Raw genomic sequence first — 228215 nt, 5'->3', positions numbered from 1 at the left:
AACCCTTGTAAAATAATACTGCTCTGGTAACCTTCCCTCTGCTTTCCAAACTCAACAGCAGCAGAAACCTTTCAGTATGTGCGTGCAACCTGTTAAAGGAGACGGCATGTTGGATTTAAATTCTTTAAAATTTGAAATAAAGTTTTTCCTTTTCAGAAATAAATTGTAAGTACTTAATTTGTTTTTTTCTAGAGGGGGGTTAAGATTTTTTTCCAAGTGCAAGTGGAATCAGGCATGTGCAGCTGTTTTCTTTTAACATATGAGAGAAAAGTGCAGGAACTTTTAAACCACAGCCAATCACCACCAGGGCACCATTTATCTGCTGTGGTAAACAAGCCCATTAAATCCCGCTGAGAGCTAAACACATTTTCAAACATTTTTACAAAACTCCCTGAAGTCAATTACCATTTCTTTCAAAGGGCTCCATGCATTTACTTCTTGTATTCTGAAGCTTTTCAGTATTCTGTAAAGTAAAAAGGAGCATGACAAAAACATAATTTAACAATCTGCAGGTGATCTGTCAGAGGTGGTCTGTCAATCACTGGTAAATGTCACATTTTTTCAGAAATTGAAGAAATTCTAAAGAGAATATTAGAATTTTAGGTGTTGTCTAACAAGATGGACTGTGCTTCTCTACAATACTTTGTCCTTTTATGGTCGGAGCAGATTGCAGAGTGGCTATCCTGTCACCACTGTTGATACAGGCATCCCTCAGCTAACAGTTGCCCTGGGAAACTGTCACATTCTCACGAAGGTTTACTGTTTTTCAGGGCTAGCTGCACAAGCCGGATGTTCTTTTCACTGACTTAATTAATAATTATTCAATTTCCGGACATCCGAGCCCTCAATCACGTGTTCCACCACTCTCTGGTCTCTTGCACTTGGGTTCTGACACATCAACACCCTCACAGCTATTACTGGCAGCGACATTACAGCATAACGGAGCCATTTATGAACCCAGCAAGGATCGGGGAAGGCCCGACTGACTGCTGCTTCTGGGTCTCCTCTCCTTTTTCACTTGGCTGTGGTCCCCGTTTTCTTACACTCCCCCCCTCCCTCCCTGGTTTTCGGTGAGCAGCACTGTTTCTTCTCTCGCATGTGGCAAGCTGGTTCTCTTCAGATCCATTTCCTTCTGTGAGCCCAATGACTTTGTAGATCACAAGAGGACACTCCTGGTCCCGGAGCCAGTGCAGGTTTTCATTCCAACTGAATTCTTACCAAGATCAATTAGTTCTCGAGTGGCTTAATAAGGACCACTTTAACAGCTTCCCCTAGCTCTTCTGGTACTGCTTCTCCAAAGAGACCTAGAAAGCCTGCAGACACACTGGCCCCCAGAACTAGAATTGCCCAGTCCTGTCCCCGATCAAGGAGTGGAGACAAAAATATGTCCCAGTCTCACCTGACTTTGACCAGTTCTTGGCAATAGTTTGACAATTTTATTTTATAGGGAGTTCCAGGAAAAAGACTCTTTGAAAACCTTCAGTTTTCCTGGGCATTCTAAGTTGTTAGCACTGTAAAATAATTATCCCCTGCGTTTCATGTGTGTAAAAGCTACAGTCCTTTCAATCTTGTTTGGTTTATTAATGATTGACTTTGATAGGAATCTAGTCTGTTGCTCATTAAAATATATGTAAAATGAGAAATTTTTACAATGTTTGCTAACAGGAAGGCAACGCTTTATAATGCTTATATAAGAACTGTGCTTCCTAGTCCTTTACCAATTAAGGCTACTTACTGTAAGATAACTCTGTAACTACAGAGATGTTGAATATTTGGCCAAGTGAGTCCCGGAAGGCAGAAGACAGCTCTCTCCCTTCCTCCCATCCTTCAGAATTAAACAGGACACGATTCTGCAAGTAAGGGAGGAGGGAACTGAGCCTTCTGAGTAAAAGCTGCAAGGAATATGGGTATGAGAAGACCAGAAAAAGTAAAAGAAAGAAAATACAACACCAACTAAATGCACTGAACTCTACCAAAGAGTTTGCGTAGTATTAATTAATCATACATTTTATGTTGGTGGCAGCTTAACGTGAAGAAAAATCTCAAGCTACTGAATGAGACATGAGTGATAAGGAAAGAGAGAATAAATGCAGCATTATGGAGAATGAGGGCCTGCAACAGTGCTAAACTAATTTGTCCTCTGTTTGGATCCTATTTTGTGTCGGACAGAAATATCACAGTACTGAAGCAGGAATATCTGGTCAGAGCTAAACAGGCAGTGCAGAATATGTAAAGGCTTGAAACAAGGGAACCATCCATTATCCATAACTGCTTCTATAGTGCAGGGGTCCCCAGTACTCACATGTCCCCTGGTTTTCATTACAGCTGGGCTCTTTGCTTACACAAATCCTTATCTGAACCAGCTGTTGTCTTCATTACAACCTTTGGGAGCTTTTGTTTTGTTTCCACTGAAAGATTGCAGATTTTTAGGTATTGAACAAATGCGATAGTTAGGATGCGTACCGAAATTAGGAACTGAAAGAGTTCAAATTAAACCCAGTATTAGGCCTATTAACGGTTCTATACTTTTACTGAGACCTCAGAATAAAACGCAGCAGGTGTGTGGGTTCCCAGGACCAGGGCTGGGAAACCTTGCTATAGACGTTTGTGGTGAACTGGTTCCTAACCTGGCAGGTGCAGGGTGCAAAGTGAGACTACATCCTAAAGAGGATGCCTGCCCTTTGGGGGGTACACATACACAAAGGGACAATTTGGTGACCCCTTTTTAACCTAACCAGCACTTTGAAACTTCCAAAGCCTTGAGAATATTAAAGCATGTGGACAAGGCCCATTGGGGAGAACACGCACACTCCACATAGATGAGTCTCCTGTCTGGAATAAAACGCAAGGATCAAGAGCTGCAAAGCAGCAGCTCTGTCACCCTACAAGCATGCCTTCCACATTTTTGTTTTTTGCAAAAGAAGACAGTTTCATGATCTACGGCAGACAGACCTGGCCAAATTTCCCATTGGCCCTTACCAATCATGGCCTCCTAATAATCCCCATCTATGAATTGACTTAATTACTCTGCTCTCCTCCCCACTGACAGCTGATGTGTGGTGGGCATTCTGGCGCACTATGGCTGCCGTTGCATCATCCAGGTGGATGCTGCACATTGGTGGTGGTGGAGGGGAGTCCCCATTACCTGTAAAGCGCTTTGAGTGGAGTGTCCAGAAAAGCGCTATATAAGTGTAAGCAATTATTATTATTATTAATTACAAAACTTGAAGATACTCTAATAGCTAATTATCTGGCAGTTATTTTTGCATGATGCTTTTGGAGTGCACTTCTTACAGAGTCTGGACAGTCGACAATAGTGCATGGTAAAGAAGTGAACTCAGCGCATTCTGATTCAGGAGACTAATTCATCAGAAATAAGTGCTCGTGACAGCTCACATTTCAACTGGTCACAGCTGTTTCTCAGAGTGCAGCAGGTTTCATTGCTTTTTAATCAAAAAGGGATCAGGGGACATTGGCAACTATTTGGGCTTTTCTGTGCCTGCTGTGTCTCCAGGATCTTTAAATGTTTTAATGGGAAACAGTTGTTTGAACACTGACTTGGGGAGGGATGGTTGTTCTTTCTTGGTCCAGTTCTTTTGTATGGCTTTCAAGTACTGTGCTGAATGATGTTAGACGTCTGAACTGGGGGGAGAAGTCCGAGACATTTGAGAATGTATGAGCATGTTTCTTTAGTTCTCTGCAATGCCAATAATCTGATCCCATCTCACAGTCTGATGAAAGCTGTGCATTGCTGTAGCTGCTCTATATCCCATACTCCATTTTAGGCTAGAATTTAAACTAAAAAATGTTATTTCACACTTCTGAGTACTCTAATGCCAGAACATGGTCACAAAGACCATGCAAATAAAGAGATCTGTGTTTGACAAAAACTCAGAGATAAAGAACAGTAGGCAGGTGAAGATTTCCCTGAGCAAGAACCATGATTCCAAACAGCAAGCAGAATTTCTTTGACACTTCCATACAGCTAAAATTTTGAAACAGATCCTCCTTGGTCCCAGCACTTGGAGAAAACCACTACACACCCAGAAGTGGCTACATTTAGGATAATCATTTACGAAATTCTTCACACTGTTGAGTTTTTTTTATATCAGCGATGAAGACAACTTTTGCTTCCCTTGCGTTTTTGTAAGTGTGCAGGTACTATTCAGATCTCTAACAATGTTTGCTGATATTAATCTCAACACGAAGAGATTGGCGCTAGTTTGAGGTGTAACATTTCTCACACCTCTTTGAATCACAGCCTCACAGATTAGTTTTTCTTCACATCTATTTTACAGAGTGTTAGAACTCCAGACCGACGACCGATCAAATATTTTGAAGACGTGTTTTTCACCATGGTAACATCAATTTGTCCTAACAAATGTGGCAAGAGTAGGCTTGAGGTGGTGTAGGGTTAGGTGGTGACTATGTATTCTTAGTGATTTGTTTTACAAAGGTTAGAGATAAACTAGTCTAGTGGTTCCCACCCCTGGTCAAGAAGGAACGCTTTTGGCTTTCATTCCAGTGCTTGAATTGATGCCTTAATTGATATGCTTACTTGTTTAGACATATTCAAGGCGATTCTTTAGTGAATGTATCCATAAATTTCAATGAAAACTCGTCAAAGTTTAAAGTAAATCACCACTTCTAACTTTTATTAAATATTTACTGTTTTATCAGTGCAGTCGTTCACATCTAGTCTGCAACCTTGTTGCATTTCACGTTTTTTTATTGTTTATAACTCATCACAAACATGTATCGTAAAACAAAAGCCAAACATTTCAGCTGCAACATATCTATTCGGTTTTACTTGCACGTGTAGCAATCATGAACAAATATAATTTACGATAACGTATTTGAACAAGTCCACTTGTTCATATAATACTCCGTATTAATACTGTACATAACATATACCGCTGTAGTTCTGGAACTACAGTTCCCAGAATTCATCTTACCGTACGTTTCTTCCGCGGTGCGTGGAGTAACGTATTTTGAAATTTTACTCGTTTGATGTTGTTTATGATTTTACCTTGAAGTAAAGGTCAACATTGTTCTCATCTGTTCGCATTTACCATTCTAATCTTCTCATAAGATGAAATATATTTGGCAAGTATGTACTGTGGCGTGTACACTGACCTTATAATACGCTTCGATTTTTACTTTTGCGTCGTCTCTTCCAAAACACGTGTTCTAAACCAGTAATTTAACTATGATTAGAAAATACTTTGAATATATTTATATGAATCTTTATGTAAAGAAATTCATATTTTTATAGATTTATTTAAATTATTACATTTACAACGGTTCAAGTACTTCTATTGAAATGTCTTTTTTATGGACCTTTTTACTTGGACTTGTTGACTTAAAATAGTTTTACTTTAATGTGTTTTTTTTTATCAAGTCCCTTGTTCTTATGTATAATGTAAAAAATTAAAGTTTTTTCTTCTACCAGGTCGACTTCTTAGCGTGTTTTGTGGTTGCAGCAGTAACAAGCCGTTTCATTCTTAGCGTTACAGCAGGTTTGTGAGCGAAATTGAAATTTCCTTCTTCCAGCAGTTACGTTCCAGCAGTTATTGTAACGCTGAATCACTAATGCACCTGGATAAACTTCACTCTCTGTAAAATTAAAGTTATGATGTTGTACAAATCCTCGTCTGTTAAAGGCGTGATGTTTGTCGAGTTATATTGTTATCAAATTGCGACATGTAAATTCACTAAATGGATGAAAGTGATGTCTGCAAGTTTAGCTTGCTTTCTTCTCAGATAACTAAATCTTAGCAAAGGTTATGGAAGAGTCTTTTCATGGGACAGAAAAGTAACATTTCTGAAGGATTCTTGTTGGATTTTTATCAATCTAAGGATTCTGAACTTGAAGCAAATTCAAAAGACGTTTGATGTACAATATTTTTTTTCTGGAATAATTTGTTTCTGAACACTTTGGTTACTTGAGGTGTTGTGTAGAACTGCATTTCCCCCAGTGTGTCCCTTTGTTTAATTTAGACATGGAAAAAACACACTTTGAGTGTACCACTGAGGAACACAGCGACAGAATACGCCTGTACCTGGGGTTGGAAAATCTGGTAGGTGATTGTATCCAAGCCCAAATGCCAGATAAATTATATTTTGAAAGCAAGTGTTTTGTAGACGGTAAGTTGTATATTTTTATTGTTTGTAAGAGTGACTATTATAGGCTGTGGAATCACCAGTTATTTCTTATTGTTCACCTGTCCCATTCACAGCTTGTAGTTGTTGAGGTACTGGCAAGTGACGCATCTCAATCTGGACTAAGGTCATTTGTGGGGTTCTCTATGGATCAATTTTAGGACCACTTGTCTACTGAATCAGTGATAATAATGTTTAGATAGTGCCTTTTGTGATCCATTATCTCAAGGTGCTTTACAATAAGATATAGAGATATGTGTGAATGAATAGGAGTAATGTTATGCAGTTACGGAAAAGACAACTTTGTTACGTTTAAATGTAAGGCTTCTAAGATTAATTGATTCCAGGACCATCAATAGTAAAACTATGTTTTTAAAGTTTTTTTACCTGGACTTGTTAACTTACGTGTTTTACTTAATCTTTTATATTGAATCCCTTGTTTGTATGTATAATAAGATATGTGCAGAGTTGATAAGGAGAGATAAACAGCATGATTTTGGTTTTTATCAAAGTTCATCTGTGAAAAGTTTTGTTTTATACATTATTTGTATCATATAAGTAGTGTAACAATGCAGATAGCGCTTGATTAACTTCATGTCTCATGAATATAATCAGTGTAGAAATGAAAGATGATGCCCTTCCTACTAAGAATCAAACCCAATAGTAACATACTGTAAAGATTCTACATAGAATAGGACCAAATACAGAGCCCTGCAGAACACCACACATGACCAGCTTTGCTGAAGAGGAACAACTTTGCATATTTTCCGATTGTGTATTTTTGTCTTCCAGAAAATCAGTTGTTATTTGTATGATGACTCCTATAATTTGGAGCAGCAGAAAAGGCTATTAATGCTGTATACCTCAGCAGGACTGGCCCCTAGTATGGAGGTGTACAACAGGACTGACTCAAAGGTCTTCACCTTTCAGATGAGTTTGGTGAGAACAGAACTTATTTCTAAACTTGTGCAGAAACCCAGTCACTCTGGGCAAAGTCTCCAGAGGTTCATTGCTGTTATTAAAACCACCTCTTTGCAGACCTGTGAAATGCCTCATCTTTTTTGTGAGCCTGCTTTCATTATCGCTTTACTGTGCAATTGTACAATCATGCAATCACTGTGAGAGACTTTGGCCTAAAGTCTCATCTCCTCCATCAACAGCAATATAACAGTGTGTTCCGTATCACCCAATAAAGTCCTATTATCTGGTATAAATAATTTGATCGTAGAGTATTAGTTTTGTGGGCAGAGAAAGATAGGAGACGGCTATTGCTGTAACAGAATTTATCTTTTAAAAATGGAAAAGAAGGCATAATGGGGTGGCATGGTGGCACAGTGTTTATTGCTGCCTTGCAAGGCTGGGATCCGGGGTTCAGTTCCTAGGGTGGTGTCCATGTGGAGTCTGCGTGTTCTCCCCGTGTTTGTGTGGGTTTCTTCCTGGTGCTTCTGTTTCCTTCCACAGTCCAAAGATGTGCTTGTAGATTGACTGGCTTCTGTAAAATTGGCCCTGAATGTGAGTGTGTGTCTGTCTGCCCTGTGTTGTGTCCCGTCCTGGGTGTATCCCGCCTTGCGCCCATTGCTTGCCGGGATTGTACTGGCTCCCTGACAACACTATATTGGCTAAAGACGTTTAGAAAATGGATGGATGGATTTTACATAATCCATTTCTTTTACATACAGTCAGTTCTTAATGTATAAGTCAGGGGGTGACTCCTCCATACATTACTGTGTAAAGCAGTTTTTCGTATCACATCTTATTCTGCTTTTTTTATATTTTAGCTGCCTAATCAGTCCATATGGAGCATTGATATCCCTCGCAGCAACATCACTATTAATACAGGTAGTGTGTGCTTTGTAATGCAGCTGTGTTGAAGGAAAGTGGTTTCTGGCCTTTCTTCCTAACCCTGGTTCCTTTCTAACACTGTGTAGCTGTGGCTCCGGTGGACGAGTGGTACGTACGTTTCAGCATGCATCATGGGCTGAACATGTTTAGCACTGAAGGGACGCTACTGGACACTGTGAGAGGTAGGAGAGAATTGAGGGAGTGAAAAAGACTTCTGAATGTGGGAATTTAGGCTGGTAAAGAGATAGACGTATGATAAGAAATGTTGCGATCTGTGAAAAAAGCATAAAAAAGTGTTGTAGTGTTGCCTACATGCATATAGTGTCAAAGGTGAATATTGATGAAGGATTGTGAACCATCAGGCTGGGTTGAAATCCTCAGGTCACAGCTGTTTTGTCTGTGAGTGGGATACTTCTATTAGCTGTCCAATAGAGTCCCACGATAACCAGGTTAGCTTGTGAAGGGATTGCTACTGTTACCTTCTTCTCACTTTATTCCTCCTAAACAGATTGGAGCGGGCTCGTGATGTACAGTAGCCTAACTGCCTGAAAATTATTAAAGGTGCTTTTCCCTTGGCAGAACCGCTCCTGCAGTGGACTATTGGAGAACAGATCCCCCCTCCCATCACTGCCACACTGATAAATCATGTGGTCGATCTCCGGGTCAGCAAGAATCCGTGTGCCAATGACGTGGCTTTGCTGGCGCCAGTATTTGCACCCAGCAAGTCGGCAGGTGAGGGATTTATTGGCAGGTGCAGCAGCCAGTCCTCTGCATTTGTTCTGCACAGAATGGTGACTTCCTCTGTACCAAACAATGAGGAGAATGGGGGACGTTGTTCTCCTTGTGTGTGATTTTGAATTTTTATGTAGTGAAGCCCGCTGAAGTGACTACAGTAAAGCCACTTGGCTGGAATAAAAGATCTTCATACTGCTGCCTGCCCTGCCTCTCAGAGAACCCAGCCCTTAATGACACTTAATTATACACCTTAGTGACATAAGCAGAACCAAATTAAACGTTGTAAAGTAAGCATTACAGTTTCGGTTTTGCAAACTGCATCAGCAGTTTTGAATTGGCTGTGAGATTTGTACATCATGAAAACTTGTTCTGACATTTTTATAGTCTTACCCTCATTATAGAGGTTTATAATGTTTTATGTTGGTCATGTTGAGAAAGAGTTTTATATCCTTGGCCAGCAGCCATATCACCCTGCAACTCACAACTGGCAACCCACTGAAGCTAAGCAGGTGTAAGCCTGGTCAGTACCTGGATGGTAGACCTCCTGGGAAAAACTACGGTTGCTGCTGGAAGAGGTGTTAGTGGGGCCAGCAGGGGGCGCTCACCCTGCAGTCCATGTGGGTCCTAATGCCCCAGTATAGTGATGGGGAAACTATACTGTAAACAGGTGCCGTCCCTTTGAATTATACGTAAAACCGAGGTCCTGACTCTCTGTGGTCATTAAAAATCCCAGGGCGTTTCTCGAAAAGAGTAGGGGTGTAACCCCGGCGTCCTGGCCAAATTTCCCATTGGCCTTCACCAATCATGGCCATCTATGAATTGGCTTCATTACTCTGCTCTCCTCCCCACTGATAGCTGATGTGTACTGATAGCTGATGTGTGGTGAGCGTTCTGGCGCACTATGGCTGCCGTCGCATCATCTAGGTGGATGTTGCACATTGGTGGTGGTGGAGGGGAGTCCCCATTACCTGTAAAGCGCTTTGAGTGGAGTGTCCAGAAAAGCGCTATATAAGTGTAAGAAATTATTATTATTATTATTATTATTATTATTATTGTTGGTGTTTTCCCCATTACTTGTTGTATTACTGTACTCATTATGTGAGGTTCTCTGTTCTTCAGCCCCTGAAAGGACTGTGCAGACTGCTTCAGTGTGCAGGGGAATACAGTCACACCATTTTTATTCTTTGGGGAAAGATTGCTGATTACCTGCCCTTGTTATTCCCTGCCTCTATGCTTTGATAAAACATTTTGAGAATTTGAGTATTTGGGAAATGCATTCATACATGTGTTGATAAAATATGGCCTACAATGTGATACAAAACAAGAAATTAGTTAGTCAGGTTTGCAAAGTGCAAGAATGTATTGATAAAGCAGAGCTGTCCTGTTCAGAATATTAGATTTCAGTTAAATCTTTTCTTGCCATTGCTTTCATAGTGTCAAAATGTCAACTGTATTTGCTGTACCAGGGTTCCTCTAAAATGGTCCTTGGAGTTCCTCAAGGCATCCTTTCAAAACTAATTTTGATAGTGCACATGTAACAATAAGATCTTCCTTTATTTTAACATACGTGCATTGCATTTTTATGCAATATGAAGAGCTTGGGATTTAAAAATTAACACCCAACTGCTGGTTGGGACGAAAAGGTACTAGGGTGTTCTCAAGGGACTGGACAACGCAAATCTCCTGGGAAGGGTGAACTATCCAGCCATCTACTTTGGTTTTGCACTGAGGAATCACAGTGGTGGCAGCACAGCAAGGAAGTTAAAAGGGAGGACCGATGCAGATGTCTGTAATAATGCCTAATAATAATAATGTAATAATAATGTAAGATGCCTGACATTCCAAAGGAGAAGCTAGTTAAGGAAACCTGGACTCTCCGACTGGGCTGTGCTTGACCAGATTTGTGTCACCACTATGGTGATCTAGGTGAACTTTGACTGGTGACATAGCAACTCTCCAAACTGAAGGGCTCAGCATGAGTTATGAATAAGCACTTTTGTTCCTTCAGGAGCAAAATGTTTCTTGGAAGGTTACAGGTCTGTTTGTGAAAACTTTCTCAAAATAAGACAATATCATGGAAATATCCAGCGCCTGGTTTTGAATTATAGAAGCTGTTGAAAACTGGATCACTGCTGTGAAAATGGGGGTTGCTTTCCTTTATTCAAGAAAGCAAGCAAACTTCACTAACCAGCCTATTACAATGTTTGCAGAGCTATAGATCGGTTGAACTTTCGTGAACCCTGAGTTTGGGCCAAATGCCTTCCTACAGTACAGCTGGCATTGTTTACCTGAACTGGAAAAAGTTTCCTCCAAGACGTCATAGCCTTTTCCAGCTGTGATTGAAGGGCCTGCACAGGGTTGTTTGTACTAATAGGTGTAATGAAAAGTGATCTTTGCCCTGGTTATTCTCAGTCAGAAGATATTCTAAACCAATATTGGAGTATTTGTCCATTTTCTGTTCTGGGTGGTTATATAAGCAGCTTATCTGGGTTAAGATAAGTTCAGGTCAATCATATACATCCTGTTGGAAAAGATACAGGTTGAATGACAGATTCACAACCATGTTGAGCATGTGAACAACATAAGTTCTGTGCATAAAGTACAGTACCCATTGAGCTTGTCTTTTACATCCTCGTTAACAAAGTAGCAAACTGAATACCCTTAGGACAGGAGCTTGCAAATGCTACCATCACCTTAAAAGTGGGAGGTTTAATCCTTGTTAAGGGCGTTTGCTAAGCAAATAAAAAATTCATAGCAAGGCTGAGTCTGACCTGTGTTACTTGAGGTCTTGCTGGTCTGTGCGTAAAAAAATTCCCTGAGCAGACACACCTCTGCCTGAGACTTGTGTGGGTTGGGTGTGCTTTCTTGCAACAGCGCCCCCTGCCACTCACTATGTGCCATGTGCTGGGGGAGGCCTGTCCAGGGCTTGGTATGCCAGGGCACTGAAGTCTCCACCATGAGAGACATCCGTCACTGCCGACATCGCACGTTACGGAGGCACACAGTCTGTTCCCTGGGCTAGTACGAGGGCTGTAGGATTGCAGGTTGATGCACATTTGTTGATTGTGTGTTCGGATAATTTCCGAGATCCAAAAATGTTCATTTTAAAAAGCCAAAGAGGGAAGAGTTTTTGATTCTAAGTGAAAAGTTTACGTACATTATGGTGCCTTGTGGTATTCCACCCCTCTGTCAATGATGTCCCATGTTGTTGAATTACAAATGATAAATATACATTTATTTCAAGTATCATATTTTTAATCAAAAAGTGAAAACTATTATGGACACAAACTTCAATGTCAGCTAAAACTCCAAATGAAAATCTAAAATATTAATGTTGATTGCATAAGTATTCACTCCACTTTGCAATCAATATTATTTGTTTTAGCTTAGTGATTATTAGAGTTGTGAGTCTTTTTGGATGACTCTTGATCAGTTCTGCACATTGGGGTCTCTAACCTTGCCTGTTGGTGAGATCTCGTTGATGGACAGTTGTTTAGGAGATAGTAAGTTTGGAGCCACAGATCACATGAGACGTCATTTCTAGATGGATGTATTCTATATAGGTACACTTCAGATGAAACTGATATTTTGTTTCCAATTTCTAATTCATGATGCTAGAGCTTGAGTAATTGATGTCAACACAGAGATGTAGAAAGAACTTTTAAAACGATTTTAATTTATAGAAGGGGCTTTTCCCAACCTGAATGGGTAACTTAAAGAAAAAAAAAAAGGAGCGTGGGACAGTTTTTAGCTGCCAGTCAGTTCTGGCGCAAACACCACAAAGTTTACTGCATTTTCTTCAGTGTCAAGTCGTCGCCTTGGAAACCTCACACTTTCCCCCATTCCCCCCCTGAAAATAACTGCCCCCCCCTCCCCCAATTCCCGACAGGTCTCCCTGCCACATCTCGGGTGAGGAAACGATGACCGCAACAAAAGCATGGAAATGTAGACTCATCTGTTTTTATTATATCATTCTAGGTGTTATTCTTACTGTAACCAGATCTGGATTCACATCCTCTAATAACCGCTGGTTTAACTGTACAAAGAAGCTGTGTCAACTGTTAAATGGAGGTATGTTTTTTTTTTATCTGGTGCTGTGCTAAAATCAAATAATGGTCAACGTGAAAGGGAATTTCTGAAGGCTTGCTTACTCTAGTGCTCACTGATTACATGTCGCACCAGTATCGCAAAGAAAGCTTGCGCCAATTGAAAAACTTTGGTGTCTCTCAACCAATTCTACCACAGTTTTACTGAGTCATTATTGACAGGCTCTATAACTGGCTGACTGCCTCTGTAACGGGTCTGGCAAGGCGTTTCTCTACTCCAAAGGCTGGCTGCAGTGTATTGCTCGCTCTGCATAGAGGATCAGTGCCCTCCATTGATGATTTGTACAATTCCAGAGCAAAGAAGCGAGCAGGAAAAATTGCTGATGACTGCCTCCCATGCAGGTTGCCACCCGTTTCATAAACTTTCCTCAAGACGTTTGCCAGCAGCTACTGTGTATCACCCTGCAATTCATACCTGGCAGCCCACTGAAGCTGAGCAGGTGTGAGCCTGGTTAGTACCTGGATGGGAGACCTCCTGGGAAAGCTATGGTTGCTGGTATAATTTCCCCCTGGCCTTTACCAATCGTGACCCGCTAATAATCTTCATCTTCATCAGCTTCATCACTCTGTTCTCCTTCCCAATGATAGCTGGTGTGTGATGAGCTTACTGGCACACTATGGCTGCTGTCACCATCATCCAGGTGGGGCTGCACATTGGTGGTGGTGGAGGGGAGTCCCCATTACCTGTAAAGCGCTTTGAGTGGAATGCCCAGAAAAGTGCTGATAACTGTTGATATTTATTATTAAGAAGACACTACTGGGCTATTAAAACCAGAACCACCTGATATGTGAACAGCTTCTTTCCTAGTCTTTTTGCCTCACCAGAATTCTTAGTTATACAGAATGTGCTATTATACCTAATGTGGTCTATCGTCTTGTTTGTGTATGGTATATGTAGAATGTTTTTGCAGCATCAGGTGCACCAAAGTAAAATTCCTTGTACATGAAATGTACTTGGAGAATGAAGGCGATACTGATTTTGAATTGTATCTTGAGTTATTTTTTAGTGTTTCTAGAGAATTGTAAATGCCCACACATTTGTTAGAAATAAGCAGTTGTTTTTCTGTCTGATATATAAAATAGGCTACCCTCAGTGTAGTGAGCTTTCTAAAGAGTGAGTGTATTAGATGCTTCCTGTGTGAATATCACAATTGTCCAGTGAGCAGACTTTTTAAATTAAGGGTGTATTTGCAACAACAGTCATCTCTGTGTACTGAAGCTGCAGTGACACCTAGTGTTCAACAGGTGGGATCAGCAGCACCTTGTGGTCTGATCTTGTCAGGTCTCAATGGCTAAGCAAAGCTGGTCAATCCTGGGAAGGAGCACCTCTAAGGATAACCAGTTTGCTCCTGTAAGGGGTACCCATGGACTGATAGGAGGCAGTTACCTCTGTGGACCAAATGCTCCAACCCAGTACCCCAGGGTAACCAGAAACACTGTGGTGTAGGAGGAAGGGTAAAATCAAGGTCCTGACTCCAGGGTTGCTAAAGATCCCATGGCAGCAATGCTAACCACTGCAGGACCGTGCTGCCCCCTATACAAACATCTAAAAGTAAAATGTACAGTATTTGCTTAGATTGTGTCCTCCCTGCTCTATTCATCTGCGGCTCATGAAGCAGTGTTGTCCTTCTGTTTCAGACTGCATCGGGCTTGCCACTGTCGATGTGAAGCTGACGAACTACTACTTGTTCCTCTTAACTACTAAAGGGCTATTCCTGAGTCTGGATATGACTTCCCAAGGGACAGGATCTCTGAATGTATGCAAATGGATTTAAAAAAGTGTTGGGTGTTTTCCTACTCCTTGGCGATGTACTGTACCTACTGTACAACCTACTATAATACAAACTTTCTCTGATGTACTAGTTGGATTTTTCTTTCAGAATGTAAATTTGCATGCTTGCTATTATCCTGGACAATGGTTTTGTTAGGAAATGCATTTTAGTTTCTAAAATAATTTGTGTTGAACATAGAAAAATGCTTATGATTTCTTTTCACTTACAGTTTACATTACTGGATATTTCCAGTTTAACACAGGTGAGTAAATAAAAGATCTTGAGTCATGATTGTAACAGTTATGGTTAAATTCTTTACTAGGAAGACATCATGTTTATGTTCACTGGCACATTTCTCCCGATTTTGGTTTTGTTGTTGCATTTTTCAAATAGTGTAAATTGTATTCTGGAATTTAAAAGAAACCAGACTCAGTATTGAGTGCTGTGAGTAATATATCCTTGCTTTAATATTCTTCAAACACAGAAGTGTGGAGTTGTGGTTAGGGCTCTGGACTGAATCTACAGGATGTGGATTCAGACCCTGGTGGGGCAGTGCTGTTGTGTTTTTGATTTCACTCACATTGCTTCCCTAAAATGCCCAGATGTATGAATGAATAATAAGTATAAAGCAACCAAAATTAATACCAATTACAGTTTTAAAACAATTTAAATGGTTATTTATTGAAACAATTGTTATTTTTTTTTGTTTGATTAGATGGATTATTCCAGCACTACACTGTGGTACTCACGTCACTGTTTACACGACAAGGCAAATTTTCAAGGTAGTTTTTTCAGTTTACAAAGGATTTTTAATTCTCAACTTCAGTTTTACATTGCTGATCATTGGAGGTGTGATGTGAGCCTGTAATTGTCTGTTTCAATATTCGATCTCTGCTTGTTCTAGTTCTTACTTACTCTTCAGGCTACTGCAATACATGTGAGTTGTTTTGGTGGCATTTTTGTGTACAAAGTGGTAACATAGGGTACATTGTTCTACACAGAGTGGTACGTGAGTATGTAAGGCATAGATGTAGGAAAGGAATAGGTCAGTCATCTTAGTACAAAGTGTAGTTGAAACAGTGTAATAATGGACTTAATTCTACTGGTGCATATTTGATAATGTATCTTCTGACCTTGTTCTGTCTTCAGATGATTATGTAAGTCTGATATCAAGTGGGACTGATGTGGAAAACAAGGTAAGTGGATTTTCAGTTTTTACCAAAATGTTTCATTTACTCTTGCAATTCGTGTTGTGTGTAGTGTACCTGCGATGCAATGTTACTGATGAGTTTAATACATCAACCTTCTGTGGGTCTTGATTAAGTAGATACAATGAAATTCTTTCACTGCTGTACTATTCAGGATTCAGTGGAAACTGCAAGCACAGTTTATATTCAATTTCATTGAATTGTTTCATTGAAACTCAAGGGATGGACCAGTGAGAGCATTTAACAAGCCAGAATTAACAAGGCAAAAGGAGTGTTGTATTTTTAAAACTTAGAATGAATTCCCATGATTTTCTTACATCTGAAAGCTATGTGGACATATTCTGTTTCTTTTTTCCTTCTGTAGGCATCTCAGTGTTTATACAGCAGAGACCCTTTTACAGAGTGGCACAGCTGCGATATTTCCAACATGACTTCACATAGACATGTGTCCTTCATTTATGACGGACAGCAGCATACTGGAATTGTTTTGTCCTATACCCAGGTATGGATTATCCATCTGACCTCTTTAAATCTGTTTGTCTGCTGCGGACTAAAGGTGTCTTGCCTGCTTTTTTTTCTCGCAGGAAAAGGGTGCAAAGGTTTCAGTTTTTGGAATGAGGGGTCCAGCGCTGAAGAAGAAGGCCAGATTTCCTCCGGTCCGTTTGAATTTCATTTCCCATGGGATGTTATTCCATCCAAATAGCCACGAGCTGTACCTATATGGATCAGAGGTAATTTTCAGAATCATGAATGAATCATGACCCACAAGGCACATGTGAAAACTATAGTGGAAGTGCATTTACAACTGAGACATGGAGGTTCTTTACATAAAGGGTTGTGGGTGTGTGGAACAAGCTACTTATGTTGTTAAAACTGATGCCCTGGTTTCTTTCAAGAAACAGTGGGTTGGGATCCTTGGATCAATACAGGCTAAATGGGCCAAATGGCCCACTTGTTGGCAACATTTCTCATGTAACTCATGTAGCTATTGATACACTGGTGCAGTGCAGGATCTGTGAGGTCTGAGTGAAAACTGTAGCTGGGCTGCCTATGTTGCTCTGCGATGGACTGGCATCCTGTCCAGGGTGTGGTCCTGCCTACCTGCCCTGCTCTGACTCACCAACACTCTCTAAGGGATTGAAGATGGATGGATGGCTTTCTGAGTATTATAATAATACTATATTATAATGACAAGTGATATCCTGTTCACATGCTTGTGTGTCTATTTGCATTAGCCTAAAATTTGTTTAGACTAGTAAAGAGAGTGCAAGGTTTTGGAATGGGACTAAGGGTAATGTTAGTATAGGTTCTTCTTAATTGTGGATTCTCGTTTACAATAGATAGCATATATTAATTTGCTCTAAGCGTGAAGGGAGCCAAGCTCGACCACCAGGTTCTACTTCATTAGAGGGGAACTGCAGTCCCAATTTCTCAGACCGGTTATTAATGTAAGGCCACAACGCATCACAAGAAGTTTTGTTGCCTCATTCTGAATCTCAGAATATGGTGCTCTGCATACCTGGAAATTTTGTCCGTTTTGTGATGTACACAGTTACTTACATTTATTTTATTGTGGTTTGAAATGCACTCATCGGTAGTGATTCTTTCTAACTTTGAAATATAAAAATAGTTTTGTGGTTCAGCATGTTTCAAGAATTGGCTCAGTTACAGAGTTGGCCCATTTCAAGATTTCAGTTGATCTCCTCATTTACAAAGGAAAGGACTTGTTTCTATAGGACAAGCACTCTGCAGCGATGCCGTAAGATCTGTAGTCCTTTCTTGAATGTTTTAACAAGATTTGGCTTTGTTACTTATCCCTGATTGTTTTTCTTTATACTTGCATGAACTGTAAAATGTTTGAGCTCTTTGTTCATTGACTGGCTGTCTTTTGTTGTTTAGTTGTATGCCTGTTTCTTAATTTTTCTGTTTTATTACAATTTTTGAAGCTTCTTAAATAAAATACTTATAATTTTACAGTTGAGTTCACATTTGAGATTAATTTATCTTTTTTACACATATTTATAAATGTGATTTTCATCCTTAAATTTGCATTTTATCCTTATGTTACTTTTTCTAGTAATTCAATCTGGAATGTATTTGTGGGCACTAAATACAAATGGAAGTACCTGTATAATTTTCACTCTATGTGTCTGTACTTGCTCTTCTTGAAAACTCAGTGTGCTGTATTTGGCTTACCTCTAGTGGCCAAATGGTGTTAGCAGAGAATAGAAGGTGCTGTTAATTCTTACACGGCCTGTTTCAGTAAAGTAAAATGAAAAGGCCATTGACAAAACATTTTGATACAGTACAGTGGTCCTTCAGTAAACTGGCATTATTCATTAATTACCATTATGCAGTATTATTAGGAAGGCAAGTCGCACCAAAAGGACTTTGCTCTTCTTATTCATTGTCAGTTTCATCACTGTTTTGCTTCATGTACAAGAAGGCATGTGTTTTGGCTTTTGATTGTTTACCCTGCCCTCCTCAAGTCATTTATGCTGATCGCTCGGAAGGACACGTTATGTCAAAGCAAGAATAAGGCAAACCTGAATCGGGCTACCTGAACAAATAGCACTTTCGATTGTTTTAAAAGTTTTAAATTACATTTAAAGCTTGACAAACCTGTTCTCTCTCACAGTATTTTACCCCAGAATTGTGGCAGCGCTAGCAAAGCTGCTGTTGTGAGTAGAGGCCCCAGAGAAAAGATGTGTATTTTCACATTTTACTCAGGTGTGGTCCTCAGCAGATGGAGGGTCTTCTTTCAGCAGGATCATCACTCTGGAAGGTGAATCGGTTGTTAATGCTGTCAGCTGCATTCATGACCAGACAGTGGTGTTTGTCACAAACCTTGGCAGCATCTACTTGAGCAAGGCAGGTAAGTAACTTAGGACTGAATGCTAAATAACTAGTAATATGACATTAGAAACCTCCCTACTCACCCTCTTTGCTTCTCTTTCCTTATAAAGGTGTCTTTTGCACAGGTGATCAGTTAAGATCTTAGCCTGGTTGAAAGACAGTGAGCTTTGTTTTTGCAGACATGGGGAGGTATGTCAAACTGAATCAGTCACAACACGGCATCTCCACTTTGTACTGCGATCACCTGGGCTCCTTAATCATCCTGTCTTTACATGCGCAGAGTCCCAATGGTTTGAATGTAGACAATATTCAGACCACTTCCTTGATACAGGTGAGACAGATTTCCTGTAGGAAGCATGCTGTGAGTTTGTACTGTGTAGTGACTAGTGACAAGTTGTGCTTTCCTCTAGGTGTGGTATTTGAAAAAAAAGTTTCAAATCACATCATGAATAGGTAAGACATTCAAGGACATAGCCACTCTGAAGGAAAATATGAACAAATCCACTCTAGAGAAAAAGAATAAGTATTGCCTGACTGTTACGGTATATACGAGAGCTGAACTTCTGTTGTCGTCCTTACTAAGTGATGCAGACCACAGCAGAAGTGATGCTTATGCTTAAATTAATTTTTCTTGGTAGTGACTTTAAATATAGATCATAGTCTGGAAACCAGGTGCATTATTGCATTTATATATTTTTTAACATTGACCTCCAGAATTAACATTTTTACTCTGTTTTGCTTTTTTCATTAGCATGATGACCAGAGCTCTGAAGGGGCTCTTGCTCTGCAGTACACGAGTGACAAGACAGTGCTATTTCATGAGCACCTCCCACTAAGCAGCCCCTCCCTGGTAACTGGATCCAGTCTGTTCTCCCCCTCTCACGTTGGCAAAGTCATCAGGTTAAGGTAATTGGTCTGTCATCTCTCCTGGCTGCAGTATGGCACACTGTATGGGAAAGAATGTATTTAAAGGAGAACTGCAGTCCCAGTTTCTCAGACCTGTTATTAAACTTCAGTTAGAAATTATTTGACGTAATAGAAAAATTTGGCAAATTTCAAATTAAGCACTAAATCGTGAACTTTATGAGAGTAGTATAAATCGCCATTTTGTCTCAAACTCACATTCGAGTTCCCACAAATTCTAACATGAAACGGCCCTTCCTGCTCAATAGTCACTGTAATGACTTATGTGATTAGGTGTACAAGCGAATATGTACAGGCTCTGCAGCAGACATTTCACCACAGAAATATTCAGTGTGATCTCTGTAGGCAGAGTTAACAAGTAGTATTTGTCGGCAAAACCGTCTTGAAATCGAGAGCAATATTTCTATTGGATTAAAAGAGATGTATTCACCACCCTGCTTCCTTACAGTGTAATAAGGCTGTATCCCACCACTGGATGTTTTGTTGCCTTGTTCTGAATTACAGAATATGGCGCTGCACATACCTGGAAATGTTATCTTTTTTGTGATGTAAATTGGAGGTTTTACAAGTTAATGTGTACATTTTACTTTTATTGTGTATTGAAATGCACTTATCAATGCTGATTCTTTCCTTCTCCAAAATATAACAATTGCGTTGCAGTTTTGCTTTAAGACCCACAGAGTTGTTCTGAAGTCCCCTGTATGCCACTTGAATACACATTAATTCTCCTTGCTTTTCTCCTGGGTGATGAACCCAAGTGTGTAAGGCTCAGGGTACAATGAGATCCCTACCCAGTGATCAAGGTCAGATCCCAGGGGAAAGACATGCTTAGTGTACTATATAGACCTATGTAATCAGACTAGGTTTTAATGGCTATGATCCCAGAGCGGATGGTTTCTAGTTGAGTCTTTGAAGGGGATGATCAAAAATCAGACTACTTTGTCTCTTTATAGTCGTCCTCCATTTGTGCCGTGCTGCACCTTTGACGGAGCTGTTTTTCAGACGCCACTTCCGGTATGCATAAGAGCAGGTCTTCTGTAAAAGGGGAAAATCTACAGTGGATAACTACGCTCTGGTCAAGCCCATGTACGGACAAAAAACATGGTGTCTTTATTCTCATCCCCTTGCTGGGTTTTAGCACTAATCACTGAAAGCCCTGTCATTTCAGCACTGGAGGATCAGGAGTGATAACACAAGTGTATCGGAGACGCACTGCAGAAGGGTTTGTGGCTGTAGCCGTGGCAGAGATATTGGAGGGTTTCAAAGGTGAAAGGCTAACTACAGAACCCATCCAGAGGTGCAGGCTAACTATTAGCAAAGGACCAAATGCCATTCTGCGGTTAGAGGATCCCTGTAAGTAAGGCAGGATAGCACTGATGGGTCTACTGAGCTCATGACTTGGGTCATCCAAGACCAGTTGAATGTCTTTGTTATCCCAAAATTGCGGAGAAGCAGCAGTTAGGGAATGAATGATAGTTACAATTCTGAGTATATGAACTAATAATGGGTGGAAAGTTTCTTAATATTTTTATCATGTTTATTTCCTGTGCTTTAGAATTGTTTTACTGCATTCTGTGCAGTGTTTTTTTCCCTTCCAGCAGTAACTACAGAAATATTCTAAATTGAGGAGTAAGCGTTTCATGTGCTTATGCTCCCTCATGTACCTTGACCACTTGTGACTATCTTAGAGGTTTGCCAATTCTCGTGACTTTACTTATGTTTTGACAGCATTCTCTCCAGGATTTCAGGACACACACATTGGAAAGACGGTGGTGATTCCTGGCTCCAGCAGCTATTTAATCACCGGGGTTTTTGACAGCAGGGCAGCTTTGGCACTGCCCACCTTGCCCACAATAGTGCCCTTTAACCAGACCTACAGCCCTGGAGAGTGGCTGCTGTTTAATGCGCTGAACAGAGGCGCATGGAAGCTGATGGAGGGAGAGTGTAGACATACGCTTCAGTCTCTCAACAATTTACGGACAAACTCACTTGTGTACATCAACCTCAAAGAGGAACTCACTTTCAGCTTCAAGGCATCTGTTTTTGGTTCTCGTGAGTCGCCATAAACCCATTTCATTCCTTTGACCCAAGCATACAAAACAGACAGGTCATGCAGGTTATTTAGTTTCTTTAATAAAATATCTTATTTTAAAGGAGCTGTGTCTTTGACACCTTCTGTGTGTATTTTGTATTTTTTTATTGATGTGGTTGAGAAAACTCTTTCAAGTTGGATTATTTCAGGTGTTGCACAGTTTTAAAATCTGTTTCTTCTTACATTAACAGAAACTTTGGTTTTTCATAAGAAGCTGATGAAATTTACTATAGGGAATCCTTCGCTTCTGAAAGTGACAACTGCTCATAGCTGGGACAGGGCAAACAACCACATCCTGAACATCACTGCCTTCAGTAATTTTTTTCAAAAGGTGAAGTAGCCCCTTTCGCTCTAATGAGATCCAAATGCTGCTTCATTTCAAGAACCTGATTATGAGGAGATCTGCGATATATTAAAATAATTACCTGCCCCCTCTGGTGCCATCTCCAGCCTTTTGGAGTTATCCATTTTTTTCCCTTGATTAAATATCACCCTTTCCTTCAGGCATGTTCCAAAGGCCCTGCATGACATGCAAGCCAAGGGTGCCAGGTACTGCTGTGTTTGGGTCTCCACCGATTTCTGCTTTGTGTTGTGCGTCATATGATCTGTGGCTCTGATTAATAAAGCAGAGTTCATTTCTTTCTCACTCCCTCAGCCTTCCTGGTAGGAGAGGGGATGCTGTAATCTTCGTTCTGTTCTGTGTTGTTCTCTTCGACAGGGGCAGACGACGGTAATAGTGAGCATCCCAGAGGCCTCTCTTCTGTGCACCTCCACCCCTTTTGTTTTCACTCTGCAGAACTCCTGTCCCACAGGCCTGCGCATCAGGTACATCCCGGACCAGGTCATTAGTGCACATGACTGGCTGCATGGTGACCCCAGGGACTCAAAGGGCGTTAAGAGATTGATTGATCTTCCGGTAAGTTCGGGGCCCCTTAGAAGGACACTGCAACACTATTTTTATATTTCGGGGTTAGAAAGAATCAGCATTGATGAACACATTTTAAACCACAATAAACATATAATAATGTACACGTTAACTTGTAAAACCATGTTCTGCGATTCAAAACAAGGGAACAAAACATCCGGTGACGTATTGCGGCTGAATTGCAAAGAAGCAGGGTGGTGAATTCATCTCTTTTGATCCAAAGTAAACATTGCTCTCTACTTTGAGATGGTTTTGGCGACATAAGTCTGCTGCACAACTTTTATTCGTTCGTACATCGCTTTACGTGAGTCATTATAGTAACTAGCGAACAGGAAGGGTTCACATCACAGTCCGTGGGAACTCGAATGCGAGTTTGCGACTTACTGTACTTTCACAAGGCTCACGATTTTGTGCTTAATTAAAAATTTGTAATTTTTTTGTATAATGGCAATGAATTAATTTTGTAACCAAGAGTCAATAACTGGTCTGAGAAATTGGGACTGCGTTTCCGCTTTAATTAGAGAGCTGTCAGTAAGGAACTGTTTAGTTTTACACACTTTTTTCCATTTGTTTTAGTAGGTCTCCACTAAACATATCTAAAGTATTTTCAGTAGTTTATTATTAGTTAGGACTGACATGGTCTTTCAGCCATTTATAGGTTGTATGCCAATATTTTGTATCTATGCATTACCATGGCACAATAAACTGTGCCCCCTTCAGTTGAAGCTGAGCTGTTTACAGTACAGTACAGTGTGTAAATGGTTATCTCACTTTGGAATGCTGTTGAAATGCACTAGGTCTTCATGTTAGTTTTCATTAGAACAGAAAAATGGTCTGGTATTTGGCCTCATCTTCGTGGCAGCGAATCTAAAATCTTGCTCAGCCATGTCTTAAAGGGGTTGGGCCTCATCCACCTGACTGGAAAGCCTGTTCCAGACATCCTCCACTCTTTGGGTAAAAAAAAAGTGTTTCATATTCTGTGTCTTAAATTAATTGCCCTTAATTTTCCAATTGTGATCTTGTGTCCTTGTTCCACTACAAAATGTGAAGCAATCTATAGTCTATAAGTAATAGATAATAGTATCTTTTCTGTGGTATGCTGAACCATATTGAACACAATATTCTAAATGGGGCAAACATACAGACTTTCTGTCTTACTTTTTTTTATGAATCCATACTCTTGGTTTCCGGCGCTCGGAGCCTATAGCCTAGCTTCATGGGGCCTGATGTAGATGCTCATTCTCATTGGCATATTCCTGTGTGCTAGGTTAACTACAGGCCTCCATCCCAGCTGGGGATTGCCATCCCTGTTTCTGACAATATCTATAACGCTGATCCCAGCCGTCCACGCCCAAGGGAATTCTACCAGATCTCCAAGGTGAAGAAAGAGGCGCCGATTTGTTTCCAGGATTAATTCATTTCTTTCCCCTTTACTTTTGCTCCAACTTTCACTGATCCTGATGCGTAGCTCCTTCCAGCCCAGGACTGTACAGAATGTATAGCAGGGGGTCTTAAACCAAGGTCCCAAAGAACTCCATTGCAGATAGTCTTACAGATCGCCCTAAATACCTGTGTTTTGAAAATAGAAACACTGAAAGGTATTTATCAGTAAAGCTGAAAATTGTTCAGTTAAGGAAACTCTGGTTCTTAAGACCTTAGGATTCTGATCGTGTCCCACATTGTCTCTAAACCTCAACAAATCATCTGTTTAGTTAAACACAGTTAAACTGTTCCAGGCATTAAAAATCAGTGATTTGATGACATGCTGGACTGTCTTTATTCACCTTGGAAATTGACTTGTATAAGCTGGATCTGCAGCAGATGATTTGCTGCTTTAGGTGTCATTTCTTAGCCCTGAAGTAAGATTCAGGTCTTCCTGCTCCTTATTAAGACATGTTACGTTATTTAGATTTCAAGATTGACTTGCCCAGTCTAAGATCTTCCACTCTTTTCCCTTGATAAGCTCTTGAGTTGTGTCAACCAGTGTTTTGGGACATTGTCTTGCTGAATCGCCGGCCAAAGAGCCAGGAGGTAATTCATATGTTTCTGTACACTTCTGACGTCATTCTGCTGCTCCAAGCGTTAGTTGCATCATCAGTAACGAGCCAGTTCTAGAGGCAGCCATGCATGCCCAGTCCATGACCGTACCTCCACCATGTTTCACAGATGAAGTGGTCTGCTTTGGATTGTCCGCAGTTTGTTCCTTTCTCTACTTCCCCTTGCCTTTGGTGGAGGTTTAGCTTTGTCTCTTTTGACCTTAACATTTTGTTCCAGAACTCTGCTGGCTCATCTCTTTTTAGCACATTGTAATCTGGCCTTTCTGTTTTTGGTGCTGATGAGAGGTTTGCATCTTGTGGTGTAACCTTTATAATTCTGCCGTTGTGGGTGATTTCAGTGACATTGTGTTGTGGGTGATTTCAGTGACAGTTGTTTTAGAGTTTTTCTTCACGTCTCGGGTCATTTTTTATCATCATCTGCAGTTGTTTTCCTCAGATGATCGGATCATTGACAGTTGATAAAAACACCAGTGGTTTCTTTCTTTTTCAGGATATTTCAGGATAAATTGTTGATTTTGCTACAGTATGTCCAGTTTCTCTGCCATGGTTCTGAATTAATTATTCTTTTCTTCCAGCCAGATTGCTTGTTTTTCTATCATAGACAGTTCTCTAGTCTTCATGTATGTTTAAGCCTATTGCCTCTAAAGGCAGACACCAAAGGGAAGAGAAAAGGCTAAATCCAAAACACATTCACAGCTCTTTTACAGTATGTGTGCTCAACATACTCAGTGCAACAGGAAACACCTGACCAATAATAAACACTTGGCAGCCAATTGTGCCAATGCTTATACTCACCTGCAATTAGAGGATTGAACATAAAAAGTGCTGTTATTCTAACAAGGTAGGACTTATAAACAGAAATACCCAGCAATAAAAGGTGACATTCTGTACTTTTGTCTTGTATTCATCTTTTAATATCAAATCAAAAATAGCAATTGTGACTTCACTGTCCCTATACGGATGGTACTGTATATGCAAGATCGATTAAAATGGGTAAGGCAAGAGGGTTGATAAATAGTAATTAGAGAGCACTAGAATATAATAAGCTGAAGGCTTGTGTTCTTTATATAGTAGAAATATTCAAAACCAGTCCTTCTGCAGTAGCTAGTGTTATTTGATTGAATCCCTAATAGCTAAACTCCACCACTAATGTTTCTTTTGTTAATACTTCTCCATATATGATTTGTGTTGTACAAAGGTGAGACAATTTTACAGCACAAGTACCACCCTCTGTATGAAACCAGAATTAAGAGGTGATGTTTTGTGTTGAATGTATTAAAATCAGTTACAGTTCTTTACTTCATGCCTCCCCAGGACACAGGCAGGTACAAGCAGTGCGCAGGAAAACCATCAGCCGCAGAGTGCGACTGTACGGACGAACTGAGGCTCTCGCCTTTGGTTGCCAATTCAGACTGTCGGAAAAGGGTGAGGAGCTTGGAGGTGTTTAATTATCCCGTTACTCTCTTATTTTGCACATGGTAAGAATACTTCTGTACTGCAGTTGGCATTTTCTTCTGGTTCGGAATCATCAGAAACTTAAAAATGAATGTGTTCATTTTCCTAGATTTGTGCCGAGTAGCAAAATGTTCACATTTTATGGAATTGTAAAGAAGAAATAGCAATAGATAAATGGATTATATAAGTGTACTCCTTTGCCATCTTTTTTAAAAATTGTCTGGAATGCAGTTGGTGTCAGGGAATCGTGGTGCAAATTGTGCACTGGCGTTAGACATTTTGGAACTTGTCCTGTCCATGTAGGTGTCTTTGTTATCTTGTTTCGGTTCTTACTGCATAACAAGCTCCTGAGGTGACATTTTATGTATCACATTACTTCCTGTTATTCAAGCCTATAGAAGGGATTGCTGATTTCTTTGTTATTGGTAACTTACCCCGAGCTTGTTAAATCAGAACAAGGAAAAACAACATATTGTGTCTGTTAAACTTTATTGGTTTTCTTATCACACACAAACACACAAGCTTCAGTACCATTATACTGTTATGTTAAAAGCTGACTATAAAGTTTTCATTTTTATCCACTCTTTAGTGTGTTCTGTATGATTTGTTTCTGAGTAACATAAACTGGAACAGTTTGACTCTCTAACTAAATTTAAAACATTGGCTGAGCGCTGTCCTTGTGTGTTTAGGTTTTAAGGTTCATGTATCCAGTCACTAATCTCAACATCACTTTGTATATAACAAGACCTGGACACAAAAACGTGCCTCTCACAGCCCCCGAGTTTGTCACTGTTACTGAGGTCAACAACAAAACTAACTGGAAGGTCACAGGTATGTCTTACAGCCTTAGTTTAGCCTTTCGGGTAGGAAGAAGGAATCGGCACTCCTGACTAGCAGTTTCCTTTAAACTGAGTGCCTTGTCTGGAAATATCTGACAGTCTGTGTTAAGTGATCTCCAGTCTTCTGAAGAGTGTTTTTACAGTACTATGAAAACAAGTGGAATAAGCTTGACAGAAATGACCAGCAACCCAGCTGGTGATTTAGGCAGATAATAACGTTTTGAGGGTTTTGGGAAAACTCAGTTCCGTCTCCTTTACACATAATTAAGAATCCACTGCATTACTGTATTTCACATATGTTAGATGCTAGATATGTTAAAAGTAGGTCTGTTTAATTATGTTGAATTTTCAAGACTTATTGTATGTTTGCTTATATGTCTTTAGGTACCAATGCAGTTCCAAGTATGCTTAAAATGAGGGACTACCTTGGAAGGCGTCTTAACAGTACTCTCTATAACCCTGAAGGGCTGCAGATCTCTTGCTTTGTAAGATTCTTTCAATGACTCAAAACATGTAATTCAGTGCAGGATGCTTTAGAACATATTATTTTTCTCAGTTGTCTGACCTTTTGCTCTCAGCATTTAAGAGGGTAAATCTAACAAGAAACTGACAGGTTTGGAATTGTCAGATTCAATTTATCAGGGTTATTTTAAAAGCCTTTTACACAAGGATAATTTGTATTCTGTTTCTGAATATTTGTGTGGTGCACATCTGGCAGGAAAGAGTGCAGACATCAAAGTAATGGTATTTTTTATTAGTGTCATAGGAAGGATGCCGGAATTTACATGGAGTGTGAAACAGTAAACAAATTTAGCAATTGGCATAATATCATCCTACACTTTTTTTCCACTTTTTCCTAAAGTCAGATGAGGTATGTCACAGCACCACATGTGGAGGCTTCACGACTTCTTATCGATATTAGATCTGTAAATAGTGGTCACTTTGGGATATCTATACTCTTTGTATACAATTGCCGGATATTCTTTGCATCAGCCACAAATCCAGATGAAAGAAAAACTTTACGTACTGAAGCTTTAAGGTAGCTAAGACATATTTTATGGGCCACTTAAAGGTGGAACTATGGAAGAAGCTACAGTACCTTTCCATGTTGTTGAGCCCGTTACCCTGGCTTCTTTCAAGAAATGGCTCGGTGAGACCCTTGGTGTAAGTGTAAGTGCTAGGTGCGTTAAAGTTTAGCCTCCAAAACGTTTGGATCCCTTTTCATAATGTTTGGGTTTCTTAAAACCCACGCAAGAAGGCTCTCGCATTATCTTCACAGTCAAATACAAAAGATTGTGGGTCCTGAGTGATGGAGATGTTCTGACCGGAGCTGTTTCGCACGCAGGGCTCTGAACTGTTTCACTTCCAGATTGCTGTGGTCCCAGGAGTGCTCCTTTGTGATATGGTGGAAGAAGTTCAGGTTGGTTACTCTCAGAGTGTCTGCTTGGGGCCATCTTGACAAGAATTGTACAGAGAATAAGTTAGATTGATTGTAGTATTCTTTTATTAAATGAACAAGGGACTTGATAAACCATGTTTAGACAGAGTAGTTGAACAACGGAGCAGGTAACCTCATTGTGGAGGGGGGATGCTGGGATTGTCCAAAGCTGAACGAGTTGCCGCAGTAGAATCGTGTTGTGTTGCAAGGAGAAGCCTGAATGGCGCTCTCTTCTGTTCTCTTGTTTGTCATGTGTTGCCCTTGGAGGAGCAACATCTAGGACTTTCTATACTGGTTGGTTTTGTGTTTGCAGATCTACGTGGACAATCCGCCTCTCGCGTTTCCAGCGCAGTACCTGATCAATACCATAACGGCAGTGGTTCTGGGAGGGATGCTGCTGGCCGGGTTCTTCCTCAGGCGGTCCAAAGTGCGGCTGCCGTCCAAGCAAAGCTTCGTGGCCCTGTTGAGGAAACGCAGCACTGCGGTGGCACCTGCAGCTGGGAGCGCACACAGTTTTTAGAGCTCCTGGACATTGTTTTGCAGGTTTAAGGTGCTTTTTAAACATGTTCTATGGAAATTCCATTCTACCAGCTTTCAAAGGGTTCTGTATTACCAGGATCTCTTCTCTCCTTGTGCTTCTCTTTGTCTTTAATCTTTGTTCTCGGACTTTATCAAAAAAAATTATCTGTCTATGAAACGTGTGATTTTTAGGAAAACTATTAGTAAAATAAACTGTTCTTCTCCCCCAGAATAACATTGACTAAAAAAGGTTTACCAATAAGACCAACACAACTTTTTTTTTATTTATTTTCTGCTCTTTTGGATTTCTGAAATAATTTTAAAAAATTGTTTCCAATTGGTTTTGGTTGAGATACATGAGTTGGCCCAAATTGAAGATTTACCCTCCTTCACCATTGAGGTGCCCCTGGAATACCTATTTTGACATATACATTTAGGTGAATAACTCTTTCTCATGACCCACCTGGACTGTTGCTGAGAACTGTATGTCAGCAAAAATAACCAGCACAACTCCTGTTAGACAGTACAGTTGAGAGAATACATATAAAGTGCAAATGACCTAGGGTATTTGGAGTGGTCTCTTCATGGCAAGTTCATTGATAACGAAATGGCTATTGATCATTGCAATATACCTGGTTGTCAAAACTTTAAGAAAACTGTGCAGTTACTTTCACAGAAATATGTCTCACCACTTTCAACCATTAGTTTCTAGATGATGGATGTTTTTTTGTGTATTGTTGAATGCATTTGCATATGTTTGCACTGGGAGAGAGCCAGTACCAAGCAAACACTATTGCACCTGCCAGCTTTAGGAGCCACCTTTGGAACTTTCTGCTGTGTCAGTGAAAGATTTCTAGAGCTCAGTGATTTGAGGAATTCTCTAAAGGGTACATAATACAGCCTCTTTTTCTAAATTACATTTTCAAATGTGTTTCTAAGCCTTTGTGAGGATCTTGTTCTGAAATTTTAGAACATGTTTTTTCGGGATTGCGTTTTTGCATTATATAAACTTAGCATCAGGTGAGCAATGCAAAAATAACTTCTTGGGAAGTTGTTTTTACCTAATACATGGCTGTAGTGGAATGATGACAGAAACTTTGGCCACATAAAAAAGCTGACTAATCAGGAAAAACTTATTACATACTTGCCAGTCTAGTGATGTTGAGCTCATCAGCTGTGGGAAACTGGGCAGAATAATGCTTATTATAGCTGAATTAACATATACAGACACTACGCTTTGGCAGAAAGGGTTTAAAGTGTAACAGCAGACATGCAATCATAATTACACCCCACTGCTGGAAAGATTCCCCAATTAGATTAATCTGAAAAAGAAGAAGTTAGGAAGGCCTTTCTTTAAATCTGGTGGGGAGAAGTTTTGTTGTTCTGTTACAGCATCCATAGAAAGCAAAAAACGTGTGCCATCTCAAGGCACAACCCTTTCGGCTAGAGTTCTCCACTCTAGAAACAGCCGCCTGAACAGATGCTATCCATGCTGTGACACAATATTAGTTACGAATGTACTTTCTCTTTGATGCTCAGATATACCTCATATTTATTTGAAAGTGCTCACAAGCTTCCATTGTGCCAAAGAGTAAAACCAAAACATCTGTTTGCAAGCTGTTTTGCATAAAGTAGTCTTAAACTGAATTGCTCATCACGTACAAGTCTGGATGCTTGCTAATCTTTTGTGCTTTGCTTGCATCTTGTACTGCTATAAATGGACTATATTTAACTTATGAGAAGAATGAAATACAGTGCTAGAGATAGCTACTAGCCCTTGGAGAGTGACCAGATGTCATACTACAGTACAGTGTGTAGAATCCAGGCAGTACCGCCAGACATGGAATATTAATGTTACTATTGTAAGACACATGTGACATAATTGGCTGTTTTAAGAATTTGGAAGTTCCGATGTTCTTCAATTTAGCTGTATATATGAAGGAAGCTGATGTTCCATAAATCACATTACTTTTGTAATTTTGTTTGTGAAAAAGTTAGAAATACTTGATTCATCATTCCTTGTCTATGCAGCTTAAAACAGCTAACAGGAGAATAAAGAGTTATTAGGTAATATTTAGTAATCGATACAATTTGTGCTACAACAATAAGGCAATGCTATTGCTGTTAAGCATAAAAGTTTGGGATGTTGACAAAGAATAAGAGGAAATAATTGGAATTCATAATCAGTACTGTCAGCTTACTAACTAAACGAGTCCACCTTTGTCATATGGTTGGTTTTATAACCTTATGAAACCAATAACTCATCATTTCACTCTCAGATATCTGCTAATTCTGGGTTAAAGTTGTGACAGCGCATCGCCCATTCCTTGAATACAAGAAGCAAGTTTGACCCCAAACCCGAGAGCATTTCAGACACCAGTGCGCACTGCTCTGTCACCATGTGCCTCATCAAACTGGGGCTTAGAGTTCAGATGAATCGGCGTGAGAAATGTGGCTTTACAGGGAAACAAAGAACAATATAATTGACGAAACAGTTTTTGACATTTGTGATTGCGTGGCAGCAAAAAAAAAAGAACAGTCTTTTAGTCAGACAGAGCAATGCACTCTAGTATCACAAGGAGTCTGAAGAAGGGGGGGAGGGTATGAATAAGTGCCTTTGCTGAGTAGGATTCCCAGTTGTGTTTTATTTCAGGGGTGACTAACTGAAGTACTACACTAGGGAGGTTCTCATTGTGAGGAGGCTGCACCCCTCTCTGGGAGCACTGGCACTTGGCCTCCATCCTTAAAAACTGAACTGAAGACACACCTCTCCTCTCCAGTCTGCACTATAGCTTTCAGATTTCTTGCGGCCAATGAAGTATGTTTTCACTGAAAGTGCCCCATGAATGTGAGTGTCCCCTAGATTGTAACAGTTTAGAAGAATTAATCATTATTTGTATAAATGCATAACCTTTTTATATACAGCGGGAATTGAAAGTAACACGCTGAAAAGAGAAGACGGGAAACAACGTTTCGGATGTGGAGCCTTCTTCAGGTGTGAGAAAGACAGGGGAGTCAGCAGAGATTATATACTGTAGCATAGGAGAACAAAAGCCGGTAGTGTAGAGGAGGCGGGACCAGGGGGGAGGCAGAGTGGGCACTCCAGTGGTGTGCAGAGAGGTGTGAAGTCGAAACCTGCAAATGAGAGGATTAGAAGAAAAGGAGTCTGTCATTGAGAGAAGCAGGAAGGTGTGAAGCTGGCTTCAGAATTGAATAGAAATTGAATTGGAATTGAAAGTACTTTAAATTGTGTATCATAATGCCTGATACATTGTTATTAACCCTACATATTGTACTAATTATTTTGCCAATTTATGTTGGTTGTCACTGCTCTGTATTATTGCACTGTTTGTAATTTTCCTTTGTAATTCTCGCGCTTTCAAAAGGTACTTCACTAAATAAGGATTGTGACTGCTCCTGTGCTAAAAACACTTTGTTTTCTTGTTAACTTCCATAGTAGAAACTGGAAGGCACAAAATAATAGTATTATTATTATTGATAATGATGATAATATCGTTGATCATGATGGTAGTTTTGTTTTCCATCGCATGGCCAGTCATGTGGGCGTTTCGGTGAACCCTGTGTCTCCATAGTGCAGACAACAAAGGCTCTTTTTTGACTTCATTAAAGATGCAAAAAGAGATTGGGCCCTCTAAATTTTCAGTTTAGATTGAATCTTTATGCAACAACACAAGTACTGCATGCCTGCTGACATTGTTTATGTTAGCTGTTTGTTTCACATAGAAACCGTTCCAGCTCTTTCTTTCAGCTGCAGTGGACTTTTGTTTGTTGTGACTGTGCTGTCCTCATTCACTATACAATTAATGGTTTACTTAGTTCCACACTGCAAAGTACATTCTGTTTACATATCACAGTTTGCTGCCATGGAGACCAAAAAAAATATCTCTGCTGGTTTCAAAAACAGAATACTGCTTGGGTGTTTTACTGTACTGGGCTGATGTAATAATTTCTTAGTTTAACTGTCTAGGTTGTTGCTTTGTGGGCTCCATTTATTTTAATTTAAAAACCTTAGTACTTTTTCTTCACCTTGAAATTGTCAGATACAAAATAGACTTTGTGATAAATACCACTGTTGTTTATGATCTTTCAACTAATGGAATTTTCCATTTTTTTGTGATGTTTTAATTGTCTTAATCAACATTAGCATGCTGGGAAATCATGACCATTTTTGTTAAGGCTTTCAGATGGCAGAACGCAATGCAGTTTTAAACTCAATTACAACCTACCGACTGGTATCAAAGCAGTGTAAGGGTCTGAACGTCTTCTCCCTCCCCCAAAAAATCCACCTTGGAATGATTAGAGCACTGCTTATTGGGCAGCTGTGTGGATGACTCAACGCAAACTTATTTAGCTTTTCACCCTTTAAAACAAAAGCATCCAGTCCATCTAACTGCTTTTTCCAAAACAGGCCCTTAGGACAGCTGGAGCCTGAACTGGCAAGCAGTGCGTGCTAGGCAAGAGCCACAATGAATGGGATGCCAGTCCATCACAGGCCACACATTCATGCCAGGGCCAGTCTTCTCAGAAGCCAGTTACCCAATCGGTATGTTCTTGGACTGTAGGGGGACGCCCACACAAACACAGGGGAAACATTCAAACTCCATGGAGGTAGCACCCCAAAAATTGAAGCCAGGGGCCCAGCGCTGTGAGACAGCTATACTGACCACTGTGCCACCATGATGCTCAAAACAAAAGCAGTTGAGTGTATGCTTTATGTAAAGCATTATCTGCTATTTAAAAAAACAACAACTATTTTTAGTGTATCAAAATAAAAGCTGAAGACACAAACTTGCCATAAAAACAACAGTAAGTCAGACAGCTTCACAACATGTTAATATTTCCTTACTCTTATATAGCGCTTTTCTGGACCCTCCACTCAAAGCACTTTACAGGTAATGGGGACTCCCCTCCACCACCACCAATGTGCAGCCCCACCTGGATGATGCAACAGCAGCCATAGTGCACCAGTACGCTCACCACACATCAGCTATCAAGTGGGGAGGAGAACAGAGTGATGAAGCCAGTTTATAGATGGGGATTATTAGGAGGGAATTATTACAAAAAAGGCCAAAGGGAAATTTGGCCAGGACGCCGGGACAACATCCCTACTCTTTTTTGAGAATCACCCAGGGATTTTTAATGGCCACAGAGAGACAGGACCTCGGTTTTACATCCCCATCACTATACTGGGGCATTAGGACCCACACAGACCACAGGGTGAGCGTCCCCCAACTGGCCCCAATCTTTTCCAGCAGCAACCTTAACTTTCCTAGGTCTCCTATCCAGGTACTGACCAGGGTCACCAGTGTGTTGGCAGTTGTGAGTTGCAGGGTAATATAACTGCTTGGGAAGCAGGTTCTTCTTTGTGATGGGATCCTATAAGGAACGTCTGAGGCCCAGTTGTTAAAAATAAACCTATTAAATGAGCACAGCAACAGTAAGATAACTTAAAAATCTTAAAAAGTGTGTCTGGTTGGAGAGGAGATACAAGTCTTGGGTCGATAAACAGGGCACACGGGCATTATACTGAATTATAGAAAATGAAAATCTAGTGAGATGAGACCAGTCCTTCCGCAGACTCTATTTTTCTGCACATAGAGGATTCAAAACCACACTCGTGTCTGATTTCTGGCTCGGGCCACTCTGCTACTGAAAATCTTCAGTCCCATTTCCCCCTGCTCCTTCCAACCCCAACCCCAGAGCCCGTTCCTTCTCTAACCTCTCCCCTTAGCCACAGAAACCACAAGCCCCTTCCACCTGCTCGAGACGCACCTGGGGCTCTCGGCTACATCCTCCAGCCACTCTTTTTCTGTAGGCCACTAATGTTTTATTCTGAAACTAGTCATGTAATTTACAAAATGCACTAGCTTCTAAACCTGGAACAGGTAGTCAAACAGGGGGACTTCATCTTTGTATCCGGACTACCGGTACATGTTTCATCTTGTTTCAGTTCCTACAGTTTTTGATTTTCACTTCCACCTTAATTGTCATTTTATTGATTTGATTTATATTTTACCACACCACAGTTACAGTTACTTCTTGGGAAAAAAAGTCTTATCTGGCTCCGATATTACAAGCCCTTACTGATTTTTAGATGTCAAAGTAGTTGGTAACCCGAACATGGAGAGTCTGAAAGGTGCGATTGAAAGCGCTGTTCCTTTAAATAGTGGCGGGCTGCCCCTGCTGCCGCTGGGCTGGAGACCCCGTGCTGGCACTCTGAGGGGACCCAAGATGGCGGAGTTCTGATTGAGGGAACTGTAATTATAAAATAAAACTGGGAATTAAAGAGAAACTGTAGTCGTGCGTGGGGGGTTCCGTATAAAGGGAGTTCAAGTAATATTCCGGTTGAATTTATGTAATTTTTAAATGTGTTCAGAATTGTGGGGAGAGGCTAGTCTCTCTCCGCGGCCCGAGGACAGAACATGGCGGAACGCTAGGGAAGGGGTATAAATAATAGAAAATAAATATAAAAACAGCCGGCTGCCTTTAAAATTAAAGATCCGGACACGTCCTTTCGCGGAAATAATGCAGTCGATCTCGCATGCGGTTCTGTATGAAGCGTTCATTGTTTCCAAGAATGAGAAATACGCGCAGATAAGGGCTGTCGACAACACCGATTCTCCAGTCGTGCTCTGAACATTTTCTTTCCCTCTCCTTCTGCCGAATTTCGTTGGTGGCCTCCTTGTGCAGCCGGGGTTATATCTCGCTTTCTCTTTCTCTTGTGCAGCGGGAAGGGCAGTGTTTTACAGGGTTGCGCAACTTGAGGTAAAATGGCGAAAGCGTCCTGAAGCCCTCGGTAGCAAGGCCGCCCTCCCGAGCTGGGCGAGTGTGCGCTGTAGTAGGCTAGCCGTCTGATCGCCCTGACGGGCCGGGCTAAGGATCGGAGACCGAGGGTCCGACGCCTCTGGGGTGGACGACGAAGCGTGTTTTCGGGTGTGAACAGCGGGGTGGGTTAGCAGAATGACGGACACTCGGCGACGAGTGAAGGTTTACACCCTTAACGAAGATCGGCAGTGGGACGACCGGGGCACTGGGCATGTGTCCTCCGGCTACGTGGAGAGATTGAAAGGCATGTCCTTGCTGGTGCGGGCCGAGAGTGACGGTAAGTGGCCAGTAGCTGCCCCCCCAAAGTAAGATTCTGTTAACAGGTTTTAGTGCTCGCTTGCAGACCTGGGTAAAGTTTCGATCTGGTTTCAAGCGCCGCTGGTGCCTGAAAGTTGCGCGGATACTTGTGTAAACACGTCGCCCGGCTTTTCCCTTAGTAAGCAGTGATTTGATTTGTGCTTTCGAGGTCTTAACCGAGACAGCTCTACAAATCAGGGGAATGTAACGCTGGGCGAAAGCCGCACAACATGTATGTCTTTGTATTGTTTTAGCAGGGTTAGGGTTCGATCACTAGATGCAGCCTTGCAGATAATGGGGGTGCATGCCGAGGAATCGGGTCATTGAGTTTCCAGTGTCCTGCTATTTAGTGCGATTGCCGTACTTAATGCCCTCTATAGTTGTCCACCCCTACGTACACAAGTACAAAATAACACCTTTAATCTCCTTATTAACGTGTGATTGCACACAAAGGCGTCATAGATTCTGATTTCCAGGTTTGAGTAAAGATACAAGGATTTGCACAAAACCAATAATTTATTTCAGACTTGTATTTGAATGCATCATCTATTGTGTCCAGGTATTGACAGAACGAGGTCCGAGAGCCTCATAAATACTGAATCATGTTTGTATTGTCCTGAAGAGTTGTGCCTGCAGCTCTTATAATGTAGACAGTCTCTTATTGAAAGTGCAGTGTTGGATCTTCGGTAACAGTATCGAAAACGCAACGTTAGATTAAAAAAAAATCCTCTAAACGTGCTGCTTGAAAGTGCTTGTTTTCAGTCCGCTGCTCGGCTGCTCGTCCTGCTGCGCTCCTGCAGCTTGTTCAGCCTGTAACCTGTTGGAAGTTGAAGGAGTTGCACCAACTCGTCCGAGCGCCATACCAGTTGGACCGGAATAATAACTTTTCATCAGTTTCTCGTTCTTTACTGATCATTTTGACATTCTAGACCTTGTTTTTTTGTTCTTAAGCTATTGAGTTACATCCAGAGGTACTGATTTCAGATTCTTCTAATCGTCCTATCAAAGCTTCTTATATTCGTGCAGGATGAATTTTAGTACTGCCTAAGGTTGTCTGTCATTGTGTCTACAATTAGAGCATGCGATTTTAGTTTTTATGTATTACAAATGGCAGCACAGCTAAAATGTGCTAGAACAATTTGTACATTTAATAGTACAGTTTGCAGTCTTTAATTGTTAACAAATTAAAAGATCGGTCTTTAGATTTTTTTAACTTGTACAGTATTTTTTTATTTGCTCTTCCAAGTCCTAAAGTTGAAAAAGAACAACCTTATGTGGCACTAATGCTCCAGTCTTTTCAAGGAATCTGGTTAATTGTGTAACGTAAAATGCCATGACACCTTGGGCCGTCTCTTGTGTTTTTTCTCATTTTTAATAGGTTATTCCTTAATTTTAAAACTGCATTTGGGGTTCCATTTCATCAACACAAGTGGAACATTGCAGGTGTTACTTAAATTCAATTTTGGTAGGCAAGGAGTGAATATACCTCACCCTTTGTTGAATGGAGTGGTGGCTTTTCTGAAATCAGAAGTAATTCATTTTGTAACATTAATTTTAAAAGTATTGAGATGATTTTGATGGCATGAAAATGTTTGCCACCAATGGGTAACGAGCTCATGGAGACTGTTGATTGAATTGTGTGCACTTTTCCCAGTATTTCGGAAAACTAAAATGTTTGCACGAGTGACAAAGGAAATATTTTTCCCTTTTCTGTATTCAGTTTATGCTTTGATACATTAGAAAACAAGTTTTGTTTATATCAAAGACATGATCTGCAATTCCTATCTATAGGCCATTCATTGTTAAAAGTGCTGAAGAGTAGCTGAGACAGGTGTGACATAGATTGCATTCTTATGCTGTGCCAGTTTCCTACCCCTGTTCTTGGACTGAGGACATGGCCAACTGCAGGGTCCTGTGTCAAGATGAAATTGGAAGCACTCTGTGATTTACGCATGGCAAAGGGATAAAGATATCGACATTGAGTTAATAAATTGCACTGAATTCTTTCATTTTACTCTTTATTAGGTACCAGTGAACACATTATGTAATGTTGCTTTTTTTTGCAGGTTCTCTTTTGTTGGAGTCAAAAATAAACCCTAACACTGCTTACCAGAAGCAGCAGGTAAGTTTCTTTGAAAGTGTAACTTTTTAAAGTCTCGGTTCTTTAGATTTTAAGTGTTGACGCTTTAAAGAAAATGCATATTAAATGTAGTGTAGTTTATTAATTTGGTTTTAAATTTAAATGAATATGCTTTTTATGATTTCAATGATATTTGTAATATTTTCAATTTTTTGTATTGTGTACTAGATTTAAGCAAAGTTTGTCCCTTAAACTCATACATGCAGTTGTATGTTGAGATCTAAATTAGAAATAGTGCTGTATAGATTACAGATTGATCACTTTATTATGGAAGTAAGGAGCCATTTTTTAATAATTTACCAAGCTATGTGTTCCAAAACTGATGGATATTGTTACATGATTCCAGTCCCTTTTTAATGCATTTTAATGTTTAAGGGCAACTATTTTGTCTCCACAGGACACATTGATAGTTTGGTCCGAAGCAGAAAACTATGACTTGGCACTTAGTTTTCAGGAAAAAGCAGGGTGTGATGAGATATGGGAAAAGATATGCCAGGTGAGTTGAATCAATGCACTCACTTCATCCTATACAGTTCAGCAAACTCGTCTGATTTAATGATGCACACTGTTTTGTGCTTCTGCAAGTGAAACCAAAATGGTTTAACTTGCCAAAGACTCGGAAACTGTAAAGGCTGCTAGTGACATGCAGTTGTGTGTTGAGGTTGAATCACGCGTATTCAGTGTATATAACTGATCGGAGACAGGACATGAAGGATACCACTAGCGGGGTGAACTGCACTGACGTCAATTGTAAACCATACTAGGCTGACACAACTGGACTCATTTTCTACAGCAGCAGTAAAAAGATAATCTTCTATTATATTGTGTGGGTCACTTTTTTAATTGATGCAACATAGTTGGCGCAAATTGTGGTTGTAAGAAATTGAGGCTTTTACAGTAGTGGATATTTTAATATAGTAATACAGTAGTGGAATATTGTATCATATAGTAGTGGAATGATTAAATTGTTCCAGAATATTTTTCTAAAGAACTTGATTTTTATTGGATTTTCCTAAATTAGCTAGGTCTATTTATTTTCTGCAGTTATATTTAAAGGTCATCTCGAGATTCAAATAGGGCCTTAACAATAGTATAACTTCTGCACTGCTTTGTTTCCATTTTCTGCTTACAGAAAGATGTAGTCTCCTGAAATTAAATGGATTAACACATACATATCTTACATTGTGTCAATTGGTCAATTGTAAATGTTTGCTAATGTTTGAAGTGATTATAGAACAAGCCTGGTCACACTGACTTTTCTTTCTAGTTCCTGCTGCACCTGAGTTCTCAGTTGCAGAAATTCTCAACATTTCTTAAAGCTATTTAAAATATTTTTCTTATCTACAATTAAGATAACTGAAGATAAGTCTTAATTAGCTGAATTAAGGTTTCAGTTAAGTAATTTGGACCTCTGCTGGACTATCAACCATAAGGCATTCAGGTGGCTGGACTTGAGTATGGAGTCCTATCTGGAAGTGTATTTACGGAGGGATAGTTGCATTCATTTTTCTTCTTTAAATGAAAGGATGGAGAGTATTAAGCCTCTTAGGATTCTGTGTTGTAAAACCGATCCATTGCTTGTGTTCTGTTAGGTTCAGGGCAAGGATCCATCGGTGGACATCACCCAGGAGCTGGTGGATGAGTCCGAAGAGGAGCGCTTCGATGACATGTCCTCCCCTGGCCTTGAGCTGCCTCCCTGTGAGCTGAACAGACTGGAAGAAGTGGCAGAACTGGTAGCCTCATCCTTACCTTCCCCACTGAGACGTGAGAAGCTAGCTCTGGCCTTAGAAAATGAGGGTTACATCAAGAAACTCTTGGAACTCTTTCACGTATGTGAGGACTTGGAAAACCTGGAAGGATTGCACCACTTGTACGAAATTGTAAAGGGAATTTTTCTCTTGAACCGAACTGCGCTTTTCGAGGTCATGTTCTCCGAGGAATGTATAATGGATGTAATAGGCTGTCTAGAGTACGACCCCTCGTTACCCCAGCCAAGGAAACACAGGGAGTTCCTGACAAAGACAGCGAAATTTAAAGAGGTGATTCCCATCTCAGACCCAGAACTCAAACAGAAAATTCATCAGACGTACAGAGTACAGTACATTCAGGATATGGTCCTTCCCACACCTTCTGTCTTTGAAGAAAACATGCTGTCAACTCTTCACTCCTTTATCTTTTTTAATAAAGTTGAAATTGTTGGAATGTTGCAGGTAAGTTTTCCCCATTAAGCAATATAAACACTGTCCAATTTTTGGATTTTCCTTCACTGATGTCAACATGGGAACATTACTCTTTTTAATTTGGGAAATTAGTTGTACTTGGTTCCTGGAGAAAGTTTACGTTTAGATTGTTTGTTGTGGCTAGTGATGTTTTTCTAACTGTGCACAGCTGAACTGTGCCTCATGGTCTCTGTTTTTTTTTTCTTTATCCGCCTGGACGTAATTCCAAAATCTTGATATTCAACAGCAAGGGGGAGGATAAAAGTAAATTATGCTTTATGTGAAAATGCTTTATTTTGGAAGAATCCAGTGATGCAGAACTACAGCAAATTATTTACCTGACGTTAGTAAGTATATTATAGATTAGAATTGAAAGAATGCAGAACGTTTACAGTTTGGTTTTGGTTGTACAGATCTGGTGCGAAACTCACAAACATGATTTTCCCCTTTCAAACAAGTTAAAAAGTGTATTGCTAAATATTTCCCTTTGCAATAGATCTACCTTAAATGTTGTACACCTACAGTACCACGTGGTATTTTAAACCGTCTTCAGTAGGTGTGAGATGAGTTACTATAAACAGCGAGGAGCTATCTTTGGCAGGTACGTTTGAGGAACCATCATCATGACTCACGGTAGAGTGGGTAGAGAGATGTAATAGGCTGCTACTTGGCATCATTGAAGTTACAGTTGAACTGGAAATGACGTTTTTTACTAAATTTAGCTTTTAAAAATGTAAAGTTTCGGATCTTTCACTTTAAATGGAAGAACACTTTCTTCCCTGTCTCCTTAATTTTTGGTTAAAAATCAGGGGATCTGACTTGCTAGCATTTCTGTGACACTGAACACAGTATTTTAATATTGAAACATCTGTGAATCTTGAGGTGACCAGGGAAGCAATTATATGAGCAAACCCTCTAAAACTTCCAAAGGTTAAAAGTCAAGAATGCTACAGCCACTTTTAGAATTATATTTTATTAGATTTTGCAACTGCAATTTTTTGCCCATTACTCTTGTTTTCAGTGGTTTACTTAAATACTTCCATTCTTTACACTGCAAAGGGGCAAAGTGTTTTCTCCAGGGGAAGGGGAATTTTTTTCCCCACAGTGTGTTTCTCAGTGCAGGCAGAAGGACTGTGCTATCAGTGTGAGGATTAAATAACTACCATATCTTGCAGCATTCAGCTGGTGTCAAGGATTAATGGCAAATCAATAGCCACACACAAATCGACGCCATCAAACCCTGACACACACTAACTCACTTACACATCACCATTGAGAGCTTCAGACACCGATAGCCTAGCATGAGCCACTACAGTCTCGGTGTAGATGGTAGATGTCATCCTATAGTATTGTTAGAGACTTTCTCTAAAACTGCCCCATGTGTAAATAAGATATGAATGTTGTTTATGATGAGGTGTCCAGTATGTTTGAATTTTTTGTATTTTTAACATTGTTAAACGCATACTTTTTACTATCGCTCTTTTATTGTATCTGATGGTTTTTACGTATGGTCTGGATTTTTTGCATTTGCATGCCTTGTAGAATGTGATTAGGTAATTGTTCATGCTCATGATGCCAGTGAGAACTTGTATATTACTCATGATGGATGTTATTAAAATAATAAGATTGTGTTGCAGTTTTGAGTGCAAGATAATTTAGTAAAGCGATTGAGAGTACTGTATCATCCTCAGCATTTCTTTACTGTTGGTTCTAGATTTTCTTTTTACACATGGTATAAAAAGTGTGCGGAACATATAATAAAATACACAGTAAACAGTTAGGCAGTTATAATGCCGCGCTTTTAAAATAATATAACATTTTGTAAACTTGTAATATCCGTAAGTGTAATTATGTGACCCCTCAAATAGATAAATCCACGTCTCCAGCAGCCGGTTGATGTCAGTTTTGTGAAGCACCTTCACCTAGAGTGCCAGAATAAAAACCAAGAAACAAGTGCCTCTTGTAGCAGATTAAATACAATCTAGTACTTGTGACAAGCTGCTGCAATCATAATATGTTCTGTCTGCTTCTCTTGGTATGGTCGTGTTGGGTTGTATTCATCACTTGTATTCTTTAAATGAAACCATCAGCTTCTATGAAATGTCGTCTAAAAGCAAATGTTCGTACAAGTTTGGAAATATAACAAGTTGATGGTGTTATGTTTTTATTAAGCTAATTTGTGCATTGCGTTGGCTGATGAGAACAAAGGTTAACTGTGTACCATGAGCCTAGATGATGTGTTGATGTTATATATCGGTCATGGTAAAGTACCCTTTTAATGTCTTTCCTGGATTCCAAAGACGCAACAGAAGCTCCCAGGCTGAAAAGAGACTGCAGCATAAACAGAAAAATAAATTCATTTTATTCATTTCCTTTTCCAGGACGACGAAAAGTTCCTAACAGACCTTTTTGCACAACTAACTGACGAAGCAACAGATGATGATAAAAGACATGAATTGGTAAGAGTGCTTAGATTAATGGTAGCAAAAAGTCTTATATAAAAAATATAATTTGTAAATGAAGGATCTGTAAGTTTTATAATACAGTTTAGAGTGATATCTTTAATGACTTGTATGTTTCTCTTTTTATGAAAGCTTATACTTATGACAACATGGCCCAATAGCATTGCTGTGCTTGTAAAATTTTTTAGATATGTTTAAGGTAATAGAAAACATTTACTTGGCTTCGTTTGATTGTAGACATCCGAGTATTCTAAATATTTCATACTTGCTGCACAGTTTTTGTGCGACGTAACCTTTAATTTATTTTAAATGATTTTTTCTTATAGGTAAACTTTCTTAAGGAATTTTGCGCATTTTCTCAAACATTACAACCTCAAAACAGAGACGCCTTCTTTAAAACATTGTCAAACATGGGAATTCTACCAGCTTTAGAAGTCATTCTGGTAAGCAAAAGGCAAAAAAATGCAAACATAAATGTTGTGACTAAATCTCTCTCGTCTGTTTGATATCATTGTAATGTGTATTTTTCCCCGAATGGCTTTGAAATGTTAATTAAGATGTTAACGTTATTTTCTCCTTCCAGGGAATGGATGATGCTCAAGTGCGTAGTGCTGCCACTGATATTTTCTCCTATTTGGTTGAATACAACCCCTCCATGGTACGAGAATTTGTAATGCAGGAATCGCAGCAAAATGATGATGTAAGTGGTTAGTGGTTGTGACCCACTGCAGTTTTATATTTCTCTTTAAGCAGTCGGATAACTAATATCTTTATTTAAACTGCTAATGCTTTATTTTCTGTGACCTTTGTAATGTCAGCTGAACATTGTATTGATGCCTATTTTTCTAAACACTGATACTGATTACATTATATATTTAAGCCTATTGCATGTTCTTTGTAAGTTTGTTGCTGCACAATGAGGTGAGCAATATAGCAGAATGTGATGTTTTACTGACTGGATTGGGTAGTTATAAGTTTTTAATTTTTATTCTCATGCATAACACCCATTTTATTTTTAAAAAAAATCATTTTTTGGTCTCCAGGACATTCTTCTAATTAATCTAATCATTGAGCACATGATCTGTGACACTGATCCAGAGCTCGGGGGTGCGGTCCAGCTCATGGGCTTGCTTCGAACTTTAGTAGATCCAGAAAACATGCTAGCCACCGCCAACGTAAGTGTGATTCTCTTATTTTGCCCCCTTCTGTAAACATGCATTCTTCATTGGCTTCTGTAGGAAAGCTGCCTTTTCTGAACAGAATTCTTTGACAGTCTCAGTATATGAAACTTAATTTCTGAAGTGCACCCTTGTATATTTGCATGTAGTTTAGCAAATATACAACTGATGTTCTTTTTTTAGTGTTTTTAACTGACTGTCATCTTAATATGAGGGCAACAGGGTGATGCAGTGGTTGGCGTTGCTGCCTTGCAGCACTGGGGCCCCTGGGTGAAATTCCTGACCTTGGGTGCTCTCTGCATGGAGTTTTAAATGTTCTCCCTGTGTTCGGGTGGGTTTCCTCCCAGATTCTAAAGACCTACTGGTAGGTTAATTGGCCTCTGCGGTATAGGACCTGGTGTGAATGTGAATGGACTGTCCAAATGTCCAAGGTGCACCCTGCCTTGTGCCTGTTGCGTGCCAAAATAGGCATGGGCTCCTCCGCGGCCCTAAACTAAATGAAGTGGTTAGAATATGGATGGATGAATCTTAATATGAACAATTTTAAATGTGTAATCTTTGTTTTTTGTAATCAGTTTTAAGATTGATTGAGTTTGTTTTTTCTGCAGAAAACTGAAAAGACAGAGTTTTTAAGCTTCTTCTACAAACACTGTATGCACGTTCTCACTGCCCCCTTGCTGGCAAACACAACAGAGGAGAAGCCCAGCAAAGGTGAGACAACCGCACATAATGGTCAGTACTTTCCTATAATCCTACCAGGTAGACGTCCTGTAGTAGTAGTTGCATCCTCCTTTCTTAATTTGTTGTTTTTCTTTTTTACAACTGTGGGACACTTGGAGTGAGTGCATGCAAGAAGGAGCAAGTGTCTGCATTGTTTTCATTTCTTCAATTTTTTGCATCCACAGAAAATGTAAAATATTGATTCTCGTGTCAGTAAGGTACAATTTCAGCTTACTTATGTAGTTAAGCATGCTTTACATTTTAAACAATTTTTTTCAACATTAACACAAGGTGATCCAACTATGGTCTGCAAGAGCTGGTTTGTCAGCAGTTTTTCTTGGTGTCTTTAAAGCATCAGAACCAGGAGGGCTGGTAGAAGTTAGTAAATTGGTTCAGTGAAACCAATAACGAACCGATATAGGTTATGAGCATAGAATACAATCGTGTCGACACACTGGCTCTCTAGGACAAAAGTAGGACCATCCTGCATTAAAAAAAACTGGAAATTAAAAGTATAAGTGTTCATTTTAGTGTGAAGAGCAGAGCAGTCATCTAGATTATAGTGCTTTTAACTATTTAATTAGTTCATATTGTTGTCCTGCATTTTTTATAATGTCTGTATTTTTATTTTTGTTTCTGTCAACCTTCCAGACGATTTTCAGACATCCCAGCTTTTGGCTTTAATACTGGAACTGCTCACTTTCTGTGTGGAGCATCACACCTACCATATCAAGAATTACATAATAAACAAGGATATTCTTAAAAGGGTGCTTGTGCTTATGGCTTCAAAACATGCCTTTCTTGCACTATGTAAGTCTTTTTTTTGTGAAAAACTGTTTTGGGGGAAATTATAGTATCAAACACTTGATCTTTAAGGAACATTATTCTAGATACTCTCTATTTCAGTGTTTTTAATGTTTAATTTAAATTTCAGTCATTTAAGTACTTGCTTTAACGTATTAAGTGATAATTGGCGTCTGCTTTAAACTTTTATCAGTTGTTCCCAAGTGGGAGCAAAGGTTTTGGCCTTTGGCAAGTTTCTGCTCTATGGCCAAATTGTTTTAACTGACTGACTCCCCCAAGCACTAGGGCACAGTTATGAAAGTGCCACTGTGGTAGTGTGAACACTAATCAAACATGGACCACTTGTGTTGCAGCAACTCCTGTAGTATGCCAGGTGCCTGCAGGCTTCTGCTGGTGCTCTGTGAAGCTTGCAGCCTAATAAGTGACAAATATTTCTATAAGCAGATATAGAAAGGTTCTATAAGGACCATTCTTGTGTGCATGATTCTATCGAGAGGGACAGGAGTTGTTGAATGACTGTTAAAAAGTGGTTTGCATTTCAAAATTGGATAGATATAATAAATTTGTTTTTTTTAAATATCAGATCAGAAATGACCAATTTTCCCCTTTCTTACAATTACAATATAGTTAACCAGTTATTAAACTGCAACTTGTGCTAATCTGGTATAGTACTTAAAATTGTAACAACTGAAAATCCCGTCAAATTACTTTAAAAACTATAGCTGTTTTATAACTAAATAAAGTACAATTTATTTGACTTATTTTTTCAGGTGCACTTCGATTTATGAGGAAAATAATCGGGTTAAAAGATGAATATTATAACCGCTACATAATGAGAAACTTCTTATTTGAACCAGTTGTGAAAGCTTTCCTCAATAATGGATCTCGTTACAACTTGATGAACTCTGCAATTATTGAAATGTTTGAGTATGTCAGAGTGGTAAGTACAATTCTCCCATTATTTCCTCTGTAATTTCCTGGCAGTTCAGTGTTGATAAGAAAATGGGATCTTAGATCACTTAAATCAGATAAATGTTTGTCTAAAATGGAATATCATTTTATGGTTTTCATTATCAGTTCATCCATCTAAAATTAATTTCACAAGTGTTTTTTAAAACAACTGTTCATGCTTTTGAGCAGAGATAACGGGTTTAAATTGTCTTTTTTTTAACTGGTTTAAATCACTGTCCAGCACGGGGATCCTTCGGCCTCATACTGCTGCTGATACAGCATTAGGAAGGAAGGGAAGGGCAGGAAAAGACTTGTGGACATGTTATGTTACAGATGTCTCGTAGATCTTTTAACTTGTTAAATGGTGCTTGGCAGTAAAGGACAAGAGCATGTTAAGCTATTAATGTATTAGAAAAACATACAGTGCAATTGAATTTATCTGTGAAGATTATACAATGTGTTACATTGAATAACCTCATCATTTAAAGGTACAGATACAATGTGATCTTGTATTTGTCTTGTTTGTGGTATGTGCTGTTGTGTAGCTTCTCTGTGATAACACAGTAACATCTTAGGCATGCTGAATACAGTGTTTTTATATGGACTTTGGGGGGGATTTTTACAGGAAGATGTGAAGACCCTCACTGCTCATGTGATTGAAAATTATTGGAAGGCTCTTGAAGATGTAGATTATGTCCAGACATTCAAAGGTTTGAAGCTGCGCTATGAGCAACAGAGGGAAAGGCAAGATAACCCCAAACTGGACAGGTAATAAATGTGAAAATTTCAACATTACTGAGAGCTATTTGTGCTGCATGGCAGTCAACATTTTCCTCTTGCCATGTTCTTGAACTCATACAAAGAAAATAGATCACTTTGATATTTCTGAATATAAGTCTTATCTCATTCCATTTTCCTTTCTTTATGCTTTTACATATATTTAATTGATGTTATAGGACAAATGTTTAAAAAAAATACATGGTAATTCTTGCAAAAATTGAGGGATGGGAAATGTAGATAAAAATCATCTTACCAAGCTATCACAATTGATATGCTGCCAAATGTAATCTAGTTGTACATTTTTCTATAAACAAAATCTGTGCCAGTTATTGGGACTACCTGCAATATAAGATCACTCATTCCCATAAAATATAACTTTTGGCTGCAGATAAATCAAAAGGTGATGTGCCTAAAGATTGACAGTTACTTGGGAATCAATGGATTAGAAGCAGTTGCACACTCAATAGCACAGTTGTATCCAAAAGCATGTTAGTAATGTGCCCAAAAACTCTCACAGGACACTATCGAAGCATATTGGTAGGTATTGGTTAAAGCCTGAGTGGATCTGTAAGAGAGGGTGGGAGCAATTTTCGTCTGGAGCTGGCAGCATGATGTTTACACATTCTGTGCGCACTTTGAAATGGATAAGTTGGTGTGCTATCTGTGTAAAGGAGAAATTTAGTTTGAGACTACATCCCAATTGAGAACTATCTATTATGTAAAAGGAATAGAAAACCAGACTAAGATACCTGGGAGAGAACTAATTTTAGATGAGATGGTTACATAGATAAGGGACTCCAATGTTATCCCCATGTTTAAAACCAATGGATTAAATGTACTACAGGAGACTTCTGTGGCAGTCAATACCTCTTCATGGTATCGTAGTTGGAGTAGATGGTGGCCCGCTGCATTATGAAATTATAAAGCATAAATTAACTTATATAGTTTAAAAGATAGTGAAATTTAAAAATACTGAAGCAAGTTGTGCAGTGGAGAAAAAAGCTTTTGAATTTAAAATATATACAAGTACAAAATTATTCGTTACTCTTGGCTAAATATTTCATTTCCCTACTGAATTCTACTTTTTTGTAGAATTTTAAGGGAATCTTTTAGTCTTTCTTGCTGAGTCAGGTCATCTCCCAGATTACTGTGGTAGAAAAAAAATCTTTTTTATACAAAATATCTTTCATCTATATCGTTTACCTGCCTTCCCAAAACAAAAATAGAAATGTAAGAGTAGACCAGTGTCTTCACAACGTATCAATGCCAGTTAAAGTCCAGTTATTCTTAAAGGTTAGTTAATGCTTCAGACCTCATTTAAAAAGTTGTTCAGTTGTAGAATCAATTGGATTTAGATGTTTAGTGTCTGATATAGCAGGTGTGGATCAAAATATCACTGCAGTCTGTACATCATTTGTCTTGAAGTTTGATCGCTCTTAAAGTTTGATCGTTCAATCATTTCAATTTTAAAAAAATAATTCTGATGTGCATCGTGAAAATGTGACAGACTTTTCACATTTGAAACTAACCTCTAAATTAATAAAATCGGGAAGAAGACGTAAAGACACAACAATAACAAAAAGGAGGGGAAGATCAATTTAAACATGTGATGGGCCTGTCGGAGGCTTACTTGAATGTTGCCAGAGACGCAAAAAAATATTGTAAGATAATTTTTGAGAGAATATAGAAAAAGAAAATAGTTGTTCTCCAAAGATGGAGCGTTATGGTGAGAGAAAAGGGGGATTCTAAATTTAGCAAAAGAAAAATGACTTAATGTTATAGAAACCTTCATACATTTTGACAAAACTATTACAGAATTCCCAGGGGACATTGCATAAAATACAGCATATTTATGTGATTTAAAACTTAATGGTATTTTCAGGAACATGATTCTAGCATGGTCTTGGTGAAAACTGCCCAGGTAAAATTTAGGTCTGAGTTTTTATAAATAGTCATGATAAATATAAATATTCTTAGACACTTATTGGAACTGACAACAGTAACTAAAAATGTTATCCCGTTGATTACTCTAGATACAGACTCTGCTTGCTAATTATAGCTTTAACCTGCTTTCCACTCAAAAATCCAATCTGACATGCCGAAATGTCTTTATATTTTCAACTGCTTGATAGAGCACTGTTTGGTGACTGTTATCACCAAAGTGCACTTTGAGTTGGAGCCGGAAGAAGAAGTCATTTGACTGTGCAGTACAGGGGTTGTAATGTTAAACTGAGCTCGTTAATCACTATGTGGAAAGTGGCGATTCCGTACTTTAGGAAAATATTCAATATAGAGATATACATCTAAATGGACCACGGGTAATCCAAGTTATTAATTGTCTAATGAAGGTGCTGCGTTTCTGAAATATTACTACGTGGAAATTAACGGTCTTCCACTCCATTGTTGGTGCTAAAGTGATCAGAATGATATGGTCTTGTGTATCATTGCAACGCCAAATATCATTAATACATTTATTCATTTGGTAGCATGCGATCAATCTTGAGGAACCACAGATATCGCAGGGATGCTCGCACACTGGAAGATGAGGAGGAGATGTGGTTCAACACTGATGAAGATGATTTAGAAGATGGAGAAGCAGTTGTCCCTCCTTCAGATAAAATGAAAACCGATGAAGACCTCATGGACCCTATTAGCAAATTTATGGAAAGAAAAAAATGTAAGAACATCATCTGTTTTTCTTAAGCATAGATATTATTGTGTAGTCTTTGAACAGCTAAATTGAATGTTTTTTTTTTAAAGTGTTTTGTTAGCTGCTTTGTATGGTATTTTGTTTAAGATATACTTAGGTTTTTTGTTTAATTCAAAATCCTTCCTAAAATAAAACTTTTTTTGATTACACCAGGCTTTATTGCCTGTATAATGGTAGAAACTTCAGGTTAAAGGCATGTCTTATGCATACTTCTTTGTTTCCAGTCAAAGAATCGGAGGAAAAGGAAGTTTTGCCTAAATCTAACCTAACGGGTCGGCAGAGTCCCAGCTTCAAGCTCTCCTTCTCTAGTGGAAACAAGACAACTCTCACCAGCCAGTCCTCAGCCAGTCACCACCCCGGCTCTCCTGGCTCTCCAGGCTCTCCGGGCTCCCCGGGCTCCCCGGGCTCTGTAGCCAAAAGCACACCACAGACGGCAGCTATCACTACCAAGGTACCGGCCTCTCTGTGTCATTTTCCATTTTTGAAATCCATCTCGTTTAAATGAGATTTAATGAAATATCTTCGGCAGTTCCCTGGTGAATTATTTAGATATGCCAACTGTCCCCCCCCCCTATTTGAATCTGTTTTAATTGTTTTGGGAGATTGTTTCCCAAAGACGGCCTTCACAATATCTATTAATTTTATCCTCTAGGTTTTAGCAGGTCTTTGCTGCAATTCTAGAATATATCGTGTTTTCAAAATCTGTGTTCTTACAACAGTATTTCTGGTATGCAGTTCCTGTCTTTTTTCTATATTATATATATATATTTCTGGAAGAATTTGCTTTGTAATATTATTCCTCAATTCTGCACTAAAATAACAGTATTGGAGTTTCCTTTTTAAGTAGGTATGATATGTGTCATTTGAAAAAGAAAAGGTCCAGTCGCATTGAGTTTTTATACAGCTTTTCTTGTTTCACACCAACAGCTATTTGGAATTACCCTTCTTGATATCAGTTCTAATTGATGATTTTCATGAATTTGCTGCCTGCAGTAAAGGGCATCTTGAGTTAAATACTATTGAAAAAGCAGGAATCTGCCTTTTTGTGAGATTTGTAGTGTAAGAATAGAAAGTGGCACGTGTGTCTGTGGAATGTCGAGGAAATTGTGTATTGCAAGTGCATTTTCATTCCATACAGTTTCAAATTAGTTTTACAGCTTTCATAATATGGTACATTTATAAGGTATGTCTCTAGGATGTGTTTTTCAAACATTTACTATGTTCTGATGGATTTTTCCTGATTGCAGCTGCAATTTTTACATGATTGATCAGTTCTGAAAAAGAAACCTTTTGTTGAATGACAAGTGGCTTCCACAAGACAGAGTGCATTTTCCCATGTAGCACAGTGCTTATAGCAGTAAGCTGCTGTTCTAAATAGGTTTGCTGAAGATTTTTTGGATATGTAATCACCAAACCTTATGCTGCATTATTCACATTGCCACTCTTTATGTATCCATATGTCAAAAACAAAACCTTGTTAGTTTAAATGATAAATTCAAACATAGACCTGAAAAATCCATTGGCCATCTTTTGACAGCAGTGTTGTTTTTGCAAGATAATTACAAGGAACATCACTAGGTGGTAATAAATCTTGGGGAAAAAGAGTTCTGAGTGTACAAAAAACTGTCACTTATTTTTAAACCTAATTCCCTTGACAAAATCTCAGCAGATCTGAAAAGGTTTTAGCAGTTGTGTGAAAGTAAATAACTTTTTATTCATTGCTTATTTTGGAAATATATGCACATCATTAAAACGCATGTCAGAGAAGCATTTGGAGAATGCTAAATTCTTGACTCTTTGTGCCACAATATTGTTTGGATGATGTCTCTAATACTGCTCTTTTTCTAACAGGGAGGTCTCGTGGGGCTTGTAGACTACCCCGATGATGATGAGGAGGAGGAAGATGATGTAGAGAACAAGGAGGAAAGTCCACCTCTGTCCAAGAAATCCAAGTTGGGGTCTTAGAAGTGACCCCCTACCCCCTATCCTGGGCCTTTATTCCAACTTTACAGTAAAGTTTCACTTCAAAGAATCAAAAAAAAAAAAGAAAATTACAGTCCACATATTGCTGTGGTGGTATCTGGTGAGACAGATCCAAAAAACTCCAAATGGAATTCTGCTGATCAAGTGCCAATTTGAGGAGAAATTTGAAACAAGTGAACTTTTATTAGACATAAACAACATGCTGGGGGGGAAAACAAGACTGATGCCCATGAGCTTACGGGTTCGGACCACACTTTGCCCCTTTCTCAGGGATGGACAACACAGCAAGCCCATAGGGCACAGACGTTCAGTACTGGGACTCATCCTAAACTGATATGTTCAGTAAGAAAAGACTTTTTTCTCGGACCAGATGCAGACACTTTGGAAGAAAAGGCTGTTGCTCAGCAGTATTTCTTCTCAGAAATGCCAGCAGTTTCTTTTTATAAAGAGACCTGCCTTTAAATTTTCAGGACGTTTTAAGTCGCACTAGAACAGGTTTTTAAAACCTCTGTAGGGGGAAGAGCTGAAAACATTTCCCCTGTTTTATCCTTTCCCTTTTTGCCCTTTAAACTGCAGATTTTGGAAATTTGTCATCCCTTCTTGATTAAAGATTGAGTGGAATTCTAGATGTGATCATTTTGTCATATCTTTTCATTTTCTTTTTATTTTCTTGAGTGTACACTTAGTTGTTGAGTATATTTGGGACCATTAAAAATGAGATCTTTGATGTAATATAATTTCACTGTTGTGCTGGTACCTGCATTGTGTTTTAATTTTTTTTTCCTGCACCAGAAAGTGATTTGGGTGTAATGGGTTATCTAAAAACTACATCTAGTAGCAATACTATTTTGTGACTGAATATTTTATATTGAAATTTACGAACTGTCAAATGCCGTCCATTACAATAAAACAGCACTGTAAAATTCTTATGTCACGCAATAATTTTAAAATGCGGTGGACTCCAAAGACATTCAGTTTTTTTTAAATGTACAACCAATTTACAGGCTAAGTTGGAATATTCTGCATGTGAACAGGCCCCTTGTCTTGAGTTGTTTTTTTTTATTGTGGAAAGTGCAAGCGTGTTGTCAGAAAACAAGTAATAAAATATTTTAGGGTTCTGTATATCCCCTGTACATAACACTGAAGACAGAATGGTTAAGGCAGTGGGTGTCAGTAATAAATACTGAATTAATGTGCAAGATTTGTAGTCCCACGTGTTGGGGAAATGAAGCTGGACTGTATATCTGCGGAGGCCCCTTCACTCATTTGTTTCTAGAAAAGGAGGTGCAAATTTCTTTATTTTCAGTATTTAAAATAAGGTTTGAATCATATGTTTGTCAGCTTCAGTTACAGGAAGGGTGGGTAGAAGTAATCGGAATGGGGGAGGATGTGTAACCTTAAAAACAAAGCATTTCTGTTAGGTCAGTATGGTGGTCCATCTTTTCTAGTCAGATCTTTGTTTTTTACCTCTCATTATTGAGATACTACAAGTTTATCGGTGATTTGCTTTGCCGAACAGTAGATGCCTCCCACTCTCTACTCGATATTACTGATCCATTTCTCCCTATACTCAATTTTGAACCCATTGACTGATCCAAGATGCTGAAAATTAAATGATGCTACAATGCATCCAATACCAGCTAGCTTGTGAGTTCTGTTAAAAGAGTAAAATGTCTCCAAGAATTTTCAACTGGCCACCTAAAGAGCATATAAAAAAAAGGGTTAACAGGTGAGAGGAAGCCATTCGCCTCCTTAGACACCTTACCTAACAACCTGTCGTCTAGCGAGAAGGCTGAGGGATAAAAAAGGCAATCTGCTTGGTTTTGATTTTGAAAGATCTTGAGCACTGTAGTAAAAACAAATTTGAACCAATGTAAAATGACAGCTTGTTTCCACTAATAATATGCTGAGACTTCACAATGATTTACTGTTGTAGTCAAATTTGTTGTAATATTTAAGATGGTCATTTATACTTTCTTTGCAAAGGTGAGCTACTGAAAAGAAGACCTAGGTTTTTCACTAGCTTTACTCACCTAATTGTATTGTATTAACTAGCAGCTAAATTTAGTATTTCTCGACAAAGCCATTCTTGGAGCTGATGCTTTGAGTGTGAGGTGTGACTAGCAATATTCAGTATGTGCCTGGTTGACCGCTGAGATTTATGTTTTATGTTATGCATCTTTTGAAGTTAGTGAGATGAAAAGTGAATTAAACTCTAGTAAGATCCCTTCATTATTGCAAATTCTGGAGTTTTGAAAGTGATGATGGACCAGTAGGTGGAGCATTTTCTTTTGGAGTTGCACTACAGTTTCGAAACCAGTGTCCCAGTATAGTGATTGGGGGACAGTGTTCTATAGGAGGCACTGTCCTTGGGACGAGATGCTTACTACTTGGTCATTGAAGTTCCCTTGGAGCTTTCCTAAAGATGAATTCACCAGGGTGCCTTAGAAGATATTCACTAATAGATAATATTAATAATAAATACCAAAATTACATTTAGATACAGTAGGAAAAGTGAAGATCTAAATGATGTGAAAAACAACAGTGAGGCAGGCATGTGTTTTGCTGTGCAGTGCTTGTGCAGAGCACTGTGAATACAATGCTCTTTGAACAGTATACAACATGTAGGCAAGGAAAGCCTCAGTAAAGAAGGGATGCCGCTTAGCAGAGTACAGTATCAGACTGGGGGAAGACGATGAGCTGAGAGGTAGGGGGAGATGAAGGACTGGATGTGCTTAAGACCTTACTAGGCAAGAATTTGTATTTTGAAACGGAAGTGTGAAGGTATGGGTGACCAGTGGAAAGGACTAGACTCCGAGTAATGGCCTGAGTTGAGAGAGAAGAGGCAGGACTGATTGAGTTGGAGAGCATGAATAGCACTTGCCAGGAAGGAGGTCATTTAACTGTGATCTCGAAGTATATGCAGATACTTGCAGTGGCCGAGTAGAAAACGGATTGTAAGTAGGGAAGAATTTGGAGTAGTGTATACTGTACTAGCATCACTCAAGTGGGGGCTGTCAGTAGTGAGTGAAGTGGCTCCTTATACATCCACTTTCATGTATTTTTAGATCCTTTCAGATGCAGAATACCATGCACTGAAGTAATTAGTAGCTTAATTTTGATATAGATGTGACTGATGCAATCGCTTAATGGTGAAAAAGTGTTGACACCACCATTAAGATGAAGCAAAAGAAATCCCAGTAGAATAAACCATGGCAATCTAATACTTATTATATGTATTGTTTTATCATAAAAGTATTAATTCCCATTCATTGATCTTCTTGATAAGATTGTGATGTTTGTCCACTGGGGGGCAGAGTCACCATTAAAATAGTAGTTTATTTGGCTGAACACTTAGGCTGCCAGAAGCATTTATTAGGCAATTAAAATTTTGCTATCTAGAGACCAAGTCAGAATAACAAAACCACTTTCATCTGTACTTTGCTCACAGGGGTCCATTTAATGATCCCATTTAAGGGCAATTATCACTGCCAAAACCCCTTCAGATCTTGCTTTTTAACTTGAAATTGTATTTTTATAATTTTGTCAGGTACTATCCAGAACCAGTAATATCGTCATTTAATTGTGACTTTTAACTGCATAGAAGTCGTGATTGGCTATACTGATGTTTCATGATCTGTGCTCAGTCTGTTTATTTGAAATCTAAACCTTTATAGTTATTTACAGTGATTCTGTGCTAGATTACACTGTCCTGCAGTCTTAGAGCTTTAGCAGAGACAGGCTTTGAAGTCTCATGTTATAATTATTGGTTTACAATATGGGAAACAAAAATCTCAAAACAATATTGAGTGCCCAGACTGTATAACAGTGATCTTATTGTTGTATTCTTGCATTGACTGGTCACACAAACAAAGGCGGGTTTCCTCTGTTCAGTGTTTTGACCTTGCAGGAAATAGCCAGTCTGTGACTTTGGCAGTTTCTATTATGTCAGGACCGAGCCCTGGTCACATGACTGGTTTGTGTCAGTTTCTAGGAAACCTGGGGAAACTGTGAGCAATGCTACTGTTAAAAGGCTCTGAATGACACTCCTTGCTACCACCATGTAACTAGGAATATGAATCTTGGAATTTATTAAGGTTACAACGAATGAAAGGATGTTCAAAGGGAATTTTAGTTTAAAAGTTTTAGTGCATACCTAGCTATTTGTTTCAAGTTTACATGAACTATTTTGTTTTTTTTCTGCTTGTTTTTTTAAAAAAATTAATAATGATACAAACGAAGAAATGAGTGGTCTTCGTTACCCCCCAAAGTTTGACTGCAAGAAAAATTGCACCACAAGACACAATTAAAATTCTTAAATTTACTGCCCCTTACAATGGGCTATGAAAACACGACAGATAAATAACTTAGAATTACTAGAAGGTGTGCCTTTTCTGTTCAACTCGGATGACCAGTTTTGATCAAGAATATAATTTTGTGCTACTTTAAAAATGATTAAAGCTTGTTCCTTTTATAAAACTTATAAAACTGACGTGACATCAATAAAAAAACATTCTTAAAAGTGTTTTCAAAGGCTCAAAGATGAATAAGAAAGTTGGAGGGTCTATTGTTCCTTTTATAAATATTTCTCTTTGAAACGATTTTTAGACAATCTAGCAGTATATTAATATTGACTAAAAAAAACAGTCGATTGCTGTGACTGCTACCAAAAGTATTTAAACTATATTAGTTTAAATGTTTTTATAAAAGTATATTAAACCTAAAATACTTTTGGGGCAGTAGATTTTCATTTTCCCTTAGTTAAGTAGGTTACTATTTCATTAGCACTTTTCAGATGGTGCCTAAGGCAATGGACTCTGATGGACGTTTCAGTTTGCTTACCCTATGGAAACAGGGCCACCCAACCAGGAAATCGTTAGACACTGTTTGCTTGACCTTTGAAGATCCTGAAATGCAAATGAGGCCGAACAGCTGAGAGGAACACACCCACAGTCTTGGGGACCAAATGGAATACAGTGGAGTCATCCAACTGGCCAATCAAAGATGCATTTACTCCCATGCCTGGCCGTAGTATTGTGCGGAAAAAGAGGGGTTCTACACCAACAGGATTGCAATGGTTTCTGAAATGTCAAAATACACTGTCCATCGGTGAGCACAGAACAATGCACAGGCCAAGGTAAAACAGTCAGACTCCCATCAAAAACCTGTAACTCCATTACAGCATCCTGGTTTCTTGTATTTGCTTTGGTAAGCTTTCTCACTTTTGCACTCTGTATGCAGTATACTGCTGTATATATTGATACACATAAGGGGTGCATACTCTGAAAAATATAAGCATCTGTCTTACATACAGACCTGTTCAAGTTGGGGTATTAACTTAAAAGCCTCCATTTGAGTGATGGCTCCCACGCAGCAGAAACTACAGCTGCTAACAACCAGGCTTCGCAGAAGAGCCACATAAAACCAATCACGGGTATAACAGGACTCGGTGATCCTACATTATCGGGAAGGGTGGGCTCCCTGCGTTTATTATAATTGTCCTTTCTTCAGCTTCCAGCCATGTACCTTAGCTGGCTCTGGTCTGTGGTAAAAAACAAACAGCAGTTCTCTCTTTTCCTTGCAGCTTCACCAAATCATAGATTCTCTTTAAATCACAATATAAAGCACAATATAAAAACAATTTTGAATGTGTAAAGGTACGCTTATGATTATTCATACCACTCTCCAAAGCGTTATAGTCAGTAATAGAAATGACAGAGTGGAACAAACACGAGTATTATCAAAAGTAACTGTAATTTGTGTGGTCCAACAGTGTGTCACACCAAAACGTAATGCAGCGAAGTGAAAATGCATTTTAAAATGGGTAGCCATAGCAAATGATTCAGATATAGATGTACTGTACAGAAACATGTTTATGCTAAAATGCTTAATATTATTAAAACGCTAAAGCATGCGAAGAAAATATTTAGATGAAGAATGCTTGACTTCTGCTGCTGTTTTTTTTGTATTATACGCTTTTTTTTCATTAACTATCTGCGCTCTTAGAGGAGCGACGCTGAACCCAGCACACGGATTCTTGGCGCCCTTCTCGCGTGAGAACAGACCAGGGCAGCTGTGTCAGCACGAACAGACAGAATCTGCGGCGGGCTCACCAGAAACTGTCGGGCTTCCGGGCGGCGTTATTTGCTGAATATTTCGTTCATCTAAGAGTTACCTCTGCTTACCAACATCTCGCAAAGATAATGATCAGAAATGCGAGGGGTTGTTGACTTTTTAAAGTTTCCGGCACCAAAGCCTTTATCATGAGATTAAGCTAAAGCAAATTTCCATTGAGGTCTGCTGTTGCGTGAATTAGTGCAGATTTCACACTATGCGGTGCTGCCTGAACATCTATAAAAATAAATTTTCTGTTTTTTTTTTCTGACAAAGCAATATAGTGTATGTCATTATCGACAAAAACCTTGGCACTACAATGCAATTTCTCCAGTTTTTCCCGTTTCTAGTTCTGCTTCCAGTAATATGCGGTATGTCCACATAATTTATGTTATTCTTTTCAGGTTCGTCTTAAATGAGATGTATCGGACTTGGCTCCAGCGACTATTCTGATATTAATTATGCTGAAAGGATAAAAAAAAAACTCCTCTGCCCCACCTCTTCAGCTAACAGACTCGGCAGAACAGACGTCACATTCCCAGTCCCTTTGTTTTTCATTTAAAAACGGCATTGCAAAGACTACTATGGGAACAGGCACCGTTCTCTAACATTTGAACTTGATTCAATGTTCTTTTTGTTGTGAAAGGTAGGAGACGGGAGTAAAGAAGCATCTTCTCAACTCCTAAAAAGAAAAGAAAGAGAAAAGTACACTCGTGTAATTATTTCCTTACTCCACAATAAAACGCATTTGGTGTGTTTGTGTTGTAACACTGGAATGGTAATGTTTTGGGGGATTAAGACATAGAAAATAAGTGGTTAACGTAGTCACAAATATGTATAATTGTGGTGCACGTTAATGCACCTTTAAACACACAGAAACAGAACAGTGCAATCAAGAATAAACGATTTCCTTGTCCGAACTCGTGTTTCTATTGGGTGGACATTCTACAGAAGAGAAATACTAACACCTTGTGGGCAGGCAACACGGCACGATCTAATGCCATTAAGAAATGCATGTTTTAATCCTCTCCTTTAACATTATTTGGCATAACAGACACTTTGACACTTTAAAATCAGATTTAAGTAAGTTTAAAATCATCCTTACGGGTATAGATACACATTTCTAAAAACAAAACTACAGTTAAGCTAAATTTTTCCCAGCCATTACAAAATTGATCTTCCACCTGCTATCATTATCTTTAATCCTGCAGTGGGCGCTCTTGTGCTAATCTCGTACACCCCCAGCTCATAAATCGCCAACCCCTTTTGTCTCTGAACTAGCAAGAGCTCCAACAATGCCTTAACTGTTGGTTACGTCATTCAGAAATAAACCCAGACTTCTAAGCGTTTTCATTGGCTGCGTCATCCTCCTTTTTGCCCACCTCCGGAAATCTGATTGGCTGGAGGAGATGTCAGTGAAGAGTAAAGGTTGTTCATGCGGTTACAGGTTGGATGCTGTAGAGAAGTAGCGCGATATAGTAGCAAGGTGGAGATAGTTGGTTGCTGTTTTTTTTTTGTTTCACTTGTAACATTTTCTCATTTTAACTACCTGGAACGGCTTTTCAGGATCAAAAATAACGTAAAGTTGTACAAACCGCAATCCAGCCACGTTTTAAAAACTTTTCTTGATTGCTTTTTCCTTAAAAAAAATGGAAACAATGGCAATAGAGGGGATTACATCAAGCGAATATCTTGCAATGGAAACCCCGGCTATCTCATGCAAAATCGGGCGCTAATCTCGGTGTTCTGTTTTTGCCCCGATGCACTACTTTAAAATCAGAGCAAAAGAGAGAAAAAAACAAATTTGAAATTTTGCGGAAAACAGACGTCACAATTTCTGTAGCACTGGAATTTACACTTAAAACACGAGAACTTCGGATATTAGACTTGAAATCGACACGGAGCTGCATTTGGTGGATGGGCTGAACTGTGTGCATGGGCTATTGTTTCCGATCTGCTGGGATGCCTAGTCTAAGCGTGGCCTCTCGCTTAAAATGGACCCATGATCTTTAATTCTGGGAGTAAAGTAACCATTTCAGGTGTTTGTTGTTTGCTGGAATATTGTACGCTTGAAAATGGATGTCACCGTCTCGGAATTAATGGCAAACTTTTTGGAGAGTCCACTGGTGATCTGGGTAAGTGTTGCATGATTGTTTTGATTAGATCTTTTGAAAATACATCTTTGCTGTCTTTGGGCAATCTACACATTACATTGGCGTTTACATGTTTTTTCTATACATACGAAATATTACAAATTTGGTAAATATGTCGCATTTTGTAAGAAAAAAATAATAATAACTATTCCATTGCGCAATGTATTACTTTTAAGATGTGTTTAATAATTTAGGGAGATCTGATCTAGGCTGATAATGAAAGCGAAATTGATTTTATTAGCGTCTTTTTCCCCCAGCTTTTCATTCCTTGCAATAAAAGCTACCGTTTCAAGAGGCATTATAAAAACAAAAAGGCGCGGTGAACTAAACTTTAAAAAATTTTGGCTGGGAAAAAAATTCTTATTGTTGAAGTCTGAATGATTACAAAATCTGATCCGTACTGAAGATATAATGCACGTGAAATGACTCTGACAGTAGACACGCATGATTTCTGCTCAAAATCAGCTACTTCAAACGCCAGCGTTTTCCTGAGGTTAACTTAACATTTCCTATCGAAACAGCCTTGACTTTGGTTTAGATATTCACTATCATGTGATTACGATTTCACATGTTTTTTTTATAGCAGGTGAACTGATCAAGAATCATATACCTAATAATACGACCGCTGCTTTGAAAGACATTTAAAAGCTGCAGTGTTACAAACACGCTAACTCCAGCACTGAGTTATCGTGTTCTTAACACCAGTGTTTCTGGTGACTCACATGGCAGTTGAATTGGTTACCCAGACAGTGGCCAGCCTAGATTGGACCAAGGTTTTGTTCCTGAATTCTCAAGGCCATAGAGCAGTGATATTAATTAATTTTCGTTGAATTAGTGTGACATGATCTACATAGTTCTGTTGCGGAAAATCACCATATCCTACACGCTTAGTACTCGTCCAAGATATTAAGACTTAAACTCATAATTAATGAATTGCTTACTTACAGAATTGATCAAAACCACGGGATTTTGCTGGTGGTCAAACAAGATGACTTTCTAAATGTAGATTTTATGCTGGATGGTAGGCTGCTGTATATGAAGTGTAATGTGAAAATGGTTGAATCCTGTAAGATGTTAAATACTTATCAAAATGTGCTTTTTATCACGTACTTCCTGATTTTCTCACCTAGTTGTGAGATAGTTGTGTCCGAGTTGAAATGTCTAAAGACATTGTGATGCAAAGCAAATAAGATCCCGAGTGAGCTGTGATTAACATTGTTTTGGCGCTGTTTTATAGACACTAAATCACATGTTCAACTCAATGTCCGTTTGCTGCTACTTGTCGGCCAATTCTTTGCATTTCAACATGCATTTGATTTTTATATATTTGCACTATATTTGATTTTTTTATAGAAGGCTTGTTGGGATCTTTAAGGGATTTAAACAATATTTAATAATAGGTGTTAGATATTTTTGGGAACAATGATAGTTGTAAAGAAGGAAAAACTGATAAAATTGTAAGGGGTGAATCCTGTTAAATCTAGATAATTATGGTGTTAATTTATAGTTTGTCTCAGCTCATTTATAGCGCAGTCCCTCGGGATTAAACCTACAGCAGCTCGATGACCAGAATAAATGCAAGAGCGCTGTCAAGATGTCACAGCCAGTATCAAACCTGTAACCCACATCCCTTATGTATGTAACGCTCTGATTTGCTCCTCCCAGTCAGTTTTTTAGTCCTCTGGAGACAGTAGCGGTGATGCTGGTAGTAATCGCGGCGCACGCACTTTTCAAATTACAGCAGGAAGTATCAATCTCATTGAGTACCGGCAGCTTCGTGCAAGGTTTTTTTTCTGGACTTCCCGGCGTTTTTTTCCTTTCGGTTCTGAACTTTCAAAAAGACACTGTATTTGCGCTTTTACAGAAGTCAAATTAGATATCTGACGAAACCGACTACTACAAATTTATGGGGTTGAACGTTGAGTATTTAAAATGAAATCCTCCTGTCCTATTTCATTTTTCATGTCAATATTTTACTGGCTGGGCTGCTGTCTTTCTAGGTTTCTATGGGGTTTAAAACACTAGAGATTACATGGCGCGTTAATTAACAGTACGTTAATTAACAATATTAATGATAATATAGTGAGAAGACTGACTTGCACAGTTACTAGAAGGAGAAGGATTGTTTTGTTTTAAGGGCTGTGATGCTTTTTAAACTTTATTTTACATAGCATCTCCAAGTGCAGTCACTTTAAAGTGCTTTACAGTACTTTAAAAAAGCACATTTCGCTCTAAATTACCCTTGTTATTGTGAAGTGAAAAAATCAGAGCCGACATAAAAGATCACAAAGCTTTTAGATTAAAAAGCACCAAATATGACTGCAGTCTTATTAGTTTGGAGTTTGGAGAGCTCTGAGGCACATCATCTGTTGAAAGAGTGCAGAGAGTAAGAGTAGTAAAAGAGAATCAGCTCAGCTGGTGTCAGTTGGAGAGGAGGAGGAAACCTACAGCATGACCAGTATATATTGGAGACCCCTGCCATGTAGGGCAATCAAGTTGAAACCTAGCAGGAAGCCAGTGCAGGGACTCTAAGGTGGGAGTGATGTCATTACTTTAGCCAGGATACTACCTTCTGAATCCTGCCCATATTGAACATAAGGTCATTTACAAAAGAGAGGAGGCTATTTGTTTCATCTTGCTCATTTGTTTTTTTTAATAGGTAATTGATCCAAAAAAACTAATTTGGTTGTTTCCTGAGGGAAGCCAATGTATCAGCTTGTTCCAGACTCCCACAACCCTTTATATAAAATGTGCCTTCTTAACAGGAGGGATGTAGCTAATTGCTCTTCTCTAAACTGATTCCAGAGCAGCCATATCTTTCATGTATTGTGTGTTATGCCGAGCCCACGAGTGGGCAAACTGGGCACAGTGAATCAAATGTTTCAGAGCTCAAGTTGCGGTCGAGAAAATGGGTTTAATGGAGGAATGAGTAGTATTGAAAACAATGGTGATCTAACAGTGGGAAACTGGGGTAAGGAATGTCCTGGGAAGCCTGGAAAATCCTGGGAAAAGATACTGGAAGAACCTGGAAGCGTCCTGGGAGAAGTCCCAAGAAGAACGTGGGCCAGAGCAGCCACACACTCCCAATAAGACTCAAAGACAGAGCCCTGAGGGATGGTTGCTAAGGATGCTAAGTGTAGGTTTAGAAAGTGCTGCAAGTAGGATAGAGAAATCCTTGGGGGGGAAAAAAGTGAATTTATTTATATATAGGACACTGCCTGTCAGCAGTTGTCAGATGGGAAAAACAGTCTTCAATACACGCTACGCATGAGGTTCAAAGGTCAACCTAACATTGCAAATCACATCCCGAAGTCTTCATTTTGGATCAGAACTCAAGAATGTGCTTGATGTTGATGTTGGTAATCTGATTGTTGTCTGCATACAAATGGTGATTCAAACCACATAATTGCAGTACTAGACCGAGGGTTAACCCATAGATAGTAAATAACAGAGGACCCTATATTGACCCCAGTGTAACACCAAATATAACCATTCCAATAAAATATTGAGAGCACTGTATGCATTTACAGTAACAAACTTTGATGAACTGGCGTTGAATTGGCTAAAAAGTAAATTACAGTTTTTATACTTCTTTCTTTTATAGTCTTATATATACAGTCTCTCAGTAGACCAGAGATGAAGAAAGATGATTGCTGTAGGTTTTTTTTCCCTTTTCAGAATTGCCAGTTATGTTTCTGTCCCTCAAATTTAGAAGTGTTGCCCTCAAGAGGTGTCTGCTTGCTTGCTTTCCTCAACATGTCCTGTCAAACCCATCATCTGCTTCTGCACACTACAGGTCCCACAACGCAACAGCCAGGTCTCAGGGATGAGTTGAGCCTAGAGCACCATTTGTGATAGATGTCAGCTCAGCACCCCCTCTTTGGGAATCGTGGCCAAAGGCAGATAGGCATTGATATCCCAACTACTGAGTTTACAGTGCTTTCTGAAAAGAATGATATTGGTGGCTCTACTGAGGAATTCCCTCAGTTGCTCTTTGTGTTAACAATACTGATTCTTCTCTGTGCCAACTGCTCTGAAAAGGGACTAACAGTGCCTTCCTATCTTCCTGGCCTGCAGGTGAAAACGTTTGGGCCCCTGGGAGGTGGAAATGAAGATAAGCTCTCCATGTATATGGAGCTTGTGGATGGCATCTTTTTACACAAGATCATGCTGCAAATGTAAGTACAGGTATACGCCACTGTCCTGGGTGATCCCAGGAACCTGTGGTCCTCTGGGCATCTGAGAGATGGCTGCACTCAAAAATAGCCAACGTATTCCTGATCCCTTTGTAACTGAATGCAGTGTCACTGCTGTGCAGTGCTCTACACACAAAAGATTTTGCTAAAGTTAAGTAATTAATATCATTATTTGGGGAAGATGTCATTGTAGTATTTAGGAATGGGAATCCTGAGATATTGGTATAATGTACTTTGGGTCAGTGGGACCTTGTCAAGTTCAGAAATGTTAATTTTATATTAATGAAATATGTTGTATATTGTGATGCCATGACCTCACACTCACAACTCTTTCAATCTTGTCTTATATTACCTGAAGTGAGCTAAAAGTTATTACAGAGAACTTGAAAGGTGACTGGCTTAGAAGCATTGCATATTGTATTCCTCATGGGAGTTTTGTGCAGGTGGCGATTGAGGGGTACATATATTTTCGGCAGTAGTCATGTTAAACTTGAACAAATGTGTAGAACATTTTTGCCTTGAACTACAGAACAACCCTGGGGATGTTTCTGCATAGGCTGTTCACTTCTAGGCTTCCTGATGCTACACTTTGTGCCATTTTTGTAATAAGTTTAGGTCACAAGATGTTCATTTCACATAAAACCTAATTTCAACAGCCATATGTGGCGTTTTACTTTGGTAACTCTAAGTTAGTGTCACAAGCTATAATCTTCCCAAACCTTATATTGTAGCATCCAAAACAGGTTCATTGGCTCTGTCAAAGGCAGTGAGCTTTGGTACTGTGGCAGAGGGCTCACAGCTCTAATGTATTAAAATGGGAACCCCCAGATGATCCACAGTATTTCTGTGCCTGGTGCAGATATCAAACAGATCTCGTTGCCTTCAAAAGGCTTTGCAGTTTGTCCACAGACAGTCTGTCAGATACTACTGCACTAATCTGCTTTAAGTTTGTGCTTGGTGATGTTTTTAACTCACATGCAGTATTACTGTGTTGAGACTGCCAGTTTTAACAGTGTGAAGCTCTGACTAATTTCCTATCCTGTCAGCTCAAGAAGGCTTGCTGTCACACTGACTTGAGCAGATTCTGTTACTTCATGAGTGACTGAAACGTGGTCTGACTTTCATGTCTAACAATCACATCTTCACTTCCTCTGTTGGGCAGCTGTCGTTGTAAAGATAATTTAACTGAGTTGCTTTCCCCGAGACGAAATTGAATTTGAAAGCAATTGCAAATAAAAAAAGAGGGAGAAAAAGACAGACGTTGGAGGTCCTGCTTTGAAACTGGAGAACAGAAAAGTCTATTAAGTTTCTCTTAAAGTCTCTGCACAGACTTGGTTTTTATAATGTGGAGGTATACATTGTGCACCAGCCTGCAATCGTGTTTAAGGCTGTGGCTGTGTTTGAAAAACAAGTTTTTAGAAGCTTAGACCTCTGACTTGAAACTGACATACCCTATTTAAGTGTTCTCTGAACTATTATTGACCATAAATGAGAAGTGTAAAATATAAGCTAGTTGTATTTAGTTTGTCTGCATTTGTATATGTGTTGCAGAAATTAGATTGTTTCATAACTCAATACAGGACACAAAAGTCGCTTTTTACTTTTGTGTAGTTTTGCACAAATAAGTAATATCCAACAGCTGGCAAGGTGGGTGACTTTATTGTTGTTGAATAAATGGGATTTTAAAATTAATTCTTATTATTGCACGGCTCAAGAACTTTACATAACTTTGTAGTGGATGATTGTAAAATCCAGTGTTCTTCAAATGCTGCTAGCAAAAATGGCTCTTGGAATTCTTTAAGATTTTTGTTCAGCACTGATACTGTTTGCCTAGGCTCCATCATTTATGATATAATTTTGTGCCTCAAACTGCTTGCTACTCCAGGAAGTCAACTTCAGCAGCTTCTGTAGCTGAATGAGTGTCATGGGCGACCGATAACCTTTATTCAGAGACATTCATACCTGTGTAAAGACCATATGCTAGTCTGTTAGCAGTAACTGTGCACAAAAATCTGGTGGCTGATCAGTGACATGAGAGGAAGTCTGGGTCTCTCCCAGTGCTTCTCTGGGTTTGAAGTCTGACTAATTCTGAGTTGCAGGTGTTTGGGTAACCGCACATTCGAGCTGCAATATGCTCTGTACTCACAAACTTTCATTTACTGACAGAGGGCCTGCAAGATGGCTGAAATATTGCAACATGCACAATAAAACCATTCGTATTTAAGCATTGGTTCAATTTTTTTCCCTTATCTACCAAAAAATAGGTCAGATGTGACAATTATAAGGAGGCTCAGTGCCCACGATGTTAATGCATGCTTTTCCCTTGTGTAAGGAGCTCAGGACAGAGGAGACTTACTGAGCGATGTTGTATTCTTTTTGTCAGGCCTCCTGAGTGCTCACTGACAGTGTGGTTGCTATCGGGAATTAACATGTTTTCATGATTTTAACCTGATAGCGTTTGCTGCTTGGGGTAATGCCCTCAGCTTTGAAAATACAAATCTGATTACCGAAGAGCTGAAAAAGTAATGTGACCCAGAGCTGTCATGGTACCAGTTTCTGTAATGTGTATATGCTGAGTCAAATATGCAAAGCCAGTGCCACTGAAATACTGTAGGTACTTGCAGGCAGATTCTAAGCTGTTATGAGAGTCCCTGTGCTATGGTGGGCTCTATGTTCAGTGTTTGTAATGCCTTTAATGTTTTGGTTTTGGCCAGCATGCTGTCGGAATTTAAATTTTTGGAGCATCCAAACTTGCCAAACAAACTGCTATGAAAGAGGACTGTTTCTTACTTACAGTTATTCAATTTATTTTTTCAACAGAAATGTTTGCTTTTCTTGATTTACATATTGCAAAGGTAGTGTAGTTTTTAAATGTTAGATTACTCCCACAGGATGCTTTGGCATTTTTGCTCTTAAAATGTTTCAGTGTTTCAATCTGTAATTAGACTGCACACATTCCTTCAGGTGTGTCGGGATTTGTTTTATGGTTTGTGAAGTTGCAGGGCTCCTCTGTTTCCAGTACAGCAGCACTAAAGGCCAGAACATTCCTTGTTCTCCCAGAAACATGTCCTTTAACCCACTTTCTGGCGGCAACCCGGACTTCTCTTTGAATGGTGGCAAGGGGTTTAAATACCTCCTCTTCTGGAACAAAGGAAATGTTATCTGAGAAGTGAAAGAAAATACCCCTGTGAGACTTTGAAACACAGAGAGGCATACTTTTAGTCACGACAGGATACAGAGCTTCATGTTCTGTGTAACTTGCTTCTCCATCAGACCTGTGGTCATCATATAGGACATGCTTGGACTCCTTGAGCCAGTGTGATGTTCTTTTTTATAATAATAATAATAACTGCTTACACTTATATAGCGCTTTTCTGGACACTCCACTCAAAGCGCTTTACAGGTAATGGGGACTCCCCTCCACCACCACCAATGTGCAGCATCCACCTGGATGATGCGACGGCAGCCATAGTGCGCCAGAACGCTCACCACACATCAGCTATCAGTGGGGAGGAGAGCAGAGTAATGTAGCCAATTCATAGAAAAGGATTATTAGGAGGCCATGATTGGTAAGGGCCAATTGGAAATTTGGCCAGGACACCGGGGTTACACCCCTACTCTTTTCGAGAAGCGCCCTGGGATTTTTAATGACCACAGAGAGTCAGGACCTCGGTTTTACGTCTCATCCGAAGGACGGCGCCTGTTTACAGTATAGTGTCCCCATCACTATACTGGGGCATTAGGACCCACATGGACCACAGGGTGAGCGCCCCCTGCTGGCCCCACTAACACCTCTTCCAGCAGCAACCTTAGTTTTTCCCAGGAGGTCTCCCATCCAGGTACTGACCAGGCTCACACCTGCTTAGCTTCAGTGGGTTGCCAGTTGTGAGTTGCAGGGTGATATGGCTGCTGGCAAATTTTTGGCTTTATAATTCTTGTTCCCCAGCTCTTTATCGATCCGGTTTAATTTCTCCACAGTGTATTTATAGTTTCAGATACTTGCCTCTGGTTCTTCAAAGCTTTATGTGTTCTGTGGACAATATATTAAGTTACCAGCTCATTCCTAATCTCCGTCTAGTCCCTCTACTGTAGGTCTGTTGTCATGAGACAACAGTGTGTGAGCTTCTCTGGAGATTAGGTGTCCAATATGTCTTCATCTCTTCTGCGTTTTTTAAGAATTAGAAAAGTTGTGTTGAGAATAGATTGCATCTATTGACCTGAAAATTATACCAAAGACTTGCTTGTGCAGAGAGGCCTTATATCTTTAGCTCTGATTAATATCGAGTGAGTGGAATGGCTGTGTTCACTAACTCATCTGGCAGCCGGAAAGAGTGCTGAGTCAAGTCATAAATTTGTGTGTGTGTGCGAGTCTGAGCTCCTCCTGACAAATACTATGTCTCAGTACTCAGTGATGCTCTGAAATCTGAACTGCATTAAAGTAATTGGGAGCACGAAGGGGAAATGGATTAAAGCTAAATATAAGAGGAAAAATGTATACTTTTATGTTATAATTTTTTAAAACTCTAGCTTTATGTCTTTGGCTCAGGTCTGTGTGTTTAATAACTGATGAAAACATACTTCTACTCCTGCCACTAGCTTTCAGCTCTCTCACCAGTTCCATGCTACAGAATAGACTTAAAACAGTAAATATGTAGTTTACTGCATTCACAAATGTGTATGAAATTGTACAATGGGTTCAGTTTAAGAATGTTTTGGCGCTGCAAGCTAGCCTTAAGTAAAGTCAGTGTGCCCATCAAAATAGACTGTCATAATCTGTCAGTGATAGAGAAGTCTTATTTGAACTGTGCGGTATAATTCTTAAATAGTAGCATGAGGCTGTATTTTGCATTTTTAGGCAAGCTGACCTTGAATTTATAAACTCGTGCATCTGATCACAGAAATGCCTGCAGTTTAAGAAGACAGAAGAGTATATACTTGTCCCCTGATTAATACAAAAGAACATGAGAATGGTCATGCGTTAGGGAAGGCCATGTGGTCCGTACACGTCTGTCAGAGGAGCTCATCCAACCATTTCTTGACAGAAGCCAGGGCATCAGCTTTAACAGTATGGCTTGGCAGCTTGTGCCATGCTTCCGTAACTCTTTGTATAAAGAGATGGCGCCTGTGCTCAGTTGTAAATGCACTGCCGTGTAGTTCCCTCTTGTGTGTTTGTATTTCACCATTGGTTCTGAAAGAGGATTTTGAACACTTGTCATAGTCTCCTCTGTGCAAGACTTTAAAGAATCAGTTCTTTTAGCCTGTGGGTGTAGGGCATTGTTTTTGAGCCCAGGAATATCTTTTACTGGAAAGTTACAGTTGCTTTGTTTCTTTCTGAAGTTACATGCTGGATTGCTCATTTTACAATTTGCAGTAAACCTCAAAAAAGTTCATTGGCCTGTTGTATGAATGTTCCCGGTTCCTTTGTAACAACAATCCAGTCTATGAAGGGAAACTGTTAATCCTGCAGCAGTTACTGGTTTTCTCTGTGCTTCTGGAGAAAAACAGGATTTTCAGATTTCAAATAGGTGGACATTAGTCATGATTTTTCTTCATCTGTTCCAAAGGTGTCTTTCAGGTGGCTCTGTCTAAGACATTTTTAATGGCTGTTATTCCAGAGCTTTGTTGAATATTGCAGACTTTCAGATTTCCTTCAGTAGGACAAGGGCGATGGTGGTCTCCTCTTAATCCCTTTTCTTCTGCTCCCTTCTTTCTAGTTCTTTGCGAATGTTCTGCAGGCAAAATTGTAAACGGGAGAACGGGGCTAGAAAGAGGAGCAGACAGTCTGGCACGGCTCCTCGTCCTTCTGAAAGAGCGGGGATTGTTGGAGAGCCTGGCAGAAACAACAGAAAGGGCCGCGTTTCCTTCTATGGCTTTTCGCTAACTAAGATTCTTTCACTTGTGCCCAGCACATACAGCCAAATTTGGACCATTTGCATGCAGTTGCTACAAAACAAATGTAAATGATGTGAACGGGGGCTATTTATCCCTGTCCTTGCTGTGTACCACTTGCGAATATCGACACCTTCGTCAATACAGATCTGATATCTTTAGCAGCAAAATGGTCTGTGGATGGGATGAAGGGTGTGTTAGGTGCCGTAGGGGAATATGTGACTGATGAGCTCTCTGCAGTCATAACCTCTGGTATCGCATTCTTGTTTGGTGAATCATCCTTCTCTACTGACTTGAGTCTTAAAGACAGACTTTCTCCCCCGTTACTTCTACTTGAACCATGGACATCCACAGAAAGCTCAGTGCTGAGGTGGTGTACTGTAGGTGCTTCCGTACATGTTTTTCGCATGTGAAAATTTAGCTTCCAGTGGTTCATGTGTTTAGTCCCAATTTATAATGATAACTCTTCATATTTATTTAATGAGAGTTTTTTCCAAATTGCAGTTCACAAGCCAAAATGACCAAGCTAAAGGTTACACAGGCCTATTTGATAGTCCATTCGGCTATTGCAGTGTGCCAGAATTGTTCTTGTTTTCCATTGTGTGGAAAGATAGACTGAAAGTACTTTAAAAAAGCAGGGAATTTCTTTTAAAAGTGTAGACTGCTGGCCACATAATATAGGTCTGGGGAGAGAATAACTTCAACAAAAGCCTTGTCAGTACTCTCAGCACCTAGCATTTATTCTGTTGTATAAAACAATGTGCATAAGCGCTTCTCGAATAAGCACCATATTGATAGATTGAAGCAGCTTTCTACCTTTTTCGACACATTAGCAGAACCGTACTCACTTTATTGTGACATCTGTTTAGGTCGTTAAGGATTAGCTGTGAGGCCCTAATTAACATAACATGACTGCTCTTTATCATGCAAATTCAAGACTTATCTGCCCCAGTCTCTTCTTTTATCTTGCGCTGGGATGTTATTGATGGTTTTTCCCGAGGTTGGAAAGCTGAACGTTGCAATGGCTATGGAAAACCGTGTGTTCAGCGATTAGACCTGACGTCACAGAAGCTAGTGCAAGAGATGCAGACTTTTAAAGTGGACTAGACAGTAGGATTGTGGTTTATATGCTCTTAGCTGACTGTCTTTCCATTATTAATGGGCTGCAGTATCCCAGCTACCAAAATTATTTTTACATAATCTTAATCATCCCCGTAAAACAAAAAGCTGAGTTGAGAATTTCGAGAACGTCATGTTGCTAAGCAGTGACAGCTTTTTTTTTTTTACTTTCAAGGATATTTTTCTATACTTAAATGAGCACATGACCTTTTTTTCTATGTAGTTTATTTTTAACTTTGTAAATGTACTTTTCCTTTCTTATAAAACAACTTCCAGTTTGTCTCTAGCGCCAGTTTAATTTTGTTACTTTTTGTAAATGAAGGTTTTGAAAGCATCTTACTGTATTTTTACAAATACGCACTTCTGTAATTCCCCTTGAATATAGAACAGATGAGCACAAATTGCAAACGTGTCATTAACCGTCTTCCACTTGACTGTGGCTGTTTGTCTGTTTGCAATGATTTATTGTTTTTTTATCTTCTAAGAAGTGAAAATGGTTGCAGGCGTTTTTTTTAATGTAAAGCAAAGGAATTTGGCCTCTGCTTCAGATGTTTTACTGAAACTTAGAATGTCTTTCTTAATTGTGCTTAACAGTAGTATATAGGAAGTGGTCATGTACCCGTTGCCCTTTTTATATTGCTTGGTTTTATTTCTGCTCAGCACATGGGGATGCTTTAATGTAAAACATGCTAGAAGTGTTTTTGTCATGAGAAAATTCAATAACTCTTTTGTTCTCCTTCTGCAGTGACCCAAGTCCTACAAATCAGCGAATGAATAAACACATCAACAATGACGTCAACCTGCGGATTCAGAATCTCAATATTCTGGTCCGGCACATTAAGCACTACTACCAGGTGAGCTGCTTTACCCTGCTTTCCTGACACTGCTAAGTGTTGCTGTAAATTTAAGTGCTTTTCCTTCTTAAAGGTTTATCAGACATTCTCTGACTGGAAATTAGAGGGTCAGAGTGCTGTGAGCTTGTATTTCTTATGTATATTGTCTCTATAGTCTTCCATGCCTAGTACATTATTGTTTTGGTTTTGATAATTAGATGAAGGGAAAACATGGAATGTGTTGGTTGGAGTGGAGCAAATGTGGTAAAGCACCTCTCTCAAGGTAAAATAGCAGGTCTGCAGCTGGGACTTGAACCTGCAACTCACCACACTCACAGCTTGTTACACTGTTACTGTTTCTTAGCTAGGATTCTGACTGGAAGTTTAAATGCTGCAATAGAGCAGTGCAAATTCATTTCCCACCCTTTATAATTCTTTCCATTGGAATGTTTTGCTCTGTTGTGTAGTTGTAGTGCTGTTACTATGCTCTTTAAAATGCCAGACCAACTGACTGCCAAAGTCGATGTCTGATAAGAGTACCGATAAAAAGCTGAAGCTTATGATGTCATAATAACAAACAGTTCCTTATGAATGATTACAGTTATCTTGTCCACCCCTCAGAAAAATGTTTAAAATACCATGTGTGATGAGTTATGACTTTTTTCCCTGCATTACACACAGTCAAAATTCAAAAATATCATTTTAGATCTTTAACATCTGATATATAGTTTTAATTGTATCATTCTCCCCTAGAAACTATTCTTTTTATTGTCCAGCGTATTTATAATGTTTTTGCATTTGGAGTTAATAGGCATTGAAAAATGTCTGTGTACTGAAAGGCCCCTTAAATGTGCCTCTCTGTTTTCCTGAATCCTAAACTTAAGAACACCAGAAAGCTCTATGGATGTTAACTCTGTTTATTTCTTCAGTTGACACCTAAAATATAGACCTAAGCCGTCTTTGTGCACCAAGAGTCTTGTGGATAAGCACAAGAATCTTCCTAGCTTCTAGCTGATGTCTGACAACGATTTTCTTGGCCAATGGTTGCTTAGCAATGTCCCCAAACCTCAGCTATCTACTGTAGTCAGAAGGCTCTATGGTTCAATTTTTTTAGTTTCTATAAGTGTTGTCTTCTTATTCTTATTGCTTTCAATCCCTGTATTAGCTTTCTCAGGACAACCTGTATCATAGTTTATAAAAAATCTGTGATAACTTGATCGGAAACATGTACACGTAATTAGAAACATTGTAATGAAATATTGCAGGAACCTCAAAGACTTGTGACTTGCACTTAGTCTGTAATTCTGCAACTATGGCCTTTAAAATAGCTTTAAAGGAGCCTTCAAATTGAATATCTGTAATTCTTAGAGAATATATAGATGGCACTCATAAACATTACTGTCATACAGTTTAAAGATTTTGCATCGATATTGATTTAAGCTTTGCAGAGGCTGTCACTGTGATGGTAGCATAGTAAGGTCCTGGTCTTTATGGACCACACACTACTCCAGTTAGTCGCAAAACTGGTGCAGTTTGAATTTATTTACACGTCCATCGAAAGGGATTATTTAGTGCCTTGTTCACGGGCAATAATTGTGCAGGTTCACTCATGGCTTTACCGGTGTGAAGCTCTTTTAATACCTGTAAGTCTTCAGTGCCGGCGGTGCAGGGGTTGATTAAGGGACATGCTGTCCTGCAGGTCTGTGCTGATTTCTCACAGCTGTGTTGTGCTAGCCTGTGTAGTTTAGTGCTCCCCTGAGACCCCTAGCTGTGCCAGGGGCTTCAATCTGATAAACGATCTTGCTGCAGACGTTCATGGAAGGGTGTTGGAAGGCCTTCCTTAAAGATGTTAAAGGAAACCTTTGCTGATAAATTAAATCATCACTCTCACTATGAAGGATCATAGTGAGAGCATTTGTATTTGGTTTATTTCACCTCATTTTTAGTCATCATTTGCTTATGCTGCAAATATCTTGAGGGAAAGAAAAGGGAAAATTAGTTTTGGGGTCTGGTCAGGAATATTGTACTTCCTGGTAGTCCCTTTGAGACCCTTTTCTCTATACAAACCACCAAACATTCCATTGAACTTCTGGGAAGTTAATTCCAATGAAAAGAGTTCACTTTTCACAGAAACTATGTTGCAAGAGACCCCGCTTTTTACAAGAACCGCCTTCTTTTCTAAATAGATTGTGCCTTTTTAGAACCACAGTGAAGACACTGTTCCCTTTAAAGAAGGCACTGCCATACATTCAAAAACACTCTGCCTGTGGACTGGTGGCGACTTCATGGTGTACCCCATCACTCGAGATGACATCACAGCCCACTGCCTGTGAACGGCTGGTGGTTTCATGTTGTATTCCACTAGTGATGATATCACAAGTTCCTTCAAAACCAGTGGGCTAGACCCCAGCACCACTACCCTTGTTATTGTAGAGCACAAGTGAATCCCAGGTGATCAAGACGTTGCATTTTCACTTTATGAAATGAACAGCATATTTGTAGCTGAGCACGAGCCCCTGAACTCAGAGCTTTTCTTTCCCAAAAGGGACTAGTGCGTTCCACCTGAGTGGCTAGGCCTGTGAGATGCACGTGGTGAGTGCAGGACACAGGAAATGTTGCCAGTGAGAGGTGGGTCATTCAGCCTGTCTCCCTTGTTTAGTTGTCAGTAGTTTAATGCTCCAAGAATCCTCCCGTCATGGAGGGGCATGACCTTTCTGGTGCTTGGACACTCTTAAAGCCCTTGGTGGCGGCAGTATTGATTAATAGCGAGGTTGAAAATTGATTGATGCCATTAAGAACTTGGTTGGAATGAAGACGACGTTGTGGTGTCTTTGGAACCTGGAGTGAGTGTTGCCGGTTCACGCGCCTGAAGGGTTAAAAATTGATGCCTTGAATCTTTTAGATCTACAGTGCCTGTGCTGGGATCTGCACCTTTTCTACACCTGAGATCTGGATGAGGGGCTCTTTCGCTGTGTGATTTATGAACAGTTGTTAATCAGAGACTCATTAATGCTTGCTTCTGTCCAGAAGGCACTGGCTGATAACTAAAGGCAGTTGTATATCGTGAGATCGTGATTGTTTAGAGAGCAGTATTTTTGTCGTGGGAGTGGAAACCGATAAAACAGGAGTATTGTAGACGGCAACACTAATGCTCCAGGAAAAATGAATGGGGCTTGTTTAGCGTTAAACAAAATGGAGGACTCATTAACATTTGTGTGGAGCCATACAGTACAGCAAAATGTATATAATTGTTTAGGCAACATGCAGCAGAATCTACCAGTAACAGCTTCTGCTGTTTACCCTACAATTTGAACTTTTAAGTGTTATTTGTGTGTGTAATACCACTCCCAGGAAATGTGTACAGGACTTGTTTCTCGGCACCTAACTGAAACATTGTTTCCTTCACTGCATTTGAGACAGACCAGTTTTGATTGATTTACAGTACGTCTGTAAAGGCCTACTTGCCCTGAACAAATACAGGAGAAAGAAAGTGCTCCCTACAAACAAAGCCCTGTGTCTTGGCAACGAGAACCAGTGTTGTGTTGCTTCACCGCCCCCTCCCCTACTTGTAAATGTCCGTTAAATAGGTGGTTGAAACAAGGTGTGGTTAACCACCGCAGCACTGAATTGGATTCTATCAGGCACTTTTAGGTCAGCTGTCTTTTTTACTGTAAGGGCACTTGATGGATAAAAACTACTCCCTGAAAGTTTTGTTCCAGCACTTGTAAAAATAAGCTGTGTTATGGATAAGCAAAATATTTTAAAGCTGGGAAACGTGCTCAGAACATGATTTCATCAGCGTGCAATTGGACTGCAGGTTCACATGTGAGGTATCTGCTGAGTTTGGCCGCACTCTGGTTTCTTGACTTGTCTGACTCCCTGTTTGTTTTGATGCCTGTCAGTGGAAGGGTGTCTTTTGGTGCCTGTTGTGAAAGGCAGGGCAGGAACAGCTGCTGCTTTCCCAGAATCCCCTGCCTGTCTGGGCCTTGACAACCTGGCTTTTAACAGCCCCTGGGGATCCTCATCTCCTTCGCTGTTTTTCCTCTCTCTAAGGAGCCTCTGCCCTTTTCATCTCCAAAGAGCTGTCTGCTTTCTACTGTTCCGTCTCCTTTTTGGTCTGTTGCTGTGGGACCAAGAGGAAGGCGGGGTTTTGTTTGTGCTGTATTGTTTAACCAGAGAAGCCAGTTGTGTCCCTAGGAAAGTACATTTCTATCAAATTTTTAATGGCATGAATGTGGCTTCCCTCTAATTAGTCTGCACAGAAAATATGCAGTGCGAGTTTCACCGTTGTCAAAGACTGCAAACTTAAAAACAATTTTGGATAAATCACATTTATGATATTCTTATTGAATTAACATAATGCTGAGGTACATTTTATGACTGGATTGTGTTCCTTGTTGCTTAGTGTCTCAAAGCGGGATTGCTAGTCTTGCTATTAATAACCTTTCTCGAAACTGTGCTCGGAAACTTTTCAGAGAAAGAAAGGAATCTAAAGGACTTTGTCTTATGGTACATGCTGGGCTTGTTCAATATATAAAATGCTTTAAAATGAAAACTTGCTTGGAGACCATAAATTTGGACTAGTATATTTCCAAATGTATCACCTATGTGAGGGAAATGGAAATATTGCAAAGACTGACTTTGACTGCGTGCTTAGGCTGGAATGAACAAACAGCCTACAGTGCTTGTACCCATAAACATGTTGTGATGGGCTTGAGAATGTATTAACAGTTGAGGAGCATATTAATACTGGCCAGACCTCTAATATACAACTAAATCATGTGGTGTTCTAATTGCGTCAGAAAGTGACCAGCAGGATGCAGGAATGGAGGTTGTGGGATCACATGTGCATGGTTACGCAGGGAGAAACGGAAATCATCATAATCCACTACCAAGCTGTGAGTGGAGTTCGGACTGAACAAGAAGTGTTTTTCTTTGCAACAACTTTTATTTTACATTGCACCTTTCATAGTATGGTATCGCAAGGTCCTAAAATGTAATGAAAATAATATGAAAGGGCTGCTCAACTGGAAACAGCTCCATGAGGTTTACATATTTGCACCTGCGTCCGTGAATGTTATTTGTTTGCTAATAGCCTTAATTATTTTTTGTTCTCACTGTGATTACACATCACACGATGAATCCTTCCCTGACATGCACTGAATAATATCTGGAATTGTGGGATTCTTCACCAAATTTAACTTGCACAAAACTATTTTGCATGTGTGTTTTGTGGACATATTTAGACCGTTACGCTCCTGATTTGTCAGAAGTTTAAAGAGTAACTTAAGTCTCAACTTATATCAGTTATTAAATCTTGGTAACAAAATAAATTCATTGACGGTATAGAAAAATGTATTATCTCACAAAATTGTGAATTTAGTGAAAGCACTGTGAGTCTTCTTGTTGTCGCACACACCCCTGGTCTCGCCATGGGCCGAGAGCGAGAGTTTGTGAGAATTGCGACGTTGAGTGGCCTTTCCTGCTCAGTAGTCCCTGCAGTGACTAATGTAATGTGATGTACCAGCGAATAAGTACAGGTTATGCAGCAGACATTTCACTGCGGAAATGATCAAACTTTGATCTCCATGCAGCGTTAAAAAGTAGTATCTGTCAGAGAAACAGTCTCAAAATCGAAAGCAATATTTCTATTGGATTAAAAGAGATGTATTCACAAGCCTGCTTGTTTACAATGTTATAGGGGCACGTCACCAGAAGTTTTGTTGCCTCATTCTGCATCTCAGAACATGGCACTGCGCATGCCTGGAAATTTAACCTATTGTGTCATGTAAATTGGAGGTTTTACAAGTTACTGTGTCCATTTTACTTTTATTGTGGTTTGAAATGCACTCGTTCCCCTTAAAATGAGTGCCCTCTCTGTGCTTTCTTGAGGAGAAATGATTTCCTGATGAGACTCCTTGGGATGCCATCAGGCTGGGGTCTGTAACCCTGTTTCTTTAAAGGGTCAGCTCTACAGACCCCATTGCACAGAACTCTCAGAACAAGAGCTCAAGGGAGTGACATCATATCTTTCCAGTTATTGTTCCACAAGTCACTTCAGTCAAGTTGTAAGCTGATGCTGCCTCCTGCTTCTTAATGAATTATTTGAACTTGTAATAGCCTTCTTTGATCAGGATGAAAGCTAATCTCCCCAACCTCCTAGGTTCTTATTAACCGGTGGTGGTTTAAAATATATTAATGTAATTACAAGAGACATGAGTAAGTGGAGGAAGGGCGCATTATCCAGTACACCTGGTAAATGGTACAGAGTTTGTTTATGGACAGTGTTACTCCAAAACTGCTTCTTTTGATCTGGTGTTGTTGGCTGTGCTTGGAAGAACAGGAAGCTATCATAACTCTTGGTGATGTGAACATCAAAAAAAGCTGGAGGGGGACATTAAATATCACTTGTCCTGCGTGGGAAGAAAATAGCAGTCAATTTTTTTTAAGTCAAGCTTTATTGTAAGAAAGCATTAATTATTTATCATTTTATAGGCTTAATACTGGTATCTGGCTTTGCAGCCTGTTGGTCTGTCTCTCCTATTGCAGCGAAAAAAAACATTTTGCAGTGGTGGTAATCCAGCTACACTGGCAAGGGATCACATTTTCGAGTGTTACGTAGTCCTACTGCTGCACAACGTCCTCGGAATGACAGCCTAGGACCTATTTTCAGACTGTGAAACTGCCACAGAAAAGCAGCACCTCCAAATGAAACAGCCTTTAATTTAGAGGTGAAATGCATTTGAAATAGCATCCTCTGTAATGGGGTAATCACACCCTTCTGTTTACGAAAGAGAGAAATCGGGGATTTGTTATACAGTCTGTGAATGCAGTTGCTGGTAGTATTGTCATAAAAGAGATGAATTCAAAACCCGTGCATTTGTGAAAGGCAAAGCTAGCCTCTCTCACTGGGAGGTAGATAAGGAATGTTTCCTCCCTACTCTGGGCACAGGCAACACCGAGGTAGGAGCAGTCTGGAGACAAGACCTCCTGCCGGGACTGAGGCAATAACTGCCCAGTCATATTCATGACCCCTTGCGTGATGAACTGGATTGTTCAGCCGGGTGGTCTTCTGAATCACTGTGTGCCAGCTTCTTCCGAAGATCTTCCCCAAAGCTCTGGGAGTGCCAGCCTTTACTACTGGGGTTCCCAAGTGCTTCTGTTTTACACATTATTCTCTACTATAATATAACTCAGTCTACATACAGAAATTTCAATTTGTTGCTTTATTTGTGCTATACATTTTTAAATGGCAGTCCTGTCAATCAGGCATGATGAGTTTCTGGTTTAGATTTTCAAATCGCTTTTTTTTTAAAACAGTCCTTGAATTTATTTGAGGCAGCAGGGTGGAGTGGTGGTCAGGGCTTTGGCCTTGTAATCGCAAAGCTGAAGACAATTCCAGGAGGGACTCTGTCTGAATGGGCATTGAGCAAATGTTCTTGAGTGACTTACTTGGTTAAATAAAGGTGCCAGATGGCAGGGGAGAATATGAGCAATGTAATCAGTGGCCTGTGCTGATGCTGACAGCTAACCGCTTCTCTGAGCCCAGTCGAGACCCCTGAGTTCACTCCAGCCCAGAATGGTTACAGCACTGGTTTGTGCCGAAGAAAAAGCGCAGTCCCTAATGCTGCAAAATCAAAACTAATCGTGGAACTTTTTTTTTTTTCATTTTGCAAGCTACAGTTTAATGGATGATGGCGCTATGAAATTGGATATAATGGTACAGTATGTGCTTTGGTGTCTGAAGGGAAGTGCTCCTGCCCCAGACAGGAATGAATTCTGAGCATGGCAGAGTGGACGCTGAAACGTAGAAATAAAGGTTTTGCCGTGGTATTTCTGACATTGGAGAACCTTTTCAGCTTGTGCTTAAGTGTCAATAAAGTTTTGCAAATTGGCTCTCGATTTTCAAATAAAATGTAGTGAAGTAGCTAAAATTGACTATAAATAGTTACAACTGCAATAGACTCTGGTTGCCTTCTTTGGTACCAGACAGAGAATCGGAAATCCACCCTCCTAGGTGTCATCCCCAAGTCACGTTACGGGTCATGATTGTCAAAGAGCCTTCCGCTGCATGGTTTCGAAGAGGATTGGTTCTGAATGCGCTTTGCTTCCTTTTTCTGTCAAGGGCCAAAGGGTGTTGTTCCCAGCAGTGTTGTGTTTCGGGTGAACCATTCACCCTGGGGGCTTGGAGACCTGGAGGTGTGTCTCAGGCAGAGACCGGGCCAGGTCAGGCACTTTGGGGCTTTTGTTGCGTGAGAACCGGACAGGCGAGAACGCAGTGGGCTGCCTGCCAACACAGGGGAAAGTGGGAGGTTGTGTTGCTCTTCAAATAAGAACATTTTACTCTGTTATTAAAATCCAGCCTCCACAGGATTGTCTGGGATCAAGCAGCAAGAAACGATTTCATCCTCTAAAGACTTCAGCAAAGCAATACTGAAGGCCTAATTTACTGAGCCATTTATTGTTTATTGCATTTTACCCAGATGATTGTAGTGACTTTTTGCCTGCTGCTCTTCCTGTCTTTGTAGGTCTGTTCAGATTTTTCTATCTGAACTCATTTTATACTGTTTGTAGATGGATATGACTTCATTGATCCTGAAGGGAAATTGATGTGTTACAGCAGTCCAGCCCAAGACAAGCAAAAATAAACATCAGAATAGACAAAAAATTAAAATACGTACAGTAATACAAAATAAATATAAAATAAATACATAGGTGTGTGCAAAATATACTCATAGTCACTGTAAAAACAATAAAATATGTGCAAAATGTGCATAGGTATATACAGATTGAGTGTCCAAAAAAAGTACAATGGTGCAACATGCTGTCCATAGCAGACAAGCAAATGAAGGGCTAACAGTCCTAGCATAGTGCAGTGTTATACACCCTGACAGAGGAAGGACCTGCGGAAACGTTCCCTTGAACACCGTAGCTGGAGCAGTCTGTTGCTAAAAGTGCTCAGCTGCCTAATAACAGTAACAGTATAGGAAACATACATGTGGTGGAACATATCCAAGCATCCCAGAAACTTGAGGCGCTTATAGAATATGATATGTAAAGGAGACATATTTCAGTGATGATGTAATACATAGTTCTCTGGCATGTAAACCTACTCTGGAGCTTAAAGGGTGTTGATTTGTCCTTGCTGACTGGTGCGATGCTAGCAGCACTCTCTGTGCCTTTGTCATGTAAAGGCAACTTTGGGGTAGGGGGTTGTACAAGCACAGCTGTTCTTTGTACTTGTGGATCTGTACACTCCTTGTTTCTAATCGGGCTTGTTGTCCTCTTTAGGGGGATCAGAAGAATGTCAGTTAAGGGGGTCATGGCAAGAAGAAAGCTTGTAACCCAGAGCTTAGAGTTTGGGGCAGAAAGGTCCTTTGAAACAGTCTGCCATGTTGGGAGTTTATTGGCATTTTGTATTCACTCTTTGTTCAGGGCAGAGGTGGAAAAGGGAAATGTGCAAAGGGCGGGGGTGGGTAGAGGGTTGTGTTCCTGGTTGTTGTTGGCTAAAGACTGGTCAATAAAAGTGCCTGCAGGAGAGCGGCCCTTTTGGAACAGCTGCTTTGCAGGAATTCCTTTCTTTTGGCCACCTGTCACTCTTCCAGACCTGGTTCATGCATACCACACAAATGTGGCACCCCAGGCTCCTGCCTCTTTCAACTGTGCAGGAAACCATTTCTGACCTGAGCTGGTGGATGGAGGTTTCCATGCTTTTCCAGTAACCAGAATGCTTAAGATATTGTTTTAACGCATGTTGTTTCGGCAGTGCAGTTCACTACATATTTTGGCTGAGGGTTCCTGTTAAAATCTGGTCCACTCTGTTTAATAATGGCTTTTCTGTCCTTGGTTAGTGATGGTTTTTGAGAATGGAGAACAGTTTGTATCCCCGTTGTGAACTCATCTGTCCTTACTCCAGATGACCATGTGTGCAGACTGCTACGAAGCGTGTGTTTCGTACCAGATGGGCTGTGGGCCTCCAGGTTTCCCGATTTAAACTGACAGATGCTTTTTGCGAGTAGCACATGCAGCAAGCCTGCCTGCTTGGACCTCAGCCAGTAGTTCCACGCCTTGAAAGATAAAATAAGGTCATCTGTAAACGAACATAAATAAGTGTTCAGCCTGGCACTGCTAATGTGCTTGATGAAGAATTAAATGTGTGCCACATCTGGGCCCAGCCTTGATCAGGTTTCCTGTGTGTGTGCACTGATGCATGTGACACACCAGCACTGTCCTTCTCCATTCTAGAGAAGCAAGGAGAGACAACTCCCTCTCTCTTCTTTTGGTAGTGTTTCTCTTAGTTGTACATTAACAGCCTGGAAAAACAACTTGGCATTTGCTCGGGAGAAGGAAGCACCCAAGAGATTCATGCACCATATTACTGCACTGACTGGTCAACCGCACCTCTCGCTCGCGACCAGGAGTGTGTACAATTCTACTGTGGTAGCCAAATAAGGCAAGGGAACGTGAAATGGGAAGACTACATTTTGCTGCATTATTTTTAGTAAAAGTTCTTTAATGTGATTTTGAATGGAACTCTCTTTTGCAATGTTCATTGATTGCATTTCTTGAATTCATCTCAAATTCACCGTGAAGTCATTATTGGACTATTAATTAGCTTCACCTCTAGTCCTACATTTCTGTGCCTGTTAGGAAGAGCAGCTGGAAGTGCATGACTTCAGTAGGCTGTTCTCCATCTCATTGGTCAGTTTCCTAACACAGCAGTCTATCTGGAAGAGGGAGATCAGGGGGAATGTTGGAGAGATACTGCTGTTAGATCGTGCTGTTGTGGGGACTACAAGACATTAGCCATTAGGATCTTGGGCAATGTGTTACATGCTAGCAAGGAACTCAGTGCTTATGCTAATACAATAAAAACAAATTTGTCATTATGCCCTGGATGTGTAAACAGGTCATAATGTGTAAAATCTGCTTAAAAGCCCTGCAGATACTGCTGATGACCGCTTATTCATAGAACAACAAGTGATTGCCTTTTTTCATTAGATATTCATGCGAACTGGCATCTCCAATCATTTTAAAATATTGCTCTCCAACTCCCCCCATACCTGCTCAGGAGAGAATGAGCCATGTTGGCCTGCTCCTCCAGCACATCTGCCTGCAGAGCTATTCTTCGAATGATGCACTGCAAGCACCACAGCACCTGACAGGAGAGCTAAAGGCAGCTGGGAGGAGCAGAGTAGTTCTTGCCCACACGGGCTGCAGTCCAGGGGGCCTACGAAACCAGAGACATCTTGAGAGATGAGAGCCAGGACAGCTGTGGGCTGACTAGCTCTTGTGGAACTCAGCTGGGTGTGCACCACCTCTTGGGGAATTCAGACTCTTTTGGCTCGAGACGCAGAGTTGGTAATTCCTGGCTCTACGGAAAGTGTTCTCTAAGTAACCACCTTTACTTTTTGAGCAACCTTTGGACCTGCAGGTTTTTGTAAATGGTTATTCTTTTGTTCTAATACCTGTTTAAAATATCTAAGAAGGTGGCAGATTCAGTTGGTTTTAAATCTGATTTAAAATTGATTTAACTATTTTGTTCAGGTGGTAGCTGCATCAGCATCCATAGGCTTCAAAGGAAAAAGTAATAGGTTTATTCCATGCTGAAAAAAAGGGAGAAAGAAAACACAAAATTTCGTCTGTGAAGCCTTCACTTGACACCTGAAGAAGGCTTCACAGCCAAAACATTGTTTTCTTTCTCCCTTTTTCAGCATGGAATAAACCTATTACTTGTTCCTTAACTATTTTGTGTCTGGTAGGAGTGTGTTGCTGGCAACCAGTACCAGCAGTGTACTAAATGCCATTTGGCGTTTTTATTAGGGAGAGGAAATACACAATTCTGTGACTGAGGCAGCTGCATAAGCCCCAACGGTTACAATGAGCAAATCAATCCCTTTAATCAAAGCGGATAAATCACTAGGCAAAAAAAGAGGTTTCAGGCAAATCGATAAACACTCTCTGAACTGCTGATCTGCTGATTTGGCCTTTCTTGTCCTGATTAGAACATTTCATTTCCTTTTTAATTTATCAGTTTGTTAAAAAAAGTTTATTCAGATTTCACTGAACAGACTTTTAAAATAGAAAAAACTGCAAGCTGAACTACCAGTTTTAGAGTTAACTGAATATTAAAAGAGGCCAAATGAAATTTGGTTCCCTAGTGTGAAACAGATTTATGCTCAAACCTATCCTGTACAGCTATAACATTCACATCAAATTTCATTTTTAAATGCCTTTAGGTTTATCTTAATGATCTTTTGGATGCATTCATAGACCAATATTGACTATATGCAATATAATTTCTGTAGCCTTATTTTTTGCTTTTATAGTTAAATGCCAAAACCACAGTACCACATCATTTAATCTCGGCTGTTAAAAGGTGTGAAGGTTGTATGTCCTTGCCTATTTAAATACTTTTCATCTCCTGGGATGTGAAAGCCCTTTACATATGGCAGGTGACTCTCTTTAACCACCACTGAAGAGCCCCCACCTGCGTGACACCTGGTAGCCATTCTAGACCAGGAGTTTCAGTGGGGGCAGCTCAGGTGTAGAAGTGAGTAACTGCTTCACCTGACTTTATGAAGGCCAGTTTATGTAAGCTCATTGAGCAGTTTAATCGGGAGAACCTTAGTGATTCTAGTTCACCGGGGGAAGATGACGATTTTAAAATTCCAAAGCAAATGCTGTTCTTATTTCTGTTGTTTTGAGCACATCTTGATCTTGTATGGTTTAGGAGAACTTCCTATGCTGTGCTATGCTAAAAAGTGTAATTTACGTTTATTAAGTATGTTGCGTGCACCTTGGCAACAGTGTATCAGAAAGGAGACTTGCTGCATCACGCGGAGACGGACAACTGCCGTTTGCCCGGTTTTCCTCTTTATTTGAATGTGGTTGCGTTTGTAAATGACTAAACACTGATGTCTGTGTTTGCTTTGGCCCATAAGCATGCATGGAGCTACATTTCATTCCAGAATGGCATCAGCAGTGAGCCGCTGATGCAACATGTCTGCCTTGATCAAAGATATAGACAATATCTCACCGAGACATATCTCACTTTGAACTCGGTGGACACCCCCAGTCCTGGCTCATTGCCATTGTCCATTTTCATTCCCAAAATTAATTACGTTGAGCTGACTTACTGGGTATTATTCTGTCTGACATTTTTATACAGTATGCCAAAAGAAACATGCAATGCATAAATGGTTATATGAAATTCAGAGATCTCCGAAATGGTGAAATCTTGAATGAATGTGAATCTTGTAAAATCTCGAATGTGGATGAATGGTTAATTCCCCCCCTCCAGTAATCTACCAGTAATGTGCCAGGATTTTGAAAAGCATATGTCCTCAAAGACCTCTCTACTGAAGAAATAATATAATGAAAAGGTGTTTCAGTGTTTGTGGTGAATGATTATTGAAGTTCAATGTGATATATCTCCACCTTTGGACCGTGTCTCCTTTGACTCCATTTGCGCACTCTGTAAAGAGCTTGACACCGTAAGATGGATTTTATTTGCAAGCTCATTTGTTTAATTCTGTTATGTAAAGTGTACAACTGACAGAGCAGATGTGCAGGTTGAGTGTACGAGACTGCATGTGAAAAACACCCATTACTCCCACAACACTGCAGTCTCCTAGTTACTGATTCATCCACTTCTGGCTGACTGATGTTCATTCATTGAAGTACCTCGTAAGCAGTTATGCAGAACAGCCTGCTAATTTAAAATCAGAGACTGATGTTTTGCCGTAAGCACAGTTTTACACAATAACAGATGTGCAGGTCTTTATATTTTTTTTGTTAGAATTTAGAGTTGGAGAAGTAAGAGCCAGAGATGTACTCCTTTGGCATGCCCAAGGCTTGAGCCAGGTGTCATTTGACCAACTGCATGTACCACCTCTCTTGACATTAGAGCAAGTTCCAACTGGACACGTGGTGCTTTTCTCAATGGTGGCCATGGATGTCTACTCAAGTCACAAGAGTATTTGTTTGCCAGGAAGTTGACGGAGCCTTGTCTGAATAATTTTGGACCTAGTCCAGCAGTACCCTGTCAGTGGTGTGCCTCTACTTGGCAAATCCTGGTCACGGTTAGTGACATGATTGCAGGAAAAAGCTAGCAAGGTCTGGGTCATAGAGCTTGAGCTTGAGAGCTGAGCCACTGAATTTCATTTCATGCTGAAACCTAGTTGTGGAAAAAGAATAGCAATGCAAATGCTGTTCATTTAATATAGGGATCCATTTGTTGTTATGTAAAGCAAAAAGAATTTAAAAAATATGGGTAGTGACCCTTTTTTAGCTTTAAGGGTCATTTTGTGGTTTGTGGTGACTGAAGGAAGGCTGTTTCGATTGTGCAAGTTATAATTCGTCTTCTTAAACTCTGTACTCTCTCCTTTCAGAGTGCTGATTCTCCAGAATCTATCAATAAAACTGACTAAACCCCTTAAGCAAGCAGCTGTAAGATATTTAAATAGGTCACCAGAGCAGTAGGAAATGAATCATGGGCATATTGGTGTATTGCTTGTTTGCGCTATGCACCAGTCGATGGATAACGCTGCCAATAACAGAGTTAAAAAAAATAGCCTGTGTTGGTATCGATTTTACACAGCAGTAGAGCGATGTGGCAGGCCTTCGGAAACGATTGATTCTTTTTAAAGAACAGCTCAGAAAAATGCGCCCATCAGCGATTTGGCGGATGCCTGGAATTTCAGACCAGGGTCTGGCAGGGCCTGCTATTGATTGGTCCACTTCTGCAACAGGTGGTGACTGTCTGTACTTTAGCCTGCCAGACTAATAAACGCAGGTAGCGATCAGAAAGCAGACAAAGGTGTACAGAGGAGTAAGTGGCGCAGCTTATTCTCAGAGCTCGATTCAGAATCCCTTTGGTGGTATTTTCCCAGTAGGCACATCTCACTTCTTTTCAGGGAACAGTTGCAAGAGAGAAAACACCTGAAAATTCTCACTGAAGATTTTGGAAACGTATGCTGCCAAATCTTGACTTGAATAATTTCTGCTGTGTGGGCCGTTTTGTGGTTGCGCAGCCTAACCCTATAACCCTGTCTGTTTTTAAGTACAGACAGAATAACGTAATACCCTCAATTATCGAATTTCCTTCGATTAATAATGCGCCTGAAGCAAGTGAAGTCCATGGCCGCCGTGTCAGAAGGAACACTCACAGCACTGCAGTGTTAGAAGTGATTAATGCTCTGTCACCACAGTAACTTTCTCTCCTGCGCTGCCGCCATCTTGCCCTCCCTGTAGTTTAGCCAGAGGGAGATCTAGGTTTTTCAGTTGTTTTGGTGCGCACCTTGACGACAAGCTCTTCTTACGCCAGAGCCCACAATAAAGTCAAGTCACCCTAAAGCCCTTTTCAGGGTTTCCCAAGGCTCTCTCGTGTCTCTTCTGAACACTGCAGGTGTTGGCTCTGTATTTCAGTTATGACTGCAAGAGAATTTTGGAGATATAAAGGTAATTTGATATCCTTCTTAACTGAGAATGAGTAATGCACAACTTCCTGCCCAAAATCAGTAAGCACAGCGGTGTTTTCCCACAAACCCCTCTGCGCCTGTGCTACAAATATTGAACAAGTGCCTGAGCCTCATTCAATAGACCAAGCAACCATGTCTTTTGTTGTTTGTGTTGCTTCTGCTTTGTGCTTGGGGTTCTCCCATGTCTGTGACCTCCAAGCGAAGGTTACATGTTTCAGCAAGGCAAAGCTTTGTGTGTCTTCACTTTTAGAATCCAGAATTCTTTTTATTTTTGGAATTGCAAGTTGTTGTTAAGGCTTCTGTACCCAGAGAAGAATGAGACATGTGGACATGCCAACTTAGAGATCCCTGTGTTATTTGACCCCCTCAGGGCTTGAGAGTGAGTGCCAGCTTGAGGAGTGGCCCTCCTCTTACAGATGGCACTCAACACGTTGGAGAAATGCTCTTGTGCCCGTCCCTGCTGGAGCTTAGCCAGTTGTGCATAATTCCTTGGGAATTCTTGCTCAAAGGGCAGTCAGCATCATTGCATGTACTTGAGCTGACAGTCTGATGTATCAGTTTTTAATATCTAATCGTACTCTGCTCTTTGCTTCCCAGCCAAGCTGGGAAAAGTCACGTGGAGGATGTTTTCCCAGCTGTGGTTCTTCATATATTCTGTGGAGCTTAATTGTCTGCTGAGGGAAAAAAAAAAGATTCAGCACACACTGAATATACTCAGGGTTACCACAGTCCCCTCTGTTCACCTAGTCCTCGGCCTCTGACGGCTCTTGGCTAGTGTTAGCAAAATTCAGTCTGTGCCTGAGCTGGTGCTCTTTTAAGCCCTTTGTTCCGAAAGGCTTTTACCAGATGAATCGCTGGGGAAGCCTTTTGCTCCTTTAGGACAAAAGCTCTTTCCTCTAGTCCAAATGCTCTGTGTTCCTCCTCTTTAGTACTTTTGTCAGCACTTCAAGTCCCCAAGTAAAAATGGATCCAGATCTGTCAGTAATGGAACAATGGCAGAGTGAAATTTGCCCTGATGACATCATGAAATGACAGACACTACAGAACAGCAAGGGCTAATTACTCTTGTGATTAATGTTTCTGTGTGCAGTCAGAAGTAATTTTGGAATACGAGTGTCTTTGCTTCAAAACACATTGGTGAAGGCACTGTTTCTCATCTGTTTGGCTTATTGCTATATAGCTTTTGTTTTATATATTGCCCGACTTCTGTCCCACAGTCTTGAATTCCTGTCCAGCTCCTTGGTTGTTTTTATTTTACCTGTGCAGTGGTTAGTTACAGGTAAATGGCTGTTCTGTGCTTGCTTGTCAGTGCTCATTTCAGCTTGAGAAATGCAACAAGACTATCAAATCACCAACACAGCTTGTCTCCGGGGCAAATGACAGCAGGTTACACCAATGAGAAGACAATGAATCATAAATAAAATATGTACACCGAAGTTTAATTTTATTAAGCCCATAGATACAGCTTTGTACTAATACCCTTTGTTCTCAGTTGTAGTTGAGGTGTAAACTTAATTCAAAGTTCAGTCTGATGATCAAGCATTTATTGTGTTTTGAAAGATTCCAAAGGAGTACTTTTTAATGAAGGGAAACCACATTAAACACACAGCCATTAAGTTTGTGGTTTGAAAAACCTTCATTGCCAGTTCTTTTCTTAGACTTGGTTCAAAAGCAAATTCCAGTCTTAAAATAATAGCAAATATACTGCACATAAACTGCCGTAATAAATACTTTGGAACTGTACTGAAATTTCCGACATTTGCGAGAATTGTAATTAAAAGTAGATATTGCAGCATAATGAGTCTTGAACCTGTTTTCTTGGGGGTTAAAAGGCACATGATTTCAATTATGTTTTTCTGGACTCGATTTAAACATTAGAAATACACTGAATAGTTTAGTTTTAGAGTGGGTCTAAAGAAGCTCTTTGCAAGTGTGTTCTCTGAAGGTGTAAAATGATGTCCAAAAATATCATTTATAATTAAAGCAAATATTGTGACTTCCTTGGTCCTAGCACTGGGATTATGAAAAAATAAAAGATTATAGAGTTATTAAAATGTGTTTTTCAACCACAGTTTTGTACATCCGTGTTTTCTTTAGCTCATGATGCGGAGGAGAAGGTGTAGTCATTTAAATGTTTGTGTAGTTCTTTTGTGGTAGATGGAATTGATGTGCATATTGTTTCTCTTCTTTTTACTTGCATCGGGTTGAATATGTTTTTGTCCCCTTTAACCCCAGAAATAGTGTATAGGCTGCATTATTTTATTTTTTTTAATACCAAGTGTACTTGTGTTTAATTTAGAAATACCTTGGTGAAGCAGAGTGTGATGTCTCTTTGGTTGGAATTCAGGGTAGAAGTGTTAGGGTACAGAAATGAAGTCCTTTTATAAAATGGCTCAGGCTTTTTGGTAAAGTTTATGCAGGTGAAATAAGTCTTTCCTTACGTATCCTATTTTGCAGGAATCTGTCCTGTTGTGTTATTGAGATTTTTGCCTGCCTGCCTCAGTGAGTTGCTGTCCAAACTTGCTGGTTCTGTTGGAAAACACTTTGTGGTCATTTGTTTGTCTGCCGACTGTTTGTCTGTTGTACTTAACTAATGTTAAGTACAACAGAATGTGTTGTACTTAACTAATGTTATATAACCAATATGTCTCTAATTTAGCTGTAAAAACAGTTTTCCTAAGTAATTTAACTGATTCCTCATGCGATGAGTGACACTGTGTCCACAGAATTCCCCAGGCAGTGAAGTTAATTGTTTCAACTCCCTGGCATATTCATGGTTTAAGGAACACAAATGGTGGCAGAATGTTTTGTGCAGTAGTGCTTAAAAACATTTTAATAACTGAGCCTGTAATAGCCTGTAATAACTGTGAATTAATAATTAATAATGGAGCTCCATCTTTTCTTCTGTGCTTTGACTATATAGAGAGTGACATGATTGGATGTCATACAGGGTTTTGTTTAAGCACAGTAATGAACATTTGCTTTGATGAAATGGACATGCTATACAGTATGTTACTTAAAGCAATTCTTTAAGCAGTTCTTTATTTTTTGCAATTTTTTCAATTCTTCTCCTGAAGATGAAGTTCTCATCTAGCAGTCTAATATATGTCAATGCAACACCTTTATTATAAACCACATTTGCTCAAGAAATTCGATAGCTGAACGTGGTTTGACTGATATTTGTGTGGATTGTCTTCTGTTACAATTAATTGTTATTTGGCAATAAAATCAGATTGACACCTTAAACCCCTTTTATTGTCTGATTCTAATTGTTTTGTGTATAATTTGGCTTTATTACGGTGATGCTGTCATTCAAATACTGGTTAAAGAAAGCAGATACCAATGTTTCCTAGGCACTCATTTTAACCAGAGCCTGCTATTCTATTTCAGTCATCACTGTCATCTCAGTCAGCAGATTCTAACATTTAGCAATGTTGGCCACCATCAAAATGCACCCTTAATAAGTAGATATGCCTGACCAAGCCCTTTTCTAGTGCAGCTTTGTATGAGAGCTCTGTATTGCAGGGTAGAGTTCTGTAACAAGAATGGGAGTAATGTTTTGCCCATATCTAGATTTCAGTGTGTTGGGCTCCATGGCATGGTTTCTGTATTAACAACTTGGTTAAAAATGATTTCTTGTGTTGGTGCAGAATCTGTTCCGTAAGATGAGCTTAATTTGAAAGGATTACTGTCCACTTTATTTTGGTTTCTTTTAAGTGTTAAAATGTTGATATGTTCTAAGAAAGAGACCAGACCTTTTTGTAGATAATGTCAAATCTGTCTGTAAGAAGGCTGGGGGGATAGATGGAAGATATTAACACCATTATCTTCAACCTTGTGGGTCCTTTGCTTGCAACATCAGCCTGTAAATCTTACACAAGGCTGTGGAATCGTGAAGAACAATACAGTGGAATGTGCCCCAGGGTAGGTATCCGGGTGATGGACAGTTGTTTTCTTTCCTCTTGAGTAATCCATGGTTTGTGGGTTTACAGAGTGGAACACTCAGACAGCGGGGACAAAGGCAACAAAAGGTCTTCATGGGGTCCTGCCTGACAACCACATTCCTCACACAGCCCCTCCGCCTTTGTGCAGAAAAAGGGAATTCTTCTCCCCTGCTTTGCATGGAGAGATCACCAAAATATTATCGGCTGCACGGCTAAAGATGCAATTGGCGGGTCAGCTTCATTTGCAGTTGTGAAAACCTCAAGGAGCGTAAGAAACGGAAGCTCTTACTTCAGTGGGGGGATAACCGCACTTGGCTAATTTTCCAGGATTCACCTGCATTCAGAAGTCAGAAATGGAGTTGAACGTCAGCTGCCTGTTTCTCCAGGTGTTGGAGGAAGACATTGTGCTGTGGATGACATGCAGGCTCATCACAAAATGACCTCTGCTCCCCATCATGTAAATGTTTGTCCCTTTAATACTTTAAAACCTGGAGTGTAGCAAAGTGATGTAAACACTTTTTTTTGTTCATACCACCAGGTGCCCAAGATATTTTAAAACCAGATTGAGAGCTCTGATGACACATTATTATTATTGGTTATGTTTAAGATTGTTTAGAACTACATTACTACTAGGTTTTATTAAATTTCTTTGAAATGGAACCTGTAATCTTCTAAATGTTTTTTGGTGTTTTCCATGCTTAACCAGACTTTTTCCATTTCTTAGCACCTGAATATCACGGACACATTTTAAAAGGGACTAATTTGTGAAGAACAAAACCTGGGTCTAAAGCCTCCAGAATTTGTTTTGCTTTTTTAAAAAAAAAATCGAAACACTCCCACACCCTTCCAAAAACCAAAAAATGAGTTGCACAGCTCAGAACCGTATCCAGTGACATGGCGCTAATTATAGAAAGTGTGCTGAATTGTTTGAGTGAAAGGGATGGGTTGCTGGGGCATGTTCAGTCTTGCAGGAGCTGTTGTTGTTCTGCACTGCATACCTGACCTTGGCATTGTAGCAGAGCACAGAGGGGAGCAGTGTGCAGACCCAGCATGCTGTGCAAACAAAACCCTTCCCTTCCTCTGTGGCAGTAAGTGGGGGTGGAGGGGGCGTGTCCAGATGTGCACAGCTGTGAACTTTGCCTTGTGGGCACAGGATGACACTTTCGGCGGGCCAGACCTGCGCAATGATTTCCTGTTTGCTCTGGCGGCCGAGCTTAGACTTTAGCCCTTCTATAGAGAAAGTGTCTGCAAACAGCCCGTCTTGACTCGTGTACAGAAATACTCCACAAGATTGATCGATCTTGGTGGTGTTTTTTTTTTTCCCCAGAGATAGAAATCAGACTTCCTTTTTACAGCGCTTTGAAAATGTTCTGGGTTGCTGGCTCTTGTCCAATGTGCTGATGATGCTGAAAATGACATTACACTTGAACTCCGCATATACTGGCTGCAAATAAGGTTAAAGGGACCTGCAACGCTATTTTTCATATTTTGGGGTTAGAAGGTATTGGCATTGATGAGTGTATTTCAAACCGCAGTGAAAGTAAAAGGTACACGGTAACGTGTAAAACCTACAATTAACATCACAAAATAGACAAAATTTCCAGGTCTGCGTGGCATCCAGTGAGCTGTTGTGGCCCTCTTACATTGTAAACATGCTGGCTTGTGAATACATCTCTGTCAATCCAATAGAAATATTGCTTTCAGTGAGTGCAAAGCAGGATACATCCTGGGCAGGATACCACTCCATCGCAGGGCACACACAAACACAGATGCACACAGTCGCACTGTAAGGCCAATCTTCCCAGGAGCTAGTTGACCTACCAGTATGTGTTTGGACTGTGGGAGGAAATTGGAGAACCCAGAGGAAAGCCACGCGAACAGGGGAGAACATACAAACTCCACGCAGAAAGCACCCCAGAAATTGAACACGGGGCCCCGGCACTGCGAGACAGCAAAAGTGACCACTGCACCCTTCTTTATTCATGTGTTGTGTAAGTTGTTTACCTCTCTACAGTGTGTTCATCCACTTTCTCTCAGGCTGTTCCAGGCACAATGCAAGAGCAGCGTGTTCTTGTTTGACAGCGGAGGGCACACGGGGGTTCCCAAACTGGCGTTTGCTTACAGTGTGCCCCTGTGTTTTGTTCCAGGAGACCCTTCAGCAGTTGATAGTCATGAATTTGCCCAATGTGCTGATGATTGGGAAGGACCCTTTGACAGGTAAGAATATTGCTTTTGTGGTTCATGCACAGGGCTTTTGTAGAATAACACTTTGCGTGTAAGAGAAGTGAGAGAGTAATGACTAACAAAGCTTCATGATTCAGTATCTAGTTTCTAGCTGGGTAATTGCATAATGGCACACTATAAATAAGTAAATTGTGGGGAGTTTGTAATAAGTATGCAAGTCCTGATGCTCTGTTTATATAGTTGGAAGCTTGGGAAATGCACAGTATGGGTGTTACAGATGGGTATTGAGCTTGATCTATGAAGCTCATATTTATGACATACTGTAAACCCAGGAGTTATGCAACCCTGGAGCTCAGGCTGTGGTTCTTTTTGTTCACACTTGGGAACCGCTTGCGAAGGCATTTACTTTTTTTTTCAGTGCAGATATTTCTATAATTGTAACGATTTTTGTATTTGTCATTGCATTTGTGGGCGAGTTAAAGTGTCTTACATAATCCTGACACCAGGGAAGAATTCATTTGGAATCCCAAAGCCGTTGTAGTCTGTGAAAGCTGAGATTCAAACACTTTTTAAAACTGATATTTTTTAGAATAATTTGTAATTATAATGTAAACGATGTAACTGTCCTCATCAGTGTTCTGAAGTCCAATTCTGTCCTCTATATGTAATAGTTTTAACCTTTTTAGGATTGTTAGCATGACCGCCTTCTAGTCTGAGGTAAGCCTGTTCGGTACTGGGATGGGAGACCTCTGTGGAAGATCAGGTTGCTTCTGTAAGTGGTATTTGTGGATTTTCAGTTGTAATGCCCTAGTATGGTGACTGGGGACACTGTGCTGTAGGAGGTGCCACCTTTAACCAATGTCCTGACTACTTGGGCATTTCAGATCCCATGGCAGCGATTGTAAGGGTTATCAGGTTCATTTCCACCCTGGGTTACCACAGTCTGACCTCCCTCTGTTCTCTAATTCTTCATACTGTACCTCTTCTGCTAAGTATTGGGGCTATTGCACTTCAGGGCTGGGGAAGAGACCCCTGTCCTGTGTGTAAAGTCAGCTGAGATCTTATTATACAAAACATGAAGAATTATTATTACTATTTGCATTCATTGAGAGTTTGGATTTGTGATGAAGATGAAGTGAGAAACAGTAGCTTTAGAACAGTTAAGACTCAAGCTGATATAACACTCAAGTGGGTCATTTGGCTGATGCCACCCTGTGAAAGATTCCCTCGGAGTCGGTTTAGTATTTCAGAGGGAGCCTGTATATTCTAGCCAGGCTCTCACACCTCCCTGACTCTGTTCTTTAGATCTGGCACGCACAGAGGGTGACACCCGAGAGGCCATTTGTTGTATCTCTCTCACCCAGCAGATATGGGCCCCTGCTGGGTCTGGCCTGCACCTTCCTGACTGAAGACTCCCAGGGGTGTGCGTCTCTCTAGCCCAGTGTTAGGAGTGGTGTCTAATTTACATACCTGTATTAGCTGCAGGGGGAAAATTCTGTGCTTGTACTCTGTCCAACTCTCCGGCTTCTAGTTTTAGACTTGAAAAAGCTCACGGTGCAGTAATCCTCCACTGTGAGGACATTTTGTGCTATCATACTGTTGTGTAGTGTAATGATGTTTCAATACAATTCAATTCAAGATACAGTATTTTATACAGCCCTAATCCCCGGCAAGGGGTGCAACATACAACATGTAACAATAAAGAACAACATTGCTAAGAAAAAAAGGTATGTACATAAATAAAACCAGCAAAGGCACCATAAATGTGATTGAAAGTAGCAGTGTGTAGTATTTAAGAAGGTATTAAAGTACATGCACATTTAGGGGGGCGGCTCTGTCCAAAGAATATCATATTGATAAGACTTCTTTGCAGTCATTATTTGCCAACCTGATGGCCTCTGGAACAAACCTAAATTTCCTTTTCTTTGTTTTGCTGTGGACAGCACAAATGTCTGCCTGAAGGCAAAAGTTCAAAAGGCTGATGAGGAATATGAGATGGGCCTTCAATGGTGCCACAAGTCTTCCTTTGGATCTGCTGGGCATACAGCTGTGCCAGGGGGCTTAGAAGCCCACCAATGAATTTCGATTCGTTTAGTGAGTAGACTCGGCCCAGCTGTAGGGGTGAGAGCTCAGTTGGCCGGCATTGCTTGTGACTGTGTGGCCCGACCCTGTGATGTAAGCGAGCGCCGGCTCTCTGGCCCTGAGTACAAAACGCTGACAAGGACACAGCCTTGAGAAATCTGGTGGGAAGGATACACGTGCTGCTTTTTAATGTGTTTAGGAAGTGGCAAAGCAGCAGAATACTTCCAGCCCTTCTGTTACAGACTTGCTGATTTGTGCCTAATTGAAATTGCATTCCTAAGTTCAAAAGTATGTTGAAGGGGTCTGATTATGGTTTGCAGATTTATGCCTTTGATGAAGGTTCATGATTTTTTTTTTGCATGTCTGTTGGTCTTAACATTTAGCCTCTCAACAGTGAATTAACACCTGTTTCTCCAGAGAAGTGCAAACATCTGTGTACCAGAGCTTTGCATTTCAATGACTCCTATGATCAATTAGCTTGCCCGTTTATTTTTTCATTCGTTTATTCAGGATGCTTCTGGAAAAATTGTGCACTGTTCCTGTCTCATGCAGGAAGTAGTGCTCGTGATTTTCCATGGATCTGGGGATGTTTTTGTTTGAGTAGCCTTCTATATTTAATCGCTTATCTCGATTCATAAACTTTCCGATTTGGTTGCACAAATTAGCACAGCTCCACATCGTGTGAATCTGCAGTTTTTCCAAAAGTCCATTAGTAATTAAAAACTCAGTAATCTGATCATCTTGTCCTAGAAATTCTCTGGATGTGTCTTGCCTTTTTGTATTTTTTTTTTCAAGGTCAGGGTTACTCTTACACTGGGTACATCTGGTGTAATACAATAAATCCTATCACAGTAGACATATTACACTATTATTTTTGAAGGAGCATAACCACTCATATTTACTCTGGAGCTGAATTAATGTTAAAAGAAAAAAAGCCTGAATGAAATGGAGGTCTTTAAACCCATAACAGCTTTTTTTCCCCCACAGTTGTCTTTTCAAATAGAATTGCTGATTATTTTTTTGTGATATACTCACCTGATGTGGAATTCCCAGTTGTGTGCTTGTCCACATGTCAGCTCACAGTTCTGAATCCTGTCACCACACATAGGGAGAGTGAGGAAATGCAGATTGTGAAATCTCAAAGTATTTGAAAATATCAATCCAATCACATTTTATTAGTTAGTGATTAAAAAGTAGCTGATTAGAATTAAGATAATCGGATTCGTTGTGATTGTGAAAACCACAATCATATTGGTATAGTGTTTGAATTCAGTGGCATGCCATTGTTTTGTATGCCAGCAGGTTACTTTTCATCTTTGTATGAGTCAGGGCTAAAAATATGCTAAGCTCAATGAATTAGCCTGTTGTGCGTCATCATGATATCTGTTTACGATCCGAGATGAGGAAAAACAAGTCTAATGAATACTTGCCTCCAACAAAATACAAGTAAAGGTGTAAACTGTAAACCATATTAAATTAACTTAGCCATTATGTCTGAAAACATTTGTGATCATACCACATAGTGAATTAACAACAGATGTTGGAACTGTTTTTGTTGAACATCATAAAAAGGCATTGTTCTAAATTTCTCTAAATAAGAGTTTCCAGGACTCAAGACCTCAAATGTTTTTTAAAATGTATCCTTTTGATAGGAGGCCTCATCATTGTTTTTTTATTGATTATTGTTTACAGTCCTTTCTTCCACAGGGGATGACGTCTAAACAAAAAAAAATGAATAGAAATTAAACACTTACTTTCCAGGTTTATCTGGTCACCCCAAGATCTGAACTACATTTAGAACATTGTACTTTCAGATTTGTCTGTGGAAAATGCCTTCCCCTGGTCATGTTAAATTCACTACTGTGGTGTTTCTTTGCAGTGACAATGTTCTTTTTTTCCTGAATGCCCAAATTTTGAGATCACAAACATGCTGCACATGGAAGAACATTCAGCCGTTTATATATTTATCTTCTTTTCACACAAGAGCGACTTGGCCTTTCTTAACTTACAGATACGCTATATCCTTGGTTTCATCTCTGTATTTAGCATGTCTTCTCATTCCTCCCACAGGTAAAAGCATGGAAGAGATGAAGAGGCTGCTTTTGCTTATGCTGGGCTGTGCTGTACAGGTAACAGGCCTCACTGAGATATGACATGTACAGGGAACCATGCAGATCTTGAGATGAGTGAACACTCATTTTGCTGAATGTATTGTCTTAACTTTGTTAACCCCAAAAGGTTATTGTAACAGGATAAGTTGTTCCACTTGGAAGGCTATTGCTGTGCAAGTTGTGAAGAAAGAAGAACAATGCATTTTATATTTGTTAACAGATTACTGGTGCTGACCATACCAATGAATGTGAATCACAGCAGGTACATATCAAATGTCTCTATTATACTTTCAGGAATAGCCATGCCGCCACACCCTGCAATAGAATTTATGCCTTAATTTGTAACTGCAGTGGCAGTTTTTTTTACAATGCAGTTGCTGAGAATAAAATGCAGCCCTGCCATTTCATTTTGCCAGGGTCCATTTGTAGATTATTGGAAGGCAGCTTTTCTGCTGCTGGCTTGCATAAAAGTGACCAGAAACCTGTACCAGAAACCTCCTTGAGTGTTTTGGGTCCTACACAAATACAATTGTTACAGTGCGGGGATGTGATAAAACTGCTGTGATTACTGCTTGGTACTGCGATGCAGTACTGTTTGTGAAGCAGATGGCATGTCACCTCTCTCAAATGTCTTTTCCTATTCTGTTTTATTTTTGTATAAATTTGTTTTTTCTTTCTCTTCCTGTTGTGCCTGGACGGTTGAGAGCACTTGTTTTTCCAGTTCTCGGGAACTGCCTGGAACCAAGTTCTAGAGAGGGAGGAACTCCCTTTACAGGGGATATTATGTGCTCGGTTGCACCAGGTTATGGTATTCAAGCGTTGGGCTGGCAGAGTGACTCTTCAGTCCCTGACCATGCAGAGTCCCAGTTCAGTTAATCTCCCGGTTACCTATTTTCAAAGACCGGCAACTTTTGTAAACTCGTGGTGAAGAGTACTTAGTTTTTAGTTTAAAACAAATCTCTTAATTGCTAGATTTAACAAATTAACAATTGATCACAATGGAACTGTTCCGTATCTATAGAAATTGTTGGTTTAATGGTGGCCTGCTTGGATTGGGTCCCTCCAGGGTTGCAGATCCCTGCTGTACCTTCTGTGCCACTACATAAAGAGCTATGAGAAATAGCTATGACAGGCGGTACAGGTAACAACCGGGGTACCCTCTCAGAATTCCTGACTTTGTACATGTAGTATAGTAAACTTATGTTTGAGAACCCTGTATTTAAAGAAAAGTACGTTTCTTATCCAGTGATTCTGATAAGATGTTAAATGGCAAAAGATCCCCCATTCCCTTTTGGGATGAACGCAACTTCCAGTACTTCTACCAATTGGACTGCCCGGGGTATGCCTCCGTCAAGACATGTCTGCTTTGAGTAAGTGTGAGTCTGTGCCAGTAGTCCTCTGTGAATAGAATTCCTGAAATGGAGGTCTACAAGTAGCCAGGTAGTACAGTAGTTGGATGGTCTTGTAGCCAATCAGGGTAACTTTGGTTTGCATCAAAGCAGCAATCCCTGTACCTTTTCAGGTACCTGTGGCCTTGCTGTGTTACCAGTGAGAGCTCCATCTGATGCAAACCATCCTGTGGTTCTTGTGGGGTTCACTGTGAGGAGCTGTTGGCATGAAAGCATGTGTTTTGGAGAAAATCTGAGTGTTGTCTTCATATCTCCTGTATTATATGAGAGTTTTAGCAAGCAAGCAGAGTTGAATAACAATTGGCTATTAAAACAATGGTCAAATCTTGATTGCACAGTCATTTAACATGTTAATGTGGATTCATTTTGTCGTTATATTCAGTGTGAGCGCAAGGAAGAGTTCATTGAGAAGATCAAACTGCTAGACATTGAGACTCAGGCAGCCATTGTCACCCACATTCAGGAGGTGAGTGGAAGCAGATTTCTTACTCTGTAGCCTTTACAATTCAAAGTGACATTTAAAATAAAGCAGCTGGGATGTGTCAGTGGGGTATTTTTATTTGAAAGATTCAATCATGAAGACTGAGAAGCTTTCAAAACAACATGGGGATAAAGATGTACAAACATACACTATGGATTAGAAGAAGGGCATACACCATTTCAAAGACTCATAATATCTCTTTGAGCGTGGGCAAAACCATAATTAAAAGCTGAACGACACCGTGATGAAACACCATAGGAAGGGTCTGAATACTCTTGCAAGAGACTGTACATGCGGGTAACTCTGAATGCTACTGTAGGTGGACTCTAGAACTAAGTAGAAATCTTATTGGTCTCATGTTATTGGAAACTAACAACCCTGCAAACACAGCTCAGAAAACAAGAGATAGCTGTTTAAGCAGATGGTTGCTTTCTTCAGTGTTAATGGTTTTAATAACAGTGGGATTCAATGGCTGTACACCGAAAGGCTGAAAATTACTAATGAGAGGTAGGTCATTTTGGTTCATCTACCTAGTACGGTTGTTAGTAGCACTTCAGCACCATGGCTGGTAGCTTGTTTCAGATGCCCACAATCCATGTAAAAAAGTAAATGCAATTACACCTCCACTTCATGTTTCACAATTTATTTTGAAGAAGAAGATATATGGTTGATTTTGATTTTGTCAAAATATTTCACAGCATGGATTTTTTAATTTCTCCAACCCTGATTACACATTTTCTCTGGGACTGGGCAGCTCTTCTTGCTGGTCTTGAGGCACCGGATGGGTGCACTTTGAACCTTGGTTCCATTTAAGTTCCTTGTGACTCTTAATTGTTTGACTGGTCGTTGTAGGTCTTAAGTCCTGCACTGATGTCTTGAGTCTGAGGTTCCTGGTGGCTCCCTGTGTTCCAGGTGACCCAGAACCAGGAGAATGTGTTTGACCTGCAGTGGCTGGAGCTTGCTGACCTGCCGCCCGAGGAGCTGGACCCACTGTCCAGGAACATGGCCTTCCACCTGCGAAAGCTCATCGACGAGCGGGACGACTGCACAGAGGTGTGTGACCAGCGCTGCCACAGAGATCCGCAGAGAGCTCTGGTCTGGCTCGAGGGAAAGATCACTTTATTGGCCATATACAATGTAGGATTCCTCTGCCGGCTGCGGGATTCGAACCGGCAACCTTCCAGCCACAGGCGCGGATCCTTAGCCACAGAGCCACCGCACTGCCCCCAAAGAGCCACTGCCCGAAAAGGGCCGGGATGTTCTCTATGTGAAGACCCCTTTTTTAAAAGCAAACGTTATTGTTTAGAAAATAATCACATGCTTTGGCCTTATAATGCATGTCCAGGTTCTTCACTGCACAATAAATTTCTGTTGACACCTTTCACATCTTATTTAGTTGTAACTAGTCTTGTCTCCTTGGGAGTACAGAAATACACTCATCAGGGTGTGTGCTTGTTCAGCACTAGGTAAACCCTACCACGTCGGCAACATATCGGCAACATTTTCTTGACAAAAGTGGAACACCAATGAGCTGTGGAATTCTTTAGTTAGCAAATAATAGGCTTCAGCTGACATTTAGGAAAACGTAAACAGTTTAAGCCTTCACTCAATAAATGGTCTTGTCCTGTGGTGTAACATTTCTCTGGATGATTATGACATGAACAGAAACAAGGAACTAAGACAGTGTAGTTATGTAGTCTGATAACTCAGTTAATGGATTGAAGAGATGTGGATATTTAGTCCTGCCATTGCACTTCTCCAATTCTGTGGAGCTTGTGCTTGAGTATAGTTAAAGTTATATATTGTATGTATGTTGTAAATATACAATTATATATTTATTGTGTGGTCCTATGAATATCTGTGTGTTGGTCAATACGGGAGATTGTTATTAGTGGTTGTTTGATTATACTGCTGTATAGGTCAATAAAGCACTGTGTGGGAAACTGTTGAGAAGGGAGTTACAGCAAATCATCATTGGGCTTTACTAATTCAGTCAAGTTAAGATATGTTTTTCTACCTTAATGATTAATGAAATGTCAGTAGTTTTCCCATGTGCTGTCAATAGTGGGCTCTTGAACAACTGTTCCCAGTGCTGAAATGATTCTTGACCTGTGTAGTGGGACTGTAGTTAACGGCCACGCGATAAGGATGATTAATAGAGCAAAGCAATTGCTGTACGTTTACAGAACAAAATGTAAATTATGCCCGATAATGATTCCTTTATTTAGCTGTAGTGTAGAAATATCCCATTACCCTTTGTAGAAACTCTTCTGTTTCACAGCAATGGGATTTTTTTGGGCTTTTAAAAAAAAAAAACCTGCTCAGGCAGATTCAACAGACAGTAACAGCGTTTCTGTTGGACTGAGTTGGAGCTTAATTGACATAAATGTTTACGTCCGAAGTGTCTGAATACTCCCCAGTGGAAGGAAGGGTGTTGGTGTCGCCCTAGCCTTGTGAAGGTTTACCGCAGTTAAAAGTTAGTCTCTTTCCCTCTCGGTCTAACCCAGGTCATTGTGGAGCTGACACAGGAGAGGGATTACCTGCAGTCCCAGCAGCCCATCAGCCCAGTTAAAGCATCCAGCCCTGAGCTCGCCACTGGCCCCGTCCCCCTCCTGTCCAAAGAGGACCGGCAGCACCTGGCTGTGGAGCTGGCAGACAGCAAAGCCAAGCTGCGTCGTGCCAGGCAGGAGCTGTGAGTGTCGCCGCCCTAGTCTGTATCCACTGCCGGGCTTATTAGAAAGGGCAGCCATGTGCGTCTTGTGACCCACTGATACATGAAACTGGTAGGAGTGCAGACTGCTGTGATTTTGTGTGTTAGGCACAGAGATACAGTGGGGAAGACGAGATAATCCCACTTTTTGTTACACATTTAATTTTTCTGTCGGCAAAGAAATTAAGAATTAATAAAACATCTGATTTCCAATACAGTTCTAATATCAATATATAGTAACAGTTATTAGACATAAGAGATATAGTAATAAGCGAAGGCTGCTGCATTTTACATCCAGTTTTTAAATTCAGCCCTGGAGTGTCCTAACTAAGTCCTAACTTTACACCTTTTGAGGACAGTGGATGATAATGCTATGCTATATTGTTTTGTACTCAGTGAGCCTTAGATATATATTTTTAACACTCAAATGGAATAAGAATGTTGAGCTCTTCTTTTAGAGTCTGATTTTCTGAAAAAATACATAGGCGTACATTTGAGGAGGTCAATTTTCTAACTTATTTTGTATTCGTGATTTGGTGCATATTATTAACCCGGTTACTGAGTGACAATTACTGATGATGACACATCAGCCATGCTGTTGCTTTTTTCTCCTTGTTGAAGGGAGGAGAAGACTGAACAACTGATTGACGCCAAAAATGAAATTGAGCGCCTGGACCTAGAGCTGCAGAAACTGAGACAGGAGGTGAGTACACAAGGGATCACACCTTCGTCACAGAGAACGTGAGCAGATTCTTAGCATGAGCATAGCTAAATAATAACACCTATCCAGGTGCTCCCAGGTGGGGTGTGCAGTTGGCAGACTCAGAAAAGGTGACATATCTTCCCTTTAATAGACTAAAAGGTACATCAGTAATGGTGTCAGGGTTGGATTTTGATGGCTTGCTCATCAATTTCCTTTGGTGCTGAGGAAGTAAAGCTTTAGAGAACCGTGGCTGTACAGGATCAAATCGCAGCTCATTGCCTGAGGGTCAGTGAAAGTAATGTTTCAGGCCTTTGAAAATATGAAACTGTCAGAGGGGCCAGATCTCAAAAAGAAATAGTGTCAATGCAAATTGAGTGCAACCAGAAAGGCTGGTAGGGGAAAAAGAGCTACACGGTTTACTTGTTTGCCAGTCATAAAAGATAAGGGAAAAATGGATTGTCCAGCAAAGAAGATGAGAAAATCTGGCTTTACTAAATAGGTTTTTCATTACTTGTAGTAGTGTGGTATAGATGTCAATTACTGACAGCTCTACATTTTATATTTCAATATAAATGCCACTACTCCTGTAAGAGTTACAGCATTTTGTTTTTTCTGACTCATGAAAGAACTTTCAGTTTTTAGTATCCAGGCCTGAAAAGAAATGGCAAATGTTAAACTATTGTTTAGTAATGGAAAGACTGAGAAACTACACGCTGCACTTGCATGGCATATAAGAACTCTCAGTTCTTGCAATTCTGTGAGTATTTCTCTAGAGCAAATGCACACAGCCTTTCTAATTTTACAAACATAAAGGTTAAAATGTGACAGGAGATGATGGAAGCAGGGCCATGAGAATACAAATAAGTTTACAGTTCCAAATAATTTCGCAGAATTGGTTTATTTGGAGTTGCAACACCATTGAAGCCATCCCGATCAGGAAAGTCATCCTGTAAGAACACTAAAATGAGTGATGAGGTGAAAAAAACTGTGTGGAAAGGTGAGGGGAGACAGATGTGGAGCACTGGATGGTGCAGACTGATGTTGAGGCCGATACGGAAGGAAGCCCTGTAATGTGCTCTCTTCTCTGGTCCCTAGAGCATACAGCTGCTGGCAGACGCTCGCTCGGTGCGGGCCTACAGAGACGAGCTCGACTCCCTGCGTGAGAGAGCCGGGCGTGTCGATAGGCTGGAGACCGAGCTCACGCGCTGCAAAGAGAAGCTTCATGATGTGCATTTCTACAAGACACGGATGGAGGTGAGCCAGGACAGTGGGCAGACGCGGAGGATGCTGGGAAGTTCTCAGAGACCAAATGCTCGTTTGGACCAGAGACCACAAATGCTGCAGTAGTATATAAAAATTGATATGTTTAAAGTAATATGTAGTGTATTGTAGTCATTTGAGACTTCATGGCCTTCGTCACTCACCGTGGAGTTTCCTGGCTACAAATCGAAGCAAGGAAAAAATTCCCAGGTTGGATGTGCCAAATCCTCCCACTTTGTTCTGGCTAAAAGTTTTCACCTGATTCTTAATTTCAGACTTATTTATTGATGGGATAAACTGTGTCCTTAAAGACCTTCGAAAAGATGAGTAAGTCAGCAGACATTCACTTGGGGAAAAAACAGGACCACAAGGGAAATTGGGTCCTTCAATGAACTCTATTAATTTAAAAATAAACTGCTTAAAACTATAAAGCAAATGAGCATTTCAGACGCTAAACTTCTAGACGCGTTCTTGCCATTCTTTTTTTTTTTCCCGTGCAAGGGTTCTTATGTGTTTCCAAAGAGCGAGAAGCTCTGATAAAAAAGGGGGTCCTTGAAGAATTTGGTCTTGCATGTTTGTTTTTTTCAAAGCAGCAGCAGGGTTTAAAAAAAAAAAAAAGAAGGAAAACGAAACGGGAAGCCACAGAGTCGGGCTTGAGAGCGCGTCAAGCGTCTTGAGCGCAGCAGGAGCTGCCGCGGCCGCCTGTTTGACTCTCCGCTGTCGCCTGCAGGAGCTGCGCGAGGACAACATCACCCTGATCGAGACCAAGGCCATGCTGGAGGAGCAGCTGGTGGTGGCGCGCGGCCGCGGCGACAAGCTGCACGAGCTGGAGAAGGAGAACCTGCAGCTGCGCTCCAAACTGCACGACCTGGAGATTGTGAGGCCCTCCGCCTGCCTGCTGCCATGGGAACAGAGGCTGCCCCCTCCCTTTCAGGCCCCGTTACCTAGGCCCTGCTCCAGAAGGAAAACCATGGAGCAGAAGTGTTTTCAGACTTTTTGTGTGTCATTTAGGGAGCTAAATGACATATTAAAATTTTAACCACCCTCCCACTTCCCACCGGCCCCCGACTAGCTCTGTTGGTAGAGCCTGAGACTCATAACCTCGGGGTAGTGGGTCCGTGTCCCACGTTGGGAGCCAGGTCCTCCATGTTGGAGGTTGGGCACAAGGCTAACAACCCTGTCTCGTAAAAAAACTAATGTTCCGATTACAGCAATAGGATGTTGCTGCCCCTACGTGCTGGAAGGCACAACGGGCAAACATCCATCGATCCATCCATCCACCCAGTTCACATGAAATTTTATTGTAATATAAGAAGTTTTTCACACCTGAATTGGGTCATAGTACTCTGTGTCACTCATCTTTTGTCAGACTGATGATCTTTGTACTGTGACACTTTCAGGAGGTTAGGCTTTAGTCTAAGTCTGTATTCATTGCTCCCCTTCCTGAGTTTCTTCATCACTGTACAGTTCATTCCCTGATTTGGTCCAGTTTAACCTACTTCTTGGTTTTGATGAAAATATGCTGGAAGGAGTATAAAAGAATACTGGTTGTAGATGTAGTTTTATTGTGCGGTTATGATGCTTCAATATACTGTAGTGCTACCAAACTCATGACATTTCCAACAATGTTATGTTAATACCCTTTTCCTTATAAAAAAACATTTACATTTCAAACTTTGAATTAAATCCTAGAGGCTAAAGAAAATCAAACCACTAGAAAAAAATAATAGAACTAACATGTAAGTATCATTGCAGGGATGATTTCACTCTTTTTGTAAAGAAAGGGTGCAGTTTAATGCCAAAAAAGGCTGTGGAGTCTAAATTAGATGACTTTTCTTATTCCATCTCTGCAGGATCGTGACACAGATAAGAAGAGAATTGAAGAGCTGCTGGAGGAGAACATGATGCTGGAGATTGCCCAGAAACAGAGCATGAATGAGTCTGCACATCTGGGCTGGGAACTGGAGCAGCTTTCTAAGAGTGCTGATGTCAATGATGGTCAGTGGGCTTCTCATTTTAACCCTTCTAGTGGACAGCTTTATGTCAGCTAGAGTATATTATGCCTTTCGAGTGCCTTGAAACTTTATAGAGCTGTAACAGCTGAGAAAACGGCAAATAACTTCATGCAGAAACCTTCAGATCTTTCCGGTGTTCCAGTAAGACAGTGTTGTTGCTTCCTTGGCAGAATGGTTAAGTCTGGGCAAGGTTTTGTAGAAACTAGAGATAATGGACCAGTTCAACATCAATCTCAGCAGTTTTCTTCGTGGTCAAGATGGGGAATTTGATGCAGCTACTGAAGTATTGTGTGCTTTAGAAGAGGAAAGTTTTGGGTTAGACATGGAAGTACCACAAACTGCCAGGATATGGCTTAAAGGACCACCTTATCACTGTTTATCTCTGTTTTTTCACAGTGTGCACAAAACATGAACTGAAGAGAAACATATAGAAGGTGTGAGCATGGAAAGGGGTCATTGTTCTGCACACTGAAATGATAGGATAGAGCATATGGATTGTACCTTATGTTTTTTTATTAGCTTGTCTGCTTTTCATAAATGCTAGTCCTTTGCCTTTTAAGAGGGCTAAAAACGTGAGAGAAATTGATTGCAATGTAAAAGAGGAAAATGGTCCTAAAAATTTCTCAAGAAGTTAAAAAATAAATAAAAATTTGCTTTCAACTTTACTGAAGCTGTATGTTTGAAAAGTAGAGATTTATTGTTCTCTTTCATTGTATGAAAGTCAGAACATGTTTCTGAAAACATGGTAGCAATGGCTTTGTATACACCTTAAGTTAGACTAGTTTATTTTTGCTGGCCGTGAAGTATAGTTTCACACAACCTTTGAAATACTTTGTTCATATACAGGCCATCTAGACAATTGGCACCTGCTCACCATTCAACACATAGCTCCACTGTGCACACCTGTAAGAATGGCCTTTTTCTCTTTATATTTTTCCCTTGAAAATATTGCAGAAATCTCTGGAATAGAAATGGCTAAGGAAATCAACACTCCCAGTCAGTGCCCCGTCTCTATGAAGAGATAAGTATCTGTTGAATAATTTAACGCAAAGGAGTTCTTGTTTCAACAGCTCGCAAGTCATTTGTGTTCGAGCTGAACGAGTCGGCCTCCAGCCGCATCCTGAAGCTGGAGAAGGAGAACCAGGGGCTGCAGAGCACGATCCAGGAGCTGAGAAACGCCTCGCTGAGCCTGGAGGAGGAGAACCTCCGAGTGCTGGAGCTGGAGAAGCAGAACCAGGGTCTCGACAAGAAGGTGAGCTGGGCTGTGGGCTGGCTGTGAGGCTGTGGTAGGCTTCTCTGTGTCCATGCCAATGTTGTGCCCATCTTACAGCCCCAGTGTTAAAAACCCACACTGGAGAAATGTCTCCTTTTTGACAAGTGTAGATCTGGTTGTGCATTTTAGTCAGGGGAATTTGTTTGAAGATAAGTTTATGAAGTTGGTTCAATAAAGTGCTTGGTGCTGGTTCAGTGAAGTGCTTTACTCAGATTTCCGAATGGTTGTGGAAATTGTGATATCTTTTTGTAAGTTATGATGCTGTTTAGTTATAGGGAAAACCCACAAGCATCTTTAATCAGATTGAATGTTGGCAATTACAGATGCTGAAAGAATGTACAAGATGAGCCAATTGTAATATATTTTAAGTTGAACAAATTTAAATAAATAAAAACAGAACATATTTTAGTATGGAAGAATCTTCACTACTGTACCAACTTATTCAAAAGAGGAGTTAAGTTTGGCTGAGCTGTTCAGCCCGAAGGAGCAGGATTCAGTGACACATGAATTGTGTGTGATGGTCTTTGCTTGTGTTTCAGCTGGAGAAGTTGCAGACCCTGCTGGACCAAGAGAAACAGACCACACTGGACATGGAGAGTCTAGGAGAGGAGCTCCTGAAGGACAAACAGAAACTACAGGCAACACTAGACGCTGTCCGAGCTGAGAAAGACAGACAGGCAAGTGTGAGGGGTACCCGGAGCAGCTGAGTGCTGGATCCTCCAGGTGTCCCCTGACTATATTTTCTGGGTTGGTCTTGCATACCGGTCAGGTTCTCTGTCTTCTCACCGTCTCAGAAACATTCAACAATAATCATTTGTAAGCTATAGTATTGTAAGAAATAGCCAGCAGCTACATCACCATGCAGCTCTCAATTGGCAACCCGCTGAAGCTAAGCATGTGTGAGCCTGGTCAGTACCCGGATGGGAGTCCTCTTGGGAAGCTATGGTTGCTGCTGGAAGTGGTTTTAGTGAGACTAGCAGGGGGGTGCCCAGCCTGCGGTCTGTGTGGGTCCTAATGCCCCAGTATAGTGGTGGGGACACTGTACTGTAGTGGGCGCCGTCTTTCGGATGAGATGTTAAACCGAGGTCATGACTCTAAGTGGTCATTAAAGATCCCTGGGCATTTATTGAGAAGAGTAGGGACTTATCTCGGTGTCTGGGCAAAATTTCTCCCCTCGGCCTTTACCGTGGCCTCCAAATTGTCCCCATGTATGATTGGCTTGCACTTGGCCTGCCGGGTAGGCTCTGACACTGTATGGTATAAAGCGGTTTGGTAAATGACATGACAGTATTGTGAGAAGTGCAGAGAAAGTCTGAATCACCCAAAGTTAAATTTTTTGTTGTCTCTCACAATAAATAAAGTTGTCTCTCAGAACAACCTTAAAGTGCCTGCAAGCTAGTGGATGAAGGCAAGTTCATTCACAGATGCTCCAAGGGAGATCTGAGGTGAAGATAAATCCCACAGAGAATTGTCTGGGTGGAATTATGGGTGTTATTCTTTCCATTATGCCTGATGTTGACATTAGCAAATCTGCGAGAAAACTCCTCAGCAAAATTAAGCCATGCAAAAAATTTGAGCTAGATGTTTTTTCTCCTTCTAAACTTCATGAATGTATTCAAACCTCACATTTGAGGTTAATACCATAGTAAGATGATCAGATCCATCTTCATGCTGCATGTCTAGGAAAGACATATGATGGTAAGATATTCTTATTTGGAAAGTAAATAGTGGTTGAGATTAAACATTAAAATAAAAATGTTAAACTCAACGTGGTTAAGAAATAGTGAGGTTTGAGTGGAAAGCTATATTGCTGTGGGAGCTACATGGGAACAAGTGAGCGTTAATTCCTCACAGAAAGAAGACTTTTCCACTTTTTAATGAGGGTTTAACCTCTACTTGTTTCTTGACTTGGATAATGACAAAGAAAGAAGGGTCATGTTGGAATGTTACCTCAGTGGCGCCGCTTTAGAACAGGCTTCTTTCTTCCTTCTGCAGGTTTCCGAACTGGAACACGAGAAGGAGCACCTGGGCCAGACCGTGGCCTCCCTGCGGCAGAGGGCTCAGATCAGCAGCGAGGCGCGCATGAAGGATGTGGAGAAGGAGAACCGCATTCTCCACGAGACAATCACAGACACGGGCAGCAAGCTCACACAGCTGGAGTTCGAGAAGAAGCAGGTCCAGAAGGAGCTGGCCCAGCTCCAGGAGAGGATGGAGAAATCAGAGGAACTGGAGACAGAGGTACAGAAACTGGAGCGGGCCAATGAGCAGTTGCAGAAACAAGTGGCTGCCCTGAAGATCACCTGTGACAGGATTGAGGCCCTGGAACAGGAGAATGCGGATATGGAGCAGGAAAACAGAAGGCTGAAGAAGCTGGCGGACACAGCCCAGAACATGGCGCTCAAACTGGAGGCTCTGGAGAAGGAGTGCCGTCAGCTGGATGAAGAAAATCTGGAGCTGAGGAGGACGGTGGAGTCTCTGAAGTACACCAGCGCCAAGCTTACACAAGTTGAGGTGGAGAACAAGGAGCTTGAGAAAGAGAGAGAGGAGCTGACCAGGAGAATGGAGGTGCTGAAAGCTCTGAATAAGAAATCGGAACGTCTGGAGCTCAGCTATCACAGCCTGGATTCTGAAAACCGGAGGCTTCAGCAGATGCTGGAGAACAGTAACACCAAGATCCAGCACCTGGAGAAAGAGCTGCAGGACACCGAGCAGGAGAACCAGGTGCTCCAGAAGAATCTGGAAGAGCTACGCATTTCTAGCAAGAGGCTAGAGAGCCTGGAGCAGGAGAAACGGGTTCTGGAGCAGGAGCTGGGCCAGGCTGAGAAGGACAGGAAGCAACTGGAGAAGGAGGCCAAGAGACTGTGGCAGCAGGTTGAAGTGAAGGAAGCTGCGTTAGATGAGAGTGGCATGAAGCTGGCCACCATAGAGAAGGAGAACAAGATCTTGGAGAAGGAACTTACGAAGTACAAGGAGGCCTCTTGTAAAGTGAAGGAGCTGGAGAAGGATAACAAAGAGCTGCAGAAACAGGCCACTATTGACAAGAGGACACTTGCTACCTTAAGAGAGGTAGGGTTGTTTATACAGATTCTTAAAATAACTTCACTTAGTATTTTAAGTATTATTTCCAAGATAACATTTTAAGTAAAAACCATTGACTTATTGTTTTTTTTAATTCTCCAGCCAGTTACTAGAAAACGCATGAATATAAATATCATTTCTACAAAAGCAATGTTTGCATTGATTTTCCTTGGTTGTCTCCATGCGATTTATTGAAAAAAGTTGAGAGGCACATATCTTATTTAGTGGGGATGAAGGAGAAGCAACAGTTAAGTGAGCAGATCTGACTAGATGCTGGCAGCTGAACAGTCTGTGGATGCGCTTAACCTGCAGGACCTGGTTCACGAGAAGCTGAAGAGCCAGCAGCAGTGGAATGAGCTGGAGAAGCTGAGCCATGAGCTGGAGAAAATTGGCCTCAACAAGGAGAAGCTGCTGCAGGAGGAGCATAGCACTGAGGACAAGTAAGGAAACGTTGAAACCCTGATCGAGCCAGGGTCACGGCACGAGCTCACTATGACTGGAATTCCCCAGGCAGGAATGGCAGGGCGAGATTAATCGGCCAGGGCTCCCCAGTTCTCTGTGTTACAGTGACCCCTATGGCCACGTGCAGGACTTTTGGTGCTGGTACGGGTGTGTGGTGCTTCTGACATGCTATCACATTGCATTGGGATAATAATAATAATAATTTCTTACACTTATATAGCGCTTTTCTGGACACTCCACTCAAAGCACTTTACAGGAGAGCAGAGTAATGAAGCCAATTTATAGAGGGGGATTGTTAAGAGGCCATGATTGATAAAGGCAGATGGGAAATTTGGCCAGGACGCCGGGGTAGACCCCTACTCTTTTCGAGAAACACCCTGGGATTTTTAATGACCACAGAGAGTCAGGACCTCAGTTTTACGTCTCATCCGAAGGACGGCGCCTGTTAACAGTATAGTGTCCCCGTCACTACACTGGGGCATTAGGACCCACACAGACAGCAGGGTGAGCACCCCCTGCTGGCCCCACTAACACCTCTTCCAGCATCAACCTTAGTTTTCCCAGGAGGTCTCCCATCCAGGTACTGACCAGGCTCACACCTGCTGAGCTTCAGTGGGTTGACAGTTGTGAGTTGCAGGGTGATATGACTGCTGGTTAGTTGATGATTCTTAATTAAAGCATTGTGCTTTTTAAAAGATGAGTAATTTATGTGCAGAGTTTTGTTTAGTTAAGCAATATCACATCAATCACTTCGAACATATAGAATAAAAAAAGGAACACAAGTTGCTTCCCGCGCTTGACTGAATGGCTCCTGGGCTGAAGGTAGTTAGCTAGGCCTCTCAACTTTTGCAGAAGTGGCTGTGGGGCAGGTCAGGATATACATCCATGAGGCTTGTAATGTGTCAAATGGCAAGGTGGGTCTTGAGAGAACATACTGGTCTTTGCTCATTCCATGAGGTACAAGGATTGTAGCTTTAATGCCGAGTTCTTAACAATATTTTTCATTATTTTTGGGGAAGTTCACCTAGTTTTTGGTAGGTCAAAGATTGTTGATCAGAAGGCACGGCTGGGTATTTTTTCCTTTTGGTCGAGGACCTAAAGCAATAAACACCTTGAAAAGATCAGACAAGATCCATGCCCAGCTGCTGGTTCCATCGATGAGGTTAAATTTGATTCATTCTAAAACAGGGAGATGCAGGTGAAGAAAATTCTCATAGACTGCATACTTTCGTCATGAGAAACACTGCACCAAGACAACATACAGGGTAGGGCCTTGAATTTCAGTGTAAGGTCTTTTAGTTTATCTTTGTGAAGCTATGAATGATCCAGATTGTGTACCAATTATACAGTTTTTCATCAATTCCATATTGTCGCATTCAGTTTCTGTAACTTCAGCTTTATGACAAATGACACTAAATTCCTGGGGCTAACTGAGGGAACTGTAGATCTTGGCTTCTAAAGAGGTTCCTTAGAAACTAGGAAGATTTTTATTACACTTTATGGGTGGCACGTTGGTTAGCATTGCTGCCTTGCCCTGGATTCAGTTCTGGGCCTGGGGCTCTATGTAAAGTTTGTATGCACCTCCCATATTCATGTGGGTTAGCTCTGGGTGCTGTAGTCCAAAGACATGCTGGGAGGTTAACTGGTTTCTTGGAAAATTGGCCCTGGTGTGTGCGTGTATGTTTCTGTGTCTGTGTGTGCCCTGTGATGGGCTGGCATCCCTACCAGGATGTATCCTCCCTTGTGCCCATTGCTTGCTCCAGTTCCCTTGTGCCCTGAAATTGGAAAAAACAGATAGTAAATGGATGGGTTATTGTACATTTTCTGGTGAAAACTGTTTCCACATGGTGAACATTCTCTGGTTCTTTTTGCACTTTTGTCTGGCAGTTTTGTGTCAGGCTACATTGAGTGGGCTGCTGCTAAAAAAATGTTTTTCTGCTTGCTTTAACACCGTTCCCAGACATGTCTTTGACAGGTGTCATGGGTAAGTTGTTTAACTTGTGTGCTTGCTTTGCTGTGATTTCTTCTTTTGGACAGCACATTATTTCAGAAATTATTTGTTTTGCTCCATTAATCTTGTACTTGATCTGTATTCTCTGATCAGAAGAACCCTTGATGCAAAATCATCATTTGGTATAAAGATATTGGGCTTGTTGCTTTTTTGTAGCCATGACTGGTTTAAATTCCATTTTACATTTATGTAATTGACAATAGTAGGAGCAGAATGCAGTGAATGTGAATTCCACTCTAATATAATCTTCTGTACGTCACGCTGGTGTAACGGGTATTTTTAAACCAGGGGTTTGAAGCACATGTGTACATTCTCTCAGCTGTAAGAACATAAATCAAGCACAGATTTGAATTAATGAGTAACTGGAGTTACAAAGTACAGGCTTGGTAGATGTGCTCTGAGTGCAAATCCATAAAATATTTAGCATGTTTGCAAAATTTATTATAGGCAGAGCATGCGTACCATGTACCATATGAAAATGGTCTCGAATTTACCATTTGTTGAGGCAGAGGTCTGAAGTTGGTAGGCCCCAGCTGATCAAGCAAGCTGGGTTTATTGAAGTTATTAATAGACGTTGCTCCTCTTTATCATTATTAGTGGCTTTAGGGTTCTGTGCCAACTGCAATGATTAATTTAATTGATTTCTGATCTACAGAATGCAGTACATGTCATTACCTTTAGGTGATAACAGACAAAATATGATATTTAGGCAAAACGGAGTTCCTTTATGTTAAAATAAAGAAATCCTGCTCAAAATGGGGAAATAATAGTACTTGAAAGTTGGGGGGAAAAAGGCAAAAACCTTTAAATGAAATGCCTTTTTTAACATAAAGGGTTGTTTCTTCTCCAGCATAAATGCAGTTACTATACTTCCAATCATATACTGAACTTTTAAAACTGTAGTCTTGTATTAAAATATTGCACTATTCCTTGACTTTGGATTGGAACTTTCAAAATGCATTTTAGTTAAGCACCCATGCACATTTCGGGTTGTGCTGAATTTCGCCTGGTTAAACATGGAAGTCAGTGCTCCAAGCATTGGAGCTTTTTATTTAATTTTTTTTTTCCAGTTGTGAATAAATAATTAAATACCTAAGATAATTGCCTTTATGCTCTACTGTTATTTGTAGCATTCATTGAACCACTCGCATAAGCAGCTGGGTGAAGCAGTGACTCCATGTGCTTATTGTGATAAAGTTAGCTTTTTAAATTTTCCATCGTGTGCATCTCGGTGCTGTTAACCACAGAGGAACTTCTTGACTCGTTTTCCACATTCTCTTTTCTTCCAGTTAGCTGATGTGGGTCTTTGCTGCAGACTTTACATCCAAAAGATCTTTAGGAGATATATGGTCAAGAGAAGATATTTTGATATTGTCTTCTGCCAATTTCAAGTTCACAAAACTCTGAAATTACAGTAATATGAGTAAATATTTTATTTATTTTGTTTTTTTGGACATTTTTTAGCCTGGAGGCTATAAAATGGAAAATCGCCAAATGCATTCCAATTTCACTTCTCTGAGACAGAAATTCTGGATAAGATAATTCAAAAGGTCCGTGTGCTTTGATAATCCGATTTTGTGCTAAATATGTGGAAATTAAATTCTCGAGCAGTTTTCCTCTGGGGACAAAGCTATATATTTGGTAGACCACTTTGCAGCCTCTGAATTGTACTGTGTGTAAACCGTTCACTTTCCAGTAAATACAAGATTTTGGAGACGAAGATCGAGTCGACACTAAAGAAGACGCTGGAGATCAAGGAGGAGAAGATTCAGTCTCTGGAGTCAAGGCTGGAGGAGTCGAGCAGCCTGAACCAGCAGCTCCGCAGTGACCTTACCTCTGTAAGACCCTGTCTCATCCAGCTGCCAATTACACCACTATATAGAAAAAAATAATTAAATGCAAAGCTTAGACTAGCCATACGAAATACTAATCAGATTTAAAATCTGCACACATAATCTCCTTCATTAATGAAGTGAACATATAAAGTCTATGAAAGAACGTTTCCAACCGTGAAGTACTATTCTAGGGTTAACATTATTGCTGATTATATGTATAAATGGAACGATGATTGAAGTGCAAAATGATGATTGTTGTATAATAAACATTGGCTGAATCAAGAGTTTGTTTTCCTGTGAGTGAAATAGTAAAGGCCCAGTTAAAGTTAGAAAAAACATTAGACTTTAAGTTCCAGAGCTGTTACCATTGTGTTTCAGATGGTTATATTAGGCAATTAGATTGGCTGTACTTCTAACTTTTAATATGGGCCTATTGGGGTTGTGGCTCTTGTTGGGTCTGATATTAACCTTCTTTGAAAAAGGACTCAGAAATTTATATCACATTAACGCTGTATTTATAATAGTAACATGAAGTTAAGCATTTATCAGGAGCTCGCAATCATTTCGAACACCCTTTCCAAATGTAGCCTCAACCCTGAATGTTTTTGGTTAAGGAATTTTAACTGAAATCCACCAGAAATACTTTGATAAGGACCTCGATAGCACTCAAAGAGCCTTGCAGCCTCTATTTGGTTGAATCTGGTTAAATGGTACAACTCATGTGTAAAATGCTCAGCTTTAAAAACAAAACAAAACGCTCCATCCCAAGTTTGTGTATTTGCTTTATCTAGATAGTTTCCCTTTCTGGACTTAATTTCCCTTTCCCTTTTAGATTTATTTAATTAAATCAAGTTTGAATTATGCCATTTTCCAGTGTCCAGCATTTTTTCAGTTATGATACTGACATACTTTACCTATCGTATGTGGAGAGTCACTGAAAATGCAGAAAATGTTATTGGTTCCTGTGCTAAATTATTAAAATTCCTCTCACTACATAAATGCAAATGTTTGTTATACAACATTGCATTGCAGATTGTACTTGATAGATGTTCTGTGGGGATTACTATTTGTTGTAATCTGATTTGTTGGTTAACAGAAGAGTTCCTTTAATGTCAGCATAAACATAAAACGACTGTGCTGCTTTTGTTAAAAAGTAGTTGTAGACATTAGACTCAAATTAGGGTAAACAGTCACCTCTGAACTCTGGGCCTCTTGATTTCACTCACAGAGCTTCTGGTTTAAGAGTTTTAGCAGTATGCGTCACTTGACAGGTCAAGGCGCAGATCTGTGCATGAATCCTTTGCGTTATTTTGCACGCAGGTGAAGAGAAGTCTGGAAGCTCTGAAACAGAGACAAGAAGAGGAAGAGGCTCACTCTCGGAGCTCAGCCAGCTGCTCCCCGGAGAGCCCCGGTCCCCCCAGGAAGGTCCAGGAGAAGTGGGAGACGGAGCACCGGGAGGCCACCATGGAGCTGCTCAAAGTGAAGGACCAGGTCATCGACGTCGAGAAGAACGTGAGTGTGCCACCAACTAACCTTTACGCATTGCCGACTGGAGGAAGCCATCCGGCCTGCCTTCGGTTATTAATGATGTTCAAGTCAGCCCTTTCCTCAAGTGTCTCCCCTGGGTTCCAGAATGCAGCCCTCCAGGCAGAGAGGCACCTCCTGAAAGAGCAGCTCCGGCAGCTGGAAACCCAGAACGGCCAGCAGAACTGTCAGCTCCAGACTCTCCAGAGGCAGGCCGTCTCCCTGCAGGAACACAACACAGCGCTGCAGACACAGACCGCCAAGCTGCAGGTACGTGTGATGGATAGCCTTTCCAGTTAGAGTTGTGCAGCATGAGCAGGAAGAATGCTTTGCTTCTCATTAGGTGGGGATATACTGTACCATAAAGGGCTCACACAGAGGGCCTAGATCTTTCAATTAATCCTAGTAAACTGAAAGGCATCTTTCAACTCTGTGGCCATCATGCACAGGATGAATAAAACCATCTGGAACAACACTCCACAACATGAAAAGTTGAACAGAGCTGCTTTATGTAAGCTACCCAAACACTGAAATATGAATGCAGGTTTCCCTGCATTGGTAGATTTATTGGAAAGAGGAGTTGAAATTAAGTCTACAGTGTGCATAAATCTCTTGAAAAATCAATAACAGTTGCATTTTGATTGACGCAAATTTATGCAGCTCAGTACATGGTAGTTAGTGCTGCTGCTTCACAGGTGTTGAGTCCTGTGTTTGATTTCGGACTGATAGCATGCGTGTTTCTCCTGTCTTTGTATTGGTTTTCTTTGGAATTCCTCCTACCACCCAAAAACATGCTGTTGAAGTTAACTGTGCACATGTTATCTGAGATACAGGCCCCAGCTTGTGTACTACAAGTGAGTTATGTTGCAAGGCTCATTCCGAACCCTGCGCTCTGCTCTCGGCAGGTGGAAAACTCTGCGCTGAACTCCCAGAGCGCCTCTCTCATGGCTCAGAACGCCACCCTGCAGAGCCAGCAGCAGCTGATGGAGAGCGAGGTGGAGAATCTTCAGAAGCAGAAAGAGGAGCTGAAGGGGGCCCACGAGTCCTTGCTGAAGGACCACGAGCACTTCATGGCCGTGCACGAGCGCCAGTCAGCAGAGTACGAAGCTCTCATTGGACAGCACGGGGCTTTGAAGTCTGCGCACAGGGTTCTGGAGCAAGAGTACAAAAACCTGGAAGTGAGGTATGAAAGCCAAACAGATACAGGGCGAATTATCCTATACAGCAACATTTGTTTCCCATTTTCAACAGGTAAATAGTTGAAGGGTGCAAAGAAGAGGAAGTAGATGCTTTTATTTACAAGTCAACTTTCTAAAGTTTAGCTGGAGTGTAGTTTTTTTGGTAAAGTGGAAACCAAACAAAGTCTTCGTCATACATGATCCCCCCCACAACCCAAATATTTTAATTACTCTGATTGATGGACTTACTAGTTTCAGTTAAGTCCTATGTGTGTTTAATTTTATGGCTGAAAGTTACAATGTTAACTATTGAAATTTGAACTATTGAATATTGAAGTGTCAAAGCATTTGATGAGCGTGGTATATGAGTAAAGAGGATTTTTTACAGCTGTTATGTATGACTGGATGAGTTAAGGGCACTTGAGTTCCCCTTACCTTATCAGAACTGTAACATGAGCATTGGTGCTGACCCTGAAATGAGTATTGAAAGCAGTATTCCTTTGTGAGGCGGGTTGATGACAAGGTCTGGAGAGGCCTGGTTACTTCAGTGATCAGCACAGATGTACTGTTACTGATCTCTGGCTCCCAAGGATTGTGGGTAGTCAAGGTGGCAGTTCTTTTCAATGATATTCTGGGCTGTTGTTGCCCATTTTGAAATCCCTTCATACTTTTCTCTTTATAATACAATGTTGAATTTACAGTTGCTAGTCAACCTAGTTCACTGTGACAGCCCTTTTTCTTGCACCAGGGATATTAAAGATGTTGTCCGGAATGTCTATTATGCTGCCTGCAGCACTGAACTCAAGGCACAAACAGCAGAGCTAATATATCAGGCAGAAGAAACACTTACAGGTCGCAGGTGCCTGGGCAGCCTCAGCAGTTACTTGAGGAAACTCCAAAACGAGACCCCAGAGCCCTCCTGACCATGGTTGTCCTCAGCCCAGTGTTTTCTGTATGCAAATCTGTGTGCGTGTACGTTCCTGTCGAAGATTAGTGAGGACTCGGTGTGAGTTTCCTTTTTAGGAAAGCCCTTTTTGCAGAGCTGTATGGCAGGGGCCTGGCAGCAGTCTGTGCACTGCATATGTGTGTAGGTGGAAGAAGAATGTATGCCACAACACACAGAGCCACATTTCCTCTCTATATGTTTCAGGTGTTGGGGTTTTAGCTGTGACAGATCTTTTAAGAGAATTTATTTTGAGAGGTCAAAACAGACCCTACAGACCCTACAGTTTCTACCCCCTGGATAGCAGCCATTCTATATGTGGCCTACTTTTAAATTTTCACTTGTTAAAACGTAGGTTGAGTTTTGAAAATTGCAACCCTGTTCCGATATCTGAGTTTTAAAACTCACCAAGTGAGTACCAAGTGTGCTGTAATTAATGGACAGATAACAGCGTACAGATGAGCTTCAAATGGGGTGATGTAATGGGGTGGTCCACAGGTCTTCTAAATGTGATTATATATTTAGATTTGACTAAACTAGTCAAGTAGTCAAGTTTGTAGATGATGCCAAAACAGGAAGATTAGTGAACGCTGCTGAAGCTGCAAGAGAAATTCAAAAATAAACACCTAATGTAGACAATTGCTGCGAACCACATGCAGGTAGATGAAACATCGTCTTTGGACTGATCACAAAATCCAGAACAAGTAAAGACCCACAAGTCTAAACAAGCAAGCTAATTTAGAGCAGCTGGCAGCAGAACCACCAGAGACAGTAGTCCCCAAAAGAGAGAGTGTGGACATCATTACTGCAGGGGGCTGTGGAGAGTCTAGCCTCTCATTGTACTTTCAAAGCATTAATGGGCCAGCTGTTTTATGGTCAAGTGTGACATTGGGGATCTCCGTCATGTCTCTGACTTTAACGACAAAATAACCCTATCCCTTTTTTATTTTTTGGTAAGCCGTACATTGGAAATTCCCTTTGTTAATCCATTTTCTGGAACATTAAAAGAGCAGTGGAGGGCTGTAGGCAGTCCTGAAGTCAGCCGAGACTCTTGTGATTATCCCCATAACTGTAGACTAAGTCAGTTAAAAAGCTTTTCATACACAAATAATTAGCCTAGCTTTGTTTACAGTGTGACAGCTGCACTGCAGCGCAGGGTGGTGGAGAGCCTGCAAGCCTGCAGCTGTTGGTCTAATTAGTAGGAAAGAGCACCACTTACTCTTATTGTACTCAGCACCTCTTGGCAGGCTGCATAATTGAAATGTTCAGCTGGAAATGCTTGGTGTATTTTTGGTTTTACACCCCTGTTCTTTTGCTATCAGTGACTGATGGAAAGAGTGACCTTTTTATACAGCTCCCTTTCTTGTTCCAATACATTCCTGAATTTTTTATATGAAGAAGACTATTGTACAGTGTAAATGCCGAGCAATAAAAAATGTCTAAATGATTGCCCTCAGACATAATCAAAAGCACCACTGCAACATTATAAAATTAGCCATCCGCTGCTGGGTATTTCCATATTTGTTTAATTTGTTTTTAATGGACTGTTGTTTTTATTATACCCATCCGTGAGGCACAGGGGGTGCTGTGCCGCTGAGAGCCGACAGCTCTTGTATTAATCACACTCTGCTCCTGTTGCAGTCTAGAGTTGGCTAGTGACACAAACCAGGTTCGAGTCCATGATTTTGGGCCACTCGAGAGGATTTTGAATGTGTAATAACTACTGTTTACTTCTCAGAAGAGTTAAATTGACAAGCAGTCCAGAAAAACTGCCTTTGCACATTGGGATCCAGGGAAAGATTGTGTGTAAGAGGACAGGTTAGGTGAAAGAGGACATCTATTTCAGAAAAAAGCTGCAACATCTTCAATGTTCCCCCTTAACCTGACATGAGTTGTTAGCCCCAGGTTATTGTTCCTCAAGAGTTAAAATGAAGCTAACATCAAATTGACAAAACCCCCCGAGGATTACTGGCTTTAAAAAGCCAGTTAAATTCACTAAAGATTAATGCCTGTTCAGCTTTTTCCCTCTGGTCTCAGGTGGCAAACAGCACTGGTGCATTAGTGAAGTCAGTCATTAATTATTAAATGCTGGGTTTAGCTGTCATACAGTGTTGCTCCTAACAGTGTTAAGAGAAACCTACCATGTGATTTAATCTCTTCTGTGAGGGGGCACCATGCATTATTCTATCAATCAGTATATAAGTTTCATCTCGGCTCAGAGTAGCTTTTAGCAGACAGGTTTGAAATTACTCAGGTAATGTGCATAATTCTGCGAAACACAGCCCCAGCTTGATTTATATAGCTTTGCACAATCATGGCTTTTTTGGTATTTGTTTTTTTTCCTGCCACAGTGATCAATATAATCAATGCCTGTGTTATAGCCTGCTTTAAATTCATTAGTATTTGCAGCTGTTTCCCATTTTGCTATATAATCAGAGGCATACCTATCAATAGGTCAAGTAGCCTGCATTCATTAAATCTCTTTTTAGGCTTTGCCAAATCATTACATTTATAAAGGAGAAAACTTAACTGCTTTTGCACAGCACGTGCTAAACATGACCTTTATTATTGTATTATTCTGTTGAATCTAACCTCCTGCCTCTGATTATTTTCAGGATGTTCTTCAATTATTGTTACAAAATGGGGGGTTATGAAAGTGGTGAATCACAGCAATTGACCCAAGGGCTTTGTCAGTACTTAAAATAAATAACCATAAACCCCAACTTTTTAGGATTTTTCCAAGAATAGACCCGAGCAGTTGGTATAATTAGAGGCATGTGAATTCTTTATTCTCTGGCACAGCTTTGGTGGAAAAAAAAGTTATAATTCAGGCACACTCGGTTGAAGAAATATTTATTAACGGTGACAATGCAAACACTACACTATACACAACATAAATCTGCAACACACGTTTCCCTATATAGTGTTACAAGTTTACAGACAAGGTGTTTCAGAGATCTACTTCATCACCAGGGAAAACCCCAGACTGCCACTAAGTATTCGACTCTTAAAGAATTCCTACAGAGGCCAAAAGAAGAGATAAGCTGCCTTCTGAACTAAATAGAATACAGCCTGCGGTTAAATCTCTCTCTAACCCAAAAAATAAATGGAAGCCTATCTTCCTATTCTTAAATGCACCCACTAAGCAGGATAGGCAGTTTTAAATTGAGGGATTCTTCACTCCCTGAAAGCTACAGAACAGCAATCTCTCTTATCAAGATTTAACTAATGGAGGCCAATCATGTCTTCTAATCTCGAACATGGAACTCTCTCCTGGCACATACTTCATATTCCATCTCTCCCTGGCTCCTCTCTCTCATGGTCTCCTCCCCCCCCACCCCTTTCTTTCCCCTGTCTTGATCTGATCTTATATGGTGTCTTTCTGGACTGTCAATTGATATTTAATCATTTACCCAGAACATAAGTAACTAAGGTAAACCAAGGTCAGCTTTATGATTTGATCGCAGGATCTGGAGCCCTTACATCTCAGCAAACATCACCTTTGCTTTGAAGCTTTTAAACTCTTAGAGACACTTCCTAATCGCCTATAGCTGTAACAATTTCTTGTACATCTTGTCAAGCAGAACAGCCGTTAATATAATTCATACAGGACACGGATATTAAATCCAGGATCTGATCATTTTTTTGGACATAAACCTATCCCATGCACAAAAAGTCTCAATGTCTACATTAAAATGGAAAATGAGGTGGTTGCCAAGTTTCCTAAGGTTTTTTTTGTTAAGTTCTGTTGCAGTGTTTCTTTGATGAATGGCCGTAATGAAATAGTTTTCTCCTCTTTGTTCCTCCTTTGAAGTTTTTTCCTCCTCAAAAAAGAAATTATTTCTTCTCGATATTTTGTTTACACATTATCAACCCAGGCAAGCACTGGACCTTAGAAGCACGGAATGTACCACAAGTTCCAATGCATTTACAGTTTGCCAAAAACAGAATTGTGTTGCTGATTTCCTTGTATTGGTAAGCTTAAGTGAAAAGGTGGAAAAATGGCCTAACAATTGAGTGAAGCAATTTCTTACTTTGCGTATCACCCAGATGAAGCTGCTCTTCAGTTGGATTCAGTACCCTTCCCGTAAGTAGTAGTTTGTATGATGAAAAATGCTATTTAAACGCAATCAGTAATGAATATCGTTCGTCCTTTGGTATTGTCCATCTTGCAGGTATGGGGCTCTGGTGCAACAGAAGGTGGCTGTGGAAGAGCTGGAATCGGCCCTGAAAAGGGAGAAGGAGAACCTGGAGGCGGAGCTGCACAGGAACAGCCTCATTCTGGAAGAGAACCGTGACCTGAAGGAGCAGATGGACAGGTCACCCCTCCGCTCTAATTTCTGCCACGTGCTGACCACTCCCTTCTTTCTGCTGCCCGTCTTCTGGTGGAATGAATAAGCGGTGTAAAAGTCCTGCACACAGAAATAACGTTTATGCAGCTCCAGTTTTTATTCGATGAGGTGTTAAAACAGATGTGCTTGGTTTATGTCGTTTTGATCAAGTTTCCTTTATATTGTACATCTACCATGTTTAGTTCCAAACGGATATTTTCTTTATCTAGCCTCTTGCTTTTTCAAACCTTCATTTGCCCTCCGCAAGATAGCCGTAAATCACTGTCTCCCTCTACTGGACAATTTGTATAATGGTTTTTCTGAGCTCGAATGCCCTCTTAAGATGTTAATGGATATCCTGTCAGTTCAGTGAGACAACTTTTTGTTAAGTTTTTTTTAGTTTAAATATTTAAGTGTCAGACAAGAGTCTTGGTCTTTAATCAACCTTAGACTTTTCTTTGGGTTCAAAATCATTCTAGTGAACTGTCTCATCTCCTTCTTGTGATCTGCTTGTACAGTACTCATAGAAGTCTACTTCATAGATAAACCACGTTCATGCACATCTGAGATAGCAATCCAGAAACCTGCATATCTTTATGGGTTAATTTTCTTTTGAAAACGTTTACAAACATTTGTTGAGGACTAAACTCCAAAAACCTGTAATAAGCGTCTTAATTTACCGAAAGGTCCGTTACCTCTCCCATGTGGTGACGGCAGTTGAGGCGGTGAGCCGAGACAATTGACAGGTTGCAATTTCCAAAACTAGACTGTAAAAAAAGAAGAAAGATCTGCGATTCCAGACAAAAGGCAAAAAAACGTCTTTCTCCCCATGTCAAAGATGACGGATCTCACTCACGTGCTTCTACACAAGAAGAGGCTCTCCATGCCTGTCCCTGCTGGCGGTGGGGGGGTAACCGGTGCCGCGTGTCTTGTGCAGGCTCACCGCGGCGCACGACCTGCTGAGGGGGGAATGTGAGGGCTTGCGAGTACACAGCAAGGAGCTGAAGACCGCGCTGAACAACGAGCAGCTGGACCTGAACCGCTGGCAGGCTCGCTTCGACGAGCTGAAGGAGCAGAACCAAAACATGGATATCTCCCTCGCCAAGCTGGACAATCACTGCGAGGTATGTCAGCACCACAGGTTACTCGGTAAAAGCCCTGCCTTTAAATGCAGGAGGAGAGGTGGGAAGCCAGTGCTTAAAGTCTGAAGAACTGGGAAGCAGCTCATTATTTTTTATTTACTAAAAAAAAAAAACATGCCAAGAATTAGGCTAGGCTTGACCTTTTTTAATTAACTTTGAGAACTCATTTTTTTTTGTGGTAAAAGAACTGTTTTCCCCTCCAGCTCCTGACGCGACTGAAGGGGAACCTGGAGGAGGAGAACCACCACCTTCTGAGCCAAATCCAGATGTTGAGCCAGCAGAACCAGAGCCTGCTTGAGCACACCATGGAGAGCAAGGAGCTGTACCACGAGGAGCAAAAACAGTACATGTAAGAGCAGCTCAGGGGAGAGCACACCAAGGAGAGAAAATATCAGACTAGAAAACACGAGATAGCTTATAGTCGAGAGCGTGCTACTTGGCCCGTCTTGATTCTCATTTATCCGTATTTTGAAAGAGGCCAAGGGGTTGGCTTCAACAGCAAAGCTATGCAGCTTGTTCCAGACCCCCCAGCCCCCTTGTTGTGAGTTTTTAACACATTTAAGATGAATAGAGAATGGTAATCCTGAATCAGAAGACAGAAACTGACAACGCACATTGCGTATTAGTGGGCCGTGAAGGGGGCTAAAGGAGATGATCCTGTTCATTTTTTATAGAAGGTTCTAACGAAATGGCTGCTCTTGCTGCCGTTGTATATACTAACAGGTATATTGACTTTACTTCACATTTACATGTCTCACTATGGTCTTTTGAGACTTTTTATTTTGCAAAGTTGGGTGAAGCCTGAGAGGCTCTTAAATGTTGTGGAAAGAAGTTGTCACATTACCTTTTGCTGGTCAATAACTGGGATCATGAGAATGATTTCTTTTGTCTTTATGTCATTATGCTTCATCATCCCCATTTCCTCTTTTTTGTGTGAAATCCTGTTCTTTGTATTTTTTTGTTGGATTCTATTGTTTGGAATTTGCCCTAACAAGACCTTTTTCCTTCCTTTACTTAATTTTCTCAACACTTGGATTGTTTAATCAAAACACTCTACTTCACCTAAAAAAGGTGATTAAAACCCATTTGTTAGGAATGAACTTTTTTTGTTCCCTTAATAGAGCAACGAGGAGCTTGAAAGTACTTTAAATTGAGTTTTAAATTGAATGATGAATGTTGCAACACACTGTCTTGAAAGTAAATCTGCAGAGCATTGCTTTTGAGATGTTGGAATTCCGGAGTGTAAATTTCTAAATTTGTGTAATGTGTAAAGACGCTGAAATAATTAACTCTTTTCTTGTTGTTGTTTTTTTAATGTGGATTTAGTTTCACATCTCTTGGTCAACATCTCCTGATGTCTGCTTTTGAGGCATTGTCTTTTCTTTTAGTTTTTGCCACCACTTCTGAAATACTGATGTGAAGCTGTGTTTTTTCTTTGCTGCAGAGACAAATTAAATTCTCTCCGGAGGCAAAAAGAGAAACTAGAAGAGAAGATTATGGATCAATATAAATACTACGATCCAATTCCAAAAAAGTAAGCACCCCCTCTCTGCCTCCTGAGTTGTAGCGCACACGGGATTGTTTCTGTTTTCCGAACAACTATACTTCTGAAATGCTCATTCTGAAAAGGATTTGCGTTATAGCCCTTCCCTCATCCAGTTTGTTTTGTTTTGTTAACAGGAGGAATCACTGGGTTGGTGCGAGAGCTCTGGTCAAACTGATAAAGCCAAAGAAAGATGGCTCCCGGGAACGCCTGAGGCCCAACCCGGAGGGCCCTCAGCCGCAGCCGTCGGACTGTCCGGAGGAGCCCCCCCCACTCCCGCCACCCCCCCTGCCCCCCCGGCGCTCCCGCCTCAGCATGGAGTCGGTGGGCTCGCGGTCCCTGGAGGAGAACCACACGAGCAGCACCAAAGGTAAGCTCGGGGACCACCTGGCCAAGCTCACTGTGCCGGGCTCAAAGGAGAGTTTCCAGCCTCTGCGCTGAGGAAGGCAGAGCATGGAGATGAAAATAATGCCTTAACGCACTTAAGTGGATCCCATTCACACAGGTGATTCAAAGCACCAGATTGTACGACGGTCGACTGTTTGTTTTAATGTAGTGATTTACTTGAGTATCCCTGGCGGCTGCAGGTGGGTAGAAAGAAGGCTGTGTGATGAAATATCACAGAAATATTCGCTTTGACCGGTCCTCTCTGGCATTCCTTCCTGGGGCAGCACATTGACAAGGTCTGTTATAAATTCTGCAGCTAAAAGCTCAAAAGGCAGTGCAAAGAGAGTCAGGTCTGTGGAAGCATCACTTAGCCGGGTTGATTCTCTCTATACAGAGGGATTAAGAGGTGCCTGTCTGTCTCCAGGCTTCCTGTAGATTATAGGCAAGAAGTGAAATTTGGCCTGTGAAAAACAATTGACGTGCTACTAAATATATATTAGCAAATAAATAATCCTGTCTCAGATATTTAACTTTGTAGAACTATCACTTCCATTCACTTTTCATAGACACAGACACAACATAACCAACATTATTTTCATTATGATTTTTAATAGAGTCTTGCATTTATGTATGCTACCGTGAACTGTGTCACACAAAGAAATATAAATATTAAGCCGCATGAAATTGCGAATCAGTTATCATTAACATTGTATTGTGAATCAATGATATCCACATACTAAGAACTATGCATGCAGTTTGCATTAAATAGAGTTAGGTACTCAGATAGGTACTTGCATCAGCATGCGTAGGCTGCAAAGGAACAAGTAAAGGTTTATTCCATTTTTCAGTATGTGATAAACCTTTCCTTGTTCCTAAAATAGAATTACTTTGACAATCGGTTGATTAAGTTCTTCGTTTCTGTGCCACAAACAGTTTGTTGAAGAGTTTAGCCATTTTCCATCATATTTTTCGGAGTGGAGTTCAGAAATATTCATATCTGCTCAATTGTGCTGCTTGAAGGATATGTAAATTTGTCTTTATATGCATTTTCCGCCTGTTCCTTACTAAAGAACATTGATATTTGTTTATGGGAATTGATTTGAATAAAACTTTATATCGGTATATTTTTCTGATGTATCAACTTACAATTCATTTTTGTTCACAAACACAGACAAATCATAACCAACATTATTTTCATTGTTTTCAAGCATGGATTATATTTTAAAAAAGCAGGATGATTTCAAGAAGCTCAACTCCACTCCCCCTTTGTAACATAGAAACACTGCGAACTGCTAGCTTACTGATTTGCAGTATCTTCAGATCTTTAACAAGTGGACCTCTTTGATCTTAAAATGAATCAAGATTTCAGTTTTCCACTAGAGGGCATAATATCCAAAGAGATTGTAAGAGAGATGTAAATGTACTATTCCTACTAATCCCTTCATCTAATGTTTCTGTCACTGGGAAGAGGGAAAGATTGCTGAGGTGGCTACAGTATATCTCTAAACCTGCCTCTCTGCTTTTATTCCACTCTTGGGTGAAAGGTGTTTCTTTCTGTTTCTAATAGTAAAAATCTAGATTTAATGCATGCATTGTTTTTGTTTTGGAGTGTTCTTTTACTCTTTTTTTAAGTCATCTAATCTTCCATTCAACCCTTTTTCTCTTTTTTTTGTGCAATAACCCTGTAGCTCCAACTTCATCGAAACGGTTCCCTTTTCTGAGAAGCAAAAGCCAAGAGAAACTGAAGTCTCCCAAGACCCCCCCTGAGCGGCGTTCTTTCACTAAGCGCCTCCGGTTCTGGTCATCCTCTGACATCCCATCTTCTCCTAATGAATCCATCTCTTTCTCAGAAATCGGGGAGTTCTAACACATCAGTCCTGTCTTATTTTTCTGTCCACTGCCTTTGTTTTCCATCTAACACAAAGCACACAGCCTGTAACTGGCAGTGTACAGCTACTGTGTCACGGAGGGTCTGGCCAGCGCAACCTACAGAGAACCCTGTTCTGGAAGAGGACTGGAGTGATCAGTGATAAGTTCAGCATTGAACAACATAGGAACATGTACAATCAAGAACATTAATCTAGCCCGTTTAATAAAAAAACAGACCAATCCTAAAAAATCCCCTAGCCCCACACCGATATGCATAGATATGAAAAGAAAATGCTGACATACTACAGCATTTGCCTGGCCATTGAGGCTTTGAGTTGGAATCTGCTTGAATGTACTTGCAGTAAGTAGTATCTTTTAAATACTAACATTTAACTGAAGTGATCTGGAGTATTATCATGTTAAATGATAATGGGTTTTATTTTATATGTGTAGCTGGTTTACTGTGTGCAGTTTGATCGATTATTTCTGTTGTTTGGTCTAAATACAAGTCTAAATTTGTATTCTATCATGTCAATTAAAATCACAAAGTAGAGCTATAGCTGCTTGCTTTACTGCTTTGAGAGGGCAATTCTTAATATTTAAGACTTGCACTAAGCAGGTGTAAGAGCGAGCTTTAACTCTCCGATATGGAGGATTTTTGTACATGAATGCTTCCTCCTGTATGCCCTCAAACACTGGCTAGATTTCTGTTTTACAGCAGTGTCACACGTGGCTGTAGCCTCTTCACCTGTCCTGTCTGTCCCTTTACATCACGTTTGCTGTCTGCATCATTGGCTTTCCACCTTTTCCTTCACTGACACGACTTGCCTGCGCATCTCTGTCTCCCCACTAGCCAGCTCAGTAAGGATGTACCCATGAATTATAGATGGCCTGATCGTGTGTCAGCGCCGTCTAAAGAATCGCAGGCCCACTGATCAGAGCCACTCACCAGCTGTTCTGTGAAAAGAAGCGCTTATCTTAGCCATTAGCATTAAGATTCTGGAAGCAATTAAGAGCACAAAATTTTAGGATTAATGCATGTTTGATAACACTGCCCCTTGGCACAGAAGAACTGATGCTTGACTGCTTGTGTTTTGTGCAGCAGGTATGCCTGAAACTCGACCAAGGACTGTGCGTGCACTAATCGTGGTTTCTTTTGTCAGTAAAATCTCTAACCTCTGGAAATGATAGGTTATAGATATACCGCTATGCAGCAGAGACGTATAACATCCTCATTATGACAAAACAAGATTATCACCGTATTTCTACACCAGCCATGCTGAGAAACAAAACTATATGTGGTTGTTCTTTCCGTTCCCTCTGTTTAAGACCAAGTTAAAACTCACAAACCAAATTACGTTGGGACTGTCAGTGAGTGCATCTTTCCAAAATCAGCTTAGTTTCTCCCATGCTGGAAAAAATTGAATAGCCTTCAGCATTTTTAAGAATGGTCTTAGAAGACATTTCCACAATAGTCTTCTCGGACTGTCTGAATCCACACTCATGTGAAATAAAATATAAAGTGAAGCTGTCAAGTCATGTCTGGATGAGAGTGATGCAAGAGCTTTTCACATTGCTTTGCACGTATAACTTAAGCATCCTTGTCTGTGCTCAGTCTAGTCATGGTAATATTTTAATTTAAAGGAACATGAAAATAATCCTCCCTTTTGTGTCATCTTTGGGAGTCACTGCTTCAGATATTTTTGTCATCTTCTTTTACTGCACACTGCCCTTTTACATTACTGCTCACTTATGCTTACTGTGGATGCATTGCTCCTGGAAAGGTCAGGACTATTGCACCAAGATTGCCGTGGAAGCTCAGCAATACTGTATTTACCCAGCATATTTCCCCAGAGGTGAAATACTGAAGGTGGGCCCACAAAAAATGTTTTTGAATCAGAATTTCAAAGGGCAGTTGCTAGCTATTTTTTTTCTAGAAATCTTTAATTATGAGGCACTTTCTGACTTGCATGCCGTAAAATAAATGAGCCTCTTGTTTGCAGTGCAGTTTGAATTCTTATTTTGCTAAAATTAGGGGGTATTGGCTTGGGCTTTTTAAAGTCCCTTACTAGTCAGGCTTGGATGTCAAGAAAATTTATCTGTGATCTATTCTGCTTTGGCGCAATTTACTTCCAGTTGCCACTATCGGAGGTCGCACCAATACCACAGGGCCCCGTCTTCTGCTGTTGTGCATTTTCACCCGTTTCTGTACACCTGCTTGCACAACTAGCCGTGAACCTTCCTTGCTTTAGCTATGGCTTTAGACGACACCAGCTTTCTTTGCAGATCTCTTGGTTTCTAATGTCAAAAGTTAATTTGTCCTGTTGGCTCTAGCTTTCGACGACACCAGCCCCATACTAAGGGAGATGCACAGGACCACAGGAAGTAATGAAAGCGTGCAAGGCCCTGAAGACCCTGTTGCTAGGCGACGGCGCATGGAGCTGGGATCCATGACCTACTCTACCTCAGCAATTCCCACGAGTGCCTCCATGTCCACTCCCAACCCTACCTCTCGGCCTGCTCACAGGCCCAAAGGTACACAGCTCTCATATTTGTTCCATAACATGGTTTTATAAAAAAAAACCTAAACATGTAAAATCAGAGACCTACACATCCCTAGATTTGTCCCTTCAAGGTATCTCTAGTTGTTAAAATTGGAAATCAGCTTTGGGGTTAATCACATAGGCGGCAACGGAAATACACATCGCATTACATACAGTATGTGTGTTAAATATATATGTATTAAATTCCTAGTGACTGAAATTCTGTGTTGCTGTGACACAATTGTAATGTCCTCTATTTGGGAAAAACTTGAAGGCAGACATTCTTGTTGCTGTCACATAAACATTAGAAATCCTAACCTCAGGAAATTGGTGAAAAACCTAACCAAAATGTATTTTTTGTAAATTAATCAGGTGTCATCTTCTCCTGTTTTTTTTTGTGTTAGCACATTGTCCGATTCTTACAATTGATTTAAAAATGTGACTAGGATTAGAGTTTTTAAAGGAGAACTGCAGTCCCCATTTCTCAGACTGGTTATTAAATCTCTGTAACAAAATAGACTTTATTGTCAACTTTGACAAATTCCAAATTAAGCGCAAGATCATGAACTTTTTTAAAGTCGCCATGTTGTCGCAAACCCCTGATTTCCCATGAATTGCGATGTGAAGTAGCCCTTCCTGCTCGCTAGTCACTGTAGTGACCAATGTAATGCAGTGTCCGAGAGAATAAGTACAGGTTGCACAGGAGGCGTTTCACCACTTAAATGTCTCAACGTGATCTGCATGCAGAGTTGACAAATGTTACTTATTTGTCTGCAAAACCATCTTGAAGTTGAGAGCAATATTTCTATTGGCTTAAAAAAGATGTGTTTACAAGCCTGCTTGTTTACAGCGTCACAGGGTCGCTTCACATCACCAAAAGTTTGCCTTGTTCTGTGATTCAGAACATGATGCTGTGCATACTTGGAAAATTAATCTATTTTGTGATGTAAATAGGAGGTTTTAGACATTACTGTGTACATTTTACTTTCATGGTGGTTTGAAATGCACTCATCAATGCCAATTGTTTCTAACCCTGAAATATAAAAACAGCGTTTCATTTCCCCTTTAAAGGAAACGTATTGTTACACATTCAAATCCTGGTCTGTTTTTTGCAGAACAAAGGGGCGATTTAATTAAGACGAGATTATTAACTGAATCCTCAAATGTATTTAGGAAAGATTAAACCAATGTCTTATTCAACAGCATCAACCCACATTGGACATGAACTTGTTAATACAGTCTATCTAGCCCCATGGCTGAAACTGGTACCATGGCTTCCCTCACAAAATGTCTGGTTCATCAGATTAATCATTAAGTACTTACCGAACTGGAAACTAGAAAGGACACATAACCTTCCTCATTGGACACCTACAGAGTACATACATCATACAGAATGTATTCATAAATAATATGAATCACTCCATGCTCGATGAAATTGCTGACTGGAACTTCATTGATGTTTACTGGAGGTGTAGTAAAGCCCAGATGCTTAAGATGTTTAATCATATTGAATGGGACAAAATGTTGTCTGTAGTTGCAAATATGTTACAGAACGGTAGCATAATCTCTGAATGATGCATGTCTGATGTCCACATTTCTATGAAGAACTATAAAAAAAGAGTCTGTCTACCTTAGTGCCTTTTAGAGGAAGGCCCCAGTTAATCTGATGAACAAGCACACCGACATCCCACAGTCACTCAGTAACACTTCCTGCAGTGATAATAGTTTGTATACCACGTCAAGGTCATGCTGGTCACATCTCCCCACATTGAATGACATGACTCTTCCTCTGCATATGGGTTAGCTGAACTTATTATTCTAATTCTTTGTGTACCTTTTGCACAAAGATATTTGTACAGTAGTCATTAGTTCTGTCAATTTAAAAAATGTAACTCGATAACTGTAAATAATATTTTGTGGCATATAATATTATGGCATTACGGCAGACTTTCTCTCTCTCTGGCAGGGTTTAATTCAGACGATGATTTGCATTTACTATCACCTGATATAGCTTTTGTCAGCAGCTACCATGGAAAGCAAGGTATGGATTCATTGTTAGGTCGTGCTTGTCCATATACCATATGCCTCTGCAGTGATTTTAAGATTGCACACCTGAATGTCAATATTGCTGCCATGGACAGAGTGTCAATAATAATTCTTGGCTTTTAAGACATGTGCAGGCAGGATAAAAGATCAGAGCAGCTTATGAGGAGTTTGAGTTGAGTATTTAAAAATCCAGTAAGATATGAATTAATTCATTGCAGCCGACTGCTTAAAAGTCTAACAGTGAAATAACGACGCAAGGTAACAAATAGAAATAAAGTGTGGATGATTTAAGGACTGATACTTGTACTTTTCATACAAATATCTGTAGATGTCTGGGACAAATGGTCGAGATATGCTGTTGAAGTTAACTCCCTGAACCCTTTGAAAAGACAAATCTCTGGTTGAGATTCTTGGATCGATAAACTACAGACAACCGAGCAAACGAAGATGAATTGAACATTCTCATCCTTGTAATGATTTAAATGTTCCTTTTAGCCTCTGAACATGCTAAAGTGACTCAGTTCTTCAGGTCAAAAATCAGAGGGAAACATAACCAATAACATCTGAAAGAGAGAGCTGTTTAAAAGAGAGTGCTGCCCTGTTTTAAACATATCTATGAATCTTTCAATTTTTACGCCACATAATGGTGGGTCTAGAATGTTCTTTGAATCGTTTTTCATTTGTAATTACTTTCACATAAATGTTTCCATCTAAACTCAGTTCTGCAAGTATAAAGAAATCATTTGCCTGTTAAAAACCTGTTGTCACAACACCAGTTAAGGTGGAAATTCTGTAGCCAAGACATTTTTCAATGGCTCATGCCAATGAAAGGGTCTCCTACTTTTAACTGCAGTATGAGTCATTCACACAGTATGAACTTCAACAAAAAAGTTTTTAGTTTTAAATATATTTTAGTTTTCACTTAGGATACAACATACAGTAACTATTGATATAAGAATTATGTCAAAATTTAGTATTTCACTGCATTCCATTTGCAAGGAAAAAGTATATTTTTAAATATTCAAATAGCTATCCAAGGAAAGTGGTGGAAATAGTCAGACAAATATTGTTTTACCTTACTGAAAGATTTTTACATTTATGTTTGTCATGAGAGATACAATCAAACACACAGCTTTTAGGATCAGTTGTACAAAGAATGGTCCTGAGATCTTCTAAAAGCTTCTGTATGTTTGTGAGACATTTTCAGATGCAGACCTGAACAGAACAGTCTCATCAGACAATGACTGATAAGTGGGTCTTGACCTTTTACTAAGGCAAATGTGGCTTATACACACAGAAATAAACCTAAGTTCTAAAGCCTTCTTTTCTTTCTAAGTGATGCAGATTTGTTTTTTAAACATTTCTTTTTATCTGATGAAGCATTATTAAACGTCAGTTATACTCACAGTGGTAGGTCAAGTGTACAGAGGTTTCTTTCATTTCCGCTTCTCTAGTGGTATCTGATGATACCAGAGTGCTTTCGTACGCAGTGCAGTAAAGAGCAATGCTTTTTAAAAGGCTCTGAAAGTTTTCTTTTAAAAAGGTGATTTTGAAAACCCTATAACCAGATTTGTTTCCTTCATGCAGCTCACAGGCCAGGCTCCTCGGAGATCAGTAGGAATAGCTCCAGTAGCAGCTCTCCTGTCAACTCCAAAGGTACTTCTGATGATTTTCCAGATTAAGCTTTTAAAGAAGTGGGTTTGTCTGTTCTGAAGAAGGCTTTTGTTACAGTACCTGGCTGTGGTGGTATGGCCTCCCAGCTTAACATTGTCGTGAACCTGTTCTTACTTCAGAGAGCCCTTTTCCTTGAAAAGTTATTTAAATGGTGTAAAACTGTTGTGGGGATGGCACGGTGACACAGTGGATAGCATTGCCTCACAGCGCTGCTCTTGCTGTGTTCATGAGGGTTTCATCCATGTGCTCTGGTTTCCTCTCACAAGCCAAAGACATACTGGTAGGTTAATTGGCTTCAGGGAAAAAATTGGCTCTGGTGTGAGTGTGTATGTGACTGTGTGTGCCCTGTGATAACTTGGCATCCCCTCCAGATTGTATCCTGCCTTGTGGTGGGATAGGCTCTGCCTCCCCCTCAATCCTGTAATGGATAAAACAGTTAGAAAGTGGATGGGTGGGTCAGGGGTTCTCTTTTTCTTTGGAACAATTTTCTGACTTTGACCCTGTCTAAAGGGCTTTAGAAAAACCTGCTCAAATATGGGCCACTGTTGTATAGTGAACACATGTTTTACAGTCTGTCAAAGCGTCTGATGTGTTAGGAGGTCTGTGGGTTGTAGGAATAAAATTAGCAATTAGCAAAAGGGCTTGCTGCCCAAACCTCATTTCACAGGGCAGAACAGAAACTTGGTTGCTACAGTTTTGAGTAGCGGTTGCTCACGGACGCCTGCCAGGATACAGCAGTCCAGCCACACGTACCCTGAACCACAGTCCTCGGAATCCTCTCACAGAGCCTCACAGCCTGAGAAGTCCCCACGGGCACAACCTTTTCACTGACTCTCGCTTGGATTACACAAACATTCAGCAGGCACAAACATGCCACAATCGCATTGGTCTGTGCTCTTCACAGCAACGGTTCCTTTTTACTCTATTAACTGTGTAGACATCACTTAGACCATTGCCATATCACAATGCTGTTAATCTGACAAGAACATTCCTAAACTTTGAATAGAAGACTTTTTTATGTCTAATGCTAGATTTAAAAAAATATATATTTCTCCGCATTCGTTTATTTTCTTTTTCATCACTTTATACCGTGATTTACGTGCCAGCAGTGTCAACTCATGGTATTTTTATGACCAGTAGGAGATTTGCAGATAAGCAAACATGACAGAGGTTCTTACAGTGTGGAAGGTTTGAAGCCAAAATACATTAATCAATATTCCAAGCATGGCATTTAGGCTTTCTAGATGTCATCTTCAGCATTGCTTTTTGTGCCCCATACAAAAAAAACTTAAGTTTCGTACAGTATGTAATGTGAAATAAACTAGCTTCATGCCAGAGCTCATTAATTGGCTTTTATTAGACAGATAGGTAGGGGTATAAACATTGTTGTGAACAGTATGGACTATAAGCTAGTGCTACTAAAGAAGGTGGGTCTTTTACAATTAGCTGGTCTGCAGGAGCTAAATAATAATAATAATAATAATCTGAGCAATACATGTGTGAGGACGTTGTTAAGGATTAGCTGTATGTACACTGCAATGTAATATGGCAGATCTTAGGCTATCAAAGCACTTTCCATATTCCTCTTCAATAGCTCACAACCAACTTTTGGGTCAGGACCCCTAGTATGGAACTGCGGGATAGAATGCTATGTTTTGTACTAAGCTTTGCTGTTCGGTTTATTCTGTGTGCTGTTTCTTCAGAAGGAAGTGGCAGCCCTTCCCTTGATAACGATGTGCTGCTCTTTCCAGATTCTTTGGAACGGGCTCATGGAAGGCCTGCCAGCCTGTCTAGCGACGAGGTGATTGTCGGCCATGAGGTTACAACACTGCCCCGGGACAGCTACCAGCACCACTCTGCCCCTCTCTCTCGGGGCGCCTTGCTGTTGTATGACACCCCTCTGAAAAGCGGCCATGTCCAGCCCCCCGCCCGCCCCCGCCACAGGCCGTCCTCCCCAGGCAGCGAGATGGTCACTTTAGAAGAGTTTCTGCAGGAGAGCAACGTGCTGTCTCCCCCCACTGTAAGAGCATTTCTTTTGGAGATCCCAAGTGATTGTTGCTATAAGCTCAGAAGCACACGTGTTGCTCTTGTCATTGAGGTGTTCTGGAGCAAAAACCTGCATTAGGAACAAGAGGGGTGTTCATTGTCATGTTCAAGGCAGAAACAGCAAGTATGGTTTCATCTGCAATGCCCCCATGTTTGTACATTGTTAATCTTGAATTTGTCAATGCAGTATGCTTGAAAAGCCTTAAAAGATTATAATCAACACAATGAGCATCCCAAAACATGTTTGTATAGTGTTGTATAAATTAACACTATATATTTAATTATATATAGTGTTAATAAAACATTATTTTATAGCTTGCAGTCAGATGGGAAATGGGCTTACAGTCATTTTTCAGTTGTAGTGTGTTGAAGGTAATCTAACTCTTCTTTTTTGACTTGTGTTTTTCCTTGCAAATTTGTGAGTTTGACTCCAAAGAGGGAATTAGTATAGGATAGGAATTCAGAAAGATCTCATCCTTGTTAATGCACAAACCACAGTTAGGAAGTATATAGGTACACCGGTCAGGAGTCGTAGTATTACTATTGCAGAGGTGCCTAAAGATTGTAATCCAGATTGTCAGTCTCCCATAATGCTGAGTTCTGTCAGCAGTGGTTGATGTTGCATACAGAAATGATCCCTAAGCTGCTCCTTCTGAATCTGGGAATGGTCTAATTGAGTCCATAGACAGAACTGTCAGCTTCTGGGTCGATCACAGGTATTTCCCGTCCATCCTTAGCACTACTGGAGACTCGTAGTAGTGGATGGGAGGTCCACAGTGTTGTTTCACATTATGATGTTCCTGTCTGCATATATTCCAGAGTACATTCCTTCTGTCCTTTACTGAGCTGCGCAGTCATTACAGTGTGATGAATGAAAATGATGAATATGTGTATTTCATACATCACCTCCATATATGCAGACTACATTACTACTTGTTGGCACATTTTTCATCATGTCGTATCCAATAATGAGATTGCACTGACTCGTTAATGAGTGCTGCATTAAATAATTGGGTGTGTTTTCGTAATATATCCTTATGTATTGATTCTTTTGGCACATCATTCAGATGTATTGGGGCGATCAAACCTTTCTGTCCAGAAAAGACAGATGAATGGCGGAAATGCAGATAGATGGATCTGATTGACTCCTTAGGCAGAGAGATAGTGCTCCTTTCATTAAACCAATTTCTGACTTGTAAATTTGAGGTTATCTCCTTAACCCTCTGACATGAGGCAACATCATCAGAGACAATTAAAAGTGAGGTTGAATCAGAACATGTATCCAGCTGAGGGTTATTCCACAATTATGCCTAGCTCTTTAACACTGCTTATAAAAATTACAATCTGGAATCCATGAACAATTGCCAGAATCTCTAACAATTGCTTTGATCATACTCTAGCTTGTAGTGCTAGAAGCAGACAATGATTACTGAAATCCTTGCTTCATAAACCATAATTCAATGCACCCAAGCCTCCTCCAGAAACTCCCTCCTCCTCCTCTTTTTGACCCCTCACAAATAGAGCAACAGGATCTTGATGGGACACACTGCTTGTTATATTCCAGCACAGGAGAAGCTTACATGAGAATGAACTCCTTTCCCTGACTCAGTTCTTGGCTGAGGCCGAGTCCCTGTTTCCTGTGGATCCCCAGCAGGAGCCTCGCCCACCCCATTCCGCTAATACCCCAGATCCAGGCTTTGACAGCAGTCTGGGCCCAAAAGCTGTCAGACCCAGAAGGAGGCCCTTTTCCTTCTATCTTCCAAGGGTACCTGTTCTCTTTCTGTCACTAAGGGCACCATTCACTAAACTTTTTCACTGGGCAGTTTGTTTTAATAAACCAAAGTGTCACTTTCATTGATAGAGCTCAGCAGAAGGGGATTAGGCCCTGTTAACCAGCAAACTATGACCATCATTTAATTGCATATAACTGACTATTATGGTTTTTCTTGTTTGTTTTTTGTAACCAATTGTTTAAAATAGTCTGTTTCAATGGACTGCAGATCTTAGAAATATTGCCATGGTAATTCTATGCTAATTCATCTTTTACTTTTCCCTAGGGATGTGAGTAGCCATGGTGTGTGGAAGTTGCTACGTAAATCTAAAGTGCTCATGTCTAGGTTCAAAACCAAGGCTAATATTGGGAAGTGGAGAAAATGATTTTGCAGGGAAATTAATAATAATATAATAAACTTTCATTTATAGATAGCTTTTCTGGACACTTCACTGGACACTTTTGTGTCCTGTTTTCAGTAAATCCAGCTGTACAATCATAGTTGTCAAGCTCAAGGTTTTGATCCCAAATTATTTAGGCCAAAAGGAGGTTCGAGGAGTGAAAATGAAGGTGCCTACCATGGCGTTTGTTTAGAGTGACAAAAATAAATTGTGGAAAATTTAGAAGAGCAGGTCAAACAGAACATTCCAATTATAAAAGAGACACTTTGCTCAATTGTTGTATTGCACTTGTCTGGATCTTGGGGAATAAGCACATTTATCTCATCTAATTTGTGATGAAAAAAGATAAGGTTTCAGATACCACAGGCACTTTTTCTCTGTGAAAGGCTTCCATTAGTACTGCATGTCTCCCTCTTTCCTCAGCACTTTATCCATCTGGGAGATCTCACTGCTGAGCGTAGGATTTGTCACCACTTGTTAAATTTCTCTGTTCTAGTGGCATGATTTCTTCAGGATCTTTCAATACATTTTGATTTGTGTATTTTTATAGTTTCATGTTTTTAGATTTAATTTGAGGTACATCATTTATGTACGTCGCATATCATATTGTATATATCATATACCGCATATATCATATGTATGAGATTTATACAGTACCCTATCATATACAGTAACACTTATTGCCTACAATATCTCACGTAAGTTGTTAATCAATTCTATAATATTCTAATTAATAATCAGTGATTTTTTACCTCTAAATTTGCATTCCTGATCCTGTTCTATTATCCGTGAAGGCGACATTTTAATTTATTATGGTCAGCTAATTGCTATTAAGCTGGCGCTGACAAATGGCCCAGGATGTTTGGTCGTTTATTTTAATTAAACCTTGTGTTTTAGGTGCAGCCAAACAGCCAAGAGGACCTCATGACTGATTACTTCAAGAAAGCTAACGAGGCCCCTGTTGTCAGCCGGCAGGCCGCTCTGAAAGACAGTGCCAAGATGCCCACGAGCTATGTCGTGCCAACAGTTAAAGCCATCCCCATGGAACCTGCAGAGGGACGAGCCCCGAAGCCGGGGCAGACTGTTAAACCCAACGTCCGGACCCCAGAGACGCAGGCTCTCCATAGTGCCACTTCCCCCTGGCAGTCCCACACGTTGCCAAACCGCGCGGTGGCGAGTGGGCCTCCAGAGAGGCTGATGCAGACTCCCCAGAAGGCCAGCACCAGGGCCGGTGGCGGCACCAGCAGCCTGAGCCGCGCCTTCAGCTTGGCTTCAGCTGACCTTCTGCGCTCCAACGGTCCCGACACTTTCCGACAGGAGAGCTGCCCCAAACCGGCTGCGGAGCAGAGCTCTGGGATGGTGATCCGAAGGCAGGGCATGGTCGCCCGCGATAGGCCGCAGTCTGCCCGGGTCGCTGGGCCGTCGCTCCAGAGTGAAGAGCTGAACTATCGTTCGCTGGACCCCAGACGGCTGTCCGTAGCTCCTCCCAAGGAGGACAGACCCCTGTCCCCTGTGCTGCAGCCTCCACAGCACCACTCCTCTGCTCTCTCTCTCGCTGGCACCCCAGCACAGGCAGAGCGGTATGGCACTGACGCCTCTCAGCATCACCCCTCACCCCAGTACGGCTCACCCAGATCCACCCCACAGCAGCAGCAGCAACAACAGATGCGGTCTGTATCTCAGCACCGCGGGGAGGTTGCCATGGTGACACCAGTCCGAGCGGTGGCAGCCCCAACACAGGAGGAAGGGGTGAGAGAGCTGAGACGGACAGACGCACCTCCGTCGAAGGGCCAGGCCAGGCATCAAGGGGAAGGGGGTGGGACAGGAGGTCTTAGTGCTGAGGACCACCTGAACCGAAACATCTCCAGCACGCCGAAGAGCACCCCAGCGTCCCCGGACCCTAACAATGACCCTCAGACTGTGTGGTATGAATATGGGTGCGTGTAAATAAAAACCCGAACTGCCCCCAAAACAGCATTCTCCAACGCAACACCTCCGTGCCCAGCCAGGAGTTTATTTTTATTGGTGTAAAATTTTTTATATGTTCTCGGTGTCTGTAGGCCAGTTGTTGTTTCGTCCAGTTGACAAAGCCCTGTGTTCGGAGCAGCCGGCAGTGTAGCCGACCTCATCACTTTTCCGAAGACTCGCCTGCGGTTGCCTTCAGATAAGGGTGTCTTGCCTCAAAGATTTCCATTCTAAGCAGTCAACCTGCACTTTACCCAGGATGCCTTCCTGCAGCACGTCTTTGCCTGAATTTGTCACTGAGCAAGTTTACCGAATGATTTTTACCTTCAGTGTCTCCTTTCCTTGTGGGACATAGCTGACTCAAAGACTTTCAGTAGCCGTGCTGCTGTTACTTTGCTAGCTTTAGAGTTATTTTATACATGTACTGTACATGATGCCTGACAAAAACCTGGTGTTCGGTCTTCACTACTTCTGTTCTAACTCTGACTAACTACAGTGGTATTTTGAAGATGAGTCTGGGGGGGCGGTGGTATAAATATGTGGCTTAAATGCTGTCAAATGAATTAATTCCAGGGAATAAGGTGGTGTATAAAGAGTTTGCTGGAAAACTGGAACCTTCTGCCAGTGAACACCTGTTAAATGGGAACTTCTTTGTTTGCTGCTCAGGGAGAGATTGCTTGCTGAATGGATACATGCCAGTGTTGAGCTCTTGCCAGCACAGAAGTCGTCTGTGGTGATTCTGCTGTCTTTGAACAACATGAATGGTCTCTAAAGGCTAATGGTCGGCTTCACTTAGGCTAAACAAGCTTTTATGAATATGCATATTTAATGCTGGATCTTCTAAATACAGAAGAGGGCTGCATCCCTTTACAGATTTGACTCCAGCCATCATGCTGAAGTGTCTCTCCCTTTGGTGACTGATGATGATCCTGAGCATCTTGTCATTCTATTTTTCTTTCACTGACACTGGAAAAGAAATAACTGTGTAAATAAGTCTGTTTTATATATGTAAATAGTTTGTAAATGTCTTAAAGCATTTAAATACAGAGAGCAGATGTTGGGCTAGGTAGGGGCACATTAAGGCAGGAAAATGTTTTAACAATGGTTATCTTCCTTGGTCTTTGAAATTAAAGGAAAAAAAAACACAAAATGGGCTTTCTATGTTCTAATGGTTTGTCATTAATGTTAACTTTGAACTTTGCCTCAAATTTTTCCCCTGAAGCACAATATCGAAGTGCATAGTCCACTTTAACATTTATTGTAATACCATGATTACTGTGTGCTTGTAATGCTCTGTTACCTTCACCCTATGGTTTTGTTGCCATATTAATATAAATGTGCCTCACATAAAACATGTATTTGACACAGCACTCAAACACCGCAATACCTAATGACATCTACAAAAGCCATGGAAATGACAATACCAAGCAGTTTCTCTAGATCAGGGGGACACAGTTCAGCAGACGTTATAGGTTTCAGCACATCTCCTGTGCCTACAAAATTGGTCCAATTAAGACTATCATCCAACCAATTAGTGCTTCAGTGAAATTTGCAGGCACTGGGTGTCCATTTTAATATGGCAGGGTTATCTTTAACTTCTTCCTTTGAGTTGTTCCCTGGATCACAATCTGAGGAGGCCAGGCTTTAAAGTCTGTACTAATGTGTCACCAGCGTCGCAAATAAACAGTAGTGCTGTTTCAGAAATTTCTGTGATACAGTACTGAGTCTTTAGTCTCCATTAGATGAGACTCTTTCTTTGAAGACGTATTTAGAAGACACCCATCTTAAATGTTACATGTTAAAAGCACAAGGATATAGGGCCCCTGAAGATACACTGAATGTGCTGAGGTACTTTAGAAATAGGAATGGGAGAAGTTAAAACATTGGATTGGTAGGGATTCAAATAAGGTTTTTTATACACTACAAAATGCTTTAGTGGTTTTTAGCTTATTTTTGTTTGCTTCCGTAAAATATTTTTTAACCTCTGTACTTTGTTTTATAGATTTGTCATTTTAAAGCTTTTTTTTATTGTGAATTACAAGTTCAGTTTATTTATATTGGGAAGGTGATTTAAACTATAAATAAAAATTCAAAATTAAGTTGGCTTGTGTTTATCTAATGTGGTAGAATAACTTTAAAACCACCAATATGGATGCTGCTTTTGGTTTTTTTTGTATCAAACCAAAAACATTAACTTTATAAATTAAAGAAGTTAACGTCTTTGTGATTCAGGGTTCAGAAAAATTGTTTTACATTCAGTATGTTTTTCTTTAATTTATGAGGTCCAAATCTACGGATCATTTCCGTTATGTGTCCTGCTCCAGATCATGTGTTATTTTCTATTTTGTCATTAAAGTGGGAATTCTGTTTCTGAGAATTGTATTTGTCAAATTTAACAGATGTGCAAGTATCTAAACTAAACAGAATATCTTGTCAGTGATTTAAATTTGCTAGAGAGTCCTGTTCTTAGTGCTAGCAATATTAATCATGCCATTTTAAACTTAACTTCACTATTGAAATGGAGGTCTTTTCAATGTAAATGTTCTAAATCTATTTAACTCAATGTTTTCCAAGAAGAAAACCATAGAAACAAAAAGTAGTTCAAGAAGGTAGGATAGGAATAAAAATATGATTACAGTATATGTATAAATATATAATGGCATTGCCTGTAGCCTGGTTGTGTCAGATATCAGAAGAAAAGTTAGGCTGGACCTTGTCCGTACTGCGATGGGTGATCTCTAAAGAAAACCAGGTTGCTATCATGATGGATGCTGGTGGACCAGTGCTGGAACTCTTCAGTACAGAGTTTCCTAACCAAATTATTGGGGGTACTGTGCTGTAGTTTGTTCCATCCTTCTGAAGAGTTAAATAGAGGTCTTCACTGCTTGAGTCATTAGAGCCCCCATGGCACTGTTTGTAAAAGTAGGAGTGTTATTTTCAGTGCTTCTACTAAATTCCTTCCTTCCTGGGCTCTGCAGCTTGGCCTCTGTAAATGTAATTAATTTAATTAACTTTCTCATTTTCCCCTCTGACCTGCTGTGTAGTGGAGCTGTTGGTGTATATTGGCGACTATGCGCCATCCAGGTTGGGCTGCACTTAAGAGGTGGGTGAAGTAGATCTTTTCCTGTGAAGGACACTGACTCCTTTAGGATAGAAATTGCCATATAAATGCAAGGAATCAGAACATTTTAAATGGAATGTTACCCCCATGTCAATGGATTTAGAGCCCTTTAAAACCAGATGGTTATAGGGCAAAATGTCATAATGTAGAATTAGATACAAAGTCATATTTTCATCTTTACTTAACATTAAGCAAGTAATTAAAATGCTACACAGACTTATCTCATTTATGTTATTGACTTATCTTAAGTGGTGTTGCACTACAACACCTACTACTTAAGTGGTCAATCACTTAATTGAAAAATTGCTTGGCTTTTTGTTGTGAACAGTAAGATGTGAAGCTTTTTTGTAGCCAACGAGATAGTTAGAATTAATTTGACAAGTTGTTTTTTTTAAATACAGAATGATAAGTCCGGTATAAGAGTAGTGTTTTTAAATGTACTATTAAATAATTTTAAAGGTACGTCGCCAGTCTAACTCCCTGCTGCCGGAGTGTCCCCCTGTAGCTAAGATTGTGCTTCTGCCGAAGAAAAGAAAATGCGGTGTTATTCCTGAACATCTAAAGGACTAGAAGGAGGTTTTGTGTAAGTCTTGGGTTTTACACTATGTGGCGCTTGGAGCGAAAGTTAATAGGATTGTGAAACGTCCTCCTCTGCTTATATCGGTTGCGCTCAGATCCGATCAGTCAGTTGGAATTGCTCTCTGAGCGGAGAAGGCGCCATCGGAATAGGTGCAGAGGTTCCTGGAAAGGAGACCCCCTGCACCCTCGGATTTATCGAGCTATCGCTTCGGTGGATACACTGTAGAAGCTACCGCGGGCTGAGCAATTAAGGTAAGGGAAGATTTGGATGATGATCGGCCCTTTAAAAAAAGAAGATGCCACATTATCAAATGACAAGTGCTGCCTGGCGGCTATGTTAAAAGTGGTTAAGTAATTAATACTATTTTTTGCAAAAAACAAGGATTTGATAAGATTCTATAATACACAATATTAATTCTTACCTGTCAAAACTGCCCCGAGGCATAGTTTATTCAGAACAACCGAAATAATCAGACTTCTAGAAAATAAAATTCTGGGATTAGTATACATTCTGCTTAATATCATATAGCCTGCAGAGGATGGTTTCTTTTTGTGAGGAGGTTTTGGTTTCAGAAACCAACTGAGCCCAGATTAATAACAAATTGAATTGCGCATTTTTTATAAAAAACAAGAAAAATGCTGATTTACCAGCGGCCCTGTAGTACTCATCAGTGATGGAGCTGTCTTGTACCTTATACCTACCCGTTATTTCGGCGCATTTCTTTCTAATCTGTTAAGGTACATCTCTGTTCCGCTTTTTTTATGGCTAACGCTGAAGTGGACATCACTTTCTCTTTATAAAGTGTAGCGTTAACGTCGGTGAGTTAGGGAGTCGTGCAGTAGACCACCCTTCACGATTGACAAGCCGTTGTGTTCGTAGTTGGTATAGTTGCTTTGGAAGTTCGACAGCAGTCGTTGCAGAGCTTTGAAGCCAGCACCTACACATAAAGTGGAAATTGATGTAATTTCAGTGTGACTAAAGCTTGTTTTGCCGTCCGGTATTGATTAGTTTTAAATATTGCCGTAGAGGAGCGCTTGATTGTGTGTAATTCGTTTTATGCTAGAACAGAACAGATTTTGCGAATTCTCCGAGGACTACAGTCTGGGAAACAGGTTTATATAGCATCCTTTGAGAGCTACTGTGTTTTTGGATAAGTGCTACACGCATGCATGGTTACATTTCTGACATTTTGTTACTTTTCTATCAAGAAACAATGGACAGCTCCGCATTTCAGAAATCCATGTTATCCTGTCTAACGGATCTCCCTAAAGTAAATCTGTTACCTCCCAAAAACAGTTTCTGTACAGCCAGCCTTGAGATCTACTTACCTCTAGTTGGTTAGTGAAGGCATCATGGATGTTCTGCTGACATGTCTTATTGCAGAAACGAGAGTAAATGTGTGTGATGAAAGACCCCTGCTTCGCCCTCGTACATTTTTTTAGGAATTGCAGCTTTGTAGGCCAGCTGGTAGGTTAGATCCCAAGATAGATTTCTTGGGTAGAGAGATTTAAATGCTGCTCAAGTATTTTTACATTTTTGCAAACATAGAAAATAATAGGTCTTATTCACTTCTTAAGACGCTCAGTGAGTTGAACGTGTGCATTCCCTGATTTAACCATGTGGAGTATATCTGACAAGCATGTTCAGTCATTTTTATGCTGTGTTTCGTTCAACACCTAGATTTATCTAAACAGTCTGGTTGTCTGTGAGGTGGTCCATTCTTCTGTTTAAGAATAGGTAATCAAACTATAATTTTTCATCAGTTGCTTTAGCTAAGACTTTGGCTGAGTTGGTGTTCTACACAAGTAGAACTGCTAGGAAGTCCTGGACTTGTTTGAAGTAACTTGCAAAATTGCCTCTGAGATAATGAATCTAACAACAGAACAGAGATAACAAAGTTATTTTTGTTCAAGCTACGATTTCCTGACCATGGTGTGATTCTTTTCACACTGGAAATAATACACACTGAAATGCCTAACAAGGAAGATTGTTTTAAATTTCTTTGTATTTACCAGTGGTAATCTGATTATATTTATTTTGAAATATACTAAAAACTTTAAATTAATCTGCCCTTTTGCGTAGAAGTTGACCCACTCAGTCTGAAAAGTGAAGTAGGTGATTCGAAAAGATGTGGTAGACAGGAGAATGGAATATTTTAATTTGCCTGATATTATTATTATTATTATTATTATTATTAATAATTGCTTACACTTATATAGTGCTTTTCTGGACACTCCACTCAAAGCATTTTACAGGTAATGGGGACTCCCCTCCACCACCACCAATGTGCAGCATCCACCTGGATGATGCGACGGCAGCCATAGTGCGCCAGAACACTTACCACACATCCGATATCAGTGGGGAGGAGAGCAGAGTAATGAAGCCAATTCATAGATAGGGATTATTAGGAGGCCATGATTGGTAAGGGCCAATGGGAAATTTGGCCAGGACGCCAGGGTTACACCCCTACTCTTTTCGAGAGATGCCCTGGGATTTTTAATGACCACAGAAAGTCAGGACCTCCGTTTTACGTCTCATCCGAAGGACGGCACCTGTTTACAGTATAGTGTCCCGGTCACTATACTAGGGCATTAGGACCCACATGGACTCCCTGCTGGCCCCACTAACACCTCTTCCAGCAGCAACCTTAGTTTTTCTCAGGAGGTCTCCCATCCAGGTACTGACCAGGCTCACACCTGCTTAGCTTCAGTGGGCTGTCAGTTGCAGGGTGATATGGCTGCTGGCAATGGTATGGAACCACACAATACAGATTAAATATATAATTGGGATTAAATATATAATTGGATTTTAGAAGTTGTTTTCTGTTTTCACTGCTAGTATTTAAACATTTGAGAATACCCCTGATAATGAAATGGACTACGTCCAGCAGTAACATGTCATGGTATTGATTCAACTGGATGTTATCAGGTGTCTGTAGAAATAAGGGACCATTAATCATGCTCCCACAAAATGTAAAATTTGTCTTTGGTATCATTTTATTAATTAGTATGTTGCATTGATGTTTTTCTACTGATGTTTGTAAAAACCTGAAGCTGTCTGAATTGACATACTAGCCAGGTCTGCTGGTACCTTCAGTTGTGTATTAGAAGCATATGCACCAATAATCTTTCTTCTCTTGAGATCACGTGACCTTCTGTTCCATTGCACAGCATACTGATGAAAAGGCATAGTTTGGTGCTACTTTACAGCTTTTAAGAATAATGGGACATTGCATGTGCTGAGCCATTTTTACTACTTTGGATATAGTTTGGATACTGTTCTGTGTGATTTAAGAAGGCAGCTACCAACTTTACCTTCTCTAGAAGACTTGAGCAGCATTTCATATTTATCGCTGGTGGTTTGCAAATATTCTCTAAAAACTCATCCTCTAGTTTGAGTTACTCTGGTTTTCCCTGTTATGATATTCTACCAGTCTTTTGTATGTGGTGCACTCTTCTTGTGAAGGGCATCTTAGAGTGACTCATGTTAAAAATAACACAGTATACTGTAACATTTTAGAAATAATAATAAAAATCAACTGTATTCTCAAGCTTGATTTAAATTATTAACCTGTAGTGGCCCTTCTCACATGAAATGGAGCCCGAATGGAGTACAGAACTATATCTTATGTCTTAGACTTTTTTAGAAGATTGTGAATGAGTTGTCACATTTGAGCATGGAGCCTGAGGCCACTCTTGAAAGGATTTGAGAGCACTGAAAGTACATCTCTAAAATGCTATGAATGTAGGGATGTTACGTTATTTGTGTACTGCCATTATTTGATATATGAAAGGTGCAAAATGATTTTTTGTTGTATTCTGCAAAAATGTAGCAGAAAATTAGATGGTCTCAAAAACAGACTGATGCTTTTAATAGAAAATATAAAGACGTTGGTTTGTATGAGTCTGTACTACAAAGGGATTCACACTTCCACCTGTCTTTCCACTAGGGGTTAAAGCAGTAGTACAAATCCGGTGACGCAGGCAACCAGAAAAAGTAGATGTGAAACTAGCCCATGAATCACTTCCTACATCACTGTTGTTGAATTTGACTGTACTCGGTCATTCCTTGCTAGATTGTAGTTTGTATCAACTAGATTTTTCTCATGCCTTAATAAATACAATCAAACAGAAAATATTAATTAAGACACAGTTTTTTAAATTTTGGTTTGGATGATTCATACTAATAGAAGTCTTAGCTTCAACAAGTCAAGAGTAGTGGTTTCAGAACTGGTTAGCCTATATTGCATGATCTATAGCCAATAAACATAGCTAAAATGTAGTTTCAATCATATGATAATCATTAAATATCTACTTACATTAAGGCAGTATATACAGAAATTGAATGTTGGCTATTATCTTGTAGTTACTGCCACATATCTATGTGATTTCATTTGCTCAAACTTTGGGTGAGTTATAATGTTTTATGATTTATTAAAGAAATTTCTCTCTTTTAGATTTAGAAGACAGTTAAACTTTAAGATCCAAGATCTGCCTTTATACAATTCTATGACCATGTGTCCTTAAGAGATCCTTATGACATTGGAAGAGCCTGTTTTGAGTTTGCTTGCATTCTGTTCAGTCTGGAGAATGTTGGAGCATTGCTATTGAAAACAAAGGTGTGCACTTCTGTCTTTCTTAGTATTGCACAAGGAGAGAAAATGGTGCACATTTGCAAATGTCAGGCAGCCATAAACATGGAATACTGTCTCTTAGCCTAATTTTCCCTGCCCCTGACTCGGGCTTTCCTCTGTATGAGTAATAATGTAAGATACATATGCATTGTGAGTGCTACACATGTACAGATGTCATTGGTTTTTATTTCTGTTTTTCTTTGTTCTATTAGATTTAATATTCTGTCCTTACAATTCATAGCAGAAAACCCTGCCAGTCCAACAAGATTTTTCATTTTTCATTCAATAACTACAGGGACCTGCTCTCATCCACTGAGGCATCTTCAGCTAGAAGACATCAGTGAGACAGACTTATCATATGTTGCATTTGTTTAATGTTTTATGTTAAAGTTCCTTTTGTTGCAAGTAATTGGAAAAGGTATGGGTTTTATATGCGCTTTATCTGGTAATCTTTCTGAGGCTGAGGATTCCTTGAAGACCAAAAAAATAAATGAAAAGCAGGTTGCTAGACGGACCTCCTTTTAGAACATGGCTGCATCTGAGTAAATTAAATGTAATATTCGATGAACAGTACAAGAATGTTCAAAAGTGAAGTAAGTTCCAGGAACAGCAGCACAATCCTAAAACATTGTCCTAAAACACAGAAGTGGTAAAAATTAAATCCTACTCTTGCTGTAGTAAAACGTTTGAGGAGAAATGAGGCAGGCTTCCTTTAGTATAGTAGCTCCCTCAGGCTACTTCATCTAAATATTGACATATTGTAAAAGTTTTCTTCCTCCCTCAACCACAGTGCCTGTTATTGAAGTAATGTGTCAGGGGCCATAAATATAGCTGTCCAGTTACCTCACCAGTTTTCAGCATAGATCAATTCTGTCATAATCAGTGATGAGTGTAGAGTTGTGATGCTATCATCAGTCACAGCCTGCCTTCAGTCTCTTTCCAGCTGCCAGGTACAAGAATAATTTAATGAAAAAGGCCAAGGCGTCAAAAGGTAGTAGATGTATTAACAAAGGGCGCATATAACCGGATACATTGGTTCTTGTAATGTAGAAGAATGCAAAAGCAAGGAAGCAGAAAACCCTTATCTTGTACTAAATGCTGCCAATAAATGAAAGCAGACACGTCTTGACCTCAAGCAGACTAGACCGGAAGAGACGGTTCTGGAACAGGGTTTGATTGGATCTGATAGACTATCAGACAGTTCAGTTGTGAGGGAAGAATTTGTTTAATGGGAAGGCAAAAATCTGAGGATTGAGGAACAGAGAACCAAACCATTTCATTTTACCTCGACAATTTCAAGTCAGGAAAACTGCACAGAGATAATTCAACTTCTTTTTTTTTACTTTTCCTGTGCGTATGTCTATTCCGGCTATATTTAACAGACTCATCTATCAGCCCGATTTTTGCTGAGATTGTATTTGACTGGTAATTAACAGAGTACTTTCCCAAGAACTGTTCATTGACATTTCTCTTTAAGCATCCTGAAGCAGGATTGAAGGTATTTTTCAGAAATAGACACAAAACTCTTATTTTATTTTTTTCTACTTTACTGTTCTTATGAATATGTTTTTCTCTTTTAAATTCTTACACAGCACACCTGAATGAGTTTATTAATTAAATTAAGATGTCGTTTTGTATTCTTTAGATGCTAGCCATATGTGTATGTTTTCAAATCGCGTAAGAAGATTAAAAAAATTATTTAGGAAATACTTTATCATAAGAGATAGAAGTTATGTTTTTGTACTGACTGATTAATTAAGTAAAATAAATAACAAAGTGGCAATTATAGCATAATTAGGCCATGTCATAATAACAATATTCCAGTTAAATTGTGAATCATACTGTCTGTTCATTATGCAACATCTATTCCAGAAATCCGTGACTCTCTACCCACCCACTTTTCCCAGGCCTGTTTAAATTCTGTGACATACAGTTCCTGGTGCCTGGTGCAACAATAACCTTCCAGACAAGCTGTCAGTTTCACAGGATCTATGGCGCAACAGCTAAAGGGGGCTCATTTAGGCTTTGCACACATACCTCATGTTTTGAATTTTTATTACACTGTATGGGCCTTGGTGATATTGCAGATTTCCTCCTGCCATGATAAATCAACAGTCGATCGAAGTAAATTTTTTCCTCCACATGTATTTGAACTCCAGGATTCGGGGGTAATACATCAGTATGATGCCGGTTGCTGCTTAGTTACTTTAAAACCATATCTGTTGTGGGACCTGAAATTCCCTTCCCAACGCATATTCTCTGAAGCCAGTTCAAAGCACCAAGGCATTTTGGAAACAAGGCAGGACATTGAAGTGCCATGAGCTGATTAAGTCTGAATTTGTTCAAACCCCATTTGCCTAATTGAGCAGTTTGAGTAATATATATAATAAAATATATATAATTTTATTTACTACTAAGTAAAAAAAGATGTGACTGGAGAAGCAGTGCATCTCACACTCATGTCCCAAGCAAGCTTGATAAGAGTTTGACTTTATTACTGTCACTTAGATAAGATTTTTATTATTTAGTTACAGTGGGTGGTGAGCAGGATTGTATGACATGCATTTTTCATTACTAATCTCTCATACTAGAATATTTCTGCAGAGGGGCATGACTGCTTGCCATATATACTGTACTACACCCACATTATTTTCCTGGTATCAAGATTCAGTATACTGCATCTGTGATCTAATGAATGTCACGGTAAAAGTAGGAGTGGTATTTCAGAAATTGACTAAATGATAATGTGCAGTACGGCCAGGGAGTACAGTCTGTACCGTGGATTCTTTTATATGATCTCTGTTTGCTGCATGAACAAAAATGTGTTCCTTGGTTTTTAAGAATCGTGTTCAATTTCACTTTATATTTAGAACATACACAAGGAACTTATAGCCAGCAGCCATGTCACCCTGCAACACACACTGAAGCTAAGCAGGTGTGAGTCTGGTCAGTACCTGGATGGGAGACCTCCTGGGAAAAACTAAGGTTGCTGTTGGAAGAGGTGTTAGTGGGGCCAGCAGGGGGTGCTCACCCTGCTGTCTGTGTGGGTCCTAATGTCCTGTAAAAAATCGCTGTCCTTCGGATGAGATGTAAAACTGAAGTCCTGACTCTCTGTGGTCGTTAAAAATCCCAGGGTGTTAATCGAAAAGAGTAAGATTGTAACCAATCATGACCTCCTAATAATCCCCATCTCAGAATTGGCTTTATCACTCTGTTCTCTGCCCCAATGATAGCTGATGTGTGGTGAGGGTTCTGGTGCACTATGGCTGCCGTCACATCATCCAGCTGGGTGTTGCACATTGGAGGTGGAGGGGAGTCCCCATTACCTGTAAAGCTTTGAGTGGAGTGTCCAGAAAAGCACTATATACAGTAAGTCTAATGAATTATTAACAACAACTTTCTTTGAAAATGCTGTAAAACGTGAAATATGGTTGGCATGTCTAAACAGGTAGGAAATTAAACATTTTGACTTTTGCTTTTTTTGGTACTGCAATCTTTAGCCCAAAGCACACTGTTGAGAAACCAGAAAAAAAGTCTGTTTCAATGTAAACCGACGTTCATTTAAATGAATGTGTTGTGTGCGGTTTTATCATGAAAGAGGTGCTTGCTTTGCAGGTCATTTCATGTGAAGTGAAAAAGGAAGCACTGAAAAAGTACAGGCTCTGTATATTTATTTAATATACATTAAAGGTCTTCAGCACTTTGTGGCAGGATACATTTCAAATACAACATGATCTTTTTATCTTTTTAGGAATGCCATTTAAATGCTTTAGAGTTGTGTTTTGTTTAATCTCTTAGTCATTTTGATTCATAGCACTGAAGTGATTGTAGAAGCCCCAAAAAGTAGTTCACTTCCTTTTTTTAGTTAATGGAGGAAAATGTGATATAACTGGGCAATATGTGCCTTCTAAAAACATCTTTGAATTGTTCTAGCGGTTTTACATGAAATATGATTTTAAATGCTAAGATTTATTTTTAGTACGAAAATGTACTGAGCATTGAAAGAAACATTGTTCACGTGGATTTTTGATGTTTTTACAAAAAAATAATGTATACAGATTTTGGGTATTGACTAAATGCTTTTTTGGCATCATTTTGAATGAGAGAGTTGATGGGGCACAGGTGATGAACTGATTTAACCTGTTGAATGCCAAGCCTGTTGAAAATCAACCAAAACCTAGACAGGAGCCAATTAACATGTTAACAATTAACAGTACTCTGCATATCAAGAAAATCACACCTTCGTTCCTTCATCTTCTGGAGGAACACCTGAGTTCTCTTTCTCCACTTTCCAGCATTGGAGCCCAGCCCTCTTTAGTGATGAAGGTTTTGTGCTGACCACCCTGTACACTGCCAGGTGTGGCAATAACTGCAGAACAAAACACCAATGGTTGTATAAAGCAATGCAAACTAAACCTTACTGATGCTAATATCTTAATATTTATACCCCTTTACCATTCCTTTAAAAATCAGGATTTTGTTGTTGAAATGGTTGAAAAAGTAAATGCATGAGTAATGTCATTATGACTCACACCTCATTGCAAGGTAACTGTTGAAACTTTCATGTAGTACAGATGTTTTGTATTTGCAGTCCAATTTTAATAAGCTTGATGGTATCTTTAATATTTTCTTGTCTTTTACAGAATCCCCTGGAATGGGAGTCAAGATTGACTTTTATTTGGGAAGGAAGCCATTTAAAACTGCTGGTCAGCTCTGAGACCCCTATGGCTCTGAATTTCAATAATACAACTGAACAGAAGAACATGTCACAAGAAGATTTAATTAACTGTACCAATAAGCATGACATTCACCAATATCTGTTCTCTTGGGTGTACATCCTTGTCCTAATAATTGGGTTGCCCACAAATCTTTATTCATTATATCATGCTTGGCAACAGCTCAAGGCCAGAAATGAGCTGGGAATCTATCTGATCAACTTAACTGTCTCCGATCTGCTGTACCTGTCCTCCCTGCCCTTATGGCTACAGTACATTTTTCTGGGGGACGACTGGAGACACAATGAGTGGCTATGCAAGGTGTGTGGGTTTCTGCTGTATGAGAACATCTACATCAGCATCGGGTTTCTTTGCTGCATCTCGCTTGACCGCTACTTAGCGGTGGTACATCCCTTTCGCTTCTCTTGCCTCCGGACCATGAAGGCCGCAGCTCTGGCCAGCATCTTCATCTGGATCAAGGAGATTGGCATTAGCATGGCATTCTTTTTCAGGAAAGAACTGAGCACGGACAAAACCAATCACTCCATTTGCTTCGAGCACTACCCTATGAGGTCTTGGGAAAAGCCAGTGAACTACTACCGCTTCTTCATCGGTTTCCTCTTCCCCCTTGGGATGCTCTCCTGGAGTTACTGCAGAGTGCTGATGGCAGTGAACAAGAGTACTGGCACCCAGACCTCTCAGAAAAGCCGCATCAGACACCTTGTTAGCAGTACAATTTTGATATTCCTGTGCTCTTTCTCTCCCTACCACGTCTTCCTGTTGGTTCGGACAATTTTTGAGACGAACTGCGATTTTATTGATATGATCTTCAACTACTATCATTTTTCCTTGATGCTGACCAGTTTCAACTGCCTGGCAGACCCTGTGCTTTACTGTTTTGTCAGTGAACATGCTCAGAGGGACATGCAGTGGGTGAAAGGGTTCTGTATCAAACTCTTCCGCTGCAAAAGGGAAGGCACCACAGACTTCAGTGACACCCACACACCACATGAGAATGGAGCGTCTGGTATAATATTATTAAATACTAAAGAGGGTGCTTAAGCACCAGAGAACACAAGGACACAGTTACAAACAAGAAGAGGCTTGTTTTTTTTACAAAATCTTCACTTGCAGAGATGTGTGCTCGAGATATTTGTTTTCTGTTTGCTGGTGTTGAACTTCTTTTCTCAGGGAACTTCTAATGTTTAGCAAGAACATTTGACAGAAGTACAGTTAATGCCTCAGAACACGTGGGCAGACAGATAAACTTATCAGCAGAGATGTTATTTTCAATTCAGGTAAAACAATCTGCCTTCACATTTTAAGAACTGCAAGAATCTTTTGGCCTCGGTGTGCATTGACTGGCTCTCTTGTGTCCTTTGTTTAAAAGCTGGACTCAAGTCTTATTCAGGGGAAAATCAACTGCATTTTTTTAATTTGGCTTTCTCTTGAAGTTCAACTCAGAAAATGTTTTGGCTTTAGATGGGGAGTAAAAAGATAAATGAAACTGCAAGTCTAAACTCTTATCGATATGTAATATTGTCAGTTTTTGACATCACAGACCACATTGATATCATAATCATATGGGAACTGATGAATCACTGACTCATTCCTGCTGCTGTATGGAAGGGACATTCCATACATTCTGAGACAGGAGAGCTCTTTGTGAAACTCATTGATTTGAAAAATGCTGACCATCCATGATGTTTCTTTGGGAGGAAAGGTCTTCCACGACTTGAAACCTCAGGGAGTCTAATCCCATAAAAATATCTAACAGTGTGTTTTTTCCCCAGACGTATCATTTCATGTAAAACCTGGGAAATGCTTTTTAAGCCGGGAGAAACCACGGGCAACCGAGAAACAAAAACATCCTAAACAATTGGAAAATCCAAACAAAAATGTTCATAACTGTCTCTTGACTGATGTTCATAACTGTTTCTGTCTACAATACTGCTATTAATGTTTACGGTGAACCACTGCCTGCTGTACTGCCATGATTCATAACAAAGCCTGGGCAAAGAACAATATCACTCATTCTTCTCTGTATAGTAACTCCAAAATTCACCAGTGTATTTGCCTCTCTGAACAGGAGCAGACTACTGTTTTATTAAATATGGTTTTATATTAGGAACTATACTGTACATTTAACAGATACTGACATTTGAGTTAGGGATAGGCAATGATTATATTGTTATCGATTATGGTCTTATTTGGACTCACTGGATGAAAAAATAAATATGGTGTATTATCTCATATGCAGTATAAATAATCTCTTATAATACATCTAATTAAAATCCTTCTTTTGGCAGCATGAAAGCGACCCCTTCACATCACTGAATGTAAAACACAAAACTTGTGGAAGACAAATCAGATTTAGGCTTAAGTCAGTTTTCCAGGCTTTGCAGGCTGCTTAGTATTGCTACCTGATTGCCTGATGTTTCAGTTTTCTCCTTGTACTTCAGTGTGTCAGTTTAATTTGTGAACACTGGATAACATCCTTTTCATTTTTATTTTTAAAAATTCTTTTCATTTTTATACTTAAGTTGTTACCAAATTGTAACTGCTTAAATAAGTAGATTACCATGATGTATCAGGCAACACATGTTACACGACTTTCCCAGTGAAAGGAGAACTGTGTCGGTTGCCACCATACTTCCTCATCAGTAACAGCAGCTTGTTGCAAAAGAGGAAACATTCATCAGAGATGCAATTATAATGTACTGCAATGTCAGTCTAGCTCACTGTGAAGAAGAATTTGCAAAGCTTTAAAGTCTCTCAGACTCTTGGAGGTCGAGGAATATATGGCGATTGCCAACCTTTGAAAAATACTTTGTTAAAATGGGTGGTCCGAGGGTCCGAGGTGCATCAGTCATAGGAAAAGGAAATTGCTAAACTGTGGATTAATGTTATGGGTATATGCCCTCAGGCCCCTCATTAACTCTCAAAAACATTAAGAGAGTGACACATATTTTTATAACTTTGTCCTGGTGTAAAGCCTGTCAATGATTCTCCCTGTAATGCAAGTAAGGTTATCAGCTGTATCTTAAATACCTCTTTTTTTATCCATAACATGGTGAAGTTCAGTGTGAAACATGTACAGTAAGTGTTAATAACATGGACCATTTAATTACAATTCTATAGTCTACAGTGCAATTTGAAGCTTACATTAAAACAGTATACATCCACCTCATAAACTATTACTGAAAATGTGAATGCTGTATAATGTACAGTAGCTGAAATTGCTATCCCATTACTGATTCTCCTTGAAGCTCAAAAGTACAGCTGCTTGAATTTTAAAATGCTAGTCTCTTTCACTTTAACTGAGAGTACATGCCAACCCTATGCATGAATGGGTTTTAAGGGAGTACCATTGTGTGCAGATTTTCTTATGCTATTACTATATTTGCATCAAACAAACTTTGTTGATGAAATACAAAACAGCCTCCTCCTTAACCTTGCAGGAAACCATGCTACTGTAAATACAGTATACGGCATCTACGGTGTTTGAAGGAAATGGAACTATCAGAGTCAATGCATGAAATCATCTCTAATTCTTCCTCATGTGAATATGTGATCTGACTATCTCTTACTGGATCTGAAAAAAGTCTATTTTTCTAAGAACTTTAAAAGTTTTATTTTTATATTGTCTGCTTAGCTAACTACTGTATGTATTGGCAGTTGGCCATGGACTTGTGTGATGTTTACATTTCTTTGGCAGATATTTTTTGATAATTGCAGTCAATAAATGATATTTCTTGTAATTTAGTAGCAAGAACAGTGAAGAAAACAGCAAGCCATACCATTTTTCCTGTGTAATTATTGCTTGTATTGCGTGACCATTTCAAGGATTTACAGTAGAAATGTGAGTGGCTTTCTAACTGTCCTGTTTGTGGTGTTTTTTAAATGTAAAATGAGTTTCCCAATTGACAGGCTCTATTTTGTAATAATAGCCATTAAAATACCTCGAAATGAACAAGTTTATGTCCATTTTAATTCTCTTCCTTGCTACACTGGCTTGGTTTAATCTGTGAACACTGGATAACTTTCTTTTAATTATTGTATAATAATAATAATTTATGCAGAGTTTCAAGATGAACAACGACGGTGAAACATTTGAAATCTGCAAGCAACAGTGTGAAAGAAAAGCTGAAGACATGTTGCAATTGAAGGTCTTTAAAAATGCTGTGGTATAATAAATGGTACAGTCGTGGCACCCTTGCACATTTTGCAAATAACTCAAAATTTTCTCTAATAATATGTTCTGAATCAAAAACAAAGGTTCTGTAATCTTAACAGTGAAATAAAGAATTGTGGAGACCAAATACTTTGGTCAATTTCGACTTATTTTAAGAGAGAATTGCGAGTTGTTTGCAAAAAGTGCAAGGGTGCCAATATTTTTGGCCACGACTGTAGATAGCACTGGCGTGAAGCCTAATTTAAGAATGCTGATTTACATTATACAAATATTATATAGCGACCAAAGTATTTTTCCATTATTTGTAAATGGACAATAACATCACACTGCTTTTGTGTGCTTCCACAGAAACGATCAGACTTGACACCTACACTTCCAGATTGTGCAGGCAGCTGTTACAGTGTTTAGCACAGCTTAGAATTAAACACTGAGTGAAGGCAAGAGACCAGGTCCCTAGTTCTCCATGAGCCTCATAACTGTGCCATAGTTCATGTCTAACGTAAGTTTCTGTGTATGAGGAGTGCAGTATGTACAGTATATTTTGTTTCTGCAAGAGGAGGCCCAGTTGGAGATCTGCTTTACAGCATACAGTAAGTCCTTCCACACATATCACAGTACATACAGTAGCAAAATCAGCGTTAAAGAGACAGGTTTTTCAGCACTTGGATTCCTGCCTGCAGGACTCCACTGTCACTGTCACTGTCAAGGTATGGATTCTGAAAGCTGGTGATTCTCTGGGTCTATGAGTAAGTGTTGCTTTTTTACAAAGGGCAATGCCCTGCTGTATTCTGCTCTCCCACACCATCTCATATTGATTCAACTGGGCCCTCTAAAGAATTGCTGACCAAATGTTTTCGGGCCACATATTTTAATCTGCATATGGAAAAAAAGAGGTATCAAAAATGCTTTTTCAAGAGGAGTTGCTAAGAGCACTGTGCTCGGCCTCACTTTGTTTGGTTTGTCTGAACTGTGCCTCTTCCTGCTTCTAGCAACTGATTTAACCTCTGTGGTTTGGTCATTTCTTCCAGTGGTGATCACCCCCACTGTCTGACGTTACTTCTTTGCAGTCACTTTACAAAAACAACTGCATTTTTAACAAATGTGCCACTCATGTTGCCACAAATGTGGGCGTGTTGGTTATTTAGAAGTCAGGTCTCACTTGTTGGCAAAGACATCGGTAGTGAATTAAATAGTCCTCCCAGTGGGGGAGTAAGATTAACAACCCATAACAATTCAACTTTCCCTCTAAGAGGGATTTTCAGACCTGAAAAGGGAAAGTACAAACTGTGCCACATGATTATGGTGTAGCTGCATGTGTCACTCAGTACATGCACATTTATAGAATAGGTCCCTTTTACAGTTTATACTGTAAAAGTTTATTCTGTTCCATTGTGTGTAACTACAGCTGTGTGCCACTGATCCCAGGCTCCCAGGACACGAGAAAATCCACTTTTCCTAAAAAAAAACAGCTGTGTTTTTTTTGTTGGAACCTGTGAGAAATTAACCAATTCCACTGCCTGCAATTTTTAAGCTGCAGTAACATCTTGCACTGCACGTGATTCAGACTACCTGTAAAGTACGATGTACGATGGAATACACCAGGGTTTAGTATCATGGAGATTGTTAATCCTACAGGCAAATGGAGCGGTCTCAACATTTCTCCTTCCTGCTCAACGTGACACAGTGGTGATTGTTGGGTGAAAACTGCTGCCAATATTGGGTATCAGACAGGCTTTGCTTTTGAGCGGGCTCTTTGGCTAGATAATTAATTTTGCTGAGCAAATCTTAGACTTTCATAACTATGTGTTGAGATATTTTTATTGATTTATTGGAAGATGTGCACAGTTTAGACTTGGTTTCTATGGGTTAGTCAATGCTGACACTAGCACCTGTTGATGGTATGCTAAATCTTTGAATACTCCCCTAAGAGCCAGCGTATACTCACTGCATGCCGGGTGTGCACTAAAACATGTTTAATCACATCAGTAGGCATGATTTTGGTACGCCATCTTCAAATGTGTGAATGCTACTAAACAGTGTTTTGATTTAATCTGGCAGACAAGAATCAGCTCAAAAACCATGGCATTTCTCTGTAATAAACACTTTGAACATCCATTGAACACTCAAAATCTGTCAATAAAGCTGTCAATTTTAACTAAAAGATAAAAATCCATTAACTGTTTACCAGCTTTTAACAAAAAGCCAATAAGTATTAAGTTCTATAGTCATGTTTATTACGTAGTTGTATAGTAGCATTGGAACTAGCGATTTGTCATTGGCTAGCCTAACAAAGGGAAGAAGGGAAAAATGGTAATTGTAGCGCTTTTGTGATACTGTATGTTGCTTATTTGCAAAGTGAGACTTTATATTGGCGGTAAAGTTTGTAAAGTACACCATGAGGAACAAACAGACTCTCCTTAAGATTTTATGTTAAAAAAAAACAAAAAAAGAAAGATTTGTTTAGTCCACACTTGCACAACATTAATGATTAATGTCCTTAATTAGTGTGCAGATTTTCTAAGGGAGCAGCATTTTGGCAAGGCAGTGTTGAAAGTCGGGAGATATCTTAGAACAGAATGGTACAGTAAATGTAAAGCAAGCAAACTTTAAATATCTGGATAGAGTCATTGAAACATTTTTTCTTTGCACTGGTTTATACTGTATGTGGAGACACTCTACAGTAAACCCGATAATTTCATAAACAAAAGTTGTGCGTTGTACTCTGATTTTACTTGTAGTTGTAGTTGAGCATGTTTTCTTTTTTTCCTATATGTTTGCTTAACCCAATTTAAATACTTTCTGGTTAACAACTGATACAGGACAGGAAGATGCAAGTTACAGGAAGTGTCTAATTGACGTTATTGCAACAGAAGGAGGTGTGTGAAAGAATATGAACAAGTTTGTGGTTGCACAGTTTTCTGAATTCAAGTGTTGGTGTACCTATTGACAAGAATATTTACTGTTGGATCATTTTATTGATTAAATAATGCAAATATACCTTATGTCTTTGCGTTGTACTACAGTATGTATGTTTAATCAAGTTATCTTCATCTTTTATTAACACTTCTATGAATAATTACCTTTACAGTCTAAAACAGACGAGCACACTGAACAACATTGTGGATTCACAAACTTTTTCCCAGCACTCCAGAACGACAGGCCTGGCCTCTAATCAGACACACAGATACTGTAAATGGAAAGAAAGTGTTCAACAACAGTGCACCTTGTGTCCCCTCTACAAGCCATGGCTGATGGAAGAAGGCAAAGTGAAATTAATGGTGTTGAAGGATTTTTGAATCTCTGGGTTTCGTTCAATTTCAAACCAAAAAAGGAAGATCCTAGAAGCTATTCTTTAGGCTACCTCTCTCTAGACTATGAGCAGGTTGCTGACAGTGATACCCTGTGATGGGACTTGCTTTCTTGGGTGCCAAGTCAGTGGGTTCAGCAGAGCGATGCTGTGGGCTGCAGGGCGATGTCAACCAGCCGCTGGATCATAGTGGAGTGAGCATCATGGAAACGCAGGCCGTCCACCTCCAGCCCCAAATTCCCAGCAGCTCCACTGCGAACATCATATTGCTCCAGTATCTCCAGGAGCTTCTCTTCCTGCACAAGTGAGGCACAACCTTTTGTAGGCTATCAGTGTGAAATAGAGGCTGACCGTTCCTACCGAGTCACTAGGAGTCACTAGGACACTAGGACACCACATCATTAGAACATCACATTTCTAAAGTGCACCTGGTACTCAATTTCTGGTCTCCTAGGAGGGTTCTGTTTGCAGGTTCACAATTTTTCCCTTCTTGGTTCAAGATGATTTGAGCTGACATTTACAGTTTGTGTAATTTTACCACCTTAATCAAATTTTCAGATTTAAATCCTTTAACAATAAATGAGGTTTACATTCTGATTGCAGATCAAAGTTTTACAAGACAGACTCTCCAGAAAACACCATGTAAATATCATCATATTATTAACTATGACTACAGTAGTTAACTGATAGATATCACTTCAAGCACTGTTCTTAACATAATCTAATTTAGTTTGTTTTTAAAAGTGAAAGTCATGTACGGTCTATAAAACGGGAAATTAAAAGGTTGAACCCATGTCTTTAAAATCTGGCAATTACCACTTTGCCACTAAAATGCATATCCAAAAGAAGGAATGAAGTGGAGGAATAGAAATAGATGCTAATCTAGTAATCAATGGAACATGAAAGACTCCCATTGGATAGCTGTTTGCTCCATATCAAACCAAAAAAGCAGATAAATGTAATGAATAAAACCAGACACAGTGCTGTAATTCAATGTCCCTGGGCAAAGCCAGCTGGAACTCTATGTTTGCTGATTAATTACAATTAGAGGATGGAGGCTGCTTTGTTTCTGTACTGTAAGTCGCTGTGAAGTTGTACTGGTCTCTCTTACCTAAAATCAGACTACCATTAACATACTGCCATATTTCTTTTGGCCTTACACTATCTAGAAGCCTGTGCTACCTTATGTAAAACCCTGTACGGTAGTGGATTAAACTGCTATGTCATGTGGTTCTGTTTCCCAGTTCACACGTTTAGAAATCTTCCTTTGTCTGCAAGTTACCTTCCTGACAGAGGGCAGCGCAGAGGCCCATGAGCTGTGCTGGGTGTGTTGGGGGAACCCCACAGCCTTCCTGCGGTAGCGATCATGCACAGGACAGCAGCTAAGGATGTACAGAGCACAGGCCACCGCATAGCCACCCCAGTTAGACACTCCTGGAAAAAGGGGAAAACAAGAACTTTCGTCTTCGAAAGTACACAAAGCATCTGTGAATTTCCTGTTTTGTGGAACCTAATTTCCTAATGTTCAAGCTCATGAGTCTGAGAACGTAGCTATTGCATTTTATTGGGCAAGATGATGTGTAAAGAAGAAACTAAATTTCAGTTCCTGTAAATTTTCTGGTGGTAAAATGATACAAACATGAGAAACTAGCCCCTCACTTTTTTTCTATCTTGTCTACAGGTGATAATTTTAAAAGTTGTTTCACGGAGTGAAACTAATTCTCATCCAGCCATTATCAATAACAACATAATCTCATACAGGCTTGAAGTGAGCTAGAAACTAACCCAGCAGACAATGGGCACAAGGCCAAACACTCCTTGCCTGGAACACCAGTCGATTGCTAAGCCCACAGACTAGGTGAGGGGGAGGGGAATTTGGAAACAATAACTCACCTAGACAGCATGTCTCTGGACTGTGTGAGGAAACTGGAGCACCTAGTTAAATTTGACATGAACATGCCAACTCTTCACAGAATTGAAGCCGGGACTCCAAAAATTGGGTAGGAACAGCACTTACCACCTCACCACTATGCTTCCAAACAGGCATCTCATTTCTCTAAAGTCATTTTTGAATGAGACACTATGCATGTGTAGAAAACAACAATTACTATGTATTTCTGGAGTTAGAAAAAAGTAGGACATATTTTGCACTGGGGCAAAAGGTTTAGATAATTATCTGTTATCTTCAGATTCTGGTTTTATCTGCTGGTTTTGTAGCTTGATGTTTAATAGTCCAGTAAAGGCAGTTTTACAAATGAGAGGTAGCCCTTCAGCCTCCAGCCTTCTCAGGAACCTTATTTTATTCTTATGTCTTTGTAATGGGATCTATTCCAGGCTTTGCAACAGTAAATAGAGGTAGTGGTTACCCTCAAATCAACGTAATTTTGTCTTTGCAGTCATTTTAATTGTGGGTATGGAGATCACTGTTTACCTCTCCGTGACTGAGACCTCTAATTCAAATTTACTGCAAGCCAAATTTTTAGTACAAATACTGAAAGTCTCAAACAGGAAGCTGTCTTAGTCTTGGAAAATGACTGCAAACAAGCTCTAACAGACCAGTTGGAGTAGGACCCCTGTTAAGAGTGGTGGCTCTGTGGCTAAGGATCTGTGTCTGTTGCTGGTTCAAATCCTGTGGCTGGTAGAGAAATCCTACTCCATTGGGTCCTGATTTTTTTACAAAGCTGCCTCAAAGCATTGAGCAACACAAAATGCATTTCTCAACATTGTTTCCCACCATGTTTCCACTCATTCAGTATTTTTAGCAACTACTTGTGCTGCAACAGCGGAGCTGATGGCAAGATGGCAACAAATACTACTTACTTGTTAACTCGGTAGACAGATCACGTTGGCATGTTTCTGCAGTGAGATGTCTGCTGCACAACCTGTACTTATTTGCTCGAACATCACATTCCATTAGTCATTACAGTAACGAGCGAGCAGGAAGGGCAGCTTCTCGTCACAATTTGTGGGAACTCGAATGCGAGTTTGTGACAACGGGGTGACTTACAGGACTTTCACAAAGTTGCGCTTAATTTGAAATTTGTATTTTTTTTTCTAGAATGTCAATTAATTTATTTTGAAACTGAGATTTAATAACCGGTCTGAGAAAGTGGGACCGCAATTCCCCTTCAAGTAATGTCTGTTTGGAGCCACACTGTGGCATTTTGAAGCCATGACCATGTGTAGTGTACTGGAACACCTGCCCTACTTTACACAGGTGAGTTGAAATTCAGTAAATTAATTTGAAGGAGCACGGATGTCCACCAAAGGTGATTTTGAGACAATTCCTCAATTCAGTTTTAAGACATTTCCATGGAACAGTCTCACAGTCAGATTTCAGTTATACTATGAATAATCAAAAAGCATTTCAGTCTTGCTTCTGTCCAAAGGCCTCTGTACTCTGTTAGCACTGGACATAGAATCCTATTAGTACTCGTCTCACTGTCACTGACTGAATGTAACAACCTGCAGTGACTAACAATGTACTGTTCATGTAATGTGTAATGTGCAGAAGATCTTTTGACCTGTTTCAGATCCCTCAGGCTGCACTGAGTGTGGGCTGGGAAAGTGTCACCTGTGTGGTACCACTGATGAATGTTATTCTGGTTTAAGCAAGTTTTCATGAGCTTAATTTCCTCCAGCTGTAGAGGGAGGAACACAGCACACACAGGAACTCACAACTTCATCACAATTATTCTGATGGGTAGAACGATGGGTCCTTTAACAAGATATCCATCCATCCATTTTCAAACCACATCTTCTCATTCAGGGTTGCAGGGGAGCAGCAGCCTACCCTGGCAGGCAAAGGGCACAAGGCAGGGTACAGTATATCCTGGACCCGATGCCAGTCTATTGTAGAACACACGCAGACACAGTAAATGCGCACACTCACAGCTAGGGTCAATTTCCCAGGAGCCAATTAACCTCCAGGTATGTTTTCAAAATGCGGGAAGAAACCGGAGTACCCGAAGGTAACCCATCCGAACATGGAGAGAACATACAAACTCCACACAGACAGCATCTCAGGTCTGGAATTAAACCCAGGGCTCCAGCACTGCAAGGTAGCACTGCTGCCCACTGTACCAAGATGCCTCCTTACCTAAGAGACCCATAGTTGCTGATTACATTTTTAAAGCTTAATTCTTTTTAAAATGATCTTATTGATTAATAGGGGACATTTGTCAAGAGAAATTAAAGACTGCTTAAAATAATTATGCTGCTTCTCTTCCAGTACCTGTGGTGGTGATTCCTGGGATGGACCTGGCAGTTGTGAACAGAGTGTCAATGGGATCCACCAGGTGTTGAATATTCACTTTCCTGGCGTTGTTGTAGTTCCCATCTGCAGCCATGCTGGCACGCTCTATTGCCACCAAGTGGTCATACCTGAGGAGGGCAATGAAATACCTTTCCATTCTAGTCAGGACAGGTTTAATCCCATTCAGCCGTATTGCAACAGCTTTCTGGCAGGCAGTTTTAATTGATTTATAAATACGCAAAACCAATTTTTTTCTTACTGAAAAGACCAAATGCATCCTTTGTCATGATCCTGCGACCTCTAGTGAAGCTACAAGCAATGAAATTACACATATAGAAAAACACACTTGTTCAATGACGACCAAAGAAGACAGCACCACAAAGACCTTTTTCCTTTCTCTGAAATGTGCTCGACTGCACAATGACCAAGACAATTGGATTTATTTTATTATCTTACCTGTGAAATGATGGAGCCCTTTATTTTGTTGTGTGCCTATAGTGCTATGGATTAAAATGGCACAACAGAGCTGTAAGGACGGGGAAGGGATACTTCGGTATTGTACATGTCATAACAGTAATCGCCTGTGTGTAAAGGCGTCTGATCTTTTTTTCTCAGACTTGCCAGTTAAGCAATCTACACACAAGGCACTGACGGTCCTGGCAGCTGTTGTCATCAAAGTTAACAAAAAACAGTGGTGAATTTTCAGTTCAGGTTGCTTCGGTTCAGCCCATTTCAAGTTCTTACTTCAGCTGGCTAATTTGCTATCAGGGACCTTCTTATCTAGACCTTAGGCAATAGATGCAATGATTCTTGTAGGCCGCCTGAAGACTTCAAATGAAAAGTTCTGTATAACTGCAAAGTGTAGTTCTCTCTCATATTTATTTGTTGTACTGATAGTTAAATACAGAAGAGGAGTTTTTAACTCTCGCTTACATACTGTATGTGTCTCTACCCAGACCTTCAATTTGCGTAATTCTTTTGCATCCCCCCTTCACCCCATCTTAGCCCTTGTAGCAACTCCCCAGCTCACTGTGCGTAATACTAAAAGGGAGAGGGGGAGAGGTTGGGCAGCATATCCTCTCAGTAAGGCAGCCACTCCCTCAGCATGCTCAGATTTCAGACATATTTGTCTCTCTGTTGCATTCCTTAGGATCTAACAGAACTACTGAAACCATACGCTCATATGGTAATTGTTTGTAAACCATCTAGAATTTGAATGATTTTTTGTCAACTAAAAAAGTACAAAATCTTGTCTGCTACCTAGGAGCCGAAGTCTCCCCTTCCTGACAAAGGAAGCCGAAGACGGATGTGGGGCTGTTGGCCTGGAGGCTGCGGACTGGCACTTCACTGTTCAAAACACCTGGGAGGAAGAACAGGGCAGAGCTGCAAGCTCACATCCTGGGGCCACTGATATGAATCGAAACACCAAGGATGCAAGCAGAGAAGCCCAAGACTTGTTGTGGCTATCTTCTGTTTAGTACCATTTCCTGTTTTCAAAGATACTCACTGTCTGACACATGCCTATCTCTTGAGGCCTCTTTGAGATTAAAAATGACAAACTGTGTAGTTGTTGTGCTCCTACACATTTCTATGACATAAATATATAAAAAAGAATGAATAGAAATTCAGAAAGTCCTGGATTTATTGTACAGTATTTAAGGCTAATTAAGTACAGACGGTAACATTTTAGCCCCAGAGTTCTTACCAGAATTCTCAATCTGATGTAGACATTTACCAGAAAACAAGGTTTAGGACTAATTTAGAGAGTCTTACTGTTAGCCACAAATTATTTAGATCTGATGAAAGATCATTTCGAATCAATCTGGGAGCACATGAGACACATGCATTAAGATAGTACAGCAATCTGTTCTCTATTAGTATCATTTTTCATGCTCTTAACCACATCATGTACGGGGCTGCGTGTTATGTTTCCTAAGTAAAATTAGTGCTGTCTCAAGTGGTCTCCTATTAAAACATGTAAAAATGTGTGTCCTGTTTAAATTCTTCCTTCCTATAGTTAACAGCAGTATAAATTCTAAGTTCCCAATCCTTTCAATTAGCCTTTGGGATATACCCAGTGCTTTCCTCTTATGTACGAGCCGAACAGCTCTGTTTTTCATTCTGCGTATTTGAAAAGCCTGCATTTTTTCACTGTGTCTGGGGATGTGTGATCGATACTGGTGTCTGGTAGGTGATAAGGTAATTTTAGATCACAGCTGTGTGTCAGATTCGAGAGAGCGGCTGACAATACCTTGATCAACAGCATCATGTATAATTATTTTGCTGAAGTCAAAGGCCCGGTTGTCAGTTACTACGACGACCTGCTTATTTAAAACCTGCAGCATGGTTGCCATGGCAAGAGCCCCAGGAAGCCCGTCGGTCTCCTCAGGGGGATTCCGGTTGTAGAGGGTTGGAAAGCCAGTGGTAATGAGGACTGAGTTTGCGTGAGACAGGGATAGGCAGGCCTTGAGGAGCTCATTTGGAAGGAACAAAGCTCTATTTCCTCTCTGACCTGGAAAATAACAAGCAAGGAGATGGAGATTATTTGAGATAGCCCCCTTCATGCTGTCCTGAATAGGTAAGGGGTGTCATCTTATCTAGTATTTTTTGAACTGTTGGAGGAAACCCATGTGGGCCCCAGCTCTGCAAGGCAGCAATGCTAACCAGCATGCCACCTGGCTTTCATCTTAACCTCTACTTTTTCCTTTGAAGCTTGCATGCCCTCTCAAAAAGTTTAATGTTATAACACCTGTAGCCCCTTCTCTTCTAAGTGATCGTAGACAGAACAAGCTGTTGGGTATATACTGTAAGTGCTATGGGCATATGGACACAAGTTTCAATCCATTCCTGTTGAACTTTTCTAAGTATCTACAGTGTATGTCCACCCACACGAGGTGCGATTGTCCATCTGTCTATAGCACTAGTATCTGGGACATACATATAGGCTCTTTGCATGACTGTCTCGAACCTTGCATGAGGCTGATCAGCTTGGATGAAGCAATGTTTCTATATAGGTTCATGCTTTCTTGTAGGTTGAGCTCAACGCATAATATCTCTCTGTCAAGGCTACTGCCATGAGGTAAAGCTCTGTGTGTTCTCTGGCCAATAGCCGATCTGTTTTCCTTACGAGCAGGGGGACTGCCTTCGCACCTGGTTCAGTCCTGATAAGTGTCTCCAGGGCTCTGATCCGCTGGACTGCTGAGGCTGAGACCAGGCTGTAGTGCAGGGGCTCCCGGGCAACGCGGAAGGCAAGAGGGGTGTCAGCAGCACTGGGCCTGGGAGCGGAGGCCCTCTCTTCACAGTCACTGAGGAACATGCAGCCGGGGGAGTGAGTGAAGGCCAAGGGGGACTCTGCCTCAGGAGAAAGACATAACCGAGGACAAATAACTCACATTTTCCAAAGGGACTAAACACACGTTTCATAGTTCTGATATATAAGATTTCATTTCAAGAATTTCTTAGAAATATATTAAGGATTCATTGCTTCATGACACCTGGACATGTTACTATTCTGCTTGTTCAAGGCAGTGTAAAAGTTTTGGGTAAGTGCTCTAAATAAAAAAAGGTTTTCAGCTGTCTTTGACATTTGAAATATGTATTACACTTTCCTTTCGAGTAACAACATCTAAAAACTGTAGACTTTATAAATGATTCTCTAAGTCAGCGGCCATATCACTTTGTAACTCACAACTGGCAACTCCCTGGAGCTCAGCAGGTGTGAGCCTGGTCAGTACCTGGATGGGAGACCTCCTGGGAAAAACCAAGGTTGCTGCTGGAAGAGGTGTTAGTGGGGCCAGTAAGGGGTGCTCACCCTGTGGTCCATGTGGATCCTAATACCCCAGTATAGTGACAGGGACACTATACTATAAAAAGGCAACATCCTTTGGATGAGATCCAACTGAGGTCCTGACTCTGTGTGGTCATTAAAAATCCCAGGGTGTTTCTATAAAAGAGTAGGGGTGTAACCCTGGTGTCCTGGCCAAATTTCCCATTGGCCTTTACCAGTCATGGCCTCCTAATAATCCCCATCTTCAAACTGGCTTCATCACTCTGTTCTCCTCCCCACCAATAGCTGGTGTGTGCTGAGCATGCTGGCACACTATGGGTGCCGTCGCATCATCCAGGTGGGGCCTGCACATTGGTAGTGGTGGAGGGGAGTACCCATTACCCGTAAAAGCACTTTGAGTGTCCAGAAAGGTGCTATATAAGTGTTTTATGAACAATTCATAACCATTTTATTAATCATATTACAATGCTGAGGGTTTTGCAGAAACAGCAAAAGGGTTACAACTTTGTTTTTTTCAATTATGAAATTTATAAATGATGCCTCATTCCTGACCAGTTCTAGTGCAAGTGTTCACATTACTCCTGTCCTGGAGTCCTTGCACTGGCTTCCGGTCAAATTCTGTGTAGACTTTAAAATCCTCATGCTCACCTATAAGGCTCTACATGGCTCGGCACCTCAGTACCTGTCTGAACTTTTATTGCCCTACTCCCCACCTTGCAGCCTCCGCTCTTCAAATTCTGCCCTCATTACTGTCCCCCAAGCCAGTCTACATTGTATGGGTGACAGGGCCTTCTCCTTTATGCCCCCAAGCTCTGGAACTTTTTGCCCAAGGATATCAGAGAGTCACCTTCTCTAAACTCCTTCAAATCCAGACTCAAAACCCTCTTCTTCAGAAAAGCCTTTACTTAACTGGTTCCATTCTTCACCCCTCTGCTCTTCGTAGTACCACCATCCATGGTCTCCTCTATATATTGTAATTGTGTCTTATCTTGTGTATTCTCCTTGTTTATTGTTGTATTCTTCTTATTTATTGTTATTGTCATCCTGTAAAGCGCTTTGAGAAGCCACCTTTAAAGGCACTATATAAAATAAAGTTTATTATTATTATTATTATTATTATTATTATTATTATTATTATTATTATTATTATTATTATGGTTTCAAAAGATAATCTGGTTGCTGACAGGGGAGTATCTAAATATCATATGCATTGGTGTTATATAATCACTTACAATGTGCTCCTAAAGCCGCTCAATATGCAAGTGGAGGATAATGCCACACTAAAATAAAAGTGAAACACACAGCCCCCCTTCAGCTCCCTTCCAGCCATTTGCGGTTGAGGAATTCACTCTTTCTGTTCTTTTTAGCATGGAGTCTCAGCCTGTTCTTTTTTGCAGCCAAGGTGCTACGTCAGATCCTCACTAATGCCTTCAATATATATGATGAAGTATATCTTGGGCCTTCTTCTGGTGTTTGAGGTGTGAGGTGCATAATACAGTACTTTCCCACTCTAACAGGTAAAAAAGTATATACTCCAATGAACATTCCTTAGAACTGTTCTATGGGATTCCTGAGACTTAAAACACGGCGAAAGCATGTTTTAATCTGAGGAAACCAAACCAAAAGGCAAGGACAAACAACACAAACGTGAAAAGTCTCCACATATTTGCCTCTGTAAGTTTTCAGGGAAGAATTTAGAAGAATTTTGTACTGGGAGTGTAAGAACGAAGACCTCTGTCTGTGGTGCGTGAGCCCCGTACTCACTACAGCTCCGCACAGCCTCTACTCCTGTCACCCCACAGGCCCAGAACACGGGCACGTCCCCGGGCTGCAGCTCCACTGTGTCCCCATAGTCTGGCCGGCTCAAGTCCTCAACCCCAATCAGGCCTGGGGAAAGGGAAGAGAAAAAGAGAGCAGCTCCCGGAACAGAGCAGCATAGAAGCAGCATCCTCTCTTTCAATGAAATTTTACAAAGGCGTTCCCTACACAAGAAGCTTAGAAGATTCCCTGAGATGCTCTGGGAAATGGGTGAATAAGATCCTCATGTAACTACACTACTAACATTCAAACAAGGAAGATGGGTTGCCTGACTTTCTCTCATTTATAACCCTTCATTGTTGTGTGCCCAGGCATGCCAGAATGGAAGAGGAAGTTTTTGGTGACCTGGGTATCCGATGTGAACTGGAGCTCCATGGACGTCACTGGCGGGGTGTGTAGCCTGAGTTGCCGCGTCCAGCATTCCCTCTGGCACGGGCCTCATGGTCACCACCAGGGGGCACTGGAATCTGCCCACCCCACAGCAAGGCACTGAGGTCTGCACAGACACATTTTCGCATTCATAGACTGCATCTCTTCCTTGCTTTGGTTTAGTTTCAATATAATGAAGCTGAAATTATTGTTGATTTGGAAATCAGAATATCACAAGGAGGGAAAAAAACAAATGATGCCACCTCAGATCAGCTCAGAAATTGACCAAAGGAAGCCACAGATACTGGAACTTTAAAGACCGAGTCTCTTTATATCTACAATTCAAAAGGCTCCACTCAAATTTTTGCTTCACTGAGTGATAGAAAGCACAGAAACGTGCATCAGATATGTAAGGATGTGTAAAATAAATTTCTGTGCACACAAATCACTTAAAATTACTTCTAATATGACGTAGTCTCATTGTGAACACAGATGATGTCAGTCAAAAAGAGAGAATTGTCTGCAAACTGCCTGTAAATTGTTAAACAAATGCTTATTAAATTTTGTCCAGGTTTCTGCAGAGTACAATAAGACCTCTGGTGTTCAGGTGTATTACTGAGAATACAGTATATGATCAGTAACATCACATACACATTCAGTACCTATTAATCTAATTCAGTCACAGTGCCCTGGAATATGTCCTATTTCATTGGACAGAAGGCAGGATACGCATCATAAACACATCAGAGTTATTTTTTTTACAGAAGCCACTTAACCTACTAGCATGTCTTTGGACTGTTTGAACTCCACACAGATACTGAAGCAACCCGGGGAATTGTAACCAGAAATCAAACCACTGTACCATCTTGCCACCCATCATCAGTAACAACTGTTTCATAATAACTGAATGTTTTTTTTTATTTAGACTTAAATAAGACTGTCTGGAATTGATGGAATTGTGTTCTCCTGCATGAGAGAAAAACTGATTCAGTATTATTTTTGCAGCTGTTCTTCAATTTGAAGCCTCAGCTCATCAAGTTGAAACAAAAAACAAAAGGAAAAAAAGTGAAGAATGTTCTGATTTTGTGCAGATTTACAACTGGCAGTCCTGGTGCTCAGAAGACGTCCCTTTTAGCTTGCCTTGTACATGCTGACGTTACAGTCCTGTTCCATATTCCGGACCGGGATTCCTGCCTGCCGCAAGGTTTGCTCAAAGCTGAAGCTGCAGCCCAAGTAGAAAGTCACCATATCCTCAAACTCTTCTGAGTGTGACATCAGACTCGGAATACTGCCAGCAAAGTTCCCATTTTCAAACATGCAATACTCAGGGCAGTCTGTTCTGGAAAAGTAAAGGTTTTCTTTCATGGGACAGATTGGGCTGGAACCCAGTTCATATGTAATCAACGACTGATTATTGAGACATTTTTGCATATGCTTTTTATAAGTAAAAAAATACTTTTGTTTACTCAATTCTAGAATTTTATTGTCTGATTTTGTTCTCAAAATTCATAGATAAAGTTTATCTTACAGATGATGTTGGGTAAAACATTGTAGGGTTGATTCTGACTTTGAGGCGTTCAGGCATAGTCCAAAAAATGGTAGCTTTACACCATAGGCTCCTCACAGACACTAAATGTTCACACCAACAGCTCTTCTCGTGCTGAACAGGATTACTACTGCTGCATCACATCATCAGTAGGGTATGAGTGTCGTGTCTAGGTTACCCTACCTAGTCCTTCCCACCATGAATGAGGGGCATTCTGATCATGCCTGGACAGTCCGTGTACTTAATTACAGGAATTTCAAAGTTAAAAATATCATTAGTAATACTGTTCAGAAACTGCTTTGTCTTTTACTGAAATTTATAAATGACACTGTTACAAATATAAAGCCAAAGGTATCCTCTCCCCAGTTAATGTTAAACATTTTCTGCCTTTTACAGAAGGAAAACAACCTTAAACCTTGTCAAACTTTAACCCACATAGTTTAGTTATAACCTTAGGAAATTTAAATTCCTTCCTAGAGTGAAATTTAAACTAGAGATTCCAGTTTTTAGCAAAGTATTGTAACTCAGCATTTGCCTATGATTTTATTCTGTGGTGTACTTACTGTATACATAAAAAAATAGCAAGGTTGAGCATTATTTTAAAAACAATAAAAATAAGGAATCTGTGGTATCTTCATGTGCTTAATGATTTCCATGCTGAAATTACTGTGCTGTTGCTGCCTTTTCTGCACCTTGGGCAGTGTACCTGTAAAACACATACCTAATATCAGAATCTTCTGCCAGTTTCGGGCAGGTCCACTCTCCTGGCGGGCTCCGGTACAGTAGAGGCAAGGGGCCGTTGTTGGCATGGCTGAAAGCTTCAAAATCATCGGCCAACGTCTTGTGCAGAATCACAATATTGGCTTGCTTGTATCCTTCAATGACAAGTTTGAATCGGAGTCCTGCTTTTACAACAAACGACCTCTGAAAATATTTCATAATCAATCTGACCAAAGAAGGAGCGTTTGAATATAAAGCGATAAAACAAGGGGAGGGAGTAAAAAAATGTTACCAGCAGAAATCTCCCCCAAAATAAAGAAGGCGGCTCCGCGTTACCTGCAGCTATCCCAGAAGTGTTCTTGATTCCATGGTTTTTGCTTCGGATGAGTGCACGGATAGCTGCCGGGTGGGAATGTTGCAGGGATTTGGCGCACAACATTGTTGCAGTCTTCGTGGAAGAAAGAAAAGGTAAGTTTGCAATGGGGTCAAAAAACCCAAACGCGATAACCTTTTCTCCTGCCTGCTGAAAAACATGCTTAGATTGGGAAATCACAGCAAGCTCACTTGAAATTCAAAATGTTCTGTAGTCCCTTACCGTACTCTGGAACCAGGACAGCAGCGATCTTAGTTCTCTTAGCGATATCGAATACCTTTCTTGATTGACAACGGCAGGACAACGCGCGATCCAGGTAAAGTGCAGTGGTTTCTAAAGAGGATTTGTGTATTAAAAGTCTCAGAAGTTAAAGACACACTTTATTGAAGCTGTGGGAGTAATGTATTAACTTATCTGTTTCGGAATGACTGGTTCAGGAGTTACTCTATTGCCCTGAGAATATGCTGCATCTACAGTACCTATAGATGACTGTAATGCAATCCGTGTGTTTTTGTGCAGTCATTTGCCTTTCAGTGTTGTTTTATGCATGCTGCAGTAAGGTCAATGGTAGTGTCACTGGTATATTATTCCTTGGTAATGGAGGTGTACAGATGACTTGTCTGGAGCTGCCACCTGGCTCCCTGATCACCCTGACACCTTCAGACAGGGCAGATTTTTCTCCTGAATGAAAATCCAAGTCGAACAATAATTGTTTCCTAAATAGTAGAAGGAAGAAGTAGAAAGCAGAAAGAAGAAATGTAACGTTTTCTTCATGTACATTGTGTCAAGAGTTTCTCTACGGCTGAAACATTGTTTTCCTCCTTTCTTTTTCTTTTTTCAGTGGGGAAGCTATCTTCACTTGTTCTTTTGCAGGCAACATATACTGATGCAGCACCCCACTAGAATCTATATGCACATATACTTTTATTATATGTATTTATAAATACATATAGTTATAAGGAACAAGTAATTGGTTTATTCCATGCTGAAAAGAGAAGAGAGAAAACACATAGTTTCTGCTGTGAATCCTTCTTCAGGTGTGAGAAAGAGGGCAGGCAGCAAAGATTAAATACCATAGAAGAACAAAAGCTGGGAGAGGGGAGGAGGCAGGAGGGGCAGAGAGGCAGAGAGGCCACTCAGAAAGTGCAAAGTGGAGAGGGGTGAAGAAAGGTGTGAAGTCAAAAACCTGCATGAGAATAGAGAAGATTACACTAAAATAAATCAGTAATTGAGAGAAGGAGGAAGGTGTGAACCGAGTTTCAGGATGAGTTTAGTTTCTGTAGTCTTTCTGCTATGGGAGTTGAGAAACCCTTCTTTGAAAACAGAGACAGGGAGATCAGTGTCAGAGGTGAAATGAGAAACTATGGGCTTGGAGAAATCTTTAATCTTCACAGCCCTAACAATGTTCTCTGAAGCGGTCTCCTAGTCTCCTCCGGTTTCCCCAATGTACATACAGTAGCTGGGCATTTTTTGCAGGAGATACAGTAAATGAGGTTGCTGGAGGTACATGATGCTGGGTGATCCAGAAATGACCTGAGGGGCCCTGAATGAGCGTGTTGTTAGATATGTATTTGCAGGTGATGAGGAAAGTTCTGTTGCAGGGGAAGGTTCCTGGTGGGGCTGATGGCCGAGTGCGGTCAAGGGAGCTGTGAACCAGAAGTTTATGTAGATTGGATGGTTGGCGGTAAGAGATGATTGGGTGGTCAGAAAAAAGGGTACAGATGGAGGAATTGTCCTGTAAAATGGAGTAGTTGTTAATAATGGTCCTGGGGATAGAAAGTGCGTTAGAGTGGTAGGGAAGCACCAAAGGAATGCGGTTGTGAGACCGGGACTTCTCTGTTGAGTTGATGAGCTGAGGGCTGTTTTTGGCCCATGTGAGGGCCCTATCGATAACATTGGTGGGGTATCCTCTGTTGATGAAAAATGAATGCATTTTGAGTGCTTGGTTCTGGAAATCGATGTCGTCACTGCAGAGTCAACGTAACCTGAGGAACTGTGAAAAAGGGAGAGTGTTTTTTGTGTGAGTGGGGTGAAAAGAGCTGTACAGGAGATAGCTGTGTGAAAATGTGGGTTTGTAATAGACCGACGTAGAGAGTCGTGGATGGTTAATAGATAAATTTACCTCTAGAAACGGATGGTGGAAGATGTTAACTGAATATTTGAGGGACGGGTGAGAGTTAGTAAAATTGATGCAGGAAGTTCTTTAGCTGGTCATTAGAGCATGTAGCAGCACCGATGCAGTCATTGATGTATCGCTTGTAGAGGTCATTGACAAAGCCAGTATAGGAAGCAAAGAAGTGTTCTTCTACCCAGACGACAAATAGGTAGGTCCCATCCTGGTGCCCATGGCGACTCCACTAACCTGCTGATAAAAAAGGTTATTGAAAGAGAACACATTGAGTGTGAAAACAAATTCCGCAAGATGCACTAGAGTGTGAGTGGGTGAATTGAGCTCTGCGCGTTTGTCTAACATGTGCTTGAGGGCTGTAAGACCATCATTGTGGGGAATGACGGTGTAGAGAGACGTGATATCCATGGTAAAAGTGTAGCATTCCGGACCCTGAAATTGGAAATCATTGAAAAGTTGGAGGGCATGGTTGGTGTCCTTTATATATAAGGGAAGCATTTCAACCAGCGGTCTCATAAGGCTGTTGAGAAAAGCAGAGATGAGTGTGGTCGGACAATTGCATGATGAGACAATGGGGCGTCCAGGGGTGTCGGGTTTGTGGGTTTTGGGAAGGAGATAGAATTGGGATACCTGGGGATGTTCGATGATGAGACAGTTCACCTGCTGGGGGAGCTCCTGGTTGCTAATAAAAGACTTCTGGTAGTCAGTGGTAGGATCCTGTTGGACAGGACAATAGGCAGAAGTATGAGTTAATTTTTTGGAGGCTTCCTTAATGTAAAGGTCTTTTTGCCACAAACCGCTGGTTTGATAACAATATCATCCCTATTGCGGAGAGATTGGAGCGCCTGAATTTCTGATGTTAGACCTGTGTTTCCTAGGTGTGGGAAGGGTCTTGGGAACTTGAATGCTGGAAAGGTGGAAAACGGCCTGAAGGGGGATTCCAAGAGTTCCGTTTAGGATTAATATTGTGAATGGCATCAGTGACCGGGTTGTTGTCCGCTACTGGTGAGGAGCAGTTGTCAGCAAAATGAGCTTTGAGCTGAATCCTGCCGTAGAAAGGGTTGAGGTCGACTTGGGTTTGAGGGATGTCCAGCTTCTTGGGGACTTTATAATATATTTATAATACATGTATTTATTATAATATATTTATTTAAACAACATTTTTCATGTAAAATACACATTTTCTTAAAAACTGTTTATGTTGTGCCAGCAGACAAAATAAATTGTGCTGGCTAGATACAGAAAAGTTTATAGCACTACTCAACTTAAAGAATCCCAAAACTCTACTGAAATGCGCACCCTTACTACACAGTAGATGAGGTAGAGGTAAGCAGGCCCTAAGAGAGCCATGTGGCCCAGGCCTCACCTCACAGGGGGGCCTCACCTCAGCCAAGATTGCGTGGTCCTCCACTCTAACCATTTGGCTGTGTTTCTCGACTTAAGTCCAATTTGGAACTTTTACCACATACTGTGATTCTCGACTAAAGTCCACAGCTGTGAAAAAACACCCCCCCTTTCAGTGCTGAATCTACCTTTCTTTAGAAGTTTCAAAATGCCCACCTTAATCTTCCCATCGTGCCATTCTGTATATTAAAATATTTTTTACCCTTCTTCCCAAACAATGAGGGGACCTCACAATGTGAAATGGCCCAGGCCTCATCTGAGCTCATGGAGGGCCTAGAGGTAAGAAATTACTTCAATGATGGAATTAAGGGCACAACAGACTGAGCAAACCCAAAGTGGAATTCAGTCGTGATGCCAGGGTTAATATCCCTACTCTTATGAACAGTGTCAGGGGATCTTTAATGACTAAGTAGGAAGGACATAAACTTTTTGTATGCACAGCATAATAAAACAAAACTAGTAAAATCTACGTTGAGTGTTTCCTTGCAAATTTTGCAAGAATGGTACAGTAATTATTTTCCCACCAGGTCTTAGGGACGGGCGAGGCAGCTTTTCCCCGTAGACCAGAAGATGGCGCTGTGGGAGCTCAGTTTCGACTTGAGAGTCAACAACCCCTGGGTCGACCCTGAATGCGGTTTTGCCACATAGCGTCAGTTTGTGTGTGAAAAAAACGATAGGGTTAAAATATAATCAGTATTGCCTCTTTCCAAAAAAAATTAAAAACAAAAAAATAAAAAATAAAATAAAAAAGTATTGCCTCTTTCTGTGCTGCTGCTGTAGTGCTTTCTGCGCCACCTGGGATTCACAGGTCATAGGAGAGGTGCGTTTACTAAATACTTAAGTTGTTTTTATTTTGTATTTAAAATGTTATTTACAGTACAGTATTTTAGTGATGGTTTGTAACTGTTTAAAGTGAAAACAGTTGTCACCCCTCCCACTTTGCAACTCAAATAAGAACGGAAGTTCTACTACTATAATTTGCATTGATAAAAAGTGTGTAAGCTATAAAATCAATAAGAAATTAACGAAATAAATAAGAAATGAATCATGACCAAAATGTCAAAAAATACGGTGCAGTTATTGATGCTATAAATAAATAATGTCTCCACCGATCCTTAAACGTGGATTGACATTTGTTTCATTGAAGTGGCATTTATATATAACTGCATTTGTCGTGTGTGAATGGTGAATAAGTATGACTTATAAAAGGATACACAAGATGTATAACATCTTACAGAAATGGTTCAGGTGGGTAGCTGCGTCAGGTTAGCCAGGTTACGTTCCATAGTCCAGATAAAACTGGACTACACGAACAGATTAATACCAGCATCTCCCGAGTGATTGGGTATAAATAACTAATTATCACTTGGGCCGGAAGGGTCTTAAATACTGGGACTACCTGGGTGCCCCTATCCTTGCAGGGTTGTTGCTGAGAGATGTGTGGCTCATTGAGCTGAGACTTGTGCAAGGAGCAGTGTGGCCTGTTGCACGCAAGATGATAGTTCAAGTAGGTATCTGCATCAGCATGCGTAGCCTGCAAAGGAACAAGTAAAGGTATATTCCATGCTGAAAAGAAACAACATTTCGTCTGTGGAGCCTTCTTTGGGCATGAAAGATGATGACTGGTTCAGTGATGACTGGGTGTGCTGAAGAGAGCTTCCATGGACCACATGGCCCCCTTGCTGGTGAAGGGGTGTTGATTGAGATGGTTAACAAATTAACGATAAAATAAATGCATATTGCCTGACTCTGGTTGCCTGAGTCTGGTGATTATGCAAATAAAGAATGCAATGTTAAAATGTTGTTTGATAGCTTTAAATGTTTTCAGCAACAAAGCCCACACTCTGACCATTAAAAATAAAAATAATGTATCTTTTTAACAGGAGAATGCACAATGCCCAATATCATATAATTTTATTTCAAGCTGGTTGATATTGTGGGTGGCACGGATTCATTTCTGTTTAAAAAGCATGTTTGAAGTTACTATTTCTAAGTTTGTTGAAATGTAACATTTCTAAATGTTCTCTGTCAAAAAGTATGTTCATAACCTTTTACTGAGCCATCCAGCTAAATGAAAATAAGACTTTGAAACAAAAAAAGTATATACATTGTTTTTCTTTTTTTCAAAATTTATTGAATGATCTTGTTCAAATACATTGATTGCATCAGCCAAAGCTACAGTAGATACAAAGTATTGGTGCCACCAGTAAAGAAATTGCAATGGGCTAAGTAAAATATAGTAGCAAATACAATATATTTACACCACATATTTTCACACTTTACAATTTTCTATCCTTCTTTTTACTTCTATTTCCCCAAGTGGAACAAACCTCATATAGCTTTTCTGAATTCAGCTCAACGTTATGCTTAATTGTTTTGTTGTTATTCTAAATCCTCTAAGTATGAGCCATACACCAAGTGGAATCTACTAGAAAATGATTAATAGTTACTTCTTCTATAATATTGCATATTGCATAATGTGCATATCACCATTAAGAAGTGAGTCTTTAAAGCTAAAATACAGGAAAAGAAAAACTGTTAGCTTAATATGTCTTTCCAGTTCTTTTTTAGGAAGACAAATACCTGTCAGTATGTTTAACTTTTGAAGTTCATATCTGCTGAATTCTGTTCTGTGTATTTATGATGACTGTGTTCCTTCGGCAGTAGACCTGGAATAATGGTATGACGTTTTGCAAATCAGGCGTACTGTTAGATATGATGTTTGCTAAACACATTAATACATACTGTAGTAAATTAATCTTTGTGAGCAAATAAAACATGAGTATATAAGCATCTGTTTATATACGCTAGAAATGTCCTTACATAAATACACAAGTTTCCAGTAAACAGGTACAAGACAACGCAAAAGGAAGTGTAAATGTCCAACATTATTTACTTTCAGCGGAAGCATTCTTGTTTAATTCACCTTCCTCTGACGTGTGACTGCTTACAGAAGTTGTGGGCTTTTCTGCGCCTTCAAAAAACTTCATCTTTTCTGAGTGCATTGTGTCTCTTAGCCTTTTGATTGCTGACGCTGTCCCTTCAGTTATCAGTTCAGTGGACCCCTCAGCAGTTTGATGTTGCTCAGTTCTCTGGGTTAAAACAACTGTCTCCTTCTCGTTACCAGATTTTTCCTTTACTACATGCTTCTCCACAGACATGTGTGTTTTAGGGGGTTCTGTAGTACTTTTGGCTGATTGATTGGTTGTCCAAGGTGCCGAACCTGCTTTTACAGTCACTTTTTGTATGGGCAGAGTCTGCACTGTGATTGTTTCAGTGTTACTTATTTCTTGTTTTCTTGAAGTGATATCTTCTGCAGTTTTAGACAATGGGTTAAGCCATGCGGACACTTTTGATGTGTCTTGTAATGATGAAATGACAGTGGCAGAGGGAGGAGAAGTGGCAGTGTCCATTTTCTCTGGTAAATGTGGTTCCAAAAGGATCAATTCAGTTCTTGCTGTGGAAGTAATAATATGGCTTGGGGATTTCAACACACTGCCAGCAGTCATAACAGTAGGCTCTGAATACTTCACCCTGCATTTTGTAGGAGAGGCACCGGAGGGGGCTATTTGTTCATTAGTCATTTCAGAGCTAACATCAGCATAAGCATCAGATGATTTCATAGAAGTCAAACTAGTATCTCCCTCAGTATCACCTGTATCCCCACAGGGCTGGATGACCTGGTCGTCAGGATCTTTGGCAGTTTTTGAGGGTGACGAAATCCCAAGTTTTGGAAACTTAAACCAACTACCTTTATCAGTCTTTGCTGAAGTTTCTATTCCTATGGTTTCCGCTTTTTCTGGAGTTACAAGTGGCTTTTCTGTTGCTCCGCTGATAAGGGAAGTGTTTTCTGTCTTACTGTCTTCGTGTGAGGAATCACCAAAACCCAGCTTGGGAAACCTAAACCTAGATTTCCCAAACCTCTCCTTTTTATGTGGAATGTCTGTTTCCTTGGTTTCAGAGGTGGCTTCAACGCATTCTTTAGCACCAAGGTCACCAGTTTGTAGGTTTGGGAGAATGACATCAGCAGAAATTTGTTCTTTTTGATCGACTGTAAGAACACTACTGCCCTCATTGTCGCCCTTATTCACCCTCGAGTGAGAAATATCTGCTTGAGGAGATACCAATTGATCTTCAGCGTCCAATGAAGGGACATGGAATTCTAGATCGAATCCCTTAAGTAAATCTCCAAATGTAGGCAGATGAATTCTAGATGTTTTTGGTGTTGATGGAGATTTAAGTTCTACTTCAGGCCCTTTAACATCAAGATCTGGCTTTGAAATGGAAACATCAGCTTGTGCTTTTGGTTGTTGAATGTCTATCTCTGGGCCTTTGACTCTGGGAAGAGATATATCCATGTCTGGCATTTTGACTTTGGGCATTTGAAATTTGCTGTCTGGCTTTTCAAAGTCTACACGTGGTGCTTCAATGTCCACACCTACTTTTCCTGATGGAACATCTATGTCAGGTATCGAGATGTCGGTACTGACTTCTGGTGCTTCTGCTTTAACTTTTGGAGTTGAAAATCCAAATTTTGGCATTTTAAAAGACGGCATTTTAAATTTCCCATGAGAGCCTTCAATGTCAATGTCTTTATCTTTTACTTCTGCTTCAATCTTTGGACCTTTGATATCAACCTCTGGCCCTTTGATTTCTACTGCTCCTTCGGGAAGAGAAATATCTCCTTTTGGGAGGTTGACATCAATCTCAGCCTCTGGGACTTTCATATCTGCCTTTGAAATTCCAAACTTGGGCAATGATTTTTTTGGCTTTTTTAGTTTCACGTCAAGACCCTTTCCATTGATTTCTGGAATTTCTATTTTGCCTTCCACTGAGGGTGCCTTAACGTCTACTTCAGGAACCTTTGCTTGTATTATAGCCTCTGGAAGCGTAATATCTACATCTGGCTTGGGTGCACTAATATCCAGTCCTGTTCCTTTAACCTTTGGAAGTGAAATTCCAAACTTTGGCAGTTTGAATTTGCTTCCTTCACCTTCTATTTCAAGTCCTTTCCCTTTCAGGTCCACATCTAGATCTGGACCTGCAATGTCCATACTGGGGCCCTTGAGATCAACAGCAGGTTTTTCTCCTGACACTGTTAGCTGGGGTTTGGGAATCTTGACATCAGCTGTAGTGCTGTTATCAGTGCTTTTAACATCCAGGTCTGCTTTTGGAATAGAAATGTCCACTATGGGTAAGGTTATGTCTCCTTGTATTTTAGGGGCTTTGATGTCCGGTGTGGAAATCCCAAAAGATGGCCATTTCATGTGAGGAAGCTGGAATTTTCCTCTCCCACCTTTGGCTTCAATTTCAGGAACATCAACCTTCCCTTCCAAAGCTGGAGCTTTAAATTCTACTTCAGGCCCCTTGACGTCAAGATCTGGCTTTGACACAGAAACACCAGCCTGTGCTTTTGGTAGTTGAATGTCTATCTCTGGGCCTTTGACTCTGGGGAGAGATATATCCATGTCTGGCATTTTGACTTTGGGCATTTGAAATTTGCTGTCTGGCTTCTCAACGTCTACACGTGGTGCTTCAATGTCCACACCTACTTTTCCTGATGGAACGTCTATGTTCGGCATCGAGATGTCGGTAGTGACTTCTGGTGCTTCTGCTTTAACTTTTGGAGATGAAAATCCAAATTTGGGCATTTTAAAGGATGGCATTTTAAATTTCCCATGAGAGCCTTCAATGTCAATGTCCTGGTCTTTCACTTCTGCCTCAATCTTTGGACCTTTGATATCCACCTTTGGCCCTTTGATTTCTACTGCTCCTTCGGGCAGAGTAATGTCTCCTTTTGGGAGACTGACATCAATCTCAGCCTCTGGGGCTTTCATATCTGCCTTTGAAATTCCAAACTTGGGCAGAGATATTTTCGGCTTTGTTAATTTCACATCAAGACCCTTTCCATCGATTTCTGGCATTTCTATTTTGCCTTCCACTGAGGGTGCCTCCACGTCTACTTCAGGAACCTTTGCTTGTATTTTAGCCTCTGGAAGCGTAATATCAACATCTGGCTTGGGTGCACCAATATCCAATCCTGTACCTTTGACCTTTGGAAGGGAAATCCCAAACTTTGGCATTTTGAATTTGCTTCCTTCACCTTCTATTTCAAGTCCTTTCCCTTTCAGGTCCACATCTAGATCTGGACCTTCAATGTCCATACTGGGGCCCTTGAGATCAACAGCAGGTTTTTCTCCTGACACTGTTAGCTGGGGTTTGGGAATCTTGGCGTCAGCTGTAGTGCTGATATCAGGGCTTTTAACATCCAGGTCTGCTTTTGGAAGAGAAATGTCCACTGTAGGTAAGGTTATGTCTCCTTGTATTTTAGGGGCTTTGATGTCCGGTTTGGAAATCCCAAAAGATGGCAATTTCATGTGAGGAAGCTGGAATTTTCCTCTCCCACCTTTGGCTTCAATTTCTGGAACATCAACCTTCCCTTCCAAAGCTGGAGCTTTAAATTCTACTTCAGGCCCCTTGACGTCAAGATCTGGCTTTGACACAGAAACACCAGCCTGTGCTTTTGGTTGTTGAATGTCTATCTCTGGGCCTTTGACCCTGGGGAGAGATATATCCATGTCTGGCATTTTGACTTTGGGCATTTGAAATTTGCTGTCTGGCTTCTCAACGTCTACACGTGGTGCTTCAATGTCCACACCTACTTTTCCTGATTGAACATCTATGTCAGGCATCGAGATGTCGGTAGTGACTTCTGGTGCTTCTGCTTTAACTTTTGGAGATGAAAATCCAAATTTGGGCATTTTAAAGGACGGCATTTTAAATTTCCCATGAGAGCCTTCAATGTCAATGTCCTGGTCTTTCACTTCTGCCTCAATCTTTGGACCTTTGATATCCACCTTTGGCCCTTTGATTTCTACTGCTCCTTCGGGCAGAGTAATGTCTCCTTTTGGGAGACTGACATCAATCTCAGCCTCTGGGGCTTTCATATCTGCCTTTGAAATTCCAAACTTAGGCAGAGATATTTTCGGCTTTGTTAATTTCACATCAAGACCCTTTCCATCGATTTCTGGCACTTCTATTTTGCCTTCCACTGAGGGTGGCTCCACGTCTACTTCAGGAACCTTTGCTTGTATTTTAGCCTCTGGAAGCGTAATATCAACATCTGGCTTGGGTGCACCAATATCCAGTCCTGTTCCTTTGACCTTTGGAAGGGAAATCCCAAACTTTGGTAGTTTGAATTTGCTTCCTTCACCTTCTATTTCACGTCCTTTCCCTTTCAGGTCCACATCTAGATCTGGACCTTCAATGTCTACACTGGGGCCCTTGAGATCAACAGCAGGTTTTTCTCCTGACACTGTTAGCTGGGGTTTGGGAATCTTGACGTCAGCTGTAGTGCTGTTATCAGTGCTTTTAACATCCAGGTCTGCTTTTGGAATACAAATGTCCACTGTGGGTAAGGTTATGTCTCCTTGTATTTTAGGGGCTTTGATGTCCGGTTTGGAAATCCCAAAAGATGGCAATTTCATGTGAGGAAGCTGGAATTTTCCTCTCCCACCTTTGGCTTCAATTTCTGGAACATCAACCTTCCCTTCCAAAGCTGGAGCTTTAAATTCTACTTCAGGCCCCTTGACGTCAAGATCTGGCTTTGACACAGAAACACCAGCCTGTGCTTTTGGTAGTTGAATGTCTATCTCTGGGCCTTTGACCCTGGGGAGAGATATATCCATGTCTGGCATTTTGACTTTAGGCATTTGAAATTTGCTGTCTGGCTTCTCAACGTCTACACGTGGTGCTTCAATGTCCACACCTACTTTTCCTGATGGAACGTCTATGTTAGGCATCGAGATGTCGGTAGTGACTTCTGGTGCTTCTGCTTTAACTTTTGGAGATGAAAATCCAAATTTGGGCATTTTAAAGGACGGCATTTTAAATTTCCCATGAGAGCCTTCAATGTCAATGTCCTGGTCTTTCACTTCTGCCTCAATCTTTGGACCTTTGATATCCACCTTTGGCCCTTTGATTTCTACTGCTCCTTCGGGCAGAGTAATGTCTCCCTTTGGGAGACTGACATCAATCTCAGCCTCTGGGGCTTTCATATCTGCCTTTGAAATTCCAAACTTGGGCAGAGATATTTTCGGCTTTGTTAATTTCACATCAAGACCCTTTCCATCGATTTCTGGCATTTCTATTTTGCCTTCCACTGAGGGTGGCTCCACGTCTACTTCAGGAACCTTTGCTTGTATTTTAGCCTCTGGAAGCGTAATATCAACATCTGGCTTGAGTGCACTAATATCCAGTCCTGTTCCTTTGACCTTTGGAAAGGAAATCCCAAACTTTGGTAGTTTGAATTTGCTTCCTTCACCTTCTATTTCAAGTCCTTTCCCTTTCAGGTCCACATCTAGATCTGGACCTGCAATATCCACACTGGGACCCTTGAGATCAACAGCAGGTTTTTCTCCTGACACTGTTAGCTGGGGTTTGGGAATCTTGACGTCAGCTGTAGTGCTGATTTCAGGGCTTTTAACATCCAGGTCTGCTTTTGGAAGAGAAATGTCCACTGTGGGTAAGGTTATGTCTCCTTGTATTTTAGGGGCTTTGATGTCCGGTGCGGAAATCCCAAAAGATGGCCATTTCATGTGAGGAAGCTGGAATTTTCCTCTCCCACCTTTGGCTTCAATTTCAGGAACATCAACCTTTCCTTCCAAAGCTGGAGCTTTAAATTCTACTTCAGTCCCCTTGACGTCAAGATCTGGCTTTGACACAGAAACACCAGCCTGTGCTCTTGGTAGTTGAATGTCTATCTCTGGGCCTTTGAATCTGGGGAGAGATATATCCATGTCTGGCATTTTGACTTTGGGCATTTGAAATTTGCTGTCTGGCTTCTCAACGTCTACACGTGGTGCTTCAATGTCCACACCTACTTTTCCTGATGAAACATCTATGTCAGGTATCGAGATGTCGGCACTGACTTCTGGTGCTTCTGCTTTAACTTTTGGAGATGAAAATCCAAATTTGGGCATTTTAAAGGACGGCATTTTAAATTTCCCATGAGAGCCTTCAATATCAATTTCCTTATCTTTCACTTCTGCCTCAATCTTTGGACCTTTGATATCCACCTTTGGCCCTTTGATTTCTACTGCTCCTTCGGGCAGAGTAATGTCTCCCTTTGGGAGACTGACATCAATCTCAGCCTCTGGGGCTTTCATATCTGCCTTTGAAATTCCAAACTTGGGCAGAGATAGTTTCGGCTTTGTTAATTTCACATCAAGACCCTTTCCATCGATTTCTGGCATTTCTATTTTGCCTTCCACTGAGGGTGCCTCCACGTCTACTTCAGGAACCTTTGCTTGTATTTTAGCCTCTGGAAGCGTAATATCAACATCTGGCTTGGGTGCACCAATATCCAATCCTGTACCTTTGACCTTTGGAAGGGAAATCCCAAACTTTGGCATTTTGAATTTGCTTCCTTCACCTTCTATTTCAAGTCCTTTCCCTTTCAGGTCCACATCTAGATCTGGACCTTCAATGTCCACACTGGGGCCCTTGAGATCAACAGCAGGTTTTTCTCCTGACACTGTTAGCTGGGGTTTGGGAATCTTGACGTCAGCTGTAGTGCTGATTTTAGGGCTTTTAACATCCAGGTCTGCTTTTGGAAGAGATATGTCCACTGTGGGTAAGGTTATGTCTCCTTGTATTTTAGGGGCTTTCATGTCCGGTGTGGAAATCCCAAAAGATGGTAATTTCATGTGAGGAAGCTGGAATTTTCCTCTCCCACCTTTGGCTTCAATTTCAGGAACATCAACCTTCCCTTCCAAAGCTGGAGCTTTAAATTCTACTTCAGGCCCCTTGACGTCAAGATCTGGCTTTGACACAGAAACACCAGCCTGTGCTGTTGGTAGTTGAATGTCTATCTCTGGGCCTTTGACTCTGGGGAGAGATATATCCATGTCTGGCATTTTGACTTTGGGCATTTGAAATTTGCTGTCTGGCTTCTCAATGTCTACACGTGGTGCTTCAATGTCCACACCTACTTTTCCTGATGGAACATCTATGTCAGGCATCGAGATGTCGGTAGTGACTTCTGGTGCTTCTGCTTTAACTTTTGGAGATGAAAATCCAAATTTGGGCATTTTAAAGGACGGCATTTTAAATTTCCCATGAGAGCCTTCAATGTCAATGTCCTGGTCTTTCACTTCTGCCTCAATCTTTGGACCTTTGATATCCACCTTTGGCCCTTTGATTTCTACTGCTCCTTCGGGCAGAGTAATGTCTCCTTTTGGGAGACTAACATCAATCTCAGCCTCTGGGGCTTTCATATCTGCCTTTGAAATTCCAAACTTGGGCAGAGATATTTTCGGCTTTGTTAATTTCACATCAAGACCCTTTCCATCGATTTCTGGCACTTCTATTTTGCCTTCCACTGAGGGTGGCTCCACGTCTACTTCAGGAACCTTTGCTTGTATTTTAGCCTCTGGAAGCGTAATATCAACATCTGGCTTGGGTGCACCAATATCCAATCCTGTACCTTTGACCTTTGGAAGGGAAATCCCAAACTTTGGCATTTTGAATTTGCTTCCTTCACCTTCTATTTCAAGTCCTTTCCCTTTCAGGTCCACATCTAGATCTGGACCTTCAATGTCCACACTGGGGCCCTTGAGATCAACAGCAGGTTTTTCTCCTGACACTGTTAGCTGGGGTTTGGGAATCTTGACGTCAGCTGTAGTGCTGATTTTAGGGCTTTTAACATCCGGGTCTGCTTTTGGAAGAGATATGTCCACTGTGGGTAAGGTTATGTCTCCTTGTATTTTAGGGGCTTTGATGTCCGGTGTGGAAATCCCAAAAGATGGTAATTTCATGTGAGGAAGCTGGAATTTTCCTCTCCCACCTTTGGCTTCAATTTCAGGAACATCAACCTTCCCTTCCAAAGCTGGAGCTTTAAATTCTACTTCAGGCCCCTTGACGTCAAGATCTGGCTTTGACACAGAAACACCAGCCTGTGCTTTTGGTAGTTGAATGTCTATCTCTGGGCCTTTGACCCTGGGGAGAGATATATCCATGTCTGGCATTTTGACTTTGGGCATTTGAAATTTGCTGTCTGGCTTCTCAACGTCTACACGTGGTGCTTCAATGTCCACACCTACTTTTCCTGATGGAACATCTATGTCAGGCATCGAGATGTCGGTAGTGACTTCTGGTGCTTCTGCTTTAACTTTTGGAGATGAAAATCCAAATTTGGGCATTTTAAAGGACGGCATTTTAAATTTCCCATGAGAGCCTTCAATGTCAATGTCCTGGTCTTTCACTTCTGCCTCAATCTTTGGACCTTTGATATCCACCTTTGGCCCTTTGATTTCTACTGCTCCTTCGGGCAGAGTAATGTCTCCTTTTGGGAGACTGACATCAATCTCAGCCTCTGGGGCTTTCATATCTGCCTTTGAAATTCCAAACTTGGGCAGAGATATTTTCGGCTTTGTTAATTTCACATCAAGACCCTTTCCATCGATTTCTGGCACTTCTATTTTGCCTTCCACTGAGGGTGGCTCCACGTCTACTTCAGGAACCTTTGCTTGTATTTTAGCCTCTGGAAGCGTAATATCAACATCTGGCTTGGGTGCACCAATATCCAATCCTGTACCTTTGACCTTTGGAAGGGAAATCCCAAACTTTGGCATTTTGAATTTGCTTCCTTCACCTTCTATTTCAAGTCCTTTCCCTTTCAGGTCCACATCTAGATCTGGACCTTCAATGTCCACACTGGGGCCCTTGAGATCAACAGCAGGTTTTTCTCCTGACACTGTTAGCTGGGGTTTGGGAATCTTGACGTCAGCTGTAGTGCTGATTTTAGGGCTTTTAACATCCGGGTCTGCTTTTGGAAGAGATATGTCCACTGTGGGTAAGGTTATGTCTCCTTGTATTTTAGGGGCTTTGATGTCCGGTGTGGAAATCCCAAAAGATGGTAATTTCATGTGAGGAAGCTGGAATTTTCCTCTCCCACCTTTGGCTTCAATTTCAGGAACATCAACCTTCCCTTCCAAAGCTGGAGCTTTAAATTCTACTTCAGGCCCCTTGACGTCAAGATCTGGCTTTGACACAGAAACACCAGCCTGTGCTTTTGGTAGTTGAATGTCTATCTCTGGGCCTTTGACCCTGGGGAGAGATATATCCATGTCTGGCATTTTGACTTTGGGCATTTGAAATTTGCTGTCTGGCTTCTCAACGTCTACACGTGGTGCTTCAATGTCCACACCTACTTTTCCTGATGGAACATCTATGTCAGGCATCGAGATGTCGGTAGTGACTTCTGGTGCTTCTGCTTTAACTTTTGGAGATGAAAATCCAAATTTGGGCATTTTAAAGGACGGCATTTTAAATTTCCCATGAGAGCCTTCAATGTCAATGTCCTGGTCTTTCACTTCTGCCTCAATCTTTGGACCTTTGATATCCACCTTTGGCCCTTTGATTTCTACTGCTCCTTCGGGCAGAGTAATGTCTCCTTTTGGGAGACTGACATCAATCTCAGCCTCTGGGGCTTTCATATCTGCCTTTGAAATTCCAAACTTGGGCAGAGATATTTTCGGCTTTGTTAATTTCACATCAAGACCCTTTCCATCGATTTCTGGCACTTCTATTTTGCCTTCCACTGAGGGTGGCTCCACGTCTACTTCAGGAACCTTTGCTTGTATTTTAGCCTCTGGAAGCGTAATATCAACATCTGGCTTGGGTGCACCAATATCCAATCCTGTACCTTTGACCTTTGGAAGGGAAATCCCAAACTTTGGCATTTTGAATTTGCTTCCTTCACCTTCTATTTCAAGTCCTTTCCCTTTCAGGTCCACATCTAGATCTGGACCTTCAATGTCCACACTGGGGCCCTTGAGATCAACAGCAGGTTTTTCTCCTGACACTGTTAGCTGGGGTTTGGGAATCTTGACGTCAGCTGTAGTGCTGATTTTAGGGCTTTTAACATCCGGGTCTGCTTTTGGAAGAGATATGTCCACTGTGGGTAAGGTTATGTCTCCTTGTATTTTAGGGGCTTTGATGTCCGGTGTGGAAATCCCAAAAGATGGTAATTTCATGTGAGGAAGCTGGAATTTTCCTCTCCCACCTTTGGCTTCAATTTCAGGAACATCAACCTTCCCTTCCAAAGCTGGAGCTTTAAATTCTACTTCAGGCCCCTTGACGTCAAGATCTGGCTTTGACACAGAAACACCAGCCTGTGCTTTTGGTAGTTGAATGTCTATCTCTGGGCCTTTGACCCTGGGGAGAGATATATCCATGTCTGGCATTTTGACTTTGGGCATTTGAAATTTGCTGTCTGGCTTCTCAACGTCTACACGTGGTGCTTCAATGTCCACACCTACTTTTCCTGATGGAACATCTATGTCAGGCATCGAGATGTCGGTAGTGACTTCTGGTGCTTCTGCTTTAACTTTTGGAGATGAAAATCCAAATTTGGGCATTTTAAAGGACGGCATTTTAAATTTCCCATGAGAGCCTTCAATGTCAATGTCCTGGTCTTTCACTTCTGCCTCAATCTTTGGACCTTTGATATCCACCTTTGGCCCTTTGATTTCTACTGCTCCTTCGGGCAGAGTAATGTCTCCTTTTGGGAGACTGACATCAATCTCAGCCTCTGGGGCTTTCATATCTGCCTTTGAAATTCCAAACTTGGGCAGAGATATTTTCGGCTTTGTTAATTTCACATCAAGACCCTTTCCATCGATTTCTGGCACTTCTATTTTGCCTTCCACTGAGGGTGCCTCCACGTCTACTTCAGGAACCTTTGCTTGTATTTTAGCCTCTGGAAGCGTAATATCAACATCTGGCTTGGGTGCACCAATATCCAGTCCTGTTCCTTTGACCTTTGGAAGGGAAATCCCAAACTTTGGTAGTTTGAATTTGCTTCCTTCACCTTCTATTTCAGGTCCTTTCCCTTTCAGGTCCACATCTAGATCTGGACCTTCAATGTCCACACTGGGGCCCTTGAGATCAACAGCAGGTTTTTCTCCTGACACTGTTAGCTGGGGTTTGGGAATCTTGACGTCAGCTGTAGTGCTGATTTCAGGGCTTTTAACATCCAGGTCTGCTTTTGGAAGAGAAATGTCCACTGTGGGTAAGGTTATGTCTCCTTGTATTTTAGGGGCTTTGATGTCCGGTGTGGAAATCCCAAAAGATGGTAATTTCATGTGAGGAAGCTGGAATTTTCCTCTCCCACCTTTGGCTTCCATTTCTGGAACATCAACCTTCCCTTCCAAAGCTGGAGCTTTTAATTCTACTTCAGGCCCCTTGACGTCAAGATCTGGCTTTGACACAGAAACACCAGCCTGTGCTTTTGGTAGTTGAATGTCTATCTCTGGGCCTTTGACCCTGGGGAGAGATATATCCATGTCTGGCATTTTGACTTTGGGCATTTGAAATTTGCTGTCTGGCTTCTCAACGTCTACACGTGGTGCTTCAATGTCCACACCTACTTTTCCTGATGGAACATCTATGTCAGGCATCGAGATGTCGGTAGTGACTTCTGGTGCTTCTGCTTTAACTTTTGGAGATGAAAATCCAAATTTGGGCATTTTAAAGGACGGCATTTTAAATTTCCCATGAGAGCCTTCAATGTCAATGTCCTGGTCTTTCACTTCTGCCTCAATCTTTGGACCTTTGATATCCACCTTTGGCCCTTTGATTTCTACTGCTCCTTCGGGCAGAGTAATGTCTCCTTTTGGGAGACTGACATCAATCTCAGCCTCTGGGGCTTTCATATCTGCCTTTGAAATTCCAAACTTGGGCAGAGATATTTTCGGCTTTGTTAATTTCACATCAAGACCCTTTCCATCGATTTCTGGCACTTCTATTTTGCCTTCCACTGAGGGTGGCTCCACGTCTACTTCAGGAACCTTTGCTTGTATTTTAGCCTCTGGAAGCGTAATATCAACATCTGGCTTGGGTGCACCAATATCCAATCCTGTACCTTTGACCTTTGGAAGGGAAATCCCAAACTTTGGCATTTTGAATTTGCTTCCTTCACCTTCTATTTCAAGTCCTTTCCCTTTCAGGTCCACATCTAGATCTGGACCTTCAATGTCCACACTGGGGCCCTTGAGATCAACAGCAGGTTTTTCTCCTGACACTGTTAGCTGGGGTTTGGGAATCTTGACGTCAGCTGTAGTGCTGATTTTAGGGCTTTTAACATCCGGGTCTGCTTTTGGAAGAGATATGTCCACTGTGGGTAAGGTTATGTCTCCTTGTATTTTAGGGGCTTTGATGTCCGGTGTGGAAATCCCAAAAGATGGTAATTTCATGTGAGGAAGCTGGAATTTTCCTCTCCCACCTTTGGCTTCAATTTCAGGAACATCAACCTTCCCTTCCAAAGCTGGAGCTTTAAATTCTACTTCAGGCCCCTTGACGTCAAGATCTGGCTTTGACACAGAAACACCAGCCTGTGCTTTTGGTAGTTGAATGTCTATCTCTGGGCCTTTGACCCTGGGGAGAGATATATCCATGTCTGGCATTTTGACTTTGGGCATTTGAAATTTGCTGTCTGGCTTCTCAACGTCTACACGTGGTGCTTCAATGTCCACACCTACTTTTCCTGATGGAACATCTATGTCAGGCATCGAGATGTCGGTAGTGACTTCTGGTGCTTCTGCTTTAACTTTTGGAGATGAAAATCCAAATTTGGGCATTTTAAAGGACGGCATTTTAAATTTCCCATGAGAGCCTTCAATGTCAATGTCCTGGTCTTTCACTTCTGCCTCAATCTTTGGACCTTTGATATCCACCTTTGGCCCTTTGATTTCTACTGCTCCTTCGGGCAGAGTAATGTCTCCTTTTGGGAGACTGACATCAATCTCAGCCTCTGGGGCTTTCATATCTGCCTTTGAAATTCCAAACTTGGGCAGAGATATTTTCGGCTTTGTTAATTTCACATCAAGACCCTTTCCATCGATTTCTGGCACTTCTATTTTGCCTTCCACTGAGGGTGCCTCCACGTCTACTTCAGGAACCTTTGCTTGTATTTTAGCCTCTGGAAGCGTAATATCAACATCTGGCTTGGGTGCACCAATATCCAGTCCTGTTCCTTTGACCTTTGGAAGGGAAATCCCAAACTTTGGTAGTTTGAATTTGCTTCCTTCACCTTCTATTTCAGGTCCTTTCCCTTTCAGGTCCACATCTAGATCTGGACCTTCAATGTCCACACTGGGGCCCTTGAGATCAACAGCAGGTTTTTCTCCTGACACTGTTAGCTGGGGTTTGGGAATCTTGACGTCAGCTGTAGTGCTGATTTCAGGGCTTTTAACATCCAGGTCTGCTTTTGGAAGAGAAATGTCCACTGTGGGTAAGGTTATGTCTCCTTGTATTTTAGGGGCTTTGATGTCCGGTGTGGAAATCCCAAAAGATGGTAATTTCATGTGAGGAAGCTGGAATTTTCCTCTCCCACCTTTGGCTTCCATTTCTGGAACATCAACCTTCCCTTCCAAAGCTGGAGCTTTTAATTCTACTTCAGGCCCCTTGACGTCAAGATCTGGCTTTGACACAGAAACACCAGCCTGTGCTTTTGGTAGTTGAATGTCTATCTCTGGGCCTTTGACCCTGGGGAGAGATATATCCATGTCTGGCATTTTGACTTTGGGCATTTGAAATTTGCTGTCTGGCTTCTCAACGTCTACACGTGGTGCTTCAATGTCCACACCTACTTTTCCTGATGGAACATCTATGTCAGGCATCGAGATGTCGGTAGTGACTTCTGGTGCTTCTGCTTTAACTTTTGGAGATGAAAATCCAAATTTGGGCATTTTAAAGGACGGCATTTTAAATTTCCCATGAGAGCCTTCAATGTCAATGTCCTGGTCTTTCACTTCTGCCTCAATCTTTGGACCTTTGATATCCACCTTTGGCCCTTTGATTTCTACTGCTCCTTCGGGCAGAGTAATGTCTCCTTTTGGGAGACTGACATCAATCTCAGCCTCTGGGGCTTTCATATCTGCCTTTGAAATTCCAAACTTGGGCAGAGATATTTTCGGCTTTGTTAATTTCACATCAAGACCCTTTCCATCGATTTCTGGCACTTCTATTTTGCCTTCCACTGAGGGTGGCTCCACGTCTACTTCAGGAACCTTTGCTTGTATTTTAGCCTCTGGAAGCGTAATATCAACATCTGGCTTGGGTGCACCAATATCCAATCCTGTACCTTTGACCTTTGGAAGGGAAATCCCAAACTTTGGCATTTTGAATTTGCTTCCTTCACCTTCTATTTCAAGTCCTTTCCCTTTCAGGTCCACATCTAGATCTGGACCTTCAATGTCCACACTGGGGCCCTTGAGATCAACAGCAGGTTTTTCTCCTGACACTGTTAGCTGGGGTTTGGGAATCTTGACGTCAGCTGTAGTGCTGATTTTAGGGCTTTTAACATCCGGGTCTGCTTTTGGAAGAGATATGTCCACTGTGGGTAAGGTTATGTCTCCTTGTATTTTAGGGGCTTTGATGTCCGGTGTGGAAATCCCAAAAGATGGTAATTTCATGTGAGGAAGCTGGAATTTTCCTCTCCCACCTTTGGCTTCAATTTCAGGAACATCAACCTTCCCTTCCAAAGCTGGAGCTTTAAATTCTACTTCAGGCCCCTTGACGTCAAGATCTGGCTTTGACACAGAAACACCAGCCTGTGCTTTTGGTAGTTGAATGTCTATCTCTGGGCCTTTGACCCTGGGGAGAGATATATCCATGTCTGGCATTTTGACTTTGGGCATTTGAAATTTGCTGTCTGGCTTCTCAACGTCTACACGTGGTGCTTCAATGTCCACACCTACTTTTCCTGATGGAACATCTATGTCAGGCATCGAGATGTCGGTAGTGACTTCTGGTGCTTCTGCTTTAACTTTTGGAGATGAAAATCCAAATTTGGGCATTTTAAAGGACGGCATTTTAAATTTCCCATGAGAGCCTTCAATGTCAATGTCCTGGTCTTTCACTTCTGCCTCAATCTTTGGACCTTTGATATCCACCTTTGGCCCTTTGATTTCTACTGCTCCTTCGGGCAGAGTAATGTCTCCTTTTGGGAGACTGACATCAATCTCAGCCTCTGGGGCTTTCATATCTGCCTTTGAAATTCCAAACTTGGGCAGAGATATTTTCGGCTTTGTTAATTTCACATCAAGACCCTTTCCATCGATTTCTGGCACTTCTATTTTGCCTTCCACTGAGGGTGGCTCCACGTCTACTTCAGGAACCTTTGCTTGTATTTTAGCCTCTGGAAGCGTAATATCAACATCTGGCTTGGGTGCACCAATATCCAGTCCTGTTCCTTTGACCTTTGGAAGGGAAATCCCAAACTTTGGTAGTTTGAATTTGCTTCCTTCACCTTCTATTTCAGGTCCTTTCCCTTTCAGGTCCACATCTAGATCTGGACCTTCAATGTCCACACTGGGGCCCTTGAGATCAACAGCAGGTTTTTCTCCTGACACTGTTAGCTGGGGTTTGGGAATCTTGACGTCAGCTGTAGTGCTGATTTCAGGGCTTTTAACATCCAGGTCTGCTTTTGGAAGAGAAATGTCCACTGTGGGTAAGGTTATGTCTCCTTGTATTTTAGGGGCTTTGATGTCCGGTGTGGAAATCCCAAAAGATGGTAATTTCATGTGAGGAAGCTGGAATTTTCCTCTCCCACCTTTGGCTTCCATTTCTGGAACATCAACCTTCCCTTCCAAAGCTGGAGCTTTAAATTCTACTTCAGGCCCCTTGACGTCAAGATCTGGCTTTGACACAGAAACACCAGCCTGTGCTTTTGGTAGTTGAATGTCTATCTCTGGGCCTTTGACCCTGGGGAGAGATATATCCATGTCTGGCATTTTGACTTTGGGCATTTGAAATTTGCTGTCTGGCTTCTCAACGTCTACACGTGGTGCTTCAATGTCCACACCTACTTTTCCTGATGGAACATCTATGTCAGGCATCGAGATGTCGGTAGTGACTTCTGGTGCTTCTGCTTTAACTTTTGGAGATGAAAATCCAAATTTGGGCATTTTAAAGGACGGCATTTTAAATTTCCCATGAGAGCCTTCAATGTCAATGTCCTGGTCTTTCACTTCTGCCTCAATCTTTGGACCTTTGATATCCACCTTTGGCCCTTTGATTTCTACTGCTCCTTCGGGCAGAGTAATGTCTCCTTTTGGGAGACTGACATCAATCTCAGCCTCTGGGGCTTTCATATCTGCCTTTGAAATTCCAAACTTGGGCAGAGATATTTTCGGCTTTGTTAATTTCACATCAAGACCCTTTCCATCGATTTCTGGCACTTCTATTTTGCCTTCCACTGAGGGTGCCTCCACGTCTACTTCAGGAACCTTTGCTTGTATTTTAGCCTCTGGAAGCGTAATATCAACATCTGGCTTGGGTGCACCAATATCCAGTCCTGTTCCTTTGACCTTTGGAAGGGAAATCCCAAACTTTGGTAGTTTGAATTTGCTTCCTTCACCTTCTATTTCAGGTCCTTTCCCTTTCAGGTCCACATCTAGATCTGGACCTTCAATGTCCATACTGGGGCCCTTGAGATCAACAGCAGGTTTTTCTCCTGACACTGTTAGCTGGGGTTTGGGAATCTTGACGTCAGCTGTAGTGCTGATTTTAGGGCTTTTAACATCCGGGTCTGCTTTTGGAAGAGATATGTCCACTGTGGGTAAGGTTATGTCTCCTTGTATTTTAGGGGCTTTGATGTCCGGTGTGGAAATCCCAAAAGATGGTAATTTCATGTGAGGAAGCTGGAATTTTCCTCTCCCACCTTTGGCTTCAATTTCAGGAACATCAACCTTCCCTTCCAAAGCTGGAGCTTTAAATTCTACTTCAGGCCCCTTGACGTCAAGATCTGGCTTTGACACAGAAACACCAGCCTGTGCTTTTGGTAGTTGAATGTCTATCTCTGGGCCTTTGACCCTGGGGAGAGATATATCCATGTCTGGCATTTTGACTTTGGGCATTTGAAATTTGCTGTCTGGCTTCTCAACGTCTACACGTGGTGCTTCAATGTCCACACCTACTTTTCCTGATGGAACATCTATGTCAGGCATCGAGATGTCGGTAGTGACTTCTGGTGCTTCTGCTTTAACTTTTGGAGATGAAAATCCAAATTTGGGCATTTTAAAGGACGGCATTTTAAATTTCCCATGAGAGCCTTCAATGTCAATGTCCTGGTCTTTCACTTCTGCCTCAATCTTTGGACCTTTGATATCCACCTTTGGCCCTTTGATTTCTACTGCTCCTTCGGGCAGAGTAATGTCTCCTTTTGGGAGACTGACATCAATCTCAGCCTCTGGGGCTTTCATATCTGCCTTTGAAATTCCAAACTTGGGCAGAGATATTTTCGGCTTTGTTAATTTCACATCAAGACCCTTTCCATCGATTTCTGGCACTTCTATTTTGCCTTCCACTGAGGGTGCCTCCACGTCTACTTCAGGAACCTTTGCTTGTATTTTAGCCTCTGGAAGCGTAATATCAACATCTGGCTTGGGTGCACCAATATCCAGTCCTGTTCCTTTGACCTTTGGAAGGGAATTTCCAAACTTTGGCATTTTGAATTTGCTTCCTTCACCTTCTATTTCAAGTCCTTTCCCTTTCAGGTCCACATCTAGATCTGGACCTTCAGTGTCCACACTGGGGCCCTTGAGATCAACAGCAGGTTTTTCTCCTGACACTGTTAGCTGGGGTTTGGGAATCTTGACATCAGCTGTAGTGCTGATTTCAGGGCTTTTAACATCCAGGTCTGCTTTTGGAAGAGAAATCTCCATTGTGGGTAAGGTTATGTCTCCTTCTATCTTTGGAGCTTCTGCTTTTGTTATGTCTTTTGTAGTTGAAAAAATAGTTTTCGGTTTTTCAATTGAAGGTATTTGAAATGTGTCTGCTGCTCTTCTAATTTCGGTATCCCTATATTTCTCTTTGTCTCTTAACATTGGTTCTTTGATTTCTGTCTTTGCACTTTTAATCGGTTTTTGTGGCACATCATCAAAAAAGAGTTCTGTCTTTGTGATTTGGTGATGCGTATCATATCCAGAGATTTCCATTTTTGGAAGCTTGAACTTTGTAATATTCAAATTGCTTCTTGTTTGTATATCTTCACCTTCTACATTTGTATTTGAGGGATGTAATTTTATCCTTTTTATTTCATTTCCGATCTCTCCTGGCAGAGAGAGATGTTCTTCTGTAAAATGGACATCTACTTGTACTGGAGTGGCTTCTGTGCCTTTTTCTATACATGGAATCTTGAATTTTCCCTTCGGTGCTGTGCCCCATATAGGTTGTATCTCAGTATCCTCTCTGAGCTGAATGTGAAGTGGTGTTTCTTCTTTATGCATCTCACCTTTTGAATGTGAAACTTCTGCTGTAGTAATGCTTTTTCCTTTGCTTTCTTTCACATCTGTCATTGTGATTTTTTCATGGACATCAAGATCAGAGAGGTCTATTTTAGGCAACTTGAACTCATGTAGTTTTGATTTGCTCATCGCTCCTATCACATTATCTACATCCAGTTCTGGATGAATTCTTGTAGCTTTAATTTCCATCTGTGGAATATCAGTCTTCCTTATGGATTGTGAAAGATCTAGTTCACTTTTTGTTTCTGTAATTTTAATTCCAGTTACTGGTTGTAATAAAGAGGCTTCAGCTTCAGTCGTAGTTTTATCAGATTTGTTTAGATCGTCTTCTCTCTCTGTTGTTTTCACATTGGGGAGAGAGATAACTGATTTTGGAATTTTAGGTTTATATAGTTCAGTTTTCTTTCCTTGTGTTGGCTGTTCTAATTTGGTGTGTTTTGTTTCTGTCTGTGGCTTACTCATGTGTACATCCCCTTTAAGGAAAGGAGAATCTTTGTCTGAAGCATTGACATCACCGCTGTCAAACTTTGGAATTTGCATTTCTGTTTCTGAACTTCTTGGTTGTATCCCTTTTTTGCTAATTTCCACCTGTTGACTTCTGGTGATAATGCTTTGTGTTTCCTGCTCTGGAACATGCTTACTTTTGCCTTTAATTATCTTTTCAGCTTCTATCTTTGATGCCTTCTGTTCACCCACGGCTTCTTTTCTAGCTGGAACATCTACTGGTGCTATGCCAAGTTCAGGATCCCCTTTCTTTGACATCTTGATTTTGCTCTTTTCAGCATGAGCCAAAACAGCTGGCGGTTCCATTTTAGCTTCGTAAGATTTTAGAACAGTTTTAATTGTTGGTGAAGGAAGGCTCTTTTCTCTGCTTTCCGTTTCCATCTCTAGGGTTGGTGCCTGCATGTGTAGGGATGCAGTAGGTTGTAAATTTTCAGACGTCCCTTCAGGTCCTGCTTTTTCATCATCCTCAGATTTCAGCTGCTGTGCTTTATCTGTTATTCTCTCTTTTGGCTTCTTCACATCAACTTTAACACTGGATCTATTAGAATCTATTTTTTGAGTGCTTATATCAATGGAAAGTTGACGTCCTTTCAGCTCAGCATGTGATATTACATTAGGACTAACTGGGGCATCTCTTAATTCCAGATCTTCAGGAGTTCTAACTCCAGCTTCACTAGTGTGGAGCTCAAATTGAAACTCAGGTCCTAGACCATGTGGTGAAGCTTTTAGAATTAATGTCTGAGGTGCCATTGCTTGTGGTTCAGGACTTATGTCTCCTTTCTCTTTTCCGCTTATATTCACTTTTAGTTCTGATCTAAGTTTCTTCTTCCTTCTTTTTCCTTCTGGAGTTCTTTTGTTTTTAATTTGTTCTTCACCAGGTTCAACAAGAATATCACCAGATTTTGGTCCACAAATGGAAATGTCAGCCGTTTTGAGTGTTTTGTCCAGGGCGATGAGTTCTGCTTTATATTGGCTGATTTCAACTTCAGGGCCTGTCACATTTGGAAATGAACTCTTATCATTTACCTTTGAGGTGTCTTTACTTCCATTTGCATCTAATGCACAGATTTCGGGTATTTCCTTTTCTGTAAGATATTTCTCAGTCACTTCCAAATGTTCTGACGTTTCTGCTACAGTATCGTTATCGTGTTGATCCATTGATTTGCCCTTAAGGCTCCTCATTCCCAGGCTTGGCAGCTTTATCTTTGACCTCTTTGTTTTGGTTTTCGGAGGCTCCTGAGACTTGTTTGGAGATTCTGTGTCACTTGTTGTCGGACTCATATCCAAGGTTTTTTGCTCCTCTGCTTCTGATGTGCTGTGAGATCTTTTGAAGTACATCTTTCTCTCCCTTGTAAACGATGGGAACTTAGGCCAGGAAATTCTGGCCTCTTGTCGTCTGGGAGTTTTGGTTCGTCCTCTTTCCACAGTTGTTCCTGTTTCTCCCTGAGGGTATTATAGAAAACAATCAGTGCTTATAAGAGGTGTAAATTTAAATACTTTAACCTGTTGTAAATGTAAGCACTGTACATTATGTACCAATAAGTAGTCTTTTCCCTAAATTATCAATAAACGTGCCTTTAAGAACAACATATTGTATATATATAGCTTTAAAACTCTTGTTCTCATTTTGGAATATTTGGATGCACACTGTATTGGACTACATTTCACTGAAATATTTAGACATAAAAAAAGAATCATGTGATGTTTAGTCAGCAATATCTTCTGACTGTGGAGCCGAACTTCATAATATCGTAATAGAATTAATCTCCTGCTATACTGCGGATTTCACTGCTAGTTTTAAATATTTTTTAATCATAATTTTTATTTTTTTACAAATCATTTGCAATTCTGAAGCAATATAAAGCATATAAAATATAAAACAATATAATGTGTATTATCAAAAGGGGTTGTAAACATTTTCTTCATACAATTTGTCTGATTTTCCTTTTTGCCAGTTCACTATTTTTTTCATGTTGAAACATTGTGTTGAATGAAGGTTGCAAATTTAACCCTTATACAATATCTGGTCAAAGAAGTGAGTGGGCATAAGGCCAGTCAACCAAAAACCCTGACAGCATCCTAAAACTTTGTGTTTTCTTGCACTTGTGAAGAATTCTTTCTAATGTTTGATGCGAGGACTCAAACAGCAGTGTCAGAGACAAAGCTGGAGAATGTGTGGGTCACCAGCAGTCCTTAGAGCACATGGGTAATTGTAAGAGATAGGACATTCCATGTCACCATCAGGACAATAGCTTACTTGTCCTACCAGAAGTACACATAACAATATGCACACAGACATGGAAACTGAGACGGAAATAATGATATTGACATATTTTATGTGGCCATTAGACCTTGAAAGGCTCTTGCACTTACAGGAGTGATGTTGAGCGGTTCTGCTGCAGATACTTCAATGGCAGACGTTGCAGGAGACTTGCGTTTCAGGCAGAACTGCACTTTATAAGGCTTGGCGTGCTCCAGAATCTGAAGTGCATCTTCATATCGGATATCATCAAAAAAGACTGTCGCACTGAGGATTTGATCTCCTAGGGGAAGTCAAAGAAGTAGACTGTTAAACACCAGAATGATTCAGGAGGGAACTCATTGCAAAATGTTTAATTCTATTGCAGGAATAATTTTAAGACCAATGAAAATATGCTGTTGAAGTACAATCTTTCTGAACTGTTAGAAAAGCTGTTCATGGCTGTATTGTACTACACTGTACTGTTCTTCGTTATTGAACTGCTTTAAAAAATCAAATGTTTCCCTTATTGAACCACTTTTCTTAGGGATACTACAGGGCTTTAGAAGATATACTGACTGAAGCCAATAGCTTCATAAAAAATTACCTTCTCTCATGCATGGAATCGTTGATGCTGGTGACTCGTGCAGTACGTCCTTCACAAATATGCCTTCTTTTCCTCCACCACTTACAATCAGCCCTTTGGCACATGCTTCTGTCTGTGTTTTCACAATTAACTCTGATTCATCAGCTGTCTGCAATTCCTAAAAGGAAAGAAGAAAGCATCATTGGAACCTTTCTCATGATAAGACATAAAAATGTAGCTTACAGCAGGCCACATATTTTATAACACCGGAAATTAATAGCCAGAATTAATCTGCAAAATCAGATACAGTTTGTGGTTCTGTTTACCTTGTTGCTTGAAAAGTGTATACAGGTTATTCTTATGCTTCAGTAAGCTTTTCATGGGGGTGATGGCAGTATCCCCTCAGTCAGGGCGCTGAGTGAGGCATGATGGAACCACCAGTGAGTGTCAATGTGTACACTTGTGTGATCGCTAGGGGTTTTTACATTTTGTCATGTTGTTGTCGGCTTGTTCACATTTTACCTCCTGCACATGCGAACAAGGCTTTTGCTATTTCTGATGAGCCTTCAGGACAACATCACCTCTAACCTGCCTGTGGCATAGCCTCTGACTGGGATGTCAGCAATATATTCTGCAAGTGGAAATGCTTCTCATTTTTACAGAATTCAAAATTGCGATGCATGTACCTGTAAATGAAGCCTGCGTTTCTGCACACTGCTTTCTAATTTCACTTTGATTGAAACTAGCACATAAAAAAGCATGAAACAAGTGTTTGAAAAAATGTGAAGTGCTCCTTCAGTATTGCACTGAACATTTTGTTTGCCCTAGAACATTTATCTCTTGAAAACATCTATACATATGATACAATACAATTGTCAGTGTCAGTTGTTTATGAAGAGTCCAGATTAAAAGGGGACATGCATTTATAAGATTTAAGAAACATTTTTTCGCTTCACTTTGCCTGTCAAACAGCCTTGCATGAACCTCATTTGACTGAAAAGCTGACGGTCTCTGGTCATTAGTGGGCTGTAATTCTCTCCAATTAAAGAAGTCATGTATACCATTTTATTTCCTGTTGCCATCATTCTCTCATTGAGTATCAAATGATAAATTTGCCATTCAGAAAAATAATATAAAAGGACGACAAATGAGAGAAGGCCCTTCAGCCCATTGTACGTGTTTGGTTGCAAGAAATGTATTGATCATGGATTATGTCCAGCCATTTCTTCCAGGTCCTTATGAAATTGGCCAAACCTGCTAATTCCTTGTCTTGCTCACCTCTGTTTGACTCATTTTTGCAGAGAAGTGCTTGTCAAAGAACGCCCCAAATCCACCTCTTTTTACTTTCTTGTAGTCAGTATTTTTCTGATATGGGTCGTATATTTCCTCTTCACCCTAGAAGCATGAAAAAGGACAGTATGATGCAAACATGTTAGGTTGGAGGTTTGTTCATTGAAATGGGTACTGTAATAATAGTTGCATGATGTAAGAGCAGTTGATGGAGAGTCTAATGTTGTGAATGATGGCGTGCAGATGAATAATCAATTCAACAGTAAGATAATTGAAACATTCTGAGTCTTAATGTTCCTATGTAGACATTTCCAAGAAGCAAGTATCATTACTACTATATACTGTAAACTCCATAAGATTTAAAATTACTTCTGTGTGTTCTTTTCCTTTTTACCAAGAGCCTGATTGTGTCACTGCTTTAAATTCTTTTTAACTCGGGTTGTCATTTGGCCTTTCTAACATGAGAGCCTTCACATCCAGTTTGTCCTGCTCTGAAAGATCTATTTCCTATTTATAAATCATGCAAAACCTAATTTCAAAGTCTAAACTCCTCAAGACAAACCAAGAAAGCTGATTTCTAGTGATATCTGAAGTTTCTGAGCAAGTCTCACGGCTGTAACTGGAAACAACAGGACATGTTTACTGTGGTTTCAGATAACATTTAAAAGTTAAAGACCAAACTGACATTCTCTGTATATCCAGTGATGACAGTTCAAATCCAGCTTTTCCACAGGAAGGAAAATAATAGCATGTAAATGTGTTTTTTATATTGTAAATACAGTATATGAAAAAAATCCCTTTTTCCTTCTCCCACATTTTAACTATACCAAGCACACACACCATGGAGGTGTCAAATATTAACAACCCAGGTGGTTCACCTGCTTGTTTATGTCTGTGTATTTCTCAGTGCTGGGACACTCGTACACTGGAGAGGAGCCTTGAGGTCGAGGTCGTTCCTCTTCTAGGAATTCCAGGGTCTCGTCAACCTGGGAAACACACAGCATGAGACACTGTCGTTGAAGGGCACAGCGTCTGTTTCCTGGGGTCCAGTTCAAGGTGATCTCACCACCGTCCACACAAGGCACACTTATAAATCTTGCTTACAGGGTGGCAGTGACGGCTTCAGATGAACAGGCAATATCCTTTTGTTAAAGTGAAATTACAATCTTTTACCTGCAATTTTCGCTTCATGTAAAAGTGCCTAGAGAAGCAGCTGTGGACTACCAAAATAAGCAAAATCTGGAATGATCAGCCTTCTGAAAATGCAAAAAAGCATAGTTGTTCCCATTTCTATCACATTGACTGCAAAAATATATAACCACTAGGTGGCGACCATGGGCCATAATATAGACAATTCATCAAGTCCGGAGTGAAGCAGCATATTTTTAATATCATGTGATTGTGTAGCTGATATTAAAATAGTAAATCAAATTAAAAACCACTAAGTACTGTACATTTTCAACCTAAATTAGAAGTTGTTATTAATCCTTTTATTAAATTTAATCAAAATACTGTTTTTCTATTATGCTTGAACAGTGAAATTAAGAAATGTAAAACTTCACAATGTCTAGGCTAGGGTTCATTGTAATTAACTATGGAGGGCTGTAGAGGTGGGTTTAAAATCTTCTAAATAAAATGTCAAAGTTTCACTGGAATGTTCATAAAAAAATAACAAATACAACTTACAGAATCATATTCATTGTCCGGTTCTGGTCCCTTCAGCTGCCTTCCAGACCCTGTTGAAGGATGAGATATAGCTCATAAAAACCGAAGCACAGACATACTGGATTTCTGTCTTTACAGATGTCACATTGCTTTAGAATTCTGTTACTCATATGACTGCATGGCAACTGTGTATAGATTTACTGTAGCTACAGCATTAAGATTATCGGAAAGTTGCTCTTGTCTATGCTATTGCACTTCCGAGATATAGGCCCAGTGTCATTTTACCTCTTTACAGCCAGTCACCAGACAAAACAAACCCTATTGGAGATACATTTATTATTGTTTTACTTAATGGCATTCATATCAAGACACCTCAAAGCACTTTACAATTAAAAAAGGAAAGCAACACTATTACTTGGATAATATGTTGTATCGTGAGCTAGATAAACATACAGTTAAAAGTTCCAATAACACTGAGGAAATTCAAGTTTAACGATATATGATTCTGACCTCACATGAAAGGACTCCCTACTACAGATTATGTGTCAGGACATTACTGCAGTCCTTCATAAGCACATCACTTATGTTCTCAAGAATAACCGATTCAAACTCAAACTTGCATACAGTATGTCCATATGTGTTCAAAATTTCAATATGCCTATGACAACAAGAATGTGTCTCACATAATAATATGATAATATTCTAGTTCAGGTGGGTAGCTGCGTCAGCATGCGTAGTCTGTAAAGGAGAGGAGAAGAGAGAAAGCACAACGTTTCAGCTGTGAAGCCTTCTTCAGGTGTGATAATATTCTACATGGAATTGTTCTTTAACTGTAGCATTTCAGAAGTGAAAGTTACATTCTCTTTTGGTAAAAATGAAATTGTAGAAAGAAGATGAGTGACTCACAAAGTAGTGTCAGGGGACATAAAACCTGTGATATCAAAATGTGTTTTGCAAATGTGCTGAGGTTTCTTTAGCGCATTCACATTGAGACCTCTCACATATGCTGTTTACTGCAGGCAGAAGAGTCATGGGGTGTAGGAGAAGCATAACAAGACTGCTGTGCTTTACTCCCCAGCTTGTGATTATCCTATGATTCTCCTACAGTTTATACAAGAGTAGTTCAGCCAATGCATGGCCAATATTCCGTATTGTTAAATTGCTTTATGCCTGAAAATGTTGTGTCTTTCTGAGTTTTTGATGATTTGGCCCTTGCAAATATTATTTGCTTTAGAGAAACTGTAAGCCTGGAACCAACTCCCTAGCCATTTTTCAAGCAGATTCTCTGTGATTGCTCGATAAACAGCTGGCTGAGACTCTTGGATTAATCGACTACTAGTAACTGCACAAGCTGAATCGGCCAAAAGTCTTCTTTTTAGTTATAGTCCTTATCTTCTTAGTTTGATTCTAATTATTGATGAATTATTGGTGATTATTGTTTGAATTACTGACTGTTCAATAAAAACTGTAAAAGCTTTTTACAATTATGCTTTATAACTTTCCAAAAAAAAAAAGAGTTAGATTGCACAATCTTTCACTCCTACTAATCACGCCTCATAGCTCAGAGCATGCTTCCAAGAAGTGAAAATATTTTGGGTTTCCAAGTTTAGCAAAGCTATTGAAGTATTCTTCTGCCGCACCAGAAGCAAGATTTAGTGTAATCACTGCAGTCATGTTAAAACACATACCGCAGCTGCATAATAGATTAATGCAGCATTTTCAGTAAAGAAATCCCAAGAGACAAAGCAGTCTACTGGTGCCTGCAGTTCTTGTTATCTGATCCATAATATTGATCATGAGGATAGACTTACAGTCATTTGGCCTGGTCAGGAAAATTGTGAGGAAGAGGAATTTTAAAAAATCAATTTGCAGATGCTAACCATCATAAATGTTATTTCAGAATTTGTATCATGTTTTATAAGTCACTGTTATCATTTTAATTTATAAAAATGTGCCCTTTATGTAAACGTGTAGTCACAAGTTTTGTGTTCTTGCACATTAAAAACACAGGCAAGTTAATGTCAGCATATCCCCTGTACACCAAAAGGAACAAGCAGGGGTGAATTCTACACTGAAAACCGAAGAAAACAGTGTGAAATACATTCCATGTTTTGACTGCAGAACCTTTTTTCGGGTTTATACTGACAAGAACAGTAAGTGCAAGGAAAAAGTTGGGCAGGAAAAGGGGGAGAGTGAACTGGAAATTCTTTTGTAGGTGTTTTTAAGTTGACATGGAAGGACACCAGCAGACAGAGAGGTCAGAAATGTCCTGATTGTGGGAGGTAAACTTGGAGGTCTGTTACCTTGACTGCTCTAACACGATCTGTCAGCTTGTTTCTCCAGCATAAATGACAAGACACTTTCTTCAAGAAGTGCAATAAATGACAATCATAATACCCTCGGCTTGATCCTGGAATGACCAGAAGGGCTTTTGGATATTCCCATACTGTAATATCGCAAAAGAATTCAAGGGTTTGCTGCAAACACTTAGATTACTGCCTTTGAATATTATGGAACATAATACACAAGTCTTGGAGGAAATTATAAGCAGCATCTGAAGTTATATGACTTTGCTCAGGCACTTGGTTCAAGCTCCAGAGCTTTTAGTCTGTGATATTATTTACGATGTGATGACATGCAGGCCTTTCAGAACTGATCACTGTCCAGAATTAACTCTGCTAAACAAGTACGGGACGCGCAACAGGACACACCCACACTCACTCTGGATGATAAACAGATCCCTCACATCCCTCATTGCTGTTTACTTGTGACTACAGGTTTCAGTTGCATTAAATGGAATTCCTTCTATATTTTACAGAAAGTGAAGCACACCCACTCCTAGAGACAAACATTTAACATTCACTTATAAAGCCAAGAGACTAACAGTAATCTACTTTATAAAGGAGTTTGGAGTTTTTTTTCTTGCATTTAAGTATATGTCGTTTGTTTTTCCACATGCTCCATGTGTAAAAAAGGGTTTATTTTCAGTTGTCTAAATTAGCTTCTAAGCCATCAAAAATCCCAAAAGACTTCTTTACTAAAGGTTACTTTTTAGCTCCTTTTTTATGTCATTACAGTGAAGCTTCACTGCTGATTAAGAGCAGTTATCTTCATAACCATTACTGCACTTGCATTTCAGTGATTTTCTGTCAGTGGCCCTGACAATGGAAAGTATTCAGTGCTGGATCTGCAGAGAACCTGTCTGATTGCAGTCTGCAATAATGTGCTATGCTTGCTTAAAGGAATGTAGTGGAAATCTATTTTGATAAATATGGACTGGCTGTCATTGACCTATTGCAAGCTTATCATCACAGAACTGCAAACAATGAATTAATAAATTAAGTTCACTATAATTTAACTATATTGTTTACACTATATTTTTAGTAGACCTGTTATTGTTTTTCTGTGCTTGTTTGTTTTGGCATAACACATGAAAAGGGCAAATGTTTTTAGTAGAATGATGTAAATGCTATACCTTGTATACTGCAATATATATTTACAATATGAAAAACCCCAATAGCGTGGTCAGGATGTTGTTTCATTACTGCACTAATGAATCCTAAATAGGGTATAACTGGTCTGTAAGTGCTAAAGGTTTCAATTGCTTATTTATTAGGCTGCTGAAAAGGATAATGGAATCACTTTTGTGAGTTCAGTTTTCTTTCATTTATCTGTATGTCATAAACTATTACACTCTGGTATTTTATATGAATGTGTACATATACAGTATAGTATACAGTAATTAGTGTGTATTGCATATACTGTATAGTATACTTCAACAAAGTATCTTATAGGCTTCTTCAAGTTATATACTACATAAAATACAAACAAGACCAAAGAGGAAGCAACAATCAGACAAATCTGTTTTAAGATTTAAAGGTACCTGTGTTCTCAAAATGGCACTGAGAAGATGGAATCAAATTTAAATCCACAAGGATGTAATGTAACAACATGTTAATCTGACAATATAATAAATTGCATACAAAATCATACAGGAATCCTGAGGGTTTGTTTACATGTATTTGTACTTAACAGACTTGAGCTTCCAATGTATTAAGTTTGGTAATTTCCCATTTAAAACTGCAAGATGATTAATACATTCTAAAATGTTGTGAATTTAAAAATTATATACTTATGGACGGTACATTAAAGAAGCTATGTAATGCACCATTATATAGTGAAATAATGGTGGTTTGAACACCAGTAGAATTTTAAATATCAGCATTTTACTAGAACTGCAAACATTGCAAAACCTACACCGGTGAAGCATTTAAATCGCGAAAACATGAGCTGCATTAATCAATGTATTGACACTAGTCAGTCTTTAGAATCTGCAGAGTCATTGCATCAATGACATCAGTCTCATTAGAATGTTTTTTTTTTCCAAGCTGAAATACTTTGGAGAAGTAATTGTTTTATGTAACTGTATGTATTAAATGACAGGAACAAAAAGACTGGTCAAGGTGATAGCTACACAATGGCATATTATCAACCAATTTTCCTAGCCATTGGTTGTCTAACACACTTGGACTGAATACAGGATAAATATCAGAGGATTTATTTCCAAGGAAGGCACTACTTTCAATGTAATAACTAATACTTGGGCCAGTGACTCTGATGGTGTCACACATCTAGGCAGCTGTTCCTTTGCATGACAAATGATTAGAAATCAGTTGAGAAAATCACCTCATTGGTGATCTGATCTTCTTAAGCATGATTAGCAGTTCTAGTACTTAAATGCTCAAATGGTAAATGAATGGAATGTACTGTGATGAAGTAACATATGTGCATATGATTGGCCAGCACTAGTCACTTACTGTATTATGTTTTTCCTTGCACACTGGTATGGGTTTCTAAAGACAGTAGTGGGTGAATATTTGGGGATTAGAACATATGACCACATGAATGACCAAATTGACATTTCTTTGGAACTATTAAGAGCTGTATTGAGACAAAAAAAAATCCATGTCATGATGGGACTGCAATTACATGCCCACATAATCTCATGCTCTATGCAAATAGCACCAAATAGACCTAAAATAGAAGCACTGTTTCTAGTTCAGATGCATTTGTTCTTAATGTTTCTCAGCCATGCTTTACAACTTTTAGATTGCCATGTGCTGTCTAAAACACAGTTTCTTCACACACACTCTTATTACACTTTTCACAGTGGTTAGGCATCACACAAGTTCTAAATCATCCTTTGTGAGCTGAAATACTGGTAGTAGAACTGTGTTTTAGGAGAAGGTTCTATGTCAAAAGTCAACTCCAATTTTTAAACTTTAGTTGATTGAAGTAGGCCAGTTCAGCAAACATTTGGCATGTGCTGGTGAGCAAATCTTGCAAGGCACTGTAATTCTGGACTGGCAGACTGAGACCCAACATTCTCATCTAAATATACTTTTAGGAGATCAGAGAAGTTGCCTGGCATCATCCCAAGAACCTGAAACAGAATCCTGTAATGTTGTTACACTCCAAGTGATAGTTAAGAGAACCCTGCTGTAGTACTTCATGTTAGCACACAGCTGAGGAGAAACTTAGCAAATTCTTATCTTGTTTTGATAAATACAAAATCGTTATTTTCTTGACCTGATGTATTTTTTAAATTTTTGTCACATTACCAGTTAAGATTATTAAATAAAAACTGGAAGTGAACTTCATGGTTTTAATTTTCCTACCACTGAAATAATTATATTCAAGTGAGACCTTCAAAGGACTGCTCTAGAAGTGTGTAAACTAACGAATACCGTGTGTAAACTAACGTGGTTTCATTAACATCATTAGGTCATAATGAGCTCATCAAATGGGGAATGTAGACCAATTTGTAAAGTCTTACTGACATGTAAGTTTAGATTTATTTTGTATGGATGATTTCCTAGAAAAACAGTTGACTCAAATTGGTTAAATACGTTTTTTTAAGTCTGGATGTTATGCACTGACATCTTCAGGCTTTCATTGTAATTACATCAGAGCAAAAACAACGAGTGATTAAATTGTTTTTCCTGTTTTGGTGCATACACGCGCCCAACTTGCCTACGTTTTTAAGAAAAAACGCTTGTCCTGCACACAACGGTCAGAAACAAAAACTGGAATCTGCTAGAATTGCCTCTTTGAAAAGATTGCTTTATTCCATGAAAAATGTCCAGCCGTCCTCTCACAAATATGTAAGATATGTTAATGTAGGCGAGTCCAAAGAGACTGTAACATCCAATGAAAATTTGTGTTGAAGTCTGCATTTCAGCAGAACAGCCTTAGAATCTCAAAGCAGAATATAATTAAATAGTAATAGTAAATTAGTTTAATTTGATAATTTTAGCTAGCAAGGATCTATTGTGCTTTAGCTTTATCAATCATATTGTTAAATCTTGCTCTTGTTTATGGAAACACTGTGTGGTAAACATTAAATAAACTTATATCTTAAATAGGAAAGCTGCCTTTTAATAATTAATAAATTCTATCCACAGTTGTGTGACCAGCCACGCAAAACATCCTCCAGATACAATGTATGTTTCTGGGTCTTCAGTCATTAATTTTTGAACCTTCCAATTAGGCTTGTGTTACCAGCAAAAGGAGAAGCAACAGTATCAAAGAGGCTGCATTTTAAAATGCAGTTATTCCAAACACTTTCTTTTGTTGACCAGCACCTTTTGTCTTAATCTGTTTTTAAGAATATACACAATTTGTCCAAATGGTTTTTATGACATTTTTAGTAAGAAAAATCACCCTGCTCCTTTCTAAACTATCCATTCATTATCAGAAAGCCAGCTCTAGGTAAACACTGCAACAGCTCAGAGCCCATTGTGGAGATACAGGATGGAAGGCAGGGCTACACCCTGAACAAGCTGTCAGCGCATTGCAGGGCACATACACTGTCAACAGAGACACACCAATTAATCTAGCCAGCAGGTAGGAGGAAACCAGAGCCCCTGGAGAAAACACACACAGACACGGGATGAACTCCACACAGAAAGCACCCCAGGCCAGAATCCTCAAGCTGCAAGGCAGAATTAACCTCTTTGCGAAAAATTACAATAAATTAAAACACCACCCAAAGATTCTGAAACAATTTACATGTGTCAGAACTTGGAGCAATGTCAATGATGAGGTAAGGCCCCAAAACAAACAGCGCCAGCAGCAGACAGTATTAACTGTTATAATTCTTTTCTGGAGATGGACTGCTGCATTGTAATTGGTCTGATATTAAAATTCCTTCTACATTCCAGAATTGCTCTATTATATCATTAAATATGTATTTTCCACTTGCACTCAAGGAGACTAATGTGCGTGATTCATGTACAGCATTTTTGTTTCCCAAAATGCGCAGTGCAAACATGCCTTATGGAATTAAACTACTTTAGCAGCACATTTAGTCTCATGAGACTGTGCAAGGAAAATAAAAGGGGGACCAGTGAAAGCAGTCATAAAATATTAGGAGCATGTTTGTCTGCATCCACAAGCTAAATGGCCTGGTATTCTGGGCTGTGCTGGGTTTTATAATACAGATTAGAATCATACTCGTACAATTTATTGTATTGTTTTCAACTATTAGCACAAATATTGCATATTCTGTTGCGTGTGTCTCACAAGCAAAGTGGGATTGCTGTCTCCATTGACTGGGGTCAATACCTAGAGAAAAGGACAGTCTAGAATAGCTGGTCAAACTTGATCAGAATGGCTTTTCAGAGGTTGGAGTGCTTGTCGGGAACACGGACAACTGCCAGAGCCCACACCAACTCAAGACAAGTGGTTTCCATGTATTTTAATTCACATGCTTTTGCAAACCAAAATTTCATTCACATGCTTTTTTGTAGTTGTGTGTGTTTCTCCCACAGTGCGCAGTCCATTTCCTGATTTTTATTTGAGCTTACCAATACAGAAGCTTTGCCTTTGGTGAATGTGTGCTATACACAGAGCTTACTATTTGTGTTAACATTCCACTACAACACAACAACATATAAGCAAACAATCGGGAAGGTACTCAGCCAGTAAAACCCAGTTCTTTGTTTTACCAGAAAGAGTTTTTCATAGGTAAACAAATCAGTGTGGAGAATCTGTAAGAACAGAATACAGTATCTAGGCCACACTGTTCCTAAATAAACACCTCGTAGTTCCATTAAACATTACATGTGCTCAGGGTGTGTCTCAGAATAAGAATAGGCTTGTTTTATGTGCAAGGCGTTAAGTGTAGCACAATGATATTGCCACACATGCTTTGAAAGTACTGTTGAATTACTTATTGTTGAAAACAAGTTAATATTAAAGTTTCACAAGAAATATTGGCCCAGAGCTTTTGATACAGCCAGTTCCACACCTTCCCTGTGGGAAAGGAGCTCTTCTGAGGATTTCAGGCACACACCTTTGTGAATGTGAGGTCCAAATAACAGGCAACCAGGTGCATTTTACACAACGTTTTCCACCTCTAGATTTTACCCTAATTTCTACCCTGACCCTAAAACAAATCATTCTAAATGTGTGAATTGGTACATGATAATAAATCCTGTCTTTTTAATACACCACATGGTCAGACTATTTTGTCATTCCCCTTCACCAAGTTAATCTAGTTTATGGAAATGGAAGTGGAGATAAAACCAGTTAGACGTAGAGTTCACATGCTACTCCACGATGCAGAAATATCCGCATCATCTGCTGCTACAGAAGAGCACAGTTTTTCTGGAATCAAAATGAAAATGCTTGTAGAAAATTACTCACTGATGATGGGAATTTGGGTTTGTATGCTGAACAAATTTGGCTGCAGTTTTAAAACGTGATTAGATCACCTAAAGTTAGTTTTGATCACTTATTGTGATCTCACACTTTCATACTTAAAACAAATATCACAGAAAGAAAAACACATTTACTTGCTGTGCAAACAGCATAGGCACCAGTGGACAACAGACAATTCTGTGAATCAAGCCACCTCAGACCTATCACCTCACAACTTAATACAAATAAAAAGTAATCAGATCATGAAAATATTCATGTTTGGAATAGGATAACAGGTGATAAAAGTTTGCTGTTGCTTGTCACAAAAATGTGTTAACCAAGTCTCTTATACTGAAATATTTTATGAATATGAATATTTCCAAGCTGTTTTAAAAGCCAAAAATATGGCGCAGAACAGGGCGTGGGGTGTGTATGACTCAGAGGATCACAATAACGCTTTTAATTCATTAATCTGGGAAGGCAAAAATAACTATGTACAGTATGTAACTATGCCTTCCCTTATTATATAAGATGGGTCTTTTGAAGAACCTCCACCTTAACGATGTTGAAATTAAACTTCTATAAAGGTTACTCATTGTTTCATAAAAAAGATCACCACACATCACCAAGCTACTTCATCAGAGTATCCTTCGCTCTCAAGTTCAGAGCTCTCAGGGTAGGGAGCCACTACATTGTGAAAACAAGCTGCGACCTCTGGTTTTAGAATCTTTAGGTAGTTGAAGAAGGGACTTGAGTCAGAACTTTGTTGCAAAGGCTTTCTACCTGTTCAACAAGGAAAGGCATTGCTTGGAGTGCAGGATGAGCTCTATGCTTGAGACCACAGACCACTAGCTCGAGTGGGAGCTGTGTCACTTATGGATTGTCACTGTCTACACTGGCACTGCAAGGCAACTGCAAGAATGCTGTGAGTTCAGCAACCTTCAGCATTACCAGCAATGCACTGCTCATCCAGCTGGTGTTAGCTCTCCTGTCAAGTGAAACCTAATGATGAATGACTGGGTAGGTGTGTCAGAAGAGGTGTGTCTAGCTGTTCCATTCTGTCCTGAGAGGGTGTGGGTGCAGGAGAGACGAGTCTTAAAAAAAAAAAGGCGTTTGAAAATTTTAAATATATATAGAGAAATTCCAATGGCCAGAAGTCCAGAAGTAGTGACACAATCTGGCTACAATTGCGAGCCATCTTCATTTTACTTCTGGTGAAAAACACTTTTTCAGATTTATGTACATTATTGTCAGAAACTGAGCTTTAAAATGAGAAAAGAAACAGGATCTCACTGAAGAAGCTGATAAATCAGCATTGGTATTTATCAGTTTACGGAATCGTGTCTATAAGTCTTTGACCTGTAAAATGCCATGTCAGAATGTTATATATTCTTCTTCCTGTCTTCCCCTGTCTGCCATACTAGAGCAAACCTTACTCAATCTGAATACCACTTTCCACGGTGAAAATGGAAAATTTTCCGGCGTTCAGTGCCACTCTGATCAAGTGATGCACTTTCACTGGAACAGAAACAACACCCTGATTACCATAACATGTTTCACTTTGGAAAAACCTTGTAAAGGAAAGTATATGACAGAAACAAAAAGCAATAATATTTGTTTTGTCAAAATGAATATTAAAATGTATTTACTAGTAAGTTAAAGATATATTTTTCTTTCATAATAAAGATGCTGGAGTTTATCATGCAAACTCCTGATTGAACTATGCAAGAAACTGATGCAATAGTAAATGGGTACCTTTAACTCTCATTATATGTGTGGACAAAGGAAATTAAACCTATTCACCTATTAAACCTAAATTGCAAAGCACAAAGTTCTTTGTAGCTACCATTGTCTTGTTTAGCCAAGCAACAAAAATGCCCTTATATTTCTACTGCTGCTGAGTAATAAATACAGACAACATTACATCTATTGTAGGACCACATGCATACTATATGTTATATAGGAACATCAGAACATTTCTTGAAAAGGCAAATATTGCTAATAATTAACCAGCAAGGGTCAGGATGACCATCACTCAGCACTATAGTAAGGAACTTTGTCTTTAAAGTGCCTGACTGTTACCTGTCACCGATCTCAGGCACCGACCGCAACTATAAACTTCCTGGCGCAGAAATAACATGACAACAAGTGATATTGATTTACCTCTTAAACATCTTACAGCATGTCGCCTCATGTACGCTAGTTAAAAATACATGCAAAGCACTTGCACACAAAAATCAACAAGAAAAATACTTGTGTTACCTCTGAAGATGGAGAACAAGGAAAAGAAGACAACAGTGTTGGTTGTACATGTCACTGTGATTATTATGCAGTTAGCTTATTTTGATGCATGTGCACATTACCACGTAATGGGAATTATCCCATTTTTGCTTCTTTAGACATTTTGACATTTCCTTAAAATACATCTGATCAATATTGTAAATACTGACAGCTGTCACGGCACATTTTTGCACAATAAATACAGTACCTCCTCTGTTCTTTAAAAAAGAAACAAGAGTACAATGTATTCTCATAAGCATTGGTAAGGGTATTATTTTCCTGTCGCTCAAAAGGGCATATGAAGACCACAGCTAAAACCATATTAATTAAGTAGAAACAGAAAAGCATTCTGTCAAGTGAAACATATGTATGATATGTATCTACAACAATTTCTCTTGGCAGCTCCTTAGCTCCTTGAATAACAAATCTGCAGTACACTATTAACCTTTTTGTTAATTTTTTGTTATTGTTATAATAGCTATTGCATTGTGTATGCACACTTCCTAAGGAAAAGGTGTGTCCTGTTGTTTGAAGTCCAAGCTCCACAATGAAGCTGCCAGAAAATGTTTTCAGGAAAATTACAATCTCAAGTGCGTTAAAAAAAGTATTTTTAAACAAGAAGGGTATTGAGTGATGACCATTCAATGCCATGTACTTTCAAATAATTCCATAAACAGAAACAAAGTTCAAACCCCTTCTACAAACAAACATCTGTGATTCTTCTGACTTACACAACCTGATAGATCCTGCTACAGTCTCACATTTTGGGGATCTGTACAGTATGTACTCAAAAAGAATTGTAAGAAAAGAAAACTTACCAAATTTAAAGGAGTAACTCAATAAGAGATATGAAACATTGCATGTCTGTTTTAAAAATATACACAATATTTGATAACAGGTGCAATCATTCGATACCTGTTGCATACTCTGTTGCAAACACATTGGAATACAGTTCCTTCCAGCAAGAGAATAAAGTAAGGATTTTACACGCAAAACAACAAGCCTGTCTCTTAAAAAAGGAAGGGGAAGGCTTACCTGCAGTAACAATAAAACACCCTGAATTTGTAGCAACTGGCCCTGAAGTTGAAGTGAGCCCTTAGTTCCTCAGTCCTGAGTCTTGCTTTACCAGACTCCCAGAGGCAACTGAGCCAGAGCTGGCCAAAATAGTTGCTCTTGTTGGTAAGGGTGAGTGAGGGACGTCCTCCTCAGCACAAATATGGGTTGTTTAAGCCCCTGTCTTGGCTGCTTTCCTGCTGTTAGACTTGTATAGCTCCCGAGAGCTGAGAAAGTCCCTGGAGCTGATTGAGCTGTAGACAAACGCAGCACAGCTGCAACTGTAGCAGAAGCAGCGAAGGCTCCTCTCTTCCTCTGAGCTCCGGGGCAGTGAGTCAGAGCAGTGTGAGCAGTTACACCATTCCCTTTCCCTCAGATCGGGATCTGGAGCCAGGTGCTATCAGGGCATTGTCAACGTGTTTTCTCACCCATTTAAAGGCATGTCTGCAGGGTGGAGATTGAGTTTTAAAAAGCTCTAAGGTGAGATAGCATATCTCCGAACCGTGTAAACAACCCTCCTGCCTTTGTATCTGTCACAACTAATATTGCCACCCTATCCCTTACACCTTTCTCAAATCTTTGGGTTAAAACTTCCAGGCATGTTACTCGTTTTCTCAATTTGTAGAACAGGAGAAATAGTTGTAAAAAATAAACATTTTAGAAAAAAAAAAGAATTTAAAACATTTTTTTAAAGTTACAGAGCCATTTCATTGGTCTGTTTAGTACCTACAGTTTCTATTGAGATCCTAGCCCTGTGTGGTGACAGTAGAGAACATGAATGCAGCTGAAAGTGTGAAAGGTTCCCAAGGCTCGAGGAAGGGAAGAGTGTCATTCTGGTTTTAGTCTAAATAGGTGAGTCGGGGGTGGGGGGTAACTGTTGGCTGTTCTCTGTGGTAGCTGCTGGTTGTTCTCTATGGTAACTGCACTCCACAGTGTCACATACACATTCTGGCAGCTGCTTTGCAAATGAAATAGGCCATCATACCAGCACCACACCAGCGGTCTCTGCAGTCTGTGCCAAGCCATTGCTATCCTTTTGTCAAGCTATTGGTGAACACTGACAATTACAATATGACTGAAACTAAAAGTGACTTTTATATATGTACAAATGATTAATATAATATTATACATTACATATTATATATTACATATTATATATTACATATTATATAATGAATACATAATATAATATATTTTCTTTTGGATTTGCCAACTGCTAATCAATATGGCAGACCTCTATATCCAGAACCGCAGCTGAATGAGGACCTGTGCACACACACATACCTGCTGTCTTAATCATATTTCACCTGACATGTTGCAAGCTTTGTTGTACATAACAGGAGATCTAGAACTGATTGGAAACATGGTGTATCTCTCAGTGATCCTGTAGGATAATTCTTAACAGATCTCTAGCGAATCATAGCCCTTGTTGCTGCATGGTGAGCCAAGGATATGTCCGCAAACTCATGCCCAACACGCCAACGTCATGTGCATCACGGCCTGGGGAATCCTTCTCACAATTCAATAATGCCAAAGCCCAGACTCAACTTGGCCTTTATTGTGTCTACACTGCAGACAGACCACTTCAGTTAATGGTCCTGGGTGTCTTTTTATGCAGACTATACTCAATTAAACTACTTCTCTGCATTTCTTCGAAAGATTAGGGGTGTAACCCCAGCGTCCTGGCCAAATTTCCCATTGGCCCTTACAAATCATGGCCTCCTAATAATCCCCATCAATTAATTGGCTTCATTACTCTGCTTTCCTCCCCACTGATAGCAGATGTGTGGTGAGCGTTCTGGCGCACTATGGCTGCCATTGTATCATCCAGGTGGGGGCTGCACACTGGTGGTGGTGGAGGGGAGTCCCCATTACCTGTAAAGCGCTTTGAGTGGAGTGTCCAGAAAAGCGCTATATAAGTGTAAGTAATTATTATAATTATTATTATTATCACTAAAAAATGGAATTTTTAAATGAAAGTTCAGGATGGGTGACAGCAACCGAACCCTCCTTCACCTTGGTTGCTCTAACTCATAATCATCCATGATGCTGTTTCCTGAACTGCTATAAATACCATAGTGAGCCCCTCTCTTGCCTGCCTGCATCCTTCCTCCAGCGCATCTCCACCCGTGCAGCCACACCTTGCTTCACCCCTTGAATAGGGATCTTTACGTTTTTGCCCCAAAGCTGGGTGGTTGACACTCAGTCAAGTGTGTTAAGCCAAAGCTTCTTAGCCTGACTCCGCAAAACCCTCCTAAACAATTCTCCGAACTGGGGGTAGTTATTACTTGAGAATGCAAATATCATTTTTAAAGTGTAGCATCCAAACTATAATCCCTTATGAGTGCAAGCACAACTATTGACATCCTGTATCTCGGATTAGGTCATTCTTTATGACATGTAAACTGTGTCTCACTTGGATGAGAGTTTTTATGGCTTAAAGAGATATCACTTACTAGTGTATTCAAGCAGTCTTTATTGCACTAACAATTAGTGCACAGCCATGTTTCAGACACAGGGTTCAGTGCCATTGCTTGAAACTGTATGTGTTCAATATAAATTACTAGTACAGCAGATGGACTGTAACAGATCTGCCTTGAGCACATGTATCTATCTTCTGAGCTCTTTACTCCGTCATTACTATTACAAAGTGATCAGAAGTGCAGACACTGCTCTAATAACACTTACAAGCCATTTAATTAAGAAAAGCAACGTCCTTTAAAGCAATATTGATAAGTGGAAGGGTAGAATCTGATTACTGACAATGAGGCACTTAACTGAGAAAATGCAGATTTAAATAAGGATAGTTTATGAGACCACTTTTTATATGCCTCCTTTGTGTGTCAAAACACAAATGTCTGAAGCATTTATTACACTTTCCAACCAATCAAATGATGCAAGATTCCAAAGCTTGAATGAAGGATCCTAAAGGCATATTTACTACCAGATGTATTTGCTTAAGTAACTTTCAGATTCTGTTATTTGGTGTTTATTTAATGCATACATTCTCCATCCCAAATGTAACAATTTGTGAATAGCATTTCTCTGAGTATAGTAACCTTTCTGCCCTCTCTCCCATCAAAGTTATTATGACCTAACTATTTCTGTTAGGATTTTAAAGCTTTGAGCAAAACCAAGCCATTATGAAACCCATCTTGTTATTGTTGGATAGTTTAAGAGAATGTCACTTAGTTTTAATTAAAAGCAGTTGGAAGATTATAGACACATCAGCACCTAATTGTGCAATTTAAAGCATGTCTTTCTGCAGCAGGGCTAGCTGCTGCCCTGCACTGAGTGCCTTAGGTGTTTACTTTGGCTGTAAAGTAGAAAACTGAGGGACTGGACTGAATGAATGAGCAGGCCTGAGAATGTGGCTTTGCATGGGCAATTATTCAGTCATCTAACAGGGTGGTGACCCCAGCTGGTAAAAAAAGCTGAACTTTTAGCTGAACATTAAGTTGAACATTAAGTTAGGTCAGTCCTTCTTTGGTGATTGGCTCCACGGCCCCGTGACCTTTGACCTTCTTGTACTGCAGCAGGGCTTCTCAGCTCTGGGCCAGGGGGACCAGAATCCAACAGGTTCTTAAAGAGCCAGTACTCCTTTCTCTTTTTTATTATTCCCCAAATGCAGGCCATTCGGTTCACACCAAGTTGAGCCTCTGGTTTCATCTTATGTCTCCCCTGACTCTCCTTGAATTAAAATATATTATTAAAGAAAAATAAATTTTAAAGTATCTGGAAACATCTATACTCGCCTAGAAGTATTTACTAGAAGTTGTAGTAAAATGAATTGTTAGTGATTCCATTGTTACCGGGAGTAACAAAGAATAGTGAATCTCTGGACTTGTGACCAGTGCTTTGTGGGTTTGAATCGTTGCTGTAGACACTGCTGTTATGACCTGATTGAGGTATTCTACCCCAGTTGCTCAAGTTCACCCAACTGTATAAATGAGAACCAGCACTGGTGATAGGTCCTGTGATGGACTGGCACCCGCAGTGGTGAGTCATGTGCTCTCTGATTGCTTCATGCCTAAAAATAAGGATAATCTCTTGCCCAATGAACCATTATGTATTACTTGAATAGAATTACCTCCATACATTGCTACTGCGTAATTCATTTCTTACAGGTTTTCTATGGGTGTGAGGTAGCTGGGAAACGTCATTGCTATATTCAGTGCAGATGTAAATAGCATCGTGTAGAGAGGCTTAAGGTAATTATTGTGTCACAATATTGAATACTGTGCCTCTACACATCAGATCTCAGAACAACATTATCATGTAAAATAGACATTTACTGGGATCTTAGCTGGATAAAGCGTAGATGGCTGGAAAAAGTGAAACCTTTTCAGTGATTGTATCCAGGTTCTTGACTTACATTTTATCATCCCATACTTTTCAGGATTTATATCTCAAGGGTATTTTTTCCTCTCGCGATATTGACTGAGGTCAGTACCAACATTTAGACTGCTTAATGGTCACAAAATTACAGTCTTTATGGTTTTCAGTATCCACACAAAGTAAGTTGAAGTAACATTCTCCAATGCGGGAGGACATTTCTAGCTTGTTCAGTCCAAAACGAGCACAGAAAGGTATGCGTCTCTACGTTCGGATCTTTTTCAATAGCAGCTGCTATAGGAGGTTGTTGGTTCAAGTCCTGGGTGAGACACTGCTGTGATACGCTTGAACATAGTACTTCACTCGTATTATTCTAGTGAAACGTCCAGTTGCATGAATAGACACAAAAGCAGGTTTGTTTTAGACAAAAAAGTTGAAATAATAACAACAGAAGTTCCTCCTTAATTAAGTGGTGAAGCAATTTCCCAATTACCCTGAAGGACACTGTACTTCCCTTGTCACATGTTATTAATTAACAAAAATTGTGTTTGGATAAAACTTCGAAAAGCTTGATGTCCAAAGAAAAAAACATAGGTAGTAGTTTGTTTTTCTTCTTCCCCATCCCTGAACTCAATATACAGTACAGCAACAGAGAGGAAGGCCATGTTCAGAAATCACATATTTCAAGAAAATAGCTCCAGAAAATTCTAAAAGTACAAAAGGGAAACTCTTTAATGCTTCCATTGTCACTATTATGTGAAACTGGAAAATAGGCTATATCATAAGTATTATTGACAAAATACAGGAGAAAAGGACTTTGTACACCCAATTTTTTTAAAGGTTTTAATTGTTCAAATATCAAGAAAGACACATTAAAAGATTACTATTGTAATACTAGTTGAGTGGATACAACAGGTCGTGTACTTGTGGTGTACAAAATGCCTTAATAAAAAAAATGTTATTTATTTTAATCTAAAATGAAAGTTTTAAAATTATTTTAGCTATTTAGCAATTCAAAATTTGAGTGTCTAGCAGTTATTCAGCTTTTAGAACTAAAAACACAGACACAATACATTAGGACATACAAACTGAATATTTTAAGAAACGTTAATATTTTATAAAGCTCAAGGGTTCAATAAGAAGATCTTCTTTTTAAAAGCCAGCATCTTTCCTACTGTGACAAGACTGTTTTAAGGCAGCTTAAACTTTAGGATTAATACAGAAGGAAATATGCAGCAAATTCATTGATAGTTATCACACTATAGCCTTCAACATCACTTTCAAGTGATTGGTATCGAAATTCCTTTAAGCACAATTTTCTAAAAGGTAAGAGTCTTACTATGGCAGCAAAAATACAAATTTTGGAAATATGTAGGCCTAAGCACTTAATTAATAGCTGTAATTCTCTGAAATCTTCTAGTTGCTTTTCAGTCAATCAGTCATCTCTTAAGATGGGACAAATTCTATTATTCAACAGCATATAGTTTGTCACAAACAAATTATAAGCATTTTCTAAAAATGTTCCTAAAGAAAAGCTTTAAGCAAAAACTAACAAGGTTTACTATTAATAAATCTCTGGTTTGATAGTATATTATTATTCAATGCCTAGTAAATCTAGTATTAATAGAATGACTACCTTCATTTGAGTTACTCCTTATTCAAATATTTGCCGTATAGGCGTTACAATACGAACACATTTTTTTTTATTTTGCTTTACAAAATGTTCCCTGTATTGACAGAGCCTATTACAATGGATCTAATACATAATAATGAATAATAAACATGTAAGTCTAATAAATTGAAAATAGCTTGGTTCCATCTTTATGAATGGATAATATGATCTATGGAATGTTACTAATTAAATTCCTCTTTTTGAAGTATTCATATGAATCAGGTATGTGGTTTCATTTGCAGTGTATTAACTCAAGAGCTACAAGATACACAAGTCTATGTTTCTGTACCTCAGATGGGTAATATCTGGAAAAGGCAGACACCCTATGAAAATAGTTTGCATATGAAAATGCTTGATATTAATAATTTCAGACATTTTGATATCTATCTGGCTTCCTCCAGATGGAAAAATGCATTTAAATTTCTTGTTTGGTACAAGATCTTTATTTTGGGATGTAGTCAGTATAATCAGACGCACAGAGCATGTTTTCTATATGACATTACTGTGTCAGTGTAACATTATTTTCTTTGTTATTGTTCTATATAAAAATTGATTGTTGCAGTTATGAGACCACCTGAACATTGTTACTGAAATGGAAAGTGAGGGCATTAATTAACTAACTTCATTCTGTAAAAAAGTCTCAACCTTCTCTGATGACGATGCAATAGGGGATGTCACAGAATGCAAATTCAACTTAAATTCATTGAAAAGAAACACAAAAATGCTGTGGCATAAGCTGAACAAGTGAGTGAAAAAGAAACAAACACCATAAATATCCCCAGAAGAGCATTATGACTGTGTGCTGATACAGTACCGTGTTTATCTAACAGAATGCCCAACTACTGTATATGCAGGTGTGGCAGGTGAAAAGGGGAATATATTTTCATGATAAATGATTCAACTTAAATGAGACCAAAACTATTCCTTAGTTCCCTTCACTTTAAGTCAGTCAGTTAGTCAATATTTGATTTTAATTCCTTAGCTATCCATGTGGCCTTACAAGAAACATCTTTTGGGTTTATGGTATATGTTAAGAGCATATACAGTAGTCACTATTAATTATGGGAGTAGCCAAGGACAGCTGTTTCATTAAAATATGTTATAAGGCACTATTTTAAGATTACGGATTTAAACTTACAACATAAATACCGAAGGTGTTCCTTGTTAGATATATATCTTATAAGAAAATAACTATATATGTAATGTCTGGTCAAAGACAGCAATCTCGTGCTGCTGAACCCACAAAAGTGCAACATGATGCAATATTTGCAAAAGGAGGACATAGAAGTCTTTTTACTCTGTTCTTCCTCTCCCAGTTTTGCGAAACAGTTAATTAATATTAGTTTCCATTATATGAATACTTATGGAAACACATCCTATACATTCTCATGAACACTTTAGATCACTGACCATTGTCACTGGTGAAGTCAGGGTAAGGTAATATTGTATATGATAAGGAACAATGAAAGAAAGGAAGCACAACATTTCGGCTCTGGAGCCTTCTTCGGGTGTGTGTATTTGCATTGTATATATATACAGTATATGATAAACCTGTCTCAAAAGTATCTTAAAATAATGTGCCAGATGACCTCAAAGTCCATGATTGGTGTTTTGGGGTTTTACAATTAGGACCTTTGTAATTCATTAAGTCCATGTACATATCTGGAAAGCACACCTGTGAAAGCCAAACAGGACATTAATTGGTTTCGAAATTAGTCTAATGAACCAGTTTATAGTTAGGGGGAGAAAACATTTTTAATGGTAGAGATTACATCCATAACCCTCTAAAAAGTTTATTGTTTTCATAATGTTCACTTGGTTACAAAAAGCTATTGAAAGGAAAGCTATTTAAAAAAACACAGGATTGAAAATCCACATGATTGTAGGTGAGCCATTCAGATTATATGGTATAGCCAGGCAAGACAATGGTAGAGCATTTATCTAAGAACCTTTAGCTAAAGAAAATAAACAAAACTACAGTTTTATTTTGCTATTGCTCATCTATAAGTGATCTTGTTTTGGTGGAAAGCATAAAAATAATATAAAAAATTGACCATGTGCAGTATCCCGTCTAGAGCTAGTTCCATCTTAAAGTGGCGATGAGGTGAGTTTAGGAAGGGCACATTTTGTTTCAAAATGATTAGCCTTTTTCAGCAATCCTGATAGCCTTAAAGGAGAACATCACCATACAGCACCCCGTATTCAAATAAATAACTAAAATCAAACTTAACTAAAAATGTTTTAACTAAAATAACAATAAAATAAATGTTATTTTTTAACATTAAATTTCACAACAAACCGAGCTGTAACTTCATCGTGAAAATATGCATTTTCTTGCATGGTTCATGGAAAAGCACTTTAAATCACCATTGAACGAACAAGTAATTAATTAGCCAAGTTCCTCATACTCTGGATTGCACTTCATACCGCATGTGTAAAGTTTTGGAAAACATAAACATTTCACACAGCGAACACTCACACATGAAGCCACAAGACATTCTCCCTCAGAACATCCCACCCTGCTCGTCCTCGCCCTTATTTCAGACCTGCTCTGCTCTTTGTCACAGTCTGTGCCAAAGACTGAGCTAATGTCAGTTTTTATTCTTGGGCCTGTTCTAACAAATAATCAAGACTTTGCCAAGGCAAACCATGAACAGCTCACTAATAGTCTTTTCAATAATGCTGGAGTCTCACAGCTACAGAGAAAAGAGATGCTAAACATAATACATAACTTCAATGGGAATTTAGTGTAGATGGGAAAAGTGCAATTTAAGACCTGATTCAATATTCAGCTGTCACAGTTATAGGGAATGCATGTTTTTTTTTCTGCTGGCTCTCTGCTGAAGACCACCAGCACACAGGAGCATCTCTCAAGTCACGTTTGTCAAGCTACTTGCCTGTTTTTGTACTGTTTTCCCAACTCATACAACACGCATGAGGCACTGGGTGTCAAATAGAATCTTTACAGCGTGTTACCAGGCAAGGACACCTGTCCATGGATCACTGTTAGTCTCCACACTGTTGCATTCATTACAAATCCCCATTTATTTTTATTTTTATATGTCGGAGTGTGAGAACAGCCAATTGTTAGTCACAGCTAAGCCCACTGTGGTTTGGTTTTTCAGATCATTTGGTCTTTAGCAGCTAATTGATTTAAGGATCTCATCATCAAGCAGTTACTGTACTTTAAGAACAACAGATATAACCTTCAGGCCAGAGCAGGAGAGAGAAGACTACAGAATCATACCTTAGAAAACGTGTGCTAGCTGGTGGCTAGTCTCTTATCCCTCTGCAAGCCTTTCTCTGGTAACACTGTGAGCTGATGGACACCTACAGGCATCACTGCTGTGCAGCAAGCTGACTGGGACCAGCTGTGCATTAATGTTCAGGGAACCCTGATCATTGTCAAATGATGACAAACTGTATCCCCATTTCAAATCCGTGATCTGTCCAATAAAGATATCCTTGGCTGAGCCACTCGGGAGTCACCCCACCCATTTCTGAATGGGCTTAGCCAGTTCCACACTGCTGCTGAGACCGCACAGCCACTGTCAGTTTTTTTGTTTCTACAGGAATATTCACTAAGTACACCAGGGGGGTATATTTAACGTTAACTTCAGACTGAGGTTTTCATCTCGATTCATATTCATAGGAATCTGTAAGACCAGACAGGTTGTTTAATTTTTTCATAGTTACAGAATCACTGCAAAAAAGCTATCTTTCTAAAATGCTCTGATTATATCTTTAGGTGTGTATGCTTTTCTGTTTGCTGATGATCTACCCAAGTGAAAAGCTAAGCAGCGAGAGTCAGAAATATCTGGTTGAATGTAAATAGTTAATAATAAAATAAGAAAATTATTTTTCAGGGACATATTCTCGCATTTTTGCTGGAACATTAGGTGCCAGTAAATGTGATTAAATCAGTTACTTCACCAGTTAAAGCATTCCAATTTCAAATGCACATTTCAAAATCTCTGTTTTAGAGTTTTCTGAAATAACAAGTCCTGGTCCAAGTGCTACAATTCTCTTAAATTTTAATGTCAGATATTTTCAACCTGTGTCTACAACACACTGTATAGTACCCCTGGTCTCGTTTCAGATCACATGACATCCTCGGTTGGAAAAAACAGAAACTTTATGATTTACCTAAGTGCCAAAAGCAATAATGAAAGTCTAGATTTAGTTTAGCAACTGCAGATTTGGAAGTCTTTACAAATGACAGTATGTCTGTTCTAGTTAAAGCTAAAGATAGTATGGTCAGCGATGGTTTGTGGTCAGTGCTAATAGTTGGAACATTAGCATGACCTGTTACAATACAAACGTATTACATCAGTGCACTATAATACTGAGTTTCTTTTCTGAAAAATCAAAATTTCCACCAATGCAGTGCTGTATTTAATCTCTGAATAGAATTCCTGTGTGCTGCAGATTAAATTGAAGAATATATTCTGACGTTCTCACTACCAACAGAATGCAGTGATGCTGGTTATGTCACACCACTTTCGCCACAGAGACAACAGTTTTCAGTAGTTCTTCTCAGGGTAAGAAGCAAATTGAATTAAAAAAAAGAAATAATACTTCTGCTTAGTTGTCAGTTGTCAGCTGTAGTCTGTGCAGCACGAGTTGAAACTGGAACATTAATATGGGAGCATTTAGGATGTGTTTTTCACTGCTTCATTGGTTGATCTTCATCAAAGAAGATTGAGAAGGAAACCCTTACCATTTCACTTCATGGATCAGCAGGTTAATATTAACAGGTTTATATCCCAAGCTATCACCAGATAAAAACAGCAGACATTATATTCAGATAGTCTTAAAAATAACAATTTGTTCTGCAATATTTGACATATCCAGATAGCTGTATATAGTGTAGTATTAACATAAAAATATTTTGAAGAG

At 40.2% G+C, this 228215-nt stretch overlaps 6 protein-coding genes across 19 annotated transcripts; 4 read left to right on the top strand and 2 right to left on the bottom strand.

The window, feature by feature from the left end:
• The first annotated feature begins 4973 nt into the window (after positions 1 to 4973).
• Positions 4974 to 32573, top strand: LOC148653525 (cation channel sperm-associated auxiliary subunit beta-like). 4 transcript variants are annotated; one of them, XM_088648653.1, is made up of 27 exons: positions 4974 to 5110; positions 5453 to 5519; positions 6001 to 6080; positions 6955 to 7101; positions 7941 to 8001; positions 8091 to 8186; positions 8584 to 8736; positions 12718 to 12810; positions 14484 to 14602; positions 14847 to 14879; positions 15333 to 15399; positions 15767 to 15813; positions 16190 to 16327; positions 16410 to 16556; positions 18556 to 18700; positions 18861 to 19012; positions 19433 to 19587; positions 20774 to 20958; positions 21334 to 21657; positions 21889 to 22028; positions 22416 to 22613; positions 23890 to 24000; positions 25994 to 26104; positions 26824 to 26965; positions 27358 to 27458; positions 28319 to 28393; positions 28725 to 32573. In XM_088648653.1, exons 1-27 carry the CDS (start codon positions 5093 to 5095, stop codon positions 28929 to 28931), a joined length of 3312 nt encoding a protein of 1103 aa, XP_088504779.1. In that variant the 5' UTR covers positions 4974 to 5092; the 3' UTR covers positions 28932 to 32573. The 4 variants fall into 4 exon arrangements, with proteins under 4 accessions (XP_088504779.1, XP_088504780.1, XP_088504782.1 ...); XM_088648654.1 differs by lacking the exon at positions 5453 to 5519; XM_088648656.1 differs by lacking the exons at positions 27358 to 27458; positions 28319 to 28393; positions 28725 to 32573 and having other exon boundaries at positions 25994 to 26157; positions 26824 to 26948.
• Positions 32574 to 35136: 2563 nt separating this feature from the next.
• On the top strand, positions 35137 to 52943 carry ppp4r3a (protein phosphatase 4 regulatory subunit 3A). Of its 2 annotated transcripts, none has more exons than XM_088648652.1 (15): positions 35137 to 36053; positions 38140 to 38195; positions 38611 to 38709; positions 39806 to 40423; positions 42814 to 42891; positions 43221 to 43337; positions 43478 to 43594; positions 43938 to 44069; positions 44681 to 44783; positions 45444 to 45602; positions 46367 to 46536; positions 47173 to 47315; positions 49814 to 50004; positions 50262 to 50488; positions 51889 to 52943. In XM_088648652.1, exons 1-15 carry the CDS (start codon positions 35912 to 35914, stop codon positions 52000 to 52002), a joined length of 2466 nt encoding a protein of 821 aa, XP_088504778.1. In that variant the 5' UTR covers positions 35137 to 35911; the 3' UTR covers positions 52003 to 52943. The 2 variants fall into 2 exon arrangements, with proteins under 2 accessions (XP_088504778.1, XP_088504777.1); XM_088648651.1 differs by having other exon boundaries at positions 44681 to 44804.
• Positions 52944 to 59570: 6627 nt separating this feature from the next.
• Positions 59571 to 143104, top strand: ccdc88c (coiled-coil and HOOK domain protein 88C). Of its 3 annotated transcripts, XM_088648649.1 has the most exons (31): positions 59571 to 60269; positions 64365 to 64465; positions 72237 to 72345; positions 93898 to 93967; positions 98087 to 98145; positions 99919 to 100002; positions 100930 to 101070; positions 102525 to 102709; positions 103349 to 103430; positions 104526 to 104684; positions 105421 to 105567; positions 106544 to 106688; positions 107776 to 107957; positions 108518 to 108655; positions 109974 to 111044; positions 111369 to 111496; positions 115226 to 115367; positions 116685 to 116876; positions 116997 to 117158; positions 117794 to 118071; positions 123185 to 123328; positions 124278 to 124464; positions 124686 to 124831; positions 125927 to 126016; positions 126163 to 126395; positions 130616 to 130816; positions 132791 to 132865; positions 134458 to 134526; positions 136296 to 136564; positions 138155 to 138355; positions 139660 to 142826. In XM_088648649.1, exons 1-31 carry the CDS (start codon positions 60210 to 60212, stop codon positions 140707 to 140709), a joined length of 6300 nt encoding a protein of 2099 aa, XP_088504775.1. In that variant the 5' UTR covers positions 59571 to 60209; the 3' UTR covers positions 140710 to 142826. The 3 variants fall into 3 exon arrangements, with proteins under 3 accessions (XP_088504775.1, XP_088504774.1, XP_088504773.1); XM_088648647.1 differs by lacking the exon at positions 138155 to 138355 and having other exon boundaries at positions 59572 to 60269; positions 139660 to 143104; XM_088648648.1 differs by lacking the exons at positions 132791 to 132865; positions 138155 to 138355 and having other exon boundaries at positions 139660 to 143104.
• A 1417-nt stretch (positions 143105 to 144521) lies between these two features.
• On the top strand, positions 144522 to 157769 carry LOC148653522 (G protein-coupled receptor 68-like). 2 transcript variants are annotated; one of them, XM_088648645.1, is made up of 2 exons: positions 144522 to 144679; positions 153705 to 157769. In XM_088648645.1, exon 2 carries the CDS (start codon positions 153786 to 153788, stop codon positions 154836 to 154838), a length of 1053 nt encoding a protein of 350 aa, XP_088504771.1. In that variant the 5' UTR covers positions 144522 to 144679; positions 153705 to 153785; the 3' UTR covers positions 154839 to 157769. The 2 variants fall into 2 exon arrangements, with proteins under 2 accessions (XP_088504771.1, XP_088504772.1); XM_088648646.1 differs by lacking the exon at positions 144522 to 144679 and adding an exon at positions 152368 to 152430.
• A 2611-nt stretch (positions 157770 to 160380) lies between these two features.
• On the bottom strand, positions 160381 to 174520 carry LOC148653521 (D-glutamate cyclase, mitochondrial-like). Of its 5 annotated transcripts, none has more exons than XM_088648642.1 (12): positions 174369 to 174520; positions 174110 to 174221; positions 173775 to 173928; positions 172648 to 172846; positions 171484 to 171634; positions 171085 to 171207; positions 168684 to 168884; positions 167785 to 168045; positions 166794 to 166893; positions 165513 to 165661; positions 162561 to 162712; positions 160381 to 161594 (listed from the first exon to the last, which is right to left on the bottom strand). In XM_088648642.1, exons 2-12 carry the CDS (start codon positions 174210 to 174212, stop codon positions 161463 to 161465), a joined length of 1725 nt encoding a protein of 574 aa, XP_088504768.1. In that variant the 5' UTR covers positions 174213 to 174221; positions 174369 to 174520; the 3' UTR covers positions 160381 to 161462. The 5 variants fall into 5 exon arrangements, with proteins under 5 accessions (XP_088504768.1, XP_088504766.1, XP_088504767.1 ...); XM_088648640.1 differs by having other exon boundaries at positions 160381 to 161574; positions 174369 to 174519; XM_088648641.1 differs by having other exon boundaries at positions 160381 to 161574; positions 174424 to 174505.
• Positions 174521 to 179786: 5266 nt separating this feature from the next.
• Positions 179787 to 217617, bottom strand: LOC148653520 (uncharacterized). 3 transcript variants are annotated; one of them, XM_088648638.1, is made up of 8 exons: positions 217292 to 217616; positions 205295 to 205344; positions 204487 to 204594; positions 203597 to 203713; positions 202340 to 202496; positions 201867 to 202036; positions 187062 to 200936; positions 179787 to 185951 (listed from the first exon to the last, which is right to left on the bottom strand). In XM_088648638.1, exons 4-8 carry the CDS (start codon positions 203609 to 203611, stop codon positions 180567 to 180569), a joined length of 19602 nt encoding a protein of 6533 aa, XP_088504764.1. In that variant the 5' UTR covers positions 203612 to 203713; positions 204487 to 204594; positions 205295 to 205344; positions 217292 to 217616; the 3' UTR covers positions 179787 to 180566. The 3 variants fall into 3 exon arrangements, with proteins under 3 accessions (XP_088504764.1, XP_088504765.1, XP_088504763.1); XM_088648639.1 differs by having other exon boundaries at positions 179787 to 186049; positions 187160 to 200936; XM_088648637.1 differs by having other exon boundaries at positions 179787 to 200936; positions 217292 to 217617.
• Between the last annotated feature and the right edge of the window lie 10598 nt (positions 217618 to 228215).

The sequence above is a fragment of the Lepisosteus platostomus genome, chromosome 10 (assembly GCF_059453375.1).
Source record: "Lepisosteus platostomus isolate fLepPlt1 chromosome 10, fLepPlt1.hap1, whole genome shotgun sequence".
NCBI classification, from domain to species: Eukaryota; Metazoa; Chordata; class Actinopteri; order Semionotiformes; family Lepisosteidae; genus Lepisosteus; species Lepisosteus platostomus.
Note: the sequence above shows the minus strand (reverse complement) of the source record. Positions and strands in the feature narration are given on the sequence as shown.

Excerpts from the sequence above, each read along its gene's own strand:
- LOC148653521 (XM_088648640.1), bottom strand. The coding sequence starts at position 174,212 with ATGTTGTGCGCCAAATCCCTGCAACATTCCCACCCGGCAGCTATCCGT. Across the intron at positions 173,929-174,109 it reads CACTTCTGGGATAGCTGCAG|GATACAAGCAAGCCAATATT; the intron begins GTAACGCGGAGC and ends TTGTCATTGAAG. Across the intron at positions 162,713-165,512 it reads CCCAGGAATCACCACCACAG|GAGTGTCTAACTGGGGTGGC; the intron begins GTACTGGAAGAG and ends CCCTTTTTCCAG.
- LOC148653525 (XM_088648653.1), top strand. Across the intron at positions 5,520-6,000 it reads CATTCTTAGCGTTACAGCAG|ACATGGAAAAAACACACTTT; the intron begins GTTTGTGAGCGA and ends TGTTTAATTTAG. Across the intron at positions 8,187-8,583 it reads GCTACTGGACACTGTGAGAG|AACCGCTCCTGCAGTGGACT; the intron begins GTAGGAGAGAAT and ends TTCCCTTGGCAG.
- ccdc88c (XM_088648649.1), top strand. The coding sequence starts at position 60,210 with ATGGATGTCACCGTCTCGGAATTAATGGCAAACTTTTTGGAGAGTCCA. Across the intron at positions 104,685-105,420 it reads TCTACAAGACACGGATGGAG|GAGCTGCGCGAGGACAACAT; the intron begins GTGAGCCAGGAC and ends TGTCGCCTGCAG. Across the intron at positions 105,568-106,543 it reads AACTGCACGACCTGGAGATT|GATCGTGACACAGATAAGAA; the intron begins GTGAGGCCCTCC and ends CCATCTCTGCAG.
- ppp4r3a (XM_088648651.1), top strand. The coding sequence starts at position 35,912 with ATGACGGACACTCGGCGACGAGTGAAGGTTTACACCCTTAACGAAGAT. Across the intron at positions 36,054-38,139 it reads GGTGCGGGCCGAGAGTGACG|GTTCTCTTTTGTTGGAGTCA; the intron begins GTAAGTGGCCAG and ends TTTTTTTTGCAG. Across the intron at positions 38,710-39,805 it reads TATGGGAAAAGATATGCCAG|GTTCAGGGCAAGGATCCATC; the intron begins GTGAGTTGAATC and ends GTGTTCTGTTAG.
- LOC148653520 (XM_088648637.1), bottom strand. Across the intron at positions 202,037-202,339 it reads GATTCCATGCATGAGAGAAG|GAGATCAAATCCTCAGTGCG; the intron begins GTAATTTTTTAT and ends GACTTCCCCTAG. Across the intron at positions 200,937-201,866 it reads AACCGCTCAACATCACTCCT|GGAGAAACAGGAACAACTGT; the intron begins GTAAGTGCAAGA and ends TAATACCCTCAG.
- LOC148653522 (XM_088648645.1), top strand. The coding sequence starts at position 153,786 with ATGGCTCTGAATTTCAATAATACAACTGAACAGAAGAACATGTCACAA.